This window comes from Chroicocephalus ridibundus, chromosome 3 (genome assembly GCF_963924245.1).
Source record: "Chroicocephalus ridibundus chromosome 3, bChrRid1.1, whole genome shotgun sequence".
NCBI lineage: Eukaryota > Metazoa > Chordata > Aves > Charadriiformes > Laridae > Chroicocephalus > Chroicocephalus ridibundus.
This window is the reverse complement of record NC_086286.1, coordinates 25,926,415-26,214,772: the sequence shown is the minus strand read 5'-3', so window position 1 is coordinate 26,214,772 and position 288,358 is coordinate 25,926,415. Positions and strand designations below refer to the sequence as shown.

Here is a 288,358-nt window from a genome sequence, read left to right as displayed (position 1 = left end):
ACACAGAATAGCTATAATAAGTTCCCGATCCATTATTCCTCTTCCTCCTAGGGTCACTATGAAGTTGAAAGAAAATATAACCTTGGCTGTGATAAAATAAACTTTAACATTATCAGGTGTTTGGAAATTGGAAGGTGTCTGATTGCTTTATATAGAATACACACAAACACACACACACACACACAAAGGGTTATAATATAATCCTCCATGATGCCTCTGACAAATGGTTATTACCATTCAGTATTGGTTTTTTGCTCATGCAATAATATGGTGTCATGCAAGTCCACACAGCCTTGAAATTCTCCTTATTATACATAGCCTTCCAAAACCCACATGCAGTATGCTGCTTTTTTGACTGCGATTAGCCACATTTTTTTAAACATAGGTGGCTTAGAACAAAATTTGCTTTGAGGGAGCAAAAAATTTCTGAAACGCAAGATGAAAATGAGTGTTTTAGCACAAGGCAGCCCCAAAATATTTTCAATAATTAGGAGAGACTTATGTTCCATTTTACCGTTTTATGTGTTATATAGTATAGAGCAAGTGCCACTGTAGTTAAGTGTTTGTCAGCATTTCCCTTGTAAATCCTGGTTTTCCAGAGGGTTGCTGTAACTTGCCAATTTCAAATCACACTGGGCTAACACTCACTATACACATTGTCAGCCCAGATGCAAATTTCTGTTGTTGTTATTACCAAAAATGAAATCAAGTGAAGCTGCTGGATTTTAGTTGATGGCGAAAGTGATTTGGAGGTGGAAGGGATGGGTTTTTTTCCTTTCTGTTGCTCCTGGTTGGGATTTTGTTGTTGCAGTGGTCTGATTCAAATGGGTTTGTTTTGAAAGGGATGTGAAAGGAAGTTAGGATATGGATATTTTTATACACCCCAAAACGTAAGTGACGCATAGAAGGCTCAGGGAGAGAAGAGGGCAGCGTTCTGTTCTGATATAACTCACTTACAGTCAGGCATATGGTATTCAGGGGTACACCTACTGACCTCCATTCCAAGCCTTGGTTCTGCGTTGTGAAGGCCTTAAGACGTTAATAAAGGTCCGTCCATTCAGCAGCTGAATTCTGCAAGAAAACACAAAATTGGTTGACTCACCTGGAGCGACTGCTGTGAAGCACATAAGCAAACCCTGGCCTCCTCCACCCAGCCCTTGGGACTGACTTTTCGGGTTCCTGCAGGACCCCATAAACTCCACTGGCTGAACCATGACCAAGGGGCCAAACCTCCCCCTTCAACATCCCCAAAACCTGCACCATCCCACAACCGGCACAGGAGAGCACAAGACTTTGGGGCTGCAGTCCCAAATATCCTCTGTTTGACAACTGAAGGAGGGGTGCCTCCTCCTGCTAGTCCTTGCTGGCCCCAGTGGGACTCAGGCCCTGGGGGAATGCAGGACAAAGAGGAAGAAGAGGAGAAGGAGAAGAGGGAGGTTTAGCAGCCACCACCGACTGGCTCTCCAAACCATAGGGGAGAGAGCTCAGCAGGCTGAGCACAAAATGCTCCTCTCCTCCATGGATAGAGAGTTGGGGCCACACACGTGAGGAACTCCCACCAAATCAACAAGACTTTTTCTGTTTTATTTGCTTTTCCCTTCACTTTTAATTAACTAAAATTCCTTTTCAAACTTTAAAAAAACCCCAATGCTGCAGCATTGCTCTCCCCTTATTGATTGAGTCTTTTACTATTTAACAGCCACTCGGTTTTGTTAACTGCAGAAGGCTGTACTGAGATGCTCTAGGCTGCTTTCCTCTGAGGATGTAGCCCTCCACCCCTGCAAAGCACAGGCATGTAAATCCAGACTAAAAGTGGATTTACACCAGTGTAGTGCAGCAGTATATTGTAAGAGTAAGTGGAGAAATAGGCCTAAGGCCAAAGGATTGCATTGAGGAGCAGTGTACTTCTAGATGTTTACAAATCTAGAGGATTTCTTGCAAGTAAAGAAATGGGGAGTCCCTGGGTGAACAGTTGTTACCAGCTCTAGAGAGGATAAAAAGTGGTGATACCACACTCCGGCTGCCTGGAGAAAGACAAATTAGAGAATATGTTCATATCATTTAGCAGATATCCACAGGTCTTGTAGTACTTTTAAATCAGACCCTCAGCTGATGTGACTTGCAGTGCTGTCAGCTGTGGGGTTTATCTCACTACTGTTGGAGGTGTTGGGATATGGCTTGTGATATTTTTGGTGCTCTGGACTGAGAGACTAAGGTCAGCAGAAGAGTCTATGACATTAGTAGTGTTATATCAATTTATATTAAGTGAGGTTTCAGTCTGCTTATAGTAGCAGCAGGTTGATTTTATAAGCCATTGCTCATGTACCTGCCTCCAAGATCTGCAGCAAACAAAGCTACCATATACACCACTTCAGCATAGAAAACAAGATCCATATTAGTCACACACTGTTTTCCCCACATGGAAAAATACTTAAGTAGATTCCACTTGAAAACAAAGTGCAATTCCCTGACCACTTAGTTAAGCTAGAATGCCACTTTTTTTCTATATCCAAGCCACAGATTTCCATATATTGATGCATTCCAACACAAAATTCAAGCTTCAAGGTCAGAGGACGCCAGCTAAATGTCAAGATTTTTCCACGCAAAAAAGAAACTGGATTTGCCCTCTATGTAAGACATACAGCAGATAAAACCAATAATACCTTATCTCCTGCCATGACTTCCTGGCCAGGAGCAGTAGCAATATATATTAAGATATCAATTGACTGTTTATAGGATTAAGTAAGGAATAGCTGAAATCAGTCCTTGCTTTTATTTGAGTTTAATTCATCCAGTCATAGATCTGTGTGGTAACCACCTATAATAAGGTAATAATAACAATAATAATAGAGCTTTGCACTTTTACAGCATCTTCCATCGAGAGCTATCTCAGTGTGCTTCATAAACATTACTCTTGCATCCATTCCTTCAATTCCTTCACTTTCTCCTCATCTTTATCTGTAGAATTTGCAGTAATATGATAGCGTGAATAGCCTTACAAATAAACTAAGGCAAGATGTTATTTCAATGAACTACAGAAAGAGCGAGGTAAAGTTATTTGAAAAATATGAGAGAAATTCAGAGGGCTGGGGATGGTATATGTTCACTTTGCTAACATATTATGTGCTCAGTTAAGGATAAAAGAAAATCCATCCATTCTGCTAGGTTGGCTGATATTTGTTGTATTAAAGGAACATAAATCAACGTATACCACTCAGCGTGTCTTGTTTCTGAGACAAAAAATGAAGAAGAAGAAAAATGTCAGGGAAGAAAGTTTGGAAAGATATGGGATTCGTTTCTTTATTACAGATAATATTTTCTAAAATCTCAGTGTTATGATCACACATTTCTCATGTAAATAAGTCACAGCATTGAAAAGTGACAGGAGATGTAGGTATGGGGTTGCAATTTGAGACTACGTGGAACAACAATGCTCTCTTTATCTACGGTTATACAGCAGTTAGCTCACTAAACATTTATGAGAAAAATAAGAAATCCTAACCAACACTGCCACAGGTATTGTCTTCAATGTCCTGAACTGACTTCAGAACAAGGAAAGAAGAGGCTGTTTGCTCCAGGAAATTCATCCCTGGAAGCTTAGCCTGTCTCCAGTGGAAAACTTCCTAGGGTGAAAATCCCTCCATGTGGATAGCCAGCACAAAGCCCATACACCACTAAGCTTGTGGTAATGACTCCTTCCATCTCAGTGCTTTAATTTAAAGTGAAAGGGAAACACAATTTAAAAGACAAGGAAAACACCTGAGAATGCACAAAATTAATGCAAGCAGGCAGATTTGGGAGAAAAATGCACAATGAAGAGGTGTTTTCTAAACAGGAAGTGGTGCAAAGCAGGAAAATCCCAACCTCCCACCAGTATCAGATGCCTTATTCCTCTTGCATTGCATTAGGTTTGAATATTCTCTCCACAAAGAAGCCTGTCCTTCTATGACTAAGTGGGCATTTCCTTTGCTGGGCACTGCAACACCACCCACAACAAACTCGAATCCCGGCTTGAATCAAGCACAAGTGAAATGCTGGGAGAGGCACGGATAGCAGAGGTAAGGAGGAACAGGCAGTGAGCTCCACTGAAGGACCAGGAAGAATAAGAGACCTGTGGTCTGTGCCTCAACTTCTCCATCCATAAAATACAAGGAGTAGTAAGTATATTCCTGTGCTAAGTATATCGAGACAGGCTGGCTGTGTAAACATTAGGACTACTACCAGCTATTACCCCTTCAGTAATTTCATTCTGCTTTCCCCCTTTCCTCAGTATGACAGTGGCTGTAGCGCTAGCCCAGTAATTGAATATTCTCATGCCTCAGATTCCCTGGTATTTAATTTTTATATCATTCTCAGAACCTATCACATATTTGTTTTGATTTATTCAATATTGATCCTTTCTCTGACTTTCGAGCAGCTATCACCTTCCCCGCCTGTTCCCAGGGAATCTGCCAAGCCAGCAGTTTGTGATTTTGTCATAATACATGTGTTTCGTTCTCCGAGTGGCTGTCACAAGCTTCTGGATCTCACAAATGTTACATCCCCTCTTTTTATTCACACGTTCTGTATATTAAATGTTCCCAGAGATGGTTTTTTGTGTGTGTGTGGAGAAGCAAGGCTTTTTGTATCAGTTTGCAGGGTACAAATCTAAACCTGGTTTAGCGGAGCAAGAGGAGCTTGATTTTTGCTGGATTTGAATAAATGCTCTTACACTGCTTTCTACAATACACTATGCACACGGGAGGAGAAAAAGAAAGCTGAGTGACACAAGCCCAGGGCAACGTTTTCTGAAGTGTCTAGGTGACTTGGGCTCATTTCACTTTGTTAGCAGACATTCACATTTTGCATGCTCACGGTACGACTTACCCAAGTACCTCCCTCACTTCAGAAAATCAGATTGAGACATTCTAAACTGCTTTCCCCAAATTTGTTCTTTGTTAGTGCTATGTCTCATAGCTGGTGGTCTCCTCCAGTGTGGCCACAACAAGAAGGCCACATCTCACCAGTCAAAGCATTGTCTAGTTAGGAGCTAGCCCTTTCCAAGGAAGAATAAAGTAAAGCCTGTACCGGGCTATGTTAAGCGGAGCATAACCAGCAGACCAAGGGGAGTTTTTATTCCTCTTTATTAGTCTCCATCTGGAATACTACCCATGGTTTTGAAACCCTGCAAGTCAAAGAGGATGATGAGAAACTGGAGAGGTCCCAGTACAAAACTACCAAGATCATCAGGGCTAAAGCACGTCAATGCTGAGGAAAGATGGAAGCAACTAGGCTTTTTAAGAAGGTGACGAGGAGGCTGGGAAGGGAGGTCTCTAGTCAATAGTTGAAGGGCATTGTCACAAAGACAATGGGGCTGCTGTTCTTGGTAGTGGCAAGCAGGGAAACAAAGAGTAATAACTGTGAGCTGTGGCTCGGGACATTCAGAATAGGCATTAGGGGAAATTTACTCAACTAGAGGAGTACCACAGGAATGGGTCACCTGAGAGCTGATACCTCTGTCCATGGAGGATTTCAAGACTCATTGAGAAAAAAAATAGAGCTGACATTATCTGGCCAGTTAGTAATATCTGTGCACTAAGCAGGAGGCTGAACTAGACAACCTCCAGAGGTCCCTTACAATTCGTACTTCTATGGTCAAAAACTGTTATGGAATTTCAAAGGAACTCTTCCAAGAAGCACTCTGAGAGCGTACACCTGTACACACTAACTGAGTGAGAAATCAAACACAGCTTCCAATACAAACAACTTCTCACGATGTTCTGCCATAAAAGTCAAGCTCCTGTGATCTCATAGGCATTTGAGAGATGAAGTAGGGCAGAATATAGCAGTCTGAAAAAAATAATCCCAGTGTTGTTTACATTCGTTTTTAGTCTTATCTCCCCATAAAATTCTTGCACTATTCAGAAAAACACCCAGCTTTCTGCAGAAGCAACACCCACCTTCCTCCTCATTCTCCCACAAACTCTTTTTCTCCCCAGACTGTTTTCCCTGCTTGTGAAAGTTTTCTTTCTAATTCCACGTCCTGATATTTTGGGGGGTTTGTCTTTTTTCTCCCAGGAACATGCCATCTTGTGTAAGCCCAAGATCTGGCTCCATCTCTCAAGTAATTTCCACTCACAGCAGCCTCAGAAAGAATTGGTAAATTAGAGGCATATGCTTGGGTGCTGTGTCCATTTCGACAGTTTATGCCGTAGTACTCAGGGGAAGCAATGGTGGAAGAATCTGTCCTTTTCTATGGGGAGATATCTTCTGTTTGTTTGTTGTACAACCCCAGGCAGCGTATAAAGTAAAAGATGGGTTTGCACAGGGAAATTCAGAGATGAGGCAGACTTTTGCATGGATTCTTTTCAATAAACATTTCGCTGCATTACCATTTCTGCTATTGCGTCCAGTGTCACCAGGGAACAGTTCAGCATAAACACCTCCTGAGGAACTGTTCCAGAGCCTAATGCCAACCTGAGACAGCTGCTGATGCTGAACAACATCATCAAGGGCCCACTGTCCCTTCCTGCCACTCCTCCTCCTTCACTACCAGTGAAAGAACTATGAAAAGACCAAGAGCTGGTGTACAGCCAACAAGAACTAAAGATCTTGCAGCTGGTTGTACCACCTGTGCCTTGTGAAATTCCAGCCAAAACAACGTCCCCTCCCTCCCCTCAGATAACCCCTTTATTAAAGAGAAGGGCATAACATTTGATAACTTCATAAGCGGGAGTGACACGTGCACAGCGGCAGATAGATATGGAAGGCAATTTCTCCCACTATTGCTAGTGGCTGTGGACAACTGACCGTCTTTTGTGGGTGTGCAGGGCCACTCTGGGTGAGCCGTCTAGCACGTAGAAATTGACACGCAGTGTGTAAGCCACATTGTGCCAGATATATATAGCTGTTCAATGCCACCCTGCTGAGCCAGTGCCAGGACAGATCACATGGTGTTTGCTTTATTTGGGCTGGTTTGAGGGAGATGTACAGAATCCATGAGTGAAAGCGCTGATACATGCTACTCTGACACAAAAGGAAGAATCCTTCACTTAGGGCCATAGAGCAAATCCAATGTTCTGGATTCCCCCGTTAATATCAAAGGGCATTATACGTATGTAGTCAGAGCACACTGTCTCAGGCCAAGTTCCACCACACAGCTCTGAGATGGGAATTTTGCTTGAAGAATGCTAGAAATGGGTCTATAGCCATTAACTGATAACATTCTTCAAGCAGCAAAATATTAGACCTATTTGTTTTTATTTTTTACTAGCAATTAATGTTTTGATTAATAATTTTTAACTGGACTAGAAATGTGAGGGTAGTACAGTTAAGATGGAAATTATGCATTTTCACTCCATCTCATTCATGCATGTGTTTCAATTTGTGTGTTTTCGCATGTAGCAAGAGCTTAAACTTTTGTCCCGCATGTGTCCATGTCATTATTTAGATTCAATACTGATGGATGCTAGAGAGAAAAGGACCCTAAACAGATACATCTAGGTTCCACCAGGGAATTAGTTGCTGTGATTACAGTGCACACCCTGGTGACACTAACAAGAGAGGTAAGACTTTACTTTTCATGGACGCTTGGTCTAAAGAGAGTCTCCTGATGCTGGCAGTAGCCCTGCCTTCAAACACATAACTGACTAGCTTTGACTCTATTCAGTGAAGGGCAACAGCACTCATATACAGTGGCTTATTAGAAAATATCAGCATTACAACTTTTTAATCCAATTAAAAACATCTGTCACTAGGGTGATCCAGCTGGCAGCCCACGGACCCATACTTAAGTTGTGGAACGGCTGTGCCCATCCCACCATGGTTGCCTCAGCAGAGACCAAGAGCAGCTGCTAGAGTAGTGCCGAAAGCTGAGCACCTCTGCTGCATCTCTGCCCAGCCAAGGGTTTCTAGACATCACCTGGAGGCAGGATTGCTGCCCAGGGCACAGCTGGAGGCCAGGAGGATGGGCATCTCCTCTGCCTGGCCCACAGCAGGGAAAGGCGGGCTAGGGGCAGGAACACCAGCTTCTCTACCTGAGAAGTTTGTGTTTGCCCTGTATGAAATAGCTGGAAATCTGTTGTCTATTAGGAGCTGATCTTCTACTGAAGGTCACCCAACATTGTACTGGAAGCACTGGGAAAATTTTTAAATGATCCTTCAAGAAAGGAACTACTTGGCAGGAGCATTTCGTTTTGCACACTTTGTTCTCTCTAGAAATTTCTGCCACAGAACACGTACTCTTCCTTATTGACTCCACAGGGTGGTACTGAGAGGAAATACACCATGACCTTCATCAAAATAAGAAGTACCATTAATACAAGTCCTGTTCTTTCTCTGCTTTCCTCACAGAGTTAAGCGAGGCGCAGGAATCATCAAATTAAATGGCTGGGTCAGCTTAATGTAATAAATCTATTAGTTCATATCATCATATATTTGATTTATACTACCCTAGACAATTACTAGCATGTCATTTCTTTGTTTAGGGATTTTTAATTTGAAAGTGTTCTAATCCTTAGTGTCAGCTGTTCCTGGTGGGTGATGACATATCTACTGTGAGTGAAACATTCTGATGACATATAGAGTGTAGGAATCAAATGTCATAAGCATAAATATTTAAGCAATAAGACATGACAGGTAGAGCATTTCTTGGCGATTATCACACACCTCGGGTGGTGTTATGACGAGGCATTTGTCCAAAGGCCAACTGACTTTAACACACTAAAAGTAGCATGATCGCCTGGAAATGTGCTGCTTGAAGTGTCTTATTGACATTTTTCCTTGTCTTGATGATTTCTTCATTTTCCAATGGGAGCCCCAAGGAATTACCATTTCCTTCCTCCAGGACAGGGAAAGCTTACACCTTAGAACAATCTGAGGACCCAGAGCTACCTGGAAAGAGGGTCTGAATGAAGATGGACCTAAGCCTTAACAAAAGACATGTGCTGCACATATTCATAATCCGAGTGTGGCATTGAAACAACAGGTCTGGCATTTCCTACTGTAATAAGTGCTTTCTGAATCAAGCAGACAATAGTCGGCGTGGCAATGAGGAGCCAAGCAATTTCTCTATCAACATTCAAGCTCCAGACAGCATTTGAGGAGAAAATACCATATCATCTTTACTTAGAAGTTGCTTTCCATAGTTAATTGCTCTGGTTTAATAGCATTACCTTTTCTATGAACAATATGAGGATACGCTGTGATATATAGAGGGCTTGGTCTTGACTGAAAGTAGCATATAAAAAACATACTTAATTTCAGAAGTCATGGCTTTAGTTCAATCCATCCAATACTGCCAAAAGCCAAACTGAGATAAACCAGCCTCGCTCCACTACAAGCAACTAGACTAGTCATACCTCTGGAGTTCTAGTCTCCTGGGCTGTGGAACTAGGTTCATTTCTGTCTGAACTGGATTATGTTAAAAATAACATTATACACAAAAATAAATGTTGTGAACTTTCGAGGCCTATAGTATTTTTTTCTATTTGCTTGCTGCATAAGAGAGGAAACATATGCAGGAGTTTCCTAATTTGGCCAGGTCTACACCATCCATGGTGATTTCTGCTGTGATCACAATACCTCAGCTTTTTGCATAAGCACTCAGCTGGGCTTAATACAAGTAGGTAGAAGAATATATACACACATCTAGTGCACCTCACTGACGAAAATTATGGGCCACATTCACAGTATGAGATTAGAGTTGCAAAGCCAATTTTAGGCATAACTGACTCCCTCAGCAACTCAGTTCCTTGGCAATGTGCTAGCAGAGCCTGGTTTTCATTTCATAGATTTCAAAATTATGCTTAAATTTTGTTTTTTAATTTAAAAGAAAATCCCACCTTTTCTTTTACCCCCACTGACCAGAGAGCTCACTGAAATAATAAGGCGTAGTGGCAGTAGCCACGGTAGCATTTGCCTGCTCCAGCTGAGACACCGATGTTTCTATGGATGACTTTCAGGCAAGTGTTAAGGTGAGCCCCATTTTTTGTGAAGAAGAAGTCATTTTCTCTGGTCTGGCTGCAAACCTCCTACTCTCCCTTCCTCAATTGTAGCTCCACAGCAGCTTCAACACCCATGCTCGAGTTTGTTCCCCAGCATGCTGAAAACATCAGTAGCATTCAGCCCTAGTAGCCTTTAACATTCAAATCACAGGAAGGCCAACAGGACCATTTCATGCAACAAAGTAACAGAAAAATGCAGAGACAGAAAAGACACCAGCAAAGTTTTCTTTGTGATCATTGTTTAACACTGTAAGTAATTAAATATTAATGAAAGTATGCTACTTTCATTTTGTGAGCAATTTAATTCAATTAAAAATAAATGGATCTCCTTGGCTCAGTGGATATACTGATATTCAGCACTGCCCTTAACTTAGTTTCAACAGCATTTAACTCCAGCACAGCACAAAGTACAGCGACTGAAACATAGCCCCCAGCTAACATCGTTAACTCTTTAAGTCCCAGCGGCATGATTCTGTCACCCTGCTGAAGCAACACGGTCTCTCCCAGGGAGTATTGGCTATGCTGTTTAACTTGCAGGAGCGGTAATTTATACCCAGTGTGTTAGCGAAGATATCTTGCACTAGGGCACTGTTTTCTTGAAAGGAAGTAATTTCAGAAAGACGTAGCAGGCCTGCATGGGTCTGAATCTCCTAGCATGCCGTGATCTGGTTAAGTAATATATCTGGGAACTTCATGTCACATAATGTAGAACTATTCTTTTATTGCACTGAAAGAGCTGTTTTAGATTCCCTCTGAGCCCATAGGCCATGTCTTTCTGATAATAAGAGTGTTATCAATGCTTTAATATTGAACTCAAATCTCTGCGTGAGAGAGCATCTAAGAGCTATTACTCAGTGCTGAAAGCAAAACCCAACTGTTCTGAATGGGGAGGAAAATGCCAATCTGTTGACAAAAAGTTAAACAGAGGTGAAATCTAAACTCTGGCCAACATTTTACAGCCTTAACGCATTGTTAACTTTTCATCTTATCTGTCAGGAATAGGAAACTAATGTTTAAAAACAATGTATTGCTTTTACCGGCAAGGTCAGCATTTGTTACATTTCAGGGTTATGCCCAGCGTAGTCAGCCAGATCTACACAGAAAGAATTGCTCCAGCACCCATGGGCTGAGGTCTTCCAAAAGTTAAAATGTACAAACCAATTTCATTCCTTTTTTTTCCATGCAGCCAACAGGAGCTCCGCTCTGACTTTTTTTGTTTGGCCTCTGTTTTCACATGTGATAGTGCTAGTGGTGGCTGGAGGTTAACATCTTTCAAAAGGTGCTGTTGAAACAAACCCTAGGTCAAAGAAGCGGTTGCTGCATTTTGCTTTTGGGGGAGCTCGGGTTGAGGGTCACTCCGCTCTCTTCCAGGGGCGAGGTCCAGATTTGTGTGTCTGCCCCTCGGACAATGCCGGGCTTTGTTCGAGCAGCAAAGCATCCTTGCTCAGCCATGCAGTTCCCAAGGAGCCACGTAGGTAAGATAATACAGGGGAAGTGGAACAGAGAGTCATTCTCTGTGAGAGAGAGACAGAGGCCTCCCTTGGAAAACGTGGCTCAAGGATGTTTTCCCTATATGCTTTTATATTAAATAATCCCACCTTACATATTCAGAAAGAATTTGATCCATGGGGCAACTGTGTGGGTTAGCAGATCATGATGCCATTAGAAACAACCCACGTGCAATGTCCACTGCACAGCAAACAGGCCAGCAAGAGAAAACGAAATGAGCTTCATGCAAAACAAAAGAGCTTCCAAAGCATGTGCTGTGTGCGCTGCCACATTCATGAACTCACCTTCCTGACAGATACAGCCCCTCTCTTTCCTTAGCAGTAACCATTCAGGTGGGCAAGATTTTCAAGCCTCTTTGTACAAGCAGTAAAAACACCACAAATCCCAGTGTTGGTGAATTTTTGTGGAAATCCTAATAACAGAGAGGCATTTATCATTCACACTGAAACAAAATGTATTTATTTGTCATATAATTAAGAATATTTGTGGGTTATATGCCAACAGGTAAAATATCATTCAGTGGAAAAAAGGCAACACAGTATGACTCCGTTGATCGATCACACAGGACAACTTATAAACTGCAAACACGCAAAACCAACCAGCTTTTGAACAAGTTGTAGACCCAACTTTGCTTGCAAAAATCAATACTTAAATACAATCATAAAAGCCAAATAAATCAAAACAAACCCCCCCCAAAAAGTACAAAAGACCTCATTACATCAGCTAAAGGATTTGAGATGAATTATTTGACCAGCTCTAGGTGAGGTATGTTTTGTACTTTCTGCCCCATGTGCTTGGAGACTTCCCACCTTGTTTTAATCTCTCTAAGCAAATGAGAGCCCTCAAGGCTCATTAGGGCTATTTACACAGTTCTTAACTGGAAAAAATCAGATCTACAAAAATGAATAAATAAATAAACTGATGTGATGTATAAATGGGAAGTCATGTTTAAAATTGATTTCCAAGTCTGCTACTGACACGGACCTCCCTTGGGCTACTTCAAAGAAATAGCTGTGGGGAGAAAAAGTAAGGAAAAGTGAAAAAGAAAAAGAAAAAATGGTGAAAAAACAATAAGAGTTAAGACTACGGTTCATGACACATCAGAAAGTCTGCAACAAAACATAAATACAGCTCACAGAAGAAGGGAATCTCATAACTAAAGGATCTGCAATTCAGTCTTGACTCTCTGACCGTGTCCATTTTTCTGATCTTTTGCTCATTATTTGTAAAATAAAGGTAATGGCACCTTCTTTTTCCTCCAAGTTATCGGTTCTGTTTGTCTAAGTACGGGGTATCTCTTATTCTGGATGTGCACTCCCATGGTTATTAAGGGAGAGAGACAGGGACTCTTGTTACATGGGACTAGAGGAGCATTTACAATCACATTGATCTCCCAGACACGCAGGTGCAACTACTCATGGCCAGCCAGTTCCTGCCATCCATATACACATGTTCCTTTGAATGGCAGCTTGTACCTACCCACCCACCCCAAAATAACATCTATCTAATTAGCATAGCACCTGGACCATCCACATTTCCAGTGCTGAACCACTTCTTGGAAAGCAGGCCCTGGCTTCTAGAAAGGAGAGGGGGAAAATGGATGTTGCAATAGAGGCTATAAATTACCAAGTGGCCAATTCAACTGATGCACATGAAAGGAAGAGTGTCTTCCCATCACCTTTCTTCTCAGATGCTGCGAGTCAGCAGAAAAAGCGTTCATTCTTAGCCCAAAGCAGGTTTCGATCTGTCCTGTTGCATGTCTCCTTCTAAGCACGTTGCCTCGGTCTGTGCCCCTACCCTCTGCAGATTTCTACCACTACCAAAGTTTGACTCTCTGCATCACCTCAGTACTGACACTTTCCCAGATTCACCAGCATAGCCATCAGACACCACCCGGTACTCTAATAAAACAGCTGTTTTTTCCCAGCAGTCCTTTGCTTCACTGATAGGATTGTCCATTTCTTCTGCTTAACTTAGCAACGCTCACATGGCATATCCATTGATGAACTACCTATTCCTAATCATCTTTATTGCCATAATAAGAAGAACAGAAAAGGAAGCTTTTCAAACACCATTCATGGCATTATCAGCCCAGCAAGAATAAGTTACTCCAAAAGCAGAAGTTTAAACTGATCCCTTTACACCTTGGAAAGCAGAACCAAAGTCCAACTGAGAAGGAAGCATTTTGTAGTCAATGGCACCACAGCTGAGAACCTCAGGTGGTCTCAGATGCACAATCAGCTTCAGCTGAATCAAGAGGAATTACGCATGCAAACCTAAATGAAGTGTCAGTCTTGCATCTATAGCATGTACTTTGCATTGCATCCAAGATATATATTTCTGAGCAAGATAAAAGTTACAGCAGACTTTTGAATTATAATCCCATCAAGCAGAGTTGAAGAACTGAGGAACATTTGCTTGGGACATTCAATAATTCAGATTTATACCCAAATATTCTCCAGAGCTGCAAAATGTAGGGTAAGCATCAGAAGCTCTTTCTTGAGACTTCATCCCATCTTCAATAGAGTATTTAAAAAAATATTCACAAATTTCCAACAGTATGTGAATAATAGGCTACAAATATCATAACATTGTTCAGCATTAACTATTAAACATGGCCTGCAGCTGTACCACCTGGGGCTCTGATCTTGACAGCTCTCACAAGTTACAGAAGACTTGACTCCAGCCAGAACTTGGACAAAAAGCCTCTAAGGAAATATAAATGCTACAGAAGAGATTTTTGCAATTCAGTAGGAGCAAATGGCATAAGGAGTTTCTAGTGGTTGCGGGGTGTTGTAACTGATGGCTTTTGTAGGCTCGTTCACTGCTTGGGGCAAGGGTGTTACCTGCCACATTCCTCCTCAGTTATGACATTACTTCTCACTTCTCTAAATTCCTCTCTATGATTTCCACATGACACTGAAATGTCCAATGGTAAATTATCAGGTACTGTGGCTGTACGATCTCAAACAGTTGCTGCTTTTCACTCCAAAGGTAACTGCATTTCTACAGTGGGTAAATCACTTCCCGGAGATGTAAAGTCTATGCTAAACTGCTTGGGATCCTTTGAGATGACATATGCATAAAGTACTACTGTTAACATACTACTAGAGCTCAGATGATAATTATCTGAAGCAAAGATGGAAAAAGGAAAAATCTCTGCTTTTTTTGTCATCTTTTTTCTGTCCCACTCACCCCTTCCCAGCAAAACCACAACTAGGATATAGGGCTTCACCTTCATATAATCTGAAAACTGGAAGCGTTTTTCCCTCCAAACAGCCCCTTCAAAACCTTTTGAGTTTCATGTCTGTTCCCACACAGAGCTTTCAGTGGGAGAGGCTGCACTCAAACCCTTTCCCTCATAGACAGTGGTTACATTCTTTCCCTTGCTTCTCTTCCCTTACCTGGGCTTGCGTTGAAAATTCACTGTGACCGCTCCAAGGAAATTCTGTTACGTGCTGACATTTAACAGGTGACAACAAGGTCGGGTCAGCTGTTTGATACCCAGGTCTTTGCATGTAATTATCAGGTAGTATTACAGGTAGCTGAGGCTCAGCACATTTCAAGTGGTTATGATGAAACAGCTCCCTTACTTGTCTAAGCTTTTTCTCAGTAAGATTTTTAAAGAGGCAGGTGGAATTTTATTTCTAATCCTATGCTTCTCATGGTCAAACTCAGGGGCTTTTTTTTGCAACTCAAAAAAATGTTAATAAGCAATGAGTGGGTTTGTGAGCCCAGAAAGGTGATAGTCACTAATATCTCTGAGGGGTAAAATATTCTATGAGGTTTTTTATATTTGCGACCAGATTTCTTCTCTGATGTTAGCAGATCAATCCCCGTTCTCCAAATCTTCTTAAAACCTCAAACGAGTGCTGCTTTCAACTCTTGAAAGAAAAAGCTATCCACTTTCTGGTTTTTCTTCTATGTCCAGAAAACAGTCCAACAGAAGCTTCTTAAATCAACGAGAAGCTTCACTTGGGATTAGAGTATCAGCTCGTGGATCTGACCAGACCAGAGTTAAATTACATTTCAAAACAACATTTTAAATACTACAATCACAACTTCTGAGTCTGTTTGCATGGATTTCGGTCTGTTTGGTTTTCTTTTAAGCTCAAAACCTTGCCGTCGCCGCAAAGTTGCCGTCTTAAGTGTAAATCTAATCTAAATATTTTCCAATAGAGGCAAGAAGAAGAAGAAGAAGAAAAAACTTCCTAAATCGCGCTTTGAAAGCGATCCCGCGGGCAGGCTTTGCCGCCGTGCTTTGCATTTCCCGGCCGGCTGCCGGGCACGGAAACCAGAGGCTCACTGACACCCAGCGGCTGCCGCGGAGAGCGCAGCGCCTGCCGCCGCCTCCGCGACCGACCCGCACCCGCATCCGCGGCCGCTCCGGCCCCGGCCCCGGCCCCGGCCCCGCTCCGGCGCCGCTCCGGCCGGCCGGGGAAGGGGCAGAGCGGCTCGCCAACAGGCTGAAGTTTTATTCCGCCCGACTCACGGGCTTTCCCATCTCTCCCTCTCTAGGCAATGTACCAGGTACTTTTCAAAACCAGCATTTTAGAGTCCAACAGTAAAAACTAATCAGCCTTTCATGCTCAACAACAGCAAAAAGATATATACGTACACCCCAAAGCACATTCCAATATTTTCCTTCCTAAAGTCTTTATTTTAAATGGGTTTGCTGCCCCAGACAGAAGTAGGCTTTTTAATACACACAAATGACATACACCAGTTATCCACACAACACAGGGATACACTGTGTAGCTGTGTGCCCGTAACTATGAGGGCTAAGGTATTTCAGGAAAACAGCTACCAATCATCTGAGGGGAAAAAAAAAAAAAGAGTAGGAATAGGAAGAAGGGTTAAGAAAAATATAGAAGGCAGATGCCAAGAGAAGAAAAAATATTTCAAATTAAAAGTAAACCAAATATTCAACCTTTGTCTCTTTGATTACTATAAAATGAGGCAAAATAGTTGCATGTAGAGGATAGATGAAGTAGCCACAGAAGTTGAGCATCCAGTGTCTTAGAAGAAGCCTGTATCCATTGGCCTTAGTCTTCAGTGTCAAAAACCTGAGCTGCCCGGCTGAACTTCCCTGTGGAACTTCCTTAAGCTCTAAGGATGCTGCGATTAAAGCAGTATGTCTGTCTCAATACTAGGAAAAAAAACCAACCAAACAAACAAAAAGACAACAGACTCCTGGAGCTGCAGGACTGGATGCCCAACCAAGCACACGTCGGTACAACTCCAGCAAAGACAAAAGGCAGCTCCAATGCAAAGATGGGTGTAACTATGCTTGTGCCCAAGATTAACAGCCCGTCTTTACACAGTGCATATAGCTCACAGCAGCAGTAAGCAAAAGCTTTGCTTCTTTTGATACCAGCATTCTTGCTGTGCTCAAGACCACAGTTTCTGAAGGCTTTACAGACATTACAGGAATAGCGAAAAATGGGTCTCTTCACACAGAATCTTAATTCTGTTCTCCAAATTCTGCAATCTGGTTTTGTTTTTTTTTTTACTGGAGCAGTACAAGGAGGAATTTCCTATCTTATTTTAGACTTGGGAGTGTTGGGTAGAAAAGATGCAGTTTTCATTTTGCCTGCAGTTTGTACGTGCAAGACAAACACTAGGAGTGTGGGGTGCTAGTTTGAAAAACAGTTGTATGACACTGACTTGCAAGAGGTCTGCAGCCATTTACTTCTCTTCAGTTGTCTACATGGTGGGCACCCTGCACTTGCTGGGCACTTCACAGAACACAACAGGAGTGTCCTTAGAGTAAATGGAGGTTCCATGTTAGCAGCTGGAGGTGCAAGGTGTCTGAGACAGGGCTGGGCTGGCCCAATGCAGCCCAAAAGACAGCAGAAACATACACTGCTCACAGCAGGCATTTGATTTCTTTGCGTGGGGTTTTGGCTTATCTTCAGATATTACTGTCAACTTTTGCAATTGTAAAGGCAGGATGTTTGTTCCTCCCAGACAATCTGAAGTGACAGCCCCACGTGTGACACTAACCTTTTGACAGAAAATTGCTTCAGTGTCTCTTCAAGTGAGCGTCCCAGCAGCACAAGAGAATCTGGAGACAGCGCAACTCAGAACTTTTGACAGACAAATAATCTAAAAAATGTGGGATGTGGCCCTGAGTTAAAAAGAATGAATTATTTTGTCATATTTTCTGGTGAAGAAAATAACTCCCTTGTTCTTTTCTTTAGCAATTTGCATTTCAATAGGTGGATCTGTTCTTTACATTACTTTTGAGAGCCTGCATTTCCCAAATTCCTATTACACCACTGGGCTTTCAAGCACAGGAGGGAAGCCAGAACATTTCCATCTAATGCAAACATGGATTACTGGAAGGATGTTCTCATTTTTTAAAAATGCACTGGGAGCAAGAGCCAGGTTTGCTAGCACCTTCTCTGCAAGCCATCGCTTCCTTGGCTTGCTGCTTGTAGAGAAAGAAAACCTCACCAAAAGGAAAGGGCAGAAGTTCCTGGAACGCCACAGCCTGCAAAGAGTGGAGGAAAGTGCTACTGGGCAGGCAAGCACACCCACAGCAGAGGCGAGGAGGGTTAGCACACTGTCTCACAGTGAAATCAAGCACACTGATGGCTAGAGGCCCTTTCCCATCAGTCTCCAGTTAGTGAGCATCCTGTCTATATCAGTGGAAGACCATCTCCAAGATAAAAGACCCAGTGCAAGGACGGAAGATATTTAACACCTCCTATTTCAGCAGAGATGAGATTTCATCTGCGACTACCCCCAGGCAAATCCAAGTTTCCAAATGTTCCAGGTGTGGTTCCAAGAGGCATCTTCAGTTCCAGGAAGCAGATCTCTGTGTTAGCACAACCAGTGTCCAAAGCGTTTCTTCCTTAAAATCTAGATGGAAACTTCATGTTGACATGAACTGTTCTTCCAGACAACAGATACAGCAAAATCCTGAGAAGTACTGATGAGATTAATGTTGTTATTGTGTGTGTGTGTGTGTATATATATGTATATATGTGTAATATATATACATATATATATATATAAATATAGTGCTCCACCACTTCTTCACTCCCCCTGCTCCCAGAAGTTTGGGGAATCTGGGGATCTAGTCAAACACAAAGTGAAAAATCTCAGAGCACGCTGCCGATGCTCCATCCCTGCAGAACTCATTACATGCCAGTTGCTGTAGCTAGGGTAGATAGGAAGGGGGATCTATTAGAGAGAAAAAGTACAGAGTAGAGTTAAGAAGCATTTTTTTTTTCCTTCTAACTGCTGTCCTTTTATCTGCTCTCCTTCTCATGTTTCTGGGCTTTTTTTTTTCTTCTTCCTTCTCCTTCATCCTATGGAAGTGGCACTGAATGCTGATGAGATAATAAATGGTCCAACCCCAGGCAATCATTTTCGGGTAATTAGTTCAGCTACTGAACTTCTAAGAGTAATTTTTTTTCACCTGCCCAGACAGAAAACTTGGGTGGTTAGTTACCCCATCACTGCTGAGCAGTCTTTGGGGAAGGGGCACTCAGAAGTACAAGTACTTGAGCTCCTGGATACACTATGCAATCTCTAATTAAGCCTAGCCCTGGCCTAGATATTTAGTATTTTATGTACTTGTTACAAAAGGCCTTACTTGTGCCAAGAGCCAAAGGTCACATCCCAGACCAAATCTGGGATGTGTTGTAAGCTTCTATGCACAATCACACCCAAGACCACAGATCGGTTCAAAACAATTGGAATAGCGCTACTTCAGGGAACTTGGAGGGGGTGCCCTTTTTCTGTTTCAGAATAAACATTTCAAAATTTCCCTTGGAAGGGAAGTTTGGAGAGGGAAATCATGGCATTTGGTTTAATGAACCTGACAGGAGAGCTTCCAGCTTTCCCCTTGCCCAGGATGGTCATCCTCCTCATCCCCCATCAAAGCCCAGGGTGCCAGGGCATGCAGGGTTCCCGGCCACGAAGCCCGAAGCCGGGCTTTCATGAGCACTGGGCTTTCACAGCTCCCAGCCCGGCAACAAGGAGCCCGTAAGCTCTAGGGCTGTTGATCCTGGAGCAGGCTGCCTTGGAGCTGCGAGCCCTGAGGGCTCCAACTCCAAGGCTGTCCAAGTGATGGAGAAGCCCTGGATCTGTGGACCCTGGAAGCCCACCAGGTGAAGCAAGCAAAAGCCTTCCTGGCAGGCAGGCAGGCTTCCAGGGGAACCTTTGCCTGTGTTTTGCTGGCGGGTCCCCAAACCTGCCTAGTTCCAAGAAACACTCTGGTTCCAGCAATTTGGCATTTTCCAACGAAGATCTCTTCCATCTGAGAATTCCTGCCTGGCTCCAGTGTACCCTCAGAGCTTCAGGGGTGACCTCTGATAAATTGAGGGGAGATTTGGGCTTTTGGATGTATAATTAGCTGCTTCGTGGCAGAACATGTCATAACCAGGTCCGCAGACCAGGAGAGGAAGTTCTGTATAGGCGAATTATGGGGGCTTTTTGCCCCCCTTTCTGACGCTGGTCAGCATCGAACGCAGAACATAGGACTAAATAAATGAACCGTTTGTCTGCTTTGGTATTGGCAATTCATATTTGATACTCACCGGATTCAAAAATAAAGTCAAGCATCCCGGAAAAACATAGAATTTTTCAGTCACCTCTATACTTCACGAAGCAGCAAAGGAAGGACATGGCCACATTTCTTCCTCCGCACACATCATCTTCAGAAAGTTGTGTTTTAAATTTTCATTTTATAGTCCCGCTCTTTTTTTTTTTCTCCCTTTTTTCCTCTTAAAGTCACCTTGGGTGACAGATGTCACCAGGCATCAAAAGAGCCGCTTGGATAAATCGGTAAATAATATTCATGAAATAGTACGTGCTAGCATATCCCGCTTTTCTTTTTATCCGTTCTAACAATACCAAATTCCTCATCCCTGAGACACATAAAGCCCACGACAGAGGGTTCACATTCAAACTCCAATCAGCAATTCACAAACTAACACAGAATGATCTAGCTGATTTCACTAGGGACCTCCATATGGTGATAAAATTTATTCTGAGCCATGTTTAGGTTTTGCAGTTGTGGGCACCATACGCAAACCCTGAGAGAAACTGAGATTTTTAAAGCTGAGCTGGGAATTTACTAATAAATACAGCTCCTACTGAAATAAATGGATGCTGTTTGCCCTCAAAATCTCAGTCATCCTGGACGTCAGACAGAGTCCTGTATCCTGCATGTTTATTTCTCAACCAAAATAAGGGTAATTTCTTTCAGCCTTTTGAATCTCCAGTTCACTGTAACAATTTCCCGAGGCATACTTTTTTAGACAGTACTTTGTTATATCCTGGAGGTGGACATGTCTTCTCCAGTTGTAATATTTTTAACCGATAAATTGTTCAGTTGGATTCAATTTTCAAAAAGCTATAATAGGGAATTCATATTCCCCAACTCTTTGAAGCATGTTACAAATATACATTTTTATAGTATAGTATAGGTGTGAAGTTTGTGTGGCTTGTCTTCAAAAGAAAATAACACTCCAGATATATCCTATTTTTTCTCCCTGCAGTTTGAAAAATGGATTGATTTTTTTCTTTCATTTTTGCTTGTTTAAGTACAGGACTGGAGTTGTTTTTTTCTGTATTCTTCCCTTCAGACAGCATATTTTCCTGATGGAACTCCCCTCCCCCCAATACACAATGTGCTTTTCTGATTTACCAGCTCTAGCATTTTCTCAACAATCATGTGAGCAAGAGCAAGGACTGAATATTTTTAGACACCAGAACTAAGCAGATGGTGAAGGATGTAGAAGATCAATAACTCTAGTTTTTGTAAAGTTTACAGCTCTGCTTATTTCAGTGTATTTCAAAATACAACAAGAAGAATATAAAACTTCATAGAATGAAATGGGAGAAAACTGCACCGGCCTGGGTGCCTTGTATGAGAACATTTTTCAATCCATTCTTTGAAAGCAAGCCATGCACTTGCTCCAGCTTTAATTGTGAACTCTCCCTTTGTTAATTTAATTGTACTCATGTTGCTGTTTGGTAAAAGGTCTTGGACAGATGTGTGTTCATCTGACATTCTTCCAAGCATGTCTGCGTGGTCAAACTTGAAAGGTTTTTGGGAGCTGAAAGTCATCCCATCAGGAACCAGAAACAACACCATCTGCTTTAGGTGACTAAGCACACTTCAAGAATAGCCATCTCCCTCCTCCTGGGCTCAAGCCTCCACACTCCCTTGGGCTTTTCCTGCGGAGCAGCTGCCCTTCAGAGGTGCAGAGGAAGGGGAAACCATAAAAAAGGTTCTGACCACGAAACAGTTTTCACTACCAATTCAGGAGCCTGAGGGCTTAACTGAAAACAGGGTGGAATCAGGCAGTTGCTCAAAAAGCTGCTGGAAACGGGATCCTGTCCCAAAGTAGGGGCACTTAACAGGAGAAAACAGTGTCGTGTTTTGTGACCTTGAGTAAGTCCCTCCATCCTTCTGTGCCTTCACTTCTCAGCTGCAGACTGGGGCAGCACAACCTCATTTCTGTACCTCCTTTCCCTTACAAACGGCAAGGCTCGCAAGGCAGGGTCTATGACCCTGCAACACGTGGGAAGGTGTGTTGTTATTAGCCCGCAAGCATTACACAGAATTAGGAAAGCCAGTCTCCAGAACAGCAGTTGACAGAGGTCGGAGGAAACAAACAAAATTCCCCTGAAGTCACTAAGCCAGGGTCCACATTAGTGAGCACAGTCCCGCACCATACCTGGCAAGGCTTGGGGCTACAGAGCAGGCACATCCCATCCTTCAGTAGTATCTGCTGCAAGCACGGTGTGAGCAGCTAAATGCCAGAGGCAAGAAGGCTGGTAGCAGATCCTGCTGTAGCTTTGCATCCATGGCTGCTGACCTTTCCAGCCCCATAGCTTCTGTTTGCTAATGAGAATGCCTGCACCGTGCTGACGAGGAGGTACCGACCAGGAGCCCTCCAGGCATTTCCCTGAACTTTTAACAGAGCAGTCCCTAAAACCAGGGAATGAAGACAAGGCCAAAGAAGACCAAAACACATTTTGATGCTTTGTTTTCAACAGACATAAGGCATCTGAGGTTTACGTGATATTTTTAGGGCTTGTGACATCCTCAAACTCTTTGTGCATGGTGCTGGCAAGGCAAGCATCACACAGCTGCCACCTTGTATTCAGCAGAGGCCGGGGGACTATGAGTGCTCCTCACCTGCACAGGAGGTGGTTAGGAGGAGACAAGTGGAGCACGGTGACAATGCTCTTCTCATACCCACTTTAAAGAGTTACTTTGGTGTTTCCAACTTCCAGCCAGATCCTCACCACCCAAAAGGGGGCCCCACTAAGTTTCTCGGTGCCATCTCTAGCAGCTGTCCCTTCCACCGGAGCAGTGTCAGCCCTGGAGCCGGGCCAGCATCTACGTGTGGAAGCTGTTCCCTCCTCCAACCTTCTGGACCTTAGGCAAAAGAGCTACTAAATGAGCCATACTGACACCAATACTGCAATCAATTTGTTAATAAGGATCAGAGACAGACTCTGCTGCTGGGAGGAGGAGGAGAGGGGAAAGGAGATCATTATTTTTAATTTAAATAAATCAATATGTTAATAGGGGAAAGGATGCACCGTGCACAAGGATGGTGGAAAGGGGAAGGCAAATAAGTACAGCTCTTTTTTTTTTTTGGAGGGGGGGAAGCACCATGTAGTTTTTCATTAGTCTGTGTTTAAAAAAAAAAAGAAAATTATTTAATACAAAAAGAGTGGGAGTAGACAACTTTAAAAGTCCAGTAATAGCAAATAACTAATTATATCCATCTGAGGCTCAGAAGCATGCCTGGCTCTTTTCTTTCTTTAAAACAAATTAAAGAAAAAGGAAAGCTTGATTCCCAGGAGGGCTTATCTAAGGCCTCTCATCTCTAATACACATCTAAAGGGACAGGGAAAATATCTTTTATCACTTAAATCTCCCTGAAATTTAAGACCAGCTGGGAATTTTTTAATGTGGATATGATTCATTAAATTCGTATCATTCCAAAGAAACCTTCCTGCCGGTTTATCTTTGCCACTGCAGTCGTCTCTCCAGAAAAGCACAGTTTCCTGAATGTTGTCAACCTGGACAGCTCAATTTTTGGCTGAAGGTTAGATTTCATTCGGAAACTATGGAACTGGCCCCACATTCTTCTTTTCAGGGAACTGGTATGTGCAAATCATTCTCGAAGTCAACTTTTTCCCCTCTGCTGAAACAATAGGAAAATCCTGCACCACCGTACCGCTTCCAGCCATTAGGCTTCTCAGTCCTGAGAGGTGGGGTGGTTTTATTTTCTCATACATTTCAATATTATACATTGTACTTGGGGGTTTAGCATCTTTGATCAAATATAGGTACAAAAGCTCTGAAGGCTCAGCTCTCAGAGCTGGCTTGGAGAGCAACCGCATCCAGCTTCCGCTGGGATGAAATGCAGTAAGTTTGTATTTCAGCAATCTTTAGAGCCGCTCTACAGTGGAGTGATGTACGAGCTGATAAACAGAGGGTTGTGGCAGAGTTAACATCCTGGCATAACATGCAGCCGTTGAAATGCTCTGAGCAACACTCCGTGGACTTTTAGCAGGGAGGAAAACGTATGTTTTACATAATGAGCTCCTTCACATATAGTGCCACAAAAGTTACTAGGGAGACGGTCCGTCTTAAGCGCAAAGAAAAACAAAGGGAAGTTCACGTGGCAAGATTGCTCCTTGCTGGCTCCTTCTCGCAGCCGATGCGGAGGGTGGGGAGGCACTTCCAAGGGTGATAGTTTGAAAAGCGGAGCTGAGCCACGGCACCCGGGCGGCGGGGAGCGAGAAGCTTTGGGAAGAGGTCAGGTAGAGGGCAGGGTGGATCGAGTTCAGGGGCGGCTGTGGAAGAAAGGACGCCCGGCCCCGACAGATGCTAGTCGCGTTGTTCGGCGCGCTGTCGGGGGGCACGTGAGTGCCATGGTGATGGGTGCGCTCTGACATCCCGAATAAAGGAGCCCTGAGATGGGGGGGCTCCAGCAAGGGGGAAAGGGGCTCAATACCAGCCTATGTGAGTACTTCAAATCAGACTGCATCTAGCACTCATGAAATTAAAAATAACTGCAAGTGATTGCACAGAAGTAAGCAACCCGTAACTCTCGGAATTTATCCCGGGGTAGGAGAGTAAACAGTTCTCACCCTGGGATTTTTCTTTTCTCTCAGCCATTAAGTAGACACAGCTCTGCCTTTTGAATGGCTCCGTAGGACACGGCTGAGAGTGGGAAACTGTCCCCGGACTCCCTGTTTTGAATGCCTTCCCCAAGCAGGTACCCGGACACGTCCAGCTTTTGTGTTTCCCTGGGTGAAAGTATCATTTTTCCTGTTTCCTGTTTTGCCCTGAAGGAACTCACAACTTCCCTGCAATTTAGTTCTACTTATTACTCGAAGATTTACAGTTATATTTTTAAGGTTCAGAAAATTCAAGTCATGCAAATATTCTCTGTTAGTAAAGGCTATATTATCTGGTTTAGATACAGATGTAATCCTTAGATTCAAAATAGGGCTTTTACCGCACTTTCAAAATCCTCACAGACTTCCGCTACCTTGAATACAGTGAACGTGATTAAAAGTACCGGTTCCCCTCGCCAGATTCCTGTGGGAGTATCAGATCTAAACTAGATTATTAGACTAAAACCCTGCTTTTCAATTCAACCCAAGTTAGCAGTCGGGATCCTCTGGTTACAATTTGAAGCTATCATCAGCATTTAGGGGCCAGACTCGTACAGGAATCACCAGCGAGAACTCATGCCACAGATTTACTTTGGTTTTGCAGCTCCTAAATGCGATACAGCTCTCTGCCGATCTCCAAATGCAGCCAGTAAGATAAACTAGCAACCTTCACTAAATATTCATAAATTATTAGTTTTTAAAAGCCTAGCAAAACAAGAAAAATTCTCCTGGTAGAACAGTTCTCAAATTAAAAAACCTCTTTACTTATTCAATAATGGCTTTTGCTTTAGGACCTCATGCTATCATCACAAGAACAGTTTTTCCAGTGGGCAATATTTTGCTGCTGCCTTCAGACCAGCAATTAGAACAAGTAACAGATAGTCTAGACAATAGCCAATTTATCTGCAGAAAGGGATTTTGCATTTCTTTTTATATACCTTATGTTAAAGACATACAGTATAATACAATGATTATCATTATCTAAACAAATTGTAATTCTAAGGTCTTCAGAGCAGTGACCTTCCATTTTTATAGTGCACCTGCACAAAAGCTTTCAAGCTGTTTAAAATGTTTTGAGCCTCTTGTTCATAGCTTTTGACTACTCCTATATGATTATTAAATGGTTACATAATATACATCTATGTAATATACAATGTATATTTAATATATACTACTACTATCCGTGCATTAAAATATATTTACTAGATATTATATATTGTTGTATATTATGCTTTATACATTATATTACATCTATGAAATTCTCATATGTTGTATATCTCATAATGTTTTTTAAGTATGTATATATATAAAGTTAGCATTTCCCATGTCTCCACACATGATCAGACATGTACATATATGCACCTGTGTGGATTGTGCATACATACATCATTAGCATGCTATTAATGCATAACAATATTTGGGACTGCTGCTTTTTAAGTATACAGTTTAAAGGAATTTTTTTAACACATATTCAGGAATTGCATAAATAAAGTAGATTACGAAAGTCTACATTGGTATCAGGTACTTTCTGTTAAGAAAACTACTATGAAAAAAGTATTAGTAGCTGAACCTAATTATTGGTGATGAAAGTCATTTCATTTCAAACATCCTATTAACTAAAATCCATACATAGAAATTATTGGCTGCTTGCATCAATCCCCATTATAAAAACCGGTGAAATCCCTTTGCAAAAAAAGGGAAGACTACAGCTTAAACCTTAAGTACTTTGATAAAAATATAAGATCAGTTTCATCCCAAAGTATAAATCCCAATCTCCATCTAAAACTGCCTGACCCTAAAATATATTCAGAGCTTGTTCTAATCACAGGAGATGTATTCTGAATAGGACAGCCCTCTATCATCTGCTAAGTCTCTTTAAGTCATCGTTTTCACTGTATCTGAAAAATTAATTCCTTTTCAGAAATATTCTCATCTTCTACTAAAAGAAAAAAAAAAAAAGCTTTTTTGATGTAGAGTGACAGGATTATGAAGTGACCCTTCAGGTCAGAAGGAGACTTTTCCTTTTCTCATCAAGGAAATCAATTTCTAAGTCCAAGTCTCTTAAAATAATATATTCTTGTGGCACGCATACAGCTTTTTTTGATCTGCTATGAAAAGAATAAGAGGTAAAGAGGATCAGGGGTGGCGATGGAATATTATAATCTGCCACACTCACACATCAGCCTTTCACTAAGTAATTCCAGATAAATTGAGGATTTACATATTTAAGATTAAATGGGGAAAGAGTAGCGATGCATAAATAGAAGAATACAAAGATACAATTTAGGGAAGTTAACTCTTAAAAACTTAATGTTACTTGATGTTTGATACCCTTCCCCTGTCCCACCCCATCTTTTTTAAAGCACATAATGTTTATTGGGAAATAACCAGGACAATCTCTTTTAGATCAACTGAGCACAAACACAGATGCCTTAGGGCTTCTCTCCTCCACCCCTCCCACCTTCACTACTGAAAAAATACCAATTACCATGACAAGAAACAGTTAAATGCCTCCAAAGACACATACACACAGCAGATGGAAAACAGGAGGAAACCAGCTGGAAGTGTGTTTCCCTTAGAACTGTTTTTAACAGCATGTGCACAAATAATGTCTCACTAATACGCAGATAAAAATAAAACATAAATATTTAAAAGGTGACTGGTCAAAGCAACAAGATGGCATTCGATATGGGAACTTTCCCTTTTCTATTCCCTTCTGTGTCCATATTCCAGGTAATGGTTCAGAGACACCCTGAACCAGGTCTCTGATTCAGGGAAGGTAACTTTAACGTGAAAGCTCTGGTAATGTGTGTAACCTTTTGGTGCTGCTATTTGCAAGGCACATGGGCTTGCCTTGTTTTTTATTACTCACCTGTTCAGCCTTTGCTTTTATGTTGAGCTTCCTGTGTGGAGGGCTTCCCAAGGCTGCCTCCTGGCGCCGCCTGCCCCAGCTGAGCTCCAGAAGCAGTTGCTCACACCAGCACAAGACAAGGCAGCCAACCCTTTAGAAAATTCCTTCTGCTCTTGGGTGCTCAACCACAAGCATTTTAAATGAACTCTTTTTCCAGAAAATACTAAGCACTTTCTGATAATCAGGATATTTTTAAGATGCCTGACATAGTAATCTGAGATCCCCATAATCCATGTTTACCACCAAACATCTTGGCCTGACCTCCCCAGAGTCCACACAGCATCCACGCTCCCTTGTACCCCTGTAGCTTTGCCATTAGGGTGAGAAAAATCTGTGGAGATGAGGAGAGATGGAAATGCTCATGCCCCTTTCTAGCTGAAGCAATACAGGAGAGGGCAGGAGAAAGCACAGGCATTGCCTGTAGGAAATAAGAGGGACTTCCAGCACTGTAACTGGGGCAAAGGCAGCCACAGCGGACAGTGGAGATGGGAAGCCTACAGTTCTTCTCTAGGATTCCTCAAGCCAGAAGCATTTGTGATATATTCTCCTTGTCCTGTCTTTGATCTTAACAAGTGTATTATCACCTAGAACAATTTTAAGCAGTGTAGATGGGTTGGCTGACACTTATTTAGATCCATTCCTTTACAGTCCCTTCTCCACTGAGTCTCATTAGGCAGCCCTCTTGCGCTCACCAGGAATCCGGCAAAGCAGATCTGTAGCTGGTGTTAATTGGTCTAAGTCCATTTACTTCAAAGAAGCTGCTCTAACTTACAGTGCCCAGAAATTTGACCCAGTTTTACTTCTCTGCATAATGTGGTCTCTTGATGGAGGAACAGATGTATTCCTTCTGCTCTGGGTCTGAAGCTTTAAGTTATTGCACACATTTTTGAGAATCCAAGAAACGTGGATTTTTTGGAGCAAATAAATCCTGAACATGATGACTTACCCCAAAGAAAGAAGTTGGAAGCTCCAGAACATAATGCAGAAAAGTAATAGTATATCATGCTGCTCCACCCAAAGCCAGAAGGAACTAGAAAATCTACTCATGAGACATCTAGATGACAGGGGAAGGCACATAAACACCTGGAGGAATCTTGGCCTGAATGACATGAGGCCATCAAACATGCTCTCTAGACAACTGATTAAACAAGTCATTAAGAGCGATTTGGCCTAACTAAGGCTTTACTGATTTGTACCACTAGAAGATGGTTGCATGTAGTCTGATGATTCAAGGTAAAACATAAGGATGTTCCTTAATTTGTTTTTAATTATTTTTTACATTTTTTTTCACATGCCTTCAGAACCAAGAGATGTGAGTGAGCCCTGGCCAACACCACTCTTTTTTTAGGTATAGCCCTAGCCCGGTTGCAGAGGGCAGCTGTAGCACAGGCAGCAGCAGTGAAGACAGTGAGAGGTAAGGAAGGAGGGCAAGTAATTGCTGGTCTGTGAGGCAAAGATGGGGAGAGAATGGTCTTACACAGGTGGCACCATAAGGGTCAGCAGCTAAAAACTTCTCAGAAGCTTTTCCTGATAAAATTCTGGCAGCACATCACTTGGCTTTACCAGAATATTAAACATAATTTTAAAGTTGTTGTTTTTTTAGTGCTCAATTTCCTTGTTAAAAGTCTACAGAAAAAGAAAGATCTGTTTCCTCTGATGTTTCTTTCCCTCCATGAATGAACTATACTTTTGTCTGTTTTTATTTTTGTAGTGTCATATTTATACCTAGCACCTTCAAACACATATTATTTTAGAGATCTGATACCATCTAGTGTTATTGCTGGCTTTTCACATCTTACACTTATCAAGTAACCACAGCCAGCAACATGTCAGAGTTCATCACTGCATCACGTCAGTAGTAAAATAAAACCTGTTTCCCACCCAATATCTATATTTACACACCCCACAGGTGGGTGGTGAAATTTACAGTTCATCTAGGAAATTTACTCTCCTTTAATCTCTGGAAATTAGTTTATCTGTATGTATATGTATCACTATTATCTAGTGCCTCGCCACTGATTTATTTCAGCCTTTGTAGCAAATACACTGGGATTATTAATAACAAACACATGTATTTATAAACAGCCTATATACAGTCTTGGGCACGGTAAGGTCAAGGGTACATTTACTTTGAAGCAACCAATGTTTCACTCTGTTTTTCAGTGAATTAGATGAGATTTTAATTTGCCAATAGTAGTGACTGCTGCAAAGTCTTCCTAAATATTCATAGTTACTAAAAGCTGGTGCTGTCCAGGGGGGAGATGCTTATACAATTTCATACTAAAAGAGGAGAAGATTGACAAAAAGAGCCAATCTCTGCTGGACAACATAGTGTGTTCATCTGTTTGGGCACAATGAGCTTTAAAACACAAAGTGTTGCTGAACTGAAAATACGCAGAAATACATTATATTCATAAAGGTAAAAAAAGAAAGAAAGGAACAGTGTGGTTAGTATTATAAAAGATGGTGGATTAGTATCCATGGAGACTCCTTTCTTTTCTTTATTCACCCAATATGTACAGGACGATTGGTGATTTCTCTACAACATCCCAACACTGCCTTAATCTGGACAGACAGCAAACACCTCTGTAGCTAAAAGGGTAATTTGGACTCCACGTCCCTTAGCTCAAGGCCTCTCTTCTTGTGTAATTGGGATGGATGTCAGTTATGATAGTAATGTCTGCAGCAGGGCCACTTGCTTACTTTGGAAGTAGGCTGGTGGCCATCAATACTTTCAAATCACACAGCAACCTAGAAACAGTGATCTACAAGAGGTGCATATTTACTGCTATCCCTCACAAACAATATACTACCTCCAAAGGAAATTATTCTTTAATGATTAAGTGCTTCATTGGAATCAGAGGGAGGGGAGTTTATTATTTTGTATCTTTGTGGAACATAAAATCAGGATATTTTTCAGTGCTGTCTTTCACTTGCTTGCTTATGACTGCTGTCAGTGGGTACTAAAAATGCTTTTACACACTAAAGTAGTAGTTTTCTGTGATGCTTACACATGCTAAATGCCTGGGGCTAGAAAACAGATACCTGTTTTTCAGAAGCACTCTTCCAGGCAGGCCTTTTTATTATACAGGCCATGTGAATGAGATCAGCTTAGAGGAAAATGCCCTTTTGTGCCTCTAGTAAGAAGGTAAAGAACAATGAAAAGAGGGAGAAAGCCTATCTAGATAGGACTGCCTCCAAAAAATGAGGTCTTGGCATATGAACATCAATAAATGTTGATATTGGAGAAGAAGTTCAGCAGGTAGGAAGAGCTGCCTGATACCTCTGTTTCTTTCAGGATATATGGTTAATTTATAACACAACCACTAGAAGTTAGCACATTTCATATGTGACTGTCCACACTTAGAACAAAACTGTGGTGAACACTGAGTTAGCTGAAGCATGCCAGCTACACTGCATCTGCCCAAAGTAGACCTGACCATATTCTCCAGATATTGCTTCACAGTCAATCAACAGCTTAACCAAAATGGTAGAGTTGTCAGCAGCCGCACCAGTTGTGAGAGCAGGCATGATGGAGAACTACAACTACAATAACACGCTAGTAGCTTTAGGGAGGTAAGCTTCCAGGAGCTCCAAAGAGGCTGGATCCAGCAGACAGGCTGTCCCAAGGCAGGAGAAAAGACGTTTTTGGATACACCTGTATCTATCATAAAGCCTGCATCCCACCCTGAACACCCCATCCAGGGCACAGAAGTATGCAGTGGTACTTCTTCAGGGATCTCTCAGGGTTTACTCAAGCCCATTATACTGCAGTAACATAGAGGTTACAAAGACAAGAAAATGTCGATACCAGAGAGGGACAGTCACAGCCTCGGGGCCAACTGCTAATGAGAATTAGCAGGGTATGTCCCTGTGCCTATTATCTAGGAACTGAATAACACTAGTATGTATGATATGACCCCAAATGTATTTAGTTTTCGAATCCTCAGCTTCATTTTCCCTCTATTTTTCCCTCTGTTATTCCAGTTACACCTTTTTAGTCTCTATGTTCCACATATCTCTATGGCTTTCTCATTCTCTTTCTGCCACTGCATGAGCAACAGCTCTGTTGGAAAGTTTTCAAGAGGTAGGCTGTGAAAATAACATATTTTTTTTTCTGTAGTAACATTTTCCAAGGGCTAAGAACTGGCTTGGAGATCATCTTTTTTGATTTCTCATGAAAAAATGTTGACAACTCTTATTTTGAAACACTGCCTTATCAAAGAAAAAAGGAAAAAGCAGCTGTTTCACACTCTTTGAAGCAAAACTCCCTAAAACATCTCATATTTTTTTGTTCTATTTAAATGTTCTATTTTCATTTATATGACCAAAGGACTTGGAGCAACCCCTCTCCTTTGACCTGACGTTAGATATTTTTTTAAGTGATGTCTGTTCCAGCTGAAGTCTTGAGGAATGCCAAACCACAAAGTTTTCTCATGTGAACACAGGACTTAGATGTCTCCAGCATGTACAGCAACAAACATACGTGTATACAGGTTTTGACAACCGTGGTTCAGTCTACCTCAGTTCATATCCCAAAGTCAACAACATATCTACATTTTCTTCACTCTTGTAGCACACGTGGGCTTTTCAGCCAGAATTACTTTTTATGTTTAAATTGAACATATGATATAGCTATATACTGAAATGTTTTCCTTGTGAAAAGTTCCCTGATGGACTGCAATAATTATTTGCCTTTACATAGTTTCAGAAGGTGTGTAAAAGCCCTTCTCAATTCGACTGATACAACTTGGTTGTCTTTTATTTTTAACAAAAAAAGCTCTTAAAAGTATCCTTATTTTTACTGCTGTTACTATATTATCAGCTGAAATTTGATTATCCCGTTGAGATCCATCACGTCACCTATAGTTATCTGAAATGCTGTTCTCAATTCATTATACACAGAAATAAAAATGCAAATCCAGCCCTACAGTCTCATTTTATATGACAGCTCTCAGTCATGTGGGAAACGCGTACCACCAAACTGTATTTATTATAAATCTGTATTAAAATCCTGTCCTATATGACTATGTGGATTAGAAAACGTGTTTCATGAACATGTCTACAAATACACAGTCCAATCCATATTCCTTGCCCTAATACAAATCTAATAAAAATGGTCACAAAATTCTTAAGGGTTTGCTGCCTTTCCGTTTCTCCCCCTCAGGTGCTTCCTTCCCAGGGGACTGGCTGTTTTAAAAACAAATCTAACTATGAGTCTTGTTTTTCCTAGAAAATCTCCAGATAAGCACAAGGTGAAATCGCTTTTTTTTTTTCATCAAAGCTATTCCTTTATATGTTTGACATTGTTTTTCTTCTTTTAAATTAAAGGCGGAATCTGTAAATCTCTGAAACTGCAAAGGACCGAACTGCAGCTCTGTCTGGGAAAGGCATGGTTTAAGGCAAAGCTTATAGCTCTGGAGTAGAACACGTGGGCTCCCAGCTCACACCACATGTAGAGGGCTTTCCAACCCACTGCATTAACAGCTCATTTCTCTGCGCATAGGTGTGGCCACCCTAACTCTGGAACAGTGCGGTAACGTTAAATCATCCATTGCACGGATAGGGTCAGGGGAGGAAAAGGAAAATGTGCCATTTTCCATCACTTCCCACCACTTCCAAATTTAGAATTTTTTCTATGGAAAAAAGGCATTACCTCCCAAAACACACCTTGACTCTCTTCTATCATTAGACCATCACAGCTACAGTAATATGACTGTTACAGGCTTAGAAGCAACAAGGACTTAATTACCCAGATATTGAGCAAGGGAATCTTCTGGGCTGTTGAGGTGCATTCAGAAAGATCTGCTCTAAATTAATTTGAGCTATATGCAGCATTCCCTGGGAGAAGCACACCGCTTTGTTGAACTGATGCAGACCCCTTCTCTCTAAGGTAAGAAGCACATTTGCACGTGCTGACAGAACCCACGTGAAAGCCCAGAGCTGCTCAGGGCTTTCTTGACATGTTTGCATAATTGTGGTTTTTCAGACCAAAAGCGGAAGGTAAACTTCATTCATGCCTGACCTGCTGGCCTTCACAGCTGGAACATGTTGGGAATCACTTCTGGCACCGAAAAGGTTAATTGTCTCCTGCTGTGAGGTAGGAGTCTAGAAAAGGATACCACATTTGGTGGGAATTATAGTAAATGAGGTTTTCTTTATAGCACTGCTCATTCTCAACATGTTGAAAGGGCATTAGTTCACAGTCACTTTCTCTGGAATTATCAAATCTGCTCAGGAAGCCTTCATTAGGATATTAAACAAGACTTAATAAGTGAAAGTGATTTGCATCGCTGATAATCGTGCGCATTAATCAAGCAAGCTTCTGTCTCTCCCTCTGCAATATGTTTCATGTTCCATTGTAAAGCCTCTTTAATTCTGTAGGGCTTCTTAAAAGGGAAACGTTACATTTAGAAAGCCATTTTTAAAATGATTTACTTAGCAAAGATCACTATAAATAATGTTCAACTCACTCCTCAGCTTTAACCATCAATATAATTAATACTGAGGGGTTTGTATCAGGGATATGGACCAGATGTGTTCCCATTTATCAGATATAGATTGCACTTACTCTAATAAATGTGTTTTCATTCTGAGTAACTTCTGAAACCAAATAACTGCATGTGGCACTTTAATCTGAAGTCACAATTTTAGGCTAAGGCATTTATTTCTCATGCCATGGGGGACCATGCAAGCTTTCACTACATCATCCCACATGCCAGAGTCACACCCGCAGTTCTTAATGAAATTGTGTGGCAAGTATCTCCTGCTGTTTGGTAATACCAGGGTAACTTTGCATGATTTGCTCTAAGGGGTGATGCCACTTCTGTAGAGTGCAGAAACTAGCATGGTGTAATTAATACCTTCCACTTCTCCAGCATCTTCCTTCCCAGGATCCCACCATGTGTGTAAATAGGTTTAATTTTCAGAACACTCCACAAGCCTGTTGCACACAGGCAAACTGACACTCGGGGGATAAGTGTTTTTACATACACCAGCAAATCCTGGAGAAAACAGAATTAGACCCTTAAAAAGTCTTATTCTGCTGCTCTTGCCACTAGCCTGCACTATGCCAGTGTTGGCTGCCCTCTCTAACGTGACCCCACAAACATCAGGAGGGCTCTGCACACTCACAAGTGCCACCTGGATCCTCCTCAGCCATGGGAATATTTTTAACAAGAAAATCGATATCAATATTACTGTTCCTCACCTTGCCAAGGATAGCCTTGAGAAAAATCTTGTCACAAGAATCAGCAGCCATTGTGAAAAAAGTTGCAAAATGAAAGCCTAATTATTGTTTATAGTGCATCAGGAAGGACTGTGGCTATGGTCTGTAAATACACAAAAGTGACCAACACTGTAGTCCAAGTACGGAATAATATTGGTGTCAGGATGAAGAAAAGACGCGTGGCATCTAAACAAGCTTATCCACGGGGGTGACCTTATCCACCAAAATAATCAAGAGCAAGGAGGTGCTTATGTGTTTATTTAGGTAGCTAGATCAGAGCCTGAGCAACTAGGATCATGTTAGGCTACTTGTGATACATCTATGCTTCTGTTTCTGAAGAAGAAAAAGAGGTGGGAATTACTGATGGCAGTGCAAGGTCCACTTTTTTCTGCAGGTTTGATGATTTAGTCCACTCCCTGGGAGGAGCAGCCATTGTTTCTCATTACTTGCTGCATGGACTTTTTGCAGTTCTCCTTGCTGCATTTCATGCCATTTACATTCTCCCGAGACCTGAAAGCATCATTTAAGAAACCATCACTAAAATTAAGACCATGAGAGCATTTATTGCTTTTAAGAAAATGCTGTTTGCTGGAGATCTTGTTTGCATTCACTCAGGCTGAGCACATAGCTTAAATGGAGCTAAAGGGATGATGTTTCTATAAAGTTGTGGAGACTCAATTCATTCTAATGGCCCGAAACATGAATTATGTGCCCTGCTTCACTACCTTCATGGTTCAGTAAGGTGCTATAGCTCAGATAGAACCATTTATCTGAAGAGAGAAAGGTGTTATTCCCTGCTTACTTCTGATTTCCTTTTATTTGTGTCTACATACATGTTTATGTGTGGTGTTTTCCAGGTATCAGGTGTTAAGCTTCATAGGTCTATCTCGGTTTTCTTTGTTTTCTAGAGTATATTTGAGAAGATCAGCATCCAGTAATTCTCTTCTGTTTTCAATATCAAGTTTTATGGTTGGACCATTCATGTGGGTGAGAAACTGTGCCTCTAAGCTTTGAAATCAGTTATGTGGATTCACTCTGACGATAACCAAATGGGAAAAATATTTCAGTGTCCACTAATAAGAGCACAAATGCAACCATATTTTTTCTTAACTGCTGTATAAAAGTTTTAAATTTTCAAAACAGGAGCATAAAGTTTAAGCTCCCAAATCAATGCTTTGATGTTTAAATGTATTTGGCCATTTATTTTTCAAGTATGTTGGGAGTTGCACTGGAGGTCAGTGCAGCAGGCTTGCCTGAACACGGTCCATTACCCTCTGCAGCAGCAGCAAACATGGAACAAAGGGACCCCTTCATTATCACACACAAGGAAAACTCTGGCAGAGGCTGAAAGAAGGTAATGAGTATATCTACAGTGAACAAATATAGTGCCGTACGAAGATACTCAAACTAGCTCTAATTGACAAAATGCGGTTTCTCTACATGGCATTGCACTGTGCCATGTAAACATAGCCTAAGCCTGTGCTTACAGTGGTTTCCATTCCTGGGACTTCTGGGCAAAGTCAGCTTTAGGGCCAAGACCCCCTCCATCTAGTTCCAACAACTGGAAGATTGGAGATAACGCTAATGATATCCCTCTATTCTAAATTATTGTTGCTAACTGTATCGGTTTTAAAGCCTCTACTCCGGGGATCATATGATTTGCTGAGAATTTCTACTCTCATTTAATAATAAAAAGGTAATTTCCATCAATGATGCAGAGGAAAGCTTGGAAGCATGACCAGAATATGTCCTAAAACCTCTCCTTTCCTGCCAAAAAATGCCTCAGAGGTAATAAAAGGAGCCTAAAAGGTATTATTTTTAACCTTCTAATATTTAAGCCAATGACATAATTCTCTGTGCTGCAGCATCTTATGATTTTTGAGCACTCAGAAGTATTAGTAACGCAGCCTAAACCACATATTTGTGAAAAGACAGCACTAAATAGCATGAGGAGGAGGCACATGAGGCCTTCAAAATAGCATAGCAGGGCTGGGAAGGGAGGGAGGGGGAATGGACACACATGCTGCATCAGTGCAACTAAATAAAGCAGGCCCTAGATGTTTCTCTGTTCAGAGGCCAAGTGGAACGAAATGGCTGGTGCCCATATATATCAATTTGCTTTCCCTAGAACAGGGTGGCTGCATTAGAATTGCCTACTAGGACTAGTCCCTGGCTAATGCCAGGGAACTATGGCACTGTCCGGGAGAGTGCTAGTGGCTGTCACCTAAACCATGCCAAGAAGCCTGTTGACAGTTCAACAATATACAGTCACATGAGCGCTCAAGCCTGTGCCCAGCCCCATTTTATTTACTACTATAAGCTCCTGGTATAAGAAGAAGATAGAGTTGCAGAGCTGCAGACTAAGGTAGCTGGGGAATGGGGTACATGCAGAAGCTCTGACCCAGTGGCAGGCATGAGCGGGCTGCGGCATGATGGAAAGGGGTAAGAGAAGCACAAAGTGAGTGTCTGGCAGGTGGGAAAAGGTAAGCATGAGGAGCTAGAAGGCAGCAAAATGTGCAGGTCTCTTAACACTAAACTGGTGTGACTTCCTGAACGGAAAAGCATAACTGCCCTTTTTGCCATAAAATGTTACTACACAGCTTCAGTTTCCCATCACCTCTCTATCTTAGCATGTGTAGAAGTTTCTGGATAAATATAAGCCTTACTAAGCCAGACTGGCATATTACTCTGAAAGAATTCAGTATCAAGTTTTAATTTAATCTTCATGTCACACTCAAAAATCAAGCAAGATGATACCAACCAACTGCTTTCAGGGAAAAAAACCCAAAACACAAACACACAAGAACTCAGCTATAATGAGATTGTTGATTTAGGCTTAATTGGAGCAAATGCTGTTATAAAAGGCATGTGCATATAATTTCCCAGACTGCTAAAAGTCATTAGTAATATTGGTGTCAAATACAGTTCTATATGATGTTAAAATAGACAAATATGTCCAAATATAGGGCCTGACTCTATCTCCATTGCCTCTGAGTTAGATTTTCACTCCCTGAGAAAAAGATTACTCATTAGAGACAAATACTTACTCCATATTGGAGGAAAATTTGGATGTGAAATTTTTGGCCAGGCTCATGACCTGAGGCCAAGTCTAGGAATTTTTTTTTATAACTACAGGGCACAAACACAGAGGGCTCTAGTCACAAACTTTTATTTAGTGGAAAAAGTAAAGCAGAAAGCTCTGGCCTTTGAGACACAGGAGAAAGCAAGGAATTTGATTGAGCTAACAAAATCAAAGCACTCAGACTCTGACAGAAGCCTTGGACATCACCTGTTTTTAACTGTGCAGGCCAGAAGGTCAGATATAAACTGCAATAATTGCTTTCAGAAATTATAACAAGCATTCAGCAGTACTTCTCATAGAACATGAGTCTGATTCTAGTGATCATGATGTGGAAATAATAAGAGGAAATCCTTTCAAGGTTTTGTGCCAGCATTGCCGTGGATTCTCCCAGCCACCAGCTTTCCCACTGTTACGCATTAATTGATTGCTAATCTCTGTTTGGTGGCCCAGTTGCAGTGGGATCCTCTCCCACAAACTGACTCCTCTCAGAAACCCCACTCCTCTTCCCAGAGGCACCTTCTGAAACCTACAGTAGACAATAGCTCACTGGTAATTTCTATAATGATGTGCCAGTGGCACTAAGATACTTGTCTTCCTCCTGGAAGCCCTTGGATAACCTGTCAGTCTCTGTTATGTTACCATGTCATATCATATTTTATGTGACACTGCCTACAGGGAGTATATATATGGAGTTTCATGAGCCCCCTTCCAGTGGTCATGGGAGGTGTTTGGAGCAATAATATTTTTTACAGCTTCTGGAATACAAAACATTTTTGGATTTAAAATAATAAAACTGACCTCAAACAGAGACTTTGGTGTTCGCCTGATGTATGGTACAACATGAAAAAGACAAGAAAGGTGCCTGCTGTCCTTCACAGTAAACTATCACAAGGATCCAGCAGCCACATAAAACTGGACTCTGGCGAGTGATCAACTCATTTGTACTCATCTTTTCTGTCATTTGCCTTGTGATCTGCTTAGCAATGTCCTCTTGGTGAACCTGACATTACGTCCTAAATCTACAGGTCTTTGTTTTTTGCAGCAGTATTACCACTCTCACATGCTGCAAACTCAGTGTTGGTGGTGAAAAGTACTCAAGTAAGAGAAAAACAAATTAACCAATCAATATAAATTAGCACACAACCGAAGTAACTTAATCAATAGCAATAAGACTTCATCATAAAGGCAGTAAATTGAAGGAGAATCATTGTAATCAATTCTTCAAAGGATTTATGGTACCCTAGTACAATAAAAACCACATCTTTCTTTCCGTTGGAGATAGACTATGTACAGAGAGGAAGAGAGAGGATGACAGAGGAAGGAAGGAAGAACTGATGTTGTTAGCTTTCTATTTTGATATATCTGGGTGATAACATCTTGTTCAAGGAAAACTGAAAAACCAGTGAAGACTAGACAGGAATGACCAAGATTGTGGGAAGCCAGAATCTGAACTGCTTTTCACACCTAGCAAAAAAAAATCTTAGAACATTTTATAGATGAGTATTATTTTATCCACATTTATAAGAAAGTTAATGACTGTTATATCCTTAAGAGGTGAGGATAACCTAGAGTACATTCAGGATGCAAAATGCCTCTGAGGGTGACAGAGCCAAGGATGGAACCAAGGGGCTATAAATCCCAAATCCTTGTTCTGACAAACAGTCAACAGTTCCCCTCAAAAGTGAAGAAGGATTTTTTTTCTGTGTTATGTTACCCTTTGGGGCTACATAACCTCTTATTGGCTAAGAAATTAGTCATTCAAGCTACAAGTGAATTAACAGGTTCCAGGATGGCACACTGCAGTGAAAGGTGGAGGTCCCATATTCATTTGTGTGTGATAGCCTCCACCTCTGAAGGAAAAAGCTCATTTTAAATATGATTTTATTACAAAAGCAACAGAAAAGACTCTTTTCTTAAATGAAGTTATAAAATGATTTTTACCACATCCTTCCGCATCTCCTTTTTCTATGGATCAGAACGACAGGAACCAGATGCTAAGCCAGAAAGGACATTGTTCCACCTGCAACATCTGGCTCTTTGGCAAGCCATACGGGAAGCTTTAAAGTTGCATCTCTGCCTCTCATATGGTAAGGCTGCTGGTAGATTGCTTTATCTTCCTGGATGTAATTTTCCTTTGATTCACCTATAATTCTGAGGAATTGATGCATTTGTATCCATTTTGAATAAGGTTCTGTACAAATGCCACATTTGATCTCTAGGCAGATCCTTTTATTTCCTTTTATATGTTCTTTACTTTAATTCATGCACTAGCTTTACTGCTGCTCAGCTACATCGCGGTTGATACTTGCACACACGCCACAGCCTTTTTTCCCTACGTGAAGTTAAATATCCAGGCTCTCAGCAATGCAAAACCAAGTAGAAATTAAAATAGTTTTCTTAGTATTTCTCCTTGCTGCACTGAGGCATTTTCAGAGGAGAGGCAGCCTCCTGTTACTTGCTAACATTCTTGAATCATTCCTTTCCTCAATTCCTCAGTCCTCTTCTGCCAGATTTTTTCCAACTCTCTGTTTCTTGTGAGCATTAAATCAAGTAAGTTAAACATTAAAGTAACTTTCAGATGAACCAGAAAAAGCAAGACGACTATGAGTTAAGACTGCTCTCCGCTCTCCTCAGAACCAGCTGGTCTAGTGAGGTAACAACTAATTTCAGCTGTTTCCAAGCACTTTGATGTCTAAATATCAAAAAGCCCTTGTCCGTACAAAATAGTGAGATAATCAAGATAGCGAAGAACTACACAAACCACGTATAGTGCAACAATGTTATGGCTGGCTCTCTAGAGGGTGCTATGAAACACCCTGTTAATTAATACGAAAGGAGCAATAATTCATTAGCATTCATTCATTTAGGTTTTAAATCCTGATTAGAAATGTATCCTGCCCTACAGCTATTGGTATCTTTTTTCTCTGTGCTGGAATCTGTAAAAGGGAACGTGGTTCCCACCTTCACTCCGCTATTCCCTTTCTCCACCTGCATCAGCCATCAGAGTGAAATCTATTTTCCTAATTACCATATCACCGCTCTGAGGTAGGTAACATGCAGCCCATCTTAATGTGGGATAAGGTGAAGCCTAAGAAAATTATTTTTTTCTTATAGAGACTGTTTTTTTCAGGTTCTCTACATAGGGCAAACCAAAACCCAGCAGCTACTTCAAAACAACATAACTCATGACAGCAGGGCAAGTCATTAGTCCACAGAAAGCAATCAGTACTTTCCAGGATCTGGCCCAGAAGCACTTGCCTCATCTATTTCTTTTAAACACACTGGGTCAGGCTCTGTCTCATGGTGGATGGACACAGGTCTACTTCTTAGCAAATAAATCCCAAGGGAGAGGGAACTGCAGCTCTGCCTATGTCTATATACCAAGCTCAAGGATAAATGCCTTGCAACCTACAAAGTCATAAAAATTAAAATTAGTGGAGGTGAAATGAATGAGGATTGCACCAGTGTAATTGGCAGAAACATGACCCACTGTGTTCCAGCTTCACGAAAATCAGCAGGAGTAAAGAAAGCCTACTTTTTTGAATTTATTTGAAAATATGGGTAGAAAATCATCCAAAACTTGTTTTGCCTCTCTGAGTTTTAATGATAATTCCACTCTGAGTCAGAAAAGCTGTATTTTTTCCAGTCTTTAGGAATTAGTTGACATGAAAGTTTCTAGGCATGGCTGTTACATTCAGTAACACAGGAAGCTGCAAGTGGGGGTTATGTCCCAGTTCTCCTAGGTACTGTCCAAATTCAAGGTAAGAGGTCTCATGCAAAGGACTAGCAATAAAAATGACATATAGAAAGTGTCAATGGAAATAGAAGCATAGTAGTGAAGTGACTTAATAAGGTTACATAGCAGAGCTGAGAGAATACAACTCTACTCATGCCTTCTCAAGTACCCACTAGAAGAGGCCATAGACATCTTTCATTGTTTCCAGGCAGACCCTCAGTATTTGTTACCCTTGACTGGATGCCTTCACTTGCGTTTTTTCTGAAAAAAAAAAAAAAAAAAAAAAACACCAAAAAAAAAAAAGTCCTTGGACTGTACTTCACAGTGTTGCCACAGTAGTTTACAATTATAAACAGTGAGTTTGAGCTCATTTATTATTTTTATTTTACCCATTTTGCACATTTATGTAGTTGGCTGTATAGGAATATAAGTATATGTGGGGTTAGACTTATTTTTCCTGCAATCTGTACAGATCACCTTTTGCAGTCTGACAATATGGCACCCATGGTTGATAATCTCTGTTGTGAGGCAGCCACAGTTAGTTTGCGCAGAAAGCACTGTCAATATTGTCCGCTTGACTCAAAAAGAAAACAAGAACCAAATATGATCTGAGAAGGATAGCCTCCATGGAAGTCTACATATCCTGTCCTCTCTTAACAGCGGAGAAGTCAACCAGAGGTGCAACACCTCAAGCCTTCTCAGACTGACAGTGAAGAAAAACCTAACTCCACTCACTTCATGCAACAACGTGCAGTGAAAGGGAAGGCATGGGTGTTTCTGGTTGTCAAGACTTCATGGAAAAGCCAAAGTCATGCTGATTGCAAACCTAGGAGTGAACAAATAAATGCTATTGATATGTATGTATTAACATGTACTTTTGAAAAGCAGAAGGGAAGCACTCCTGGCTCCAGTGGATACCAGCAATCAGAGTTTCACTGGGTAGGTGCTGACTGGAGTAAGGTAATGCCCAGTCCTCACTGGCCCAGCTGCCAGCTGTCTCCCAGCCCTCCCACTTTTCTTTCTGTCCAAGGAAACCAAACAACTGCTTTGCCCACTCTGGAGGTACCTGTCACTCTTTTCTCTCAAATTGCCCTATTGACCAGCATAGTTAAGTCCAACTCAGAAAGACTGTTCCCAGCCTGTACTTAGCTTGCTGACTCTTTTGCTCCAGAATGGAATGAAGTTCTGTGAACCAAACCCACCCCATTTTCTAGCCCAACCTAGAAGCAGATACTTCTTTTCCAAACCTTGCCTCTTTCCCACTGGGCTCTGCACACTTCTGTCTGCTGCAGAAGCTTTGCCTTCCAGAAGGGTATCACCAGGGAAAGGTCACAAAGAACAACCTAGGAGCTGGGAACCTAACTGTCACCAGTAAGATTAGATGGAACAGAAGACATGGCCAACAGAGATAAGAGAGATGTGGAAATCAGACATGCAAAAGAGGTGGGTGCAGACTTCCTCCAGAGTCAAAAGTCTGGAATGCCAGTGAAACCTTTGCTTCTGAGTCCTTCCCTAATGCTGGCAGACTACACAGAAATACAGATTTTTGGTCAGACCTACACTGCCTTGCCAGCTTTACAGATGCACCTACCCTCTTCTGCATTTTTAAGTTGTGCACCTACCAAGAAAATTCTACAATGTTGAGTTTTATCTTCTGAATAAAAGATCTCATCTTGTGCCCAAAAAGACTTAGGGTTTCTCTCCGTATATATGATTTTATGATTTGTCCTTCCTCATTTACAGTAACATTGTAGTTCCTTAATGGTCAGAAACCTAGGGCCTGATTTTCAAGTGTCAAGGACCATGAAAAAAATAATTCCCTGTGAAGTGAACAAGATCTGTGTGTGTGCTCAGCACCTTTGAAAGTCAGGCTCTCTTGTGCTTAGCTATCAAAATGATTGACACCAGGCATATCCCTAGACAGTGTGATCTATATAAAAGTATTCCTTCTTCAAAATCTTGTCACTAATTCCAAATCACATCCCTTCAAAACCCTGTCAAAAATATATTAAATTTCTACATAATCCAGTCCAGCTTCTCTGCAGAAGAACAGTTTAATTCACTGTGTTCAACCTGGTTAGGCTATTCATATTCTCCATTCAATTAGGCCAGCTCTATTTTTGATCACCTCAGCACCAGAACAAACATCATTTCCCAGATACGGATGGTCTCAGGACATTCACCTTTTAATGTCTCCACTCAAACCCTGCCATTTTGATGCTTTTTTTTCTGTTCCCCAGTCCTCTTCCTACATTTCATATCATTTTCACAAGATTTCTTTCTGGGCTGCTCTTTGAGACTCTCCTCCACCATCTCATGGAGTGCCTCAAAAGTGAATGGTGATTTGCCTTCTCTTAGATCATTATCCTTTATGTGTACATTTGCAAAATCAACAGCATTCTCTTTACGAAGGCAGTGACACTGTTCTTTCATAAACCACTATTAATTTTCTTTTGCGTCTGTGGTCTTTCCCAGGAAAAATGGGATCACAGAAGGTGTCTCACAGCAATGGTTAGGGAATTCTCCCTATTTTTGTTGAGTGTGCTTACATCAGGGAGGCCTGCACGTGCACATCCACCCACAAGCATGTATATTTTTATAGCAAATTCAGTCCATCTAGTAGACGGAAATCAAAAGGGCTACACTGGCCTGTGACACATCTACCAAATACCCAGGAGAAAAACTTGGCATTAACCTTCAATAAATGAATGGATTATATTGCAAATAATAAGATGGCTAAATATAGGCACAGTCTATGAATTAAACATTGCCTAACTTTGCATGATGCTAATTTATTTTGGCATATTTTGACAATTGTGCCATGGCTGTGTCCTTCTGAATGCTTTATAATTGTCCAGTGGTTGTCCTTTATAATCCAGCTACTGGCTACAGTAAAATATACAGTAATCCATGTCAACACTAGATACACAGCTGCACACACACATTGTATACTGGACATGGATTACTCTTTGTGTGGTACAGGTAGACAGACCGGCATAAATGTACACAAGGCCTCATTAATTTCAACAAAAAGAAAGCAAAATTCAATCTATTGAACTTATTAGAAATACTATCAGTAGAGTAACTCTTTGTGTATAATATGACTGTAGACTAAAGTTTCATGTGCATTTCCAAACAACAAAACATTAGCATTTCCCATACAGAGAAATGTGGTCTTATTCTTAGGAGTAAATCCCTGTATTTGGCCTTCTGTACAAACTAGAGGCCTCTGCCAAGATAAAAGCAACCTTTATTGGCTGCTGTACAACACCACCCAATTGTGTTGGGTGTTGAAGAAGAATGTTGAAGAAGAAGATGGAGCCACTGCTCCAAAGACAGTCTAATGTACAAAAGAGATGACAACAGGTAGAAAGCAAACACAGAAAGAGGGGACTTGCCCAAAGTCCCAGGTGCAAGGCAGGTATTCAGCTCCTAGAATCATAGAACGATAGAATCATAGAATCGCCTAGGTTGGAAGGGACCTTTAAGATCATTGAGTCCAACCATTAACCTAACACTGCCAAAAACCACTACCAAACCATGTCCCTAAACACCATCTCTACTCGTCTTTTGAATACCTCCAGAGATGGTGATATACTTCCAGAGATGGTGATTTGCTAACCTCCAGTCAACTGGGACCTCCCCAGTTAGCCAAGATTGCTGATAAATGATGGAAAGTGTCTTTGTGAAGCTTCTGCTTGAAATCAGGATGAGACTAACACCAGACAAGAGATAGGATAGCCGCTGGTGGGGAGGCAACTACAGGAATAATTACTGATGAGAGAGGCTTGTTGAAGAGAGAGAATTCAAAGAGGAGCAATAAAGAGCTGGAACACCCAGTTGCAGGTTGCAGAAGGCGCCACATTGAGACAGGAGGGTGCTGCAAAAGGGCACTCACCCCATAGCAGAGACATCCCTACGTGTACACGTAGGGTGCGCATTCACCTAAATGACGCTTGGCATTATGAGCCCCTTGGTATGTACATGGCACAATCATTTATAGCACAGCCAGTACTACATGGCATATGACTTTGTCCTCACATGTTCATTTCAAATACAGGTGCACTGTAAGCGCCGTGCTCCTTTTAGCCAGAAAGGCTGTTTGATCCATAAACACACTTTTTACTCTTTTGCTCCTCTTAGAAGCCCACTTGTGCCTCAGAACTAATTCTTGAGTGGGACTTTCAAATGCTCCAAGGGTGCTTGTTCCCCTTTCCACTCCCAGAGCTTTACCATATCTGTTCTTCTCCAAGTCAGAAAATGCACCTAAGGAAAATGTGCCAATACTTTCACACAAGACATTGTTTGTATCACTGACGCGAGGCTGACTGTTCTGCTAAGACATATAAATTCAGCATCTACCACCTTTACTGTGGTCTAAATGGACTGTCACCTGCAAGGAAGCTGCAAAATCAAGCAAAGAAAACACATTTACCACTATTAGAGGACACATAGTATCTAAGCCATTACAGCCTGTAAAACCTCCTGGAACAAAGCAGGCACAACATACCTTTGTTTATTGTCCTTCTCCCTAAATTCATTTACACAAAACCTGCTCAAGTTTCTCAGGTACCAATATCAATGGATTGATTCATGTAAATGAGGACTGGATAGGGCTTTGGCCCTCTAAATTTTGTCTTCGGTGCCATCATTTTTACCATGTTTTTCCTGTTATTTTCTTTCCAACTCAAAATATGGAATTTTTTGTCACTTTAAATCTGCAGGTAAGATTAGCCAGCTTGGGAACATGGAAATGTGCTTCTAAGCAAGTGGCAAGCACCACCTCGAACACACAGCCCTGAAAGATGTGCTCAGTAAACTAGTATGTTTTTTTTTTTTACTAAAGAGATGAGCTTCCCTCTGCTCGCTCTCATGTAAAGCTCATTAGGGAAGCCAGTTTCACCAGTTCACCCCATGTTTATCAAACCTGTATACTGAGAGCTCAGAGAAATAAAAGAAAATGCATAAGTATATAAAATAATAAGTATTGGAAATTATATGTTTAATTCATACAGCAAATTACCAGAGATTACTTGTACAAGTAGCCTGCAATGTCCTTAAAAATATTCTTTAACTGAGGAAAAGTTTTCTGACCTTTGGAGGAAATGCTTGCTTCTAGCTATGACTAAAAAGAGATTTCCTTCTTTCTCTGTTGTGTTAAGAATCTTTTCTTCTTATAAAGAAGGCACCACAGTGGTTTATAACTGTCATAAAAGCCTGCAATCCTTTTGAGGTTAAGCTACTCAGCTATTCAACTTTTACTACAGAAACTTTGAAATTCAAAAAGAAAAAATAATGTAAGTTTTTGAAGGACATGTGTTGCTGTAGGTGATCCTGTTAATTAAAAGTGATTGCCTGCTAGGAAATCACACTTTAAAAAGTTTCATGAATTTATTAGAACCCTGAAGGTATCTTTGTATGCACAGGGCTTTACATGCCATTTATGCAATTTTGTTTCAGATCTGTTTAAAGCTTCACTGACGCTCCCAGAGCAGGGAACAGCACTGCCAGCATTTGTATGTATTTTGGCTAATTGAATTATGTGAAAATACATACTAATGAACCTTTACCAGTGATGTTTGCTGAGGATAGTTTAAGTCTCATTTTCTTCTATATTAGCAGTATCTTTCTGTTGCGGATTTACGTTTTTGAAAAGCCCAGATTCCTATAGGTTTTTATGCAGAAACTAAGTCCCATTTTTTTGCAGTGTTATTGAGAAAGTAGCTGTGTGAATGTATATGTGAATGTATGTCAGTGGTCATACAGCTTTTAATGAAGACGAAAAGAAGACAAACAGTAAATTATGATCTGAGATTAAAATATACTAGTGCATTATTAGGAGTGAACAATTTTAAATGCAAAACTAATTAACATCTATTATAACAATTTATTTTTCCTGTTACTAGATTTAAAGATTGTATTTTAATTGGTCATTACTTAATTATCCATTTCTGCACAAATCCATCTGGTAATATTCTTATATAGACTTTTCCTTAGCAATGCTCTGCTACCCCTTGACAACGGTGTTTAAGGAATAAATGACTGAAACAGAACAGTTGTTTATTGCGTGTGGTTTTTTAACCTCAACCATGGGAAATATCAAAGCTGAGGTATACGAATCTATTGCACTTGAGATGGGAGGGAATCCAAATCCCTACGCTCACCAACTGACTGCAGGTATCTCAAGTTTGTCACTAGTTCAGAAAAGCAATCAGCTAATTGCCTAATAAAAATTGCGTTTGGGTATTTGCTGCTCACATTTTCTTTTTCAGGTCACAGACATTAGAAAACTCTTTTTTTCTTTCTGTCATGTCATTTTTGTACTTTATAGTGTATGGCATAAACTAACCCAATATGTAGGCAGCACCCTGCCTTGGTATAATATCAAATACTGAAATGTTAAAAGGAAAAAAAATCCTCTGTGACTCTTACCAGCCAAGAAAAAAAGAGCTGAGGAAAAGTAACAGGAGATTTATGAAAGTTCACCACACGCTTTGATGAATGTGTGGGCAGGTAGTTTTGCACATGCTTTGGAATATGTTGTCTGTTACAGAGAAATTTATGCATCCCAGCATTGACTCGGAATGATCGGTGTTGGGGAGTTGTTGAGACTTGACTGGGCACTCAGTAACGTTAGCGTTCATCTGGAGCCACTGAGCTCTCTTTTGCTGAGCTTTTCCAGACTGACACCATTTTCAATAATATCACAGTGTAGCTATAGACAATGTGCATGATTTCAGAAAAAAACATATTAATAGCAACCAGGGGAAACTGTCATTTGGTATAATTCAATCCTCTTTTTTAACTCTAGAGCTCTTTTAAATTACTGTTCTTTGTTTCATAAAGACTGGAATTTAATTTTTTCAAGCTGGGCTTCCCAGACTGCATATGAAATTTAATGGCAGCACCTTTAGAAACTTAAATATTTAGGGTTTGCATGTGGCTGTGCATGTGCATGCACTTCAGAGTCAAAGTTACAGGCTTGAGAGTTCTGTCTATATTTTACCCGTTTAAAGTCAGAATCTGCATTTATCTGATATATCTACCAGCTGCAGCACGGACAGTTTGTTATGTAATGCATGAATAAGAGATGGATGCATTTGTGAATAATAAAGCCAAGAGTTAATACTTTAGAGGGGAATATAAAGTACAGTAAGAAAAGCAAATATGCAATTTTTATCAGTCTCCCACTAATATTGGTACTGTCGATCTAGACTATAATGTCTTTGAGGATTAAATAAATGTGTCAGTTCATCTGAATGACTGAGTGAATAATGTATTAATGTGCATTTGATGTGCACATTTACGAATATGTATCTGCCAAGCCCCGTAAAAAAATCTCTTCTACAGAGACTCTCCTTTTTTCAGAACTGATACCTCTTGAGGCATTAGAAACAAACAGGACTTTTCCCTCAAGCTCTTATAGTCCCTCTTCACCCTCCAAAGTAATCAGATAAACATTATTGACATGTCAGCAAATTCATCATTAAATAATCTCTAACTTCCATCACTATAATAGCAAGGTGTTTCAGAAAACTTAAATGAAAGAAGCCTGCAGGTTAAGGGGAAGACTTTGTTCAGTCATGCAAGACATGTACCTAATGTGGAAGAAAGCATCTGAAAAGACCCTGAGCCTTTTGAAAAACATGTAACTTCTGACCAACTGAACAGAAGCAAATTTTGCATTTTGTCTTATTTATCTGTCGTGCCTCTCTGCTCAGTGCCAGTATCTTGTAACCGCTTCTGCAGCAGGAGTCACGGCCAGTTCTACTACAAGTTCTCTGCCACCAATACACACTCAAATACTCACCAGCTGTTTTGCTCTGAAAAGAAAAAAAAACACAACCTGGTGTTGTTACCAAATGCCAAGACCCTAGTTGAGATGCAGACAATGTCTCCAGGCTCCCATTATGTTGCTTCAGCCCTGAGCTCTGAAGAGTATCGATAAGGGGCACAAAATAAAACAGGGAAATCAAGAGACGCTGAGTAATAGACCTTTGAATCTTTGTTATTGTTACGATTTACAAATAACACAAACTGGTTTGGGTAGGGAAGGGAAATCAGTTTGCAGTTCAGCATTGGCCTTGATACAATATCATTTCTCATATGTGGAAAAAAGCATATTTGAACACTGAGAGTCATCCTGGTACAATGAAAGTGAATAAATCATGGCTGCTTTATTAAAGGGTCAGCCTCTCCATACCCATGTAAAAGGGTTAGCAGTGTTCATGCTAACATAAAGCTTATCCACCCGAATGCATAGTGTATTATACGTGCACTGAAAGAGAATAGTTCTCTGTCCTGAGTGTTTTCCGTCTTGCAAGATCCTCTTTCCTTTGTATCAGGCGTTTTCCATCTCTCTTTATATTTTGCCTGCAGCCAGTAAAGTCTTATGCTTTTGAACCCAAATGAAGATTTTCACAGAAATTCTGGATTTTGAATTAAAAGAAACTCCAGAAGCTGAAAGCCTATTTTGTGTGTATGTCAGCTTGTATGCATTTGCGTACAATTGTTCAGCCTTCTAGAAAGAATGTATAGTTACTTGCTCTTAAAAATGTCACCAAACCCAAAACATTTTAGGCAAAGCATACTATGCTTTACTGAAAAACAAAATGATTTCACCCTAAATGCTCATAATTGAAACTCTTTTGTGGAAGAGATGCCTGGCACTCATCCAGACACAGGACTTGGTAATCTTTTTCCCTCAGTACTGCCTGTCTCTGAGGGATGTCTGGGACTGCTGTGCCTTTTCCTAAGTCCTTACTACATCACTGCCCTTTACCCATTCCAACAAAACTGTGGTGGCATGGTAGTCCCACTTCCCTGTCCCACTGGTGCTAGGTGCTGTCATCCCCAGAGCAAAAGGCTTCAAAATGCAAAATAACTGGAATAATCACAAAGCCATTATTTTAATGTGGGTTATAGACTCAGATGGACAACATTGCATCACTTAGTTCAGATCAGATTTTCAGTGTCTCTGTACAAAAATGAAAGCTAAAAATAATGTATTCAAGGAAAAACTGTGGTTTTGCCATCTTTGCATGTCTCTGTAAATACATGGGCTTATTGTGCCACTACTGAACCTGGAACTCAGTCTTCCAAACACATCCTTGGCTTCAGGTAGGGTTGTTATCTGCCTGCTTTCCAATCACACTGCCCAGTTTGGCCCACACATAGACTGATCTGTGCCTGCACAGCAGCCCTTTGTCTGAAGTGACTTGGGTTTTGTATTTCCAAGGTAGCAACCCTAGATGGAACAATAAATACTCTTTTCTGGCAACATTTTTCTCCTTAAGATGGCAGCTTGCATCCCGTTATTTTTAAGGTAGTCCACTGAAGCAGGCTATTGCTTTGAGGCAAAACCACAAGGAAGCCAGCTCTATATGTCGTTCCTGGGCAAAAACACACCATGATTTTGCACCAGGCTGGTATTACAGTAGAGATTTAATCCTTTCCCAAAAGATCCATCTTTCTTGAGCCTCAGTTCCAACCAGTAAAGTAAAGGACAGGTCATCCAGAATTAAAAAAAAAAAAGAAAACAGACATGGCTCTTTGCAGCTTGCAGTCCTGATATAACAGCCTCCCCAGCCTCTGGGGGATCAGGTAACAATGGGGTTTGATAATACTGCCGGAGTTTATTTGAGGGATGTTGACAAGCCTAATTGCTTGGCAGCTCAGAGCAGCTGTAGGGCCCCTGGCTGGTCTGAGGGGGGGCATTAACTCTTGGCTTGCCTGTGGGATTCCTCATCACAGCTGAAACACTGCCTGAGAGAGGGTTACTGTGACACTGAGCTGTGAGAAACACTCCTGGAAAGCATTCGAGTCCAAAATATGGGAAGTGACTAAGAAAGACACTGAGAGGATGTAATGGTACTAGAAGAATGAATAATGGATTTTAAATGGATAGCAGGTCTAGAAGCGGGCTTTCCGCGTGAGTTCTCCGCAGATTTAATGTGCAGCACTGTCAGTTCTTGCCATAGAAGCTTTTTCCTGTGTTATCCAGATAGCTATTGCCTGAAAAGAATGACCAACCAAGGCAAAAAAGCCATGACAAATCATTTCTCTAACAGAGACAATGAGTCAACTTCCCTCAGCAGTCTCTCCACCATTTACTTTTACTTTTCACTGAACTTTGATTTTTAAAGCAAATGGGAAGACTATATTTAATATTCTACTGAGAAACAGAAGTGAATGGGGAAACATAACATACCACCAGCATTGCTGACTGTGATATAAAACATTGCAGATGTTAGAATCTGCATCATTTCCACTTTGTGTTCTACCCTAGTGGAAATGGGTCATTTGCAAGTCTAGCAGCAGGTATATAGCTGTAACATGTCAGGGTAAAGTTGCTTTGGGAGTTCCAACTGTGTATTTCCAAGTTATTTTAGTGAAAGTGAAGTCTCCATTTTGCATTGCAGTGGCAGTTTTGCAAACAATGTAGTTATCTGATGTGGAAAATAAAACACACAATTGTACAATTGTTTTGGAACACAATAAAATTGCAATTATCGTTATGCAGTGACCATTTAATAGAGAAATCCCTGAATTATGTCTTAAAATTTTGGATTAGTACTTGGCATTTCACCATTTCATGGCTTGTGCTAGCAGAAGTCTGAATAGCCAGAATTTTAGCAGAAACCAAGAAACCTGCAACTCTTCACCATCACTGCCAAAAGGTCTGCATGGTGGTAGCCACAATGTCTTCCTTTTCTCAATTCTGTGTCAGTTGGGAAACAATCCTTAAAATTTGGCACACAAGGGCAGCTCTAAGTCAGCCCACTTGGCACAACTATCCCAGGCCCAAAGGATTTCTAGGATTACTGTCTTTCAGAGAGACCCCAGCTGTGGCATACAGTGTTACGACTTCTCCCTGCCATGTAGATGTGCTGTCCACTTTCCTACCTGGCCCAAAACACGTGTGTCATCTCCCAGTAAGCGTCAAAAGGAAACATATTCCTTCCTTAATTATTAATCTCTTCTCGATTTTATCCTAACTTAAGCATTTAGGATAGTGTTTTGAACACATTCCTGCAACATTTCTTCAGGAAATCAGGAGTTTCAAGTCTGTATCAATCTGTATGTTCTGTACATAAGAAAGATTTTGTTTTAATTCTTTTTTCTGGTACTGGGCCTTCAGTGCAAGGGTTTCTAACATATGAGCTGTAAACCCCAGGGGATCTGTGAGCTAAGTCTAAAGAATGCCTAAGAAAAGCAAGTATATTGCAAATAGTTATATTTTCTTTGCAAGCATCTAAACATTCACTAGAAAAAAAATCAAGGGGTACAAATCAGAAAACATTGAGAGCTACTGCCTTAGTGTATTCTTTCTGGGAATGTAATTCAGATACACTTGTCAAAAAGATGACTCTTGCCTGAGCTCTGAGAACACTGAAAGCTTCCTTTGCACAACTCATGCGATTTCTTTGTGTTTGTCATTTGGCTTGGATCAGTGAATCCCACACAGTGCATCATTTCTGATAGGAATGGCCAGAAGTGCTTATATATCAATCCACACCGTCTGCTATTCAGGGAATATTTTGGCCACACCTCTCTTTGGTCCAGACCTTTGGATTTTTCCTTTTGTGATTTGCAGTGCTGACTTCTATTTTCTTGTCAATGGATAAACTCTGAATATGACAGAGCTATTTTTAGCTGTACATGAACACATTAAAAACAAAGAAATAATTTCCAGTACCCATATACAACCTAATGTATAGGAGGAAACAAGATTTTAGATAGCTAATAAACTCAAGTTGCTTTTACAGGCTGTCATGACTGGCAAGTTAACTGCTTACTTTCCACTAAGTAAAGTAAAAAATACCTTCCTATTTGTTTTAAATAGTCTCTCCTTTCATCACTTCTACCAGAGAAGAATACTTTGTCTTTGTTTACTAGGTGTCTTGTCCTCTTAAAGTGCTGAGAGGATTGATAAAAGCTAATCAGTTCCAGCATTTAAGATACAGTAAATGACACAATTACCATCTGTGTATTAATGGTAGTACATCAAGGTGATTATTTTTTTCCAGCTCAGTGAAAGAGAGCACAGTAAGGTAAAAGGGGCACTGGATTCCCAATGAGTATTTTCTCCCGCATCAATATTTTTCTTTCACCTGGGACAGTTTTGCTTTTGATTAATTTTTTTGAATGCAGCTCTTAGTTCCAGGCAACCCTACAACACAAGCCACCCAAAATGGCATTTATGCTGAGATAGTGAAAGGCCACAAAACTCAATCTGCCAGCAGTGTCCATGTGATTTCTAGTGCATAGTAAAAGCATACACTCCTATGTAGTGCTATGAGGACTCAGACACACAGTGCACATTAAAAGTAATGCCTGCTTACTTCTATTCCCTTTGACCATAAACAGTTTTGTTCCTGAGTAGCATGTTAAGGACAAATAACTGCTTGAAACATTTCCAGGTAAATGCTTTGAGGCAGCGCTAATTTGAAACACCAGAGATCTGCTCAGAAGCAACCTGAACACCTGCGCAGAAATCCTACACCTGGGCCTTTCTCCTTATGTGGCTCAGAGTCACTTAGTTGTAATTCTTCCTGTCAGTCGACCCATCCAGAAGATGGGGACAGTTATAGCAACTCCTGCAACAGCCTTCATTTGCTGGTGCTTATGAAATATCTTAGAAGCACATGGCTGAAGAAGAACTGGAATTTTATTCTGTCGTTAACTCACCCTTTAGCCTTGAGCATATCATTTACATTCCTTGTCTCTTCAGTGAAGTGGTGGGACGCAAGGGGCTTCTGAGGAATGCACTGGCCACAGTCACCATGCGAGAGCACGGACTCCTTCCACAGCAGGGCAGACCACTACAGTTTCCCTCTGCAAACATGGGGAAAGGGAGAGAGTAAGCGGACACGGGCGAGCCCCAAGATCTGCCTGCAGGCCCCCCCATTTCCCGGCTCTCCCAAGGTAGGGTGAAAAGCTGCTTACATGCTTCAGCACAAGGACTTTGCTCCAAACGACATGCCGTCGGGCCATGCCTGGCTGACATTCCCTCAGCGTCCCCACAGGCACCAACACCCGCTCTAACTAAATACACTGGGGCCTGCCTGTACCAGTGAAAGACAGGACTTTCCACAAAAACAAACAAACAAACAAAAAAAAATCCCAAACAAAAAGGGGAATATTGCAAAAGGAGGCCGCTGGGCCCCAGTGCTCCGCGGGCACACAGGGCCATGCTGAGCCTGAGGAGAGGTCTGCCACCGCCCCTTCGCTGTCGGCCCGCTCCCTCAGGGAGGCTGCCGCTGGCTCTGCCCCAGGAAAGCCTCCCCCAGCCGCGCCAGCTCCTCGTCCCGTCCCTGCTTGGCAGCCCTCCGAAATAATTCGTGCCGTAGCCAGCAGATGTCAGCAAGTGATAATAAAACGCAGGCCGAGCCTGGCGGGAGAATGCGAATTTGGGGCTGTCCGCAGCTGGCGTGTGCCGAGGCCTCGGGGTGCGCCCGGGGAAAGGCACCTTCCTTCCAGCTGCCGTTTGCTTGGTCCATTCCTAAAAACCACCCACCGTCCTTGAAATGAGGGGAGCTGCCGTCATGCTGACATGGGGCCACCTGCGGAAGGGGAAGGGGATGGCGGGAAGGGGGGTACTGCCCAACAGAACACGAAACATCAGGTGAGCCGGGCCAGGTGAAGACAACATGGCTGCTACATCTCCACTACTAATAAATGAAAGCAAGTCGAGGGAGGTGATTCTGCCCCTCTACTCTGCTTTGGCGAGACCCCACCTGGAGTACTGTGTCCACCTCTGGGGCCCCCAACATAAGCAGGACATGGACCTGTTGGAGCGATGCCAGAGGAGGGTCATAAAGATGATCAGAGGGCTGGAGCACCTCTCCCATGAGGACAGGCTGAGAGAGTTGGGGTTGTCCAGCCTGGAGAAGAGAAGGCTCTGGAGAGACCTTATTGCGGCCTTTCAGTACTTAAAGGGGGCCTACAAGAAAGCTGGAGAGGGACTTTTTACAAGGGCATGTAGTGATAGGCCAAGGGGTAATGTCTTCAAACTGGAAGAGGGTAGGTTTTAGATTAGATATCAGGAAGAAATTTTTCACTATGAGGGTGGTGAGGCACTGGAACAGGTTGCCCAGAGAAGTTGTGGATGTCCCAATCCCCGAAAGTGTTCAAGGCCAGGCTGGATGGGGCTTTGAGCAGCCTGGTCTAGTGGGAGGTGTCCCTGCCCATGGCCGGAACTAGATGCTCTTTAAGGTCCCTTCCAACCTAAACAATTCTATGATTCTATGAAATGTGGCCCAAGTGCCTGTGCTTGGGAGCATTCGCTGGCACTGCTCGTTCTGCAATATAGGAATAGCCAGTATGTCTCTGGACCTGCTGATGAACCAGTCTTAAGAAGAACAAAAACACACACAAAAACCCAAACCATAGGCTCTATCCCAAAACTCTTATTGCATGGATTTAAGAATCACGTCAAGTACCTCAAGTGGCAAAATAGCTCAGTAGTAATTCCCATACAAAGGTGCTTATATCAGTGTAGCATACTTTTATAAATGTTTAGGCTTTCGTATAGCCACAGACAGAAGTGGAAATGGGAATGCATTCTACTGAATAACATACTGATCCTCTGCAAAACATCTGCTGACACTTTTCAGAAACTGCTTAACATAAGCAACAAGTTTCATATCAGGACTTCATATCAGCTGCTGTGTATAAGAGTAGTTTAGTCCTTAGTGTGGTTTTAGTGCCCCAGGTAGTAAACATGAGCAGGATCCCAGATCAGCATCCTGGATGTTACTTGCTGACTGCTAATTCTGGCCTCACTGGCAGAAATAAGGGTGCGGTAGCAAATTTTAATTCTGTATTTCTTGCACTTCTGGATGAAAAACTCATCCCCTCATCAATGCCATGTGAACGTTGGCAAGGCATGTGGAAAATTACTGTACATTTGCTAGGATTTTGAAGTAAAGCCTGAAGTAATCTGTGTTTGCACTAAGCTCCGCAGACTTTCAGGAAAACAGAATAAAATCCAACGTCCTGGAGCCTGCAGTTGAAGTTTCGAGTGAACCGCTGAATGCTGGAGGCAGATAGGTCAGCACACACCAAGAGACAGTGGTGGGTTTAAGTCTTCTTTGTGTCTCTTTGGAAAAATATCTGCTTTTCTCAGTTGGGGCCACACATAATGTTGTTACTCAAATTTCCAGCCTTTACAGAAGGACTGGAAAGCATCTGATTAAAGCAATCAGATTACAGAAATATTTGATTAAAAAGCAATGAAGGAAAATTTTTAGTAGAAATAAAAGGCATTCAAGTGGCATCATATGAGGGTCTGGCCTTGCACCTTTAAAATTGCCTAACTTGTTTTCTTCATATTGTTTTTTCTTTTCAAGTCTCAGCTATCCACAAAGAAACCTTTCTCACATAGCTCAACCCTCTGATTTCACTGAGCCTGTGTGGGCGAGCTGGATAACTTACATTTTTTGGCCCCAGTTTGAAACTCCTCATTTCAGGTGGATTGGAATTATCTGAGCCTAAAAATGGATTGGAATTTATGCAGAAAAATGGTATTTTTCATAGGAGTATGCCAAAGGCTTTGCCAGTTCCTCCCCAACTGTCTGAATTGTCACCAAGCACAGAAAATACCAGCCCCAAAGGAGCTGCTCCTTGACATTTATGGGCTGCTGAAGTGAGGTAAGACTAAACCCTTCTGCCCTGGTCCTCTCAGGGAGTTGTCCAGGCAGGGAGCACTTCATCTATACTTTAACTGATGAAAGAAGGTGAACGTGGATGACAATAAGAATGTTGAAATTCATCAGTGCAGATTCTAGATGATGTCAGAAAGTTATAGGAAATTCCCTACTGTAAACCAATGTATGGAAAAAATACAGGGAAAATGGGCAATGTGGCCGAAGGGGCTAGAGATCTTACAGCAATACCTATTGCACTGGATTTAAGTCCATTTGGACGGACAAGAAAGTCTAAAACGCAGGCCAGGTTAAAGAAGCTCCAGAAAGGTCTATAATTTCAGGAGTAAAGGACGTAAAAACATTGCTCAATAAAATTTGTAAAATCAAAGTTGGAAATCAATAAAATTAAGATTAAAGACCAACTCATGGCATTTTACCTCTTCTTATTAATTGCGGTAGCTAATTTTTCAGGCTCTCATATGCCCACGGTGCCCTAATAAAAAGTAACCCAAAGTCAGAAGATATCACTAACATTAATATTTACCTCAATAAAACCAGGCAGAACAGGTTCCCACAGAGGCTGTTACATAACTTGGTATTTTCTTTTATGCTAAATTGCTATTGCTACAGTAACCCCAAGAAAACACAAACCCAAGGGTGTTTGCACAGGTGCAGCTGTGTTTGTTATCACAGGGTTTCTCCCGAGGGCTGCAGCCGGAGGAGTGGATACAGGTGCTGGGGGCTGGCGGGGGCCAGCAGGGCCCGACAGACGCACCAGGGCTCCCTGTCTTCTGACACCCTCGCCCACCGCTCCTTACCTTCCTCTGAAAATACCCCTGGCTGATGTTGGCCTATTTATTGCAAAACTTAGCCGGGGGGGAGGGGGCTGTAATTCGAGGGGCTTACTGGTGCCACTATAAGTTTTTCCATAGGATTTCCATAGGGTTCAAACCCAGTTCTTAGGTCCTTATTCTCCTGTCCAGCTTATTCACTGTAAGCTTAGACATGTACTTGCAGGATTAAAGCAGGTGTTTCGATTGCGTGGCAGAACAGAGAGACATTTAAATGCATGCTTAAATGATTTGTGGGACTGAGGCCTGGAACCCCCCCAATTTCTCCTTAGTGTGAAGGAAGAATCAACAAATGACACGAGAAGTTAGTCATGGAGTTCAGAGAATTACCTTCCCCTCCCTGAAAGGAAATTCAGAGAAGAGGAAAGTAAAAAGAAAAAAAAAGAAAAACAAACCCAAACCTCTCCTCTAGCACTTAATTTTTACAGAAAATGTCCTGGTTTCCAGAAGAGTTTAATCTCTTTTCCAGTATCCACCAGAATAACAACCTTTCTCAAAACACCAGCACAGATGCAATGTCAGATGCAATGTTCTGACAAAGCAGGAAACAACCTTCGTAGTCCAGCAGGAAGAAGGTCAGACCATCTTGCCCCTCTTTCTGATTGGAAAACCTAACACTGCTATAAGAACTCTGTTTGGATGTGAAAATATTCCTTGTCCCATGGCTCCTCTTCTCTCAGCATGTGAAGATGGATCTACCTCAACCAGCAGAGCTCTGAGTCCAAGGGACACCTGGTGTGATACTGCAGAATGTCCGTTATATTCTTTCTATACATCTCATTCTTAGCAATCTCCCTGTCTTTTGGCTTAAATGTCATGTTCTTCCTCCTTTAATTACATATATAACTCCAAACTATCAGTTATTTCTCTAGTCCAGAATGTATCAGATATTTTAATTTTTCTTAGTAGTGGGATGTTTGACACCAGGAGGAAGAGCAGCACTGTTCTCCAAAGGCATGGTTCGTCATTTTACAGTTCTGTCTAACTTATTATTCTCTAGTCATACTATTTAGGTCTTTCACTGCTCCTTTCTTTGTGTTGTCACACTTCTCTTTTGATGAGAATTAAATCTAATGGAAAGTTCTTTCAGCTGTTTTCATCACTCCTGCTCTATTTTTTTTTCCAGACAAAACAAGGGTCCATCTCAGCTGCTGATGCACAGTTCCCAACAGCCCATTATGTCCAGGAAAAGAGGCATTTTGGCAATGTCCCTTCACCTGTGGAAACGGAGTCACCCACGGGTTTCTTCAAATTTTTCCAAGGATTCCCAGAAGTCCATTATCACTTTTATCCTTCTCACCTCCCTCTGACCACACTGGAATCATCAGGATCCCAAAGCCCAGTTCAGGAAGGGTGAGCCCAGGTCCTTCAGGAAGCCCAATGCACTGTTTGCGTGCTGATGGCAGATAACTCAATGGGCCATAAGGCATGAAATATTTTATGGCTGAAAGCAAATTTTAGTAGGAATCCTCCAGAAACATGAATGGCAAGGGGCTACCTTGGATGCAGTCCTGTCTTCCATGAGGCACTACATGTTGCTACCAAATGGTTGGAGGTATTGGAGTTGCTATTCCAATTTTGATACTGCGCACTCCTCTCAGATTTTTTTGCTTGTGCTAAGCAGCAAGCCAAGTATCTTTTTGGCTATGTTTTAGGAGGTAGTACAGGTTCAACATATACTTTTGTGTGTAAAACAGTAAGAAAAATTATTCTTTGTGATACCTGGGATCCTACTGCAAGGAAATGCTTGAGGAATCCTGATATTTAACAGGAGGGTGAGTTTCTAAAGAACTGGCAATGTGGCCAGACTCAAGCAGGATCAAAGAGGAAAGACATCAACACTCTTGAGACATTGAAGTTTATATCATGAGCCTGAGATAAACTGGAATTTACCAAAAGATCTGACAAAAAACCAAAAAACTCCTTAGAGCAAAGCGGTCTGTACTCTCTCTTCGTCCCATGTTGAGCCTAGTGAGTTCTGTGATTCCCGAACAGCTATTTTACCTGCATTTGAAAAAAAAATTCTTTATAATGTTTATATAACAAGTTAACATTTAAAATATTGAAGAAACGACAACTTTTCTATGATTCTATTGTTTCTACAATCTCAGACAGCTTCAAAATTATCAAAGTTGTAGTGAAATATAAGTAGCTACATCAGGCCATTACCATGCAGCTGTCTAAAGATTACAAATGAAGGTAGGACATATCCATAAAAGTAGAAAAGTATGGATTACGGACTCATTCTTGTAGAGAACACTCTCAGCTTCTACAAATTTCATTAAGGGCTAGATTGTGATACTCTTACCCATGTCAAGTGATGTCTTAATACTTCATTCCAATGGGATAACTCAAGGAATTAGGTATTATTTAACTTGAGAAGGGTATCACAATCTAACCTTAAAAGCTGAGTGCTCTTAATGCATAATAGCACCAGGCTCATTGCAGAGAAAATTAATGTTAGACTTTTGAAGTGAATAATATTCATTGTTTTCCATAAATGATATTTTCTACCAAAAAATCATCCAAGAAATTGCTTAACTTATATGCTAAATCCTCTGGGGGGAGGGGAGAACAGCTCCGGTTTCACTGCCTAAGTGTCTGTTCCATTTAAAGGATATTAGCTAGCCAAATGAAAAATGCATGAATCAATCAGCAACAAGGACCTTGATCTCCAAATGAGACAATGCTGAGCTTTGAGATTTATGGTCTTGCTTCCAGAATTCCATTATTTGGAGGAACAACAACAATAACAATGGGAGATGACATCAGAATAGCGAGTGTTCTTCTTTTCCTTTCTTTTCCTGTTGATCACAAGATGCTGACTTCTGTGTCATTCACCCCTGTCAAATGAGTAAATGTTCAGTGCTTTAAAACATTACCACATTCATGCTCAGTTCAAAATAAAACGAAAATGTCTTGAATGGAAGGGCATTATTGCTGCTCGCATTTTGCACTGCTAATTAGCTTACCCACAAAACAATTACCTATCGCTTATTTTTCTCCTATATTTCTTCTGCAGGCAGAACTCCTTTTGATTTTTACACACAGAAAACGTATTGTTGGGAGTCGTGCTGCACTGACGCAGAGCAGACAAGGATTTCATTCTGACCACTTGTGATTCTTGTTTTCCATTTCCGTGGACAACTGCAGAAAACATAATAGAGTTGCTCTGTAACTTTATGATGTTAACTTTATGATATCTGCAGCAGGTGAAGTTCCTTCAGACACTGTCTGCCTGACGAGACCTGCCTAACAAGTCAAAACTCTTCTGCCATAGTGCCAAAAGTGAGACAAGGTAACGAGGGGATAGATTTATTGGAGGAGGCAAGAGGGACTCACAGTAACACACTGGCTGGACATGGGGACACTCACATCATGTGATATGCTTGGGACCATACAGCTGTGGGGTGTCCTTCCCCATTCAGGTTGGAGTTGAGCATCTTACTAGTGAGAAGGAAATCCCGTTTCAAGCTGATACCACAAAGTACGTGGAGAACCAGCAGAGCATAGATGGGACCTTTTCTAGACTCCAGGTCCAGACCAACCTCTGGATTGAAAAAACCCCAAAGCTCTTATGCCACCTTGAACATCACCAAAACACTCTGGTTATGTGTATATAGAGAGATGGGTAGAGATAGACTGGATGGAAATACTAAGAGGATAATATGTTCAACATATAAATTATTAGTAGCCATTTGTAACACCAGAGCTGATACTCCTTTTAGCATGCAGCCATATACATACATTTCTGGTAGGAGAAAGGCAAAAGTAGCTTCTGGTGAAAATATGCATACATTTGAAAATGGCAGCAAAGATCAGATGCAAATCCAGCCCTAAACTCTCTCCAGACTAGGGGATATTTGGATTTAGGCTTTGTTTGGTGCCTTATCTTGCATGAATGGCTCCTCTCTGGGGCTGTATCCCTTCTGCAAACATCACAGCATAGCTTAGCCAGGGAGGCAGGAAGGAAGGGTAAAGGATATATCAGAGATAGGGATGTCCTTGCTCCCTTACTTCAGCAAGCAGAGGTTATCCAAAACCTTGGTATAATCTTAAGACACATCAAGATAACCAGCTAAACCTGTTTCCCTGATGACATATTCCTCATTTAGGATGACAGTAAGTTTAATACAGAATATATCAAGTTAGGGAGGTAAAGCAAGAATTACATCACTTGAAACCTCCTCACATTTCAGGAGTGACTCAATAAATGGTTATCTGTGATGAATATGGCATCCAGAATGAAGCCACAGCTCTGTATGTGAATGTGTGTATAGAAAAAATAATTTCCAGTGTTAAACTGCAAAAGCAACAACCTCGTTGGCATAGAATCTCTTCTCAGCAGCTTCGTACAACCTCTTGCAATAAATCTACACAGCACGTAACTCACTTATTCTACTAGCATAGGAAAACACTTCCAAAGAAATTGGTATATATGCTCGCTAACAGGTAACAATGCATTTTCTGTATTTGGTGCCATATTCCAGTAACAGGAGCAAAAAAATACACATATATGTCAGACTTGAGATAAATATAGTAATAGACCTGTTGATAAATCTGTTACTTCTACGTTACTAGTTAACATGTTGTTGTGAACGAAGTCAAAGCACTGATTACTAAACTGCAGCAGTGGTGGTGGTTGTAGCCATGAATGTGTCATGCTATCTGCTCGGTGATCTTCAGAGAATGGTCCAGTGTGCTGCAGACAGAACGTCATTCACTTCTTGGGGAGGAATCCACATCTCCTAGCAGGAACATAATTTAAACCAAGACTCATTTCTCGCACAGATTACTTAAACATATATTTTAATCCCCTTTCAGCCTGAATATTTATAACATACTACTTTTGCATTTGCCTTCCTCGAAAAACTTTTGTCATGATACAATTTACAGAACTTACAATGAAGGCTATGAGGAGAAAGCAATTGTCTTCAATACTTCTGACCTGAGGAAGGAGCCACTGGTTTTGGTGAGTTTAGGATTAGACCATTTAAAACACAATATCAGTGTCAGATATTCTGTTTTAAACAGTCTAATGGAAAATAGGCATGGGAAAATTCTGAAAATATGACTGCTAAGAAACCAACATGCTTGGAAAAATATTATATTGAATAATAAAAAAGTCAGACGTTGTCCATTTTGTATACTTTGAATAAGTTATTATTATTTATTAGCATTACTAGGGTTGCTTGCTTAACAAGAAATTCTTATGTTTTCAGAGTTCACTTGCTCCTGCTGTTTATAGGAGCAGTTTGCTGAGACCAGCAGTCCTCCAGCTTTTCAGGTCATTTATTGCAGACAAACCAACCTTTTCCCGTCTGGCTACTGCTGCTGTCCTGAGTGATGTGGCCATATAGAAGGCACTTCAATGTAGGACATCATGGCATTGTCTGGTGATGGTTAGTTGATGACCCGGTGCCATTTCTAGGAAAAGCAAGCGACAGACAAACCCGCCTGTGTATCTCCTACATATCCAGGTGAATCATGTTTTGGAGAGAGTTAGGGATAAGGGAATGGACACCGTACAAGCTCAAAATGAATCTGTAACTTTAAAGATCCTCATGCTTTTTGGCCTTGAGGAATTAGAAGGTTTGTACAGCTTTGTGAAGAAAAACACAACTCAGTGTGAGAGGAAACAGTAAAGGTAAGCAGGAACTACAGTTTCCATTTGGGGGGAAATTGTACCTTTTGGAAAGTGCTTTCCCTATTCTGAAAAAGAATAAAATTTCTTCCCAAGTTTTTCTTGAAGTAAAAAGCTAACAGAATAAAAAGTATTTAAGATTTACCTAAATGCTTTGCTTTGACTTTGAAATTTTCAAAACATTTGAATTAAAATACACTTTGAAATGAAAATAAAAATGTAACATCTTGATCAGGTATTTTTTACTTTTTTTTTTTTTGTAATCAGCTTTCAAGGAGTGAAAATTTTCCATATACAGTTTTTTGTTTATTTCTGAAAATTTCCGGACAGGTAGGGAAAATAACTGGAAGCTGTTAACACAGAGCTTTTAAAACATACCCCACTGCAGCAGGTAGCTACACATACAATAAGCCTTTGCCAGTACCGTTCTAACCTGGTCTCAGCACAAAGTTTCTTTACCCACCTTCATTGCTCCAAACGTTCTTCCAGATAGGTAATCTGAAGGAAGGGTCCATATGGTCCTGTTGATCATGCTCTTTTATTTATCAATAGATTTCTACTGGAAAAAAAAAGACAATATGACTTCAGCGGCCCCCTGTGGATGGAGAAATCTGGAGATCTAAAGTTACGTTTCCCATTTTAGTAACACATTGTACTAACTTACGATGGCTTTTCTTTTAGCTAAGAGCATCACCCAATTTCCAGCATGGTTACAGCTGCAGGAAAAGACTGGCAGCTAACATAGTAATGAGTCAGTATCTATTGAGATTCACTCATTACTATTAATTTCCCCGTTGCTTCCAACCGATTCAGGAACTACTTATGGAAATTCTTCTTCTTCTGTCTCACTGAAATCCAGCGCTGTTGCTGTCAAACCTGCCAACAGGCGCAGCAATGCTACTGTGATAAAATAAGTCCAATTCTATCCCAATCTTGCTTTCCTAGGGAAGAACAGAACTCATTAAATAATTATCAACTGTGACAAGAAAGTAGCTGGCCAAACACTTGCTGCTAATCTAGGCATGACAGCAGGACTATACCTTTCAAAGCAGTAATTAGCTAGATGAACAACAACATAAGTACCAGACAATGACATGGAAAGGACTGTCCCTAAAGGACAGATTCATTATACGTAGGGTTTAGTGTTTGTGTGACTTATGAATGTTATTTTGCAGTATACAATTACACTTCTCTTCTGCTGCCTTTCTCTTTGTTTTCTGCACAGTTTATGGAAGGGGACAGAAAGAAAATCTGGAGCTGAAGCCATGAGAGAACAGGTGATGGAAGCTCTGGAAGACCTTCCTTACGTTCGTGAAATGAGGGTGGCTACACAGATCTCATGGTAGAACACCACCATCTGCCTCTGCACCCCCATCTTGTGGGAATAAGGAATCTGGCACTTGCACCCTTGCCCTCATTTTATGCTTGAACTGATACTCACCTAGTGTTTGTAGATCAGGTCTAGTAATCCTTATGAACTTTTCTTTCTCAACAGGGCAGATTCTCAGCTGGTGTAAATTGGTGTAACACTATTGAAACCAGTGGAATAATAAGGATTTATCCACAGCATACACCAAATTACCAGTCAGCACCAGTGCTAAGGTTGTTGTCCCATCGGCTAAAATAAATCACAAGCTCAAAGTGCTTCCCCAGATTGTAGAAGGGTGGACTACGATCGCAGCTAGAGCCGATGCTGGAATTACACACCGCCAAACTTGTTTTCAACTGGACCGTTCAAGTGCTTAAAGTTAAGCATACACATAAGTGTTTGCAGGATTAAAGCCTCCGTTTGGAAAGACAGAGTAAATCCAAATGGAGATGGATTAGCTGGCAGGGGGCAGGTGAGGTGGTCAAAGGCACATGCAGTTTATCATATGGCTCTGTAATTTACTACATGATTATCACAACTACATATTTGGTGTGGGGATATAGATATACATGCACACATGTATACACAGAGCCAAACTTTTTTGGCACGGGGGCCACACAGTCATTTCAAATTGAGACTCTGGGCTGCACTTGTTCCAGGACTGCTTGTCTGTTGCCAACACACTGAAGCGCCTCAGGCTTCAGTCTGATTCTTTGTTTGCTTGCCCATTAAAGTTCTTATCCCACACTCCCTTTTGGCAGAAATTTTTGTTATTTCTGCTTTATGCTGGCCTAGGCCCTTCTCTTGCCTCTGTTCCTATTAACCTATAGCAGTGACAGCCAGGAGCAAACTGAAGCAGCTGGTTGGAGACGCTACTATCAGACTGCGAAACAGCTGTTGTGCAGAGGGGCCACCCTGAAAAACTTCTATTACAGCACTGCTGGGTCGTATTTTGGCCATTGCAGGCAGGGAATTGGGGAAAGAGAGGACTTTCATTTGCAGATATTTAATTGCTGAAAAATGTAGGGGTGTGTGCGGCATCTTTATTGGATGTCACACAGAAGTAATGCTTTCCAGGTATTTTTTTGGCACTTCGCATCATTATCCTCTTACTGCCAGCATGCAGTGGCCCCATGTTGCAAGTCAGTGTGAAACTGATTTCCAATTTCTCTGTTTAAATTAATATTTACCAGTTGGTTATTTTTGGCAGGCTTTTATTGATAGCATTGATTCAAGACAAATAGCCAAATTCAGTTCTTGGTTACAGCAGTATGACATCTGGAGTTAACTCCACTTTTACCAGTGTCACCAAGAGCAGACAGGGTCCTTTTTCTGTCCTTTTATAGTGTGCCATTTACTCTGTTCTTACCTATAGATGAGAGTTGGGCTGCAGTTTTAACTTTGGAAAAGTTGGGATACAGCATTGAGTATAGCTCTGAAATTTATTGATTGGGCACTTCTCTAAGATACTTAACAGTACTTGCATCTTAACCTTCGGGAACCAGTCACTTCAGAACACCATTATGTATGTGGAGAAATAGCTCTTATGGAAGCAGCATAAATTAAACCTTCGCTATCAGCCAAAAAAAAAAGTATTATTTGAGTACTTTTGTATCCATCATCAATCAGGTAGATTAATCACTTCAGAGTTATTTTAGCTGTTTCTAAATTACTGATGTAGCAGAATCATTGACCAGGGCATAGGACCTACATCATAATTTGAATGGACTCGTAGCAAGTGAGGTAGGTACTCGACGCAGCTGCGCAGAATTTTCTGCATGTCCCGTTGTGTGGTGGGGGTGTATTGCCCCCACATCTCTGTAAGTGTACAACAGGCTACATCGCCTAGACTGAATCCTCTCCATTGCATATTGATACAAGTCAGTACCTCAGCTATAAAATTGCATGACAATGCCTGTGTAATGGGCATGCGAGCCTAAGCACTGTTGAGTTCCACTCAGATTAAGAGCTGTATTTCGCACCGCATTCCTGTTTGTCATCTTGAGGGTGGGAAATCACTAAAAGAACAAAGTCAGCCACCAAGGCTGCCAAGCTAAGTTTGCTGTGACATTGATAAATATTCAAGCCAATGTCTTTCAAATGTTATTGTGAATCACCTTTCCATCCTTCCTTCCCCTGCTTCAGTCATCTTGCTGGCTCAGAATATTCACCTTTGTCTCAGACCTCAGCTGCCTTCACTTTATTGCATATGATTGCTATTGTCTTTGTCTCTTTTATCCGCTTCGCTGTGTCTCATTTTCCTAAAGTACCTGGCACCCACTTTTCCATAACACTGTTCCTTTGTTTCAGGAAAACATAATTTCAGGAGGCAGCAGAAATACAGTTCCAAAGGCCACAGGGTGACATCCTCTCTCACCTGATCTTTATTCATATCAGGGTTTAATGGAGGTTTTTTTTTTCTATTTCTCAAGCACCCTGCAACTCCCTTCCTCCCTGACAGGAAGGCACATTTTATTTCTCATAAAAATGCTTTCCTACCAATCTTCTGTTCTTCAGAAGTTTCAGAGGCCCTTCTGTTAAATGTTGGTTTTCTCATGTGGATGGACCTGTTGACCTGGTTGTGGTTTATTACTGTTTTGACATTTTTTCTCCTTCCTAAATTTGGAGTAACTTAGACCCTTTTGTCATTTCAAATCTCTATTGTATTGGCTTCAGCAGCAATCGTCCCAAACTCTGTTTTTAATTTTGTGGTAGGAACAATTGAGAAGCTTCAATATCTGAACTGGTTGGCTTTCTAAAAGTAGTATTTTTAATGTACAGCGAATCTTGTGTTTGTGGTTCATACATAACCTACCTGCCTCGGATATCACCACCAAAAAAAATGTAGTTTCTCTCATTTCTACCAAGTCAGGAAAGGATGCTGTTATGCAGTCCTTTATGTACACTTTCTTAGCTCCCTGATGCACTAAAAAAGGGCCCTCAGTCCATTGAAATAATACAAAACCTCAGTTGCTGATGGAAGTGGTATGTGATTTTCTGTGTACATTTTACACCAGAAGGTACAGTGCCTATTGTACATCCCCATTTAAAACTCAAACACAATGGCTCATGCAGCTGGATAGTGACCTGCCAATGAAGTTTAAGACAGCATAGACTTCCACATGAATCTGCAGATTAATGAGACAGAGAACTATCTTCTTTTTTACCCACAAAAGACTACTCGCACATTCAGAATGTGCTGCAGACTAAAACCAAAGTTCAGCTCGCCACAGGAGTGGAGAAGAAACACACACAGGATACACCTCAGAAACAGCCCAGCCCTTATGGAAAACTCCTGTGGAATTTAACACAAAATGATAAGCTTTCTGCAGCTTTTTTTTTTTATACCATCCTATAGCACAGATACCTCTGCTATTAAATTCTATACAATGGCTCAAAAAAGTTCATATAAAAGATGTAATGCTCCGTGGGTTTTAGAGTAATTTCTGCAGTGTTCTGTTACATTTCTATAGGACCCCCTTGTTTCTATTCCAATTATGTTATCTAGAACTTTTTATAAAAGACCTATCTTATAACAGGCCCTTTCCCTCTCTCCCCATTCTCCTTTAAGTATAACAAAATGTGTAGTATAGAGATAGATATTACAATATATACTTCTTACAGCTCCAGGATTTTAGGTGTTCTACCACATGTGGAAAAAGCATTATTTGTCTTTTGGCTAGTAAGCCAGGTAAACTAGTAAACTGTCAAAACCAGACAAATATAAATAGCAACTACCTTCTCACCTTTATTAGGCCAATGAAACAACACTAGTGTGGAAGAGGGGGGGAAAATGAGCTTTCAATCCTTTTTTATTATAATTTTGAAGCAAAGCCCGAATTATAAACACTTACAGAAACCTTTATTTGTGAATGTCCTCTCGGGACATTATGCTGCAAGATGAAGTAAGTTGTGCAAGTATTAATTTAGCTCCTCGAATAAATAAAAAAACTCTTCAGGAAGTGTTTGGCACATCATAGTCCTACAATTCTGATGTCATTCTTACGTATCTGTCCTTCTGGAATACAGCGGCAGTTGTCTTAGGTGTTCATACAAGCAGTTCCATGAAAATGAGCTGCTTAATATTTGTTAATGGACACAAAGACAGCCCGTACTTCAAGGCTGACTAATCAGCTTTTAAGGTATTTTTGTTGTCTTTTCTTTTTTCCTCTCCTATCAGTCAAAATGTTCACAATTTGCTCTTACCCACCTCTTACCCTCTTATGACTGCACCCAGCGAGCTCCACCAGAGTCACTGTTTCTGTGTTCCCACCCCATTATCTCCTGAACAGGCTCTGGATCCCCCTAGAGAGGGGCAGATTGCGGTGGGGATTTGGACACTGGAGACACGGACAAGCTGCTTACACTCTGCCAAGACCCACTGGCAGTGCCAGGGGGACTGTGATGCAGCCGGGCAGGTGGCTGGGACAGCCTGATCACAAGTGACCCAGACTCAGAGCAGGTCAGGTTAAACAGGAACATCTAATTTATCTCAACAGAGGCTCAGAGAGCAGAACTCTGCACAACCCTTCATCTGCCTCTTCCTCATCCTAGGGCTTGACGGGGAGAGCTGAAACTGAAGATTAATATGATCTGATACCTTTATAACCAGAAGGTGGTAATCCACCATGGAAAGACAGTTCAGACTATTGACTGAGCTAATAATTAGAGGTCAAATTAATTTAAAATGGACTGGAGAAATGGCAGTAATTGAAACAGAATTTTTAATTTTAAAGGTCACCTAGTTAACTATAACAACATTCGATTCACTAGCCCCTGTTTGTCATGGTCATGGCAGCTTCAAACATGAAATTGTCTTCACGTATGTCGCTCAGAGGGAGGGGGGCTGCAAGAAACTCCCTGTGACCTTACGAGGAGCAATGCAAATTACAGCGACTAAAGAGACGCTGTCTTAAGAAATAGCTTTCATTACTCAGTTTTTGCATTGACAGAGGTAGTGATCAAAATAAGTAATTTGACATCTATGAAGGCAAATGCTGGGTATAATAAGAAATGTATAGAAGACCAAAAGTTAAAGTAATTGAACCAGTGAAGGTCCCATGGTCTATTTTTTCCTCTTCTTGGAAGTTCATAGAGTAGCCAAGTTTTAATCTTAACGAGGCAGGAGATGGAAGCATAAAGCGAAGTGGCAGGCTTTAGCTTACCAATTTGAGACAAATATTTTTAGTCAACGGTTCCTGACACAAGGATTAGCCAGGCCAGTTTTTGTGGCTTGATGAGAAGAGGCCCCAGAAAGGTCTGTTGAAGTCAAAATATCTTTAAAAATGACCCACAGAAAAAATACAAGTTACGGCAATCCTCCTTGAGATGACTACATTTGTTAAGCAACTATTTTGTGTCAGTTTTGACTCATCAAGAGCTTATTTAGCTCATGAGGATGCCTTTGATGGTGTAAAAAGATCTCTGAATACATGAATCACAATTCAATACCATCCAAAGCATCATCAGATGTCATATAAAGGGATAAGTTCAAACTCCCAAAGTGTTTCTGTGGATAATGTATCCACTTAGTTTCATTATCAAATCTTTATTTCATTCCTGAGACTACAATATCTTGTCTTTCTACTTTCATGATTGTTTCGTCTAGTTTCTGCATATCTTTGAGTATTTACTTTTCATTTTTTACATAACTCCCTTGAGAAGCAGCTTTGCATTGACTCATTTTCTTTCTTTCCTTTCTTTAAGAAAGTTTTGTCTCTGTGGATTTTCTCTGAAGATGTTTGGAATTTATGAGCTGTGATATCAACACTGTTTCCCAGACTGACTTGAGCAGTAGAGTCTCATTCATGTCATGAGTGTGTTTGCTGAAGTTGGTACTATGGGTCCAGCTGAACACAGGTTTCAACTGTTAATACTGTAATCCTAATGCACCTTCTGCTCTCTGCCTTTCCTTTGATCATTTAAAATATTTCTTGAAGTATAGACTTCAAGCCCTACTGAGAAACCCTACTCTTCAAGCACTGCAGGAAAAGTACCATATCAATCTTTGGGGATGCTGATTTCTGTTTCTAGTTTTCTAGGGTTTGGAGAGGTCCTGACTTTCTGTTAACACAGTTGTTATCTGGGACAGAGTTTATGGTTGTCCATGCACTCCTGTTTTTAATTTTATTACTTTAATGAAACAGATTAAGAGAAATCAAAACATATTTTTACTTTCATTTCATATTTGCACCAAATCCCTGGGTGGATCTAAACCCAGCTATACTACCCAGATTTGTTGCTGAATAGCCTCATTTTCTCTCTTATATATTGAGATTTTCCAAATTCTTGTCTTAAAGAACATTTGCTTTTCCATCTTGTCAGTCATGTCTGCTACACTGGTTCCTCTACCTGTCTGGGCCCTACGCTCCATTTACCCTGTGCAATCCAGGTGTCCCAGCCACATGTATGGGGTCTGACAGCTCCCAGTCCCACACAGCCTTCCTTTCTCACCACATTCACAGACTTCTCAGTCACATAAACCTGCAGGACATTCACACTTGAAGGTAAAAGTTCCCCTAGTTTTATCACTATTATTATTATTGCCATTGCCATTCTCTTAATTTTGGAAACTAATAGGCAACTGATAACTGACAAGGAAGAACCAAGTATTTATCCAAAATGTGGTTGTTCTGAATCTAAAATACTTTCACAATGTAAATCTCCACAGCGCTAAATACCTGAAATCCCTGATTGGTTCACACTGATAGCTTATTCTCTGGCCCTGTTCTGGACCGCTCCAAGTACATCCCCAAAACAGTGCCCTGGCAGTGTGGCAGATGGTTCCCTCCAGAAAGCACTCCCAAAGGCAGTACAGACAAGACTGCATCGTGTTATCTCCCTTCCCCATCCCCATGACATTCAAGCCCTCCAAGTGTTCCCCTGCGCCCTATCCCTGGGGCTTGCAGCATTCTGTTGAGTGGAACTAGCGCCGAAGGGGCTGCAGCCTAGGGGCTGTTATTTCATATACATTGAACAAACACCACAAATCAAAAGCGCTCTCCTCAGGTGAGACCAAAGGTGAGCCCCGGTGAAGTGGTGGCCCAGGGGACACAGCTGGCCTGCTGCGAAGAGCGTTAGGTGTGGGCAACGTGGACAGAAGCCAGGCTGAGCCCTTAAGCTCCAGGGCCAGGGCTGCACCCCAGGTCCTCTTCTAGCAGCAGTGTGGCCTCAGCCAGCAGCTAAGAGCATAGCTCCCAAACACATTTTAGCTCCCAAGCACATGGTTGAGGTGCAATTTCTTTTTAAATAACTATTTCGCTAAGTGTAAATGTAACATAGTAGTACCTGGCCTCACATCTATCTTCCTATTAACCTAAAAGAGGCACAAGCCTACTTTCATTCAAAGCAAAACTCCCAGACCTTGACTACATTTTTTTTCTCCCTTGCTAAACAAAAAGGATCCCAAACAAGCAAAACCAACACCAAAAACTTCTTGCAACCACATTACTGATTGTAATAAAAATAAAAATTTTTGTCAGTGTTAGGTTGATGGTTGGACTAGATGATCCGAAAGGTCCCTTCCAACCTAGGCAATTCTATGATTCTATGATTCTACTCTACATTTGGCTTGATTTTCAAATGGACTCTGTACCCACAGCTCTTTCTGGTACCAAATGCAAAGCTGGGAGAGCACTGCATTTCTGTATAAACACATCTGGAGGCTGCCTAGCTGCTGCTGGTGGGACTCTCTCAGCACAGGGTCGCTCACAAATAGTCAGTACCCTGCTGGACCAGATTTCATCTTTCAAGAAGTAAAAGCGGATGTCATCTCATGATGGATGGTGGTGGCTCTTCTCTCAGTAAAAGTCTGTGTATTCTCAGCTTCCCTCCCATGTAGAAAACCAATCACAGAAGGAAAAGCAGAAGAGATGGTTGACAGAGAAACCACCAACTATGTGGACATGAATTAGCCTGCTGAAAGATGGGCCCCTTGGTCAATAGGGAACACCAGAAAAGGAAGTAAGAGAAAGCTGGTATCACTCCTACTCCTTCTACCTGGAGCATACATAAAGAAGGCTCTTTGGTTTCCAAAATCCCTCCAGTTGATGCTTTTTAGAGCACTGGGTGCAGCCAAATCAATCATGAAGTCAAACTGGGACAGTAAGGTAAGAAGGTAAGAACAATATTAGTTATAATTAAAGAGACTGAAGAAAGCAGAAGAATGAACTTTTTCCTTCCCCTTCTCTCTCTCTCCAGCTATTACTTTTTTTTTTCTTTAGGAGGCAGAGATTAGAAGGAGGAATAGTGGCCTGCAGCAAAAGGAAGAAAAAGGGCAATTATGATGCACAGAAAATTGAAGCTTAAGGTATCTGCATACCCATCAAGGCAAAAAAAAAAAAAAAAGGACAAAAAAGAAAAGAGCATTTGAAGTACCTTATACAGAGAAGAAATCCCAGAAATGGAATTAGCCAGTGACCAGATCAAGGTGGTAAAATCATTAATAATGAAGAAAGCCATATTCAATAAATATGTCTCTCCTCAATTTGTAAAAAGTAGGATGACAGCAGTATCATATCGGGCAGCCAAAGCCTTTTTCAGTCCATTAGTAACCAAATAGGATGTTAAACATCTACTTGTGATAAAAACCTGTAATTCATCAGGCCCAGATAACCTGTACCTTAGGAGTCTCAAATAGTTGGTGGAGGAGATTCTTCCTTCCACACGTTAATTTTTAATGGGTCTTGAAATAATATAGAAATTCCAGAAGACTGGAAGAAGACTGATGTTTTGCCAGTATTCAGCAAGGACAAACATGATGACCTTGGTAAATATAAGCCAGCTAACCTAACACCAATCTGGAAAGGAGGTGAGGGGGGGAGCAAAATAATAGAATATGGGGTTCAGCTGATAAAGAATGAAAAGACAGGAAGTAATTAATGCCAGTCAGCATGGTTTTATGGAAGATAGGTCTTGTCAGACAAACCTGATTAGATTACAAATTTGGCTGAAAAGGTAACTGCTTCAGTGCAATATACTAAGACATTTGTAAGGCATTTGATTTAATTTTGCAGAACGTTGTGATTAAAAATAATATTGTGCAGTCTCAGTGAAATACCCAGTAGCAGAACAGTGGTCTTATTAAGTGGCAAATCTCAAAAATGAGTTATCACTGGGAAGTCAACAATGAATAAAGAAATTTTTAGCAAGACTGGAAAGGGGTCAGTCTTAGGTCTGGCACTTGAGCATTTTTGCTGATGAGTTAAATATAAATTACTGCTGATTGTACTGTTAATGCAATCTTTGCACATATAAACAGAAAAGCAACCAGTATGTATATAGGTGTGATGTTACGTCTTTATACAGCATTGGTGTGGCTACTGAAATGCCACACAGTTTCAGTGATCGTATGTTTAGTGAAGCTGAAAAAAATCAGAGGTTTGGAAAATAGCTGCAAAAACTCGTTGTTAGAACTGAAGAAAACACCTTACTGTGAGAACTTTAGAGAATATGAAGAGATTGCTTGATTACAATGCAGCAGAAATGCATCTCACAGCAGAAATGCCATCAGCAGAAATGCAGCTCACCTGCTTTCCTTTTCCTGCACCCCCACTGAGCTGGGACAAAAGAGGTACGGAGTCTTAGAGCTGAGGTCACCCTGAAGGGTTTCTGTTTCCACAACAGTAGCAGGATAAGTTAAGCACGGCCTGGTGGCAACGGGGTGTCCCTCATGTCGGGAGGGGTGCCTGACCTACTGCACACAGCAGAACTCGTGTAGGTCGTCTGCATCTGTGAAGGCTCCAAGACTTTTCTCTTGCCTGTAATCCCTCTCCAAGTAAAAGGGCAGATAAAATGACCCTGGATAACTCAGGAAATGTCCTGGCCAATTATCTTAGGGAGCCTCAAGGAGTTATCAGAGGATCAAAGACCCTTCTCTAGTCTTCAACACAGAAATGATGCTATAGTAGCACCGAGTAAGATCCTCAGCTTGCGCGAGCAGATGCTGTTCCTTCAAAGTCAGTGGAGAAATGCTGATTTACACCAGTGGAGAATCTGACATGTTATATTTTTTTATTTGCTTGAGTCCTGCCGTGGCTCCATAAGCAAAGGTTAATGCAGGTCTGCCAGGGGCAGGCTGGAGTTAACACAGAATGGCAGTTATGAGGTTGCTGATTCTGATAAAAGCAAATTGTGAACTGCAAGCATCTGAGTGTTGAGTGTCACATTCACACCTAACAGCTGCCCTTGCCTGTTCCCCACAGTCATCCAGTTCTGTCATCATGATATGTTCCTGAAATTACATTTGTGCTGCTGTCACTTTTTGTCTTTGGAAATTTGTGTACAGGCTTTCTGTAATGACATACTAAAAATGCTTGTAAACTTCAAATGAGAGGATTAAAATATATTTAACCCAAGCAACTCACTTTCATATATTAAGCAGAATCTTAAGTCTTTACTTCTAGGTCTGCACTCTCCCCTGTAAAGACTTGCAGTAGGGATGTTAGTATTTATAAAGTTGTAGGAGGTATCTGATGGGTGAGGGTGGTGAAGAGTTCCATCCTTTCATAAAAAAATGAGGAACCTCTTTCTAGATCTCTGGGTCTTTCACTATCACAAATGTCTCTAAAGAGAAGAGACAGACATCTCTATGGGGTTGCCCGGCCTCTCTGTTTCCACTAGTCCTCTTTGCTTGGGAACAGCCTATCAACAGAGCCAGGGCGTCTCTAGAGCATTTTTGTCTGTGTATCTGTACTGGGCAATGTCAATACTGTCAACATGTCAACAATTTGTGGCATAGATGCGGAAGATAACACCAGGACAGATTTTGAATGTCAAGCCCAGGCCCCTCCAGGGCTGGGAGCCAGTGACACACTGCGTTTGCAGCCCCTTCTGAATTCTGAACTCATTGTCATCCCTGAACTCCCACCTCACAGCTTATTTCCTAAAAGTGATTAACTGCACTTTTCCTCTTTGAAAGGCAGCATTTCCCAGCTCCTGCTGAGTTTTTACCTTCACACTTAATCTCTGGTTCACAAAGAATAATACAGGCTTGCACTCACCTGCTGAAAAGGTGCAAATCTCTGAACCCAAACTACCCATAAATTGCCAAAACACCAGAAGCTACAGCAGGACAGGGTTTAGGGTGAGCTGTGAAATCTGCCCACAAAGCCTATTAAACCAGCTTACGCTGAGTTTTTTGTTACTTGGACTGCAGTGCGGGACGTGCTTCCATCTGCCCCAGCTATCCTATAGTCAGTACCTGCACTGGCCAGCTGAAAGCAGCTGATGGTAGCAATAGTTTTGGGAAGAAAAAAAAAAAAAGGAAAAAAAAGACAAGGTTAGTAAACCAGATCTCTCTGGAAATAATTGCATTAAATATAGAAAAGGTTATATACGGTTTCCTTTGTCCTTTCTCTCCCCATAGGCTGCTGGCCTATGATCATTCCTTGTAGCTACCCTGTAGCTGATTTTATTGTTTATTCCTAGCTCACTCTCCGGTTTGCTCGGGGCCCTGTGTCTTAGCAAGCGACTCCCTGCTCCCTTTCCAAGTTCAGAACCTTTCTGGCTAAAGTCTGCGCTGACACGTACACAAAAAGACAGCTTTGGGCACAGGGCGTGCAGCCGTTCCTGGAGAATACAGTCTGCTGTTTGGCGGTGCCGTTTCAGGAAGATTAAGTGATTAAGTCTAACTAAAAGTGACTAACAGGGATGGATCTTTTCCTGTCAAATGCGCACAGTTTTCCATAGAGCGGCTCCAAGGTTGTGAGTGAAGGTGAATAGCTCTGCTTCTAAAGCCTCCTTAATTTTAAGAAATTCAAAGAGCAGGCACGACACTTTGTTCTGTGACTTTCTTAAACCTATACCCTACTTCACATCCTTTCATGAGCCATCATCTTTCATATTTAAAACAGACCTAACGGAAGTTAAAAAAAGACAGAGGAGATGAGAAGTACAAGTCTCTGCAGATGTAAGGTATAATTTAGCAAAGTATCATTTTATCACCCAATCCTGCCAGGTCCTCAACACATCCTGTGAGGTACAGACTCCTCCACTCATCTCGTGAGCAGTGGCGAGTGAGAGCACTCCGCTCTTTTTCTGGTTGCTTGAAACTCCCTGGTGTTGGCTATTTATTCAGCAGTTGCATGCCTATTTATACAGCTAAAGCCTTGAGAATCTTCATAAATTGATTAAGTCTGTGTTTTGCAATAAAAAATACTTATTTAGGCATTCAAACCAATTCATAAAAACACATGTTCAGATTATCTGATGAACATGGTATGAAAACACAGATAAAATGAGGAGCTCCAAAAGAGTATGTTTACAGGTTTTGTATAAATATAGAAAAAGGGGGACAAGATAAATATACTAACAAAGCAGTTACAAAACAGATTTCATTAATAAGTTATCAAGCCAGTTTTATTTCTTGAAAACATCCAAAGTAAGCTAAAAGTTATGCAGGCAGCTGGTTGAATTTCTCCTGGAGGGTTTGAATGGGGCTGCAGGCCGGTGCTGAATTTCACTCTTGTGAATATATTCACGCATTATCTCTTGGAAAGCTACATTTTTCAGGGTGGAATAAAGCCTATTTAGGAAATTATTATTTTTGTTTTTAAAACCAAATGACTGTTTATTAAAAAAGAGAGCTACTGAAATTCAAATTTTTCCTCATTACCTGAGGCATAATCAAATTGTCAGCTGTTCAACAAGGGTGATAATGTGGAACAGGAGTGTGATAATGTTTGCCGTCATCCCAGCTGGTTCCTCAAAACAGAAACGTCCTTACAAGCTTCTCGTCAGTGAACCTACACGATCTTACAGAAGCCTCTTGACCTGGCACAAGGTATCATTTAGAAGTGATCTGATAATGTGTATGAGTTGTTAGACCTCTTTTGTTTGGACACAGCGTTATTTGAAACAAAAATTAAATCCTGATTTCATTAAAGAATGGAGGAATTTGACTTCAGTGTGATTAGGATCTCACTACTGGAGTATATAATGCTATGCTTTCAGATTTAAGAAGCAAATGCTGAATCATTTCATTTTACCAATGTCTACAAGTACTAACGTAGACAGAAAGAAGCTGAGAACTTTTCAAAATAGTTTATTATAATATAACAAGATCCAGTAACTGAAAAGACAACTGGGCATAATAAGAGTAGAAATAAAGCATATGTATTTAGTAGTTTTTGTCCTTATTAAGGACATTTTAAAGTAAAGACTGGTAAAGACGAGCTGTTTCCTAAAAGTTTTGCTCTTCTTTGAGCATGAATTAGTTCAAGGAATTCAATAGCTTGTGCAGTATAAGAAGTCAGAGTAGATGGTTTTAGGAGCTGTGACTCTATTTGTCTATCTATAATTGACCCATCAATTAATCAAACTGGATTAAATGTAAGGGCAGTTTCCCAGTTAATGCTAAATCATTCATAAAGTGAATACATTATCGATTACTATTTTTAAATATACTTACTTGTAGAAATGCCTATAATTAAGAGTCCAGACCTTTGAGCTAGACATCCACGATCCACACTGATCTGGGATACAGAGTAAATGGCAGTCCTCGTGTGCAAGATGTGGTACTTGGTTAGTCAATTAGATACTGCTTTTATTATTCTAACTGGATACACTAATTCCATCCCTGCTGTCCGTAGATCTGCAGTGGGTCACAATTAACATTTAGCTCAGTGGTAGAGTGTGATAGCATATTTTTCAATGACTGAACTTATTTTCATTGCTCACTTTCCCTTTGTAAAAAGGTGATGTTTTAACTAATTCAAATAATGCTGGTCCAGAAAGATACATTATTTTTGCAGTGGCACCATTAGTTTCATCACATTACAACGGATGAGAATTTCAAAGATGTTAAAGATATGCAACTGGATATGAAATACATTACTTGAATGGAGCAGTTTATTGTCAGGGCCCTGAGGGCACAAATAAGCCTTTATTTGCCTGGCCAGCCTCCCTGGGTACCCTCACCCACAACCCCTGCACCTTGCCTCCTGCTGCCCCAGACACCCTGCTGCTCCAGGGTGGCCCCTGGAGCTGGTTCATTGCCCAGCCGTGCATGGGGCTGTCGACGGACATGTTTCCAACACATGGCTTTGTTTGTCCAGCTCAGCCCCTGCGGGACCATTGTGGGAGGTTGGCGTTTGGGGGGTTGTACACTAGAGTACTTCTAAATTCTGTTTCTCAGGGTGGCCTCACCAATAGTTGAACTTACGCAGCTGGGGAGGTGTTTCACAGCTGCAAATGTGATGGGGTTGGGGCAGGTGCAGACATACCTATGCTGCAGCTCAGGTGGTGTACTGAGTCAGCTCTGACATGGCTCCTTTGGGTGCCAACCAGCAGCACCCAGCTTGATGGATGTCGGTGACGTTGGGGAAAGTGCCTTGCACCTCAGTCTTGCTCTTCACTCCCATTGTGGCTGTCACCCCGTGTCTGCAATGAGGCAATATGGGATGCATTACATTTTTGGCAAATTGAATTTTGCATGGTTATTTTCTCTACTGTTATTTTAATGCTTCTACTTCTTAGTTGAAATTATCCAGAGAAACAGACTGGGTTGGAATATGAATATTGAATAGCTACAGAATACTGCTGCTGTTTTAATTTAGGACTAGATTCTCAGCTCAGCAACACAAGAGTAGCTTTAGCAAAATGAATAGTTCTGTCACATACTGCGCTAAGATTAAAATTTAATCCTTTCATCTCGATCCTACTGGATCAATTTTTATTTAGTGACATTCTCAAAGCACTTCTGCAAGCTAATTGTTTCAAATTTGCTTCTTCAATGTATGTCTTTTCTTTCCACTTTCCTGATTTATTTCCTTGTGGAAATTTTGAGCTTCAAGTTTCAACTGGTGCATTTAGTCAAGAAGGAGCTTACCAATGATTTACTGTACAAATAATTTAACACAAAACTAAATACACAGATACTAATAGCAGAGATTACAACATTTGGATGCTTACATCAATCTAGACTGCTTGTGAACTACAAGTGGCACCAAAAATATTTTCATTCACTTAAATGCTTTACTTGTATTTCTGAAAGGAATATTCTCTTAGTGCTGTATCAGGGTGTTGTACAACCAATAATTATATGCAAAATACTTGGGCACAAAGCTGTAGCACTTTTCTTAGTTTAGACAGCTTTATTGGTTTCCCTTGTGTTGCATTTAGATTGCAGTAATAGATTTATTCTTAATAATTCTAAGATAGGAATTCTTACTTTGCATAAATTCAGTATTTTCTTGCTGTTGGAGGTTTTGTATTCACAACGTGGCTGTTGCTGTCATATTGAGGCTTCATGTTTGTTTCTTTGATGATTGAGTGATTTATTATAAAGAGAAGCCCCTCCCTCACAATTTTTCATTATTTCCATGGGATTTTTTTATCTCAGACTACAGGATATTATCCTAAAATGCTAGGAGAGGATGGTCAGCTTTCCAGCCTCTGAGCTGTCACCAGATCTGGCATCCACAAGCCATGCATGGCAGTGCTTGGCTGGCTGAGGCCCTGGCCTGACTCTCAAGCTGGCCCAGCTGCCGCAGGGGTGGGTTGGCCACCTCCAGAAGCCCCTTCCCCTCACGTTTTGTTATCTCCTGCCCACCCCTCTGTCTTCAGTGGCCTTGCTTCCTTGCACCACTGTCCAAACCGGTCGCGCAGGTGTCCCTCTGCTGTCACAGCCCTATGGCAGGTGGTTGGGGAACCAGAATGCCACCAGATTTGCATGAGCCAAGTCCTGCCCTGGTCATCAAGCAGGCCATAACACCTGAAGCCCCCCGTGACCTGAACAGCAAAACTGCTCATGGCAGAAGCGCCTCCTCATGGGGAGGCCTTGCTGAGACAGGGGCTGTGAGGTCGGTGGGGCGAGCCCCTTCCCGGGGGCGCTCGCTGCTCGAGGCCGGGTCTCGGGGAGGCTCCCACCGCGGCTGGGAGTCGAGGTACGCGTGGGCAGCCCCCCTCACGATGCCAGCCTACGGCGCGCGGGCTGAAGGGGCCGCGGGCCGGGCGGCTCCCCCAGCAGGCCCGCCGGGCAGCGTTTGGCGGCCCGGCGGGACGAAGCTGCCCCAGCTCCTTCCAGCCAGGCCCGCCGGGGCCCACTTCCCGGGTGCGCAGCCGCCGGCCGCCCTCCCCAGTCACCGCTGGCTAATCCCCTGCCGCCCGGTGGAGGCGCTCCCCGCGCCGCTCGGCGGACAGGGGCAGGCGACAGCGGCCCCTCCAGCGCCCCGCAGCGCGCTAGGACCCGGCGGGCTGCGGCCTCCCGCTGCCGGTGTACGCGGGCCAGGAGGGGAGCCCGGCGGAGGCCTACCCCGGCGCCCCTTTCCTTCCCCGCGGCGGGATGCGCTCGGAGGCGGCGCCGCAGCCGAGCGGCCTGGAGAGGTTCGCCAGCGCCGGCAAGGGCCGGGGGCTGCGGGCGCGGCGGCGCTACGCCGTGGGGGAGCTGCTCTTCAGCTGCCCGGCCTACACGGCCGTGCTGACCGTCAGCGAGCGCGGCAGCCACTGCGACGGCTGCTTTGCCAGGTAGGGCCGGCCGGGGGAGGCCCGGGGTGGAGGGGGGGGGCGGCGGCGGCTCGGCGGGGCTGGCCCCGGGGCGGCTTCTTGCAGTTCGGCCGGCGGCGGCCCGCCCCAAGCCAGCGGCGGGTCGGCCCACGCCCCGCGTCCCCCGGCCGTGGCCGTGTCGGTCAGCGGCGTGAAGGCCGCTGCTCCACCAGCGGGCTGGCCCCGCTTCTCGGCCCGCCGATGCCGGCCGTGGCAGCGGTGCCCCGCGGAGGCCTTCGGGGACCCTTTCCCTGGAAAACTTCCCTCCTCCGAGGCTCGTGGTTCTCTGGCGGCAGCCAGTTCTAGCTCAGAACCGGTTCCCCTTGCTTAACAGTTCAGGAAAAAGAGAGAAAGGCAAAAAAGTTCTGCTCTTCACATGCTCTTGGGGTTCCGTAGACACGTGTGTAACCGTGCTGTCACGGGCGGTTTCATCTATTCATCTAGCTTTGTAGTAACGTAATATTCACTGATTTTAATGGGGTTTTGACCAGAGAGAAAGGGACTGCAATTACCAGATTCACATTTTGCACTTCTGTGGTGTAAATGGTATATATATGAATGGTATATATATGTGTAATGAAACACTTCAGGAGGAAATTTGGGTGGAGAGACACTGGAACAGGTTGCCCAGAGAATCTGTCAAAGCCCCATCCCTGGAAGTGTTCAAGGCCAGGCTGGATGGGGCTTTGAGCAGCCTGGTCTAGTGGGAGGTGTCCCTGCCCAGGGCAGGGGGGTTGGAACGAGATGATCTTTAAGGTCCCTTCCAACCCGAACCATTCTATGATACAGAAATTTCTGTATATTTCTGCTTCTCTGTCCGAAACCTTGGTCTTTTGGCAAATTACTTAACAAGGGCAAAGCACAGGCAGCGTGAGAGGCTGGTTATGGTGTGGCTGTGAGCGTTTAAACAGGAGCACGGTGTGTTCTGTGGCCTCCAGCTCTGGCCTCCTCCCCCCTGTATGGAGAGGCGGTTTGACCTGCTGCGGGTATTTCAGTTTTTGCTGTAAACTTACCCATGTCAACTGCTGCAGGAAAAAAAAAAAAAGAAAAAAAGAAAGAGGCAGTTTAGGGTTATTGTTTGAAAATTAGGCATGGACGTGACACTGTGACATGCATGTTGCACCACACCATGTTTTTAAAAGGTATAGTACTTTCCTGACTTCTGACAGCTTACCAAAGAATCGCAGTGCTTACCTGGTTATAACTCAGAGCAAATGTTAGTGTTTTCCTCAGTGAAGGAAAGCAACTGTTGTATTTTTGCTATTTTTATCAGTATGTAAATATTGCTTGCATATGTAGACTGGGAGGCAGGCTGAAGAATATAATTATTACACTCTTGCAGCTCTTTTCATTTCTTGTCCTGTCATCTTAACTCATGCTTTTCATTTTCTTCTCTTTTCTCTTGACCTTGTCCTTTTTCTTTCCTCATTATATTACCTACTTATATGACTTATTCACTTTTATTCACCCCTCTCTTTGCATATGAGCACTTAATATGGTTCCTAGCGAAGTCAGTGAAGCGAGTCCCATTAATTTGAAGAACTGTAGAACTTAATATGATTTTACTCTCCTTCTTCACACCTGTGGCTTTTCTAAGCCTTAAGTTTTCTTTTTTTTTCTCTTGTAACTAACTGCAAATGCCCTTGTACCAAAGAAACTGGCTGTTGGGTTTTTTTTTATCACATCCAGTAGATTTCTCTCTGTAAAAGGACCAAGGAATATTTTTCATGCTCCATTGATATGAAGTAATATTGTAGAGATAATAGTGATGTCATGGAATAGCTTTTAAAGATCATCTCCAGGAGCAGCCTATTTAAATGCTGCTTGTTCTCCACGCAGGCCTCTTCCGTGGAATACTGGAGGAGCACAGTGATCATGGAATATATTGAATGCAGTACCATAGCAGTTACAGTGGGGTGGTCTGAAACCTATTTCATACCAGGGTGATGATGTTCTGCTAAAAGGATGAAATCTCAGTGATGAAACTTGATCTGCCAGTGCTCAGAAATGTGTTTTTGTGTCTGTGCACCATTGCATTAGGGCTGAACTAGCATGTCCTAGGTTCTGAACTGTGCTTGTTGAACTTGCAAAGAGTTTTAGGAGGAAGGTTGTGGGCTCAGCACTAGTCTTGGGAAGAGAAGCTTTGCTAAGTGGTCCTAAAATTGTTGTAGGAAAATGGTCAGAACGAGACTAGAATGTTGTAGTTGCATCTGATGGTACTTATTACTTTAAATACGCAGCTGTGCTTGAGGTACATGCTGTCAGCAAGCAGAGTTGTGATGTTAGCCTGACTCGCTTGCATTGAACCTTCTACTTTGCAAGAACAATCAGAGGATATCGAGACTTGCCACGCTTTATGGACTCTGAATGCCAGTGACCTCTGAAGTGGTGTACACTATCATATTGTATGAGGATGCTCACCCTTGTTTTACTCCAATGTACTGACCTCAGTTTAAGACAACTTTTTTGCCAGTTATACTGGGGAGGGTGTGTAGACATTTTAAAGTATTCAGTACTGCTGAGAGATCCCTATTGCTGTCACACCAAAATTTCATGCGTTGGGTAACACATGCTCTATTTTTGATGGGATCCGCTACAACACATGCAGCTTGAAGCAGAAAAGGACCTTCCTTTTGGCAGTTCCCTGTTTTGGGATATATACAAATGTAAAAAGAGGATAGTGCAAGCCTTAGGTCACCTTAGAATACACAGATATTGGAGCAGATGTTAGTGGGACAGTAAGAGGCTATGTGGTGACAGGAGATCAAACAGTATATTTAATAGTTTCTAGGACCAGTTACTCAAGAAACAGTGATCATGCTTTCTGTAATCAGACAGAGAAGGAATGGAACTGTCAGAGCAGAAGCAAAGGACTAATACTGGTGAGCAAGTATAGAGAGCAATTGCGAAGTTTGAAAACAAGGAAAAGTTGCTGTCAGTATGCATCGCATAGTGGCAAAAAATGATGCTGTCTGTCAAACGGCATAGAATAACATGTTTCTAAACCCAGCAATTTATCAGGACCGCAGAGTGCTTTTGCATAATAACAGCTGTTAGAAAAAACTTGCTTTTGAAACTCTAAACAAATAAAAATAGTGTCTGCTATCGGAAGATTGGGTTCAAGCTGTAGTTGTAGTGTTCTGAAGAAAATACAGTTTTCATTGTGAAATGCAAAATATTGTACAAAAAGTGATACAGGATACATTCGTATTTCGTTCAGACTTGTATAATAGAATAACTTCTGTTTTGTTTTTAAGGAAAGAAGGATTGTCCAAGTGTGGAAGATGTAAACAGGCCTTTTACTGCAATGTGGAATGTCAGGTATGGTAATGCAATTTGTGAGGATGCAGGGGGAAGGAGGGCGGGCGTTGCTGAACTCCTTTTTTTGTTTGTGTGGCATTGATGGTCTCTAATTGTAGCTGTGGTTAATAGCAGTCCAGTCAGTTTCAGCATCCCGCAGATGCTGACCATGGAGTTGTGCGTTGAACAATTACAGGATTTGGACATGGTCCGCATGAGTCTTTCAAGATCAGTAGCTCCAGGGCTTGGTACCACTGAGACTTTGATTAGAGCTGCCTGTCAGCCCACTAATTATATCTATATTACTTCATTCTTTAAGCACAAACCAGATAATTTAACATTAGCTTGCTAAACTGGTAAGAGGGTCTGTGTCTAATGGAAAAATCAAATCACTAAATAGCTATCTTAAGGGGATTTTATTGGGGTTTTGGTTTGTTGTTTGTTTTTTTGTGTTGTTTTTTTTTTTTTTTTTTTAGAATCTTTGCAAACGTTTTGGGTGGCCACAGCTGACAGTAGCGATAACTATTTGAAACCTACCATGCTTTCTGCCTAACTCACTCATTCTGGCAACTTTTATTCTTTTTGTATCCTTTGTTTCTTAAAAGCCCTGAAAATAGAATAGAGGCATACACTAAAGTAGAGCAATATGAAACACATTGCCTGCAGTTTTAATTCCATTTTTACTTTAAACTAGAATAAACACCTTTCAAAAAATAATTTTTGCCAGAACTAGTATCTAGCCTCTGTGGGCTGCCAGCTTGGTGTGGAAGAATTATCGCGTTTACGTGTGAAAAAACTCAACTGGATTGCTAGCTAAATAATGTAAGCTATATAAGATCTGTGGTGCTGGGCACAGAGTATGGAACAGTGCTCGTGAAGGATTTGAGTCACCAAAGGTCTGTCATGCAACTATGTGTTAGCTATAAATAATCCAAACTTTCTCCTACATGGTAGCGTGCTGTTGAAGACGTGGGTTGCATGCAAAGTATTCTCCATTATCATCTCCATATCATTAACAGAGATGTTGCGGTTTGTGGTGTTGAGTTCCCAAGCGCTTTGGAGATGGCTACTGCTTTTATTTCAAAGTTGTATCTTACTCTCCTGTTGTGCAATTTGCAAAGCGAACCTGGCCTCCCCTTAGTTTTCCTTCTGTTGCCTCCCCAGATTCCTGCTTTCCCACAGTGTCCTAGTGAATTGTGGATGAATGAAATGGCCTTTTGGTTTTGAAGCACCAGGAGGACTCAAAATGCTTAAAAGAAATAAGTTTTTTACAAAATTTGCAAATTTGTTCACAGAATATCGAAAGACTGACAGCCAGCAGTTGCTGGGAAGAAAGAGAATGCTTACTACATGAGCATCTTTAAGGCTCTTAAGAGAAATCTGGTTGAGTTTTACAGGCAGTGGAGAGGAGACCCATGATTCGTTCATGAGAAATACTTATTTGTAAGAAGTGTTTCCTTATGACGTTATTTCTTAGGAAGCTTTTAACTAGATAAGGGAAGGAAATACTTGAACAAATAGTGCTTTTTATCTGAGATTGTGAGTTTCTTCTCTTAGCATATAAAATTCACAATGGTTTATGAAGCAGGTAAGCGAGATTTATTGAAGTAGTATATCTTAGTGATTTGTGCCAGGAAAAATAGCAATCACGATGGAAGTAGCAGAACTTAGTTCTGCTGATCCATGGTCCTTTGCTTTTACCTCCAATTCCCTTCTTCAGTCCCTCCCTCAGTGTCCTGACTTCTAGCCTTGACAAAGTTTATACTTTTATATTTAAATACAAGGATTTTTTTTTTTCTCTCTTTCCCCTGGGTAACATCTTGTACATGTATTACTTTCTTAATTTGGGTTTGGTTTTGTTTTGTGTTTTTTTTGGGTGGTCAGAATACTCTTTCTCTAGTGGGGCATATTCCAAAAATAAAAAGTGGGCTGCTCAGACCAAGTGTCCTTAAGACTGCAGGAGACAATGCTCAGCAGAAGCCTGTCTGTCTGATAAGTTAATGAATTAAAATCTTTTCTGCATGTTGGTGTGTAGTATGATGCTTTAGATATAAAGGCGTTTTTTAGACGTTGTGATGTCTAGACAATAGTGTGACAAGCATAGGTACTAGTACTTCACTCTTCCTGGTGATATGCATATGGCTTTTGACTCCCTGCTTGGTATAACGTTACCTTCCATGTTTTGGGCCCTTCTGAGTTAGTCTGATGAAATTTATGAATGTTGCTGAGATTGAATTCTTTGACATTCTTTCAAAGTTACCTTCAAGTGTAATATTCTCTAGAAACCAGTCTCCACTGACTGTACGTGCTGCACAGACAATCTGCACTGCATCTTCATCCCTGTCTTGTTCAAAGGCACTTTTCAGCAGTTCAGCAATTCTTTGTCAAAGCCAAAAAGGACATCTGTGCCTTGATACTGAGCTTGTAACACTGGGATGTGTAGTAAATGTGTCCCTTTTGCCTCCATGGATGTGGGATTTCTTCATGCAACACTGAGAAAAGGGCAGGGCTGTACTTGAGGATTCTGATGGCATTGTTCATTTTATTTTTATTTTAAGTTGATTTTCTCTGTAAATCCATGTTTTCTTCGCTCAGTTCAGCTAAAAATTACATGTACTCAGCAAGGACATGGTATGATTTTGTATGTTGGCTGATACGTTGTTACTCAATATAATTCAGTTTGACAACTGAAGTATATCCCATGAAGTATACTGTATGGGATTGAAAACCAAATTTTTTGTGCTTACTCTTTCCTTACTAAAGACCTGCTATACCACAGTTCATAGGAATTCTTTCTAGTGGTGGGGAGAAATGGATCAGAAGGAGACAAGAGAAAGGTGCCAAAGTGTGCAGCAGGAAACAAATTTTTCGGATGTCTTTCAGAATTACGGATTTTATAAGTGCGGACATCTTCCTCTCTATAGTGCGTTTCTGTTGTATGAGATTTTTTTTTTCTTTCAGAACAATGTGGTTATTGAAAATAAGGTTAGTGACACTGCATGTATTTCCCACTCTGTTGAGCCATATAGTATCCTTTTTTTGAGGTTCTTAAAATACTTTCCAGGCACTTAATGAATGAAGCTTCATAGCAGCCTTTGTAGCATGGGGTAGAGGTACACCCAGATATGTTGGCTTGCTGCAGATCCCCCAAGTGGTAAAAGAGCACATCTCCTGCCATACGGCCAGGTGTTTGGTGCATTGACCAAGGCCTGCTTTGCAATATAATTCCTTTGCACTGGTCACTGGGAGAGGTGGTGTCACACCGTAGCATGAGGAACTGAGCCCAGGGGAAGGCAAAGTCTGGCAGTGATTTAGTGGCTGATTTGTTTAGGGCTCTCTCTATATGCAGACATATGCATGCACGCTAGCCCTGGCGCAGTTCCCTTAGTGCTAACATGTGTCTTTTGCCTGTCTCGGTCTATTATTTTGCCTTCAAACTAGGTAAACTTAAGTTTGACCTAGATTAAGCTGGATGTTTGCATAAGCATAGACTTGGTCTCAGATGCGGGACATGCGAGAGTGGAAGTTGTCTTCGCCGCCTGTCCTTGCTGCCTTGAATGTTTTGTAGGTGGGTAGGATCTAGCCTGCGTTGCTCTGTCTTTCTTTTCTCAGCCCCTAATCCAGTTCCCCTTTTAAAAGGGTTTGTGCTTTCCAGCTGATGCGTACCGTTCTCCTCTCCACTATGGCCTCCTGGAAGCACAGGCCTGTTATTATAGTGGTGGCTTTCAGACCCCATCTGCAGCTGTTCGGGTCTTGACTTCTTAAATTATAATAATTTTAGTCAAACAGCAGGAGACCTGTGCTCATTTTTTTTCTCCTCAGAAATTAGCTGCTGAAACACTCTGAAGAGAAATGTTTTAAGAGGGTTACGCGGTTCCAATTGTGGAACTGGTGAACTTGAACCAGCTACTGGAGCTCCTCTTTCTGTTATTACACATAGCTATTATTTATCCCAGACAGAGTGGAGATCAGCTAGCCAAAGTGCAGAAAGAGATGTTTTTGTCATGACTTTCTGTATTTGAAATATATTTCAAACAAAATATTTACGGGTTTTTCTTAACACGTGATGTTAAAGAGTGCTCTATTTAATATTTCTGGAGTAAGGGAAGCATGTATTTTTAACCATCTAGTAAGCCTCAAAATGTATTTATAGACCTGGAATTAGCATCAAGCAGATGTGTTTTAAATAGGACCTTGTAGAAATTGCCTACTCCTCTTTGCTGAGCTGTAGAAAAACTATTAAAATCTTGCTGTAATGATTCTGCATAAGAGGAATCTGACACTGCAAGACCCTGCTTAAGATTGCCTTGGGGACATGTCTGTCCCCCTGTTCAAAAACTTCTCCATGTAATTTTCCTTGATAAATGTGTCCTGTGAACCTTTTGAACATTAACCCATGGAAGTCAAATACCCGCTATGGCCCAGCATTTGGTAAATGATGGGAGGGAAGGGTGACTGTGAAGGTGGTTGTGAAACTCTTACAGTCCTTCACCAAGCAGTGAAGGTATTGTAGAACTTTACCGGATAATATCAGATGTCAGAAGTTGCCTCACTGAAATTCGGTTAAAGGGTTGGATGCCATTTGACCATAATTGAGCCTTAAGCATTTGAAGAAGTGCGCTTAACCCCTACACTGGCTTGCCCAGCATTTCTGCCTGGTATTTGTGTGTGTGTCTTTTCGATTATGTGAAACACAACAGAAATTTTACATCCTATTGAAAAAGTCCATGTGAGGAAGGAGGTGCAAGGACATTTGTTTGGACTTGAGTCTTATTTTTTTGAGTATTACATTTTGTTACTTGTTGGGGTTTTTTTATGCTGAGCTATATGACAGTGTTCTGGGAATTAATCCATTAGTCCTGGATGGTGGAATCGTTTTGAAGAACTTTGTGGAGACGATTGTTTCCATGCTTTGATGTGAAAAGCTTAAGCTTTAAAGAACTTCCCTTCCAAAAGTGTTGTCATTCAGTCCTAAATGAAGGGAAAAATACTGCGGATGTAATGAAAATAGGAAGAAAATAACATAAATGTAGCATTAGGGATTCAACTAGAACAATGCTACCTGTTATAATTCAAACTACTTAGAGAAAAACGTGGAAAAGAATGCAAAGTGCAGTCCTGCTGTGATCTCAGGGAAAGCTGCTGTCACAGTGTTTCCATCCCAGGTATTACTCAGTCATCAGTACTCTCTTTTCTTGTGGTGTTTCAGGCTTTTATCTCGTTTCACACAATTCAGCCGTATCTTGTCCCTTTAACCTCCCTACTAGTTCATATAACTCAGTGTGATTCTGCCTGGGGAAAGATTTTAATTAACAATGGGTAAAGAATGAAGGTAACAAATGGATTTTTAAAAACACGGCTTTGAGACAGGCACGTGATTTTGCATTTTGATTTTTTTGTTTTATCAGGTAATCTCTCCTGTTTATTTAACCATTGTGTAAGAATGCTTGTCCTACAGAACTCGAGGTTCTGTGCCTTTGCTGCTTGCACACCCCGCAATAGTGCTAAAGTTGATGGGCGTCGTGGGTGTGTAAGAAGGGGTGAGAGATGAGGTCCCGCTCTGTCTGTCTTCTTAGCCTTTAGCCTGTGGAACCCCTAAACAAAGGCTATTGGGAATTTTCCAGAAAAAGGTCTTGTGCATACATAGGAAACAGGCCCCTCGGGGGATGCGTTTTGTAGCGTGACAGCTGTAGGAGAGTTGGGAGTGTAATTGCACATGACACGGTTACAGTGTAATGTACTATTTTGGTTATCCTGGTCTGTATTGACGCATCCTCTTAGAATGCTTACACTGGAGTGTATTTCAAGCAGCCTGTACTTAGATCTTTTTGGAAGTACTGTACTGAGATATCAAGGACAATGAAGTTGACATTGTGAGGGGTTGAATACCCTTGCAGTGTTGCACTGCTTCAAATCCTACATGAGGCTGGGGCAGGTGTTCATCTTCCTTTTCCTAATAAAATAAACTCCTAAACCAGGGCAATTAAAATGGCCATTTTCGGTGGAAGAATTTTGGTGTACTAACTCTGAAATTAGTGATCTCAGCTTTTGTTTTGATCAGCAAAACCTATAAATAAGTGGACCAGCCAAGGCAGGAGACACTGGGGAATCCTGATTCATCGGGCTGTTTGAGGTGCCTTGGGTTGTCCTATGTGGCCTCCAGCTGTAGCTCCCACAAGGAATGCATCTCCCAGTAGACCTGTGTCATATCAACTGGTTCTAAGATGTTTTAGATAGCCTAGGGTTTCTCAAATGGCTCTTGCCAACTGGGGGAAACTCCAGGTTTCTTCTGTTCCTGCCACTCAGTCACTCTTATGGGTTACATTGATTTTTATTTTTTTTTTATTATTTTTAACTTTTTCTTCGAGGGGGGGATAACTCAGGGTCTGTGATACTGGGTGAATCACAGTAAGGGGAATGAAGAACTTTCTGGAGGCTGCAAAAAGTTTTTTTAAGTTTTCACTTTCAATTAATTATAAATTTGTGGGATTTGTTGTGACTTCTTTCCTCTGCTACCATTTTCTACCAGTGTAAATCTGGTCTGAAAACAAAACTTGATGCAGAACACTATATGTCTGTTCTAACGCAATGCTATAAATGTGTCTGGGATGAGATATAGAAATAATTATCTGTGCATTGCTCAAATATAGAAATAAGAATATCTCCATGTTTGATTAAATAAAATGAAATTTGATGCAGTCTGAGTACAGCCCATGCCAGGCTCTATGTGCCAATGCAAAGTGTTTATCTGTGATTCTGTGCTCATCTTTGAAATATTTTGTTCCTTTGGAGGAAATCTATAGAGTGCCAAAAGCCAGTGGCTTGTGCCGTCACTCTGCAAGTGTTGTTGTATGTTGAGCTAGGAACACGCGTTCTTAACTAAAACACGTTTGTCTTTATTAGTGTGTTTTTATTGCCTAGCTGTACCCTTATTCTACAATATTAGAGGAAAAAATCTGATAATTCTATCCACTAGGTCTGGTTTTGACCCTACATATACCGATTCTTACAGTGATTTTTGAATCCATTGACTTCAGACGCATTACTCCTGATTACACCAGGGTCGACTCGTAACGAGGGGCCAAGGTATTAAATGGAAATGAAGCCAATAAAGCCATCAAGCTTAGACCTACTCTGTCCTCACGTGCTTGATCTGAACAATAAGAACTGGTGATTTATAAATCATGTTGTCTGTTTGCTTCTTTGTCATTTAATTCTCTTTTTCCGTTGAATAAATGAAGATGTTCTGACCTTAACTCATCCCTTGTGAATTTGCTTGAAAAAAGCAGGATAGCTGTACCCCTTAAATGTGACTCAAGCTTTTGTTCAGATTTAGTGAGCGTCATCTTATTTTTTTAAAGGAAACACATTTCACTTGACCTCTAGGATCTGGCAGGACTTGCTGCATCCTCTTTTTCATCACTTTATCATGGCTTATTTTTTTAAAAATATTTTTCTACATTTTCAGAAGGAAGACTGGCCAATGCACAAACTAGAGTGTTCTGCCATGTGTGCTTTTGGGCAGAACTGGAATCCCTCGGAGACCGTGAGGCTGACGGCGAGGATCCTTGCCAAACAGGTGAGCAGGAGGCTAGACTTGGGAGGTACGTTCCTACTCTGGGTGCCAGGGAAGGCAGGAAAATGAAAATTGACCGACAGTAACTGTCCCTGCAAAGCACATGCATACTGCCTTCCTGTGTACAGACGGGTGTCATACAGAGCGTTAACAGCTGAACAAACTGACCATCAGACCACGGTGTCAGGGCCACCATAGTCCAGCTGGAGGCTTCTGGGGGAAGATGGCCAAAGGCTAGTAAGGTTTTAAGCTGTGTAGCTGTAACTTACAGCGAAGGTGCTGTTGAACAGAGTCTGGAGAAGTTTACTGACAGTTTCATAATATGCCTGGTGTTTCAGCCTCTGTTCTGGTAGATTGGAGCTCTTGTGTACAAGTGTGGTCTGGCACCAAAGCCACGTTGGTGAAAAGAAAGAGTGAGACTTGGTATATGTGTTTCAATTCTGAGGAATGCTACTGGTGTTACCTGTCTGCAAGCACTGACGTCTTTATGAAGCAGTTGCCTGTTGTACTATTTATCAGCTATATCTGCGTAGCATTGTGTAGTATATAACTCCCAGTACATTTGTGAGTCAAGAACACCTCTTGAGGTATTCAGGTATAAATGTTTACGATTAGTGGAGTTAACTGGTGAAAAACAGAGACTGAGAGAGAAATCTCAGGCCCTTGGTCTTTGGTGAAAAAGAATATTATTAGTAAGGAAATAAGTTTGCAATGTCAACCTCCATTTCAGTGTTCCCTAACTATATGGATATTGAGGATGGCACAAGTGCTTGCAGGGAGGGGATGGGATTCATGAGTTTCAAGGTTATTATGCTGTGTATCTTTGTAGAGCTCTATACTCTCTCCACAAAAACAAATCCTCTTTGAAGCATATTTGTGTGATTGAGGTCTGCTTATGTGACAAGGGCAACCTGGATACTGTATGTAGTGAGGATTTTGGTGGCCTGCTGGGAAGGTAGCTGCATACTTGCTGTGTGTGTAGATGTGTGTGTGTGAATGTATGTGTCTGTGACTTAATTAAAGCGTGGTTTAGTGGTGATCCACAAACAAAATCGAATGTTTAATGACAAAAAGTCATTGGAATAAATTTGTGCTTTTATCGCTTACAGGGAGGGGGGAGAACCCTACATGTCATATAAAAGCTAAATATGCAAACCATAGTCCCTGAACCTCAGCTGCTGGGCCACCTGCAAAGCCATATTTAATGGCCAAGATTACAAAGAAGTGGCCTTAGGCCAACAATGGAGCATTGCTTTTGAACTCTGTCAACAGTCAGTTTATTCACTTTCCTCAAAGCAAAGCCTGTCTCCTGCCTGCTTGCTATTGTTAGCAGCTTTCTGAGTGTCTAGAACAAAGCAAATGACATATTTAAAATACTGTTCGGTTTATGTATATAAATTTGATAGGAGTTAATCTTTGGCTGCCTAATTTGGTGCGGAGAGAATATTTCTATGGCTTTACTAAGGGCAGTCAATTTAACTCATTGCTGTTCATCAACTTCTCTAAGTTCCATACAGTGTGGATTTGGGTTTGTTCCTAGCTCATAAATGTGTAGACAAAACTGCTGATTTAAAACATTAAAATATTTTCTTCTTGTCTTTTTCCCCTTATTGCTAGAAAACTCACCCTGAAAGAACAGAGTCGGAGAAGCTGCTTGCTGTAAAAGAGTTTGAATCACGTAAGTAAAAAAGGCTTGCAGGTAAACAGAGGCAATTATCTATATTCATGATTTGCTTCCCCCGGCCCCCCTCATCAAAACCTTTCAGAGCATCCTCGTGTTGGAGGAAGGGAGTAAACAAAGAGGATTGTGGTTCCTCATTTTTTTGAAAGTGCAGTGCTCTTATTTCTTTCTTTTTTTTTCTTGGTTGCTCGTTGGGGCTGTGAAACAAGGGTGAAAACCTAGACAGAATTAATTATGTAGCATACATCCATCTCATGGCTTTTCTGATACTGTAGTGTCTTTTGAGAATTGTAATGTTGTAAAATTAAAATAGCTGGTATTTGTTACCAGGAGGCATAAAATCAGAGACAGCACAGTTGCTTGATGGTGACAGTGACTAAGGGGCTAATTGCAGAACCCTCTGGACTGTGCTTCAGTATCTGTCACTGCCAGTCAAATCTGACATGTTATGTGTGATTGTGTTGAAATTCCATGTCCTAAATGCTCCAAAATAATCCAAGGAAGGAGATGAGGCAATGGCTTGCTTTTAACTAGAAGGCTACTGTTTATGTCTGGTGAGGCAGAGTTAGAAATTGAGCAACTAGGGGACTAGTAACCATCCTGGCATAGTTTTCACTGGTCTGTTGTTTCTCTTTCTTGGTGCTGGGGATGGTATACGAGGAGGCAATATGTCTGTATATTCACATTTCTCACTCTGATGGCTTCCAAAACCTTTTATAAAATGCTGAATAAATGCAATCATTGCTAGGACTTGAGGTAGCAGAGCAACCAAGCACAGCAAGATTACGGTCTTATTTGCCTCCTGGACAAAACGTCCTGTCACAGCTGTTGGGACAACTGGGGAAATAAGGGGGAAAAATGCCAACGTTTGACTTTGCCTAAGGCAAGGATAATTTTTACAGGTAGGTTAGTAGGACTGAGGTTGAGGAGGTTGGGTAGGTGCTGAAGTAATTTCTGTATATTCTTCTGCATTGCAGCTTGTATTCAATAATTTATTAATTTGGGAGCTAAAAAGCTGAATGTTTTTATTTTGCAATGTCCCCCTTGTCCTCTAAGAGCCCTTGTTTTGTTTCTGGTTTTGTTAGTAAGAACCCCTTGTTCCTTCTGCCTTGTTAACGCTCCTCATCTCTCAGCCCACCTTTGCCGTGTTCAGCAGTTCCCTTTGCAGCACCCTGCACAGGAGAGGAAAAGGCACCTGGCTGTCAGTCGGAAGCTCAACATTTCTGACTTGTTCTCATTCTCATGAAATTGTCCTATTTAATTTTCTGCAGTATTTTTTGTGACTCTCCTGTCATTCACATCTGCTCTTACAAATAATTTCCCCCCCTTCTTCCACTGTTGTGCAGCCTTTTCTCTTCCTGCATGTTTTTCTCTCCACTGTTATTTTGAGTCAGAGAGGGGAAACTGATGAGTTGCTAGCTCTCTTGGAGCAGGGATGAGTTGGTGATACTGTCCTTTCAGAGAGAGGATTAGGAAGAATCTTTCCAACACTCGGCTCTTGAGGAGATAGAAGGTATCAGGAGTATATGGTCAGTCATCTAGCTTGCTCTCCATGGACCACACAGAAAAAGGTTCATTGGCCACAGCTTTGTCCAGAACCTGTCGTGGGCCTGAGGGTAAATCTCTGAAGAAACCCATAAGGGAATACACGTGGCAGGTGTGCCGGGACGTTTCCACTGATGTTCCTGCTGTCTCCTATTATCCTCAGATATCTGCAGCTTAACCACACCTCAGTTGATGGTCACTCTCCAGCCCATGGAGACATGGATATTCTCAGGTAGCTTGTAAGGTCGTCTTAGACAGCTGAGGATAGCTACCCACAGTTGATAGACTTCTAGGGGGCCAGAGCTGGCTGGCCTGTTTGCCAGGGCTAACAAATGCATTTTAAACACTGTAACCCTTCTTCCAAGAAAGGGAACTTTGCGTCCAATTACCTACTAATGCAAAGACGTTAGAAAATGCTTTTTAATCCTGCATGTTCTTGTAGCATTTGTGTGACTTTGGCTGAAGCGGCGTTACATTTATGAAAGAACAGGCACTTCTTGCAGTACTTCCAAGTAGCTGTTCCTTCAGGGGTTTCTGTTTAAGTCCGGGCCTGTTCTAACCTAAGTCTAGCTGCAGTTCGTGGGGGAGTGTTCCTGTTACTGAAATGGAATGTATTCTTTGTCCACAGACCTTGACAAACTAGACAATGAAAAGAGAGAGCTGATTCAGAACGACATTGCTGCTCTTCATCACTTTTACTCAAAGCACTTGGAGTACCCTGACAATGCTGCCCTTGTAGTTCTCTTTGCACAAGTAAGTTGGCTAGAACACAGCCTGCTTAGGTGGATAGTGCTGTAGGATTTTAGCCTTTGTGAAAGGGGAGAAATGTTAACGGCAATGGAAATAGTAGCTCTTCGCTTATCTTAGGGAGAGCTGCGTGTGCTTGATGGAGAACATCCACTTCCTTGAGCGGAAGTGGCTGGATGTGCCCCATTTCAGTGGTGAGGGGAGAGACTCTTGTCTGCAGACTTTCTATGAGGTGCTTCTCAAACACTGAAGAAAAGGGGAAACCGCCTATATTAGACCCTGTCAAAGTTAGGCTTCTTGTGGTCCAACAGTGCAGCTGTTGTTGGACTTAGACAGAAGGCTGCTGGTCTGAGACCCTGCAGAGGCAAAATCCTTCATTCAGGCTTCAGACTTGTGGAAATCTTTGCTGGTCAGGTTATCATCGTGTTTGACCTTCACAGGGAGTAAACTTCAGAGAAGTAGAAAGAGCAGTCTGAAACTTTTATGTGGTGTGTGGCTTTTAAATGCAGTCAGGTAGTGTGGTCATCTGGAGAGATGAAGGAAAGGCAGGGTGTCTTGTTAGATACCTTCTGAAATGTGTCACCTCTTTTTTCTCACCTGCTTTTCATATGCATCTAAATTGAATGTATTGTAGTGGATGGAATAACACACCAGTGGAATACCAAAAGATCCATTTTCTTCTTTTTCCTCCTGTACTTCGAAACAAGCCATTTTAAACTTAAATGTCTGAGTAAAAAGTTTAATTTTTTTGAGATGGGGACAAATGTTGACTGCTGTGATGAAGGCTAAGATGGCAATACCTTGGTTGGTGGAGGTGGGCATCTACCAACAAGGGGGCACAGTTACTATTACCTTAATACAAAGGTACTGTTATTCTGTAGGGGAATGGTTCTTTAGCATGTTTAGCATCTGCTCATCATCCATTCTGTTGTTCCTAATTATACGTTTCTCTTCAATGAAAAGTTTTTCCTGTATGAAGACCTTACAATTTATGTTTGTCAGACAGACACTTAAAGATAGCGGTACATCCAGTTTCTTGGGGTGTTTCTGAATATTTTTCTTAGAATGTAGCCAGAATCCCCAAAGTTTACATTATTTTTGGCTGTAATGACATTTCCTTCATGTCCTGTCCTGGACCAGCTCCACCAGATCATGGTACTTTAATTAACTTCTGTGAACTGCTGACTCCCAGATCTGATATTGCCTCCGATCTTCTCTGTACATGTCTGTTGTCACCTTTAGGTATCACCTTAAGCACATTCTGATCATCTGACAACTATCTGCCACTGTGGACATTGCAGTTCTTTGAACTAAAATCTTCAAAGGTCATCTGGATGCTCCTCAGAAGTGTTTTTTAGCTCCAGCATAAACCTTTCTAGAAGAAGGGGAGGCATGTCTGTACTTGATATGTACAAGCATGTTTCCTAATAATTAGTTAACTTGACCTAAAACCAGTAGTATGGATATGCTGCTGCTCCTTTGTTTTCCTTCAACACTTTCTGTGTCTACTTTGCCCCTCTGTTCAGGATTCTTTCTCCCTGTGGCTCAGGGCAGTGATTTGTGACTCGAGTGCCTCTGACTCCTTGCTCGCTGCTTTTTGTGGGCTTTGTCTGATGTTGCTTCTTACTCAACACAGCTAGGGGGTAATTGGTCCTTTTGAGTGAAGCAAAGATTTTTGTCCAAACCATGCTTGCCATTTACCACTCTCTTCCCCAGCTGTTGGTGTCATTCTACTCTCTTTTGTCCCTGGGGAATGTAGCTCTTGAGTCTGGAGCTCTGCCTCCTCAGTGTCACCTTGTCCTACTCTTCAAACAGTGTCTCTTGCCTCAAGTTCCAACATCTCATCCTTTCCTTGAAGACCTTGCATAATTTTGTGCCTCCCTTTGCACGTGTTTTCTTTTCTACCATTGGGAATAACTTCGAGCTCTAGTTTTCTTGCTTTTGTCTCTTTAGTCCCTCCCTGTTGCCTTTTTTAGTCATGCATTCATCTGGTGAAACCGGTGGTATCTCATCCTTTCTAATTCTTCCTCTTGTGTCATTTCTGGTATGATGCATTCAAGAAGTGGGTTGTCTCTGGCTTAGTGGAGTTGATAACTCACTACATGTTTTTAAATATTTCCCTGTGATTCAGAACCATCAAGCTGTTCTTCATGTCAGCCTTTGTAGCCTTATGTTCTTCCTTGCTGTTGATATAATCTTTCCCTTCTATTGTTTTTGTATTCAGCAATTACATTTGGGTTTGGTTCAGGTACGCTCATACATTGGCTAGTGCTGTAGCATGCTCGTCTTGAGAGACAGGCAGCCTTTGGATGCTACCTAGCTAAAAATAGCAGGATAAAGATCAAGCAAAGATGGAAAGATACCAGTGAGTGAATCAGAGAAACAGGACGCTTTCCTTAATCGTGAACTCATTCTGAACAGTTCATACCTGAGGAGTGGCTTTGGGAAGCATTTGTAGATTTGTAAAATCCAGTCCAAGCTGCATTCTGGCTTGTGGGGCATATCACTGTTGGTAGCGTTTGTCGTCAGCTCTTACCCTTCCAGAACACATACTTACACTGTACTCGATTGACTGTTCCTGTGCCCATTGTAGCTTCAGCTGGACTTGGCCACATGACAGTAGTTGTTTTAGGGCTTTTCTGGCGCTTCTGTCAACATTTTGATGATTGTAGGGAGATGTTGGTGAATGTGGAGAGGGTTTTCTTTTTTGCTGGCGTATATGTGACTCGCTGTGAAAGTGGAATAGAGTACTTGATTAAGGTGCATTTTGGTCACTTAAAGTCACACAAACCATGTGAAACAAAGCTGAAACTCCTGTAAGATTTCTTTGTTTAGTGAGTATAAAAGAGGGAGAATGTTTTAAAACCTACTTGAATCTATTCTAGAAGAAATATTTGTGAACAAGCTCTTTTGATCCTGTGTCTGTTTAAATTAGGAATAGACTTCCTTTCCTACTCCGTCCTTTTTCTCTCCCCTCCTATTCTATGTCTTTATTAGGTTCAAGTCTTTCTCACTGCCTTTGTCGTTGTTTATATGTGCTTTAGCTGTCGCTGAGATGTGCAGCCCTTGATGACAGATGTCACTGTGGCAAGTCTCTGGAACATATGCTCCATTTAAGCTCTGTACTGCCCCAGCCCGGCTGAGTTCGCTGCTGTTCATCCTTACATTGCTCCTTGCATGTGTAGATCTGCTTCGGCCCTTTACTTGTCATGGCCAAATGAAGTCTCTCTGCCCTGCCAGTGTCGGGCTTTGTTTCGTGTTTGCAACGTTCTTGCTTTGTCTGACACTTTCTAGTGCTGTTTTCAAGCCTCCTTTCTCTTGGTTGGCCTTCCGAGGAGCAATCCCTGAGGTGGTGTGCCCTGAGCAGGTGTAAGTGTGGGACTATCAGTTCTTTAGTGGCCTGCACATTCCTTTGGATAGGGACTTTGTCCTCACTTCACTTTTTGAGATGTCGTGTAGCTCCCTGCGAGTACTGGGGAGGTGGAAAGAAAATAGGAAGCAAATTAATGCAATTGACTTTGAAGTATGAGAACGTGACGTGTGAGTGTGCAGTGCTTATCTGACCAGAAGCTGAGCTAGTTTCTTTCTGTTTTTCCTTAGGTTAACTGTAATGGATTCACAATTGAAGATGAAGAACTTTCTCATTTGGGATCAGCCATATTTCCTGAGTAGGTTGACTTTAGTATTTTTAAAAGTAAAACTAACTTATTTAAAACCAAACAAAGGTTCTTGCACGTGTATGGAAGTAGATCTCTACTGAAAGAAACTTAATTAAATGCTTAATTTGTCTTGTTTTAAATATCTTTAATTAGATAATAAAATGTGGCCAAAGATTTGCAGCATTTTTTTTTTTTTTAAAAACCAGGTAATTCTGGTAAAATTGCACTTGTGAGTTGTTTTTAAGCTTAGATTGTGACCTATATGCAGGTTGGTAGGAAACATTACTTACTTGGCTAGCAGGTTCTGGACAGGGGACATCATGTAATGATCAGAGCAAAATGAAAAGGATTGCAGGTGACTTGCTCTATTCACAATTTTCTGTTTTGGCTGAGTATAATCCTTCACCTGGTGTTCTCTGAACAACATCCCTTCTACCTTTGTTCCTTGGCAAACAGTAAATCCCTTTCATAACTTCTTTCAGCCTCCTCAGATGTTTTAAAAACTGCGATGCTTTATGTTGCTATGACAGTGGAAAAAATATGTACAATCTTCTTAACACTTAACATCTGCAGTTTGTTTGCAAAGCTAACTGCAGTTTGTGGACAGGGGAGCACGGCTCTCTTTAAGGCTGAGGAACATTTCTTCTTTTTAAGTCTGTCCTTCCCACTTAATGTTGTAGCAAAGGAGGATATTTTCTGCCCCAGTTCTTTGCAAACCCCGTACGGAAAGTATTATCACTGTCTGCTTAGGTTGACTTCCTTGTGGGGCATAGATTTCTAGTAGCTTATCTATGTCAAAGTAATCTGAAGCTTGCAGATGCCCAATTAAAGCAGGACCTGATTTTGCTAAGTGCTGCATACAGACACTAGCATATAGTCCTTGCTTCACGGATTCTCCTTCAGGCAGGTCTGTCTGAAGTCTGTATCCCTGATCTACAGATTGGGAATTAAGGCTGTGAAATGCCCAGAATCGGAGTCATGGTGGGGAGAGGAGAGTGTTAAACCAGGATGTTCTGGAAACATGTCCAACACCATCCTTTGTTTGTAAATGCTCAGCGTGCAAGAGCCAGGTCTTTCCTACTTAACAGTTATGCCTGTGAGCTAAAAAGACTGAAGAGACAATAATTATTTTGCTAGATTGGGAGAGAAAGAATTAAAATTATATGTTTTGTCTCAAATAAGCAGCAAATTGCACTTTCTTGAAGCTTGGTAGTAAGGGGGAATACTTTTCTCTAGCAGTCCAAGTTTTTGTGTAAGTCTTGTGCTGTTATAACAGGCAGAGATCTCTTCCCTCCCACTTCAAACACGGAAGCTGTTTACATTTACATAGAAACCAGCTAAAATTTTAACGCCCATCTTAAGTTGCAGTGCAGCAAATGACTTTTATTTTCCTATATTTGTTTGTTTCCTTTAGGTTAAATGTTTCTCTTTCTTTCTCCTCTGAGGAAAATAGTCTGTAAATAGGACGTTGATAGTTACGCTATGCGAACACCCCTGTCAGCTGTCCATAGCACTATAAGAATGGGAAAATAATAACTTGCCTAGTCCTGCAATAATAGGATGTAAAAACTGTAATGATTCATTAGCACAACCATTTTCCATATCATTAGAATAAATAACAGTACAACAGATTTTCCCAAGGTTACCTTCATGTTAAGGCTCAGAATAAAAACAGCTTACGGAGAGAGACAGACTCATTCTTTCAGATTTACTTATTTTGTGAAGTGGTGCTTAATTTTTACCTGTTGTTTTGGTGGTGGTGGTGGGAAAGACATACTTTTCTACTTTTACAGTGTTGCATTGATGAACCATAGCTGTTGCCCAAATGTGATTGTAACATACAAGGGGACCTTGGCTGAAGTCAGAGCTGTTAAAGAGATTGAGCCTGGAGAAGAGGTAAACGCGCTGTGTTCGAATGTACTCTGCACGCATGCATCCAAAAAGTAAGATCCATTCTGCTTTTCAGGATTCATTTAAATTAGCTGACAATTTAATAATAGGGAGGAAGGATGTCGTCTCTCTCAGAGAAGTGTAAGATGTTGCTTTGGAAAAGTTGGGATGGCTCTGGAGGACTGAAGTGTTTCTCAGAGATAGGATCCTATTTTGTGCTAAAACAAGGGAAGGGCGCCCGCAGCAGCCACGGCGTATCTGCTACCCTCTGTCTCCGTTTATCCATCTGTAAAATGAGGCTGACTTTACTGATGTTTGGCTGGTGCTTTGAAATTCCAAGATCAAAGCAAATTATTACTGCTATAATAGTTCCCAGTATAATAGTAATGTATTGAAATCGAAGCCAGAATAAACAAGGTAAATGGGTACAGATAAGTCCTCTGACTTCTGTTTGGACAGAGCATCCACAAAACACGGGACTCGGTCATACCACCTCAGCGGCATTTGCTGGGAAGTCACCGAAGAACAAGAGTGTGTTTTAGGTAGAGTGAAGCTGAACGGTGATGGATAAAATTCTGTGAAATTGAGTAAGGCTCTGGGTTTACCTTGAAACTTTCTCAGTCAAATAATGAACTTGGCAGGGAGCCTGCAGCAGCCGAGCTGCTTTTTGCTTTAAAAAAAAAAAACAAAACAAAATCAACAGAAAAAAGATGTTAAACGGAGTTGAGGAGGATGTTCAAATATCTGCAGGGGATGAAGATGGAACATTCTCTCTGGGGATGGAGTTTGCATAGAGTTTCAGTGGCTCATTTATTAACGTTAATTTAGCAGGCAAGGTTAATGCTGATCAGAATAAGTTCAGGTTTGATTTTGATAACTCCTGCCGCTTTCTGAAGTATGCGATAACCAGTTTTGAAGATGGGGAGAGAGGTTATTTTTGTGGATTACAGCTGTTCACCATTGTGAACAAAGCGAGTTTAGTAGCTGGAGCCAAGGGTGAATGATTCAGGTGAGCAACTTCTTTTTATGCCATTTACTAACGATGATTTGTCTGTGATGTTGGCAGTCACTGCAAATGCATTGTGGTAATGGGCAAGGACTGATCCTGGTTTTGGAATTTTACTGTGGAATCCTGGACAGTTTGAGCATTTTTGGGGAGGGCTTACAGTGAGAGGTAGAGATGTGGAGTATTTACCTTGCTTGGCATCTTCTTTTGCTTGAGTTGTGTCTTAGAAGCCGCATCAGTTCTCCAGGACCTCAGGGCTTTTACGCATTTGCTTTTCTGACACTTTAAGAATTTTGTAACTGTGACCTTGTGGTTTTGCTTGGACTCTGTGCGGTCTTATGGCCTGTGTCTCCATCTTCAGGTTCAGTGCAGCCATTGCATCGCAACGTTTTTAAAGTTTTTGCTGTAAATGTGGTTCCTGCGTTTTGCATGCTTTGAAAATAGGGAAGGGAGGAGAGGAGTGTGAGGGGAAAGTGTGAGATCACACAGAGTAAGAAGAAGAACATGTACTGTATTGAATTACATGTACTGTATTGAATTACATGTACTGTATTGAATTACATGTACGTTTTACTTTAAAGAAGAAAGAAACCTTAAGCATAAAGACCGAGCAAAACATTTCAAATAACTATAAATGAGAAAATGGAACTAAAGCTGTTCCTTGGTCTGCGCTGTTCATATGACATGTTTCTTGGGGGAGATCTCATTTTAAAAACAGAGCATTAAAGCTAGTTGCAGGGGTTCTTTTCTAAAGACCCTTGAAGTAGAGGAAAACTTAAGAATAGTGTATGTGAAGGGCCTTTAAAATGTTCAAAAGCAGGTTTTCTTTGCTTTAAAATATTGCTGCTGAGTAAATCTGATATTCATTCTCCTAGAACTCGAGCACTGGGCCTCTCTTCTTTTCAGAGATCTAAAGGTCTTGTCCTAAGTTTCTAAAGCTACTAGTGGCTGCTGTTGCCCCAATTTTTGTAGGTTTTCAGAAAGAAAAAATTTGAGATTCCAGCCTCCGAAAAACCAGGCCACTGTAATTTATTCTAAGCTGGATACCTGAAATCATTATTTTACTTCTGAAAAGTAGGCATCTCTTTGTAGTCTGACAGGAGTCTGAGATTTATGCTGTGATAGTTTCCTTATCCACACCTGAATCTTGCTGTCCTGGGTTTAAGCCAGGGTAATGTTTGAGGGAAATTCCGTAATGAATCGGAAAGGAAACACTTTGCTGTCAGATTGCATTCACAAATGGTAACTTCTGACGCTGCCGAGAGGCTTGGAATGTGAGGGAACAGGCAGGTGATGTGGCTGCGGGGACCCACAAGTATCAATATGTAGTTGTCATACTACATATAGCACAACTAGTCGTGATAAATATGTATAGTTACACTGTTCTGCACTGACTGCTGTGTTTTTACCATATAGGTTTTTACCAGCTATATTGACCTGTTGTATCCCACAGAAGACAGAAATGACCGGTTAAGAGACTCGTATTTCTTTAATTGTGATTGCAGGGAGTGCACAACCAAAGAAAAGGTGATAGAATTGGTGTGAAATATGCTTGTGACTGTCAACCCAGGTCCTTAGATGTAATATTCTGCCTGGTTAATTACATTTTGGAAAGTTGGGTAATGGGGAGGGTGGTGGGGGGGTTGGCTTAATTTTTCTGTCTAGAAGATTTTCTGGTACTCATTCTTTTTACTGTAATCATGACACATCAGTTTCCTGGTAGAGGCCTATTGAAAGCTGAGCTACAAAGCAAAGATGAAAACCTTGTTAAAAATAGATAATTATACTGTGTTTATGCTACCTGGCCAAAAGGATTTACCTCGGAACCCATTTTTTTGTAACTATATGTTTTCTACCAGCTCCCAGCGAGTGAATCATGCTTGGGGCATTTCTGGGATAGAGTCCTGCTGCAGTTCCCGGTTGGGACATCTCGGTCAGTTCTAGGTGACGTCGTATGACATTGCAGGATGGTTTGGAGACCCATCAGAATCTGTGAAACAGACCTGACCTTTCTGCAATGGCATATCAGTCTTCTCATGGACAAGGGTGGACCTGGGTCATAGCCCCTTGTGATGTGCAGGCCAGATTTATGTTCATTAGACATCACCTCTTGCCCTTCAAAGGACAAAGGCAGACATCCAGACAGTGTTCCTTAAAACAAGGTATTAGTTATTTTGAAGAAAAGCACATATGGGCAGTGGAGGGGGAAAGGTACCCAAACCCAGCAGATACTGAAACTGTGCCCGTGCAACCATTTGAACCTCCTTCACTGGAGGCCCTAGAGAATTGAGCTTTATGTCGTTCATCTGTCATTCCAGCTGAGATCAGTCTGGCTGGCATAATCTGATCCTTCCGTTCCAGATCATTTTTGCCCCCATATTCACAAAGGTGTCCTTTTAAGAGCTGCTTCCCAGACTGGCCAGACAATCAACTCCTTCCTTTAAATGGTGTCATCTTTTGTAACTTTTGGAATTTTTTGTAACTATTGGAATCACCTGTCACTCGGTCTCTTTCAGCTCTGGAAAGAGCCCCCTGTAGCCCTCTCAGCTAGCAGATGAAAGAATAAAGGAAAAAGATACCTAGCAACAGTGTGAGGCTTAAACAGCAAAAGATTGTCTCCAGATTGCAGCTGACTCTTCATGAAGTAGTAAGTTAGAAAGATAAGAGTAAGTGGGGCTGTCCAGCAGAAATCACAAAATACGTGGGGATGGGCTTTTGTCTGTAGATATGAAGGAGCCTTTTCTGTATTTAATATCGTCTCGTTTTCCACTGAGCTATCACTTGGTGGTAGGCCTAAGGTATTTGGGCTTTTCTAGCCTTAAAATTAAATTTGTTTTAATGCCTAATCTCTCGGAAGCAGTGAAATTTCCTGTGTAAAACTGCTTTCATCAAAAAAATCGAAAAGCTCTTGGATCTTTCGAAAGAAAGAGACTTCATGAAGTAGAGAATGGCAGATGAACTGGAAGGCGCAGAGGATTCTAGGACTCCCAGCCAAGGCTTTAGAGACAAATTGCAGGTGCACATTCTACCTTTGTTTTTACATTCTTTGAAGAGCTTAAGTTCCCATCTGTGTCTTTTTATTAGAGTAATTTTGTGTAGCAGGTGCACCTTTTTTTGTAGGGCTTGGAACCTGTGTTTATAATGTCCATTGTGTTTCCTTCAGGATAAAGAGAAACTGGAAATCCGCAAGCTGAATGATCCTCCACCAGCAGAGACAGTGCGGGACATGATCAAATATGCCAGGAACGTGATTGAGGAATTCAGGCGAGCCAAACACTACAAATATATCCTTTGTCTCAACCCTGACTCCACTGGCTTGGTGTGTGACCTAAAAATCTTACCTGCTGCGTTGCTTCAGAATTACCTGCTGGAGAAGGGCGATGACCATTAGAAGTTAAACATCCCTCTGTCCTCTTTGTGTCTGAAGAGTTGTCCCTGGAGACAAGGGGCAGTTTAACCTTGCGGGTGTTGCGGGATTGTGAGACCCTGTGTTTGTTTCCTTCCTGTGTGGTTCTGGTTTCTAAGAGTGCAGGACAACAAGGCAGAGGCTAGAGTGAGCAGCATAGGTGTGTGCGTGTGTTAGTCTGCTCTAATATCGCGTGGTTTTGAGAGACTGCACGTGAGGCTGCAGCCATTGCTGATTGTCACAAGCTCACCTGTTGTAATGGTGGCACCGCGCAGACAAAGATGCAAGATTCATTGGGCCTGAAGCAGACCAGGCTATCTCATGCCTGATTCAGTACCTCCTGTGTGGGGAATTTCACTCCCCCTTCTTCTGACACATTCCTGGTATGGTGGTGATTCAGGAAAGCTGCTTTTTTTGGTTGCTTTTTAAATCTGAAAGATAGTTTTGTAGAATAGCTGAGGGAGGAGGGGGAATAATCTCATGAGCAGAATACCTCTGAGTATAGAATATCTCTCGGAGCAGCTCTGGGGTTGTAGTATAGATGCTTTGATGCCATTTGGGAGAAAAGAGGACTTAGAACCATTGTGAACAAGTTTAAGTCAGTTCTTCTTTGGCATTACCCGGTAGTTGTCTAATCACAGACCATTTATTTATTGCGTTCCTTGACTTCTTCATACCCCCTAGTGAATTACTGGAGATCTGTGAACTCAGCCTGGACAAGATGGGTGCAGTGTTTGAGGAGAGTAATGTTTATATGTTACATATGATGTACCAGGCCATGGGCGTCTGTCTCTACGTGCAGGACTGGGAAGGTGCACTGCGTTATGGGCAAAAAATTATCAGGCCATACAGGTAAATATGAGACTTTATTTTTTTTAGTGCTCTAATTGAGTAATCTGAGTAAGACAGACATGTTTGGGCAGAGATCACTCGAGAAGTGATCAGTACGTATTGTATAAACACGCTACCCATGACATCACTACTCGAAAAAGCATGTTTAAATGCTGGGACAGATTTTGTTACTGTCAAAATGTGGCCTGCAATATGTAGCAGAAGGTGACTCTGAAATCCTTAATTGAGTTCTCAAGTTGGTACCACCATGGATACTGTGCTAGTTCTGCTTAGGTAGATAAATATCGTTGATTTTTTTTTTTTTTAATATCCTAATACTTTGCTAAAGCAGAGCTTCGAATTGCATCTGCGGTCAATATTTTGTATAAGGTAATGGAGGCAAAGCTGGCTGTGGCTGTCAGCCTCCCGCCCTCTCCCAGCCCTCTCTCTCCCCAGTAGCACAGTGCTGCTGGTTGCAGGAGAGCAGAGCCCCATCCCAGGGCTGGGGCTGAGCGGCAGAGGGAGCTGTGGCCGAGCTCAGCTCCTGCACTTGGGGGCCCTGGGTGCCCTGATGTCCCTGATCTCCGCTGCCCCAGAGCTGGAGGTGTGGGAGGACGTGCAGGCTGAAGCCCCCCATGCGGGGCACGGCAGCACGCAGCCTCTGCAGGAAAAAATTAATACTCTCTCCCATAAATTTTTCCATGTTTTTATAGTAGCGGCCTCGTTCATTAGAGCCAGCCAGTTACGCGCTGTGTCTGATCCTGCCACGAATCTCCAAGCAGATTCTCATCTTGAGACGTGACTTTCTTGCCAGCTGGGGGGAGCACAAGTAAAGCTCTCCCTTTGGAGCAGATGCCAACGTAAAGTCACAGATCACTTGGCAGAGAGCAGCGATACAAAGAAGGAGCCAACATTCCCCCCCCGGGGGCTCAGTACTATTTATCTTCCCTGGGACTTGCCCAGCCCCTCTGGCTCCGAGCCTGGCATTCCAGGTCAGCTCTGCTGAACTGGACTCTGCTAGCGCTCAGCGTGTGTGAGTTGCGAATGGCGTGTGTGCCCTACGCGCTGCCGAGGGCCCCTTGCTTGCCATTAAAGCCCAACTATTGTGGAACAGGCGGAGTTACTTCTGCGGGTGTAGGGTGGCTCCAGAAACTCCTAACAATGCAGTCTCTTTCTGTAGCTGGCTGGATTAAAACTAGTGGCGGAAAGTCATTGCCATCTGACAGCTGTTCAGAGGCATATGGTAGTTTCAGTTCAATTCCCAATTGACAGGCGTCCCCATCCCAGACACAATTGGCACTGGCTCCTGGCAGTCACGGCAGAGGGGATGAGCGGTGAATGGGCAGGGGCAACGAGAGGCAGCTTCTTGCCCCCCGAGAGGGGGCTGGGGGCTGGGAAAACGCTATGAAACTGCCAGGTTTGATAAAGACGAATTTCTTTCTCTGTTGCAGTAAACATTATCCTTCCTACTCGCTGAACGTGGCCTCCATGTGGCTGAAATTAGGGAGACTGTATATGGCGCTGGAGAACAGACCAGCTGGAGTTAAAGCCCTGAAGAGGGTATTTATTTCCTGGTTTCTTCATTAATAATACCAGTTCAGGCATGGGATCGTTGAAACACTACGTGCTTCTCTGTCAGTAAGCCTGGCTTGGTAGGAAATGCACCATGTGTTAATATGTTTGGTTACTGGGGTTTTGGCTCAGTTTTTTGATTTTTTCCAAAGATGCAGTATAGGTCTGGTCTCGCGTACAAGGGGGGCTTACCTTTTCACAGCGGACTTGTGCGGCAGCAGCTGGAGTGAGCATTGTGCTTACCCATTTGCTATACGTTCTTCAGCCAGCCAGAGCTGGGTGTACTGGTGTAAACGGAGCGGCCCTCTAGCTGCTCCTCACTTGCTAGGTGAGGACAGAAAAAATGCCTGGCTGTTATAAAAGGCACGTAGTGTTTCACTGGAGTCTGTGATTTCTATATCCAAGTTAAACTAGGCATGATTTTGGTGGTTATTTGTTCTGGAACCCAGTGATTTTTAAATAGCTGAAGGGAATTCAATGCATCTGGTAATGCTGAAACTGGCAAATACAGCATTTGGTTTTTTGGTCTGTTCCTTATTCTTTAGCTTTGTGTCCTTATATTTTTTTCTATTAGTCTGTGCCATGTTTCTTAACTTTCGTCCCCTACTGTTGTTGGACAGAAGAAAGTTTTAGTTTGTTAAGCATCAGTGACTACTGTAGCATACAGTGACTTGGTGTGGAATGTCACAATTTATTTATTTTTTTCCTTTTTAGATGCTGGCAGTTTTTTAGCCAGCAATAACAGAGCCATCCCACCATCGTGAAAGATACTAGGAGAATATATGCTCCAAAACTCAACTGTTACCTAGTTTAAAATTAGCATAGGTTTTCTTTCGATGTGGTGTTAAAGCTTTGACTAACACTGGGATTTGTGCCAGTAGGAACATGGGCTGGGGGGGTGTGTGGGAACGTAGGTAGATTTGTTGGCATAGTTGGCTTCCTAACGCAAACAGTCTCTAATGACTCACTTCCAAAAGCTGCCTACAGGAACTGCCCAAAGTTATCCCAGCCCCTCATGTTTGGGATTTAGTGGAAAAACAAAGCCATTGTTCCCTGTGAGTTTGCAAGCAGCTCTTCCAGAAGGCCTCCTTTCTTCTTTTGGGCAGGAGGGGGAGCGGAGTAATTTCTCACCGCTGCTGAGGTGGAACCAAAGCCTCTTCTTGTACTGACTTAACAAATACAAGGACATAATTCCATAAAAGTTTCCTGAGGAGAAAATGACTAACTGCGCTGATGGCTACGATGCTGCAATTCCTTGCTTTATCTTAGCACTGTGGTCTTTAAATATTCTCAGGCTTATTCTGAACTTTCTTCTTTCAGTTCCGTCTACTGCTGCCTTTTGTTACATCCATTTGTGGCCACTGCTGTCCTTTGCTGGAGCGGCAGTCTCGCCTCTACACCCCCTCTCCAGTGCAGTGGGGACAGTGGCAGGAAAAGTGCATGTCGATGGGTTTGGCTGCCTGAAACCTTTGCTTTTAGGCCCAGAGCAGGCTGGAGGCGAAACAGCAGGGAGTCGGGCAGAGCAGCCTCTCTCTGCATCTGACCAGAGCTCGCTTTTACTTCGGTGGTTGCCGGAGCCATTGCTTCCTTCGTGAAGCAGTGGTAGCCCCTGGAACCCGAGGAGGTTTTACAGAATGGAGTCTGAAATGCCTTAACGTAACTTCTGCACTGGGCCTGCTCCTCTGTCTGCCAGCTGAAGGGTAAAGGGGTAGGAACAGAGCTCCCTCGGATTCCGGCTAAGTCCTCTGCCAGGATATTACCCACCCCACGTGCAGTTTTCTGTCCTGGAGCTGGTTGCATTCAAAGTAGTTTTGTCAGGAATCTCATTTTGAAAGGTGCTTTGGGATCCTTTAAGATGAAAGATGTATTCTCTGAATGTAAAACCTTTATTACTTAGTTTTGAATTTCATTTTATTTCCTACTGGGTTTATGACTACAAGGGGACAAAAAGTAGCTAGAGGTGTCAGACTGTTTCAAACCTCTAAAGAGAGTATTTATAGCCTGGTGTTATATAGGAATCAATTGTGTGAATATTTTTTTTCTTTTCATAGGCAATTGCTATCATGGAAGTAGCACACGGGAAAGATCATCCATACATTTCAGAGATCAAAAAGGAATTAGAGGACCACTGAGCCTTTGAATCTATGCAATCCTTCAAACCTTTATTTAAAAAGCCTTGTTATGGAAACCTTCAGGAGCGCTTTGAAAAGCGGTAGAGTATGAACACAGTTCTGTCCTATAATTGGAATGACAAACACACCTAGGCCTTGTGAAACATTCCTAGCTTCCACACATCTACAATTGCCTTTTTTTTTTCTTTTTTTTAAGGAAGCATCCATGGTTTCTTAAAGGTTATGCCTTTTGACAGCTCCTGTGCAAAAATGGCCATTTTTTCTTTATGGATTTTAACATGTATCATCTTATTTGTGTAAAGTAAATAAAGTGGTCTTGACCCCTCTTAGATTCCACTTGTACACTTGCACGAGTACAATAATTCTGTGACATCTACTTTTGCCTAAGTCATTTCATTTAATCTGACAAGTTAATTATCAAAAGCCGTGCTTTTTTTGTTTAGTTTAGTATCCAGTTCCTCTTTTCACAAATCACTTTTGTTTGCAGCGGCTTAGCTGAGAGAAAGGGGGAATGGGGGATGATGAATTCTGCGCGTTGTGCAGGAAAGCCACCACCGTGCCCTCAGCCGGGGAACCTGGCAGCTCGGCCTGTGCTGCATGGAGATCGCCAGCACCTACCCCAGAGCTCACAGGCTTGCACAAGACGTGAACTGGGCAGCTTCTGCCTTTTTAATCTCCTTTAAAAGTTAAGGTGAATTTATTGCAGGGGAGAGCTCTTATTTCCTATGCCTTGGCCTCCAGCAGATTAAGACTGTTCTACTATGTTACTTTTAATAGAGGAACAAGAACATTTTCTGAGGAAAAAATCCAGGACTTTGCTTTCTCTGACCATATATGACTTGAGGCATTTTTCTCAATTTAGGCCCAATGTCAGGAAATCGCTTTTAATGACGGGAGGAGGAAGAGGAAGGAGAGCACGGCTGTGTACTTCCATCCCCAAAGTTGAAATGCATTGCACAACAAACTCCATGACCATTCCTTACTGCTTTCACAGCTTATAAAGTACGCTGACAGTGAGACACATCACCATTGGTTAGTAACTTCTTCATATTTTCTTCCTTGTAAGAGCTGCTCTGCAAATAAAACTGCTGGAGACAAGGGTTTGTCAGCTCATTCTGCTGAAAGCTTTCATTGCTCTCCAGCCAGCAATTGTTGCTGGAGTACATAAAGCTGCACCGCATCTCATGGCTCCAGAAAGCCAAGGCCACTTAGCTACAGCCAAGCCTAGGCTATTTTCATCCTAACTTTATCTGGTTAAGCAAACCCTCGGCCAGGGAAAGAGTACCTTCATTTCAGGCAGCCTGGCCAGAGCCCAGAGCGTACTTCAACATTCAAGACTGGGAGAAGCCCAGCACAGGAAGGCTGCATTACTCTTCACAGGAGGGTCTCCAGAGCTCACTGCGGCTCCGGCTGCACCTCCCAGTTTAACACGGGAAACTACCACAGACAGTAGGTGCAAATACAGCACCTTAAGCTGGTACAGGAAAGAACAGGAGCGTCATTTTCCTTGAAAAAAAAAATGGTTTATTGTATACTGTGAATATGAAGGACAGCCTTACCAAAAAAAAAACCTTAGTGACTGAAGACATTCTCATATTTGCAAAAGCACGTAAGAAACTATTTACACAAAGGCAGTGAAAGGGGTAAAAAAATTATTGCAGTCAATTAATGCTGAACAGGACTTTATAAAAAGAGAAAGAAAAGAAACAGTGCAAAAATACTGTCAAAAGTAATCAGTTCTATACACAAGATAAAACTGACAAGCATAAGCTTATGTACTGATATGAATAATACATTAGAATATAAAATAGCATGCATAGATTTATTTTTTTTTAAAGGCTTTCAATAGCATAGAATAGTTCTGCCATTCAGCCCTAACAGGAGTGAGTGGGGGCAGGAGGGGCATATGACTGGTATCTTGTTTCTCTACAAAATGTGTACATACAATGAGGTTGTGAGATTCAGGTCACTGTTTTGTGCTAAACCGCCATGTACAGAATTACAGAACAAATAAAACAGGAAGCATCAAAATACTGAAGTAAAACAGGACAGGAAAATCCAGTGACATAAAACTAACTTAAAACGTGTTATTTCATTTAACACATGTCCCACACAATTATATATGGGAATATTACAGTCATCTGCATATGTAAACTTTTTTCCTTTGTAAAATAGCCAAAGAAAGGTACTTGACTAATGAGGAAAACATATTTTCCATGTGGAGCAATCTTAATAGGACAAACATCCTATTAACAATGTTTCTGGCACTAAAGATTTGTTTTCTTTTAAAGATCGAGTAGCAGCAAGAAAATACTTTCATTTAACATACACAAAAAAGGAAGGTCTCATAGACAGTAATGTATAATTAAGTTGTGGAACTCACCAACACAGGACATCATGAAGGCCAGAGGAATAAACGGGTTCTAAAGAAAAGGTAATGCGCTTCATGGAAGATGGATCCATCACGAGTTATTCAACACAGTAAGCGGGATATAACTTTCTCCTCAGGAAGCCCCTAAAGGACGGGTTGCCAGGTGTTAGAGGGGCTGAGCACCCTCTTCTAGATGGGACACTTCCTTACGTGTCAACTGACTCCAAGACAGAGTGTGATCTCCAGCCTGCCGTGGCAGTATTTTGTAGGAAGCCTTCCTCCTTTATTCCTGCCTGCCTCATCAGGGAACACTGCCCCTGAAATACATGGAGCTGAGTGTCCAAAACACCAAATCCTTACCCAGGTGATCTGGAGTAGTAAAACTATTAAGCACTATATTGGTCTTTCCCTTGCTGTTAAATAGTGCTTTCAGTGAAAGCTGCTATTTTACCACTGACTTCCAGTTCACCCTCCAAAGGCAAAGTCCTGCTGTTGTAGCACGTGGGAAACTCCAAGCAAGGGCACACATAAAGCACAGGCGGCAAAACTTCAAACAAAAACACCAGCTAAAAAATGGCTGAGAGGAACCAAGGGGACTGTAGTCTAAGATACTCTAAAAACACTGACAACATTTATTTACTTTAAATATTTATATAAACATTGCTGGTTTTCACCTGTGCGCTAAATGTCTTGCTTCACAATGGGACAGTAGCTTATCTATGGTGAAGAGCTCCATCTTCTGTTGTTCGCCCAACAGCCCAAGCAGGCAGCTGTTCCCTTCCTCAGACCACAATCCCTGCACGCCAAGGCTGGGCGCAGCTGCATCGGTAATGTCCTCCTCTCTAAAGACTGGGATGGCATCTGTAGTTCCCACAGCACCAGATTCTACAAGAAAACCTCTCTAGGAGGCTAAGAACGAGCTGGGGAACAGTTGCCTTTGGGGTTTTGGACTTACAACCTTCCTGTTGTTGGCATCAAAACCCATCTCCAAACTCCCTCGGACTATCCATCAGCAGATTTAGATCTGTTTTCATAGAGGGGTGGCCAAATGACGTTTTCGTGCAGCGCTTCCCCTTCAAGGCCAGTTCCGGGTATTTGCTCTTTCAAGGTGATGCATCCTTTATTTCCTGCAGCGGATGCCACCCTTGCTCTCTGGATGTAAAGCATCCTTTTCCATAAAGACAAGGAGCAAAATTTAACTCTGACCTCTCTGAGTGGTGCATGAGAGCTGCTACAGCAGATACCAGCCATACTGATGCTTCCCACTTTCCGAGCTCGCGGTTCACAAACCGTTAGCGAGACTGACAGCAGCTAATTCAGGCGTCATCCCCTCCCAGGAGACCGGTGGGGGACATCAGCTGTTGAGCACGCAGCAGTCAGTAGCTGCCGAATTTTCCCCATAGATTTGCGTGGTACATCCAAGTACGGGATTGCCCATCAGTATTTATTTTAGGGTCATTCGTGGGCTACACAGACATAGCAGGTATTGGTTAAAAAAAAAAAAACACAACATAATGTATCAGCTTAAAATGACCATCTCTATTGAAGCACTGAGACTTAACTCATGCCTTTCCAATCTATGTTTTGCCATTTGCATTTGTCTGTTTACAAGAAAGTGATTTTTTTAAAAAAAGCTCTTAAAATAATGCAAATATTTAAAAATATTTGTAGCTGAGGCACCTGATCTAAATAAAACGGACCAGAAATGTCCTTCAATATACTTTTTATAAAAGGACCGCATTTCAGCAGCAGGTTGAGTAAGTTCTCACAGATGTGTCTCCTGCCAGCTGAAACTACGTTTAGGGGAAAGGTATTTCCAGTAAGGCTGAGCATTTAGGGTCCCTATATACCTACATACGATGAAGTTTGTGGGAACAAGCTTCATCTTTACTCAGGTAATCAAGGACAAGAGATGGCACAGCAGGCCAGTGGAGGAGCTGGGACAAGTAGGGCCTGAGCAGCTAATGCCCACCATCCTCCAGAGCAGCCTGTGGAGGACGGAAACAGGACGCCCACAGCACTGAGCAGCGTCAGAACTCGGCCGTCATCTCTCCCATCCCCGATCGGACAATGTTAGGCATGAAATGCTCAGACCGTAACTTTAACCAAAAATTTGATGCCAGAAACCTCAATACTATCATTGGTAAGAGTTTAAAGAAAGAAAGAAAAAGAAAAAAAAGGGGTATTAAATATAGATGAAAAATGCACAAGAAGGAACACACACACAATGGATTCCCAAGTCAGACTTACTCGTCTGCTCCAAGTTCTCTCTTTAGACAGAGTCAGGGAGCGTAAGCTAAACGTGCCAGACATCAACGTGGGCGCCTTGGAAGACAACGGCTTGTGTCAGACTTCAAGGTGCAGCTCCATTCATTGACCCACGATGCATCTTTGCAAGATTTTCAATACAAGCGTTACTCCAAGTGGATGAAACCGGTCTCTTAGAACCTACTCGCTGTCATGCTTTGATGTTAGAAAACACGCAACACAACAGAGAGCAACCCCAAACTGTCCTCCTTTGCTACGAAGGGACTCTGCCGTTACAGCCTGCAGGACAGAAGCGAAACGGGACTGTTGCTTTAAGTCTCACGCGTTCGTTCCTGCTATGACTAATGAAATTGGATGCAAAACGCATTTTCCTGTCACTCCCTAAAGGTTAGGAAATACTGCCCCAGCAATTCAGGCCTGATAAAACGACAACAGGTTCAAAGTCAGAAGGTTCAATTTTTCCCCTACAAAACTATCACATTTCAATCATAAAACATCGGCACGCTGAGGTTTGGTTGCAAGCTGGGGTGGAAAGGAGCCTCTGAAGACACGCACCAGCCCAATTCACGTATGATATTAGCAGATCTCATCAAGATAAAATCTAGCAAGAAAAAATACATTGAAGTCAGATGAAAGGAAAAGTTTAAAATTACCATTCTTTGACAATGAAAGGGAAAAAGTTAGTCACTTTGGCTTCTGTCTACCGTACCAGCCACGTTAGGAGTTAATTGGAAATGATTGTTTACTATGTGGCCACTTATTTGGCTCATTAATAGGCACTGACTTAATTTGGAAAGGAGTTTTGGTGCCATTTTGTAATTAATATTTTTCTGAGACACCTATGATGCATCTTTGCATAAGAAAACATTTGCTTAATTTTCTTCCTTTCAAACACAGCTCTTTACATTCTCGTACGCAATAACTTCCCTGTGCCGACTGTAGGAAGAGAAGGACACGCTTCGGCCAAGAAGAGCTCAATAGTAAGACAGAGGAACAGTTTCTTTTCCCTCCTGATTTTCTACTTCTCACATCCAAGTGGAGCAATGGGACTTGACAGCTCTGAGTTCAAACTTAATTCATCATTAGGAAATTATTCAAAAAGCTATAACGAGATAACTAATTTAATACACTTTGCTTCAAGGTTTATTCCTTGGCTTGTTTCCCAGATATAAAGCATCTCTGTGTAATTATCATGCAGATGCCGCTGAAAAGACTTTAAATGGTTGCTGCTAATTTAACAAGAGATATGTTGGCGTTGGCAGAAGAAATTAGAGGAAAACTGAAGTTGACTGAACTGATCCCTAAAAGGAAAATGGTGGAGATATTACAACTAAATAACTCCTCACCACTTCTTGGTAGCTAGAAGTCTCCACCAGAATCCTTGTCACCTCGTTAGGCCTGTACTGCAGAGTGCCAAATAATGACAGCGCTGTTTTAAATACATTTAAGAAACATTCTGTTACAGAGCCTTAGATTAAGCTCCCACTGATTTTAGGGAAAGGTAGGTGTGTAGGACCCTTTAGTGCTGAATTTGGGAGTGCTTGTAGGCTTAGGCCTTCAGACATTGACACGGGGTTCAGAGGTGGGAATGCAATGGAAAAGCGATGGGACTAAAAGATGAAATTTATCTGGGAAAGGGATACCAAGAAAGATAACTTTACCGTGACAAGAGTAACTGTGCTGCATCAGGCGCCCCACGAGGCTGTGAAATCTCCACCCTTGGAGATTGTTGAAACTGGACGTGACCCTGTGCAAGCCTATCCAACTGTAAAGGGGATAGAGACAGAGGGCCCGGGCCCTCCAAGGCTCTTCTCCAGCCTGATCCATTCCCTAGCGATCCAATAGGACCACCGAGTCGAAGCAGGGCTGGGCCGCCCGCCCGAGGGCAAGAGGAGTCGGTGTGAGGAGGGGAGCAGCCTCAGTGCAGGAATTTAACTTCCCGTCTCTTACAGCACAAATAACTGTGGGACTCCCGCCACAACTTGCTAAAGCTTTTTTTTTTTTTCTTTTTATATTTTTTAAAAGTGCGGTTACTCTCATTTTTAAATAACTGTAAGTAAATGCTACCATGCACACACTGCAACGTAATCCATGATGTGATTTACTCCAGTGAAATAAACAGCTGGGAGAAAGGAATACGCACTAAGTTGCGCAAAACAGCGAGGCAATGCCGAGGGACAGAGGATGAGGAAGAGAGAGGAGGACGGGTCTAACTGCTGAGATACTTCCAGGACATGTGGATTTCTTCTTAGCTCTGTCATAGATTTCATGGTTGGCCTAGGGCGAGCCAGTTAAGAATCTGTGCCCTAGTTATGCAGCGGTGGAGGTTTGCTTCCCTTTTCTGTTCCGATTGTAAACTTCAGGCAAGGATTGCTTCTCCTTTATGGATTTAAACAACATCCTCCTCATCCTAACTGGAATACCTGAACACTACCAGCATGAAATAGTAATAATAAATAGGAGGGAGAATGCAAAGTGACCAGACAGAGAAGAGAGACGATCCGTGGAATTTAGTGCAAAAAAAGACCCTAACAAAGCGAGGTTTGCCAATACTGAAAGGCAGACGGCTCCATGCGTTCATAAACCACGAGGCAGCGATGGGGGAAGAATCAAGGCAGACTCTGAGCTAAAGCTCTCAAGGGTCACTATCTGGAGAACTCAGATGTGGAAGAAAGACCACGTTGATCATTTTGACAAAGTTCAAATAACTAGAAAGTACAACGGTAACGGTGATGAAGACAGTATTTCACAGGGGAAACAAAGGCAACTGGAGATGCCTAACTTAAATGAGGTTCCCTTTCTACAGGAGGTGAGCCTCAAGGCAATGAACTTTCAGGGTAATTCATGAGAAGGTGCTTGATCTGAGGTTTTTTTCAGCTGCATTTAGTTGAAATTCTGCTGTTCAACCCACAGCCCACTACAGTTACCAGAAAGACTCATTCACTGACTTCGGCCTGCTCTGGGTCACTGCACTTCACCCTGCACTGCTTCAACTCTAAGGAACCCCTTCAAGGACTGCAGACAGTAGCAAAGGCCTCATTTAAAAGATCCAATATTGCTTTTTTCAAGGACTAATCTAAAACTGGTATTCTTGGGGAATTTCAACAGTTTAGCACCCGAAACTCTCTGCCCTCACAATGGCCTGTGTTTGAGCCCTCTGTAATGTGCTCTGCTGCACGTGCAGAGGCTCAGATCTCCCTCAGCTTCCACTCGTACAGAGCCACGGCTGACATCTAGCAGGTCTTCTTTTTACCGTGGAAGCCACACACCTGGATCCAAAATGTTCTTACGTGAGAGAAAGCTCACTGCCAAGTAACTGTTCATTTCAGAAGCTGTGTAGCAAAATAAAAGCCAGTAAACTACCTTTACAAAGGATTGCTTTCCTTACGGACATGTTACAATGCAGACCAGTCACGTCAAATGTGGTTCAATTTCAAGGTCGCTATAAGTTTTACAAGTTATTAAAGCAATTCACAAGTTATTCCAAGAAAAATAAATTATATCTTGTATAAAATAATCCATGGGAGACTCTAGTAAAGAACAATCATTCCTTACTTTCAAGACAACTTTAAGAAGCGCAATATATGCACACAGTGTTGTCAAGGCAGTTCCCCTTGTTCATCAGTAAGGTTCAGTCAGATCCACAAAGCTGTGTCTGGGATGTTTCAAAAGATTAAATAAGTCTGGAGTTTTGCAGGAACTGGATGAGCACTTGATAGACAAACTTGTACTGGGCTATGGTCTGGATCATAAACATTCTCTGCTCCCGCAGGTGTCTCAGCATCACGGGAACGTCCACTTTCTGTAAAGCAAAGCAAAAAGAAGCATAAGGATGTAGGTTCATTAAATCGAACAATTATTGTCTCAAATACCTGGTATCTGACACAGGGAACTGTATCGTAATGACGTAGCGTAATGCATTATAACTAACTGCAGTGAAATGATACGATTTTTTTACCAACTTTAATTTCAAGGAGTATTACAGTAGTATATAGGGGTTACTGTGCATCCAATACTTCCCCCACTAAAGCTTACAGGAATTTCTGGACTTGTCTTCCAGTTGCCTGCCACTGATTACCTCTCAGCGGATCATCAACTGAACGCAGGATAAAGGGCTGCTTCTCTTTGGAGTTTTTTCTGTTTCAGCATACCTCTTTTCAGCCCAGTAAAATAAACCCAATATATCGTATTATCTCAGGTTAAAGGCTAGATATAGCAGGAAGGTCTACTACAAAATTTAAACAGCCAAGATTATATAGGTAATTTCAGACTCTACCACTGAGCGCATCAACAGGCCCTGCGGCCACGTGCACGCTGCGCTCTCATCCATGGTCAAACTCATTCACGGAGGGAGGATCTGAGAGATTTTTCAAAGGGCGAGCAGGCATCAGGATCATTACAAAGGTTCTTCAGACAAAACTAAAGTGCAGGCAAACATACCGACCCTTTCACTAAGTGAGGAGGGAACTCACTGTCACCAAAAGATCCAGAAACTCTGACACCTGACCTCACACAGCCAAGTCTGTGCTAGTAAATAATGCTCCAGAAGAAATACACCAGTGAAGTGAAACAAGGACCCAGTACCCACAATACATGTTCTTCAGACTTCAGGCCAGCATTGATCTGTTGCCATCTACTGAACGTCCACTAGCAGCTGGGACACATTAGGTGTTCTCCAAGTAGGCACAGTTTCATCTAAAAGAAACTCACTCATGTGCCCTGAAAATGCTCTGCAACAGGAACTAAAGCACAGTAAGTGGGGATGGATCAGGAGATCCGCTGTGAAAGAACATCCCTAAACTCACGGAGCACACTGGGGCACAGGCACCCCATAACGATCCAAATCAAAAAACGAATGAGTTGTGTGAAACAGAGCACCATGAGGTAAAGCGTTAGAAATCACGGCAATTTTCATTAGGTGTTACCATCGTATCTCCGGCATTTATTGTGTTTTATCTGTTAAAACAGGTACACACGAGCAGCTATTCAGAAGTCATTGAGCTGTGAAGCTCAGCCTGCCAGGCTCAAACTCAAAGAGTGTGTAATATGACCCAAGATGAGGGATACGAATTAATTTTCTATGGCAGCAGTAAACACAAGCACTAAGATACACACTATTTTTGAGGAAGGTCTTAAGCAGTTCAAGATATAAAACTGAAGAATAGTTACTCTGTCAGGCAACACAAACTGCACTTTGTAATGCCAGTTTGTCATTCCTGAAACGAAAAGGAACTTAAAAAGTCTTTCGTCTGAGTTCAGAAACGTTACAAGCACAGCGCCTGGACAAATGGAGAGAGAAATGAATTAAGATTGCTGCTACCCCGTGGAGGTGCAACTGAGCATGGAGTCTGCTTCCATGCACACTGGAAGTTTTCCGGAAAGTTTAAAATAAAATCATGCTGCTGTGATTTTATCATACCAATTTCTGTCAGTATATACAAACCTCAGAATCTCCATTCTGTGCAAACAAGCCCTAACCCATAGGCTATCACTTTCTGAAAACAAGGCCAAATATTCTGCCACATACCCCTACAAGCTGTTATAAAAGGACACCTCTAGAGAGTCAACAAGCGTGAAGGTTTGTGATGAGTAATGGCATATTATTTTCAAATGGGTGCACAGGAAAATGTAAGCGCTTTCCAGTTAACTCAGGTAACTCGGAGAAGGCCTCTCCATGGACTCGGATGCTTACGAAAGCCACGCGGTCCTTGCTGAGCAGAGTCACGCGGAACCTGATCTCACCTGAACAACTGCAACAGAAATGCAGGCCAGCTTCGACCTGCACAACCACGTTCCCCTCTCAGCAGTTCAGTCCTTGACAGCTCGTTGATTTTTACTGAGCACGCGGTGACCCGTGCACCTCCTCAACACGGATTAGGCTTTGACTTATCTCAGAAATGAAAGAAAAGCCCATCCTGCCTATTCGACCTCACTGTAGTCAACTTAGCACGTCACTCCAGGTAAGCAGAATCTTCAAACTCACCCTCATCACAACTCACATGTCAAAAAGAGACACGTAATGCTTTGCTAGGGGTGGCATTTGCAAAAAGAACAAACAGAAATGCTACTCGCTTCTGACTCCCAAACTAAAAGATCTCCCCTATGAAAACGCGCAGCAGCTGCAATCATAAGTTAATGTCCCAGTGCCAAGTCCAAACTAGAAGTCGGTAGAGCAGGATCTCAACTACTTTCTTGTTCTGTGCATCTACATCAGTAAGAATGTAATGATGTGACATATTACTTACCATATAGCAAGTTACTGGAACTATATCCCTGCAATGAGCTACACAGCTTTAGATTCAACCAGCAATTGCCCAGAAGCCACAGCGACAGAAGCTGTATAGAATTGAATTAAACATGGCTTTTTACCTAAACCTGAAACACCAAACTCAAAAGTTCTGGTTTTAGTTCCAGCACTGCTGCAGACTTTCCAAGATGGTTTGTATCAGGATTTTCAGCCTCCCTCCCCTTTTTTCCTTCACCTCTGAAACGTTAACGTTGATACACCTACTTACTAGGACGCTTCTGAGGAAATCAACCAATTCATAGGACTAAAGCACTTTAAGTAATAACTGATTTTATTTCAGAAAAAGACCCAATTAATCCTACTTCAAAATAAACCAGTGAAATTGCTGCATGAAAAGGAACCCTCTCTGTGCAGAACACAGTATCTGTCACAAACTGAAAACGTGATTAACTAATAACAAAACGTTAAGATCGTTAATTATTTTTTTTAATTAGGTTTTAACAAACCAAAAATATTAACTTCGCACAGTCCAGAGCAACAAAGCCCTTAAGGAAAATTGTCTTTAATATTAATGATGATTTCCACCATTAATCAAGACAAAAGAATGCTTTAATTAAGGGACATCAGAGAAATCCCTTATTATTGAGCGCTACCATCAGCTCCTAGTGAAGCTGATGAGAATTCTTCCAAACGCCAAGGCTCACCCCCATGCTTAAGATGTTGAGGTACCGCCTTTATCTTCACTTGCTACTCAGCTACTCTTTGCCAAATAGATGACTTCTGTAAACCGCAGACAAACTGAGGTGGCCAGAACGCGTTGCGCAACTGTTAGTGTTTGTTCCTGGCACACCATTAGCATATAGAGGCTACTATAAAGCAGCCACAGCTACACTGACGCTCTCAGCCGATTCAGGTATGGCTCTTGTAACTATCCAGATTTCCTCCTGCGTGCAGAAATTGCATGGCTGCTGTGTGAACAACAGAAGCCGTCACTTCCAGATGCCAGTGCGTAAGGAAAGAAGTCGAGCAGGCTCCAGAGTCAGAGCCGTTGCTCCACACGGGAGCAGTTATTGAGCAGCGGCAGGCACAGGAAGGCTGCAGGATTCCCAAATCGCATACCTGTGGGTCCTTTCTGTCTGGGCCTTCCTCCTTCCCCTTCCACGCCCAAATAAAAAGGAAAGGAAAAAAGTGCAAATTACGACACACATCTACAGGCCAGCTTCACCTCTGGTGAGGCCCAACCAGAGTTGGAAGAGGTTCATCTCAGCTGAGCTGAGCCCAGGATCTCTAGGGGATCTTGTAACTACAGGACGACAAGCTGGTGGAGGGGGATAACAGAGTAGAGAACAAAAAAAAATGACTTCTTGCATCAACTTTTTTAAAAATAGCGATGAAGAGGAAAGTGCACTGGTACTTGCCTGCTTTAGGACTCACATTTTTGAATGAGCCAGAAACCTGTACTTTGCATAGTGCCTTTCACAGAAAGGCCCCAAACTGTAACTCCTCTATAGTAACATGGGAAATAGGTGAGCATTTCAGGTGCATACATCCAGTCTTCCCTGAATTTCAAGGAACTCATCCAGTGGATGATTAATAGGAGAGACAGATGATACATGTCTATTTGTCACTCTTGCTGCATTCTTATCTCTACAAGACGTTTTGGTCTTTGAGCAGTTTCTTTGGCAACAGAAATCCCCGGTTTCTATAGCTGCCATGTTGAAAGCGTGTGGCACGTTGTTATTCAAGATGTGATGTTCTTCCTGGACAGTTCTCCAGCCACACGGGACACAGATGAAAAGCAAGTTGCTACACATGGTTACTCTGCTGGTGCTCTTTTACTGAACTCCAGACTGTATTACTAGTCTTGTTAATATTGGCTGCAGTTCCTAAAGCCCCATTCCCCAACATTACCCACACCTTTTTCTTAAGACACAGTTAAGTTTCATTCCAGATGAGATCAGAGACAATACAAAAGAGAGGTGGGAGTCCAAGGAGTGAATTTAGAGAGCAGAAAACGTTAGTTAAGAGCAAGGAAGCTGACATTATTCTCCAGCTTCTCTCATGCAGTCCTTGTAAACACGCTGCCTCTAGACTGTTAATTAAATACAGGTATGAATTAGACTAAATTCTTAAAAGAGAGGAAAAAAAAGCCCTAATTTTGAATGTATTAAAATAATACTAATAAAAAATGCATAATATCAACTCAACAGAAAACTACAAGTAACCTGCCTTGGGAAATCTCTGCCTCTTGCGTTTAAAGCCCTTGTCTCACAAAGGTAACAGAAAGAAAGCAAAGCACTTCAAATGCCTTTTAATTTTAACCTCAGAAATGTGGCTGGTTAGTCAAGAAAGGAGCTAAGGGTTTGTCTTGAGAAAGAAGCTGACTTACTTCGTTATGCTCCAAGCACCCAATCATGAGTTCTGTCAGGATAACCACTCCGGTCCTTCCTACCCCTGCGCTGCAGTGAACCACGATGGGAGGGTTGCAGTTGTTGCTGCTATCCAACACACTGTTGGTATGGCGACGCACCGACTGTATCTCCTCCAAGTAAGCTGCAAGGTAAAACGCAGACAAGGTTGCAAACATCTATATGTCTAAAATGTGAAAACTGGGGGGAAAAAGAATATGGAAAAGTCATTCTTTGTCAAAGTGGCAATAATTTACATTTTTTTACAATATACTAATTATCTTGGCCAGGGTGTGCTGAGCAGCACTGAATCCAGCAAGTACCAGCTGGGTGTCAATTATTACTTGGGAGTCTACTCCTTTAAATTAAATAGTTCTTTTAAAAAATTAAATTCTGTTTTCCCCTCTGCAAATCTCCAGGTCCCCTAAGCAGATGATTCTAGACATTACTTACAGCAATTCCTGCTATTAACAGGCTGGGATCAAAACAACAGCTAAGTCCCATTGAAACTACTGCCTGTCAAAGCCAATATCAGATGGGAAGCGAGCATCCATCTGCCCTGTTTCCCCCGCCCTCCCTTCTCCCTTCTCGAGTGAGACAAAATCTCACCCACCTCTCTGCTCAGGGTTGTTTCTCAACAGCTATGAGCCCTTCTGGGAGCTCACTGTCTTAATTTTCCCTGAAGCCATTTCTAGAAAAAGCGCACGAATCAAGAACAGTTGTCTTGTGTGGCACATCCTACTGTTGTCCAATGCATTCTACTGTCAAACTGCACAGAGAATGTACATACTGGAAGCTCATCTGGTCAGATAAACACACCATAAAACACAACTCTGACCTCTAAACATCATTTCAGCATGGTCTAGATGCATGACAAAGATGATGGACCTCACCTAGAAAGATATATCTAGATATAGAGACTCTTAGACACTTAGCTTCCCGCTAGTCAGAGTGGGAAGTGAGATCTGAGCCAAACTCTCCTGCCCTACTCTTGGTGTCGTGGCACTGCAGCCTGAGCAGTCCTTTCAACACAGGCAGGCTGTGGCTGGAGGCCTACCAACATCAGAAAAGCTGCATTTTATTGCACCCAGTGAAATGGGACTGTTCGTGGTGGCAAACAATGGGACAGAGGAAATGGGGAGAATCAGGTTCCAATTACTCCCACGCCCAAACACAGCTACATGGGTTGGTAGGAGAAACAAAGTACAAAACAAACTAGGAATTGGGCAATAGCTTTGCCTTAAAGACAGATCCCATGGGACTCCTTTGCCAAAGCTGAAATGTCATTTTTATTTTCTGCCCTGATGACAGAACTGGGAGAAGATGAACATGTTATTTACATGAAGCTTGTATCACAGAAAGGAGAGTGGATCACTAAGGGACTGTCGCTGTGTCAAGACTGAAGTGGAACTAACGGGCCTTGCTGAGGGAAGACTCAGCTGCAACACTAAGCTACGCTACGCTGCTGCAGCTGCAAAGCTTTCAGGAACTAAGAGGGCAGGCATCTCCAACACATCAGCACACCATGTACAAACTCCTTCAGTGGTAACTTATTAAAGATCTCTGCATCATACTGCTGTAATGCCAGAGATGTGGCTTTAGTTAAATAATGGTTGCATTCCTATTACTTAATATGGCAGTGTTTATTGCTTGGTAAGAAGCAGGAAGCGCTATTAACTAATTACAGATTAATATAATGGCTGTATTTTCAGAAATGCATGAACCAGGACGATATTTAATTGGGAAGGCCCTTCACATTGCCTGGGTACATGTGGTTAGAAGAGTGGCAGTGAGTTCAGACTTACTGCATACGTGACGTAGCCCTCTGCTCTTTTGCAACAAGTCCAGTGCTTCTGGACTACTAAATGCTGCCTTGTCAGCCACAAGGGCTTCCTATGAAACTGGAGGAGTTGTGCCGTATTTCACTAACGTTTGAACCTCCCTCACCCAGACCTCTCTAATCACATTTGTGTGCAGCCTACTATCTCCTACGCTCATTAGGTAGGTGGGAAGTGGCAATAACTTACACTGACACATCAGCCAGCTGAGGTAACCTATTATTTAAAATTTCTCGAGTCTGTAGCACTGCTGCTGTCCCTGATTTCTCTTCCTGTTATGTCAGATCTTTCAGGGACAAAAACCTTCAATCACCTTATCTCCTACCTCTTGAATCCCACTTTTTTTCCCTCCAAATCGCAACAAGGTACAACGTAGTTGAGACCTTTCTATGCCACAGGAATAACCACTTAATATCAATGCCAGCTCTGACTAGGTGCAGTGAACTGAACGCAGTGTAAGCAACCCTTTCCTCAATGTATTTTATCAAGCAAGTTAAAGAAATCTTACATAAAAAGCCTTGGACTTCTTCTGGACACCCATGGTCTGGCCAGTCAGTATACTGCAAGTGCCACACTGTCCTCTCTTGTCCGGAGAGAAGATGTTTGACCTTCAGACCAGTAGTTGCATAGCAGCCGGAGTCCGTGCGGAACTTAGTTGTCACCTTGAACTTCCCGTAAGTGGCTGAGCTGTGCTTAGAGCCCAGTTTAGGCCAATAACGATGACTCTTACTTCTTCCTCCCTCCTTAATAATCAAAAAACAATTAAAAATAAGCATTAGTTCCTGCAATTATAATTCTCTATAAACAGAGGGCATAAAACACTGCAGATAAGCCAAGTATTCTTATTTCAAATTACTGAAAGAGCAAGAAGCATCCCACAAAGTAAAGAAAATATCATTAAAACTCAGCCATATAATATTTCTAAGTGTAAAAATGTTTGAAGAACCGACTCTTGTCTCGTGGCAAAAGCCATCTACTGCTTATGACACTCTGGTAAATATTGTCCTCCTGGGTGAGTCTTTCCTCTAAATGGAAGGAGATTCTCTTCAGCAACTTTGAAGTATCTATTGTTGATCAGCCTTGGGGACTGGACAGTGACTTGATGTGCTATGGCACTCCCTGTGTTTGCTAGAAGCAACCCGGCATAAAGCAGAACGCAGCGTTAGTTAGCAACGTGTGCCAGTTTTTATAACATAGCACATAGTTCTTGGATTACAATAGAAAAAACTGTTTTGCTTGGCATAAGAATAGAAAGATTTTTTTTTTCTTTTTAAATGGACACTTCTACAGAAACAACGGCTTCTGGTGTCTTTTCAGCTGATAAGAGTGACGGTATGCAGGACTGGCCTTGGATGGGGTGGAAGTCTGTGTCATTTTAACCGGGAGCAGTTCAGTGCTCTCACATTCCAATGGAAACATCTTTGTTTGCTTTGGCTGAACTGAAGTGAAGCAGGGGGAAGAGGGGGTTCTGCTTGTTTCGCTTTAGTATTTGCCAAACTGAGTATCAGAAAGTTACGAAGTATAGTAGTATAGCGGTCCAAACATATGTTCAAACGGAACAAGAGGAAAAAGGGTTGTTGACAGAAAAAACAGGTTACTGGAGTGGGAAGTAATGATAACAGATTTGCTCACATCAGAAAGAACTATTCTGTGATTTCACGTACCTCTTCAGCTGTGACCATGGCTATAACATTCACCCCCTGTTCCCACACCATCTGCCAGAAGTCATGGCACGTGTGGGGCAGAGGCCCTTGGGTAGCAATGTAGTGCCACTCCTCTCCACCTACAGTAACCTGGGAGTAAGGAAAAAAAAAATAAAAATACAGTCAGTGCCCAAATTCTCAGCAGCATCTCTGCCAGAACTGCCGTTTGAACAAAAGAGACCATAATGAAACCTTTACTTCTTTGTTCTTCCACTTCTGTTCAAAATTCTGACAAGAATCATCCTTTTGATAAGAGCAAATCTGACAAAACACAATCTTTGGTGCTTCCAAGTCCTTTCTTGATGCCCATAAACATAAAGCTTTGAGCAAAATGTCATCTATTTTTCTTGCCACTGCATCTGGATCATACAGATGAAAAAAAAAATATATTTTTTTTGGAGGCCCTCTTTCTGATATGGCTTAAGCAGCTGACTGACTTCCCTGGGCTTGGTGACAGACCCATGATGAAAGAAAAAATGAGCACCAGAGGAAGTGTTAAAAAGGCATCGCATTCCTGCAAATGAACACACAGTGGTGTAAAAAGCCTGAATGCAGAGGACATTTGCACAAGGACGGCTAAAGGCCTCTGCTGTTTAGGACCTCCCTCAATTATTTTCCACTCTAGGCAAAAAAATAATTCCTTAAACAGACTCTCACTACACTGATCACTGTTGAAGATGGGACCAAGCTGCCCCCAGAGGATGCTGTTGTGCCCCCACACTGTTCATAACACAGAGCTCAGATAGGCCTGTTGCCAGCTAGTGATGAGATCAAGGAAGGCTTCATTTCAACCTACTCTTCTTCACTCATCTCGGGTTCTTCAGTTCAGAAGCTGCAAACTACTGTAACGTAAATCCAGCACATTAAATGGCTTTCAAATGCCATGTGAAATTTAAAATTATCTAAAGCTGTAGTCATGTAAGTCTATGTCCCAATACATAACTGGATTACCAACAACATCTTATAGAAATATTTGTGTATTTGCATCACAACACGTAATGAAATTATTTTTAAAGCACTAACACAGATTTACACACTATAAATTACGTAGTGTCCTGAAGAGACCCAGCAGTACCTTGGAGTTAACCAGTATAAAACACTGCATCATTTACCTGACTAAGAAAGATCTTCATACTTAGGCAGTTAATAATAAAAAAAAAATTCACTAGTGTGTAAAAAATTATTATTTTATGATAGGTTATTTGCTAAACATCAGGAAAGGTTTATACAAAAAAATTTTTTTTCAACATTCTAGGTAAAAAGCCAAACCATTTCTAGAGCTACTAGATTTTAAAGTGTGCTTGCCAGCAAAAAGGAAACACAGATGAACTAATTATTTTGGAAAATTAAAATACTTTTTCCTTCTCAGGCTAAGACCTCTTAATTCCACATGTTAGCCCAGAGCCACTTCTCACAACAAAGATATAAATCCCAGAGGAGAAGATTTACAACAGAAATGCTGACACATCCATAAATATCAAGGTGCTGGTGGACAACACTACAAGGAACAATCAATAACTCTGACAGGTTTAAGCATATACTACGTTTGAGGTACGTGTCTTTGAATACATTTTCAGAAGTAGAATAAATTTATTTGTTATTCGAACAGCTGTTCATTAAGCTGACTTACTTGGGTTTTTACACCTGTAACTAACGCAGTGTTTGTACGATAACGAATGTTTCGCTGCACTGAAAATGGGTTTCAACCCTGTACACCAGCTCCTTTTCTTATTTCACACTATGCAGCATTCTCCTCCGTGAACGATGGTTAAACACTGCAAGACCAATACAAGTAAACTCCCCAACTTCTTGTACTAGGTGGGAATAAATACAAACTGCGCAGCGCCAGCTGGCGTCTTGCACTTGGACTGGTCTGGCGCTTGCATGCTCGTCTGCAGTCCTGAGTGTTGGTGGAGTATTACTCAGCTTTTTAAGTTAATAGTGACCTAACCCAAACAGTCAGATGAAGCGCTCTTAAGAAATTTTTTGCTTAATCCATAAATTGAATTACAGTTTTTCTCTCTGGTATAGAGAACGATTTTAGTATCTTAACAGCAAAAGGCCAATGGTAAATAAGCAGAGAAATACTGTAAAACCGGGGGCTCGCAGACTGAGCTGGAATCCTCCAGGCATGGATCTTATCAGGATGATATAGGAGTTTTCTTTGTCTGCTGACTTCTGGTCCAAATATCCAGCCTCCTGGCACATGATATGAAAGGACCATAAATAGTCTGGAGGGAATGGGATGCCTGGAATGTTTACTGCATTCTAATGCTCTGACTGCAGGATATTAAAAATTGAATATAGGGCTGCAAATACACACACGCACTGTGCTACCGAGGTAAATTTTGCAGATGCGATTTCACCTTCTAAGCAAAAGCGCATCTGCTTGGCTTTCATACGCGCCGTTACGAGTGCGAGAGGAAAATACTGGCAAGGACCACTGTCATGTGCTAAAACATTTGTGCGTGTTCCTGGGTGCTCTATGAATGCGAGATGCATGAGTGTCCAACACTGACACAAAGGTAAAATGTGGACCCAAACTGGTTTTCTGGCTAGTATTGCTTTGTGGGCATAATTTATGTTAGGAATCTCTTTTTTTTTTTGGCCTTCTAACAAAGTAGATGAAAAATTTTGGGCTCAGAAATCCATCATCATGGCAACGTCCGATTATGCAAAAACTCAGTATCTGCTACCTACCAGGCTATGTAGAAAAGTGATAACCTGCCAGGATCCTGGTTCAGAAAGTGTTTTGAATCAACAGCATTTAACACTGTAAATCACAACCAAGGTGGCCAGCAAGTCTCTTTAAACGGCTTTTACTCCCCGAAAATATTAATTTAACAAGATGTGTTATTTATTATTTTTGATTATTTTTTTTAATTCAGATTTTGACAATGAGAAAAAGCAGACAGGCCTCTCTGACAAGAGAATCTGTCATCTGAGGGAGACGAGTGCTGTTACTTCTCTCAGAGTAGAGTAAAAGCCAACAAAGGACTTTGCAAATAGTACTGGAAGCATAAAGAAAAACAAGCATCTGCAGCCACCGCAGGATAGTTCACTGTTGAAACTGGCCACATTTGTAAGTAACAGAGTCAGATCGTATCTTAAGTTATTTCTACATTGAATTACAAGAAGAAATTTGAAGTGTCTTGATAAAAGACTTATTCTGAAACACAGAAGTCGAATGCAGTATCCAGAGACACAGGGATCTCGTTAGTAAGGTGTTCTCTTTATCAACACATACTTAGATTTTTTTTTTTTTAAATCACTCAACTCTTATTATAAAAGGAAGAAAGATGTTATTTATAAATATATAATTGCTGTATCTATGTGAACTTGCATTACTCATAACCAAATACTTTTTCTTTGGACATGGAACTGCATGGATGAAGCTACATCCTTTTTAAAAATCTTATCCTATATGCTAGTAAATAGAAAAATACATCAGTCAAACCTTGTGCAGTATTTCTTTCAGGCTGCACCAGTCAGTTGCAGGGACTCATTCTGCATGGGTTGGTGTAGTCCCACAGTGGCCTGCGAGGCTATTGGGACTGATCTATCAGAACACATACTGACCGAGTAGACAAAGTCTGCCAGTAGCTGCTTGTGTCTCTTGACAGCTTCCAGTGTTGGAAACTCTGAATATATTCCACTCTAGGAGTCACATCTCCTTGCCCTGCACTTAGCTGCTCTTTCTTTCAGGTACAGGGTCATGACAACCACACTACGTCATAGGTATTGGGGCTGATCTAATGCATTTTCATAGGATTTAAGAAACATGGCATCTCTTTCTACATTAACCCACAGAGATGTTACACGGCCATCTGGCGGAGGTGGGCATTATAAAGTAAGGATGCCTCTCTAAAATGACTTGCCAGTCTCTAGCAAATAAATCATCTCATGCATGTGAGTTGATAGGGGACTTTAGAGATGCCCATGCTGACACAAAGGTACAATGATGCGTTTTGATTAGTCTACCTTTTCAGAATTGCCAGAGTTACAGAAAATGCTGCTGCACATCCAGAAACGCAAACAAAGCTTTAACATACCTTCATTTGCAAAGAAAAGTTCAAGAAAGCTTTTACCTTTATGTGTGAAGCGTTGATGTAGCCTGTGTTATTTTCTTTGGTCGGCACCAGCTCTACTCGGTTCTCTTCATAAGGAACAACCTCCCTGATGCGGTTGCGCTCAGTGTTTTCAGGCAAGGCAGCAGTGGTGAAGATCCCGTCTGCCTTTTTCTTTGGAATCTGCTCATATTCTGTAAACACCATCCCCTCTTCCAACTTCCTCTTCAAGATTTTGCACTAAGATTTAACAAAAAGGAACACCGATCCATTAATTCCTCCTGGAAGAATGTTTACGACTAGACCCATCCACCAGTTCTTTGAATTTCAACATACAGCCATAGCGTTCTCTTGCTCCCTTCTTTTTTCAGTTGCAGTTATCTGAGGAAAGGTGACACACTTCTACTGAATGAATCCACAAGCAAATTTTTACATTTTTACATTCCACCTCCACATTTTTTAAGACTTATACCATAAAAAGCAAAGCCATATTAAGTACAACCCTGGTTCAGCATGAATTTGCATGTGATTTCAACCACAACAGATACTTGTAAAACTATTTTAAATTTATCATTTTAGGAGGATCACACTGCGAGAAGCGCGATGCGGTCCACGTTTTCAAAATACTCCCTAACTTGCACACCTGCAATTGCTGTAGTTGAACAAAACCCCGCATACGTACAGGCGGACGTTCTGTCGCCTGCATACCAGACAACACAAGGCTGCAAATTTCTATCCAGAAAGCCAGAAAGTTTTTTTGCAAATATGCCTCTCAAATCTTAATCTATGCCTCTCAAAAAACAGCAACTGTTTTTAATTTCTGAAATTCCATATACATGCACACACCCGCATCTGCAAACATCAGGAGGCAGACAACCTTTTATTTTTTTCTTTTAATTTAATCCTGTTAGAGACATTAACTGAATTCTTTAGCTGCATCAGAACATGCAATATGGTTTCTATGGATGACCACTGTAGAAAGACTGCCTGATCAAATGAAAAATATGCAAAATTTTAGATTTACAGCTTGATCTTGTATGACACTGTATGGTCAGGTGAAATGGTAAACAGCCTCAATTTTTATCAACTTCAGTAAACATTCGAGACATTTAACGCTTTGTCAGCATCCAAAGACGTACCAGTGTTAGCCACAGACCTTTTTCATTAATGGCTCTGGCAACTTTTAAAAGAGAGTTTTTCACATTTTAAAACAAATTTTAGTATTTTAGAAACTTCATGCTGCTGGGAACAAAGGGAGCAAGCAACATTTCATGAGCCTCCATCTTACCCTCTCATCCATTGGCACCTTGGCGACTTCATCCTGGCTGTCCTCCGGCACTGGAACCCTAGCAACTGAGAGTCCGTTCAGTGCTGCCAACATCAAGGGCCTCTTCTGGGCCTCCAGGCCTGCCATCTTCTGCTTTTCTAGATTCTTTTGGCAAGAAAAGGCACGTTTTCATCTCTGTGTGATTATTTATAATGCCAGTAAAATGCTGGAATGTTTTTTTAATCTCCAAAATCTGCAACTCTCTGGCCAAGGAATGCAGATGATCACCATTAGCATCGTAAATTCAAATACAACCTCTATTCTTCCTGTTATTCCTCAAAGGCCTGCTCCTACATGAGCACAGAATTTTAATTTCAAAGAAGCAATCCCAGCGTATAATACAGTTTACATGCCATCAAAAGACATAACAAATACAATCTCGAGCATTTTTCTGCAAACATTATTCTGAATGTAGGGCACACAAAGCATCACCCTGCTACTCTAAAGGAGCGCTACTGTAGTCAAGATACCTGGGGCATCTTTTATAAAGCAATAATTTCAATCTATTACAACAAACAGTAAAACACAGAACAGTTGTTTCTCTTCTGTGATGGTAATACTAAAAATGAGAAGTCTTCTGATGCACTCAGCTATTATGGTGATTCAAATAGCACCCATGATATATTTCACACTAAAAACTAAGCTCACAAATCCCAAAAACTGAAGATAACAGCAGCCAGGGAGGGCTATCATTTATCATATTCATGCATCATATTACGCTGCGACACGGAGAACCCGCGTATGAATTTCAAATTCATCCTGCTGCCCTCCTTATGCCACCGGGAGCTGAAATATCAAGCAAGAAGACAGACCACCTCTAGAAGGAGCCGAATTATGGATATTTTATTCTATTTCCTTAACAGTTCTTTCTGCCGGATTTGGAAGGAGAGATGAGCTCAAGGGAAGCCCGGTTCTCAGCATGCATATGGAAGCTGTGGTCACCACACAGGCCAAGCTCAGCTCCTGGAAACACACTACTGAACCTGAACGCCCTCAGACATACGTAAATGGCTTGATTTTTCAAAAGCCTGTCAGCTTTTTCCTCACCACTGGGTTTCTCCAGAGCACTAAGTAAAAAATAAACAAAAAAACCCAAATCAAAATTCTCAAACCACTCTTCCTTCTTTTCTTACTTCCAGAAAGCAGGAAAATACAAGTATTTTTTCTTTGTTTGGGGATTTTATTATTATTACTACTTGCAAGGTAAAATAGAAAAGTCTGTGTTTAAAAGATCAAGGTCATCAAATTACCATTAATATAACATGTCATTTCTATGACAAAAGGAGGGTCTGCATGTGTTAAGACTGCTGATCTAGGCTGAAACCACCTTAAAAGCTTAATGGTAAGACCATCCCTTCGTTTTCAAAACAGCAGCAGCAGCAAGCAGCACCTTTTGACCAAAGGCCGATCTGAATGATTATTCAGAGGAAGAGTACTCAAACGACATCTCCAAGCTCTCTTCTTACCTTCATTTCCATCCTAAATCCTTTGGGTTCCTGCTTCTCAGTATGTTTTCTTTCCTCAGAAGATCAAAGGAGCATATCTATGCTTGTTGTTACACTGGTGTTTACAACAGTCTTTCATGAAAGATTATGTTTTATAGTCAAGTATCTATTTTACATTTAAAGTTTAAGATTCTGCAAGGAGTAAATTCAGTCTTCATGATGCAACTTAGTGTCCCAAGTCCGATTCCTAACCATAACATCAGTGTGTAAGGATCACCAACGAACAAGAAGCACTATTCATATGTTTAGAAATTTTTTTTTTAATATACACTAGTATTTAAATCTAACTAGTTACTGATCCAGTACTTGACAAACTCTTTTCTGCTCTGGACCATTTAGGTGCTACATTAACTAACTTGTTTCAGGAATTGTTTATGTTTCAGACCTCAATTCTGAAAAAGAGAACCACGGCACACACTTCGCTTTCTGCGACTGTAGTTGCACTTCCCAGAGAGTTCCATCAAGCAGACACGTAAGTCACTCAACGGTAAGCACCCCCCATATTTCCACCAATCCTTGCAGCAGCACTGAAGCCTTTAAATACCTTTTATTCTAAACTCATTACAAGTTTCATGTACTCTATTTCTCACACTTAAGCACATTAAAAAAAGAAACCAACCAAAACCAATCCAGATCTTCAACCACCCAGCCTTTATATCTGTCACTTCTGTAATTAGACATCCAGTCACTCATTCAGTTTTTGGCAAAACCAGCAATCCATATTCTACAGCTACCAGTGTTTTATTCAGATAACTATGCTATAGAAAGTGGCAGGAAAAGCAAAAAGATAATTTGAAAAACTCAAATGTTTCCATTATGTTATATATTATGTGACACTTAACATCCCTGCAAAGCAGAAGTAAAACGCTATCTCTTGCTCACCTCAGCAAACACATTTCAGACTCATCCTGCCCTCGAACCCACGGGGTTTAGAGATCTGTGCAGGCAGAAGGGGAGCAGTCATTGAGGGGGGCTTTGCGGTCAGCCTCCTCGTCACCCAGCTGCGTGCTCTGCCACCCACCTCGGGCTGGCACTGCTGCCAGGGTGGTGGCATCATCAGCTGGATCCGATGCAGATCTGGCCAGCAGCCAAATAACCACAGCGGAGGAAGCAAACAAGCCCAACAGAAGTGCAAGTGCACAGGATCAGCCTCTTTGGTGGCCGCACAGACCCATGAAACCAAATTGTATGTGGCACTTAATATCACGTTTCCTAACTTTAAGCAAATCAACATCTTCCCACCCACGTGTTCCCCACAGGTTCCTGACTTAACAGTTTTCTGGTATGGAAACTAACTTGTATGATTACTAATTTCCAAGAAGCCACTGTAACAGGGGGAAGACACTTACCCTCATCATGATTTCTCTTTCTATAATGCTGTCCTCAATAGAAAACATTTCAGACACGGGCCTTTCCTTGACAGGTTCTTTCTTGACCCTCTCCTTCACACTCGTGAGGTCAGGCTCTGAGATAGAGGGCCCGAGCGAAGACCCGTTTATTGCCATTTGATCAGTTCGAGAGACACTAATGGCTTTGGAAGGCCCTGGCCTCATGGCCTTGGCCCTGGCTACAGCCACAGAAATGCTAACATGGTCCTGCCTCAGGGCTCCATTGCTGACGCTTTTACGAGGCCCAGGATACTCTGGGGGAGGTTTATTTGGTATTCTAGCCAAGGCAGCTTGCAGCTGAGCACTATATTCCATATTCTCATGGAGGGCTGTTATTCGTGACATAGATTCTGGGGTTTCTTCTTCCTCTTCGCTTTCACTGCTGTGTATCAACATGGTGGCATCAGAGAATGTTTTTTTATGATGATAATGAGGAACCTGCTGGACTTCATGCCCCATCTGAACCGACTCTTCTGGCTGCACCTGCTCCCGCAAAGTGTTCCTGCGCGGCAGAGGGGCATTTAAAGTTTTTAATGCCATGGCTTCTATACCACGTACCATATTGCTGATGACCTCCAAACTATGGCGCTTGTTCACAGCTGCATGATGCTTCACTGCCATGAGGGGCTCGCTGACCTCCTGCAGTGACTGACGGACGACCGGCGAGCTGTCCTCTTGGAAGGTCTTTACTGAGAGCTGGACTTTGCGAGTGACCAAGTCAGGACTGCTCCCACTGACATACTTGTGCCGGTGGCTTGCCAGGTCTGGCGTGCTAGTGGCAGGACGTGGGCGTGGGTATGGAGGTGGGGGTCTGAAGAGATAGTTCTTTAACATGTGTGCGGTGTTGTAACTCTGGCTGCTCTGCAGCTGCATGTTAGCCAGTTCTGGTGTGCTGACGGTGTGGGATATGGCACTGGCTGCTGTCTTATTTTGCACAGCATTATTAGGGTTCATTTGGTCAGAGGGGGCAACAGGCTTGTTATAGGCACCACCCTGGGGCCCGTATGTAATCGTGTAAGGATGTCTCTCTTGAATCTCGGGCTGACTGTAAACTAGGTCTTCCGGCTGGTTATAAGCATGTGTGTTTCCTATATTGAGATTCCTCAAAGACTGACTTTGGCTATCCATCTGGATCACCCCTCTCTTCATTTGCCTCATGACAGTTTCATAATCTGGAGTTGGCCGGTAAGATGGTACTATGATTGCACTATGTCTGTGGCTGGGGATATAGTCTGCTCTCATGATGTCGCTTCCAGGGATGCTCAGATTTGAGGACATTGGAGATGCCTGGATGAAGTTCTGTGAGCGATTGAGGGAGTTCATGCTGTGGGCACTGCATACGCTCCCATTGGGTCCGTTACCATTCAAGTAGCTGAAATCCACTGGACACCTGTCCAAACTGGTCTGAGACCTACAGTAGAAAGTTTCTTCATTTCCATGGAAAATGCTGTCTGTGTAGAGCAGAGATAAAGATGTTGACAATTTTAACATACAAGGACTCATTCAATGCTAACAAAACTTCAAATGCAGTCTGCACCAACAATTACAGAGATAGCTTAGTGTACAACAACTGCAGGGAATATTTGGTCTTGGGAACATCCTTGGTTCACTGAAATAGAACTAAAACAAAGCTACTCCCATAAACACTCCCAACAGTTAGCAAAATACGGTAGTTCAGATCCTTGTGGGAGACATGAAGGGGGAAAGGGAGGAAGTGTTTTGGCCTGGGGTGGCAAGGAAGAATAACGGGACAACTCCTCCTTCAGGATCCTGGAAGGATTCACTGCTGCTGCCACCCTAAAAATCCAGTGCTGCTGGTAATCCTAAACATTCTCTTGTCTTCTCTGATGATGCACTGCTGTCTGTGACTGGAAGTAGCAGAGGATTGTGGCATTGGAAATCCTACTTCAGAGCAAACAACAGCATCTTCAGTATGACCCAGCAGGATGGATCAAGACCGGGGCGGGGGGGGGGGGGAAGGGAACAACAACAAACCAACCAAAAAAACAAAACCACCACTCTACAGATGTGCTAAAGAATATCAAATTCTTCAGCAATCAAGATGGTAAAGATGACGTCCTGCATCACAACTTCACTGCAAGACTGTCTGGGTTGAAAAATCTCAGAAGAAAAGAGTAGCAGCTCCCAAAACTCTGAAATCAGCTAGCTCTTCAACACTATAGAGAAGTCTGTGGTAAAACTGAGGGAACTTTACAATTCTTCTAAAATTGAGAATATCTCCCTTCAGAGCCTCAGCTTCACAGTAAAACAGTTGTAGCAACTAAGTCAAATCTTCTACTGTATGCAAGGAACTATCCTGAATGGCTCCTTTCAAAATTTTCAAGTTGCACCTTAAAATTAGTCAGACCACCACTGCTCTAAAACGCTATCAGGTATGACTAAGAGCTCTCTGCTGGTGAGAGCACTTCAACTGTACCTCTCATGAACTGCAAAGAACATAGCCTAACAGACCTGGTTACGTGTATTCCAAAAGGTGGTGTGGTTAAGAGGCTCAAGGTGTTTAGGGGCTAGGCTCCATTCCCAGCCCTGACCAAAGTAACCTGGTACAACCTCTTAGGGAATTTATTTGTAAAACGTGGGGGTAAAAATAGTTAACCCTCCTTAAGTCCCTAAGACTAACAGCGCAGGCAGATGTTGATGAAAAATCAGCAGAAAAGATTCTCTAAATATACAGTTTTGTGACCAGGACGCTATGATTTCTCCTACAGTAAAAGGTATTTACTGTCTCCTTTTCCTTCACTTCATTTCTCCCCCTGGCCCCAGCTGGCAATGCCTTTGAGTACAGCCATCATACTTCCTTCAGAAATTATTTTTTCAGCTCACTGAACTGGAATACCAAATTTAAGGTCCATATAGTCATGCACAGACATTTTACAGAAATTTGAAAACTGAAATTGGACTTTAAACAGAAGACTTACTGCAACATTAACTATAAAACTGCTAGCTCTCTTCCAGCAGCAACTCCCATTTGACCATGACAGCATTAGAAATCTAGACGTAAGGGGTAGGAGCTTCTTTGCATACATATAACATTGAAGTCCATTAAAGGAAAAATATACACTCTAGATACCTTGTGAATTATGTGTTTCAGTGTAGTGTTCTCCACACTGGACATGCATAGGAGGCAGTATAAATGGGTGTTGTCTTGGCTGAAATAAAAGCACAAGGGGGGGGTGGAAAAAAGCATTAGGAACTTCGTTTTCTACAATTTTTGAGGCTAAACCAGGAGAAATGGTTCTATGCCCTTTCCACTGAATACTGGTCTTTCTTACTCAGCCAAAGACACATGGCTTGGCATTTCTTTATAGAAAAGAGAATAACATTTTGTAAATTGTTTGCTAAATTTTGTTATGGAGCCCAAAGCTGACCAGTTAAGACTCCTTTAAGCTCAACCACTTCAGAAGACGACATCCAGACTCACAGCTTGCTTAGAACTTTTTGAAAGTTTATTAAAAGCCTTTGCCCTTGAAGAATTGAAACAAAACGTAACAAACACCTAATCAGGACAAAGGCAGGAGATGGAACAAATTCAAGGACCTAGAACACTGTTATACAAACAACAGGAGCACATCTGGACTTAAAATAACTCTGCAAGTTACATGAATATCGGATTCCCTAAGTAATGAATTGGAGCCTTCCTCCAAAAATCTGCAAGAAGCTTTTTAACACAACAGGTATCACAGGGGCCAATTCAGCATTAAATCAGCAGGATAATTTACAGTGAAATAAATCACAGCTGATGTATTCACCAGCCTTGTCCATTGGTTAGACCGATGCGTTTTGCAACCACATTTTACCACTTGCACTGTAATGTCCTGTCTGGTGTCGCTGAGAAAAGTTTATGAAACATACTTTGATATACAAAGTAAGCAGAAAGAGAAGGAAGACACTCTTGTCTCGTGAATACTTCTTCCTTAAGAGTGGAATAAGGGCTTTTCATCTAGGCTGATTCAAGTAGTTCAAAATATTAAGGAATACTGTGGATGCCCAAGGCAAAAAAGAAACGCCAAATAATTTACCTTTGCATGCACACGCACAAAATGAACAACACACAAGTTAGCTGCTGAAGGGGGGTGGGGAAGGGGTTAAATTTACATTTTCTATGTAAATGGGGAGAAAAAATGAGAATCAAAGAAACTGAGCATGCCTATGAATTCTTGCATACAAAATAGTTGTGCTAAGCCAGAGCTGGAAGATGACAGAAAATATTTCTGCTACAACAATTACTTTCAAGGGTATAAAACCCTACTTTCACTGAACAATCTGGGCAAAGGACCCAGCTGCTGACAACCCGAGTAGCAGAGCTTCGCGTGGAACAAACCGAGATGTTGGAAAGCGTAGCAAATGGGGAGCAGACGAAAAGTGCAAGGAAAACGTTATTTCTACTGGGAATGTATAGCACGCCTCCTTCTTTGTGATAGATGTTATGGAAGGTATCTGCAAGAAATTAGGGATTATTCTCTTGTGGGGTTTGGTTTGGTTTTTTTTGGAGGCCCATCTGCCTCTTCTGATGAAACAGGAGAAGCTTGAGGTCTGCAGAACATCAATATCCAACTTAAGCATCACTTAGAATTATTTTTTTAAAAAAAAATGAGCTAATTAAACATATCATCATATTTAGATCTCCTACACTGAGGAGGTTTTGCTGGAAAACCAGCATCACTGGGTGGCCTGACAGGAAAAAGAAACTGCACAAAATGGCTGTAAAGTAATAATAAAAGACAGGTTCACCATGATGCCAAAACCGTATAAAGGGTCATAATCTGAAAATAATTAATATGATCCTCAGTGAAGTGGCAGAGCCTCAACCCAAGGATCCCACTTCACTTCCCATTTATGCCTACTGATTTATTACCCTACAAGACAAATGAATAGGTATGTGTATAAAGGTATGTACAGTGCAGACAACAGTCAGGAAGGTTTATTTTTTTTCCCCTCCTCAAAGAGAACTGTTCCAACAAGTTAACAAAACAGCTATGAAAAAAAGTTGAAAGTTCAACGTGAATGGTTAGCAGCCTAGTTCACTTTTTAATTGATGAGCACACATTACGCCTCTTGATTTTCCTGAGAGTTTGGGTTTTTTAAAAAAACTTGTTGCAGGCTTATGTTCAAAACATAGAGGCAGCAGGATTTGTTTTTCCTTTGAAAAAGTAGACTTCCATTTTTCATATCTAATATAGAAGGCAGCACTGTCTTTCCCCTTGTGATATATATGGGGCCACAGCATAAGAACGCAAAGCACATTTCATTTCTTCACCTTCGGTTTTTCATAGTCATCTCTAGGGACCGAACTAGCAGATACCAAAAATATTGTAAACATGCCTGAGAGAACACAGTACACAGCCTGTGTATTGCATCATGACACGTTAGAAACATGCTAAGAATGAAACGACAAAGAAATCCAGAGCCAGCTACAACAGCTTTCCTTCCAGCGGCTGGGAAACACAGAATGCAACTTTTAGATCTAATGGACCGCCCATGCGCGTACAGGAAAACAGCCTGTGCTGAAACCTGCAAAGATAAAGCCACCCTAATACCAGTACCTGCTCGAGATTAATTTTGGAACATTTTCACAAGCTGTAACCACACCATGGGCAGGAAAACACTCCTGCCCACATTAGCCAATTGCTGTGAGGCGGAAAGCTAACGGAGTTATCACTCTGGGAAGGTCTACAAAACAGCTATAACCTATTTCACAAATGAAAACTAGCAACCTGCATACAGATAATATCGCCCTCGGTCGAAAGGACCAGCAGTGCTGTTGCTACTCTTACTTATGAGGTTCTGAATTACTGTAAGAAATAGCGACATACTAGATGTTAAAATTGATCCAAAAACATCCTTAGAGCTGACGGCAGAAAAAAAGGAGGAAAAAAAAAAAAAAAAAGTCCCACAGATTTTTTTGGTAAAGATTTCAAGAAAAAGTTATCTAGTTTTGTCAGATTTACAGTATTTATGGAAGTTAAATGGGAACAAATACAGTTTAAGAAAAGCTCTGAATCACAATCCTGTATTGGTTGTAATAGTTTTACTTAAAATCCCCAGAACTTCACACAGGAAATAGGCTCTTAACTCAAGAAGTTGATAAACTAAGTTTACTTTTTACAAAAACAAAAGGAATGGAAGAAATGCGAAAGAAGCAGCTGTAAAATTATGTAATGACGGGGTTTTGAAGTATACAGCACAAGACGCTTCAAATTCTAGAGGATTATTTTCTTTACATATTGAATATAATCTCAATCCAGTAGAAAAGATGCTCAGTTTCTGCAGGGCAAACAAAAATATAATGCCTTGAAGACTGTAATTTTTAACACTCAGTGGTGATACTATCCAGTTAAATTAATCAACCTGGGCAGCCACACCCTTGAAACTCATTCCAATCATATCGCCTACAACAAATGAGTTAATGTGCTTATTTGAAATTTAGAAAGTATTCCATTTTTTACACAATGCCCCATCCCATTAGAAATGGCATAGACATTCTTAGAGACCCCACACCAAGGCACATACCAAGGATGACCTACTCCACGTGGGCCGTCGTCGGATAGGAGGAGGAGAACTTGATTGCCTGTGTAAGAAAAAGTACAGAGAAATACTCGAAACTACAATATTTCAATTCTGATTCAAGAATGGATGGGGAAAACAAGAGATGAAGAATCTGTAAGTATTGCTCATTAATGAGATTTAAAAAAATATGACTAAATGAAAACATTCAGGTCCTTCTCTAAATACATAAAGTATTCCAGTTCCAAAATATACATGCCTTTTGTTCATTATCCAATTTTGGCTTACTTGGAAACACAAGAAAGAAAAACTCTGGTTTAAAAATGAACCAAACAAACAAGTATCTTAAGCAATAAAAACTGAACATGGCACAAAGGCACAGTCTCAGGTGACTTAAGGTGAACACTAAAACAATGACAACTTTATGAAATTCATAGCAATCACTCCAAAGCAATGTGCACAGATCAGGAGGGGAAATCAAAGCAACTGGTTAGATAATACTAGCAGAGCCACATACAATGTTAGAGTAGCCAGGTGCAGTGGAAGGAACAAGAAGTGTAGGAGGAAAAAAAAAATGAGGAAGGGAAAGAAACAAGTTGAAGGAGGCAGAAATATAGTGCTTACGTGAAGAGAGGAAAGGTGGAATTTGTCCTCTTACAGTTTCTGATCTGGTGGATGATGTTATGTGCGATTAGAGGAAATGCACACAGGAAAACAAACAACTATCATTTTAACAGAGGGCAGGAAAATTATTTGGCTAGAAAACACACATGGGCATATGCTGTCATCAATATCTGTGGCTTTAACACAGAAGCTGATACCACATGAGACTGTGGTAAGAAGGAGAGCTGTTCTAATTGCAAAAATACATTTAAATTCCAGTTATTTCCCTTAGTGACCTCATGACATTCCCTATTTTCATTAGTCCAAATATTTTTCAGTTGTATATGAAGCCGCTACACACATCCAGTTCATGATACCCACATACTTATGGCTCGGTGTTTAAAAGTAAACATGATCAAAAGCTATTGCTTCTGCGGTCTGGATTATGAACAGTAATAGAACAGTCCTCTCTGCTGACCCCAATATACAGCTTCAAAGGGGAAATACTCCAAGATGACAGACTGTGGTATTTTGTTTTCTTTCTTGACTGTCACAGGGGAGACAATCAGGAGCTTCCTTTGAACTCAATTCCTCTGAAACCTTTAAAATTAAATTTAGTATTGGACTACTGAAATGCATCATATGCTGCTAAGAAACGTCTTTTCTGATCTTCCACTCACCTCCTAAGAACCGTAAACACCATCTGAAACCTAATCAATGTCTCTTTTCTATAAGTGAAAAGATGACTCTATGCAATTCATCTCATTGGTCTCTCCAATACTTGAACTCACCGTATGTTAATATATCATGTGCACATGTAATATTAGAAAGCTAGACCTTCCAATCTTCCCTTCATCATTTTGGCTTTATTTTCCAACAGATGGCATTACCCAGCTAAACAGATGGGATGTCCAGCTCTAAGTAGAGCTGTTGATAGAGATGAACTTCTTCATATCTTTCCAGCTAACTAAGCTGATAAGTTTTGCAAGGGATTAATGTTTTCATTGCTATACAAACCCTTCACATCATAAAAATTTCTCAAAACTCTGAACTTCTCAAAGCAAAATTTATCTCTAACTAAAACTGCTGCGTGCTGATACAATGAAACATGCTCAGCTAATAAACTCACTTTTGAATGATAAGTAAAGCCTCATGAATTCCTCCTTCAGTTACGATGAACACACTCGTGTGAGAGGACTAGCTCAAGGCCAGTTCCTTAATAAGTGCTCAAAGTAGAGCCTAAAGGAGAATTTGGGTTCAATTTACTGCTAGTATGGCTATGCAGATTAATGTTCCCAGATGTCCTCCCTTCTTTGGTGCACATAAGAAGCAGATAAATTATATTGCCCAAATTAGAAGATGACAACCTGTGTTTTCCACCGACCTTAGCTGCTAGATGGGTAATGCATCTTCAAAATGCTACTGCAATTCACTTTTGGCATGTTAACACATGTCACCTTTCACTCCTGTTTATACTAATACTCTGAGGTTATGAACGGCAGAGACCAAGGGCTTCAATTTAAGATTCTCTGTCAGATATGGCTGCTTGGGGAGTATCAAGCCTTACAAGGGTCAGAATGAAATTTCATTCTCAATTGTCTGTTCTTGTTGGTGGTTAAAACAAAACAAGAAAAAAAGGGAAAGGGGAAAAGAATGACACAAGTGACTAGAAAAACCAAACAAAACCAGACACGCCAAAACTCAGAGCAATTCCAAAGCAGGGTGTCAGAAAACAACTCTGAAGAAGGAGTACTCACTCTGTGCAGATTTTGTTCTGTTTGTAAAACTTGTGTCTTGCTGCAAACAGCCGCGAAATATATTTGGCATTTTCAAGATCATCCTTTAAACACAAGAAAACATAGGGGAAAAAAAAAATATATCTAATCATTCATTTTGTTATCCTTACCGAGCAGGAACAAAGAAGAATTTTAAAAATCCAATTGCAGTAATGCTTGGTAAGGTCCATCATGTACAGAATCTGGCTGCCAAGAACATGTCTAGTGCCCTCAAGAGCATTCAAGGCATTGAATTACTGAAATACAGTGGCATGCCTTTACATGCTGCCACTTCACTGCTAAGTCACAGTGGGAGGGAAGGAGGGACAACACAAAAAGAAATGGCTCAAGCTTGCTGGTCCAGTTTCTATACTGGCCTTGGTTCAGGGAGATGCAGAGTGATTTTAAATAGCACAGAACAGCACTGCAGCCCCCTGAGTTCCAGTATGTGCGCACATGGTAGCTTGTGCCCAGTTCCTACAACTGATTATGCTGCTATATTTATGCCAGCATGAAAAAGAAGTGTGGCACTGAGGATGTTTCATCCAACAAGCAGTTCAGTTTTTTGCAGACTTCCCAGCATAGTATACTTTGGGATGCCTGGAAGAGAATACAAATATTGGTAGCTAAACAAAGTTAATTTCACTCTCTGCATAAACTAAAATATGAACTTTGAGGAGGGCACGGCTTATGGTGAGTAAGCCCCTTTGGGAAAGTGGAATTGTAAAGGTTTATTTTTTAAATAAGCAGCTTTCTTGATGACACCGATTAGGAGCTTTTTCTTACTGTGTGAAAGAGCACATTCTCTTCTTTGTTGATCAACTCTAGAACAATCGAAGACTTGTTATGTGCTATATTCCCAATGTCATTCCACCTGTAGAGTAAAAAAATGCGGTAGAGGTTGCCAACACATACATTCAAACATTTCACAAACACATTAAGAATCCCTTAGTCAACATTAGTCTCATTTTATGGGAACGCTTTTCAGTAGCTGTTTGGTGAAGAAACATGGTCAGGAAAATAAGAAAAGAATAAGGATATCATGCTCTGATTAAAGGAGAAACAGATATTCAGGTCTTAACCTAGAGCAGGAGAGTTAAAAGCTCTCTTTAAAACCACGAATTTAAAGACTCACAATAGAAGATACATTGAAAATACATTAATGATAAACATTATACTGAGCTGTGGCATTTTTGAACTGATTGATCTTAGCCACATGTAATAGAGATTTAAAAAAAATTTTTTTTTAATAGTGCCATTCCTCTCCAAATGCCGTTTCCAACTTTCCTCCAGTGCCAATTCTTCCTAACGAAGCTTAAGTTGACAACATGGTTATGTAGACTATGCATACCATGTTAATACTCTGGTTTTATGTTTGCAATCTTTTTTTTCCAAGTAATTGTCAGGTTACCCAAGATCAGAGTTATAATCTTCTTACAAATAGCTGACAGACATTTGCGTACATTGCATGCAATCCATGGGGATGGAAAGGACTTGTTTGTTCTGTTTGCAGCATGCATTCCTCTTCATGTCATGGCAGGATGCTTGAAGTGCATATTTCCACAGAGTAAGGATCCCAGCACCAACTACCACTTCTACGTGTAAAGAAACTTCTTGCTTTTGTCACCTAGCACAGTTAAAGTATTCTCTAATTTCTTCTCAAAATTAAATACGCAAAATATCAGCTACGCGGAAAAGGGAGCCCTAACATTTTTGAAGATGACCACTAAGAGCCCTTTTAAGGCAAAAAACCCCAACATTCCAGCTTAAGCCTGACACAAGCCTTAGCTACTGACTAAAAATTAGTGCTCCTCATAAAACACAATTTTTTGGCTGCGCTAATGTTTGTATTCTAGTAACAGGGACTAGTAAAAATCCACTTCAAGTTGACACTGACAGTTAACAGAAATACCCACCAGACCAGCAGTAAAGAGGAGTGAGTGAAACCCTATCCTCCCTGGAATCATGGAGATTTCTAGGAACATTTTAATACAGAAGAAACTTTTGTAAGAAGTAACAAAACCCAGAAAAGTAAGTTAATGGAAACACTTAAGTGATTCTTAATAACCAAAATAAACAGCAGAACAAATAAACAAGTGACACAGACAGGATTTTCAAAATTACGGAATGAGAAACTTCAGCTTTTTTTTAGTGGGGCACCTAAATATGGCAACCAGAATTTCAGAAATGTTGAGTGCCTAGGCTGCCAACCGTGAGGTTTAACAGATTTGCATTCAGAAGCATCAAAGCAGCAGACATAAAGGCAAGAAAAGAAAAGGGATCAAAGCTTTTTAAGTAGAACAAGATACATGACAGACAACTACATCTTTCTTGCCGTCAAACCCATTCACAGACATCAGAAATTATTCTTTATCACATCTCTTACAGCCAAGAGGCCAATCCTGAAAACAGCAAGGTGACTACTCCTTAGTTAGAGGATTGGCCCTATTGAAGCCACATAAACCCCACACGTGGAGCTCTGAAAAGAAACTTGCTTTAAATACAGAAGACCCTAGCTTTTACCTATAAATCACAGTTTTCCTTCCAATTCTGTTTTTTATGAAGATTCCCATGAAGAAAATACCGAGGTGTATGTCATTTCCATGATTATCCTGCAGAGAAAGGATACATATTTAGTTTAATAAAGAAACTTGCCAATACATGCAAATGCACGCTGAACTACCAAACAGAAGCCCGTCTTCAGACTGAATGCAGGACTAACCCTTGACTAATCTGTATTTTGCTGATTGATCGGACTCCAATTTTCACCATTTCAAAGCAGTTAACACTTAACTAGATTCATTCTATTGATTAGTGAAAACAGATGAAGTCTAAACGAGCCCAAGGTTCTCCTCCACCAAACACCACACACACCACAAACTGGCATTAATTGTATAATACCCCACATTCCGTATCATTGTGATTATAGCTATCTAGAGCCCATACGACTACCAAAAGCAATAGTCCTCTTTCACATTCACAGCATTTCTCCAGTCACCTGTTAAAACATGTCGAGATTTCAGAAAACCACACCTGGAGATGGAATCCTTCTCAAAAGCTGTACCCTTCACGGTTCCTCCTTTAAGTACTCCATGTAGAAGTTCACAGCATGTCACTCTAGACAGTACTTTTATCTCCATACAGATACATCCTCCATTGTTTTTCCATTATTGGATTAAATATTCATCTTCATGTACCACATAACGTCCACTGTTCGTGCATTGTTTTTCAGAAGTTATATTATTTTTGTGCCTACCCATGTCTCCTTGTAGCCTCCTGTTTGAACATCATGTGCTCCTGTTCCATTTTGCAATCAGTTGTTTTCTTAAAAATGCTTTTTTTTTTTTGCTACAAAAGCTTAATGCTGTTGACAAAGAGGTTTTCTACACTGATCAACAAAAGCAAGTCCCCCTCAGCTGCATATATAGTAATTGATTCACACTTTAAAGTGGTAAATAAAAATCATGCTAACACAAAGAGTGTGGTTAAAAAAGATCTGCTAGAAGAAAGGATATGAGAGAAGTCAATGCACTACACATGAGCAAATTCTAGAAACCATCAGGCATCCCTGCATTTTAGTAGATCAGATTAGAGCTGCTCTCCTGGCCTTGCTATACTTGATCCCCAGAAGGCAACAATGGAGTATCTACATCTGTTTCTAACTATTAAGTGTTAGGCCTTTTGCAAACAAATGATGGATGCATATTTTCAAGGCCTAGCCTGTGCACAGATTCTCAGTGCCGCATAGACCCGCGTTCTTCCACATACACAAGACAGCAGAGGTCCTACAAGCAACAGTCTTCAGTTTAGTCTGATTAGAGGACTACACATTCCTCTGCCTTGTTCCAGAGGCAGCTTTAGAAGGCAAAGAGATTGGGAAAACGTTGGGGGAAATGTATGTATTTGTACACATATACACATGTGCGTGTATACATACAAGTATCTATACAGAAAGAAAGAGAAACATATATCTAATAGTATTTTCTAACAGGAACAAAAGAGAAATCTTTTTTTTTTCCCTTCAAATGCAATTCTGTTTGTCTACAAGGCCAGCACGCTGCTCTTTGATGCAAAGGTAACCTCTTCCTGCAGTTTTGCAGAGCATCCAGTCCACTCTTCATACTTATCTTACTGACATGCAGTAATATCTAACAACAATCCCAACACAGAAATCCTTTGCAGCAGCATGCAGCATTAATCCAAATTAATTTGAGGAAAACACTGATTTCATTCATTGGCAATAAACATTCCACAATTTTTGTTGTTGGGTAGGGGTTCGTTTTTTTTGCCATTTAGCTCCTCCTCTGCAGCCCAATTTTAAGATTGGCTAAAAAATCAATTTTGACTTCAGCAGAAAGCTTTTTTTGTTTGGTGTGGGGTTTTGTTTGGTTGGTTTGTTTTTAAATTCCAGTCAACTTTAAGTAGCAGAAAAACTGACAGCCAGTTGCTTAGCAAAAAGAAATGGGTCATGTTGGTAATGGCAGGTTTCAGTTTCTCAGCACAACTTTATCATGGTGGGATGTGCTCCATAAGGCCACGCAGACCGTTCATGGCAGAAAGGGGCTTCCAGCAAAGGGAAAGGGACTAAAAATGCAAAATAAACCTTGAAACCTTCTCTCAACTTTAAATGTCTGGAGGACTTGTGTGCACATGTGAGAAAACAAGGAAAGGTAAAGTTAATGCTTGGTAAATAGCCACTTAGAAAGATATGAAAAGGTCTTATCTTCCTATCCTGTTAAAGGAGACCAGAGTTAAGGTTCATTTGCTTCAGCTGCTCTCCCTCAGACAGCGCTCAAAGAAAAGCAAGGAGCACCTCTGCTTCCCGAGTGAGCAGGCCCTAGCATATAGCAACCTCTTCTATGAAAAGGATTTTGGTGGAAGAGAAGTAACACTACAGGCCTAACATACTCTCACACTGCAACGTCCATTCAAACTACCAGCAGTCATTTCACCCTCCAGAACAGTGAAACAAGTCCCATCTCTTTTGGACAAACACAACTTGCATGCGTTCCAAAGGTTGCTGCAAACTCCTGCATTGTTTGATTCAGAGGTTCTTTTATAATATACACTAACATACCTTCACAGGGAAAGTTTCCTGTCCAAACCCATCAAGGCGTTCCACTTCATTGATGTACATTAGCTCAGCTTCTGCTGCTGTAATGCCGCTGCAATTAGAGTAACAAAAGGCAGCAAATGGTTCAGTATTATACGTACACAAAAAATACTGGTGAAAAAAAAAGAGATATTCACAAACCACTTCAGAAGACACTTTGGAGATGCTGCGTAGAAATGCACAAGACAAAACTAACTTTCAGTATGAGGATCATAATCAACAAGGGGAGGAATTTTACTGAATGTTGCTAAGGTAAGGTACAAAGCACAGTTCAAATTATAGGAGGAAGAAACTGAACTGATCACATTACTCAGTTTCTTCTGCACACATCAAATATTTTCCAGGCTTTATTACAACATCAGGACATTGCATTAGATTGTGTCTAGTTCTGGATGGCAAATTTGAGCCATAAGGGACCTAATTTGCATAAATAGTATACAAATCTACTGAAGTTGCTTAAAATGTCTTAAAAGGGAAGACATACATTTTCATGTTGTCTGTTCAAAAAAACAGGTGCTAAATTGAATGTTGAGCAGGTTCTCTTTCATAATCGAGAACAGATCACCTGAAAACTTTTACACACGTGTCTACACATGCTGCTGTCACAGCTCAGGAATTCAGAAATTTCAGTTCTCAAAAGCAGGTCAGAATAGATGGCAGGTTGCTCCAAAAGAAGGACACTATTAATGTTTCTCCTCTTTGCTCCTCCTTACCACAGCTTACAAACAGAAATATAGGAACCGGACAAATACTTGGGAGAAAGAGGGAGAAAAAGGAGGTGGAATGTGATCTACTTACTGAAGAGAGGATAGGTATTTGCTCTTTGAGTTGCAGAAATAGCACTAAAGAGCACAGCAGGGAAGGGAAATCTTTCCTTTCAAGTCTGAGTTAACCAAGATCGCACAAGCAGCTCATGGCAGCTTTATGGCCAGCTTGGAAGCTGGTTGCATCAAAGGCCCAAGCTTGCATTCTAACTCAGACTGAGAATCATGTTTGACTCAGAGATTCGTATTTGCCCCTTTACAACCATTTTCTGTCATATAATGGGAGTGCTGCACCTTTCACATAAAACTGAAGTCATGTCACTGTCATAGTAAAGTTTTAAATGCACATTCATAATATAACACAAAAGATTATTTCCAATAACATATAGACACCACCATTTTTTCTAAGAGCAACGCTCTAGAGGTTTGAGTACTTCCACTACCAAAACATCCAGATGACACGGAAGAAGCCTGCTTACGAAGAGGGTATTTGTACTGAAGCATCAATACATACACTCCTAGCTTATTAACTAGTAACAGCATATTGTATCTTTTCCACAACTAGACTTAAAACCCAGCTCCTGTTATTTCTCATTTCCATTACATTGCGAGCATATGTATCGCCCCCTCTCTCTTGAATGAGAGAAAAACCTCAGACAGATCCTTGGACCACCTCCGATCAAGTCACAGGGTTTTTCACCATGAGGATTTCAGTCAAACCAAGAAGACAAAGGAGTCTACTACATAGTGCAAGTAGTGTTACACATGCTTATTAAACCTTATGGTGCAAATGCTCATTTATTTGGGATTAAGTTCCTCAGCCATTTTGTGTTCACAAGAGGCAGATAATCTTTTGCAACAGACTAATTAAAAATCTAGCGAGATGTAGCATAATAGTAACATGAAGATAGACTAGTTTACTCCTGCCAGAAAAGCTTAGGGAGGATGGAAAGTCCTAGGAAGATGATGACAATAAAAAAAACATAATCCAAATCTTAACGTGTCAAGCTCACCTGTGAGTTCGATGCTCCTGAGCAACCTTTTGAGTCAGCTCTTCCAAGACAGCTTCATCCTGGGTCCAGTCCTGTAAAAAGACGAAGCAGCATCAAAACCTAGTTATCCAAAGAGAGAGATGACAAAAGGCAGGACAGGAATTATGATGGCAGATGTTTCAGGATTGTAATTACCCTTCCGAGTAATTACAGAGAGAGAAGCTATCAGCAACTGCACTGAAAATTCAGAGCATGGGATGCTGAAAATCTGCAAGGAGAACACAAGAGTCTGGGGTTTTTATAGCTTTTTATATTATTTTTTTTTGCGGGGTGTGGGGGGGAGTAAAAAGATACTGTTAAAAATAGGGGTAAGGTGCTTATTATTCCAAAATAGAGAACAGAATATAGAGCGCAAATAAGGGATCTTTTCCTGGATAAGGACCAAACAAGTCTTTAAAAACACTTGGAAGTCCACAAATTAATATATACCTTTTAAAACAGCCCAAAATAATGCAGACAGTGGAAAACCCAGTCATGGCTATTTTCTGTCCTGTAGCCTACAGGTACTACCTTCACCATGTTAAAAGGGACTGAAAGTTTTGCTGCCTCTTCAAATATGTAATAAAATGTACTTTATGCTTGCAACACATTTCTGAGTAGAAATTTTTATCTTCTGCAAATTTAATAATGTGTGGTAGAAACAATTCTGAAATAATTGGGAGCAAGTTAATAAAGGAAGTCTGCTCATAAATTCAAGGCAAAAAAAAAAAAAAGGAAGCTGAAAAACTTTCTTGCAAAACCTCAAAGTTCTTCTTTTTATTTAAAAAAGCCTTAAGGCTGCATGTAATGTACTTAAATACACTGCCTGTTTCTTGCTCAATGGGGCCCTCCCTCTGATATTTGCTTCTGCCACAAAAAAATGTGAAAGTGGTAGCGTGCTAATGAAAAATGGCATGGTGCATGCCTATGCACAGCTACACACCTGTGGGGTGTACTGTGTACATAACTTTGTTCTTTTCCCTGCTGAAGAAATGCCGTTTGACACACATTGTAGCCTCACAAGATCAAACAGTACAAATGTAGCTGCCCCTCCCTCATCCACCAGCTCACTTCACTAATGAATTTATAGCAACGTTCTTGTTGGGGGCTGTTTCTACGCCCAAGATTCACTCAAATCCTCCCACTTGCTTCAGGACTAGTTTATATCTGCAGCACTTAGCAACTGTCACTGAACTTGCAGTGAAATATTTACTACTACGTTATCCGCTCCTCCCCAGAAAAGCAAAGACAAGTAGTTAAAGAAATGTCTAGAGTTGATCTAAGAGTAGACTTCTGAAGACTGTAGGAAGCAGACTTTGCTGATTTTGTTAAATTTAGCAATAGTAGCACGGCTGAAAGGCAAGACACCACAAAGTGAGCACATGCAAAACAGAAGACCACAACACCATGTAGGCAGCGGACTAAAAAATAGAGGTTCGAGGAGATGGGCCCAAAGAGTAAACTGCTGCTGAACCACATAGAAATTAACCACCAGAAAGCTCATCTAGAGGCCTAAACCCTCCTCTATTTTTAATTTTTTTCTTTACATAGAAAAACAATCTCGGTTATTTTTCGGAAGTTCAGTAATTTACAAAGTGACAGCTTGACAACACGTATCTGTGTCTATATTTGCAGCCATCTTCTTTCCCACTTAGGCTATCGTACACGACTTCATAATCCATCAACTATACACATCATCATTAAGGCGGCCTACCAAAGAAATCCTACTCCACCAGTCAGGCTAACAGAAGTTTCTTAGTGAAAGGTCAATAGTGAAACCACATTCTAGCTATACAAGGAACATTCAGATCTCTATACATAAATTCCCCTTCTTCCTGATGACTCTCTTTTTCAGGTGGTACTGAACTCAGTCTGCCAGCTCAAAATTGCACTTTCACTTCAAGACACTGTGCAGCTGTCACCTTTTTGGACTTCAGAATGGACTATCTGCTGCAGTTCCTGTACAAAGAGCACCGGTAAATGGGATGAAATGCTTCTGGAAGTGCCTTTCTCAAGCCTTCAAATTACAGTGAGATGAATCATTCTCTCTCTACCGCTCCACTAATTGCAGAGGGAAACCAGATGCCTTAACTTCTAGGCAGCTACACTCAGGGCATGGGAACCCCACCCCACTTCCAAATTTTTTTTCCCCAGTTAGAAAGAATTCCAAGATCTTTTACACTTTATGAAGCTTACACTCAAGACTTGTGTTGATGGATCTGTTCATTTAAAATAAAGCCAGCCTTAACCTCAGCAGGCTTTTTTTTTTTCTTTAATCTACTCTCCCAGAGAGGCTCAATGTCATGGATTACAAGTGCTTGGCATTGTCACCAGAGTTTTGAACATCATTAGTGACCTAAAACACTTCCCTCAGCATTCAAATTATTTGCTAGTTTCCAATGTAAATTTGAAACAAATTTACAGACAGTCCCTGGAGAACATTTTAAGAAGAGACCTGATTCATGCTTCACTTCAGTCTAATAGTCAGCTGATGTAAATTCACATTCTCTTAAGGAAAGGCTGTATGATTTTTCCTGTGACACAACATTTACATCAGCAGCCTTCATATCCCCTTGTTACACCATGTTACTAATACTGCAGTACAGCTAATACACACCACCTAAATAGCTGCAAAGTCTTTTTTGATTCAAAGTAGTACATTTCTTTTGTTGACACCTATTCCTAGTGGAGGCTTAACAGGAACTGAAAAAGGGCTAAATTTCCACAGCATATATTCATTCTGATACAATCAAGTAAACTGCAGGTTTTGGGGAGCAAAGTTTGTTTCCACTCTTAATAGTTCAGCACTGGTGCTTTTATCCTCTTATCAACAAAGCCATCTCTGAGGCATGGAGAAATTATTCATAAAAGACCACAAAAGAAGGGGTTAAGGAACTCACCATAGGGAACAAGACATATTCTCTGAGGAAGTCATGAGATTCAAACTGATTATAGTCTCCAAAATCCGCTGGAAAAAACAACACAATTACTCATTTTAGCACTTTCCACACATGTTAAGACCACACTCAACCTTTGCACAGATGCTTAATTTCAAGTGGGCGAGTTCTCTCTGAAGCCACAACCCAGCACAAAGATTTCTGCTTGTACTTTAGCTTTTAATATGGAGGTCTGAAAATAATAGTGTTATTACTAGAGATCAAATAATAGCCAACAAGTAATTTCTCTCTTTTGATACCTAATATTATGACCATTTGTAATGCTTAACCATGACGAGTGCAAGAGTTGCTTTTTCTGTAGCCTTCTTGAACTAATACCAGCATCTAACAGGGCTGGGATTGCTCACCCTCTTTAAAAATGGTACATGCTTTTGCTTCTCCAACATTTCCAACCTTAATCTACCTCTGCTACAATTCTAACACAATTGTACAAAAGATGTTTAATTTTACAGCCTAGGAGGTTAAAATCCACTCGCCAATTCTATTAAAAATTGTCAACAACCAAGATGGTTTGTGGGGGAAGAGGGCAGGGAGGTCTTACCCTTCTGCAGCCAATATAACAGTACAGGCACTGTGTCAGTTTAACTGGCTGGCCCACACCTTTCTACTTGTTTTTCTACTTCTACGTGTCTTTAAGAGGTACTTATCTCCATGCTCACATTCACTCATACGTTGGGCTGAGGATTCTTGTCTAAATGTCCTTGAAACTGTGGAGTTTCGAAAATGCTTCCTAAAGGCTAAGCTACATTTAAAAAAAAAAAAAAAAAAAAAACAAAACAAAAAAAAAAAAAAAAAACAAAAAAAAAAAAACAAAGCCTATATTTATCTGTTAAATACACAACAGCTTATATCAAAAGAATACCTTGCCAGGAGGTTTTTATTTTATATTAATTGAACTGGATCAAACGCCATCTACAAGATCCTCACATTATAGAAGCTGGAAATTCCCACCATAAATCATATTAGCTAAACATTCTTTCAAAGCTTCTAGACAATTTCACTTATTGCAGGATGCCAAAAATGCAGTTTCATTTTGTTTTCACCTCAGAGTTATGTTTTAACATAAACAGAAAGAAATCAAAATGGACATGAAACAGAGTCTGTAAGTTTAAAAGAAGTATTTCAAATATCTTCAGTTGCATCACATGCAGAGGACAAAGGGAATAACACAAGGTCAGGAATAAAGCGAACAAGATTAGGTGCAGCATTCTGATGCAATGGTCTTTGAAATATAGTAGATTATGTAGAAAATTCAGAATAAAAGCGATTACTTCAAACTGATGACAAAGACTGACTCACTCTCAAAGTTAGCAAAAAGCTCCAAAAACACAGGACCAGTGAAACATACTCAGTATCTATTGAGCCCTAACACACTGGAAAAATTTCATTTACTTAAATAGCAAGATTCGTTATGGAATCTTATACATATAGCTTCCTTTATTAACAAAAGTTTTCAATATTTGACAGGAAACATTTTTTCTTCAATTTTTAACCAAGAAATAAGATACTAAACCAGAATTTCTACTGCCCTAAGGAAGATCACATTAACACTGATCTCCTTTGAACCTTTAATTTTCAAGAATCAGATCTTCATGTTTGCTATTTATATATATACTTCCCCCTTCTCTCTCATCAGAGGACAGGCCCAGAGCATGATTGCTGACACACTATCTTAGGTTCTCATAGTCAGTCATGGATGGGCTCAAACATACTTTCTCCAAATACAGGGCTTCCTCCTCTGCCCATATACATTATGTGATCTCATTTTTATTGATGTCTTTAGGAGGCTCAGAACAAAAATCATGTTGTAAGAAGTAGTTTATTAATAATTTATAACTCCCATAACAATTATGGTCATGTGTTCTTTCATACTTCAGATAACACTATACAGCAAAATGAGTTTTTAATTAAAGGCAAAATTAAAGCTGCTGCTGTGCTCTTTGATGTAATTGCATTTCAAACCAGAGAACGTGAAGCAAATTCACTCTGCAAAGTACTCCGTGGTTGGGGTTAGAACTGGAGTTTTGTTCAGATTCACTAACACGGATTTTAGAAATAGCAAAGTTGAACGCTGTGATGTGGTCCATCTTTCCCTCCCTGAGGGTGTGAGTGTTTTATCAGCAGCAGTCCACCTATGCACTTTTAAATCAATAGAAAACCCAGCTGTTGTGAGTAGGAGTCACACAAGGCCTTAGTTAGTGCCCAATCAACATATAGAACAAACCAAAAACACTAATGTGGGAAAGGGCTATCAGGTCATGTCATCTTACCTTGCACTGCCAAACCAGCTAGTCGAATTCCCTGCTCCAATGAAGGAAGCAATCGTCCATCAAGAACATCTTTTTTCACTTGTAGGTAATACTGATATCTACAAACGAAAAAAAGCACAAATCAGAACACCTATACATTTGTACATTTGTACAACAAAGGACTGCTGAAAGCAAGAAAAGCGCACCACAAACAGGTCAGGCTGTTAAGCAGCAGTCTGTGCCTGCCTTCAGAAGTTCCACCTTACCAAAAGAAACCAACATGATCCCTACCTGTGCAGTGCTTCCAGGTGGATGAAAAGGAAAATAAAAAGTTCTAATTTGTGTTCCCTAGACCACATAGAAGAGGGACATCTGCTGGGATTACCTCCTCCATAAATCTTGTAGAGGTTACTGAAGACCATGCAATCACCAATACAAAAAGAGGCTGTTCCATATTTCTTCTATTGCTTTTGCTCCAGTGTCCCCATTTTGATAGAAGAAACAGAATATTAGCAATATACTTTGGCCTACTGACATAACCTTAACTATGGCCCATATAGAAGTTTTTCAAATTGGCATCTCTCCTCTGTAAGGATGACTTAGACACACAAGTCAAGCAAAGCCAGCTTCTAATGTAATGCACTTGATGACCCGCAGCAGCTAATCACAAGAAAAACTATTTTAGTTTCAACCACAGTGACAGAACTCACACATTTCACCTTATATTTGCAATAGAGTAGATATAGATAAACAAGAAGCTTTCCACAAAAAAGCTTAACGAGTTACTGTCCCCATCTGTGCATCCCTCCCGATCCACTGAACTGGACCAGACCCACAGCAGAACTGGCCAAAGCAGCAGGGATACATACCAGTCCCTCTGGCATATCAGGTTAAAGTCCAGTGGAGACAGCTTCATTAACTGGCCACAGCTTTTTATTGTACAGGCACCAATGCATGTTCCCTCGAGCTACCTGTGTGGCATGGGCAGTAAAACCAGGCAAGGGCAAGAAAGGCAGCTGAAGAAATTATAGTCCCAATTGCAAGGACACCATATCAGCCACTGATGTACCAATAAACAAATACAGTTGAGTTACAGCGATATAATGATCTCGCGTCCATCAGCTTAAGCTTTTGGTGCAGACATACGCAACCTGTTCCAACTGAGTTGAAACACAATTCCTTCTCAGTCAACGTGCAACAACTTATCAGGTCTGAGTCCAGCATAGCCACAGTTCACGTGTGCACTCACAGCCTCATGCACCCAGCCCCCAGACCTGCTGACAGCAACTGACGCGCCTGGGTGACCCCCAAAAATACAGAAGAGGAGTTTCTCGGGCTGTGACCAGACATGCCGGTCTCGCTGCAGCTGAACCAGGTTAGGAGGTCACTGCTCCCTTCAGCTGCGTGCCTGCTCACCCCGCCAACACAAAGGCATCCCCTCAAAATGGCATGGATTTAAAAAATAATTGCTTGAGATAAACCTCGTCAGAAAGAAATGGTACACAAGCATGCTAGCCAGTCTCAGAGACTGCACCCTCTGCAAGGCAGACAGCAAAGAGCTGTCAGAAGGGCTGGGGGCAGTAAACTCCTAACTGGACTAGGCTGCAACCAGCACACCACAGCTGACCTTACCTCTGAACCTTTGGGAACAGCAAAGAAACTCTTCTGGTCTTGTTTTAACGATTTCAGACACGTGTGTGTGCGCGTGTAAGTCACTTCCCAGTACCAACGCAATTAACCTTTCCTTCTTGGAAAGGGGAACCACTGTAACCCATGTTACAGGGATGGCACTGCCTTAACTATACTTGAAAATATTACCGTTTAATTCTGTGTGGAGGCATTAGAAAATACCTACATGCTTCAAACTCAGCATAACCCAAGCCATGCTTTGAGGGCTATTAATCAAATGCAGCATTTTACATTTTTCTTCAGTTAACTCTTCTGTCAGCGATGTGAGATGCAGTAACTTGCCACTAGACAGCACCAATGCTCTGACCAGCCCCGTACTCTCAAGGCAGCAGGGTGCTCAGAGGCTACAAGCGTGGCAGGGCAGAGAAATCCTTTCAGGGAAGTCCTCTGCACATATTCTTCATGTCTGAAAAGTGCCCTTCGGAGTTTGCAATTTTTACGTGTGTTTAAAAAGTAATGGTTGGGTTACTGGTTTTAGGCTTCCCCTTCCCCTCTCTCCTACGAAAGGCAGAAGAACATTTTCAAACAGGAAAAATATAATCTCATTTAAAATGCTTAGCTTTGGCTTTCACAGAGCCTAATGAAGATTAAAACTTCAGGGGATTTTGAAATTTGATTGAGAGAGGCAGTGTAAAGAGCATACAGCTTCTCAGCTTGAGCCCCGTGCTTCAGCCCCAGGTTTCACTCTTGCTCGGTCCAAGAGACAAATCAGCTTGTTTCCACTTCTTTGCAAGGACTAAATCCCAATTCTGAAAACACGCACGCTTTCATATAAGCTTGACATAAGCTGCTTTATCAAGTATGCAGGTGAGCAAGTGTTTGCTGAATCTGGTCTTCGAGACTTGTAACCCTGAAAGCAGGCTATTGATGTCAATGCTACATATATATGCATGAGTTACATATTCTAGTCTAACAGAAGAAAAGTAAAATCCACATTTGCCATAGTTAGAGCTACTGTTAAAATAAACACAAAGTTAAGAGATTACATGAGAGTAAAAGTAATGTAAAATCTTACAGTGACAGCCTAGCGCTACAGAAGCCAAGAATGTCACCAGCTTTAGGGAGCCATGATTTCAACCACAATGCCCACAAAACTATAGATAAACTATAGAAAAGATTATTTGTGAAGATTATTTAGAAAAGATTATAATGAAAAATAGGATGTCAATGCAGTTACTGTAGTATCAAATATTATGACCAAGGCTTTCAGAAGAAACAGTGATGTGGGGTCTTAGTTGCAATTTTAGTTGCCAATACTTCAGAAAAATTGTTTTAAGACAGCAGTCAGCACCCGCTTTATGAGAAAGATGCTCATTTTCAGGTGTTTCACTCTGAATGTTAGAAAGAAGTCACGTTTAATAATTTTAATAGGAATATTCTACAATACTATGGTACAGCATTGCATTTACTAACACTATTAGAATAAGAGTTTAGGATTTATTATATACTGTAGACTGACACACAGTAAGAGTTTGAAAGATGTATCTAATTAGCTCTCTGATATTAACTCGAGTATCCATCAGGAAAAATCTCATGGAGAAAGTTTTCACCGTACACAGGCAAACGCACTGAAAAGCAATCACCTGCTATGGCTCTGACCCCTTTTTCAATGGAAATGCCAAGATAAACTGGAGACGATCTATGTCTGTACCAGCTTCATCTTCAACCCCTGGACTGACACTCACAAGGGTCACCCACCTAAGGTGTCCCCTGGCATCTCCCTTCACTGTGGCCACATAAGGCACGAACTGGGACATCTCTCCTCCCCAGGCACAAACTGAAGTGGCTAACTCCACTGTCAAGGAAGAGGAGGAGCATACCCTGGAGGAAGCTCTGCTAGAAGATTATAATAGCTCTACCAGCCACAGATTCATGGCTCAGCTGTGGCTGCAAAACTGTGGTCAGGCTCTCTGCCCAGCCAACAGAGAGGAGAAATTGGCCCATATTCTGTCAAGGATCTGAGGCTCCTCCATCTGAAATTACGTTAAATGCTGTTATTATGTCACTACGCTAGCTGAGACTGCTCTTTGTTTGCTTGGATTGCAAAAGTAGATCTGTAATTTGAGGGAAATCAAACATTTTAAAAATGATTCAGCTGTAGATTCACCAAGGAAAGCTGCTCCAGAACAGCAGATAAAAATATGCATTTTATAAGCCTCCTATTAGGTGGTTTAGTTGGGAAAGCAAATGGAAACTGAGCAAAATGAGAAGTTTGCAATCTGCACCCCCAAATAATAAAAGGCAAGACATTCAAAATTAAGACTTACAAAGCTTCAATCACAGAGCCATTCTGGCATACTAGGGGAGTGCAAGGCAGAAGAAACACCCACGGCCAAGTGGGCTGAGCGTTGAAATCTCACACCTTCATTGCTCGTTTTGGGTTAAACATTCTTCGCAGAGCCGTTGTGTATTCAATATAATAAAGGCTACTACAGTTTGCCAGCCTGTAGCTAATTCCAAGGGGAATGGGAGTGGACAACAAGTCTGAACAAAGCCATAATTATAAGCGTATCATTTCCCACAACTCTATTTAGCCAACACAGAAAACATTAAAAGTATATTTGCATCTATTGCATCAAAAAGCACACTTTTTTATAAAGTAAATAAGCTGCAACTGGACAACATCTGAACGCCAGAATCAACATCTGTATTTTAGCAATCCATACTACATCAGAGTAAAAAAACCCCAAATAGTATTAGTAAGCAGGAGATAAGGGTACTGTTTTAAAATTTAATTGCAACACCCAGATTCAGACTTGGGTACAGCTGTGTAAATTTAGAGAAACTCCATTTGCCCACACAATTCTGCATAGACCTCCCAAGATCAGGATTCGTGTTTGTTCTCCGATCACTTCAAAAAAAAGAACGTGGGTGTTTGTACAGTGTCACTGAATTCATTGTACCCTTCCATCACCACTGTTTATCTGATGTATAACCTCTGTTGCTGTTTTACATTTGCAGAAAATAACTCAATGTTACTGATTTCCATTCTCTTCAATAACCAATGTTTCAGATACCATAAGCCATGCAGAACCTGGCCTGATCAATATTGGAAGTGAGATCTTTGTGGACAAATTAAAGGATTGTTTCGAAAAGTAAGAATATGGGTTAGTTTTGCAGAGAAATTGCACTGGTGCACTGCATCTTCACAATTTTCCTACTAGTGACTTCCAAAGAACCACAAGACAAATACTTCACTAATAATTACTCAAGACTATCATACCCAGTAGCCTTCGCAATCAAGCAGCATCCAACTCCACGAGGGAATGTACCAGAAGAGAACAAAAAACACATATTGCCCCAGGGTTTTACAATCTAAATGTATATTTCATACACATACATATGTCTATACATTTACACAAAAAGGTGACAGGATTGAGATAATAAGGATTAATACTGTTTGAAAATATTATTTTCCCCTGGTTTTACTTTTGTTCTCTGTACATCAGGGACAGGAAGGGTTTGGAATGTACACATTATCTCTAGTGCAGCAGGAAACACTTTTAAAAAACTTTTTATCAGTCAGTGTGTTTTTCTGGAAATTTCAAGCCAGTACGAATAAATGCATTACACTCAAGGTAAATATTTATTGGTATTGAAACTGTATCTGAAAATACACAAAGCACTACAAAACATGTATTAGTTACCCAAGAGGTACAATTCCTTTAAAATTGTTTCTAATGATGCAATTACTAGCATGACTGACTTTTTTATAACTCATTAGGTACCTCTTTGGCATCAAGCCTATCTATTGGATAACTGCATAGCTATGTAGTTTAACTTCTTCTCTGGAGGAAAAGAGAACTGCTTTACCGTTGCATATCTTCAAAATAAGAAGTCTCTTAAGACTCAAAGGAGAAACAGATTGGCCCACAAGTGGTTTAGCTCAAGACCTTCAGCTCTTTTCCAACTTCAAAAAAAGAATTGCAATTAGACTACAATATGATCTTCTAAAATTAGGAACACAATAAAAGTCTCATTGAATCACAACAACAGTCCGACTCAGCTCATGTGGGTTTACCTTAGTATGGTAATATACTTCTGAGGAGAGACGCTGCAATGTACACTTACGCAATAATCTGCCCACAGGGGAAGCAGTTTCTCCAGAACAGAGGCCTTTTATCATTTACTAAAATTATTTTAAGCATTAGCTTTGCTACTGATGTGTCTATTGTTCATCTCGCACCATAAAATCTGCTATGATCTTAGCCTTGATACTATTTAGCAACAGGATTCCACAGATAGCTATATGCTACATTTTAGAAACCCATTTTTTATTTTAAACACAGTCTTTCATATTGCCTCAGCCTTTGAGTTACATGAGCCAATGACTCAGCTATTCAACAGGCAATCAAAGGAACTAATTGATAATGACCAAAAGGTTATTTTTATTTATTTGTTACATATTTAAGACAATGATAATAATACTTAACTCTTACTGGTTGCTTTTCTGAGAAAAACATGCTTTAAATAGTATTAATGATCATTGGCCTAATTTTATAAATAAGAGTATCTGAAGCACTGGTGCAGTTACTCGAGTAAACTTGGTCAGGAAACCAGGGCAGATTTGGAAGATCTAGGTTTTGTTTCCAAGTCTCAATCCAGAGTGCTATTTACTGGATGCTGTTTATTTCATGTGTGTCACTCAATATACTGTAAGAAAACTGACTGCAAACTTGGACTGGATTTGATATGGCAAGAAAGCAAGGCAGGCAGGCAGACAAGACCGGTCTTTTCAGATACAACGTTAAGTATATTGGCAAAGATGGTGTTATGATTTCTGGGCCTGAGCATGCTGAAACACATTTTAGATGCAATGACTCAATCATCACATCTTAATCTAAAGGCACTTTAAAAAAAAAAAAAAAAAAAAAAAGAGGTACATACATTGATGATGTCATTGTCAGTAACACAGTGCTAAGGCCTTGTCTTTGCCATTGTAAAAAAACTTAGATGGTGTTGATAAACAGAACATCTCCAGCTCGCTGCTCTGGAATTTCATCAACTTCTCTCGCAGGGAAAGTCTGACGTTTGGCAGTACTAGACAATAGCCATTTATCTGGGATTTGTGGTAGAATATAAAAAGCAATGGCTGTGCTTCCACTACTAAAGCGTAATGTTTTTAGAAGGGTATTATTGAGAACAAGTCTACCACACCCTGTCACAGACCTTCAGAAAGATCAGCAGACTTGCCAGGAAAAAAAAGAGCGAAGGAGACGAAAGAGCCTTTGTCACACACGCAGGAGGAAATTCCTTCAGAAGCTCAAACTGTCAATGCCAATATTAAAAACACAGTCATAACAGTTTCTTGAGTAGGAACTCCTTGATCACAGCAACCTTATAAGGTAGGTCAAAGGTAGCTCCAGGTAACCGAGAAATTTGGTTGTTCAAAAGCAGCATCCAACTGTCTACATCCTGGTTTCCTCCAGCAGCTGGATGGAAAACATGACTTAAACTAAAAGTAAAATAAATTAAATACATGGAAAGATTTGTGTCATTCCTTTTCCCCTTCCTGACGAGACAGAACAATGCTGGGTTAGCATCATTTTCACACGTAGGAATGAAAAAAGGAGGACAGATCAAAAGACAGTTCATATCACCTACTTCCACATTGCTCAATCTCTCTCTTTAAAAGCAACAGTTTACAGCTGGAGGGGAGAAAAGGAGATTTGGCTAAAACAGGCTAATTTCACAAGGGCGGTCACTTTCCGTTTGTTTTGATATGTAACTTGTGAGCAGAAGGACAAACAATACACAGTCTGATAGCTGGCTTGCTCTATGAGCTGTGATGAGGTACACAATGAAAGGTAAGCTACCACATCCCACCAGTGAAGTTCCGACCAAAGGCCAATGTCTTCCAAAGGTTAAGGTCTGGCTACACAGTCAGCTCCTGGCTAAGGATACTAGAACATGAAAACCTTTGCACACCTGAAAACAGTCTGATCAGAATTTTGCACTGCTTAGTTGTTGTTTAGCACCTCTATTTCATCAGTTTACTACTGGAAGGTTGTTTGTTTGCATACGTTCCCTGAAAGACAGTCTATTAAAATTTCAGACCTCCACCAATTCTTTACACAGCTGGCAGAAGATTTCAAATGTAAATGCAAAGTGTGAGCATTTTAGGAGCAATAAGTTTTTTTTTCTGGCGTGAATCAGTCCATGAAGTCAAATTTCTACAGCAAAATTGAGCATTCAAAAAGTAAAGAATATATGTATTGCAAATGGACATGGGACTGTTTAGGAAGGTAACACACGATTTATAACCTCTCACATAACCAGGATAGCCTCGTGGCAAAGTCTTGTGGCTCTATGATGTCCAGTGTTAAATGGATGTCTAATGAAACCCATAGCAGTTAGACACGAGATAACAGCATCACACTCAGCATTCTCGTTCGCAGCAGAAGACTGAGCTTGGACTGAAAAGAAGTGCTCCATGAGTGTTTTTCTTTTCCTGCCATTTCTGATGGGCCACAAGCAGGGACATGCACCCAGGCCTTGTTGTGGCCTGCAGACGTGACACAAACCTTCCAAAACACACACTCCTTACGCGAGAGGCTTAGCCAGCAGATGCAGCTTTACAGTATCCACCAATTTCTCTATGTTTAAAAAGGAACCCCCCCAACCGCAACAGGTCCATCCTCTGTACTTGTTCTTTATTTTTGAGACTGTATTATACTTTTTGGATACTTCGAGTTCAAATAAACCCACAAACACAAAGTTAAACCTTAAATAAAAAGGCCAGTAATGGCATGCTTTAGCAAGAAAGGAAGGCATGCCACAACCTGATCCTGATTTTCTGCCCTTGAACTCTTGAATTAATTATAACAAATTACAGGGAGCCCTACAACAATTTATAAGCACAATATACTCCCTTACAACCACCTATAATTTTATCAGAGTTAATCCAAATACCTAAAGAATTATACAGCACAAAACTCCAACATGCCTTTTAGAGTAAAAAAATGGGGGAAGCTGTATTCTCTTGTCTTCCAAGCCCTCTCGCTCAGCAAGGGCTATGTTTGGTCTCAGCAAGCTGGAGCCCAGCAAAGCCAGGCCTGGTGACACCACCACAGCATTCATCCTTATAAAAGCTGGAGTGGGATTGCAAAAGTAAAGCAAAATAACCAAAATCGTATAGTGTTCAGAAATCTGTATTTTAGCATTTTCAGCTGAAACCCAACATTCAATGCAAGCAGAAATATTACATGGAAACGCTAGAATAAAACATTTGGGACTTTGAAAAACGCCACATAGCCATCTGGTTTGGGTTTTGAGCACATTCTGAAAGTGTTATTGTTCAACATGGCAGTGCTATTGACTTCAGGCTACCCACAGTTAAGCCTAAATACGTGTACAACTATGAGCTCATGTCTCCTGAACTGAGCAAAACACTTGAATTTGGCTACAGAGATCCAAAGATTACAATACAGGAGACTTTATTTTTTCTTATTAACTTTACTTTCTTTTTTGATGATAAAAAATAAAAGTAGAACAGAACTGAGTCAGGTAGGTGAATTGCAGCAAGGCCACATACTGCTCTTCACAAATAGATCTCAAGTGCTGTAGAGGAAGACAAGCATCATCATTTTCCTATCCTACCGCTGAGACAAAAAAAAAAACCAGACCAAAAAACCACCCAAAACCAACCAAAACCTAGAACTGTAACTAAACTCAGATCGCCTCTCCCTCAGTAGGGTCCCCAGGTCAAATGGATATCAAAGCCTATGAAAAATATCGCTCTCACTAAACTTCCTTCAACTTTTTTTTGCGCAGTCTGTAAGAAAAACAAATACCAGTACTCAGCAGGTTTTTTTTCTAAGTGCAAACCTACAAGGTCTCACACAACTGCTGCCTCCACCTTCACTTTCCTGTTAATGTTGTCTCTCCCTCCCATCCCCACACAGGGTCCCAGAGCTTTTTCTTCTCAGCCTGGGCTGTGTGTGCCAGAGGCAGCTATTGCTCTGGTGCGGGGCTTTTGCACGCGAAGCCGCCATCTGGCTCGACAGCAAAATCAGAGGGACAACGCTGCAGAGTACCACTCTCTATAGCGGTTCTACTAGCCATCACCCCCCTCCTTTGCTACATGACGCAAAACATGGGCTCCGACTACAAATAGGAACTCCAACCACATATAAGCTCCACCTACATATAGGTCCTCCATAATATGGCATGGCATGCAGCCTACGTGTCATTTCCCAGTTAATTAGTCACATCCTCAAAACATCAGGCCCCACACACAGAGAGCAACTCATGCCCCCAAATCCTTAGATGGCATAAAAATAATGGCAGCTGTGAAGCTCCATCCTCACAAAGATGCAAAAATGAAAAGATGAGCCACAGCTATGTATGCTGAAGACTACTAAACCTCACAGGGAAGAGGAGCACAAAAATAAAAAGCCTGTTGGTATTTCCCAATTTGGAAGCAGTAAAGATTTCAGCAAAAATGAGATTAGACCCCCAAAAGTTAATAACAGCTTAGATTTACTTTCTCTAGTCATATGTGTTGACTCAGTTCAAAATATGCTGTTCCCTGCCTTGAAAAGAAAATGCAGCTAACCTTCAAGCTGTCTCCACTGTGGGAAAAGGTGGTGTAAGTTACATATGGAAGCAATATGAGTCAACAGTTTGAAAATTCTCCTGGTAGCCAGCCAGGTTAATGGCCAAGCAGGTTAGAATATCATGCTAAAAAAATGTGGTGAGTTAACTAGAACATATGTATACTCTAGCTCATACTCTGCAACACTGAAAATAGATAGATAACTCTTTCTAAAAAATGGGCTAAGTACAGGCTTAACTCTAAACTGTTCTTTGGACAAAAAAACAAACACGAAGAGTTCTAATTGCCCCATGCTCCCCCCCCTCCCCCCTGCATTATGCCAGTTGGAGGAATAAAACATTATATACACCCCATAAATCCTGTCTCACTTTTCAATATATATTTTAAATATTCTCCTCCAGTAGGATTCTAGCCTCTGGAATGACACAAATCCACCAGCCTTTTCTGGTTAAATGTACCACTGTATGCACTGATGCATTAGTTGAACAGAGTGAACATACATGCATACCGGTTGTCCACTGGTATATGTAAGCATCCAGAAGCACATCACAAAATGACTGGTTTGTGAGTGCAGAGCAGCATGCCAGTGTATTCACGTGTTACTGTATTCAAAGAGCAAGTGGACACGTTTAAATTTACAGAATGTGTGCTTAACCTGAACTTTTGGGGAAAAAAAAAAAAAAGAAAAAAAAAGAAATGCTCCAGTAGCCTGCAGTGAAACGTTGTTCATGAATTCACGGAACTCATTAAAAAACCCTATCAGTAAAACCTTTAAGTAGTATCCCAACCTCACATAATCAAGGTCTGAGAAACCTCTATCGATTTAGTAGAATTTTACCTTGTAGGAAGCTAAAATCCAGTCCAGTGACTACTGCCTTTTACAGTAATCTGTCCTGGTAATAAGAAAACAGTGCTTGAAATGTGACACGATGAAGTTGCCTACAGGCCGTCAGTAAAATAACTCATATTCCTATGAAAAGATTGTTGAAACACCTACATTAGCTCTCACCGACAGCAGAAAACAGGAAAACTCATGTTTCCACCTCCAAAAGAGCTTGGTGACCCCAGTGTTTTCACAGGGATCGTTGAAAACAGTCACCCGAGGCATCAGTAAATCATGCAATAAAACCATGGCCCAGGAAGTTCTAACGTCCTAGTGAATGCAACCCTGCAAAAGCGAACATAGCTCTGATAACAACGGGATGTTGCCAGAGAAATATGTGAATCAGTGCCCTGTTGGGTGGGTAAAGTAGATCCGTTTCATGAAATGAATAATTATTCTTTGTAAAAGCTTCAAAAACAGCTGAAGATATCAAGTGCAAAAGCAGCTGCCAAAGATAAAACAGTGAACCAGTAAACATCTCACTGCACAGGAATCTGCCATCTTCCGACACCGAGATTTCTGCCAAATTCTTGTTGAGATTTTCAGCTGCATAAGGGCCTCCACACAAATGCTTCTTTTAAACACATTCAGAGACTTCAGGATTGTACTGACATCCAATTGCAGCTCCTTTAGCTTTATACCCTGCCAGCAAGGCGAAAAACTTTAAAGGTATTCAGCTCCCTGAAAAAGGATATGTTTAGGACCAGTTTTTGTGGTTTGTGTCTCAGCTATAAGGGAAGAAATTTGCTCCAGCCTGCAGTGCAACCACCAAAATTCAATAAATGCAACTGAAGACTGACAGTGCTACTGTAACCAAGATTTCCACTGCCTATTGAATTCTCAAAATTTAAAAAGCAGTTAGAAACACCAATCAAAAAGAACAGGTCTGTTTTCTCACAGGTTGCTGCTACTGTCTTGACCCTCTTTCTGATGCTGTAGCCAAATTTCAAACACCTACCTGGGACTTCTAAATAGAAGACCAGCGAGCCGCAGTTCCCTTTTCAAAACATGCGGTAGAAAAGAGAGAATGAATCACCTGCAGAAAGCGATGCACAGTAGAGGAATCCTGAATCATGCTGTGGAAGTGCCTGTTTCTTCTCACTGATTACACAGAAAGCCTAGAGCAACCTTCATTCTTGAAGCTTCATCAGGAGAAACTACATGACTGAGGTAGGATGGGCCTGAGTCATGAAAACTTTTAGTAGTATATCCCATAGCAGTCTGCATTTCCCTAAGGAGAAACTGCTAATCACTGCTACTGCATCACGTGGGAAGATAAACAGGAGAATATTGGGCCCAATCTAGGTAATATATTCATCTGTCAAAAACAGTGCCTTAAACAACACTAGGAGACAAGTCAGAAGCAGCATACCCATCTACGAGGTACACCATAATATTCACTGTGTACACCGTGCTCCTTAATGAATGGGCAATCTCACTCTGCAATGATATACATTGCTACTACACCTTAAGGGGCAAAAAAGGCAGTCAAGCACTTTGCAATAGTCTAAATGACAAAGGCAGTAAGCGGCACAGTTCATAGATCAGATGAGGAATGATGCTTTTACCTTCATTTAAGGAGATGCATAAAGGCTCGTGGGCACTTCTGTGACTCAAGCAGCTAGGGATGACAAGTGTTTTCTGTTTTTCCACTTGTGCTATCCTTTCTCCCATAAATCAAAAAAATTGAAGAAAACATCTTTTTTTTCCTAGGGAAGGCAAAATCACCCCATGACCGTAACTATCTGTATACCTATTACACTAAAATTTCACAGAACAGGAAAAGAACAGACATTATGTATTCAGTAATTTTCAGAATAACTCGCAAACTCCTCACTGTTAGCCACAAGTGAGAAATTAAAGAGATATCTGCTGAAATAACTCGCTCCTTTCTTCTGCCTAAAAATATGACAAATAGATTCATAAACATGCACAATGCCTTCTTCCAGAAAAGCTTGGCTTAGAAAGACCCTAAAAAAAGGTCAAAACCAAACTCTGAAAAGTTGGGCAGAGCTTTGGTAGGGAAAAATCGCAAGTGAAGTGGATTATAAGCTGTTCCTCTTTCATAAGTAACCAAGCATCATTTGGCCTTTACTTTGAAACTCTCTCATTTTATGCAAATGTTCTTTCTAGTTTATGGGCAACAAGAGTTTATTTTCTTTTTCTCTTTCTCCTCCTCAATTATGGAAGCAAAAGGAAACAGTTCCAGTACCAGCATGTCACTTGTTTGATACCAGAACTCCATAAGCTTGTTTATTTTTACAAAAGTGTATTAAAATACGGGCTATTTTTAGGCCAGCAAATTGCTTCTTGCCTCTCTTCCATGCTGCTGCAAACCAAGTCCTCTGCTCTGTGCAACCTACCAGTTCAGAGGGTATGCCTGTATATACAATGTTTATACCGATGTAATGCAACAACACACCCACAGAACTGAACTGCATCCACTATCACACTTACCAAGTGCTTCCAGACCCTAAATATTCTTACCTGTGGCCAGTCCCAATGGGAGACATCACTAACACCGCCTAGCAGCTCAGAATCAAGCCCTCTGATGCTGTTTGAGACCACTGGAAACACTGAAAAGACAATCTAACAGATGCCCTGAAACGCTGCCAGTTTTCCAGCACCAGTAGCATTCCCATTTGAAAACAATATTGTCCTTACAAATTTTTTAAATGTTGTAACTGCTGCATAGCAAAGCCAAGGAACTGCATCCTCCTGCCTCTGCTGCTCTTTCATTTTTTAAGGTACAAGAAAACCTCATCAACTACTGTAATCTCTTCCTGATGCCAGTAGCAAATGAAACAAAGATAAAAAAAGATTATTTTTTTAAAAGGTATCTTAGCTTTAAAGAAGTTTACTCTTCACATATGTGCACCAAGAAATAAATAGCTACTTCACCCCCAAACCTAGTGACAGTTAATTCAGTTCAAATTATCTTTTATCTCTTCATGCAATGCCAAACATGATGAAGTCTAAGTGAAAGGTGCAATTCTGCCTTTCAGGAAACAGGAAAAAATCCCTCTACTTGCTTTTAGTTGTGTCTGTTTGGTTTAAGACAACAACAATACATTGACAAACTTCAGGGAAAAAAAAATATCCATCAAAACTGATCCTACTGAGAGTCATTCCAACAGCCACTACAGCAGAAGCTTCTTTACTAAGTTTACAGAAACCTGCCGACTGAAGCTATTTGCTTCAGAGAGAAGGCAACGAAGGTGGCAGGGAACCCCCTGTCCATCATGGTGATGGCAGCGTGCTCCTGTCTGTCAGGAAACATTAGACTTGAATTTCAAGCCTACAGAATATTATTTCTGTTTAGAAATGAAACTATAATAACACAAAGTCCGGTTTTTGTTTGTCATTTTGTATCTCTATATCCTATCTTAAGCCTGACAGTCCTTGAGAGTAAACACCTAGCCGAAGGTTATTTGTAGAGTCTTCAAGTGTGAGTAGATCTAGCTGGGCCATGTTGTTAAATACAACTTCTGTCAAATCCTCCAGCTGCGTAAGCAGAAGCTTACTATCCATATGCTCACCCCCTCTCACCTTAAGACAGCCTGCAGTTCAAAGAAAGCAGGATGCAACTTTCCACTTCATTCCAAAAAGTAAACTGCAGTTTTCATGAGGTGGTTCTACTTCCAATTACAGCATGATTTAAAATCACTTTTCAAAACTATTTAAGATCACGTGCCGCAAACACAAAACAAGAACAGGGGACACGTTCAGATCATGCAAGCAACCTTTCAAAGTTTTCCATAAACACACACGCACAAAACGGGTAATGTTAACAATACTAAGAATACGCAACCATATGTGTGTGTGACGCTGGGAAATCTAACTGGGAAAAGCCAAGGGCCAAAAAGGACAGGATTTAAATAGAACTGATGCTGATAACTCCAAGTTATCCCAGTGATCCACATAACACAAGTGTTTATCGCCAACGGCGGTGAGGACAGGTTCCTCGCAGGCTGAGAAACAAGAAGCGGTAGTTGTGAGTCATCCAAACATGCAGCTTCACACACAAAGCAAGCTCTTCACTGATAAAAACCGAAGGCCAGATTTCTAGCCTCAGCACCGTTTCAGCTGTCGGGTATCAAAGAATAAACATAGAGGCCACTCTAAAGGTTTTTGTTTCCTTGCAGGAAGGCAGAAGACGCTCTGCCGCATCAGAAGTTGGTTAGCCCTCCAAAGCAACTTTCAAAATGTTTCATTTATTTCCTTCTCTTTATGGAACATAAAATGTCCTAAATACCAGGTTCAATCATTTTCATAGACCTTCAGCTCTTCCTTCTGGAATTAACGTTCAATCCTGACTGTCCTATGCAATTCAAGACACATTTTTAACATGGTGGTTTGCAGCCGTGTCCTAATCATAAACAGTAGCTTCCTCTGATGACCAACAATAGGACATGAGGAAATGGAGTGAAGCTATGTCAGGGGAAGTTCAGACTGGACATTAGGAATCAGTTCTTCAGTGAGAGGGTGGTCAGTCACTGCAGCAAGCTCCCCAGGGAAGTGGTCATGGCACCAAGCCTCTCAGAATTCAGGGAGCATCTGGATGACACTCAGTCCTGTGGTTTAGTTTTAGGTAGTCCTGCAAGCAGGAGGGAGTTGAACTCAATGATCCTTATGGGTTCCTTCCAACTTGAGATATTCTATGATTCCTTCTGTGTCCTGCTGCACATACCTACATTTTCTATCTATCTGGCTCCCTCTGCACTTCTCAAATTGATGCACAATTAATGTACTGTAATCTCTGAAGTTTCACGGGCCATAAATCAATCACCTTCAAAGCCATGCTATTATTGAAGAACAATACTTCTTTATTTGGTAAAGCTAGGTGCTCCTTTTCCTACTGGTTTTTGAAAGCTGTAGAGTACTTGCAGTCATACCTCTCATGCCTTTATTTCCTTGCTGCATTACCAATCTAGATGGAGTTTTGTTTTGAACATCTAAAAAAATCCCAGACTGAAATTCATATCATTACCTCATTTCAAGAGCTGGAAAGTTTAAGGAAGATCCAAACATACTCAATAAAAATCACAAGCATGGACAATAAAATTGTTACATCATTCTACCCAGGTGCACAATTTTTCAAAAAAATCATTTCTGGTTCCTAACAATGATAAAAGCCATACACATGCTTCACCCCCCAGCAGAAGTCAGCAAGAGCTGCTCAGCATTTAATGCAAGCTCAGGCCATCCAACCACCACTTCAGCAAGTGTCTCCAACAGCACACATGCCCAGGTGGACAGGAAAGGATGATACAAAGTGCCTTTTCCCAAGCACAAATGCCTCCACCACCATGACTGGCATGGAAGGATTCAAGCTGGTCTACCTAAGACCAGAGAGGAAGCTCTGGCACCATGTGTAAATGGTGTATCTTTATCATATGAGAAGAGTAGAAACTAAAAATGTAACCTTTGCTGCCATTTAAAAGAGCCTAATTAAAAAGTCTAGAGTACTCCAAAAGTATCTGTTCTACTAAAATTGAACATACTAATAGTTCCCATCAGGACAGGGATACGTAAGAACACGTGACTAAGCGCCAGAGCATAAAATAAGTATTATTTCCTCATGATCAGATGTAAATGTGATACTGCCTAATGCCAAGACATTCCTCTTACAACATTTCTAACCATCACAGCCACTGCCTTCAAAACACACTAAAGTAAGAATGCAGGCTGAAGTATCCAACGCTGTATTTATAGTTATGCAACACTATTTTTTGGAATTGCTACATATGTACTGCCCAACCACACACATGAAAACACATTCACTTTCTGGTCTAAAAGCACAGTATAATGTAATAGATTAGATCTAAGCGTCAACAGTTTCTTAAAATATCTGGCACAAAGAGCTCAGCTTTCAATAACCAACACACAGAGAACAAGCTCCCCATTCACTGAAGAAAGTCAGCTGGGAGAAGGGTTTGCCCTCCTCAGCAAATTATTTTATAAACAGGGAATTAATGTTGAATCTTACGTTTGCCTTGAAGGAGTTCTTATTTTTAAGTCAAAGTTTAAACATCCACTAAAATACACGTCCAAAAAGAACCAACTCAAGAATATTACTGAAAAGCAAAACAACGCATATGCTGCAGTAATATGAACACAAGAAGACCCAAGCAAACACTGCACATTATTTGTTGTTGCTGTCCTCTAAAAACAACATTAAAGCTAATTAAGTATCAGCTTGTTTACAGCAAGGCAAGTTACAAGCCTAATGTGTGTTTTTTTATGCTGCAGTAGCCACTAATATTAAAAAAGTCTAATAATTAAAACAAAACAATAAAACCATCAAAGGAGCCCCAAAATGCAAATACCCCAGACTGTCTAAGCCTGGGTGGCCACCCAGGGCTCTTAAGACTCATCCAGCTTGCAAGCAGTTCCAGAGCTGCTCCCCTGCCTGGGCGACATGAGCTCCTAGACAGTAGCTGGGGTGGCTGAGAGTGCTGCTGTTGCGTTCCAAATTTCTGCAGCTGAAGAAAGAAAGGGGTGGTGGTGGGGGAAGGGTCGACATTACCAAGTTACTCCAGGACACATCCACAGTCTTGTCTAGTGGAAGAAAGCTGGGATCCCTGGGGACTCAGGACTCCCTAGAGGTTCACAACTACCTCCACCTAGCCGTGAATCCCAGAGCTTGCCTTTCTCCCAGCCTTAGGAGATAAGGCACAGTTCCAGTCATGAGATGATCGGCACCAGGACCATGATCAGGACTGGGACCTGTACGTTCAGGCAGGCCGGCAACCGCAGACTAAACCAAATTAGGATTCTGTTCCAGCAGAACTTTCACCTCCTGTCAATTTACAAAACTTGAGCTCCAAAGCCCCTGCTGCTTCCTCTGGAAGACCCCACTACAATGTCTCATGAACATTCTTATGAGTAAGACATTTACGTTGATGCTTGTCCTAACTCTTCCTTTACCGTGTTTCATGACACAGCACCTACTGACAACACTATATATTAGTTCTTCAGTTAAAAAAGAAAGGATCAGTACCACCACATATAGGTCAGTTGGTACCCCATGCCACTTCACAGTTGTGAAGTTGTTCCCTGCCATTCCCCTGTAAAAAATATCCAGAACTGAGAACTAAAGGTTTGACAAGATTCATAGGAAGAAATTATCGTCTATTTCTAAGGTCTGCTGTTCTGACAGAACACCCTGTTCTTTTCTCTTCATTTGATACAACTTCCACGTATAGCAATGATTGTCTTAATACATGTGAATCATTTAAAATTACAGTCCATTGACGTATAGCCCTCTCTAAGACAGAAATATGAGATGTATAAAATATATATAATTATAAAGTTGGAAATATTCTGTTCAAAGAAAGGAGAAGGATCCAGCCCAATATAAGAAACAGACAAAGAGAACCAACAGAGACTTTTAAACTGGATATAGTTAAAAACATGGGACTGCTCTGATCATTAATATTGCATTTGTGTTGAAGAGAACAATCTTGCTTCTTTGTGAAGAGGTGCATCATCTTTCCAGTTGGGCAAGCCACACAGCTCTTTCTAGTGCCAAGGGAGGGCTACACGTCATGGCCTTTCCTGCATGATGTGAGCAGGGCTGCTCCGTAAACAAGGCACAGCTGATTGGCACATGCACAGTAGTTAACGAGATTTCTCAGAAAAGAGAAACTGGTTGTGTTCATGTCTCTGGAAGCTACATAGCCCGCTCCTGGATACTGTCTTTCCAAGAGGAGCAGGCATGCTCTTAAAACATGTGCTAGGAAGTACACCATAAACATGCAATGATGAAAGTTCTTGGGAAGAGACAAATTTGGACAAGGCAGTTATGCGTTCACTGCCTGAAAAACAAACTTTTTTCCACTCAGTTACACCAGTAATACTGAGTGGTTAAATCCTGACCTAAATCTCCAGGTGTGAGAGACCAAACTCTGGCCTTTTGTTTTTTTTAAATACTCCATCTTCCCACTTGCCATATATCACTCAGTTCTCACTCATTTGCCAACCCATCCCATTTAGCCACACATCTCTCTTCTCCTTACATCCTGCATGACATTTCTCTGTACTTTCACAGATTTTTTTTTTTTTTTTTTTACTGTTGCTGAATTTTTAAGAACCATTGGCATTACAAAAATCCTATGGGTCTACCAGAGGTGTATTAACAAGCATGGCCACACAACCTGTCACAGCCCATCACTTCAGGCAAGCACAGTCAAGGATGTCCTGAACAAATCAGATGGGACACGTCTTGCTGTTTTTTTTTCCTGACGCACTGTGATATACAAAATTTTGGACAATGAAGCCACCACAGTGCTCAAATCAACTACCATGAACTCAAAGGTACACACAGAGACTTCTCGGGCAACCACAAGCTGCAGGTGTGACCAAGCATGAAAAGCAAAGCAGCCTCATGTACCTTTGTAAGCCAAAAGAGTTCCACACCACCGAGCTTGCCACAAAACCAGGCTGGCACAGGAGGATAATATGTGATATCCTGCCTTAACACAGCAATTAAAAGCACCATGTAAAGACAGCAGTGACTGGTACAAAACTCCAGCTGATTGTACTTGTATTAAAAGCTAGCAAAAACAGGAGGATGTGAAACTTTAGCTTGCTCAAAGAAAGTAAAGCAAAGCAGACTAAAAGCAAAGATAAGCTCAAGTAGGTGAGACATTTAGAGAGGGACTTTTTTGAGGGGAAGGAAAAAAAAGTCCAGAGCTTATTAAAAAAAAAAAGGGTAATTTGCCAGAACATTTTTCCTTGTAAATATGAAGCAGTCAAACACTAATTTTTCCCCTCTACTTTATCCTCACATGATTTAAAAATTCATACAGTCCTAAGAGTCTGTAGCTCTGTGTGTTTTAGAATAACATCTGTTTAAAAATTCTTCACCTAACACTTGAAGAAAAATAAAGAAAGGCAGGGAATTGTGAAGAAATATTTCCTTACAGGACAAACAGAAAAAAACAGCTACAAGAAATGGTGAAGAAAAGGGTAAGGCAGCAAAACATCAGAGGAAATAGATGTTCACTTAGTTAAAGGAGGGTAAGTTTGAGGCTGATTTTTCACAGGCCCTCCAGAAAAAGAGGCCAGGCAGCCACAGGCTCTAATTTTCCACCTGCAAACTCATTCATTCCCACACTTTGCAGGTGCAGCCATCCCATTCCAAACACGCTGTGTTTTCTTTCACAGGAAAGCTGTACAGCACGTTCTGCAGGAAAAATGCAGAGCTGACAGCTAAACTGAGGGCAAAAGCCCAACGCAGCAGAGTAGAGATGCTGGAATATGTCCCTCCCTACACAGTCGCGCATAACAGACCTACTGTGCACAGCAGCATGGGGAGCCAGCCCCACTGGTGGCACCAAAACTAGGAACCGCTCTGCTTTCGCAGGATTGTGCCCCGATCTGGAACAGCACAAACACCACCAGATATTACTGGGTACGGAGCACATAGTAAGATACTGAAAGCTTCTTCCAAGAAAGAAAAAAAAGAAAACCAGACGAAAGCACACCTTCATTCCTTCACAGGAGGCACAGCAGTATTACATGTGAAGACAGAGATACTGTGGGGAGCAAAACGTAACTTCAGTTTTCCCTTAGAACTGTGAGGGGAAAAAAAAAGGCCATGGATTGTCTGATACTTGTGCAGAAAGCAGCGTCGCACCCACATTTTCAGAAAGCCACAAGAGTGTGTGGGTTCTCTGTTTTTGGAACAAGAGCACAGTGAAAGCAAGCTTGTTTACTTTAGACACTGTACAAAGACTTATTTTTTTTTAAAATAAATGGTTGAAAGGATGCCTCCCCTCTGTGGAGTTAGCAGAAAATAAAAGGCAGATTTATATTTCTAATCTATGCAAATATCTACTCTACAGGGCATCACAAAGACTGCTTTATATCAGACAGTATGCAGATCCCAGGTGCTTTAAATATGCCAAAAGCATGTGCAGCATCTCCACCTGCGATGGCTGCTCACTCTGAGAACAGCTGGATGACTAAGAAGAGGCTGTCTAAGTAGCCTCCCATGAAAAATGCCTTTTGCTAATGTGCCAACCCCCATACTCCCACCCAAATGGCTCCTGCTGTAGCTGCCATCAGGCCTGGAGAAGGTTTTTTTGTTTGGTTGGGTTTTTTTCATTTGGTTTATCACAAATTCTTCTAGAAATTTTCGAATTATAGCAATTACAACATGGTGAAACTCCTACTGACACCTTAAGAAATTATCACAGGGCGTTAATTCATAATCCCCCCTGGAAGATGTTTGTGGGTCTGGGTACAGGTAGAATGCCAGGCCTAGAGGTGGGGGAGATGCCGGAGTCACTGAGATCTTGGAGGACACAGGATTAAGATCAGGGGATACGTACAAATGAGAGCCTCAACCCACGACAAGAGAAACAGAGTAGAAAGAGTAGGGAAATAAAAGGACTAGAGGGTAGGAAACAGCTCTCCTAGGAGAAGGCCCAATGCCAAGAGCACAATGGTATTACGTTGAGAGGAAGGCACAGCAATAACATTTATTTCATCGTCATTACCAGAAAGAAGAGACAGGTAGTCCACAAGTGGCAGCTGCTTTCTGTACATTTGCCTAGGACATCCGCAGGAAGCTTCTGTCACAGGTCAAGAAACACGGCTGTCCTGAGAAGCTTCAGCATTTGCAAGCTCAAAATCACTAACTGAACAAGACTGACGATGTCCTGCTGGTGCTTCTTATCCTGTCCCAATGCTCCGCTTAACTTTGTCTGAGGAGCAAAAAAACCCTACAGCACTAATGTTTGCATCTTTAAGCAAGTGTCAATTTTGTCAAAAAGAGAAGAACTGCAAGCCCCAGAGTCAGATCTGACCTACTAAAATGATTAATGTGTCCCCCAGAGTACTCTCTGCCTCATTTCTTCTTTGCAGGCCTGAGAGGTTGACTTCAAAGAGCTGTTAGCTGAATAAACTGCTCTGGCAGTCTTCTTTTCATTTTCTTTCCCAAGGATCCCACAGGACTTTCTTTTTCATATTATCGGAAATACCTCTTACAAATTAACTACAGGCATCCCACATTAATCATGGCTGTGCTTATGTTTATATGACAGGCACCTGCAGCTCTACAGGTCCTCAATAACCAGTTACATGACTGACCTAGGTAACCCATTCACCCACTCAGTCACTCTATACCCATCCACACCTTTCAAATGAGGAGGTCATTTGGGCACAAACTGAAATACAAGAAATTCCTTCTAAACATAAAACCCCCTTCTTTATTGCAAGGGTGACTGAACACTGGAACAGGTTTCCCAAAAAAGGTGTGGAGTCTCTCCATCCATGGAGATACTCAAAACCCAACAGGGGACAGTCCTAGAGCAATCTACTCTAGTTGACCCTGCTCTGAGCAGACAATCTGCAGAAGTACCTTCCAACCTCTACCATTCTGCAACCCTGTGGTTAGCACTGCTACTTGTGTTTAGCTTCAGCAAGTCAACTGACACTCCCACGTTGTACCTCTGACTTTTTACTAGATTACTATTCCACTCTTCTCCCAGCATGTCACCTACGGACAGGTTTCCACAGAGTCCGTTCACCATAGCGCACATAGGGGACATAGCGCTCGGGGCAGTGTTACTCATCCTTATTTCTGCATCCATATTTGGCTTGTGCAATACAGGAAGTTACCAGCAAAACCATAAGAGCTCCTGACCACTACCAACACCTGCAGGCAGCTAAAATCCAGAAGCCTGCAGGCATAATTAGCAATTTAGACTTCCAACAGTAATGATAAAATATAAAGAAGTTATGATTTTATAAATAAATTATTACGGCTTCACCTAAATATGAATTGTCTTACTTGTACAAGGATTCCTCCTGTTGGTCCCAATCACCAAAAGCAGAACACAAAATAGTCCACAGACTGTTTTGAAGAGTCAGATGGTCCTTCAAATTAAAAATAATTAAGGAACACTGCCTCAGAGCCACTGAACAACCCTGCAAGTAATGGTCCTCTCAACCAACAAAACCTAAAAGCCTTGGATCATTTTCCCTCTTCATGATGACAGCACATGAGGTGCAGGGGGCTGCAGTCGCTAGAAGCAGGGAGGAATATTCACTTTGGGACGAATCTCTCAAGACCAGCTATCAAGCCAAAGTCTATAATCCTACAGATCAGAGGCAGAGCAAACCATCTCAGTAAACCAATTCCTTGGTTTTTGAATACTTGTGGATCATGTGTTTGCTGAAGTATTCTCAGAAGACTTTTCATCATCTTCAAGGAATAGTAATCAACCCTGGAAATTCTGGAGTCTACAGTTAACTAAAAGTCTGGACTGAGAGATGGGTTTCACCTCAGGCTCCACACATGGCCAAGCAAGGTCAGGGCTGGAGATATTTCCACCAAGAGAAGGACACAGAGGTAACGGGTTCACTGCTAGCAGTGCTGTCACAAGCTTTGCAGCTTCAGCCTTTGGTTGATGGTTTTGTTTTGTGGTTGGGTTTGCTTGTGGTGGTTCTGCAGCTTCCCAGGAAAAGATAAAACGTCTGATCACCAGTTTTGCATTTAAGACAGATTTGTCATTTGTACATAAATATAAGTCAAGCACATACGCACTGAGTGGGCGAGTCTAGTGCCTACCTCACCACCACAGGTAATCATATCATGATCAAGCCTAATCCTAAAAGCAGCTGGTCTCAATTTTAAAACAAATGTTTAGTCAGTTTACCAGGACCAAACAAAGCCAAAAAAAAACTACAAAAAAAATTCCCATCTGTCCATCTATTCACACGTTAGACTAAGCCTTTCTCCACCATTTGTTTCAGGAGAGTCCTCCATGTCCCCCATTGCTTCAGACACTGGATTGACTGCATCTACCTAGAATTGCCATTGAAGGTTTGCTGAAGTTTTGCTGTCACAACATCTATGGTGAAGCAATTCCACTTCAAATAAACACCAAAGAAAAAAAATCATCTCCTAACAGGCTATTCTGTATCTGAGATCCATTAGTAAGCAACAGACATTTAAAGAAACATAAGAGGCACTTGTAAGACTCTGCAGCTTATGTTATCAATCACTTCAGAAAGAAAAACAATTCAGCAGCCACTCCAGCTGAGAGCGCTGTGAAGTTCGATTGTCACTGAAATGTTGTTATTACCAACCTGGGCAGAATGAGCAAATACACCTCTGCAGGTGAGCCATGAATGAGCAATCAGCACTGCAGGCTGCAGCTTGAAGAGATAATAGCATTCAAGTAGCTACAATGCTTCCTTGCACACAACTAGGCCAGGATTGGGCTGACAAAAGCGAGCAACAAGAACATTTCAGACACTCCAACTGCATGTTAAATAATTCTGAAGGAAAAGGTATGAGGCTTCCCTCTCCCAGTGTGTACAAAGAAGGAACACACAGACGAGCACTGATGTTCAGTCTATTCCCAGGGAAATTTAAGTTTTGTAATGCTTTCGACCTACTGTTTGGCAAGAGTTCTACATATACCATAGTCAAGGGACTGCTTGGCAGATGTCATTTTAAGAAATAAATCTTTCGCATCCTACCAAAGTCAATTCTCCAGTTCAGTGTTAAGAAAAAAACCTTTAAAATACACAATCTGCAATATAAAAAATGCTTCACATCTTGCACACCTTCTAGAATTAAAGCCACTCTTTCTCTACTATTTATAAATCTTTTTTAGACGTGATGATCACATGGTGAATTTCAGGTTTGCAGCAACACAACAGTTTTTTCAGTGGGAAGGCTTCTACCACCCTGTAGCCCTCACCCACTTATTCCAGGTTTTACCTCTAGTTGTGCTGATGCAACTTTGCTCTAGACCAGATAAATGAAATAATTTTGGTTAAAAGGAAAACAAGCCCACCCCTTTTTGGGTGAGGTGGGCTATTTTTTCTCTCTTTTTTTTTTTTATATTTAAATACAGCACAGATGTGCAAAAACCACACAGTGATGTGGTTTACAAGAACAGCCCCTCAAAGCAGTTGCATTGTTACAACTGTAGCACAGGGCTCTGAATAAAAGAGTAATTCCCACTGAAGTTGTTTGCAAAGGTGCACCCTGATCATAATTAAAGTACTCATACCCTCTAACAATTTTAATCCTTTTGTGAAGTGTAAGAGGAAAAAAAAATCAGGAGTGGGATGGGCAAAACCCAGAAAAGATGCCAAAGTTCACTTTCAGCAAAGCACAGGTAGACACAAAAATAATAAACTAAAACTGTATATAGAGGTCCTTTGCCTACAGCTACCCGTTAAATTGGTAGAAAGTTACAGAAAAAGAGTATGGTTACCACAGTCCCTTTAAAATTTACGTCAGGTTTTTAAACATATATCTATTATTCCCTTTTTGTTTCTGCAGTTGGTCATGTATAATCATTCTTTTCTTTTTCCAAACAGATATAATCAAGTGGTGACTCCTCTCACTTTCCCTCATTTGGGCAATTCATCAGGAAAGGAAAGAACCAGATGATACCCGAGCAAATACTGAACGCCAGAAACAGAGCAAGTGTGCGTTCCCTCTCAGCTGTATCACAATAGTGTGAACAGAGGGAAATCACATACCTTGTTACCTCCTGCTGCAGTCGGGAAACACTGGGCACGTAGAACATTACCCCAAAGAAAAGCAAAGGCTCATTGGCAAATTTGTCCAGCTGCTTCTTCAGAGGCTTTTCCAGTTCAACCCAGCGGGTTTGCTGGCTCTTGCTGAGAAACCAAAGGCCGAAGTAGTGTGTCTAGACAAAGAAACAAAATAGTGTCAGTTTACCTTTATCAGCTAGATCACACACGCGATCAATGACACAAATGCAAATAAGAACAGATGGCATTGTGTAAATTTTTCCATATGCAAAATCAGAATAATTTCTTTTTTACTGTCCTTCTTTATTTTTAGGACAATCTTGAAGTCAATGACAAATTAATATTGCAATATAATATACTTCACAGAGTACTATCTGTCCCTTACCATCTCTCCCTAATGCATATTAAAGAGCTCTGTCTGACATTATGGCATGGGTGACATAAATGATTTACAGAAAGTGTCTGAGTCTTTGTTTTCTTTTACACCTGCGCCTTGTGAACAGACAGCAAACACTAAGTCTGAATCAAAGCACAAAGGCGTCACGAGACTTTGGATCAGGCCCACTGCAGGCAAAGAACAAGGACTCTTACAACTATAAAAAACAATGCAAACCCACACGCATGTGTCAAAATATATCTACCAATACCAGAACCATTTACTCAAAACACAACATGTTTACTTTTTTTTTAATGCAGTCAACAAGGTTTTATGACAGACAAGTATTACATTTAAAATGTGCATCACACACACGTTGTTTGCTCTAGGCTCTTAGAGAAATACCAGGTTGAACACCTCAGCTAGTTCCTATCCTGTGTAAATCTCAACAGCTGTAGTACCTCCTGTATAAGCCACATGGAACTGTTGCTGGTGGAGAGTAATTAACAAGGAACAGCGTTCAGAACTAGAGTTTCAAATAGTACAAATTGGTAATAAGCAGCTGAAGGAACAGCCAATCCATCATGAAGGATTCTACGGAAAAGCCCTTAAACCACTGTATTAAACACACTGACCTACTACTGCAGGCAAATACATACTACAATTAACAGCAAGTACTAGGACCACAGAGCTGAAGAAAAGGTGGGAAAAAAAAAGTGTAAATGTTTAGCAAAGAAACTAATCCATCAATTGCTTGGAAATCTGAGTGTAGCCCTAACTGTGAAGTTTGTATCAACATCTTTTTCTTCAGAATTTCAGCTGACAGCACCTGGAGATTTCCAGCAATGCCTTCAATATAAAATACCACTCTGTATTAACACTGCAATGAATGAAACAGAAACTGTGAGAGAAACTTTTGTGGACACCAAGCAGATTTAGGCTCTGAAAGGGGCATCATTACTATTCTGCATATTTCTTTCATTTCATTTCAATAAACTTTCTTGGTGTTTAATCCAGCTGACTCCCTGTTCAATGAAAACTTTCCAGTAGTTTTCATTAGATTAGATTAAAACAAATAAGATACTTATTTTGCTGTTATATCTTAACTTACCTGGACAACAATCCTTCCAGAGGCAGTCACAATCCTTTATACATAGCACTGCATTTTAAATAAAGGTTCTTGTGACAAAGAATAGAAAAAACTCTATTTGCTGTTTGATAAAGCTTTCATTTGAAATTACTTTTAATACATACAAAAAGTTTTCACCAACTGGATTTCCCAGATGTTTAGATGTGCTTTTAAATAAAAAGTTTTCAAAAGTAGCAGGCAAATTGTCACCATTACACTTTGCAAAAGCCACCATCAACAGCCTGTTTCACTTTCGTAAGGATACTTCTCTAAACACCATTGCGTGTACCATGACTTAACATACAATACAAGGGCACCTAATGCAATATTGAAAAATTAAAATGCTTACAAATGACAACAAGCCAGCAGAGGCAACGCTGCTCCAACTATTTTACAGCTGAGGGCATGCAAGAGAGAATTATACGCAAAAACTCTGAATTGGGGTGCTAATGTATTTACTTTAGGGTCTCATCATGTACATATTTTCAACTTCGGAGAACATCCAGACTACCATTTGACTAAGATGATAACTAATTCAACTTGATTCCTCAATTAAGCCTGACAAACCTGCAGTATAGCTTTGAACACTGCTCAGTCCTTTCTCCTTAAGCCTAGTTTGGTACAGTGAAGCAAGGTAGTTCTTCTTTTGAAGAGAATCTATGTAGAATCTTCTAGAATTTAAAGATATCTTCAATAAATCGATCAATCCAGTGCACAAATAGATCAAGGAGTTAGCATCTCCTATAGGATAAACTTAAAACAAAACTAACCAATTCACTGATACGTGTCTACTATCCCTCTCTCTCTCACTAGATAAAAAGTTCTTTCTGACAAGCTCACCATGATAGTAATTAGATTAAAATGAAGGTGGGAGGGACAGTGGAGACAGCAAAGGAGAGGAATTCATGCAAAGGCAGAAAAAAGCACAGTGATGTTACCACCTCAAAAGGGAAATCCTTTAATGCACAAACTCTTAAAAATCACTGCAGGGCAGCTCATCCTCATCAAGAAACTGCAGAGCTGTGAAAACAGATCTTCAATATTACTTTAAAAAGTAAACATTCACATCACCTAGGACCCAAATTTGCAGTGTCAAGTACTTCTAAAACATCTAGCAACTAAGATGATTTAGAGTCTGAAGTCTAAAAGAGTTATTCAAGGGATTAAGGGTATTGCAATTAAACAGCTCAAATGAGCAGAGTCCCTCCGCTTTGAATGGGGGCAGCGGGACAACAAAAATTTAGATTTGCTACGGTAGAAAGGCTCTTCAAGTACCAAATCCAGAATCCTGAATCACTTCCAAGGAATAAGAAGTGAGGGGAACGCAGTGCTTAATCTTCTAGACCATAGCAGACACCGTGGACTGACCACAGCAGCATGCATTTCACACAACTAAAAGACGACCGTTTTCCTGGAAAGCAGCCTGGAGAGGATCAAGCAACTGCAGAAGCAGCACAGGGACTGCAGAGCTCAAGTCACAAATGCATGTACTTCGGAGAAACAATCAACAGAGTTATTTGAGTATCAGCTCCCTGTCACCAGGAACTTTACTACTTGAAAACGTTAGCATCTGTTAACAACCCACAGTGGGGAAGAATTTCCATAGCCACTACTACAAATGCCTGAAGAGACTCTCCCTCCCCTAGGAACAGTAGTAATTCCCCAAACAGAACAGAGGAATGTGGGACTGGAAATGGCTGGACCACCAAGTTCAGTATACTATGACCAGGGATATGACCATCCAGAAGTCCTTGAAGAACCCGAGTCATGCATTGCCATACACTCCAGCCCATAAAACATTTTTACAGTACACACACCCCACAAATTAGATGAGGCAATATAAAAAATTGTATCTTTTTCTCTATAAGCAGCTGGTGGAAAACTAGGTTGATTCCAAAAGCTGGTCTGTTTGTCCATCTGTACAAAGTGAACCACTGACTTCCCTCCAGTTTTCATGGAGTAAGTATCTACACTTGGCAGGCTCTGAAGTAACGCAGGCTGGTCTAGTAGGTACATCAAGCAGTCAAAGGGGCAAAGAAAATGCATGATGCTTTCACTCCTAAAAAAAAAAAAAATAAATAAAAATACCCAAAAATCCTTCTTCCAGCCACAATTGACAGACTGGTGATACACACTGAAGGAAAGCTTTTCATAATGCTAAATGTATGCACACACTCCATTCTGCAGACAAAGAGCTTCAGTTGCTAGTGGTTTTGGTCTGCCTAATTTGCAAATACATGAAGAGCTATGTTAGAAAAGAGTCTCATTTTCTCTCATGGTTTTAAAATTTGTCTCACCTACCACATATGACTTCATATGTTATACAAGGAAACCAGTTTACACTCCTCCAGGAGCTGCGGTCCTCTGCTAAAGGAGCGAACAAGAACCAAAGCACCTGCGCACCCCAACAACACTACAAGAAAAGGCAGTCCTCCAAATATGGTAAGCCAGAAAAGAAAACCTGTGCTGAGGTCTTAAAAAAAAAAAAGACTACATTATAGCTGACAGTTCGGGAGGTAACATATTCATTTTGGACTTGGACTTAGCTATACTCCCAAGTCCAGAACTACCCCTGCCTTTATGTCAGGCAAAAAGAGTAGCATTGTCAACAACAGGAGATGACAGACAGGCTTGGTGTTTATTAAAGCATCTGGTTAGGTGCAGAGAAAGAGGCAGAGTTCCAGCTCCTCCGCGCAAAAAGCATTAAACCCTGCTATCCCGGGGCACTCTCACAGAGGAGAAGGCATCATTTACGGCAGCCAATTGTTCCTAGAAGGTCTCTTGTCCAAGTGCTGCCTGAATCCCATCACAACTTTGCTGGCAAGACGAGTCAAACCAAGCCAAACTTCAAGGCAACCTGGCTGCCGAATGCAGGTTTTCAGCCATGCCCTATGAGGAGGGGACACCCACTAGGGCACAGAAGAAAAAAAAAAAAAAAAAAAAAAAAAAAAAGGGTCTGAATGGCAGTAAACAGTCACCCCTGCACAGCAGTCAGCATCCACCTGTGGTGCTCGGCCCGTCATCCTCCTGCTTTGCTTAGAGTTTTGCAGCATGGTAGCGCTGGAGGTACCACTGTGAAATTCAGCTTGGAAGAGTAATTTTGGTCAGAAGGGACCTTCTTGCCCCCGCCCACCTTACAATACATCAGAACATTCCATCTTTAAACTTTTTATCATTTTATAAAGTGAATTAAGGAGAACAAAAAGGAGAAAGAGACATGAAGTCTCACAACAGATTTGTACAGACTACTCTTATTTCAAGCAGGTTGACCTAGTCTCACTTGAAGGGAAAAATGCCATTATATTGTGAAAAAAAAAAAATCCTTTTTTATAATCTGCGCACATACAAGATTGTAAAATGACGTTTCTGACCTCATCTTTCCTCTCTTTCCCTTCCTCCCCTCTTCTTGTCCTTACTTTTTACGTAACGATGGCACAGGAGCTCATTTTATTGGAACCAGTAACTGTTCAACTAGAAGACCTGATGCTTTGTCAAGAGCTTTGCTGAAAAGGATAAAACCAGAATTTACAGTAGTTACGTGGCTACACTTTCTACTGACCTATTCCTGAACCCTGACTCAGTCAGGGAGGGAGCTGCATTCCCCAGAGATCAAACAGAAATATGCATAATCCATTAGATACTGTTCTTCAGTCATGTGTGGTATAACGATTGACAGTCCTTCACAACAATATATACAGTCATCTCAAACAATTTTGCTTTTTAGCAGGGCAGGGTTTGGACAGTTTTTTGTTTATTTATAAGAAATTGGCTTGATTGAAACACAGATGTACTCCTAACACAAAGGTGAAAGCTGGGGTACACCCTGGATTTATTTCAACATAAGACCAAACTAAAGTATCAAACAAAAAGTGATCTTTACTTTCAAGAGAACACATATTCTTACCTGAGACTGCATGGGGGAGGCAAACAGGATTTTAGTACTGTTTTGCAAGCATGGAATTTAATGAAGCTTAGTTTCTTCCTTACTTGTACATCATAGTTTGCCTATCAGGACTTCTAAGAAAAGGCATATTCCAGCTGAAGTTTTTGCTGCATTTGGGGAATTTAAAAAGTCTCTCTCTAATACGGACACTTCGAAGGATTGTCTTCTCAGATGGGCTTCTCTCCTCTACACAGCTGTCCAGTTGCACAAATGTTATAGAAATCTGAGCTTTGTCAAAGTAGTTTTACCCCTTTTGTAGAATTTGATTGGCCAGCAAGCTCAAAAATGGTGGTAAGACTAGAGAGAGAGAAGGGAACAGTCACCAAATGACTGCATCAGTCTTGTTTCCCTACAAACCATGGCAAGACTTTTTGGGTCTGAGGGAGAGGACAGCACCCAGCACTGGGCACCCCCAAGCTTGCTAGCTCCAATTACTCCTTATAAATCAAGCAGAAAAAGATAGAGGGAGACCCTCCCAGAGTTGAAAGAGGTCAGTAATTCTCTTCTCTCCTAAACATTTAAAGCAGCAATGAATGCTACCAGAATCAATCAGAAAAAGACACTAAAAAAACCCAACTTCTGTCAAAAAATGCAGTACTGTTGAAATCTGAACTTTACAAAATTGCTTCAACATTGCCAAAACTTTGTTTAGAAAAAAAGTGGGCAGGGTGATGAAAGAAGGGGAAAGTGTTCCAACAACATCAAAGCATTCTCTTCTGTGTTGTTAAAATACTTATCTTGAAACACAAACTTTTTGTGCTGACATACTTCTTTTTGCATGACACAAATAATTCTGAAATTGAAAAAACCAAAGCAATAGAAAACCCCCATGAAATTGAATACTGACCAAAACACCTTCCTTTGCTATTCCACTGTCCAGTCTCTTTTCTCTGGAAAATTTTGAAACTTCAGGCTTTGTTCCAAAGTGGAACAAAACACATTCTGAAATCACAAAATGCTTTGTGGAAAAGAATGCTAACCCACTGACAGAGCTATTGTTCGCAAATGCAGGTGGACCTCCAGAGAGAATCATTAGGCCCCAGACTTCTGCTCCACCAACTAGATAAGCCCAGAATGAATATGAGGAGAATCACTTCATTCATTTCACGCCTTTATGCAATGGAAGGAAAGGGAAGGACCTAACTTCTCTGTAAGGACACCTTAAAGCATCACCAACAGAAAGTAAAAAAAAAAAAAAAAAAAAAAAAAAAGAAAAAGTAATTACAGGGAAATCTTCATCTCTAGAAGGGGAGGGTGAAGATCATTCTACTAAAATCCAAATTAAAAAAAAAAAGCATGAAAAAATCACTGTGTGATATTCTGACTCTCTGCCCTATTCCTGCCTGCACATTGTCCTGCCTATTCAGCACACACAAGGAGTGAGATTCTTCTCTCATTCTTTATGATTATTGATGTACAAAAAGGAGGTGTTGTTTAGTTTTCACCTGAACTAGTTATTTGTATGCTGCCTTCCAGTTGCCATCATCAGAAAAGGGCCATGGACCAACAAATGCAAGACACTGCAAGATTATTATATTTCCCCTGTGCTTACAGGAAGTGTCAGCCAGGACGGTCAGATGATAATGCATCAATTTCCAGGTAATGGATTTCAACTTGTGTTTTGCAAAAGCCTAGAAGCACGCACGATATGTGTAAGGAGTCCACAGAAGGTAAGTAAGAAAAGACAGTTCATTTGTGCCATGCACATTGGAGAGATATTTCTAAAAGGGCCTCAACACTTAAACACTGAACTCTACGGCAAGAAGTAGAAAATAAAGGAATTCAGTCTTTCATAAAGTAAGACTGGGTTTCTTCAGCCTTTTCAGAAGCATTAGGAACATTAAAGAAGCCTTTCAGAGTTTCAGATGTGAAATATTTCAGTTGAACAAAAGGAAGAAAAGCTCCACGATCCTCAAACTGTTACTAGTTGCTCCTGCTAGTAACATAACTGTTGCCTCTTTCGGTACGTTAGTAACAAGACTATATTTATATGAAGGCGGATATTAAAAAGCCAGTGGTCTCCTCCCCACTGGCCTAACTCAACTAGCAGCGTTTGTGAAAACATGGTTTCATTCAGCTAAAAGTTACTGTAACTTGGCCCTTGGCATCCCAGCTCAGAAAGTAACAACCATCGCTTTCTAAGAAGAAACCTCATCTTCGTATTACAAAGAGCTCTCAAAGCTATGATGAATGAGCAACAGCACAAAACCCCGAGTGCCGTTCTGCCTTCAGTTTTCATGCAACCAGAATATGTTTGTCCAAGCTCCAGCTGCTGATCATATCTGGCCGGCTCCGAGAATAACATGATTCAAACGAACAGACTGCCTGAGCTAAAAATGTGTCAAATTATACCGTGACAGATGGTCTTTCCCGAATTACTCTTACCTCACGTAATTCCAGCCTCTGAGCGACAGCTTCCAAGCACTCCTGCCCCGTGCTCTCCACAGAGAGGGTGCACTCGATCACATTGCTGTCCAGCAGACGGATCCTTGTCACAAAGCAGTTCTTGCTCAAGACGTTGTAGCGTCTGGTCCGTCGCAGTTTCAGCCCGAAAGGCATGGCTGTTGGCCTGGAAGGTCGTCCCTTTCCTGCACTCTTCCCAGACTTATCAGCACACTTGTCGACTTGCCTTGAAGGCTTCTTCAATTGGCACTACTCTCCTCCAGAAATGAAGGTAGCTGTCCATTCCCAGGGTGAGCTTCAAGGGATTCCTGCAAAATACATACAAATAAGTAGAGTTAAGTGTGAAATAAGATGTTGCTAAAGATCAGTGGAAAAGAAAAAAGCTTAAAGGGAAGGAGTCACATTTAAAAACATAAAATAAACACCTCCACACACAGGATTTCCAAGCACTTACTACACCTCCCAAAAGAACACCTTATACAACAAATCTTTCAAAATTCTATTTTGGCGCTGAATTTAAAGCACGGATTTAATTGCAAAGCCGTTCTTTGAGATGCTCAGTATAAACAGCAACTCTACAGGGTGCACATCCAGAGGTGCTAACTCTCCCACCATTACCCCCACCACAGGGGTCTATAACATAATCTTCAAGTTAAGTTTTTGTGCCCTCAGGCCAGCTTTGAAAGCTAGCTTAAAAAGCTAAGGAATAGAGGCATTTAAAAGAGGTGCGATTTGGAAAGAAGAAAGGCTAGCTGCAGCAGCAGGAAATGCAGGCACCCGGCACTTCTGAAAAAATCAAACCTAAGTATGCATGTGAAAGGCAAGAAGCATCCGAGCCATTTCAGAGAAGGCTCCTCTAAGGCAATCCCTGACATTTTGCTTGCTTTCCGCTCCAAAGCAATTGTGCATTTCACCCTTTCAGGTGGAATGAGTAACTGCAGGAACAGCTGTCAGAGAACAGGATAAAACTGAGTGGGAGGAAGAGAACACATATTCCAGACGATGTTTCTCATTACTACTCCCAAAATTTATCGGGACACATGCAACTTAAGCCAAAATACAAAGTAGACAGAAGAACTAGAGATGCAGAAATAATGACATTTAAGAAGCTATGATCCTCACCTGCAAGATCCACTTCTTTTTAAAAAAAAAAAAAAAGTTTAGTTAGGAGCAGGTTCAAACTAAACCACCACAAAGCATTTGCACTAGCATAACCAGCTTTAAAGGTCACTTTCCACACACAGACAGGAATGAAATAAAAAACAAATTACTTGCTACCAAGCCTTCCTGGTTTTGTTTGAATATTCTGGAGAAAGAGAAGGATGCTAACGCTGGCATTTAAAAGTCCATTTCTCTTAACAGAGAGTACTGCAAACAAAAACTAGCTCCTATTTCCTTGCTTCTTTAAAGAAGCAACAGAAGGGACTGCCAGCAGAGTATGCATCATTTAGCTGGATGTGACATTTCAAACAGATAGTACATTGCTCACATGTATCATTTGGCACAGAACGGCATGAATCAGTTATTTTCACTTTTTACTGAATGTAGTTGCTATGGAGATTATTAGAAGCAGACCGATTGACTACAGTGATTAGCATTACTCTAGAAACGTAACTATCACACATTTGATGAAGTCTATTTTCCAAGGACAGTACATCTTGGCATTTATTAGGGGGTTAAAGCAACACAAAACAAAAAACCCACACACAAACAGAAAACCACAAGCAACACCTCACTGGTTAGGTGCGCAGCTACCCTGATAGTCTACTAGCTTTACCAGAGAAAAGCCTAGAGACTTTGAGAAGGGGCACATGCTATTTGACCGAAGTGCAAACAAATCTATCAAATTAACTGCTGTAGTTCAATCTCCCATTTCTAACTTCCGTGCGTACAGACATAATGTATTATTTTCACATGGCTGCATGAGAGCGCTGTTATACCTTGCATCACTGTAACATCAGAAGCCAAAGACACACGAATACATCCTCACAACAATCCGATGAGGCAGGGACACGTTACCCATGACTCGCAGAAGAGGAACTGAAACAAACATTAGCCAGTTTGTCCAACATCACTCAGGAGAATGGCAGCAGACCTGTGTACTAAAACACAAAGGCCAGGCTAGTGCTTTAACCCCTGGCCAACTATTCGGCAATTACCTTGCCTGCTAACCTATCCAAAACTATGAAACACAAAGTTGAAAAGTGGGAAGAATGGAAGGAAATTACAAAGAAGGAAGGGTGTGGAGCCTTATCAAGAACAGCATTTTTGTTCAGTAGCTTTGCAGACACGCTGAGAGTTTTAGCTAGCCAATTCATTTAAAAAAAAAAAATCTTACCTTGCAATACTGTTAGTTGCACATATTTCCTCACAGAACATAAGCCTATATTACTATACAGTAACTGTACAGTTAATAGCAGCCTAAAGATTAAATCAATATTAGTTTAAAAAAAAAAGTGATCAGCCTTGGTCACCAGGCACATTGAACACTACAGCTATGGCGGCATAAGTCATCCCAGAAGACTCGTGTGCAAACATGCTACTCTGGAATAAACCCACCAATTCCTGTATAACAGAAATACAGAAATGTCGACATGGATTGCAAAAGAACTGCTCTAAGTTATATCTTATGCTTAGGTAAACAAGGCCAATATTTCCCCCATTTTTCAAGAAGCAGTAAAATAAAAGGAGTTCTGGACAAGTGCAATCAGACGGACCATTTTCTAAAGATGCAGATATACAAAAAGGTTAATAAATGCAATTTGTTGCACTCAAACAGGGTTTGAGTTACTTTTTTATTCCTCTGAAATAGATATGAATGCCCGATGACAGCTCTTTCACATGAAAGGTCACACTTAGATTAGTTTCCAATTAAAGAATGAATTGGGATGGTGAGGCAGGAACAGTTTAAATCAGCTCCAATTGGTCCAGCCTGTAACAACTACTAATTCTCAATTCAACGCACATGTCTAACTTTTCTGTTTATACATCTTCTGGATGTTTGACCAACTTCTCACTTGGGTTTTCTGTTAAGTTGACACTCAGAAAGCTTCTGGTGAGCTTTCTAAATAAGATTTCTAAGGCCCTGGTTGCTTTCAGGTTCCTAAAGCAAACCGGGTATTTAGCTTCTTTATGTTTGTACAATCTTAAAAGCATCAGGAGCACCCATTTTTATTCACAGTTATTTTGTAGACAACTAAAAAAATAGCAAAAGACTGGAGATAGAAGGGTTTTGGTCTTCCAAATCAAGGATTATTTCATTACAGGATCTCCTTTCCTGGTTAAAGGGTTGCCAAGGAGCAGCAACGTCCCTAATCAAGTTAACCAAACCATGCAGGTGTTCACAATACTCCCCTCCTCAAACTAACACTTTCACTACAATTAAAACAAACAAACAAAAAAGAAACTAAAGCAAGCCTACAAAAGGCTCATCAGATAACCATGAATTCATTATGCTTTTTAAAAAGGATTTATTTTAAGAATATTTCAGGTGTGAAAGAGACACATGACATCGTTTAAACTGACATCTTCTATTTAAGGATTTATTTTTCTCGAAAGAAACTAGACTGAGCTATTTAAAAACTTTGGGTATTTTTCCTTTTTTCTTTTTGTTCCAGGTTTTGATTATTTTGGATTCTTTCTTCTCCTTCCCACCATCATACTTCATCTTTATTTATCAATTGCTCTGTGTGAGTTAAGCTTACTCTAACAAATGTGCCAAACTAAACAAGGTTTTTAGTAGGAGCATAAGCTTGGGAATTTAAGTTCTGCTAAATAGAAATTCCCTTTGTTTAAAGTACATACTTTGTAGGCATATAAAACATTTAAAAAAGTGTCTCCCAACTGTCTCCCAGAGACCGTAATTCCAAAAAAAAAAAAAAAAAAAAAAAAAAAAAAAAAAAGCCTTTGCAGACACACAATTTACCTTCCCATCTAACCACTCACCTGTAAGTGAGCCATCACTAATAGCTGATATGAATACCAATTCAAAAGTAAAACCTCAAAATCAGAAGTTGAAATAAGGTCCCTCTAAACACCAAAAGCCTGGCACTAAATCTCTGAAGTATCTCAAAAAGTAACAGCCTGATAGACTAAGACTTTGGTAACACTCCCGCAGGTGTGCGCTGATGAAGGTGCAGTACAAAAGCACAAGAATTGCCAGGGAGCAGCAGGAGCAGGACTGCCCCACGAGGGGGGATGAGCCGGGAGCCGAGGGTGACCCCAGCAGAGCACTGTCCTCACCCACTGCAGCATAGTCCTTCAGGAGATAAGCCGGACAAGCGGAGCTGGGTGATGGAAACGGACGCATTGACAGCCTCAGGCATGGCTGGGGTTGAACCAGATCCAGGAGCCACCCAGCAGGAGACAGGGCTGGAGACCACCAACCACAGAGCTCCAACAGAGACTAACAGCCCCAGACTGACCTGAAACAGAAGTCCCAGATCTGTGGGCAGAGGGTGGGGTGGAAGCCCCAGGTGAGGCTGGTCAGGGCCATTAAGGCACACAGACACACCAGGAATCCCCACACCCTACATAATTTCCAGGTGCAGGACCAGGCGAGCAGAGTACTCTGTTTGCATTTTAAACCTTTAACTCCTTTGACAGCATGCTCATTTGAAAGTTAAACTTCATTCTGCAAAATATTTCTTCTGAAATGGTTTGGTGACAAACACTGTGTACAAAATGTAAAATCAAACCAGCTTTTTGAAAAAGCATCTATCCCAAATTCAGTTTCATCACCAAGAAGATGAAGAAATAGCATGTCTTAGTGGATTCTTGGTGAAGTTTAATAGTCTCCTGTTTCAGTAAACCAAGAAAAAAACTGAACAACGAGCCAATGCCTTTGCTATCATAAACATCGGAAGACTGAAGATGGCAAAAGAGGATAAAGAATGAAAACGGATTTGAAACAGAATAAAACTAAACCTTTACCCCACGATCTCATTTCAACCACAACATAAGTTCTCTTAACAGCTTTCACTAAAAAACAGCTTAAAGATGGAGCCTGATATAAACTATGTCTGAGACCAAGACATGCTCAATTTTATCTCACCCAATACTAGGTGTGCCTTACCAGCATATTCCCTGAGAGAAAGCATTCTGCTTTAAGCGCATTTCATATCAGATGCTTTTTTTTTTTTTTCTTTTTTACTCCTATGTAAACAGTATGGTACTGTTCTGGTATGTACAGTATGGTACAGCTCCTTTGAATGTGGTACAGTTAAATATATGAAGTCTGTAATAGAGGAGCAAGTCACATACTTGGAAATGTCCTGAGAGTTATCTTGGCCTTAATTATTTATAAGCCTTTCTTCCCTCCTGGCCTTTAAATAAATTTAAGGAAGCAGGAGAATGTCTTGTGACTGTAGCAGTGCCCTTCACCACACAAAGCATCTTCTGCTGTATGGCCTCTTCCTCATGAAACACCTAGCAGCTTCCCTTGCTCCCTTCAGTCTGTGTTTTAAAACTACTAACAAAAAAATCTGGCCAGTCCCAGCTGACTTTGGCAGAGTGAAGGAAGAATTTTTCATATTTTTTTTTTCCCCACACATTATTCAGAAATACGTAATTTCTGAAACTCCAGGAAGAAAGCAATTACTGTCAAACTGCAGCCTGTATTTACCAACAGCGCATGGCACCCCTCCAGCATTCCTAGCACTGCAGGAGCAGCAGCACACCTAACAGAAGTATGTAACCCTGGGCTGGGCGCGAGACCGCAGCATTTGATGGAAGCTGCAAGTGGTGCGCAAGCCTACAGTTTTAGGGAAGAATAAAAATAACAGCGTATGGGAGACAAGACGTCTGGCCCAATCCATCTCCATCTAGTTGAGTTCTGTCTAGAGGGGGAAATCTCTCCCTGTGAAATAGCTTTCTCTCCCTTGATTGTTCTCATGTGAGTGTTTCCTGCAGGTAGAACATGGCAAGGAGTATTTCAGTGCCTAATAAGATGTCTGTAGCCCACCCAGTTATGGGTGGAATTCCCATAAAGCCTGGTCAACTCTCAGGAGTCAAATTCATCTCTGGACAGATGAAAGGGTTTTTTAACCCTTTTATAATACAAGCCTTCTGCTGCAAGGCCACTGTTTCAACTACTTGCTCATGCAGTCCCTGGCAAGACGTGGACCTCGTCCTCAGGCATTTAAATCTTTAAAAATTGTATAGTAATAAACTCGATAACATTCTCACCTCTACACTCTGGAAAAAGAGTCAAATTATACTTTCATTTCATTTTTATAACTATTACAATATCCTATGCAGAACTTTTAAAGTCTCTAAGCATCTAGAGATCCCACATCTGTGCGCACGAACAGATGGCAAGGACTCTAGGATGTTCAAAGCAGAAGACAACCACTACTGTTACTACTACTGTGTGTCACCAGACACCAATATACAGTGGCTAAAGATCAAAAAGCATCTCTGTTAGCATTTCTACCTTCACAATTCCATCACAGCTTTCCCTTTCCAGGAAAATTTCCATTCTCCATCAGATCCATCTTTGCTGTAACAGATTTATTATTCTTTTTAATGTAAGTTTTTGTGTGTTTTCACTGTATCCCACTTGGGTCAGATTCTGCTTTCAATAGCCCAAATAAAACATATAGAGAGGTTTAAATAAGTCAAAAGAACCACTGCAATTTGAACCAGTTAAAATTCTACCCTTTCTTTCATCTCTTTTGTGGCAATACCTGAGAGAGTGCGTGCTCAATGACTCTGAATTGCATAGGGCACCCTTTGTTATTCCCTCCTCCCCTACTAAAGCACCACTCTTTTTGTGCAAAAACACCTTTTTTGTGCATCCACAGAACTATGGAGTTTTGTGGATACAAATCTATCACGCAGACACCTAATTATTCTTCTGCGTCAAGGTGCACAAGTACCAAATGTTTTTGTGGATCTCACTAAGCCAGTGTCTGCCAAACAGTCTCTATCATAGATGTGAAAGATGTGAACTTCCCAAACTGGAAATTAGAGCCTTATCCACTACTTCCTTACTCATCAATCCAGAATACCCTCAACAATCCAACAGGTCTTTCTAATGCAACTACTGATGAAGGACTCTCTTTGAGTTACTGCAAGCATTCACATTAGGAGTTAACATCTGCATAAAGTAACATACCTAAATGACACCTGGGTTGCCAGTGTGATCAGTTTTAATCCACAAGAATATGAGTAATGAAGCTGGAGTTTTTACCACTCACCTGTACATCTTGTAGAACTTCGTGTTCTAAAGTTAAAAAAAAAAAAAAAAGAAAAAAACAAAAAACCAAAATGCCAGACCCCAGTAGTTTTCCTTCCTGCGTAGGAAATGCTGCCTGTCTGTCCATGCCAGGTGTCTGCAGCAGCTCCACCTCTCTGCTATGGCAGGGTTTAGGGTGCAGCAGTTAACCATTTCAACCTTCTCACCCTTTGGCTATGTTATTGCAAGACCTCAAATTAGACACAGTCAAGAGTGATCAGTGCCTGGATGGCACCTGTCCAAGGATGCAGTTTTGTACCTGGGGCAGTCTCATCTAAGAGCTGACTACTGCCAGGAACGAGAGGGAGGTCCTGCTCTTCCCCACACCCCCTTAATTCCAGAGCACATTGCCACAGCTCATCTTAGGCCAGCTCTGGAAATCTGCCAGGACCTCCTCCTCGTTGAGCCACTTCACCTCCCTAACTTAGTAAAAGAGTAGGATCCTTTTCAGCTTGGTTAGCGAGTTTAAATGGCTCACGGTGGAGCCCAGCATGAGTAGCTCACCTGGCACAGGGAAGAGCGCAGAATCACACAGCTCAGAGATGGAAGAATAAGAGTAATTCTGCCTTAATTGACAGCAGTCGTTCAGGTCAACTGAGCAGTTTGTGAAATCACAGCCCAAGGAAGGCTCTTGGTCTCAGCAGGCAAAGGAACCCCCCAGAACACATTCCCATTCTTCCTCTATGGCAAAGCTACATTAGAATAAAAGCTACTTTCTCTGAAATAGCCAGTTGATTCAAATCACACTATTTTATTTTTTCAAAATAAAACAATTTATTCTGTAATTGGATGTCCATAAGAGGAGTTCATACTGCAAAATCTGGATGGGTTATGTTTTTTACATGGACAAACCATCCAGAAGAGAGCGAGACCAGCATTTTGGTATTTTGGCACTTCCTTCTTTCAGAGCTGGGATTACATCTGTTCTCTAAGTGCCACCCTTCGGAAAAAGCACCAGGTCCTGCATCCTAAATTTTCACTAAACCCTTCCTAACAATCAAAGATCAGGAAAACCTAACCGTTATTGTAAGGGTCAACTATTTAAAATCAATTATATTCAGGTGACTTAAAGCCTCTCAGAATATTTGACAGGATTTTTCACTTTTTGTCCCTATTTTACCTCGCTGACTATAATCAGTAGCAACGTAGTATCAGCGCCATTTACTTTTCCTTTCAGTTAGTCACCTTTGTGAAAGGTTTTCAGCTCCTTCAGATTTGCCAGAGCTATTGTGATTTTGAGAGATTACGTTTCCTGCTAAATGTGATTGATAGGCATGCAAAACCATTATAAAAACAGTGAAGGATATGCTTAGTAAAAACCACAGAAAAAATTCTTACAGCGTGTTTTCATTATTCTCTCACGTTACGAAGACATGAGTAAAACTAAAATAAAAGTTCTAAATACAGGGTAAGATGAAAAGCAGAAGCAACAGCTCTAATAGAGGCAAGTATCAGATACACAGTAAAATTATACACTCCAGTGCATTCACACTAGTTAAACATCCACTAGCACAAACTAGTGACAGTTGTTCTATAATTTCAAATGATGCAATAAAAAGTTTGTTGTCAAAAAAGTTCAAACATCACCTATCTGGCTTTAATGAAAAACATACCTATTCTCAAGAGCTGGCTGCAGTTTCACTTCTGTATTGGGATTTAGCAACGGGACAGTGACAAGAGAGCACTTGGAGATTAAGAAGCAGATAGCCACAACGCTTGTGAGACCGCACAATCTGCCTGCAGCTCATTGCACGGGTACTACCGCTCCCACGTCAAGACGAAGACTAGAAGCTGCCCACCTGCGTTCACACAATGCTACTCTCAGCCGAGACCCTGCCGGGAAGGTATGTTACCCCAGCAAAATATGGTCCTATGCACTTAATAAAGGTCTGATATTTCTGCTCTTTCTTTTCTTCTGATTTTCACAGGGGTTATACAATTGAGTTTCTACAGTTTCTACTCAAACAGTCGTCATGCTTGTCTACCTCCCATTCTCCTTTGCTTCCTTTAATATATATATTTGGCAGATTATGAAGTCTTTCAAATGAGCAGAAACTAGACAAACCTGGGTTATAACTACAGATTTCCAAAATGCATCACACTAGCTCTAACTCTAAAGATTGCAAAAGTTAAAAAGGTACCTATTTAATGTAAGGAGGTTCCCACACATTTTGATTCCTTGGCAAACCAGGAAAAAAAAATGTTTTCTTTTAAAAAAAAAAAATCTGTCTTGTAAAACCCAAAGAATCACACATACAACTGGGGGAGAGGGGAAAGATCAGCAAGAAGCACTCAACTTGCAACAAATCAAATGAAAACGAATCAAATCAAAATGATTTCAAATCAAATGAAATCAAATGGTGGCCCCTCCAAACGGCAAATCTTCCCTTTTCCTTACGGGAATGAGATCCAGTGCTGCCCCCACTGACGACAGTAATCAGACTGGCACCAAGTGAAGCAAGACCATACCTGCAGGCTTACAGTAAGAATAAGAATTTATCCAGTTTCTTGAAGTTCGGCGCAATGGTCTGCTTCCCAAAAGAGGCTCAATTAATCCCACTCAGATATTAAATAATGAAGCAGGATAACGCAATGGAGGATGTGTAGCTGCAGATACGCAACGAGAGCCAAGTGTGATGGGGTAGAGTAGAAAGGGAGGAGAGGGAGAGAGGAAAAACAGAATTAAAAAAGCATGCACACTGTACATCCTAACCCACAACCAGGCACATTTAGTTACTTAAGTAGATATATTTCATACACAATCATAACGTGAACTTTTGAACTTCAATGGAAAAAAGCTTCTGCACTACTCAATGCATCAAAACATCGATGCTACAAAATGCTGAAAATATTCCTTCAAGTTCTATCAAAGGAGGATTATATTGTGGGCACATGCATGTTATCTTTACTGAATATAGGCCTTGATGTAAATCACACAGCCACAGTCTATGAATAACTGCATTTGTTCCGACAGCAAAACACCTCATCTGAAATACAGAATAGCTGCCGGAAATGAGCTAATGGTACTTTTCTTTCTGTATTAAAGGATTATTTTCCAGTGCCCACTGTGTGGGCTTAAACACTAGCCTGAAACAGTCAAAATACTTAGAAGTAAGATTTATGGCTGAAGGGGGGGTAGGGGGAACCTTCTTTGAAGCGACTGACTTCTTTGACCAGTGTCTCAGAATTACAAGGCTACAAAAGGACCCCTCTCTGTGAGCAGCCCTCTGCGTTCTTCCTTCATCTCTGTTGCAGATCGTATTGATAAACAAGATTTGAAAACAATCACCTGGTTATCACGGAGCTAGACAGCTCATAGGAACAGATATTATTAACAACGGATGTCATGTTTTTTTTCTAATAATTTTTAACAGGGAAACTTACACCTCAAGTACCACTCAACCCATTAATATGAATCCTTCATCACTAGTACGTTTTTCAAAAGTTTTCAAAGGAGCTTGGGATAAAAATTATGAATTTACTTCCACAGCATTCCAATAAGTGCGGCTAATTGCATTCAGAGGAAGGAACTGTAAAAACTGTAATCCCATATTTTTTCATTGTACAAAAGTATAATTTTTTCTTTTTCAGTTATAACAGTACTATAACAGATAAGTTTAGACTGGCTGGTTATTTCCTCTAACATGATTTGTAATTAATTCTACTCAAGAGAACAGCTTTGCACTGAAGGTTAGTAAAACTGTATTAGTTTTGGAGTCTAAAATGCAAGTTGCAGCTTTATACACAAAACCACTGTAATAAATTCTAAAAACCGTGGCGTGCTATTCTTTGCTCAGCTTTTGTAATAGTGCTACAATAAATGCTTTACTACCTTTCCCCATAAGTCTGGACAAAATACTCACCCTTTACATATGATGATAGCTTTATTTGGAATCATACTTGAGGTTATCAGCTTTTAATGAGATTAAGGCCTAATTCTTAATAACTGACCCTATTAGAGAAGGTAGTTGCTTTGAAACACTTCAGAGGGAAAAAATGCTTTGCAGAAACTTTTACTCGCTGATGAGCTGAAAAAGATAATAAAACAGCTTTATTCTTTGCTCAGATTAATCCACTTTTATGTTAACGTTTGAGCATACAACTGGAGTAACAAAGGCCAAAACTGAGTCGTAAGCTTGTGACTCTCCCTAGCTCACAAAATAGACTTCATATATTAAAATGGAGAGAGATAAACATTAACATCTAATATTAACATTTTCTTATTTTGCTGTTGTTTACAAGCAATTCAGATTTAAAACAGAGAAGTTAGTCTGAAACTTTTAGTTCTCATATAAAAAAACCAGTAAGGTTACTCCAAATTTAAGTTGCACAATTTATGAAAGAAACCTAGACCTAAACACAACTCGCACAAAATCAAAACATCTTCTGTATGACCACAGGTAGGTGTATTTGTTGTATATGCATATCAAGGTGGCACAAACAGGCCTTTGTCCATCGTAGTGGCCACTGAAGTGCTACTGAATGCAAGCAAAGAAAAATACTATATCTAGATTATGTAAGTTTATTTTCTTATTTATAAATACAAAATCTAACTACCAGACCAGAAGAAGACGGGGTAAAATAAAAAAATGATTGAACAGTCTCTCTTGTATATATCATGTTCTACTGTTCAGTATCACATAATTGGACTTGCAGAGTCTAAGGAGATGAGGTATCTCTAACATTTACACTCAGCATTCATTAGAATGCTGGGAGAAGGAAGAGAAGAAACAAGAAACAAAAATAAAACAAGTGGAGAAGGCCCATGTGGTACAGCCTTTCCTGTAATTCTGTCTCTGGTTAGCAAGTTGGAAGCATCTCATTTCTTTAACTTGAAGCCTGATATTCACATTCCTCTGCAGCTTAATGCGGACACTGACAAAAGACCACACTCGCGTCTTAAAGGAGCTAAATGATTTAACACAGCAAGCCCACAAGCTATGAGATGGATAGCAAGAAACCTTATGTTTACGTCTACTTTAAAGAAAAAGGAAATTAGATTTCATAAGTAGGCAATGCCATATGGATGCATCTACCGCATAAGTAGGCAATGCCATATGGATGTATTGGTGGCATTAAAAAAAAGAAAGTAAAATCTGTCCTTTGCAGTTGTGAAGACACTTATACCTACTGAAGTGCTGTTAAGTACGGCCACCACTCCTGTGAAATCAATTTACCCGTACCTACAGAGCATAGGAGCAAGAAACGTCTCCAACCACAGCCATTCTAGAACCAGTGATGAATGGCAAAAGGTTGAACAGAGATCAAACTGCAGATCAAGATGTGATACTGGTGTGCGTTTTGTTGAACAATTTACCACAAAGACAAGTCTGTGGTAATACAAATTCCTATTATCATGGAATAGTAAGTTGCTGTATATGATGAAAAAAATGCAGCAGACAAAACCATGCGTGTCTTAAAGCAACATCTACCACATAGAAGGCAAAGTATCAGTGGAAGGGAAAGAGAAGCGCTCCCCATCAAGCAGCTTGTGTGCTGCAATTCCATCCAAGCTGTTTATTACTGCTAAAGTTCATCGTTTCCATTCGCAGCGACAAGGCTCCGAGACAAACTTGCCAAGAATTAACCAGTTTGCCTTTTTTATAAAATGATTAGCTGTGCTTTTGAAAGAGTTACTAAGGACCAAAGGGTCACAGGGTAATTATTTACAGAACTGATGCCAGGGATGAAACAACAGATAAAGCCATTACAAAGACCATGCAGAGCAAGGAATGAGAAACTCCCACAATTTGTTGACAATCCCTGTGAAGTGCGATTCAGCTGAGAGATAGCACCAGCTCTGCTCTTCCCTCTCGATACTAATAGACTATAACGACAATACAACATTTGACTCAGGACCTTCAGTTCTCCATTTCCAGGTTCACGCTGGAACTACTTAAGAAGAAAAAAAAAGAAGAAATCAAGCCCACCGCATGGAGACATCGTGAAGTGACATTGCCTTGCTTCGGTTTGGAAAGGTATTCAGCTCAATTATGACAAAATTCAAGTATTCCCTTTCAGCTAAATAAAGGCTACGTTTGCAGTACAAACCACTGTCCCGCACCTCAGCGTAAGGAGGGATTACAATTTGCTCTTCTGGGAGGGAGACTGGAAGCAGCAGAGTTCAGTCTCGACTCCCTAAGAGAGAACAGGCGCTGGGAAAGAGTTTTAAGTATCCTCATGAAAGAAAGCACAGCTCGTATCTTCCCCAGCCACTTCCCCCACCACTGCAGAATACAGGACACTCAGTCCAAAAGTATTTTCAGTGCCTAAATATAACACAGGCATTCACATAGCATAAATAGGAGAATCCTTCTGAAGGGCTATCTTCAAAATAACCTCCATTTCTATGTAAGACTAAAGTTCAAAGTCATATACTGGCATGTCAAATTCAGGATATCCTTGTAAGAATAATGAATTTATTGTTATTGTACCTGGCTATTTTTATAAAGTTTCTAGAAGCAAGAGACATGAAATGTGCTTAAATGACTACTCATATACCTTTGTGTTTCTCTTCAGTCACAAGCCAAGAAGATTTGATGGAATATGGCCATATCCTTATGGAATTTCATAACATCAGTTTTCATTGGCAACCATTGATTACATATCCCAAAATCAAGCTGCTACATTTTTTCAGTCTTTTTTCTAAACTTTGATATATAAAGTTATCACAGTAAAATATAGCTGGCCCTTAATCCTACAGTTTATGCCAAAAATAATATTAAACTATTAGAATCACAAAGCCTAGAATTCAATTGGAAAAAGAATACTGCAAAATACCCAAGCATAAACGTTACATCAAGAAAAAGTAAGGAAAAAAAAGTGGAGTTTTGAAGAAAAGCTAATAGGTAAAAAATAAATTAGAAAAAACCAAACCAAAACAAACAACAAACCCTCACAGATAGATGACTGACAGGGAATCCGAAAAAGTCACACAAACAAAACGTAAAAAACAGCCCAAGAACCTGTTTCTTGTTGTGATCCTCCTACTCCATCAGGTGTTCTGGTAGAGGAAACCAATCATCATTAATTTCCCAATAAAGTGTCACTGAGGACCATTAAACACCATGCTACGAAAGGATTTGTTCCCCTTTCTAACCACGTTAGCCTGTCTGAACAACGGGCTCCCACAGGACACAGCATTAGCTGTTCACGGCTATCAAAAGCGGTAACCCAGCTGTACCATTAATAACCGGTAGTGAATTAAAACTCTTAAAAGTGACAGGTATCTTCAGTTCTTACTGGAGCAAGTGTGTGCCAGCTTGGGAGATGTAGCATCCCGACACCACCTACTCATGACAGATGAATTTCAAAATCCTCCGTTCCTACCTCTAAACACTCAAGTAAACCAGTCACTTTAACTGGCAGAAGGACGCATGCACTGACAGATACGCGTCTTCTGACAGTGACAAGGGCAGCACAAAATCGTCTACCATGTTTTCACAACTGAAATCAAAATAAATTAATTAGTAGAGCCACAAGACCAAGTTCATATTGCAGGATCCTTCTTCAGATCACTGGGCTAAACAATGTTTTGCTTGCTAGTAAGACTCAAAGAGCACCCTCTCCTTATCATGAGGTATGAAAGTGTTCAGCCTTACAGGAGAGAAGAAAAAAAAAAACCAACACAACCCATCACTGGCATAAAGCGGAGAGAGAATGGGGAGAGAAAAAAAAAAAAAAAAGGTTGGCAAAGATAAGCAAAGGACAGAGAAAACATTTCTCCAGTGCAGATAGGAAAGGGCAAAAAATTTTCCAGCTGTTGGCCAATTTTTACAAGTTTCAGAAGTGTTCTGAAGAAGTAAAACAGCGGGTGGCACGAATCCCACGTAATATACATAATTTAGAAGATCAGACCCTTCTCCTAAGCCTATTCAGGCTGCGTTTTTTTTTCCACTGCAGCCAAAGCTCATCTACTTTTTTTTTTTTTTAGTAAAGAACGAGTAAAAAGCAACTCTTAACTCATCTAACCTGTGTTCTAAACAAAAAAATGCACAAAAATCTGGGACTTATACCACTGATCAAAAACAAAGCTAGAAACCACCTCAGCCCTAATTTATCTTGTAGCTCTTTCAGTACAGAGGTCCAACACAACGACTCATTACCCGTTTTCAAGTCAGGCTAATCCATTTATCTGTATTATTCAGAGAGCAGAAGAGAGCAATTATACCACTCCATGAAAATAAGTTCACATATTGCTATCAAATCCTGAAGGTTCACTTCTGTTCATCTAGTACCTCACAGAAGTGAGAATGATCTATTTGTGTACAGATGTAAAAAATATGACAGTAGTTTGAAAAAGTTAACATGGTGAAGCCAGCCCACTGTGGAATCAAGACTGCCTACCACCCTAGACATCAAATAGCCTCCTGATTTCTCACTTTGCTTTACCTTGAAACAGTCTTTGTGTCTTAAAGAGTTCTAGAAAACAAAATTAACTGTTTTTTTAGCCAATAAAAGTAATAATGTACTACAAAATTTCCTACCACTACTATAACTACTTGTGGAGTCTTAAGAAATTACAAACACAAGACAAGTTTGTCTGGGATCTTGAGAATTGAAGGGAGATGTTCAGGCAAGAAGACCTACATTAAAGAACGGTCCACACAGCTGAGGAGGTCTGAACACCCTCTTTCAGCTGGAGAAACAAGACAGGAACGACATAAAAAGTCTCAAGTGGTATTAAAATTATGTGCCTTAGCAGTATCCCATATATAGTTAGCTTCCCTTCATAGGGTGGTACCCTGAATAGTGCACAATCAAAACAGAGGAAGAGTTTGGCTATAGACATTGGTATAAAGCTGCTTTTATAAGTATTGTTTTCCTCCTACAGAACAAAGAGTGAAATATTCCATGTAACATTTTATTCTCCTGTACATGAAGAATACAGCATGCAGACTTCCTGTAGTGGAACCCACTTTTCTTTTCCATACGCAATTGAAACTGCTAAGTTTAAACAGGGAAAAATATTGTATGTATCCATGGATATCTAATTTTAGAAAGACAAACAGTTCTCCTGCTTCAGCAGCGGGGAAAAAGACAGTAAGAAACAAACAGTTATTACAAGTCATATGGAAAGGAACTATGACAGTACATGACGTGCGCAGAAGGTAGTAAGGACTTAGCTGGGCAAGTGTCCATGAGGGAAACAAGGCTTCTGTGGGCTCTGCATCGGAAATGGACTGACTACAGTCAAAGCCATCACATCTTATTGCCAGCTTGATAAAATAATTTTTCCAAAATGGAAAAGCTTTGAGAAGGATAATGCCTTTAGAGCCTTTGCAGCCATTTCAAAGCCCTATCCTGTGTCAGTAACCACTGAGATTGGCATTATTACAACTGCATGAAAGAAACTGTAACATCTGCATTTTTTCCCAAAGTTGCTGTGGTTTTGGCTTACAGCATTTGGCCAGAAGTCTTCAGAATCTTAGCTAGGAGATTTTCATATCTAGAATCTGAAGCAGAGAGCATCTAGATAGTTTACTACATGCAAACACACCTTCATGACATAATATAGTTCTTGCAACCAAAAAAGAGTAAAACCCAGCATCTGAAATGTACGATGAACATCCCAAAGGGAATACAGACTGAAAAACAACAAAAAAAAATAATTTCAAGAGACAGATGAAATTTGTTTCTTTTCTAAGAAAAAAAGAAAGTCACATTTCTGAAAACAAATACCTGGATATACATGTAGATGGTCTGGAACACTATATAACAGTCAACAGATCTGCTCGAGCAAGAAAACTAGCCAGGAAACATGGGACGCTAATAGTAAAGAGTTTTCTGAAATCAAAAAGTAGCTTTTGTTTGTTTGTTTGTTTTTTTAAATAAGAACTGGCAACACAAAAGCTTCTGTGGAGAATGCATTTTCTGCTGACATAAAGATACAGAAAACCTTTGGAGATGCTAAGTATAAATTCTTTCTTATTCTAATTGTAAAAGCAAATAATGCATGCTTGAATTCTAAAGTTTATTTTCTACTTTAGTTTTAGGCAACATAATAAACATATTGAAACCTTTAAAGGAAAATATTTATATTCTCTATAGGACACATTGTTTCTGTATGAAGAGGTACCAGTAAAAAACAAAGGCAAGCATCTAAAAAGAGAAAACAGATAAAACCCAGTATGTTATGGGTTCTGGAGCAGGAGGCGGGACTCTCTTTACAAACGGAGTATCAGTGCTGAAAAACTGGTGCCCTTATATTTACCTTAAGAAGCTGTTAAAGTAGTAGTGCTCTCCGTAATAAAAAATCACCAGTCTCCGCTACTAGCAAAATTTATTCCTGTCAACAGAATAAGGTTCCTCAGAATTACAAACTGTCTAATTAGCAACCGAGTTAGCTAGTTTCAATTACGAACAAGCTTTATAATTCAAATATACCTTCAGGTAGTATTATGCAATTTATAAAACACTTTCATTCTTTAAATGCACTATTAACTAGATCCTTGAAAACAAGAATTGCTATCTCACCTTCAGAAGTGAAACCTCCCCTGCATTTCTGATCTCTTGTCCAGAATCAGCAGACAAAACTTTACCAATCCTCAAGGCATGCTGAATCCTATTTAATTTCCAGGTCACCTGGACTTGAAAATCATGTTTATTTTGCTTCCTCACCTCTTGCACATAGAAAGTCCCCACTAGCTTGTACCAATCACAAATATTTATCATAAGAAATCAAATTAGCAATCTTCAGATGATTGTAAATGCTTGTTTTCATTTGTTGACAACATCATTAACAGAAGGCAAATGCATCTTATCAAGGAGGACAGAGAAAGGAAAAATAATTGGATTATCATTCTATCAAAAGTATGACAAGGTTCATGACTCTTTAAGGATGGACACTGAAAAGTTATTGTCCAAACCAAGAAGCTGCTAACGCTAAATCCCAAGGGATATATACCCTGTCCTTAAGTTTGGTAAAATATTGTCCAGAGATGCACCTATTGTTCAACGTGATTTGCAGTTTAATTATCTTGATTAATAAAAGCATTAAAGTATAAAAAAACTAAAATAAACTTAATTTAAGTAGATGGTCTGAGACCAAAGTACCCACCCACACCCACCAAAAACCAAAAAATTCTGTAGAAAGTCCAACTGAAAAACAAAATAACAAAGCATCTTTTAAAGGGCAGGTTTGACATTTACTATAAAGTCTAGAAATAGCCACTGAATAATTACAATTATGAATTTAGCTTTCCAAATTACAACTACATTGCACAATTTCAGCAAGTTATACTGGATCCCATGTAGGGCACTAACATTGCCCTCTCAAAGTCCTACCAAGACATTATAAATTATGTAGTAGTTGATCGCCCTCCTCTAATTCTCTCTGTGGTTCTTTGTTAATGCCTGGCTCAATTTTCTGTTTCCTTATTTTTATCACACATGAGAACACTGGGATATTTTGACTACTTACAGTGTTCAAAATGTTTTTGAATGAAAATAGCCAAAAGAATCCAAATAAAATTAATCAAGGGAAAATAATGATAGACGACACTCATTTCCCTCTGTTAAAACCTTGCTTTTTAACCCAAATTTTATCTGCTAAAAGTTTACCAGCCAGATTTCCTCCCCCTGTTCCAGCCACTCAGGCACCGCAAAGTGGCTGAGTCTCTCTCCCAGCAGCCAGCCAAGAATTCCCTAATTTCCGACCCATGCAGTGACCCAGGCTGTAACGCTGAGCCAGAGGTGCCCTGACAATCAGGTAGTCCTTGTTTTCCACTGTCTGTGCTGAGCAAACCTCGACACAAATTCTTCTTTTCGAACAATACAACTTTAAAACAAACCAAACAAAGGCTCCTAAGAATCCCTGTTACAGGGAGCTGAAGCATGTCCATGAACACACACCAAAAAATTTAAACCAGATATAATGTTGCTTAGGGATCCCAAACCCCAGTCATAAGCATGTGTTCAAGCACCAACAGCCAGAGTGGACTGAAACACGATACAGCCTCTGTGATACAGCTCACTAGTTTAGAAGGTGGAGGGGCCGTATCCTATTAAAAATAACAGGAAATTGACCACAGCAATAAATCTAAAGCTTTGGCTGCTCAATTTCTTATCTTCCATAAGCAGTTGTTGGTGTGCAAAAGCCATGCAACTCTTTCTTTTTTAAAAAGAAAGCAAACAAACAAGTAAAAATCAGTCCAAAACTGGAGCTTCCACTGAATGCCACTTGGTAAGAGCTTACATCAGACAGTCACAGCCTTGGGAGACCTGGATCCCCGAGATTTTCTTCCTGTCATGCCAGGATATCCTGTTATATTTTGATGGTTTACTGCTGCCTCCAGGCAAAACCATGTCACTGAGAAAGTTAAGTCAGTGCACTAAAACTGACAAGTCCCAAGGAATCTCATCAGAGGCTTTGGCACTTCTGACAGGACTTGCATTACTCTTTTCATGCAATTTCTGCACCCAAGTGATCTCTCTATCTCCTCTGATAGCATTTTTCTCTTTATCTACTGAAACAAATTAAGATCTGAGATGACGGCAGCTTCTTCTAATGGCTTACCAATGCTTAAAAGGGACTGCACCGACAGCGTTATCTCTGTGAATCCCACTAGTGGAGACACAGTTTCTGCTGGTCTGGAGAAAAAGGGATGGAGGAGTGGGGGGGGAAGGGGGTAGGCAGGGAAGAGGTAGCCAAGCCTTTTCCTTGAATGGAATAAAATACATATGCTAAAGGATTTCATTCAACTGGCAGAAACTACACTGAGCTTTTTGCCAGCATAACTGTATCTATTGTGGGTATGACTTGTTTTCCCACTCCTAAAAGGCAGGGCTTTGCCAACAAAACTTTAAAGACTAAGACCAACAGTGTGGGTGTGGGGTTCGGTTTGTTTTCAGTACACACGAGTGAAGTTAACCATGGTCCAGTTTCCTGCCAATCTAATCCACACATCACGTAACGCCAGTATTTTCTTTGTTTCTTATTTTGATTAGGTCCTGCAAGCATTTCTGGAGCAGACTTTTCAGGCAGGCAACCCTCCTCTGAAGCCATTTTATTCATTTATTTTTAAATCTCAGTGTAAGATTCCATAGGTTGGAAAAACAGCAGGGAAAGGTGGTTCAATACAAAGGGCAGATATCTACTGTAAGAGCTAAAAGCGCTTCTAAAACATGTATATTTTGCCTACATTTAGACAACCAGGACATGCTAGTTGTATGAGGTATTTACGATGGTAAGATCAAACCACTGCACCTACTAAAAAAATAAAACCAACAAGCAACAACAAAAAACACCCTTCCAGCCCTAGAGACTTAAAAACCAGAAGCTGAACCTCCTTGCACTACGACTAATTATAGCAGAGTAGTTACAACATGTTTGGAGATCACCTCACCTATGAGTATGTGCCAAAAACAGGGCTCAGTTCTCTCCTGCTACCCTGGGGAACGGTGGGAGGGAAGTAACTTCCATTTTGGATCCTGCAGGACCCCTTTGGAAATATATGTAGGAAACTGAATTGAAAGATCTTCTTCTCCCTTACATAGATTATTTTTGTAAAGCTGTTTCTTTGACTGTAAATGCTATGCTAGAGCTGGGACTGCTATATGCATCTTCTGATTTCAGTCACCCGATTTTGAATCTCAACCAGTTCCTGATCCCTAGGGTGAGGAAGACACCACATATTTTTTCAGAAGATCTGCCTCCAAGCGCCAAAGCAGCTCAGTATCCAAGAAGTTCAATTTCTTGATATTACTGCTGGATAGCCTCTTCTCTAGCATTGAAAGGCCTAATACAGAAGTCCATAAACTGCATGGTGATCCCACTGGCAGGAAAACTATGTTATATTGGCAAAGGAATCATCATCAGGCCACCAAAATGACTTTCCACTAGCATATTAGAAGGGAGAGTTAGAGCTATGGAATTTCTTCATGCTTGAGGGCTAACTCTCACCAACACCAACTCATCTGTCATACATTGTTTTATGACTGCTTTGATTTCTTTTTGCTGCAAAATAAGGGAATGCACATTAGAAATGTTACGGACCACCAGATTTGTTTCATATATTACCAAAGCTAAACATTCAAGCATTTTATGGAGATTAAGAGATTAGAGTCCAAGAGTTTTTATTCTTCTGTGTGCAAGGCTCTCTCTTTCAATCAAATTAAAAAGTGGAGTTCAAGGTATGTTGTTAATTCCTGAGGGGAAATGATACATAACCCACATGCACAAAGAAGTTGGCTTGCATGCGGTTGTTTTTACAGCATGGAATCTGTTTCAATCTATGTTTGTTTAACAAGATGCAAGTCTAACAATGGTAATTTACTAAAAGCTTGTGCACTAAGTATGTACAATACCAGAAACAATGGTCATAACTCCTTCCAAAGATACAAAAGCATCTACAAAACTATCAAAACATAAGCACTGCTCTGGATTAGCTGTTTCAAAACCCCACATTCCAAACAGCTTCATCATTTCAATAATCCATCTACAAAAACTTCAGTTTTGGACTACTGTGTCACACTCCAGCAACAAGTTACTGCTAGTGAATTCAGCACAAAATTTCACTGTTTGTATTTCAATTGATTTTTTTTTTTAATCCATAGTATCATTACTGTTCGCTCAGACATCTTTTGCAGCAGTAAATCTTGGCTTAAGAATTGTACTAGAAATACCAATTGTTTAAATGGCTATTTACTATTAAACTCCTCAATCTATATTTAAGCACTTGAATAACCAGCTACTCCTACAACTAATGGTCAGTGACAACACAGCTGCAGGAGGCAGAGTGGCATTCTGCCTTTCCAACAGGCCTGTTTGTCAATGCCCAACCTGCATCCTGCAGGATTACAACCATAATCACATTTTGAAATGATTCATTATTTACAACAGTTGTTTGAGGCTTACTAGATGATATTCTGTTCTCTCTTAAAGGCTGATATAGCTAAATGAAACTTTGTGACGAACAACCTCTGCCTTCAGCTATTGCATCAGATAGGTCAAAACTTCTTCAGTCCCTACCCTGTGTGTTCCCAACACACGTACATTACAGAACGTATCTCACAACGATTTATGCTAATATCTTACCTGCTTAGTGTCTGTGCCAGAAGACCAAACTTTTCTTTGTCTTGCTGAACATGTGTACCGTAAAAAAAAATGTTGGTACGTTTGCATTTTGCTCTTACAATCAGAGCCCAAATACAGTTTTAAGTCAAGATAGCGTGGAAACTTCTAAATGGGCAAGTCGCTTCATTAAAAAGGAATCAACCAGAAAACAACCAGGTGTAGCAATTCTCATCGAGGCTCATTATCATTAGAAAACAATTAACAACAACAACATTCTAAAAGTGTGTTAAAAATGTTAGTAATATTTGCTTGTCAACAACAGACACTCACTTAATACACAAACCTGTTCCTGAGGAAAACTGGGGGGGTTTCTGCAGACAGTTAAATTGTAGTAAGGTCTGTAAACTATGGGTGTTTACAGTGCACTTCTTACTACCTTCAAAAATAAAGTGTTTCACATTTCAGGTACATTTGGTCTTAATCAACTGCGGCAATCAGTTAACCACCATTCAATCACACATACTTGGAGGGTGACTCATCAGATGTCAGGTGTTTAACTTGCATGTTCCTCAAGTAACCATCTAGCTGCTGACATTTTTTTTTTTTTTCTCCCCTGTCTCCAAAGCACTGTGCACAAATGGTCATGGTAGCAGAAAATTTGCATCACAGGGTTAATATCATTAGTTATCATGGTTAGGACTAATATCATTAGGAGAGATCTGCAGTGCCATAACCACTCTGAACCTTGTAGCAACCATGAGCTAAGCTACAGGTTGTCTCTGTAAAGAAAATAATTAAGAGAATGGAATTTCCAAGATGATTTGGAAATCCTGTTGTTCTGGTAATGTTCTACTGCTCTGTTACCCAGCCACTACAATGCAGGCATCATCATTATTCTATTTAAAAAAAATAATAATAAATTCAACGGTGCTACCTATTTGAAGTAGATCTCTCATTTTAGTGTAGTACTTTTCAAAAAGTAGCAAGTCTTACACCTCATTGTTTTCCCCATTTCTGGCAGGTGTCAATGTATTCAGCACTCATAGAGCATCTGGTTAGCAAGATGTGGCAGCCTTCAAGTTTTGGAATTCCTTTCAGTGCTTCTCTAAAAGAGAATTGTTTTGATCCCCAGGTTGGTCCAGATGGTATCTCAGAGTTGTCCGACTCCTCCTTTCGAGATAGCTGCCACTACTGTACCAGAGGGGCAAGCAAACAGGCTTTTCAAAGCAAGCCATCACTACTGGAGATGTTCTATCTAAGGAAGTTCGTAACATCTAAACTCTCTAATAAGCACTGACAGGAGAGTTTTTGTAAATGAAAACTATTTCTCCAGTGTGTCAGACTAGAGCTTTGAAGTCGCACGCAGCTGCTGGGCTGGTAGCACCAGGCAACGGATTTCCTCAGAACTCTCTGAGTGCTGATCCTCAAATTGCAGCAGACTATATGCCTGGCTCGGACCGGAGAGCCTGATCCCACGGCTGGCAGGATGTCGGAGCTTGCATGGAAAAATCAACACACTGGAAACACTTAACAGCAACACAAGGAGGCAAGAAGAGCAATTGTCTAAAAGTAAATACTGAAGAAAAGATGATTCCCATTACTAAAGCACCTTGTGCAATACCTCATGCGCAGTCCTCTTCCTGTCCCACCAACTCAAGCCAACCTCAAAAGCCAAAAGCCACCAAAAAACAAACAAACAAACAAAGTGCCCAGAATATCTCTCTGTAGCAACATTTAAATACAGAAGGCACAGCAGCACTGACAATCAATGCACAAAGGAAAAGACAAAGGGAAAGTCAGGCATGTTTCTTCCATTTTAGTAGTGCCTGTTGTCTCCGGCACTGCTGCCATTAAAATACTGTGCAGGCCAAGCAAAGCCAAAGCCTTTCCTCTGGCTACTATGCCTAAGCAATAACTTAATGCAATTCATCATGTAAACAAATAAATAAAACGTTTTTTTGATCCTTCAATAAGAAAAAGTACATGTAGCTGTACACGCAAAGAGACCCATTTATAACTGAAAGCACCGCAGACTTGAGCCACGCTTTACGTACCAAAAAAATGCACAAATTAATTATAAGGGTATCCTCAACGTCTTGCAAAATAAGGCCAACTTTCCTGCAAACTGTATAAAAACCACTGACATTAAACCGACCAGAAGCACTGTATTTCTGCAAAACCGAGACAATTTAATATAAATATTAACATTTTACAAATAGGTGCAATTTGTAGCAGTTCAACACAGTGAGAAAAGAAATACCAGTACACATCTCGGTCTGTACAATTTAATCCATTTTACTTACACTGAGTTTTCATCCAGTCTGGACAGCTACCAGAAATCACATTCTGCATATACTAAACCAGTTTCGAAATGAAATAGTGAAGTGTTTATTTGTACCTTTTGGATGGAGGCACTTTAAGGAAAGAGTTAATGAATGTAATGTGAGTAATACCTTACAGTATATAGAAAAAGATATTGAAAAAGATACTTGGCAGTATCTTTCCTACCATGGTGATGTACTACTGGGGGTGGGGGATAAAGATCAGATGTGATTATTATTATCATAATTATTATTAACCCTTTATTACAGATAAAACAACTGAGATGTATGAGAGGCAGAAATGAGCTATTCAAGATTTCTTAATAACCCCAACCAACCAGAGAAACCGATGCCCCTCAACGCTTTGGAGAATTCCTTTGTCTAATCCAAACTGGAAGTGAAATTATCCTTCTGGAAGTGCAGAAAAAAAAAAGCTGTGTAGAGAAAGTGATTCTATCAGCATGATTAAGGAAACACTTCTTCCAGATTGGTTTCCCCACCACAACACTGCAAATTCAACAAACCACATTCAGTCCAAGCGTTTAACAGCTATATACACTTTAGGAGCAAATATAACATTGTCCTTAAGCTACCAAGGAAAGAGCGTCATCGTTGCAAGAAATGCTCCAAAAATAAATTCCAATGAATGAAAAATACTCCAAAAATAAATCCCAATGAATGAAAACTTAGAAGTCATCTACTCTCCAAAATTACCAGATCTGATTTGGAAAATACATCAAGTTCCTCAAATAAGGCAAAAAGATTTTAATATATAAGAACTATCAAAATAGCTTGTTAGAGAAATGAGATCAGTTTCTGAAACTATTTGTTACAGTCCGACATATCTCGATATAAAAATATATTATTTCACTTGGATAAATGTTTTTCAATAAAAAAAGACAAAATGCCAAAAAACATTCTCAGTTTTGTGAACACCAAATATTAACTCCATTGAAGTGATATGGAAGACATACCCACCCATGTGCAAGATATTTTTATTTTTAATGCAAGGATTCACTTTGCCAATACCTTTTCATTTTCTTTGAAAGGTGTGTTTTCCCTTCACCCAAACACTGAAAATGTAGTTTCAAGTCTGGCTGATAAAGCCTATATTCCAAAGACTGCACATGAGTTTTTTCAGCCTGTGCTCTAAATCAACAGAATGTGTTCACTCAACGTAAAATTTTTAAATTAAATAGCAAGTTAATAGTATTTCACACTAAAATCTGACAGAAAGAAATTAACTCCCCTGTAAATGTCACAAATATTGTTTTATTGTAAATGAAATTTATGTTACACCCCAGAATTAAAACACTTTGCTTGGAATTGTTCTGATTAACACTTTGCTGACCATAGAAATCAAAGTGAAAGTGATTAAAAATATCTTATCTTCAGCTTGTTAAGATGGATTATATAAAAAGTTTATTTAACAAAAACTTGCTTCCTTTTCCATCAGCCTTAGCAATTTGGAGAACAGAAGGGCGCTAATTCTTCAAGGTCTGAATCTAGTAACTGACTGATGTCCTCAGCACAAGGCTGTATCACTTTTTCTACATACACTAAGGTCCTCTCTATCTTGCCACAAACCGATGGGAACTCTCACTTGCTGTTTCCCCTTCCTACTTGGTGCCGTTGTGACCGAGGCCAAGTCTCTCTGCATCTACTAATAACTGTTCTGCTTCCTTATTGCCACTGCAAAATCACTCTTCTGCTAAACGTAATCCAGGAATTTCTGGAGGCAGTAGCACAGAGAACCAAAATCACTGTACTGGAGAACCCCTTTCTTTCCTATTCACTGGGGGCTCTGAAAACACTTCTCTCTGATGTCCTCAACCTTCAGGACAGATGATTGGTCCCTCAGGTCACTGTGCCAGGGCCACTGCTTGCTCTCCCTTCTTCTCTCCTGTAACTTTGCATCACTTCTTTGACACAGCTGGTCTGGAAGGCTCCACGAACAACCCCACATCCCTTGTTGTTTGCACATGTTGCTGTACCACACACATAGCAACAACAGAAGACATTTTTACAGTAGAAAAAGAAATTACTCTGCCTCAGACAGGCTTAGAATGCCAAAGTCAGTTTAAAAGAGTTAACCAGATCTTGATTTGATGGTATCTCTTCAAAAGTCTCCAATAACTAAAATTAACTTTCTGGTTTTAAAATGTAATTTTCACATCGTAAACCCAAAAAGCAGAGGTATTTGAGAAAAGTAGCTTTAGACAGAAACCTGACCTCTGGTGAAAAAGCAGCATAATCTAGCAAAGGGGCAAGGAGACTGCTCCAAAAGAAGAGGTTTTCTTACCGCTCTTCTCCTCAGACGTGGAAAATTCACATCCAAATAATGTATTGCCAAATACTGACACCAGTGAATTTCCTAAAAGCCATTTTGGAAGATACCACTGAACTCCTTCAGGAAGGCAGTCCACACCAGAATCCTCTGTCTACAGCAGAGTCTTCTTTCATTGGCATTATCCAAACATGTTTCCTTACATGATGCAAACTACTGGACCTTTAATGCATGTTACTATTCAAAGGGTACTGAAGCAAAATACTGATCTGGGCTAATAATTTGCAACAAGCGAACCATACTACCGCCATTACACCTAACACAAACCTTGAACATTGATGCACTTCAAAGGCGCAACCCTGGCCAATGAATGCACTCACTCAACAAAATATACAAGCAATCTACATTTCTGTGTACACACGTGCAGCACAGACAGGGTCTTAAACTCATAGCGGTGTCTGGTTTCGTAACATATGCCCTTCCTTATCAAATGTCATTTGTATTGCCATCCCTGCATCTGTCTCCACAGATGTCATCCCATGTAATGAAGCATATGGGCTTAAGCTGACATTGTTTGCAAACAGGAAGAGCTTTTGGCAAGAGGAATCGAACATAAAGCGTTCTGCGGGCTGCCTCTCTTAACCCATCTTTGGTTGGCTCCTCTGCTCAGCTGAAACTGGTCGGCTACTTTCTGAGAGGGCAGAGTGCCAACCTAACAGATGGGCAGAAGTGAAGTCATGCCAAAGAACCAGAATGTGCATCTAATTTGATAATTAGGGGCTGAATTTCCCCTCAGAAATATTGCAATGGCAGCACACACCAAGTTTCCAAGCTTAAGGGTACAAGAATATGCTTCAGCTTCTCCAGTTGAGGGTTAATTCTGAACATGACAAAAAAACAACAGAAGTAAGCCATGGAGAAGGGAGGAGACCAACGATGGGTTCCTGTCGTTCACGATTAGTGTTCTTCAAGGCGAGACGAAATAGAGAGAAGGGGAGGGAAGAAACAGTAAGATTAAGCCTTTATCCTGAAATAGCTCTCCACAAGGGACACCTGCAAATCTTGGCCAACACAGTTCTGTGGCCTTGCGGAAAATAATTTATGCGGAATAGAGATAAAAGCGAGGAACTGATGGCCACTTTACAAAGCATTAAACACGGCTTTCCTGTCCACAAGGAATAGCCAAGCCGATAGCTAGTAAAAGGCAAAGGACAAAGAGTGTTTATGGCTCGGTGGAAATCAAACATAGTAATGTACACACGTACTTGGAACAGTTGAGAATTATTGTCTTGCTTTTGATATACAGTGATACAGAGCTATGGCATTCAAATAAAAGAGTTAACGGTAAAAGACAGAAAGATGGGGACCCAAGTGAAATTCACTTTTCATACATTTTACAAGTTTTCATGCAATAAGACAGTGGTCCTGTAACTATTCTAAAAGTCCCGTTGAAGCAGGCTCTTCTGGGCCGTTTTCCTTTTCATCTTGTGTGTTCCCTCCCCTTTCTCAAACCACTTTACTCAGCAGGATGAGTGCCAAGAGCCATGCAAGGCAGAGTTTGGAAAAAACATTGTTCTAATTTATTCTTCTCTTTCCACTCCTAAAGTGACTCTTCAGATTTACAGCTTTTAAAAAAAAAATATTAAGAGTCATAACTATGATGGCTTCAGTTAAGTGGGATTTACAGGGTTATACTTTGGATAAAGAATATTTTTTTTAATCCAAAAATTAAATTAATTTTTATCATATAGCCTGGCGTTGAAATATTCCAAGAAGCTAAGAGGTTGCTTACTCTCATCTCACCTACTTTGGAAAGATGACATTTCGAGGGGGCTTTCACATTGCCGGTGGAAGGAAATTAGCTCTCCAGCACAAGCACTGTTCCGAGTTGTATCTTCAGAGCAGAGCAGAAGGCTCAGCCTCAGATTTAAAATAATTTAAAAATGATAGCTGGTAAGTGCCTAAAATCACGTGTGCTGCTTTACAGACCTCCACTGAGACATTTTGCTCTGAAGAAATTTGTCCATGAAACGTCCTTTGTTCTACTGTCAAATTCTGGCAAGCTACTTCCCAGTATAGCGTGAGACTTAATTGGGCTTTTGTTTCATTACCATCAAGACAATGATGCTCAAATGAAGAGCACAACATAGGCAAGTGAGTGAAAGCAATCAATTAGGATGACCCTGAAACTATCTTTTAAGGGAAAGGAAAGGGCTATTTGTTACTGTGGTCACAGGCTAAAAATACAAAATACAAACCTGTCACTTACTAAAATAATATGTAGCTTTCAGAAGCAAATAAATTAAGTGACAGTAACTACAAATTAAAAGCATCATTATGAAGCAAGCTCAAGATTTTGTGCCACTGACACAGCTTAGGAAAACATAGAATTGAGTTAGTGAATTAACGTGAATGCTGGTGTCAAACTGGGGCAAACTCTCACATCCAACTCTACCACAAGTGTCATATTTATAAAGAGCCTAGATGATACAATAAAGGAATCAATGAACACTGAGAGAAACTGTCATAGGACATTTTAGATAAAAATTAATTAGCATGCAATGAATCCAGAAAGTATTTAGCATTGCAAAAAATAAAATATGAAAAAAACAAATCTAAATATTATCCTGATAACTCCCAAATTCAGTATTACATTTGAAGGCAAAAGAACACAAAAGGAGCTAATGCATACTCTACAGGAATAACCCAAGAGTTGATGTGAAATCCACAAAGAAACAGGAATTGGCAAGGCAGCAGCTGCATTCGTGAAGCCAAAAAAGTTTAATGAAAGGGGTAAAACCTCAAGACAAGCCTAAAGACCTTCACATTCAAGTGTTACTTCAATCATTACCCACACTAAAAGGTGCAATTTCACCAACAATATAGGCAAACACACTCCCTGGCAAGCAAATGACATCTGTTAATGGAAACTGAGACTTAACCATAAGGGACATAGAGAAGGTCAAGCAGGGTATGCAGCAAGGGCAAAACATTTGCCCATGGTCTAACTAAGGTGGGACTGTCTTGGAGGAGTTCTACGCCACTGTTCTGAAAATTCAGCTCAGCTTTTTGCTTTAAAATCTCATGTCTAGATTTACCTTTTGCTTTGATAAGTAAATGAGCATTTCAGTATCTCTACCCTAGATGAGCCAAACATGACACTGTGCATGTCAGATACTTATTTTTTCAGCCAGAGTTCACAGTGGAAGGGTCATCTATTAAACAACAGCACTTTCCCCGGAAAAGGCCAAGAAAGTAGTTAGAGCAGGTAAAACAACACAGTTCATGCCATTTTTACTGTCCAACCTGAGATATCACACAGGTGAGTTTACCACTCTTCCTGACACACAGACATCTAACAAACCGAAAGCAAGCAACCAGCATACCCACGCCATGATGCCATATGCTAGGGACCTCTTTTGTCTCATGCAAACTGGAGTCATCAGTCTCTGGCACAGTGAAGGACACCGCTCCTACAGCACATACACCACACTTGTAAGTTCATTTAAAAGCCTGGGGTATTTCACAGAGCAAGAATAAGAAGTGATACGGATAAACAGGTTGCTCGGCTTTTTGTACAAATTATTAAAGAGCACCAATTGCAGACTGTAGTATTATGCTTTCTTAGCCTGCATGTTATTACAATAGCATCTGCCGTTAAAAAAAAAAAAAAAAAATCTAAGAAAGCATCAGAGTTAGAAAGCTATTTTAGAAAAAGAAAGTGGAGATAAAAAAAAAAGAATAATCCCAACAGGCACAATTTAAGTGAAACTTCTATTACAGAAACATGATATCAGTACCTCCTGAAAGAGATTGTAAAAAATAATGGAAAAAAACCTGGTGAGACAGGAAGCTTAAACACAGCTAATCTAATGATGACTTTCGTAACACAGGAAGCAAGTATGCTACCAAAGAGATGACAAAACCAGAGATTATTTTAGGCATTTACTTATTCCCAGATCTAGCTAAAAAGTGTGCTAAAGGAATTCGGGTTAAGCACACCAGTCTTACCACTACAGCTTTTTGTTTTAAGATAAAACCATAGCAATTGACTTTGCAAGTACTAACACTCAAGGTTTAATACAACAGAACTTTGCAACAAGTTGTCAAGAGTTACTGACCCCTTTCACACACTCACCTTTGGAAATGCAATTTCCTGTTAAAACTGATGCCCTGATCCTGCAAACTTCTGTTCACGCAAACGCTCTGGTTTGGTCAGCAGGGCTGCAGGTTACACTGGCAGCAGCGGGACCGGTAAGCATATGCCGGAGGCTTTGGGATGCAGTGCTCACCAACTGGACTTCCTGCTTGGAGCTTACAGTGCCAAGGTAAATAATCACAATACCATATTGACAGATGTGTCAGAAGTATGAGGTATTAACTAGATTTACTACAGTCTTGAATAACTGAGTTGTAATTTTCCGCTCTCCTAGCATGTAACATAATGATGCGAGGTGTGTTACAATGCCAGTATGTACCCAACTGCAACACTTAACCTTCCATACCTTAGAATCCCTGTGGATTGTACTGGCTTCTCTTGCGTAAGACTCTGAGCCCCTTTTGTCTAATTATGCTGCTCCATAACTACCTCCAGGAAGAGGTCTGAATTTAAGCTAACAAAGTCTCAATTATCTATGCCTTGTAGTCTACCTGGTTAGAGGACGTAAGACGCAGTTGCCATCATTGCGATCCTAGCAGGACAAGGATAATCAGTGCTCAGTCTTACCAGACACAGCAATCGGGCGTTCTTTTGTTATTAATTTCCTCTGACCTTGCTGTTTGTCCTTGTAAAGTTCCCACTGTTCATAAGCTAACGCATCTGTGTTTAAATAAACTCAGTACACGAACTGCTTCCACATACTCGATAAAGTATTCTGCTTATGCTTACATCAGATCATCAGAACCACCATTCATTGCCATATTTCTTAAGTCAAGAAGAGATAAAGTATACAAATCACTGAAAATATAATACAAAAGATTTGACGCGTACTCCTTAAAGGCATATACAGACAAATACTGCAATAAAATACTGTAATTGATTCCAGTATTTCAAAGTCACCTAAACACAAAGGGAACTTTTCATTGCCTGACACATTTCTAACTCCTGAGAGATAGAAACTGCAGAGGTGACGCTTACGGCCATGTCTAGACACCGCTTTTCCAACGCAAAATGCCACAACAGTTGTGGTTATAGGCAACACACAATGCAATCATACACAGCCTGTAACAAAGCACATCACATTTGGGAGACTGCAGATGAACGGTCTTCATCCATTGACAGAACTACTCTTAGTTCATATAACCTTCGATATTTTATAAACTTCACTTGCCTTTCCTATATTTCTCTACCATTATGGGGATGAGAGATACATCATGTTCAAAAAAAAAAACAAACCCAAAAACAAAACAACAACAAAATCATCAAGCTCTCCTCAATCTCTTTTTATAACAGGCAGAGAACTTGCTGCATAAAGACTTAATGAAACACCCGACACTGACAACATCATGCAGAACAGATTCTGCACTTCCGTGCACAGTCCCTTCCGCTGCAGTTAGCACTCGATACCCAGCACTATCGGTTTGTAACACTGAACAAATTCTTTTAGATTTGACCCCTGTACACAAACATAGCCACACATGCCAGTAAAATAACTTCACTGAGACAGCAGTGGAAGAAATCTGCATATAAGACATCACACAAGCAGTTCCTATCCACACTGGTTCTCTGTGAGATAAAGTTATCACCTTGCTAAAAGCATGTTGTGGAGAGCAGGTCTAATGCTGTCTGATGAAACCTGGTGTACGAAACCTGGCATACAAAGCACCCTGCGCAGCCAGCTTTAAACTAGCTTGGACATCATGCCACAAGACCGCCATAGCCGGGGCAGGAATATACATGGATTAACGAATATATGGCCTGTCAAATGCCTCAGGATAAAGCAAATGAAGCACATATCGAAGTACAGGTACAAAGGTATGAAAGATTGCAAAGGACACCACTTCATTCATGAAAGCCCCAAAACACTAGTGTTATTTTAACATGGTCCCCACAACAGAGCTACTATTCCCGAGAGATTAATCCAATAAATCATAGAGCTCATTATCAGGAAGTTTTTCTTGATAAACAAACTAGATTCTGCCTTAATCTTATAAAAGTATTTTATTCACTGTATTACCAAAGCATCTTTTTCAACATGTAAGTTTTAAATGTTATTTTATTTTCATTCCCGTCTTTTAACTTTTTTAAGGGGCACTCAAGGAAACTAACATGCTTTGCTTTCCAAACTGCAGCCACAGCGCTCTCAGGCTGTGGCGAAAAGCGTTTTTAAGATAAACATGCACAAGTCCATTTTTTTTATCCCAATAAAGTATCGGAATAATTGAGAAGATCCTTCCCTGTCATTGTCATATTCTCTGTCACTCTGTCTGATTGCAACAAAAAACATGAAGAGATCAAGAAATGCATTTGCTCTGATTTCATCTAAAGTAAAAATTCAATTAAATTATATTATAAATTCACACTACTAAGGACAACAAAGAAAGCAAAATTAAGTGGTATTTAACAGTGCACAATGTTTTCTGAAGTTAGCTGAATACCCCATTTATTGAATAGATTTACTTGCGTGGAAGTTACTGCATTATTGCAAGCTCACAGTCCTGCCTGTCATGACCATTTCAGGGGTGAGAAGGAAGTGCAAAATTTCACAGCTGTATGCAGAGAGTTAGTGGTACTTGTCAAGGACACTGAACACACAAAGCTAACACGAAAGTTAATCTAGATGTTAACAAACTTCTATTGTAACGCAAGCTGGAAATACAAAAGTAGGAAAGAAACCTTACATAACATCAACAGAAGTTGACGTTACTGACTAATAGAACAAAATGACTAATTGTCTCCCATGTGTACCCACCCCTTGTCAGATGTTTTGACAGATTAATTAGTGCATGGGTGACAATCTTCATACCTAAGTTAGGTTCTAGGAAAACTGTAAGAATGTATCAGTCTCTCTGGAGAAACCCATTTGTACATCAGAAGAAACAACTGGGCCACCATTAGGCAAGGTTTAATGTTTTTTGAAAGCATGTCCTATCCACATTAACCATTTACCCTTTCAGCAGTGAAGAGTTATATGCAAATATAACATGCCATACAAAAGCTCAGAGCTGTTCTGTGAGCAATTGTTTTAGGTTACTACACCAGCAACAAAGAACAAGAAGAAGAGCTAAAGCAAAAGTAACACAGAGCAAGCAGAGATCTCATAATCCAAGCTACTGTATTCTCCTTGAATTTGCCTCCCTCCATTCCAGCTCCAGGGAAACATTCATCGCTTCATAAGGTCAGATCCTGAGGTAGCGTCAGTAATTCCCTTCCGAGAAAACTGTCTCTTAATTACTAAACTGTAAATTTGCAGGAAATGTGCCTTCGTAAATTTGCATATTTAAAAGTGTATGTTTATGACAATTTACCAATTAAACACGGAAACCGGAAAAACTTCTGAGAAATGAACCAGCCATAGAGGAGGGAAGGCGATGACCAAAGAAACCAAAATCCTTAGATACAAGCCAGCTCTTCCCAACACACCATTTGCCTATTGCACCAAACCACTTCTTCTCCTCTTCCTTAGATTGTAATTCAAGATTATGTCTTTTCCTATTTGTAAAGCAGCCAGCATATGCTGCAATGCAGAAAGGAATTTAAAAACATTAATTATCAAATGAAGTCTAACTCTCCATATGCAGCATTCTATTTATTTAAACACTTTTCTCTACATAACATTAAGTAGTATGAAACATTAAACTGCATACCAAAAGCCCTAATATATGTAACAAGCAAAAATAACCTTAATCTTTAAATGGCAGCTTTTATTTCTAGCTTGTCAGAAAGAAAGTTAATAAAAAAAATTGGAAGTGAAATCTACTAGCAATGAATACACTTAATGTTTGGATTCTAAGTGCTAACCTGTGTCAATAATGCTCTCCTGCAAATCTTTTATTTCTATTTTATGAACAAGATTTCCAACTATGCACAAATACATTTTGGGGCACCAAGCTAGCAAAAGGAACAGGGACACATGGAAGAAAATTTTCAAGAAAACTCTGTCATCACCTTCCTCTGTTCTCAGAGAGAACCACAACAAAGTGGGAAGCAGCAGCACGTAAGTATCAATACTGTGATTTAGCTTCCTCTGCTATCACAGATTCCCACAATACAGTCTTGGCAAAGGTGCAAGGAAACACAGGACTTTTACTCAAATATGTCTACATGAGTTGTTTTATTCACGAGCAGAAACTTGCCCTGTCCACCCTTTGCTCCAAACCTACCAGAGCTCTGAATCTCTGTTAATATTTCTGTCTACCAGCAAAAGACTGCATCGGCCATCCCCTTAAGTTACCAGCCAACTTCTTTATCTGGAAAGCTGACCAAAGCATTTTCCTAAACAGACTGAATGTTCACAGCACTATGAAGAATGTAAATAGACACCAATCCTACTCAGTAGCCCTTAAAGTATGCCAAGTAATTAAAACAAACAAACAAACAAACAGAAAAAACTATCATTTCAGATGCCTTTTTTCCAGGACCTTTGAAATAAATTCCCATCACCCCAAAGCTCATCAGGGTTCTTCCTCCTGAGGCAGGTGTGTTCACATTGAGCGTTTCAGGAAGCTTTTAAGGGAGAAGTCAGATTTTCTCAGAAATCTCTTTTTTCTATATTTGGGGTAAGACTTTCAAGGCCTGCTCCCACTGAAGGCATCTGAAGTTTTACTCCACCTCAGCACAAGGCGAATTAGACCACTGGATATATTCCCCTCTCCTCTCCCTCTGCCCTGGTAAATGACAGGCACAAAGTTTTGTGCAGAAATTCCTCTACACATTGTCTTGCTTTTAAAGCACCTGAGATAAGCACTGCATATCACATTACTCAGAAAATGCAGGGTTTCCACCACCAACAGGATACAGTTTTGCATTGAAAGTTTGCAATGGAAGTGCTGAGAAAAGGGGTTGAAATTAAAATGGCATTTAGAGGTAGACATCAAAAATGGGATCTGGCTTCTATTAGTTGAATCTCTGATTGGCAAAGTCCCCTGATTTTGCCCAGGCTTGTCCAAAAACCTACCTTAATTATCATCATCAATAAAAAGCTAAAGGTATTTTATCTACAAGGTAGTGAGTGTCTCCTCTCAAAAGAGGGAGTTCCATGATAAGAGCTAATCTAAAAAACCTGAGGAATGCAAACTATTTTCTCAGTTGTAAAAACAAGAAAGAATTGCACAAACACAAGTTAAAACAACTACTGGTAACCTCGCGCTTCTCCTACACAGCCAACAGCTTCTCCTAGGCTCAGGCTCTATCCAATGTCCTTCAGGTAGCTACACTTTGAGTGAGCCCAGTCTTCAAAGGATGGAGTCCCAAAAAAGCGCATTACTTTTATGCACCTTCACAAGTGCAGGTCTTCCCATTAACCTTATTTTCTGAGTCCAGAAAAGCAGTGCAAGGCTACCTTCAAAATAGCTTGAGCCTCTTCAACGGGGAAGTCAGAAAATCAGTCCACGTTTTATTTTGTAGATAGCTGCCAGGCAGCCCATAAGACAGATCATTCTGGTTGGTCAGACGACCTAAAAGTTACAAAAGACTTTGCTTTTTGTAATGTAGGTTATAGTATAATTTTCTGAAACTTCTACAAAGTTTAACCGTGTTACACCCTACAGACACTAATCTGTTAACATGAGGTGTTGATTATTAGATCAGTCACAGTGCCTGCTACTAAATCAAATTTTTTTCCCCCACCTTCTCTTCTGCAACAGATTAACATTTACCGTCGATAGATGTGCAAGGATTCCATGGTGTTGGTACACTATTGTTCTGACAATATTTTCTTTGAAAGACCCTCTAAGTTACAGAAGATCTAGTTACCTCCAGAAACTGGTCCACCAATTTGTCAGTCAGACACACAACTACATTCTGTTACAGAATTATAAAATATTTGTATTACCTACACAAATCACAATATATTCATTGTCTGTTAAAACATACTAGAAATCATTGATCATCATAACCAAATCAATTAGTAAGAGATATCAATGCTAACTGCCTTTTAAATGAAGCCTGTCATTTCTGTTCTTCTCTACACCAGCCCAGGCCACAACAAAGCATTCCTCAATAAATGAAAATGTCAGACTTCATTGTGTTAAAGAGTTGAAGTCCAACATATACTTTCTGTGAAGACTGAATATATATAAAAAAACAAGTCTTTCAATTCCACCTGCATTAATATTTAATTAAAGCCACCATCATTCACAGTACAATACAGAAATTAAATTGCTGTAGGGGGTCAAATCATCAGCCCGATATCCTGTTTCTAACAGCGGCTTACCCTACGTCCTCCAGAAGAAAACATAAGAAATAGCAGAGCACACACTGATAGCATGATTTCTCCTAAGGCAAAGTTATTAATCCCCAGCAGATATTGTTGATTTATGCCCTAGATCATCACAGTTAACATCCCTTTGGCTGTAGCTGTGACTGCTCCTCCTGTCCCTAGGAATTGTTCACTTTATCATCCTAGCAGATTTTTGGTTTACATGCTTTCCTTTGGTGGTATTACAATTACTTGTCTTTTTTAAAAATGGTGATTTAGGGGTATCGTATACATTGTCTTTCAAACTACACCCTATAACTAGTCATTGTATCAAAAGGTAATGGAATTATTATTTATTAATGGCCAAACATTATTTTGCACATATATATCATATGTCCTCTAATCGACCTCCTTGAAACAAAGCTACGCTAACATTTTCAGTTCAACTTCATTTGAATATCTTCCAATCTCTCTTCTTTTATCAAAGAGGATCACAAATTAATTATTCCAGATGAATTTGAGCACAAGTTTAATAATGTCCTTTGTGTTATTAACACAGCATTGCACAATGACTGTGGCATTTTTTTCTGCCCAATGCTAAGCATTAAGGTGGTGTGCAAGTTCAAATAAAACGTTGTTGAAATCTTCCTCCCCACCTTAGTAAATACAGTTAATTTACAATCCAGTAACATGAACGAGTAATTTGATTATTCCCTCCAACATGCGTATTCTTGAATTTATCAACATCATCTGCTATGCTTCCCTTTTACCCAGCTTTCTTGGATTCCCTTTACAATTTCTCAGTCTTCTTCAATCTTGCCTAATCCAAATACTTTTGCATCATTAGCAAGTTTTGGCACACCATCATTCATCTAGTTTATTAGATCACCAACATACACGTTCACCACCCTCTTTTCAGAGTTGTTTCTACATCACATGGTAATTTAAGGTTTACATTGTTACTGACAAAAAAAAAAAGTATTCTTAGTCATAAGAAAAAGTATACTCTTTGAGAACTAGAAAAGAGAGTTCCACTTTCCAAAAGACTTGCTTGGTTTTCAGCAAAGCTGGGTTTCTAAACACTTCACATGAGCAGAACGCAAGACCATCACAACATCTACGGGACACCAGAGGGGGGCTGGGGCTCTATGCTCTCTTCTTCCCAGGACATCATTCATTCAACATGTCACATACCTGACTCCCTCCAGAAAAATACTTTGGTTAGAAATCCTTCTTAATGTTACCTAAATTTATGCTTAATTAGTGTTAAGTTTATAGTCCCTTAGGTATTTTCAGAAGTTGCTCATGTATAGTTGACTATAATACGTACAACTGCTTATTAGGGCAGCAATGATAGGGGAAAAATGTATTTTAAAACAAATATGCACATTCTTTTTACATGCTTTGTGCCACATCATAGTCTTGTGTCCTTAATTCCAGATGGCTCTTTTAGCATTCATTTGCTGACCTTGAGAAACACTTTACAGAGCAATCTCAAAGCCTTCTTTACTCTCCTTTGCATCTAAAGCCAAAAAATACCAATCAACATCATTCAGACGGCAAGGCATTGCATTTGCATAGTTACATTACCTCTATTTGACCACACTCTGATCTTGCCAATTCACTAAAACTGGGCCAAATTTCATTATATTATGCACGGACATTGAAAGTTGGAGACAATTAAATGAAAGTGCTCCTAATCTTTCAAACCTTCACATGAAGTCATCCTTGAATTCAGTAGGTTTTGGTTTTTTTTAAAAATGTATTCCATTATACATTAACAAGTAAAAACCAACAGATTTAGCTAGTGAAAATCATTCTTGTTAACTCAAAAGAAAAATAGCTCAACTGTGCTATCTTAACAGAACTGGTAAAACCAATACTAAGATTTCTTGCCTACCAAAAGCACCAAATGTGAATAAACAGATTAAAATTACCTAAAGGTTTATTTAAACAGAAGAGGTGCAAGAAGAAGAAAAGAATAGTATGTACGCATTTAACAAGGAAAGCCAAATCTGATTTTCATCTAAAAAATAATAATGTCAATAACAATTCGATTCCTCATATATTTAAGATAAGCTGTACCTTGTTATATCTTTTAACTTAAAAATTTTCAGCAAGCTCCAATTTCATCTTCTGGTTTCTTATCATTACAAAACTATCCAGACATTTCAATCATCCATTTTGTCAGCTGGCTTTAAAGTAAAAAAAAACAAACCAAACTATCCCCAAAGACCCGATAGTCAAGCCAAATACTCAAATACTATTAAGAGACAGGAAGAAGAAAATAACTATCCCAATAATGCATACAACCCAAAAATAAAGATGTAGTGTTACTGCCTCAAAAGCACACTATTTCACAAAAGATATGCAGACCAAGTTAACAAAACCCCCATAACCTGCTAAAGCACCTGAACGTCAGCTTTTGGACACTTGGACATTCGACTCATTGGTCCTTTCACACCCCAGAGTTCCCCTCACTTCCTCCTACAGCCCAGAGGAAAAAGGAAGACTGCAGTTCCTACTCCTGGGGCTATTTCCACATTTTTGAGGAACCCTGTTCCTTCAGGGCATGTGAGATGTTTCCTCATAGATCACCTCTTCAGTTCCAAGTGCACAGCAAACCAGAAGGCCTTAAGCAGAAGGTGGGCACCCCGCAGGACAGGCTATACTCAATCTGGACACGGACTGGATCTGGCACAACCCGAGGAAGCTACGAGTGCCCACTGAGTTTTCAGGTATCCTGTGCTAGGTGCAGGAGGATGGGGTTAGACAGTCGAACAAAAATCATACTTTTATCACAGTCTTGGACATCAGCTCAGGTCTACCTCAGTTCCTTTAGGACCTAGTCTTTAATTTTTATTTTTAATATATTTTTCAAAACAATCCAAGATGTGGAGGCAGCAGTTTTCACAGAGTCTCTGAATAGAGAACCGGCAGGTTTAAAAAAGTGGAATCAGACCTTTTGACATAAAATTTCAGAGAATCTTGTCCCCAGGCATACTCCTGAGAGAAGAAACATCTATAGGGTAATAATTTGGTTTCAAAGATCAGGAACTGTTCCAGTGGAACTCCACAAAGTATAATAGGCCAAGGCATGCTGCACTTCACGGTGGACTTAAGACATAAAAAGAAACTTTTATGGCATCTGCTCAGCATAAAAATTAAGCCTTTATTGAAATATTCTTGTAATTGAGCTGGATACACATGCACAAATATATTGCATACTAAGTATTATAGCCTGGCTCCTGCAAAGACTTGTATACATGTTTATTATTATGCATATAAAAGAAATTCTGTGGTTTCAAAAGCACTCTTCATGAACGTGAATTTAAGCACATGGGTGGGCCTTTGCAGGACTAGGACCCATACACTACTGAGCAGCACTGCCTGCTGAAAACTTCTTACCTTTTGTATAGTACCACCAGTTTATAAAACCCCCCTCAGCTGACTAACCCTTGCAACAGAGGACTTGCCTCCAGCTGAGGAGCTGGAGTTTAAGTACACTTTTCACACTGCATATATCTATGCTAAACTTAAATCCAGATTAAAATGAGCTACTTAAGTAACATTTAATCAAACACAGCCTCATTGGATATGAGGAGCAACAGAATGAAGAGCAGCCCTTTTGGCTGTAGTGGTGCCAAACAAACATAGAAAAAGGAAGCCATAGAGTTACCAGAAGTATGTAGACAACTCTTTTTTTTTTTTTATTAAATACTTTCTCCAAGATCGGAGGAGCCACTGGCGGCCAAGACAATTTGCTAAGTGCACAAAAGCAGATGTATTTCATAGAAAGCCATTCCATACCTAAGTTACAATAACTGACTCACAGGCTTCTGCTGGACAAGAATGACCAGGAGAAAAGTCAGTCATTAGTACTAACATTGGTTGCTAATTAACCCTCATGAACAACACTGCACCAAAGCTACTTCTGCTACTATTATAGAAACATTTAAAAGACATGTTTAACACTGTAAGTATAATACATACAAAAGCTCAATTTGCTCAGCAGAGATCAGTCCTGCAGTCCTCACTCTGGCCTTGATCTGCACCACTAGATCCTCTGAGGTTGCAGTCAGCCAGTCATGCCTTCAAGCTTCTCGCACATAAATGTGGTGGTGGATTTGACGGCCACAAGCTCTGCCACAGATTTTGGGGACCACCTTTTAGCTAGCTGATGAGCTGTACTTCAAACCGTAAGTTTACAAAGCTCCCCAACTTTTGTATCATGACCCATCAGATACACACAAGTGCCCTCTGCCTGTAAGCAGCTCTGGCACAGCCTCCTAAAGAAACTAAAAAAAGTTCAACAAAGTACTGCCAATAACAGAACAGGGCCTAAAGCTTATTTGCATTACTATAATATCAACACACGCTTTATTTTACACCATGTAACAAGTACTAGATGTCAGCTACAGACCCCCCAGAGAGCAAAAGCAAAAGCTGTATAATCTGTATTTTGTCACTCATATTTGATAGGACGTTCTCAGCTGGATAACCAGAAAGCAGTTCCTGCTGGGACTGCCTCCCCTCACATCTCTCCCCAAAAAGACCTGACTAACTTCTCTCATAATATGGAGGTTGGCAGGTGGTGACTTGTGATTTGGGGGGAGCCATTTTATATGTATATTTTTCGAAACTCAAAAGAACTTCAGCATGTAACAGTGCTTTCAGAATAACCAAACCCAGTAGTGATTATCTGCATAGAGTTTAAAGACAGAAGAGCTGGCTTCTGGTGAAAGTATTTCTTTCAGTTATGGTTTCAGGCTACATGCCAAAAATCCCAGAAAACTTCTTGAGGAACAACATATTGAATCCGAGCCTTTACCGGTCAGTTTGTTCCCACCTTGTTAAAGTTACAAACAGCCGAAGAGATGCTTAAAATGGCAACATGTGATTATTTTATGCAAATCGGAGACAAAACGTTCTCGATAGGAAGGCTCCAGCACACGTTATATCCACATACCACACATACATTATGTAACGCTTGTCCCAAATACACTCCAGTAAAGAGAGCTTGTTTGAGATCTTAAAAATTCATTGACTTTGCCGCATCAGAAATGAGAGCAGATGTCATTCTTCCCTGCCTCGCTGCGATCTTTTCTGCATAACTCGGCGTTACACATTTGCTGAAGACGAACGGCCAGTTTAGGCTTGACTGTAACTAACAAAGAACAAGGTAAACCCCTGGGCGGGGGGAAGACAAACACAGGCATGCCGCGGTGTAAATACGAGCAGCCCGGCCGAGAGCCCTGCCCGTCTCTAGCTATTTACAAATACCTCTTGATTATACAAATGCCATGTTATCTGGGTGTCTAGCAGATTAAATTCACAGGCTGGACGGACTGTCCGAGGCTTGTTTATCGCAGGTCACCGACTGGCATTCGTAACCCAAGCTCAGCTATTTTCGTCATTTACAAACAGCAGCGTATAGCTGCAGTTGCACATCGCAGAGCATAACGAGCCTTCCGCAAATATTGCCTATCGCGCACACGGAGTAAAAGGCGTAACTCGGATTGTTTCAAAGTCAGCGCGGATGGCTGATAGGCGCGGGGACTCGCACAAACTCGACCAAACTCGGCGGCGGCGGCTCCTTACCTGCTCGGCGGCCGCCCGGGCAGCGCGGCGGCTCCGGCTTTGTGCGGTCCCGCGGGAGACGGCTGTCCCGGCCCGGAGGGCGGCGGCTGCCGGCGGGACCCGGAGCCGGGCGGGGAGAACGGCGGGCCGTTCCCCCGGCAGTGCTGGGGAGGGAGACCCGCTCCCGCCGCCCCGGCCCGGCCACCGCGGGGAACTTCGGCGGGGCGGCCGGGAGCTGGGGCCGCCGGTGGCGGAGAGGGGAAGGGGGGCGGCCGGGGCGCCCTGAGCTCCTGCTGCCGCCCGCGGGGTGCGGGAAGGAGGGAGGCAGGGCGGGAGGGAGGGGACTGGTGTCCCGCGGGGGCGAGCGGGGCCGGCGGGCGGGCGAGCTGGAGGCGGCGGGGCCGGGGCCGGGCTGGGGCTGGGGCGGCGCGGGGAGTCACGGCCCAGGAATGCCAGGAATGTGGGGCGGCCGCTGCGGCCGCGGGGCCTGGAGACGTCGGGGACGCGACTTGGGATTTCTTCTCTCTTTCTATTTTTTCTTTTTTTTTTTTTTTTTTTTTTTTAAAAAACTATTTCCCCCCTCCCCAAGGAAGGGGGAGGGCTGAAACCCACCCCGCGGAGGAGGGAAAAGGAGGGAGGAAGAGGAGGGCACAGGCTCCTGCCAATCCGGGCGGGTGCCGGCTGCGGCTGTCCCAAGGAGGGCAGAGCTGCCAGGCGTGGGGCGCCTTCCTCCACCGTCCCGTCCCCTCCCGCCGCCCCGTCGCGGGGAACCGGCCTCTTCCCCGCCCCTCACGCCACGCGTGTCGGCGTGGGGCTCCGCACACGTGTCGGCCCGCCCGGGCGAGAGGCGCTGGGGCAGCCCGGAGCCGGGGAGCACCCCCAGAAGGACGGGGAGCGGGAAGGAGCGGCGCCAAGGCAGGCTTGGCACACCTGGGTCTTGGGGCTCCTGCGCTCCCCCTTTCCAGCCCTGCCGTACCTAGGCAGGCTGCCACCCTGCTTCCCTGTTGCCCCTCTTCTGCCTGTCTGTAACCCCTGTTCGTTTCCCTCAGTCTTGCATTACGGCATGTTTCCTTCTCCTGCCCTGCCTGTCTTCCCTCCTGCTTTTCCGCTTAGGGTCTCCCACTTGCTGTGGGACCCTCGCTTTGGGAAGGGTGGTTATCCCTGCTCCTCCAGTGGCACAATGGAAAAACAGCCATGGTGCCACCGTCATGCACATGCCTTGCTGGAAAGTAAGCAGGAGAAAACCTGAAGTTGGTTTGAAATGCGGTGGTTGGTAACTACCTGAAATGGCCAGAACGCTTGGCAGATGTGGGAAAGCCCTTCTGATGTCTGTGGGGAGAGAGAGAAGGGGCAGAGATGCATCACGCTGCAGGGAGCAAGGAGTACTGTCAAGAAGGTTGAGGCTACTAAGAGATGCTGAGTGGATCACACCAGACAGACCAAGTAGGCTTAAGAATGGTGTGAGTATGAGAAATGATGCGTAGATGCTCTTGCATGTCATAGCCAATGGACAAGTTGCATAATTTTTGCCTTAGCCTACATTTATTTAAAATGACCCACATTCCAAAAAGTGTGTACAAACGCTTTTGGTACCAGTAGGCACCTGCAGAAATGTCAAAGGGACGTATTCCTATGAAACTTAAGGAGTTAAAACCAGAACTTAAGGACTCTTACAAACAGGGGAAACATTGTAAAATAGCAATAAATGAGATTTGATGCTATTTTTCAGTTACTGTGCTTTTTTGCTACTTGTACACCTTACTGAAGGAGTACGTGAGCAGATTTGTTGGAGTCAGGATTACTCAGATTATTAATGGTAAGAGGATCAGGAGCTGAGAGAGGGAGAAATAGCGCAGATTCTTGATTTTGATAGATAAGTAATTGTATTTAAATACTGTATGTGGAATCACAGGCCTATGCCTTACCTCTGGCATAATAGTATTATAATTACATTTTGCAAGGAAAGTCCTTTTCATCTGAGACTCTCAAAACATTTTACAAACACCACACCTTAATGAAGTAAGTTATTATCCCCATTTTACATATGGCTACACTGAGGCACTAAGAAGTGACACCATTTAAGATTTTAACGTGAATTATACTTGACCACGTGTAGATACAGAGCTTTGAGTAACAATCTGTAAGAAACATCAGGTGTCAGAATGAGAGGATAAGATGGATCACTGTTGCTGTGCTCTGAATTTATACAGTTCAGCTTTATGCCAGAAAACGGCTTTCCCTTACTGAGTGGAAAGTTCCATGAGAGGGTAGCACACATCAAAACTAGGGTTTTACTTGTTTGGTTCCTGTCAGGTTCTCCCTGTGCTGGGACAGGTGTAAGGATGTTGTTTTTAAGACAAATAATGACTTTTGCATCTGTGCCTCAAGGTGGTGTGCTGGCTACCTTAAGTCTTTTAGTCCAATTCCTGGTTTTGCAGCTGGTTGCTTTCACTTTCATAGGTCTCTCTGCATTTGAAGTAAACTTATTTAATGACCTGAACTGCAAATGAAATAATGTTGCAAGAAGCATAAGCATGCCAACAGATGGGAAGATCTGGAGGGGAGGTTTTATGTATTGATTACCCGCAGGATGGTGTTCCCTACAAGAAATGAAACCAGCTAGAATAAATAAAATCAGATTGCTTGTCAGCAAGAGCTTTTACTAAAAGGTCAGCTCAACAAACTCTGCAAATTGAAATGTATTTCAAATTTACCCAACCAAGAGAAGCTCTTGAAACTGAAAATGGTGAAGACCATTACTTTTTCATGAGATAACTTAATGCAATGATTAATGTCTGTATTAGACTCTCAGAGATAGTAGCAGTAGGTCCTTTGGAAATACCAAGCTTCCCAGAGATTATAGCCAGTTACTGCAATGAGTCTTCCGTAAGGAAATCTGTTGTGATGGTGCTACTACCACTTTCTAGGACCATTGAAACCTGGAATCTTTACATACATATTTGTTGCCCAAGAGCTGACAGGGATATATGACCCTGGTGTTAAAACCGATAGTTCCTACCTGCTACCTGGGGAGTGGTTTCATAACATACTAAAACTAGATGAGAAGTTCCTCACACTGCTTCAAAAACGGGATGTTAAAATGATACAACTAATTGATTTGGTTCCAAATGCCTGTGCTGGTTCAAATTTGTCCAGAAAACTTTGATGGTTAACCTGAAAATCATATGTAGGGTGGATTAGGTATTCTCTTTCTATGCTGCTAGGGAATCATGTTACAGCAATTTTTATTATTTTTTTTTCTGAAAAGGTGACAACTCTATTTTTAGAAACTTTATTGACTTACTGTAATGATTTATGGAATTTACCTCCAAAATATTCCCTCTGCTGTGGTATAAGTTAATTTTTATACTGGTTCCTTCTACAGTTTCATCAGGATTGTTATATTAAGATGCTCTACAAAAAAGTTGAGTAGATGGGGAAATAACTTAGTGACATAGGACTGTACCTCAGTTACCTTAGCTACCAGTCTTCGGTCTGATCTTGGGCATGTTGCCGCACATCCCTGTGTCTTAGTTTTCTTCTCTGAAAATTGAGATAATGATAGTGATCTTAAGAAGGTGTTTTTTGATTTGCAGATGAAAGCACTATATAGGTGAGAGACATTATTTTTATTTTTTTTTCCCAAACTGTGGAATTGACAGGCCTGAATGTGGTCTCAAAACCCTTGTGAAACACCATTCCACTTGACCAAATGGTAAACTATCAGCAGAGGAAAACTGATTTTATCTGGGTCAAAATACAGGAGATATTTATTATGTCGGTTTTATCTGAAGCTATGTGCAATGAAAGCGTCTTAGCACCTTGCTAGTAAGACCTGTATTAAACATATTTTGAGTGTGTTTAAACCGAAGGTAAAGTAATTCTAGTCTTGTTATAACATGGAAAAATCTCAGTCCTTGATGGCTGGTGAAACCATGTCATAACCTGTTTCATACAAAACTGTCTTTAAACTGTGCTTAGGCAACAGCTGGTGGTTTCTCCTGTGAACAGTAGATGATGTTTAATTAGCCTTACAGTCATCTACATTACAATCAAATCAAAGAATGCAGTTGCAACACATTCCCGATTTGTATTGTAAATGTGACCCTAACTGTGTTCCTAAAATCTCTGTCATGTGCTATAGCTGGGTACACTGACCTGATTGTAACGTAAGCAGAAACTTAGTGCACTAGCAGAAACTCCCATTCCTAAAATCATATTTGTTCTTTATAAATTGATACTTTTAATGTTTGAAGCTTATCACAAGCAAAAAAAAAAAAGTTCTCTAGTATTCTGTGCTCTCATTAATTATTCCATTTAATAGTGCCTCTCAAAATCATCTCTTAGAAAAGGAATTTGGATTACACAATCTTGGAAAACAAACCTGTTGCCACCAAGCATGAGCTAACATGTTACAGTACGCTACGGCTTATCACAAGTAAGCCAGCACCCTGTTTTGTAGACCAGAAAAAGTCTTGGTTGATTATCTGTGCAAATAAACTATGCTGTGTTGAATATTCTAGTTTGCTTAGAGTTGTATTCTGCCTGAGGACTTACTTAATACCTGTGCCTCTTTGCAGTTCTTCAGTAAGAGCTGTAAAATGAAAAACTTTTTAGCATTTGTGAATAAAGTAGTGAACTTTTGATTCCATGGTTGTAAGTACTCCGAGTGGGATTTAGACAAGCAATATACCTTTCTATGCAACTCTTACTGCTGCCCAAGCTAGAACAGTCTAATGACAGAATTAATAACATTTTTCTAGTTTATATGGATTAACAATTTGGATATGTTTAAAATTAGCATTGTCATTACGTCTTCAGACTTCTGAAAACAGTGGTTTCCTGAGCAAAAAACTTGGCTAGCTTTTAACAGAAGTTCACTTAGCTAATTTAGCAGCATGCCTAGAAGTTGGCGTACACCACTGATTTGTAGATATTTTAGCACTGTTCACTTTTGATAATCATAATCTTTATGTGCCTCAGCATGGATTTAGATGTCTGACTGTGGGCACCCAGTTGAAAGTATTTGGTTGCGGAGATAAATGGTTTCTTCAGAAAGCAAAGGGCTAATGTTATAATCTAAAATGTAGTTTTGAGACTGTCACAAACTTCCGTAACTTGAATTGAGCCATTAATGTTTGCTTATCTCTGTGAAATGGGTGTAAGACCATGGTTGGATATGAGCATACTGTGAAACTCTGAATTTTAAGACTTTCTGAAATTAACAGTGAAGGGCACTGTAAAAGATTAAAACCTCATCTAGATGTATCTCAGCTTTTTGAAGTCTGTATGTTGTTTCTAATAGAGCTGTGATTCTCATTCTCACTTTTGGTTGAAATTAACTCAGAGCAAATTTATTGTTAGAGTAATTTGTGAATGCTGAGAGGTATATTTAAATATTGATTATTTTCTATGCTGAGTATCATTTGCATGATACATGAGATACCCTGGAAAGATTTAAAACACAGACAAACATTTTCCTGGAAAGGATTAATACAAAAATGGTATGAGAAATACCAATAAAACTGTTGGAATTTAGACTTGGAAGAGGTGAGGAGATCAAGAGATAACCAAATTCATTAAGATGTAGAATGCAGTTGTTTTCTCCTTGCATATTTATTTATTCTATTGGATCATTTCAGTTCGTGGTTCATAAACTATGTCTGTTTGAGATGAGTTTCCCACTGCAATTAGTTGGGTGACTGAGAACTCACTCTAGAACTTGCCTGCGAAAATGGCAGAAGTAATGTTGGGGTGGTTATGATGTGTGTAAGATAAGGAGGCATGCTTTTGTCTTGTCTATTCAACCTATTAACAGAGAAACACTGGAAGATTTTAGAGACAACATTAAGATAGGTAGAGGCTAATAAGTCATTTAATTAGTTTGCCATGAATTGTGTAGGTGATGTTCTTAATTAGTTCACTGACTGATAAAAGATTTGACCAGTAGGTGAACACAATCAGAAGTAAGTATAGATTCTCAGATAATACCTACATAAAACTTACATATATATAACTTTATATATATAAAAATATATATTATCTATATATAGGCCATAGCAAAAGAGAAAGAAATTATATGAGCTCAAGGCTTTAATTTAGGTAGCTCATAGGGATGGGATGCTCGAATGAAGATGAGGCATAGCAACAGCAGCCGTGCTAAATGATCAAGAACTTAGAATAGAAGTGTCAACAAAGAAGCAAAACTTGGACCTTTGAAGGCAATCGTGCAGATGACAGCCACATGCCATTGTGAGGGTTGGCCTTTGAGGGAAATAGAAATTAAAACGAAAAGAGTTAAAGGTGATACTGATTACTGAAGGTAAACCAAAGAAAAAACAGATCTAGAGAGTCCTTACAAGAGAAAGAGGTAACAACTCACCAGTGGGCGTTTTCTACATGCCCCATTTAAAAAAAGTTGGTAGTAACGATGGAAAGAGGCAGGGATGGCTATGAAAGGTGTACAACTTTTAGTTTATATGTAGTGCACTTATTTCTTAACCACTTTTCTCTTGCACTTGAGAATGATACTCAGAGTAGATGTACCTGTGTACAGTTAAGAACACATTCCTAACAAAAATGGGTGGCCAAAGGATATGCCAGCTATGAACCCAAGAAAGTCAGGGACGAGTAGACCATAAAGGAAACAGGTTCCCATCTTGTCAAATGCCCCCTGAAACCCGATTAGTCCTCGCCCATATAGCAGGGACTATAATTTGATAGCATTATGAATTTATTTTTTCGGTGTTAATATCTGTAATGTGAAAGATTTGCTTGGTATTGCTATTTCTAGCTGGCAGCAGACCTATGAAAAGAGGGAATTTACCACTAAGAAGAAAAAGAGTTCCAATATTATTTACAGCTCAGTAACTGGTAATTTGAAGCCCTAGACAATATAGACTTGATGTGTCATATCATAATGTAATTGCTGTAATTATTTATCATTTTCTTCACTGCACATTAGTTCTTTAAGCATTATGCTAATGGCTGTATTGACAATGTTTAAAAATAATGATTTTAGAACAGGAAGGAAATATATAAATACCTTTTCACTACTGTAACCATTGCTAATAGCTGCAAACCACTTACAGTTCTTCAGGTCAAGACAGTATGCGTGCACTTAAATAACTAACATTTTTTTATATGTTTGCTTTCTTCCTCCACCTTTCCAATATACTATCAAGTGTTAAACAATTAACAACCTCTCCTTATTTTCAATTCTTTATATCGTTAAATAATTTTACTATCATTTGTGGTAATGAGTCTAAAGCTTTAAATTCATAGGTTAACACTTCTGCAGAAGTTTGTAGACTATTAAAAATCACGATAATGCTACACTGCATGCAAAGGTCAGCAAATATTTTCCAGTGATGAAAACTATTCAGAATAATTGCACTTAATATATAAGAGGCACTTAAATGAAAGCAGGAGTTGTATGATACTTTTATCCTTGTGAAACACACAAGTTCTAAAACACAAGAATGCATTTGCTGTGGGAAGGTTTCTTACTATCATTTATGACAGAAAGGTGTTGGGGATGAGAGCGTGGGGGCTTAGGGTTTTGTTACATAATATTTTAACTAATCTAAGCTGGTGTCGCCGTTCTCTCCTGCATAGCCCCATATCATTTGTTGAGCTGGGTCAGGTATTTATCTGACCCCACAGTTCATCAGTTGTGAGACCCAAGCTGTATACAAGCTGATGTTACTAGAAAGGTCCTTGCCTAGTATAATGCCCCTTCCTGATTTAACCGTCTCACCTGTCAGTTCAGATCAGCACCAAAGTTGTCATAATGGAGCAGTGGCAGAGTGCAGGTGGGGGACAGGAGGGAGGGAGGGTGGGAATGTGGCAACATTGCCTCAAGGTGTTTTAAACTGCCACAGAACCACACCCGTGGGTTCCTGTCCCTGTGATTCACTGTGTCACCTTAGACAAGCCAAGTAACCTCAGTCACCTTCTCAGTACTAGGAAATCTACCCACTGGTGTTTGGTAGGCTATACTAGACAATATGATCACCAAACAATAGAGCAGCTGCAGGTATTTTATCCACTAATACCTTCATCCAGTTAACCCTAGTAAATATGAACACTTCAGTAGCAGTTTCCCTTAGTAGGTAAGAAATACTGTAATACTCACTAGAGAAACGCCCCATTTTCTTTAGCAACAAAGTTATAGTTTATAATTTGTGATATGCCATGGTCTCTGATTTTGTTAATGAACTGTAAAAAAGATTCTGCAGGTCACTTTAGCCTTTTTTAAGAGCATAAGACTAGACAGTTAAGAAATCTAAGGTGTAAGGCTCTCTATGCATCCTAATGGCACCCTCCTTTATATTTTTTCTGTTCACTGAACAAGGTATGGGTTCTGTGGAGAAACACAATTGTATGAAGGATAGGAAATCTAAGGGTATATAAGCAATCAATCATTGTCTTTTACAACAGTAGCTCACTGGGCTCTATTAGTGCAGACTTAACTTTGCAACTCCAGTACTTACACCTAAACTGCCATCTTCTCAGTTACCCACCCACATTGGCAGAGATGGAGAATTTTGTTTTCCAGAGGCAAGAGGCACCGCTTAGTATAGGGTGGGGTTTGGGTGAGGCTCAGGGAAATGATCTGGCTTTCTTCTCTTTCACCCCCAACCTGGCAGAGCGTCTGCCTCTCTAGTGCCTCAACAGGGAAGCTAGAACCACGTCAGACACAGAGCGCCTGGCCCATTTCTCGCTTTCTCTGGGTAAAGGGGGTTGCTCCAGCTCCTCAGGTGCTCTTTGATGTGTGTGTATATATTTATACATTAAATAGGCTTTACCTGACAGATTCTGAGTCTGGCAAGGAAGAATATGGAGGAAATCCTCTGTCTGGTTTCTGCTCCTTGTAGCGTCCAAGCAGTGTGGGATTTTCTCATCAGAAGCTTTTTCTCTTCCTTTCCCTTCCGTTTTTGTTTCATCATGTGCTCTGACATAAGCTGCAGTAATATGAATCCAACCTTTAATGGTTTTTGTATTCTACTTAGTGTTCTGGCCCTTTACCAAAAATTATAGTATGGAATGCAGGTGAGAAAACATAAATGGTGATTTTTAACATTTGTTAAGAACTGAATGGAATTTCAAGGACAGAGAAAAGCCACTTCACAAGGCTGAGGTAGTTTTCTCTACTCAAAATCATGGGGTGCTCCATATCAGGGAATTTTGAGAGCCTCTTAGAAAGACCTCAAGAATCCTAGCTAGTAGAGAGTAATAAAAATAATTACCAGTGTTAGGCAAACTAATGGTTGCTATTAACACCCTTTATAACTTATTATTTGTTCAGAGTATTTGACCTTATTCTTGTATCCAATACTTCAATCTTACATTTACTAATATTTTTTTATATTGTATTTACCTCTGATAACTAACATATATAATACTTATAAAGCAAAATAACATATATAATACTTATAAAGCAAAATAAAGTGGATATGGCAAAATAAAAAGAAAGTTTCTGTAGTCTTCATGAGTATTTTTATCTTTCATGGTAATTATTTAATTGCTGCAATAGTCAAGTAAAGGATGCTAAATATGAAAGAATTTATTTGTAAATCATTATCAACGAATACAAATCTGACCTTTCTTAGAAACAGGCTTCAGAATAAGTGTTCTCTCATATTTAAGTTTACAACAGCAGTCAGGTTCCCTTTTTTTAGCCTCAGCTATCCAGATATTCATCAGACTGCATCTTAAAAGCTCTGCACACACCAGCTGACTTTCATTTTTCATGCCTTGTAAGAACCCTGAAGGCTGTCTCTACACATTTTTCCCTTTCTGAAAAATATGCCACCAATCTTGGAAGTTAAAGCTATTTCGCTGAAGCCTTCCCTGAGGGATTTGTCATGATGCAGTGGTTTAAATGCTAGTGCTCTGTGTCCATCAGTGGTCCCAGTAGAATAGCATCTGCAGTAACTTAAGTCTTTCAACTTCTACACTTAAGTAATGTTTGTTACTGTCAAATAAGAAACGCTTACTGAATATGAGTATTTATTTCTTGCAGAACATTTGCCCCTCGTCCACCAAGTGGGAGATCCCCTTCAGTTCAGACTGGTCCCCAGCTTTCAGGAATTGATTGCCAGTACTATGTCAGGGGTTTCCCACTCTTCCACTAGTTCCTGCATCTCCGCTATTCTGTGCTCTCCCCTCAGTAACACCTGCACAGTCATCTCTAACAGTGCATGAAGTTCATCACGGAATTTTCTATCTTGTTTTTTTTCCAATTGTCATTTGTTAAGAGGTATTTATGGTGGATTGGTTCCATCAATTCAATGGCTTGTTGTTTTGTTCTAGGGCTAGTTTAGAGATTTTAAACAACGTACTAGTGAGTTTGTTGCACTGTATTTATTTATAATTAGAGCTCTTGTGAGCTGATTGGTGAGCTGTTTAGCCTATCAAGGAAGATTTGTTTACCTCAATTTCCTAAATATGATTGAAAGAACAGTGCTTGGGTAAGTATTCTCAGAATGATCGCAAGAAGCAAGATGTTTAACTAGGTGAAATAATCATGGGATCTGTAATTCACAGACTCTGATGGAAAACACCATTTTGTTCCAAACCCGACACCACTCCCCTCCCGGCACCGCCTCAGGTCGGTGGGAGGGCAGGGAGGGGAACACCTGAGGAAGCCTTTGAAAACCAGTCACAGGCACCCAGGGAAGCTCACAGCAGCTTTAAAATCCTTAAGCGTTTGCTGTTGCCATTTGCGTTCAGTGATCAGTGTTGGAAAAACTTAGAAAAAGCGTTTTTTTTTTTTTCACTTTCCGTTTCTATTTTAGGGCAGAAAATGTGCAATATTGGGCTGAATTGCCCCCCCCCCCCAAAAAAAAACCCAAAATAAACAAACAAAACCCAAAACAAACCACTAAAACCAACCAAACCAAACAACACCCAACTCCCAGGAACAGTTTGGGCAGAACCAATAAACTAAGCCACCCCGTGATCCTTCTGTAGATCTTTTCGAGCGAAAATGGGTTATCATCAGGACGGCACCGGGACACATTTCCTTTTGTTTTTCAAAACTCAGGTGTTCTGCAGGATGGGGAAACTGATGTGGGTTAACAGGTCTGAGGCCGCCGTTACACCTCCACCCCACTCCCCGACACCTGCTGTCCCTCCGGCTACGCTTTCCTCACAGCCCTCTCCTCCCCGCCCCGCCGGGCCGTACCGCGGGGCTCTCCCGGTGGGCTGGCTTGGCGGGAGGGCGTCGGTGGCACGGCGGTGCCCGCAGCGGCCTGGGGAGCTCCCTCAGGGGAGCCGCCCTGCCCGGCTGTGGGCAAAGGCCCCGAGGGCCAATCACGAACCGCCTCCGCCCCGCCACCTCCAATGGAGTTTGAATGCTTCCGAACCAGCCAATCCCACGTGCCGGCGGCCCGGCGCTGCGCCCTTATTTGCTAAAGTAGCGAGGTCCGCGTGGCGAGCCGCGTTGCGGCTGGGCCAATCAGCGCCCTCGGGCCGTGCCATCGCTTGGGCGAGCACAAACGGCCGCCGGGGCGGTGGCGGCGGCAGTTTTGAATTGCAGCAGAGAGGGCGGCTGGAGCCGCTGCCGCCGCCGGCGGTGAGGGGCTGAGGGTGACTGACTGACAGCAGCTGGGGTGTGGGTGATTGCCACTGGAGCCCGATCGGCGTTTAACAGTGAGCGAGCAGGCGGGCGGTGGGGGGCTTGGGGTAGCTGTTCGCCTCTGCGCGGCGGGAGGGGGGTGTCGGGCGACCCGAGTGGGCCGGTGCGCTGCCGTGCGCTTCGCCGTGCCCTGTGGTGACCCCCTAATAGAGCGGGCAAGCGCCGTTAGCAGGGTGCCGGCCCCAGCTCTCCCCTGGGGCGTAGGTGCCCGCGGTGTCTCGCCGTGAAGGGCCGACGTGCTGCCGTCCGGCGTGCGGCGCAGCCGGGGAACCGCTCCTTGAGTCGAGGGACAAGGCCGGTGAGGTGCGTGACACCCCGAGTCCCCCTTGCCCTGTGCGGGCGCTGTCCGTCCTTCGTTGATCTCTAGTTTTAGTTACTCTGAGGTAATTTCTCTCACAAATAATGTCTGAGCTCTGCTGGTGTCTCCTGAAAGTAAGCTCATGCCAGAGCCTGTAAAGGCAGAGTCATTACAACAGCAAAACATAAAATTGTATGACTGTGTCAAACTTTTATTTAAGGACTAAGTGTCGTACAGCTGTTTCTGCCAGTAGAGAGCATTCTCAGTGCCCTGGGCTCAGCAGTATTGGTTTGAAAAACTTCTGTAAAGAAAGTATAGCTGCCACCTAAAACAAAGCCGTGGGTTTTCACAAGGCTTTCAGGTTAAGCACCACTGAAGTACAATGCAGTCAGAAGTACTAATGATTTTCTGTAATGTGGACATCAAAATAAGTTATGGAGAGAAACTTTCCAAAGTACAGCAGTCAAAACGTAATTAAGAATATAAACCCTGTTATTGTTAGGAGATTGATTAACATGAGGTTTTAAAATCTCATCTTAATTGGACAGAAGTGTGTCAAAATAAGACCTAATATTAAAAGTTGCTGCTTAGTGTTTAGATCAGGAAGCCTGTGACTCAAGGTTGTGAAATGCCATATTCTAATCACTGCTAAGCTTAAACATGGGATTTATTTAAAAGAGTGGCTTATTTGACCTCTTTCCTGATCTAATTGTTGTCCTCTTTGTGTTTCAGGCATAGTACTATCCATTTCATATTAAACAAGAATCCTGTCAATATGAGCTGGGCTGTGGAGGAATGGAAAGAAGGCCTCTCTCCCAGAGTCCTTCAGAAGATTCATGAGCTGGAAAGTCAAGTAGACAAGCTTAAAAAGGAGCGTCAGCAAAGACAATTCCAGTTAGAGTCTTTGGAGGCAGCTTTGCACAAACAGAAACAGAAGGTAATGTACCTACTATGGTCATTTCCCTAAAATGCCATTCTCCATGCCAAACACAGTTATAAAGATTTATTATCTGGGGGTTGTTAGGGGGTGGGTTAGTATTTTGTTTCTTTCCACTGACTGACCGGAAAGGTAGCATAGAAATATAAACTGCCTGTCTTCACCTTACTCCACACGCAATGTATTCTTCCTTCTCTGTAGTTCTTATTGACTGTTAATAGAATTCCTACCTCCTATTCATATTTGGCATGATTATCTATCTCCAGGTGTTTATGCTTACTTTGAGGCCTTCCTACATCTCTTCATGATTAGGAAAAGAAATTACTCTTACACCTGTTAAAAGTCTTGATAATGACTAGGCCTGTTCTATATAACAGAGCTGCACAGCTGACAGTCTCTTACTGTTTCACCTTGCCTGCAGAAACCTATCATCTCTTAATTAGTTTATGTAATTCTCTGTTTTTAACTTGCAGAGACTGTATTTTGGGATTTGGTTTTCTTTTTCTGTTTTAGGGCTCTAATTTTACACTTCATCTGACTCCACCCTATCAGCCCTCTAGTCAGGAAACCAGAGACCCTCTTGGTCAGAGTCCTGCCATGCTTCAGATCAGAAGTGACTCATTTGGTTGAATTTTGTTTTGTAATGTTTGACTACTGCTCAGAGGCAATTTACAAAGGTTGCCTTTTATTCTCTTTGAGAGATAAGAGAAATTTGCTAAGTCTTTCTAGCAAAACTTAAGCCTAGTAGTTGTCTTTGAGTTTCTTCCTGTGAGTTTCCAGGTACTTCAACCATTCAGAGGAGCTCCCCAAACATAAAGAAGGGCTGCGCTTGAATACATGTGCTTTAAAACTCTCAGAAGCAGCAGCTAATAGTCGCTACGTTTCAGTCAAAAGCCTGCCTCTCAGAATCTGGAATGGAGGAGAAGGACATCTCTGCTACCAGGCTCTATTTCCATTTTCAAAGCTGTGATTCCTGATAATCATTGTGCATTCTTTTAATGACTCAAAGTATTCTGGTTGCTAAAGTTGATAGGCTGGAAAGAGAAGCAAGATGATCAGTGAAGAATGCAGACTAGTGTGGATTAATAGTATTTAAGGATTGATGAATTTTTTTTAACGAGCTTGTGTCTAGTCAGTAGAAATTGTTAATATCACTGAGTTGAATTTTAGGTTTTGTTTGCACCCAAAAATGTTTAAACAATGTATATATCTGAGGTTTTCAGTGCTGTCAGGGATTTGAAATGCTAGGAAGAAAATAACAGTATGTAACCTTTGTGTTATTAAAATACTGTTTGTGCAGAAGTGTAGACTTGAGACATTTTTTGAAATGGTATCTATTCCAACTAGGTTGAAAATGAAAAAAACGAAGCTGCAACACTAAAAAGAGAGAACCAGAGTTTGATGGAATTGTGTGATAGTCTTGAGAAAGCAAAGCAGAAAATATCACATGATCTTCAAGTAAAAGAATCTCAAGTCAACATTCAGTCAGGGCAGCTAAATTCCAGCAAGAAAGACATCGAAAGGCTAGAACAAGAACTGAAAAGGTGAGGACTTGCTGTATGTCTCTAACCTATGTACAATGGTTATTTTCCTCACGTTTTTCTCATTTAATGCATCCTTCACGGTCTTTTAGTTTCTCTTCATCTCATATTTCATTCATTGTGACCAAAATCTCAAAACATCATCCTGTTTTACATACACACAGGCATATATGGACTTCTACATAAATCTGTATGCCAATTGACGCAGTTAGCACCTACAGTTCCGGTTTAATTTGGGGGAATTCTGCAGTGTCATGTGAAAAGGGAGCCATTCATTCTGTGACTTTAAACAAAACAAAAGTTAGCACAACTGAGTCACGTGTCAAAAATAACATGCAAAGAGCTTGGAGTTGCAAGGAAAGTACATGGACAATTCGGTCTGTAAGATCAAGTCTATAAATAAAATACACCTGCTGGAAGAAGAAGGCATGAACATCTATTGGAGTGGAAGAAGAAGTTGCCAAAAGCAATGGTGCTGTGACTGAATCACTGAATCCAGTTGCTTTGGTAAAGAACTGCATAATTCATAACACCTCAACTTGTAAGCACTGTTATTACTGAGACAGTATATGTGTACTGTCTGTAGAGGTGGAATGCAATTCATACCATAAAAGAATATTCTATAATGCAGACATGTCTAAAATCCTTCATCTGATGGTGCTATACAAATGGAACAGTTGTCCACAGTGAAGTGAATGTTGTCATCTCTTAAACTTGCTCTCATACTAGAGGCACCCTCTATTCTTCAATAAAAGTATTTCTGAAACTTTGTGTGTGTCAGTAAGGCTGAGTATTCTACCTATGGAATAAACTGTTGTGCTAAAAGTGCAGAATTACCGTTACAGAGAGGGGTCAGTCTGTGATACCAGCTTATGTAATGGTTTGGGGATTTTTTTCCCATGGCTTGAAGTATGTCTACTTCCTTTAACTTTTGGATAGTATGTCTACTTCCTTTAACTTTTGGATAGTATGTCTACTTCCTTTAACTTTTGGACAGTATGCCTCATATCTGTCCTAATAGAGGAAGCTTTGTCTTTCTGGTTTTTCCCTTTCTTCCCCAACTGGGAAAGCTAAAGCTGGTTGAAGAATTTGGCTGCTGTGAGAAGATTCAAAATGTCAACAAAACAATGTGTTATGTAGAAACACCAGCTTCGTTTAAGGAATTGCTGAGATCTATCAAACAAGAATCCAGGGAGACTGAACAGGGTTGATGGAACCACACTCATGTTTTCTGTATCTGCTGTCAAATGTTGGGCCAGAGAGACTGCAGGCTAAGGATATGCGTTCCATTTATCTATTCCCCAAATTAAGTCTCCTTCCTGTTATATTACTTTGTGTGTCTGTCCACTACAAAGGATCATCAATAACTACACGTAGCTAGATCTTGGCAATCGGTTTGGAGTTTGTATTTGGTTCTGTTTGGTTTTATGCTGATAAGTGATCAATTACCACTTTCTAGCAATTGACAGTCCACTGGGAGAGGAGTTGGTTTTGTGTTGTGAAAGGGAGGAGGAAATGGAAAGGCAAGTTATGGAGTAACTAATGTGTTGGAACCATTGTCTTATCAACCTGTGCTCGTTGGGCAGGACAAAAGCTGCAGTATAACCTCCAAACTAATTATCTGGTTTTATTGGATGAGCTTGTAATTCTTCATGCTTGTGAAAGTCACTGGAATGGGTAGTCTACTCTGGTGTTTTGGGTAGCAATGTAAATGGTACGCGTGAAAAATCTGCTGTTGGGTGGAGGGTATTTCCTCCCATTTTCTTGAGGTATGGATAGGTTTCTCAAAGTGCGCAGTATCAGAATATAGAATAAAAGTACTACGTTTCCCACCATAAAGATGCTTACTGAAGAGCAAGAATTTTATATTATTAGTATTTACAGTAATTTATGTGTGTTTAGCTGGACTACAGCTTCATACAGCAAGATCTTAAGCAGTTCTAACTGATTTTCATCTACTTTGTGTGTGTGTTTGTTTTTGTTTTTTATCTTTAACTCCTATATGATTGTTTAAATATGTTGAAACTCTAAATAAAATATGTTCTTCATATTTCTGTGTTATAGTACCTGAATATTTTCAGTGGATGTATCTTAATTTGATCTTTGAACTAAGTTCTTAGAATCATATAATTTATTTGTGTATTTCAGGGTCTTAAAAATAGATAATTAACCTTTTAGTTTCCATTACTAATTTCTGCTGCTGCTTCTTTCCTAAACAGATACAAATGTGAGCTTGAGAGAAGTCAGCAAACATCGATTGCAGGAGACTTCTCATTCAGTAGCACTCCACAGAAAAGTTTTACAACTCCTTTAACACCAGTTCAAAGTCATAACGGTAAATGACTTTTTTGTTCATCTAGAGCAGTATTTTGAATATTACACTTACACTGAATTTTGCCTAGTCTCTGTTATGTAGCTTATTATCAGAGTGTCTAATTCATAGCACCATAGGTTCCAAGTTTAAGAATTATTAGTGCAGATTGAACTCTTCTTGCAAATATTACATCTTTTCAGCACTACATTGATGGACATGGAATAGTAATAGGAATATCCATCAACAGACTGCAGGAATTTTTTTTTTTAATGCCTGTTCCTGGTGTCAGCTCCTCCCTTCATGTAGTGAAGAGCAAATTTCTTCCTTGATGTACCACAGGTACTTTTAACTAAAGTTCAGTCAACATAGGTGTTATTTCTTTAGAAAATTATTTTTTATTTAGGCTATTATTGTGCTTGATAATTTGCGAAATCTATCCATTGTATCCGTTTCAAAGCATCACTTCTATCTTCAAATTAGTGTCATCAAATCAAATTAAAATATTTGATTGAACTGGAAAAGCGAAAGGAAATTTCCTTAACTGGAGAACTGTTCTGTAGCCAGACACCCTTAGGCTGTCTATGCTGAAAAAGTTTGATGGCTTCAGTATTATGCATCCTGCTTACCTCTTTGCTGTGAACAAATGTTCTGTGAGTTTGTCATCTCAATCTTAGTTTCTGATGGGAAATCTGAGATACTTTCTTGCACTCTTGTTCCTTTTCATTTCTTTATACATATCTGAAAAAGGGTACAGTAGTGGTAATGTCAAGGACTCCACTAAGCGTGGCACTCCTGAAATGGGGGTTAGATTGAAATGATTTAAATAACTGTATTGAAAGTGGTATCACTGGGGAGTTTTTTTCCTTTGAAAGCTGGCCTTAAATTCTTTAAGATTATAGAATATCTCGAGTTGGAAGAAACCCATGAGGATTATTGAGACCAACTCCCTGCTCTTTGCAGGACTACCTAAAACTAAACCATATGACTAAGAGTGTTGTCCATACGCTCCTTCAACTCTGACAGGCTTGGTGCCATGGCGACTTCCCTGGGGAGCCTGTACCAGTGACCGACCAGCTTCTTGGTGATGAACTGTTTCCTAATGTCCAGTCTGAACTTCCCCTGATACAGCTTCATCCCATTTTCTCATGTCCTATTGCTGGTCACCAAAGAGGAGATCAGCACCTCCCCTTCTGCTGCCCCCCTTGAGGAAGTTGTAACATGCAATGAGTTCATCCCTCAGCCTTCTCCTCTCCAAGGTGAACAAACGAAGTGACCGTAGCTGCTCCTCAGACTTTGCCCTCAAGACCTTTCACCATCTTGGTCACCCTCCTCTGGGCACTCTCTAATAGTTTGACGTCCCTCTTACATTGAGGTGCCAAAAACTGCACATGGTACTTGAGGTGGGACCGCAGCAGTGCAGTGTAGGGTGGGACAAGAACCTCCTTCAACTGCTCCCTAGAATTCTACAAAACATTCTAGTTCTAGAATTTTCCTGACAGTTGTAGAATTATATACAAATTCAAGAAAAGGGAAATAAGACTTTTGTTTTGGACTAATATGCTCCTTGTACAATTTCAGCAGATGAATCCCTAAATAATTTCTTTGTCCCATTCCTATTGCATTTGAAAGGAACTAGAGGAAAAGATCCAGACTTATTTTCTAGTCGTTTCTTAGAAATACTAATGCTATTGGGTTGCTGGTAGGAAAACTTTTTTAAAGTATATGAGCTATGTGTAGGTGTATATATAATGTAACACATTTGTTACGTATATTTATTTTTTTAAACCTGTATATATATATACACATATTTTTTAGAGAGAGACATTAAAAAAATAAAATTCTGGCATTGGATACTTACTTTTAACAGTTGTGTTTTCATTCTGAAATCAAGTTCCAGATATCCCACCAGTATATTTTTGAGGTCCTAAATTATTGAACATATTGTATATGTTTCTTCCTCATGATCTGATACTTCTGATAGCTGTTCGTTTTTGTCATTCCTGTAATAGCAATAGGCTAGAAAAGATTACCTATGTACTAAGTTAGATATGAAGAAATATTCATCGTGTCTTTGTAGATGCTAAGTTTGAAGAACTAGAAGAAAAATACAAGAAAGAAGTACAAGAAAGAAAAAGGCTGGAATTAGAACTGAGAACCATACAGGTTAAGGTAAGTATCTCTTGAGAATGGTGTGTGTGATACCTAAGAAAGTAACTACTAAGTGAACTTGGAAAATGGAGTGGAAAACTATGAAATATATTATACGTTACTTAAAGTATAATAATGAGAACTAATTAATCTATGTGTACTGCCATTCAGAAGTAATCTTGGAGAATCCATGAAAGCCAGCATAATTGAATAGCAAAGGAAAAGATATTAAAAATGAGAATGCATCCTTCAAGAACTGGAAGTCTTGTGCCAGCAAGGACAAGAGAAAACAGTGTCAGTTTTGTCAAGTTAAATATGATAGGATAATAAAAGAGCCTTGAAAAGAGTATGAGAAATAACTTAGCCTAGCAAATAAAAACTAATAAATTTTTCAAATGCATAAGTAGTAGGAGCTGTATTAGGAAATCTCTGAGGCCAGTAGATGACTGAGATGTGAAAGTTCTCAAGGTAAAAAAGAGCCATTGCAGAAAAGCTGAAATAACTTTTTATTTGGTATATAGAATTGTATAGGTATAGGGACCTTTAAGATCTTGAGTCCAGCCGTTAACGTAAGACTGCCAAAGCCACCCCTAAACCATGTCCCTAAGCATCGTGTCTACCCGTCTTTGAAATACCTCCAGGGATGGTGACTCAACCACTTCCCTGGGCAGCCTGTTCCAACGCTTGACAACCCTTTTTATGAAGACATTTTTCCCAATTATCCATCCTAAACCTCCCCTGGCGCAACTTGAGGCCATTTCCTCATGTCCTCTTGTCCCAGCCTCCTTTTCTCCAGGCTGAACAACCCCAGTTCCCTCAGCCATTCCTCATAAGACTTGTGCTCTAGACCCCTCCACAGCTTCTTAGTTTTACTATCTAAAGGCTTAAAAAGTTTTCTATATCAGAGCTTTTCTTTATGGGGTTGAATCTGTGGCACAGCACCAAATTGAAAAGTAGTCTTAAAATAGATAGATAAAATGAACAGTAATAAAAACAATCACCACGCAGAGATAATATTTACCCATGAATTGATAGGGCACTGCAGCATAGGACTGCTGAATCACTGTGATGTGCAACTTATTTCATTCTTCTTTTGACACTAGAAGGTGACAAGGATGATGCCTTTTTTTTACAAAAGCTTACATTGCTGATTCCTGGAAATCTAGTTTAGTCAGGCCAACTTTTTGCCTTGGGCAGATTTTTAGAAACTTAAAGAAATATGTTTATTGATGCATATGTAGGTATGGTGATCAACCATTTATTTGTAAAGGGAAATCATGCCTTGCCTATTTTCAGAGTTTTTGTTTTTTTAAGAATAAATCAGAGAATGTGTGAGTTAAGTGTGTGTCAGTATAATGTTGCTGGATATCCACAAAACACTGAAAAAACGAAACAACGAAATGAGTCCAGGAAGCAATTTAGTAATTGCTGTGCCTGGTTCTCTGAAAGCTTCAATACTGTGTTCAGCAATGATGAAAAAGAATTTTTTACGAAGAGAATTAAGAACTAATGAGAAAATATTCTTTGCCCATATATGGCCCAATGACTCTCGCATCTTGAATATTCCTTGCAAATTCTGTTCATCTCATCTCCAAACAGATATGGTACAAGTAGATGGTACAAAGATGAGTGAGGATCAAGAGAGGAAACAGAGAATGGTCATTTTTCTACTTTTCATAAAGCATAATTATAGTACCAGCTCTGCAGGCTCAGAACAAAACCTATTTTATTACGCTGTACTGTGTTAAATGGCAGAACTCCGCTTTGTCAGTATTGTAAAAAGGCCAAAATGCAAAGAGATCCAAGAGAGATCTCTTTGTAAGTAAAAATGATTATTAATTCCCCTTCATTTCCCGTGTTCAAACTTTTGACTCAGCAAATCTGTACATTTAAATGGCATACAAGGGCAATGATTACTATATGCATGTTTATGTTTTTGTGCTCTTTATAAAGAAGTTACTTTACAGGATGGGACACAGCATTCTGGGCTATATAGATTTCTGGTCTTAGCACAGCTATTCCTACGTAACAACATATTCCCTGGTTGGACTGAGAAGTCACACTGGGTATTACCTGGTTTGGGGCTTTAGTTAAAAAAAAAAAAATTAGAGGCATTTGAAAATCCAGTTAAAAATACAGTAGGGGCTTTGCTGTTTGATTTGTTTTGTCTTTTTTTTTTTTTTCCCACTTAACGAGAAACAAGCACCTAGTATTTTGACTCTGTTTTATTTTTGTGTAGGAAGAGGTTGAAAGCTAGTACCTGGTATATTTCATTATTGCAATTTTGGGGTATTCTGTGTGTATATGTTTAAATAAGTGTCTGTTCTGAATTTACCTGTGTTTGTCCAGAAGGACAGATATCAGATATGTTAGTCTAAACTTCTGTACTTCTTGCAGCTTACTTGTGTCAGCACTTGCCTCTAAAAATGTAGGCTTCAATTTTGAAAAATGGGATCTCTCTTGAAAAAGACAAAAATCTGGATGTGTTACTTATAAAGATACACATATTGGACTGCTTTTTTTTTTGAGATCTTGGTTTGTGTTTATAAGTATCAGCTATTCTTGGATACTTGGGCTAAAGTTATTTAACATATGTGGTATAAAAAATAATTATATGAATCAGTAGTTTGTACTGGTGGATGATGTGATATAAAAATGTGAAATGACCGTGACCTATTATCTACTTACTAGTAAATTAATTATTTTGTTGTATGTTGGATATGGAGCTGTGTAAAGGCAGATCCTTTTTTTCTTGTACACAGAAAATAAATCAGCCTCACCCTCAAAGTTCTTTGAGTCACAGGGAGATTGCTCGGCATCAGGCTTCCTCATCTGTGTTTTCATGGCAACAAGAAAAGACACCATCTAAAAATCAAGAAACACCTGCAAGGGGAAGTTATACAACACCTTCTTTTCCATGGGAAAAAGCAACAAATTCTAGTATAATATCAGAGAACAACAAGATCAACAACAGCTTTGCTGAGAATTGTAATTCTTCGCTTATGATCCAGCTAAGAGCACAGAACCAAGGTATCTGATACGTTTCTTTAAAACCCAGAGGGAGTCTCCTATATGGTTTCATGAAAGGTGGTATGTGGATAGAAGAGAGGTATTGAAATCGGTGCTTTAGGGAGGAAAAGAAAAAGATACCTGTTGTTGCCTTTGGCAGCTAGCCCAGTTGCTTGCTGGTGTGTGTATGATCAGCCAGTACATAGAAATTATCCACAAGCTGTGGTATCTTTTACATAAGGGGTGTGAGAGTTAGAAGGGAGGAGTTTGTATTTTTGGGGTGAGTATCATATAAAGTGAGACATCATATAAAAGGAAAATAGCATTCTCCAATAATTCTATTGCTCATAGAGTAATTCTTTTAAAACAGTTAAAAAACTCTTCAGGATTTCACTACATTTCACTGTTAAATTATATTGCTTCCTTAATTTTATATGACTCTTGAGATTTATGGCTGAGCAATACCTGTATTAAAAATTCATTGATTGAACATGCTTAATGCATGTTGAGTTGGTCCATAATGGATGTTACTGGAAGCATCGAATGAAGTACAATAAAAAGTAAGTTGTGATCTTGTATTGTGCATACTGACATGCAGAAATACTTATTCCTGGTATCTGATAGTTGGAAGAGAGCAAATTGTTTGTTGTGGATATAGTCAACATTTACTTAAGCCTATGATTTGGACCAGCTTTTCCACTAACTGTTTCTTGTAGGACTGTTTTCAAGTTCCTGTACTCTCTAAATTGTTTATTGAAATTCCTACATGTAAAACTTCAATCTAGGCAGCATTTTCAACTTTCAAGCCATATAAATTCAGTATCAGGAAGACAGTTTGGGTTTTTTTAACTAAAAGCATTGCTAGATCATAGTAATTCTGGGTAACACTCCCCGTAGCTGACTAATGTTTTCTACTGTAAAATTATGTTGTGATTTTTGGAAGGTAAACTCTTACTGATGTATATTGTGACAAGATCACTTGGTTTCACTTCGTGCTGCTTTGGGACAGGAAAAGATTAAAATATACCGTATTTACAGATGCCCAATAGCTGAAAAGCCTTTTGGAAGCAGAGGCTCACAGTTGCCCCAGACAAATGCTTGTAGTGGATATCTTTCCTTTAAAAAAATTAAAATAGATATGTCAAGTGACACGTTTCTGTGTGTTTAAAAACAACAAAACCAAACAAAAACAAACCATCAGAGGAATGGATTGTCTTTGCCTTTGCAGCATTTGTGCCTGACTTTGCATTTTGCTGTGTTCTCATATATTACAAAATGGAAATTATTGATTTAGGGTCAACTGTCTTTCAGTCTCGATAGTTTTAGTTGTTGATGTAGTAGTAAAAGAGTGTCTGCCTGTGTCACTGGGTTGTTATCAAACATACTAAATATTTTAGAATGTGTAGACACTTGGAAATTTGAGTTCCTGAAGACCTTTCAAAGAAGAAAATATCCTTAATCTATACTGTTCTTAAAATTCAGAGTTAAGCTCCACTGTTAAAGACCTAGAACAACAACTGCAAGCTCAAGAAAAAGTGAAGAAATCCCATATGAATAAACATCAAGAGACTGAACTGCAACTGGACAGAATGAAGTTGGAGTTAACAGAGAAGGATAAACTTCTTAGCAAAACCAGAGATAAACTGACTCAAATGGGAACACAACTTGAACAAACTACCGCACAGGTAAAATGTTGCATCACACATCTTCTGACTGTCCTTACAATTTGTTCCCAGTATTAATGTGTGTCAGTCTCAGCTGTTTTAGTAGGAACCAAGGTTTTCAGATATGTTTCTTGAGCGTTTGCTGAGGATCAAGTTTTGAGAAGTATATGTTAGTTTGATATGTATTTCCTGTAAAAAGGTAAATACTTGTAAGCAGTCTCCCATTTTCTGGAAGGTTCTTATACCACCTGAAGAAATATTTTTCACCCTCAGGCAAGTTTGACTGGAATTCTGAAAAATGCTTTCTGATCAAGTTGCATAGAGCAACAATGACATCTTGTGGCAAGTTCTGACCTTAAATAGACTTTGTCATGCAACAAAATCAGTATCTGTTGCTTATACTACAGGATGTTGTGGGGGTATAGTCTTTGGATTGTAAATTACTTGTGTAAAATAAAATCTAGGTAAAAATGCCATGCAAGATTGAGAGTGTATGTAGTTTCTAAATGGGACTTCATGACCTAATCCTAAGGAGTTTGGATTCATAATAAAAAAAACCAATGGGATAGTACAATTTGCTTAGTCAAGAATTTACAGGGTGTATTTAAATACATATGTATAAAAGCGTGAAATGGTTCAGATTTTTGCTCATAGTCATGCGAAGAAGAGAATGCCAGTGTTTAAAATCATTTAATACAAACTGCAGGAGATAACAAGTAAGAAGAGTTTTTTTCTCTTTTTCTTGATTAATCAAGTTGCATTCCCTTGCTAAAGTCCTTTTTCACAGCATTTGACAAACTGAAAGTAGCGCACAGACGTCAATCATTCCTTGAACCTTCATATTTCCATCTGTCTTTTTACTTTCTTTTCTACTACTTTGATTCATCTATAGAATAGTAAAAAAGACATTTCTCTGTGTATCTTCTCAAGGTCCAATAATTGTTATCCATCTTTGTCAGCAATTTTCTACATGCTACTTAAGTATATTGGAAAACTGCTGTTACCCTCGACTTCTGTATTGGTCTTTAGAAAAATAAACCTTTGCACGTTAATCATTCTGCCTTTTGAGAGAGACAGCAACATTTGGCTATTGCTGGCTTTGTGAGGAACCGGTTTAGGGGAAGTCTTGTCTGGGAGTAAGGTAAAATAATATTCTTGACACAGTCCATTGACTACATAAAGGTACTGTCACCACGGTGAGATCGTGGGAAGAAGCTGACCCAATCTAACAGCTCAATTCCTCTGAAAAAGTCTTTCTTTTAATTTATTTCATACCCCAAATGACCTGATTCAACTTTCTAAATGATTAGGATATGATGTATTTAATTTTGCCTTGTTAATTTGCTATGGGTGTTAAGGAGATCTGAATTGTTTTACTAAGGAGACAAAGGGGCATTAAATCCAGCACAAGGGAAGGGGCAGGATTATATAGCTAGGACCATGCCTGTGGAAGGATAAGGGGGAGTAGGACTGGCTCCATTTGAATTGAGGTGCAGCCCATTCTTAAGGTGAAGTGCAGCATCTTGTCCCAGAAGGGTCCTTTGGTTCTGCCATCTGAAGGTTGTTCCTTTCTCTTCTTTCTTGTACTGAAACTGGATCTCTGCCTGCCCCCCGAACTTTGGGTAGCACTACACTGAGGCTCTGGATTTTAGTTCCCTGCCTCGTGGCCTGAATTTAATTTTAGCATGCCCCATGTGTGCTTCTGTCACAGGTACAATTCACAGACCTCGACCACAGCATCTCCTCTGTGTTATCAGGTATTTTCACATTTCATGAGGTCTGCAGCGCTTCTGCAGGCAACTTTCCATGTGATCGTACCAGACATCCCAATACTACAACCTGCTTGCTTTCTTATGGCATAGATAGACTATTGTTTCACTAACTCGTTCAACAGCTCTTGTTGCTGGAAAAGAAAACAGTCCTGTTCACCCTTTGCTGTTTTTCTTACCCCCTGGGGGAGCAGGGGGAAAGGTACATATTTTGCATTAACAGATTGCTTTTGGAATAAAAATGGATTTTTCTGTTCATGGAGTTAGGTTTATTATTTTGTGTGTGTGTATACATGTGTGTATATATATATACACACACCGAACTCTCTATATATAAGTATATATATTCTTTCTATATGTGTATTATCACTGACATAAGCAAGTATGAGTTTAGTACTTTGGATTGCTAAGAATTTATGTGGTACCAGCAAAAGTTACGCTGTAGGTTATATGAATGCTAGAACAATTGTAGTAGGTGAAATCAGTCTTTTTATGTGAATGCATATACATTTAAATAAAACATCACTTGCATTTTTAACACTTGTGATTGATAACTAAATTATTGTAGGTCCATATGATGGAGCAAAAGGTGAAAAGAGTGTCAGAAGAACTGAATTGTCAAAGGCAAAATGCTGAGAGTACTCGTCAGTCTTTGGAACAGAAAATAAAGGAAAAGGAAAAGGAATACCAACAGGTAAGCCAAGAAGAACTTTTAAATTTTGACTTACTGAGGAGATGAAATCACGTGGCTTCTTTTGTGTATCTGCTTTTCAGTTAATTGCAATCAAATTTGATAGGGGTAATTCCAAAGGAGAACGAAAAACTGAAAACAAACATCCCAATAGAGGGGAGAGACTGTTGGGGAGATGCAGAATTATGTTAGTATTTGTTAGACGATAGAGAATATGTGCGAGAGACCCAATTGAGATACAAATTCATGAGAAACTAGGCTTCATTTTCACAGAACTAGGTATATGTGAGTTCAGACTCAGTTATTTCTTTGGAATCTGAGTTAATTTTTCATGTATCTCACACACAAGAAAATTTCTTTAGGATTATATCTCTATGATTCTAATTCTGGTTCATGCTTAGAAGATGGTAAAATATGGGATTAGTGTAAGCGTGTTTCGTTTCCTTCATGCCAGCTTTTGCAAAGTATATCAGTATCCCAGGAACTTTTCTGGAGTGAAGTTATGTTTAGCATTAACACTGATTTGAATTTGGTCTAAGCTCTTTGTACTTTCTTTTTAAGGTTAATAACATCATCGGTGTTAGGAAATCCAAGACAGATTTGGAAGTGATAGTGCCATTTCAGATGGGCCTTTTAAGTTTGCTCTGGGGAGTGGGTCAAATGTTTAACCTTTTCTCCAAGGTATATCCAGAAAGATAAAATAGTTGGTAGAGGAATTCTACTGGAGTGGCTGATATGAACAGTGCTGCTACCAGTGTTCTTGAGTGAAAAAGTGATTTCACAAAGTCTGTTAGTCTAGATGGTAACCCAGGATCTCAAAGAGATACTGAACCTTGTCTAGAAGTGGTAAATAAGAACAACTGATCTCTGTATTTCAATAGTTGTAGCATGAAAAAAACACTTGAAAGTTTCAAATATAGCAGTCATTGTATTCATCAAAAGGTGGGCTGAAGGTGCATGAACCTTCTGCTGTGGTTTCTCCTTAAAAACCCAGTCCATACTGGCTCTGCTGTGCCTGATGCCTGCCCCTTGGGCACTGGAACTCTATTCAGTGGGGTCATTTAAGAATATGATATTTCTGAGACATTCTTTCGGAGAAGCAGCTCATCATCCTCCACGTGGGTTCTTTATTGCTACAGCTTGTCTCAATAGCTGATAGCTTGGGTGTCAGTAAGTTTAGGTGCCACACACAGGAACTGCTCTTGTGAAGCAAAATTTATTTTTAATTAGAAACACAAAGGCCTTCATAAGACTAATACGTAAATCTACATACTGTCATTCTCGGGTTTTCAGCAAGGCCTTTAACTGTGAAGAGCTATCTTTCTTTTCTGTAATGTTTGTGATCTGTGAGCTATTATAGCCTTTTTGAAGTTTGTTTTATTATTTATAGTATTTGGTTGTCAAGTCCAGTTTGAAGGCTCTGTTTTACACATTATGGCATCCAAATTTGTGTAATACTGTGGAAATTCTAATCTGTGTGTTTTCCTTAGAGACGGATTCTTCCCTTCTGTCAAACCTAGATACTGGTCCTACTGAATTCTGTCTTGTAAAGCCTTGCTGCTGTGTTCCTTATTACATTTCTGGTTCTCGAAGGCAGCTGAGATCCAGGAATGCATTTCATGAACTTTCAGAAAGGCCCGAGAAGCTCCAGGCCTTGTTCTGAGATGGTAACACAAGCTAGTGTCAGAGTTGCTAGTGTCAGCTACTGTGACACCCAGCTGGTGTCACATCATCTTTCTAAATTGTATAGTGCTTCTGTCACCTTCTTGTGTGGAAATGCAATTGCAGACTTATCTATATTGGGTTCTATGTAGAAACGTGCTAAATTATATATACATACACATATATTAACAATCATCTTTCAGGGTTTTTTGTTTATGACAGTTTCACACTCATGCATACTTTCCGTGATAAACAAGAGCTGTTTGTTTACAGGATGTCTTACTGGTGGAGGAAGTGCTTGGGCCTCTTGTGCTGTCTTTGCTCTCAAGCAGAATGTAAGGGGTGCTGGCATCATTTCACACATACAACTGTCTAAAATACACTGACTTGTGTGCAGGGGGCTCATGCCCCTGGGAGCCAGAGCCACGTTACAGAAAATGTCAGCTCTAGTTCCTTCACTCTGAACCTTTATTTTCTTTTAGATTTTTTGGGGTTTTTTTTTGTGGTTTTGTTCTGTTTGACTGGTGACAGTAATTGTACTGTGTCTTTTAGTGAAGTAGCTTGCCTGTGTGAAGTAACTACGCCTATGCTCTAAAATGAAGAAGGGAAGCACAAGAGCTTTACTGCCTTTTGCACTTCACAAAAATCTCAGAATTTGTTAGTGCATATTGCATCTTTTGCATAGCAGCTATTGCTGATAAATATCCTGGTTTTTTCCTTCATTGCTTTTTATTCTCTCACACCTCTTATTGTTTTACATCCTAATAAACCTCTGAAATCTGTGCAGAATCATGATTATAAGGTCCAAAGGCATAGGAACAGGCCTCATGAGAAATGACAAGTACAGCTATTTATCCTAATGGATGCCTGCTTGGCGTGTTGTAAGAGCCACGCAAATTATATCGTCCTTCTACAGATTTCAGGAAGTCTTTTTTGGAAACACTGTTTTTTGTGCAGTTATCATGGCTGCCCCTTTAAGATCATCTTGTTGCTCAGTCACATGGTAGGTATTATTTTAAGACTATATTTTAATTTTCCTAGGAAAAAAACCAACGCTATAGTATGGTAAGTAAATAATAGCAGAGACTAATTTGTCTGCTTGTAGTGTAATGCAATTCTTATATGAAAATTATCTTTAAGATGAAGAATTTTAATGACATTACTTTCACTAGTTTCACTAGTTTTCCCCCCTTTCTGTGATAGGAATGTTGCTTTAATGGAGTTTTTAAGCAGATGACATAAATCGGGTTAGGGCCATTCTTGCCCATGTGACATTTGCAGCATGCAATCAAGGTTGTTTTTAAACTGTTGTTCACCGAGACAAGTGTCTCTGAGCAGGCAGTATCTGCTAAAGAAAATCAATTGTTACTGCTTCAGTAACTAAAATGAGACTTGTTGCAGTTATGTGTTTATTTTCTACTATACCACTCTTTTCTAGGAACTCTCTTGTCAGCAGCGTTCCTTTCAAACACTGGATCAGCAGTGCAACCAGATAAGAAACAAACTGAATCAGGAGCTACAGCAAGCCAAAAATGACTTCAACACCCTGCAGGCAGAATTTGACAAAGTAGGGTTTTCTTATATTAACATCTTCTACTAGAGCTAGTGTTGTCTCAGCAGTACTGCCTTAATTTAATTATACATAAAGTGAAAAATCATTAAATGTAAGGACTTGTATTAATGTTTTATACAGTTTGTAGTAGCTGTTTTGTGTTTACCATTTCTGACTGAAATACTATGTATTTAAATGTGAATTACAGGCTTTTAAAAGTTTGGGGCTAGTCCAGTTCCCACCGGGAAGGAGATAGGAATGCATCACAGTGCAGCTAAAATAAATCTGTTTATGAGAGGAGCAGCTAAGGCTGATCACAAGAGACACCTTATATAGAAAATGTGCAGACGTGCGGTTTGATGATAGAACTAAACTGATCAATGTGTAATTGCCCCATTTCATACAGCCTGGCCACGCACCCTTGGTACTTCTTTTTTAGCAGGGTTACCCCTCATGTGACCCTCCGGAGGGCTGATACAGGTGCTAAAGGAGCAAAGAAAAGATTATATATTAATTAGCATCTGTGTACTCAGGCGCAAGTGTCTGCTATCGGTTTAACTCCCTGAACTCATTCTCCACAAAATCAGATGAGTGTGAGGGCTTGTGTAAGGAGGAACATCAGTATGAAGAGCGTCTTCCACAGCTTTGACAGCAACTGCTATTGAACACATTAGTTGTCACAAAACCACAATTTTAGGAAGTTAGAAAGCAGCACAAGCCTGAAGAGTGGGTGACCAGAAAAGAGGAATGTTTAAAAGCCTCAAAAAAACCTCTCGAGAGCAGCTATAAAGCAGCAGAGTTAACTGAATTTCTAAAAAGGACCAGAAGTTTTTGAAAGTTATATTGAGAAGCCCCATTAGCAGGCAGCCTGAACTGTAACAGCATTTCTAAAACTGAGAATCACTTTTTTGCAGGCTTGCTTTATTTTAGAAATATAGCCATGGGAATACACACAGTCAAATGTTTTCAGTGGAGGTTTCTTTATATGCACACTTTTTTGTATGTGCTTACTGAATAAATTGATTTCATAGACAGAAAAATAGGTGCCTCTTAGTTTTTTCTCTAGGAAAGCTAATGATCTCAGAATAGACTTTTTTTTTCCCTTTTTTGACTTGATAATGGCATTTCCTTCCTTTTTAGTCTGGAGCATTATACAACTATTTTGAAAGAACTAAAACCTGTTCAGTTTTTATAAAATCTGTGGCAATACGTGCAGTTATGATCCTAACTTTCTGATTCTCGTAGCTTAGCAAAAAAGCTGTTACATTCCTAATCATTTGTATCCTACGGATATCATTGTGGTGATGTACCTGCAAGTTGGATGTATTAATCCAATTTCAGACAGTCTAGAAATACATGTATTTTAGAGACATACCATCTTTCTGGTCACAGGCAAAGAAGTGGAAAGGCAGTAAGCAGCTATTTCCTAAACCACAGTAAAGCAACTGTAGGTTCATGGTGGGATAAAATAATGTAGTTTCATTTTATAATAGAATGTTGGGAATTCAAGAACAGGAGTTTTAAAAAGATGTTATACGTGCCCGTGAATACAATGCCAATTTTCAACATTATTACAGGTGATAGCAGTGAAACAACGCTTGGAACGTGATACCAGTGATCTCACACAGAAGCTGTGCAGAGCAGAGCAGGCTTTATTAGCAGCCCGGGCTAAGGAAAATGATTTAACAAGAAGCTTTGAGGTAACCAATGCTGGGGAGTAGTTGATAGAATTAATGGCTTAAATTGGTAATCTATAAACACTGATCTGACGAGCGTTTACTCACGTAGCATATTTTCCCATCAGCAATCTTTAAACGCTTTTATGGATGATCTTCATAACATATCTTAGTTGTAACACAAAATGAGGTCTTCACTAGTGTCATGTAGATTAATGCAATTTGTGGAATTGGCTGCGTGGTTAGGATTCATAGCTGCTGATGCAGTTCTAGTTCATGTTGGACTTACCTTTTATCAAAAACAGATTTTTGTTTCAAGAGATTCTTGCTTTTGGTCCTGAAGTAAAAATATATCAATGCTTCTCTGATTTTTTTAAAAGTAAATTCTAGAATCATTGACAACTGCTTTGGTGCACACTGCCAAACAGCGATTTTGTACAAAGACTTACTATATGCTCTTAAAAAAAGAAATAAATGCCTATTTCTTAGAAGAAACACAATCCAACAAATATACACTGCAGTAAAAACTTTCCCCCAAAATGAAGATAAATTCAGAGAAGTCTTTGGATGCTGCTATACTACCTCATATTCAAACGTGCAGAAATCTTTTCACTTTAATGTCTCCTTTGTCTTCTCAGTTATGTTGTTTTGCTTTGGTGGCAGGCAGAGCAGCTACACTTGAAGTTGTTACAGTTGCGCCACTAGAGACCTCTCAATGCAAACTTTATCCTTTATTTGGAGAATCAGAAGAAAAAAAGAAAGGGAGCTCAATACCCATGTAATCCATGTCACAGTTTGTTTTACTTAAACACTTATTTTGCTTGTTGCCTGTTGTCATGAGCAGATATAAAGTAATCTGGCATAATTTTTGCTAAAAAATGTACCTGTCACACTCTATGAACAAATTTAAAGTAACATAGTGGGATTTGTTCAGATCAGCACAAATGTAGGTACGGCTTTAGTATATTGTGAAACTGGTAGATTACAATGTCTGGGAACATTCCCAGCTATTGGAATGTGACTATACTGTTAATTGTTAGAACAGCACTTCTCATGGCCTTGGCCCAGCTGACTAGCACTCTTTCATACAATTCCCAGACACAGTTTGGGAGTTCACATGAACCTGGGACCATTCCCAGCAAGCGGTTTGGTTAGAGCCACCTGTTTGGGAAGATAGAAGACTTTAGTAGTACAGATACGGGTTGTTCCATGCCAGATAGTGGTTAGTCCTTAAAACCTATTTACTAAATAAATGTAACTGGTGCTGTCCAGTGGTAAGACTAATCAAGATAATTTTTGTTCTTCGAGTGTATTCCAGAGGAGGAAAGCCTCCATCAAGCTTCTGCATGTTCTTAATGTAATCTTTCATATTTTTTGTGAGGGGAAAAAGAAAAAAGAGCTTATATCAGATATTGTGGGCTCATGCCCTTTCTGGCGTTGAAATTATGGAGTGAGGTTAGATCCATTTTTTTGAGGTCCCGTTGTCAGAGAGCATCTAACTTGTGTAAATACCTTTTTTGCTGCAAATTCTTGGGAGTGCTTCATTTTATCTACCAGTCTTGTATCCATCTTACTAGGCTGTAACTATGGTCAGATTTTTTCTTCATATTTGTTTGTCTCGGTCAGACAATTGAACAGCTGGTGATGTGATGTTGTATTTGAACATGACCGGTAAATTTATAAAGAAGCTTAATCTGGGGGAGATTGTAACATTTGAAGATATCAGTAACACTACAGTTCACTATCTTAAGACTCACACGTGAGAAAGCATGGTATATGTCAGCAGAACTTAGAGCATGGCTCGTCTTCCTCATTTTCATAAATAAGTAAAATGCAAAAAATTACATTGAATTCTTCTGAAATCTTGGAGGCTTTGTTGACAGTAGATTTTGTTTATAGCAAAAGAAAACAAGAGTGACATTGGGATTTCTTTCCTTTATTAAAGGGAAATTTTTGCAGTCTTAAACTAATGGTCTAACTACTCAGTGGAGAATACAGTTGTTTTCTGATGATTGATCCACTGCTGTGTTTAGTCCTTGCTATATAAGACTGGTGTTCAAAAAAAGTTGCAAAGCAGATACACTTGAGACATACAGGATATATTTAGTCTAAGGACTACTAAGCTTTGCAATGGTGATATCTCAATAGCTTAGCAGTTCTGGCATCTTAGCATACGGTTTACAATTTGATGGTGCAAGCAAGCACATAACTATTCTTGGAATAATTGGTCAGTCAGTCCCTAAATTGCTCATAAGCCTGCCCCGTGAAGAGTTTCTCCAGAATAACAGTACTACCTATATATAGGTTCTGGGGTTTGCTTTGGTTGTGTTTTTGCTTTTTCAAGGAACAGTTGCAGAATGGCTAACTTGAGTAACACAACGTACAAGTAGAATCAATAACTGGCTTGAAACCAAATTGATACCTTTAGAAAGTGTAAAGGGCTAGTTACTATCAGATACTTAGTCAATTAAATTACAGGTTCCTGGCTTTTGCTAAGTGCTGCTTATTTGGGAATCTTTGGACCAAATCAAAATAATTGGACCTTTCAGCCATTTTAATTCTTTAAACTTGTTTGTTTTTCTTTCTACAGATCACCCTAGATTTTCTAATGAACAGGCTTGTTTAGTTTGTGTACTTGTATTGCATCTGCATATGATGCTTTGAATGCAAGAAGTTCAGACACTTGTACTTCCTTGAAAAATTATTAAGATTACTAGAAAACTTTCTTCATTGAAACTTATATATGACTGGATTTTCTTTTTTAAACAGTGGGTAGGGAAGCCTACGAATAGAAGGGAATGTAACTGTTAGTGACGTGACAATTTTAATCATGTTCTGAGGGTGATTTATTTATGTTGTTGCAAAAACAAGCCTGCCATGCCAGCAAACTTTTAATTTTTTTCATCCAGACCTTTCCATTTCTTGAGCTTGGCTTTTGTTAAGTGCTGCCCATCTGCTAGTGGTAAACGGATGAATAACTGACGGCCTGTTTCCAATTGGGCCATGCCAGTTCCATGCCATCTGTCGTCCAGCAGCACAGGAGTTTGGAGAAAAAGGATTAGTTTCCTTAAAGGAACTTGTATTTGGCTTCCTAGATGCAATGTAGTTACATAGTTTTGTTTGTGTTTTGTTTTGTTTGTTTTTTTAAAAAACTCAATTTATTTGGAAGACTCTTAATGGCAAAACCATCCTCTGAAAGAGTAAGCACTTCTAAATAAAATTGACCGGTATTGCCATAATGATGATGTTCCGTGGAAAGAAAACTTGTCTTTACCTGAGATGATAGGTGAAACCTGATCTATTAATTTGTTAATTTTGATGCCATTGCAGAGATTTGTTTCCTTTGTTGCTTTGGGAAAGTAGGCTAACTTGATCAACTCAGATTTTGTAGGATATGTCCTGTCCTGTCTTGATCTGTTGGGGCAGGTCATGTGAAGATGTTTGCTCTATGCAAACAAGGGGCATGCTGACTACATCAACTGGCAGCATCTCTCAAATGCTGTCAGCTAGTTCAGCTTATGTTTCCAAGCAGTGCTTAGGAACCCAGAGATAGCTGCCCAATGACTTAATAAGACCTAATGGAATATCCTTCTTTTGATGTATATGAACTGAATTCTTTGATCTTCTTGGCAATTCACATGAAATACGGTCTTATTTGGTTTTGTTTTAGGAAGTGAAGCAGGAGAAAAACCTTCTTGATTGCCAACTTGAAAAAAAATTGCAAGAGATCCACCAACGTGAAGAAGAATTAAATACGATCAAGCAGTCTCTAAAGGAGAGCCAGAATTTTGCAGAAGAGATGAAAAGTGAGTTACGTATTTAAATTTGCAGAACTCCTGTTGCGTGTTTAATTATGTTTGTTTCTCGCAATCCTGTAAGTTTCATTGTGAATTAAGTAAAAGGTCTCCACTGTGGGATATGATTAGTGTTTTTAACCAACACTGAGTTTGTCCTGAATGGAAATGAATTTTTGTCTATGAACATATATGGTTCCTGAAGATACACAATTCTTAAATTAACTGAAGTGTACCGAACTTATCAGCAAACTGAATTTCATAGAGTCTATTTAAACCAGAAAACTTCTGTTTTGCAATTCTTTTATGTGTTTCGCAGAGTTAAAAAAAAAAAAAAAGGGTAGGAAAATGTTACATAACCACCTATAGTTGAGTCTTGTTTGCAGTGTTTATTTCTAATAGAGAACGCAGTTTTTCAGGTATTGAGTTGAAATAAATATACCTTGTCGTTCTAGTGGATCTGACTAAAGAAAGGGGATAGATTCCCACTTGTTTCTGTTTATCAATCAAACTTCATTTAAAATTTCAAAATGAAGCTTTTTAATTTGATTTTGTTCTCCTTAAAATTAATGACCAAACTTTTCAGTGTTTTTCAACTGATGATTTGGTTTTGATTTTACAGAAAATTTGCAGGCTTTACCAGCTAGCTAGTAGAACATAATGCCTCCCTGCATCCCCTCCAGCCCCATGCTTATCCTTGCTGGTTATTAGTCTGTTCCTATCGAGGCAGGGCAACAGCTATGACAATTTGGAAGATGACTGTGTAGAATTAGACATTCTTTGGCAGTAACAGAATATAAGACTGACCTAGAAGAAGGTCACATACTGGAATGAGACCTGTCCAGGGGGCAGAAGGGGTGAGGGGCCAAAAAGACACAGGCTCAACAGGTATCATAGAATGGTTCAGGTTGGAAGGGACCTTAAAGATCATCTCGTTCCAACCCCCCTGCCATGGGCAGGGACACCTCCCACTAGACCAGGCTGCTCAAAGCCCCATCCAGCCTGGCCTTGAACACTTCCAGGGATGGGGCAGCCACAACTTCTCTGGGCAACCTGTTCCAGTGCCTCGCCACCCTCACAGTAGAGAATTTCTTCCTAATGTCTAATCTAAATCTCCCCTCTTTCAGTTTAAAACCCTTACCCCTTGTCCAGACTGTATCAAACTGCAGAGTGGAAAGTTGACAATGTTTATACATAGTTTGTACCCAGTGTCCCATATCCACAGGTGATATAAACAAGCCTTTAACCAGTGATGTAACTTGAGAGTAACGCTTTGCACTAGAATGAGAATTGAAAATACTAAAAGTAAATAGCAATATCTCAGTTAGAATGTTATCAGTAGAATTGCCAGTATTGACTGCTAAAGATTTGATGGTGTTTTCTTTTACAGATAAGAATACTCTTCAGGAAGCAGAGCTGAAGTTACTGGAAGAGAAATGTGAAAAGCAGGAGAGCTCCCTTTCGCTGGAGAAGCTGAAAATAGCTTTAGCTGACATGGAAAAGCAACAAGACTCTACCCAAGACCTGCTCAAGGAAAAAGATAATCATATCAAAGAACAAAACTGTAAAATCAGTAAAATGGAAGAAGAATCAGAAGCTTTGCAGAGGCTTCTTGGATTCAAGCAGAGAGAATGTGAAGAATTGCAAAAAGAGGCTACTGCTTTTTCTCAATGGAAAAATGAAAATGATCATCTTATAAATAAACTTCAGTCTGAAAAGGAAGGTATGCTGACTCATATTAATGACTTGGAGAGCTCCCTTCAAAGTCAGCAAATCAAAAATCATGAGCATAGTGAGAAACTCAGAATGATTGAAACTGAAAGTGACAGGAAAAGCACAGAGATTAGAGAACTTAAAAACATGCTGGAAAGTCGAAGTGCAGAATTAGAAGAACAAAAACAAGCTTTTGATGAACTTCAGCGGAAAGCAGAATGTTCTGATAAAAAGTACTGTAAAGACATAGAAAATATGTCCTGTAAAATATTCCAGCTTATCAAGCAAATTGGTGAACTAGAAGAAAAGTTACAGTTAGCAACAAGGGAAGGACTGCAAAGGGAGCAATGCTATCAGGACCTGCTTGGTGAATATGAAAAAATATGTTGCCTTGTAAAAACCAAAGACACTTCAGAAATGACAGAAGATGGCAAAGTTAATTTACAAAGTGGTCGGGATGAAAGTGGTTTAGATAATATGCAACTCGCAGCAAATGACTCTGTTGCTGAAGATCACGGATGTGCAAGAGCTCGTCTAGAAGTAGGACACACTAGGGATCTGGCCATTTTACAAGATCAGATCTCTTCTCTTGAGACTTCCTTAGAGGCTCAAAGGCAGCTGAATGCAAATCAGCAGCAGCAGTATGAAGATTTACTGCAAATAAAGGGTGAAACAGAAGAAAGATTATTCAATGTAGAACAGATGCATGAAAGCTTTGTGACAGAAACTAAACAGCACATTAGTAACTTGCAAGCAGACATTTCAGCACGTCAGAAATTAGCTGAAAAAACTTTAGCTATTCTTGAGGAAAAGGACGCGCAACTGCAAACTCTGAATGAAAGATTAGAAAACCGACAAGCTGAGCTTCAGGATTTAAAGATCAATAATAAGTCACTTGAGGATTCAGTAAGACAGCTGAAGCTCATGTCTGGAACATGGGATTCAGAGAAGAAAGACATGTCTTCAATGATCTGCTCATATAGCAAAAAAGTTGAGGAGCTTGCAGAAGAAAATGCAACCCTTAGGGATTTAAGCAGAGCTTTAGAGCAAGAACGAATAACTTTACTGGAAGCAAATAAAAATATTTCTGATAGTTTAAAGGAAAAAGAAGAAATAATTTCGGAAATGTCTGGAAAACACAAGGAGGAAAGACAACTTATTGAATCAAGAACTGAAGAAATCAAAACCGAGCTTGAAGTTTTGCAAGCAAAGTATAAATTGGTGGAAGAAGAAAATGCAAATGTGATGAGCATTCTGAGAGAGCAGACAATTGAATTTGAGGAAAAGAAAGCAAAATTAGAACAAGAGAAACAGGTAATTAGTGAGAATAAAGATATCTTGCATAAACTAATAGCCTCAGAAGAAATTAAAAAGGATTTGGTTCAAGAACTTCAGCAACTGCAGTCAGAATTTTCCAATATCAAACATGTGCCTTCTATGGAGCTTGACTCTTTAAGACAGGAAATGTTAAATGCCAGGACCACACAAAGTACGATGCAAGAGAAATGTGGCATCATATTTCAAGACAAGGAGCAACTGGAGAAGGAACTAGAAACAAAAAGTGAACCTCTAATGTGCAACTTAAGTTGTGAACAGAAACTCCATTCAGAACAGTTGAGGAAGTCCATAGAAGATAAGGAATTTGAGCTGAATAAATACCAAGTTAAACTTGAGCTTCTTCAAATGGATTTTGAGGACAGAGAACTCTCCCTAGAGAACTACAGGTTAGAAGTGATGCAACTGGAGACTGCTTTAAAAGGAATGGAAGTGGAACTTGAGAAAAGTGTGAGAGAGAGAGAGAGACTGCAGCAAGAACTACTGTCTGTTAAAGAATTGAAAATTTCAGATTCTCCACTTACAGTATTAGATGAAGATGGACACTCATCAGAGTATAATTATGATGATGTTTCTCAGAATTGTGGCAAAAGAGGAATGGATGAAAGCTATTCATCGGTCTTCATGGCATCCTCTTTGCAGGCAATGGTAAACAATCTGAGTGAGCTCGAGAAAATGTGTGAGAGGTTGCAAAGTGAGAACACTGTATTAGCCTCTGGATTTAAAGACTCAAAAACCAATGGTATCACAGGTAATAATAAAGTGGCAGAGGAGAAAGAGAACATAATGAATGCAGATAAAAATTTAAAGGCAGAGAAAGCTATTTTTCCCGATGAATTTATGGATCAAAGTGATAACAGTGATCTGAGAATGTATTTTGACAATAAGGAAACGTCCTTCAGACTTAAAGAATGCAATACTGGACCCAGTTCTGACTATGAAGGTTTAAAATTGTTCAGCAAAGACGTTAAAATACACTTTGCTGAAGTAAGAGAGAAGCTTTTGTCTTTCCAGAATGAACATATAAAATTATATGAACAACATTGCAGTATGAGCTCAAAGATATCTGAGCTACAGTCTTGTATTGAAATATTGAAGGCAGAAAATTCTGCATTGTCAACAAGTCTGAGCAGTGCTCATATAGATTCTTTGAGAGTGCCACTGTCTTCTAGCCACAATGACACACTGTCTAAATTAGATGAAACTAAGTCCACAGTTTCTTCCTCGGATCTTTTTGAAAGTCCCTGTTTTATAGAAGTGAGTGAGGTGGTTAACAGTGGTACGTGCAAATGGACAGAGGACATGAATCAGCTGGACAGTTCTGCAGAAATAAAAGGTACAATAAAAGTTTTGGTTGAAAATTGTCATAATGATCACAAATTGGACTCTGTTAGGGAGCCCAGCAGTATTACTCCCAGAAAATCTAACCTTGAGAGTAGAATTGAAGAACTTCAGATGCTGTGTCAGACATACGAGAAGGCCATCAAGGTGCTCGAAGACCAATCTCACATTCAAGAGAATATGAAAAATGAGGAAATACAAGAGCTGAAAAAAGTTATACTTTCTGAAAGAAAAGAAATAGATCATCTCAAACAGCAAAATCTATCTGACAAGGAAGAATGGCAGCAGAAACTGAATAAAGTGACTATGGAGATGGAGTGCAAACTGGCAGCAGAAAGAAAACAAACTGAGAATCTGTGTTTGGAGCTGGAAGCTGCAAGACTCCAACTCCAAGTCCTTGATTTAAGTTCTCATTCACTGCTGTGCACAGATTCTGAAAATGTAAGTAATTGCTGCCATGCAAATCAGTTTTCTGTAAAACCTTTGATTTATGCTAAGCCAAATTTAAATTTTGAGATTGTGTTTAGAGAAAGTAGAAAAATAATCTGTACCTTGAGTCCTGGTTCATGCAGCACAGGGATCATGAGAAATAACAAACAATGACAAAACTAACAAGTTTATTCTATTAGAGTTGTGTAATACTTTGCGCTACTTTCTTGGCTTTTCTTCAGGTCTGCATCAGTGTGGATCCTGCTGTGTTAGTGGGTGTGTGTGTATCTGTACTATGCTTACAAGCTTAGATCTCCGATTTAACACAGTCGGTTGAAGATGCACATACTTCCCATATGCCTTCATGGGACAAGCAAACTAGGACTGCTTCCACACCTGTAATTCCTCTTTCAGTAGCGTCAACAGCAGAACAGAACGAGCTGGTAGCAAAACAGTTAACTTTCATTTCAGCCTGGATTCCTTCAAAATACCAAAGGGAACAAGAAATTTGGGAGTCAGCTCTATCTTTTTTTCAGTGCTGCAGATGGTGTGCAACCAGTAAACTAGATATTGCTGCTCCTTGTAAGCAGTGGCAGAATCAAAACTTATTCAGAATGGAGGAAAACCAGTTTAATTCTTGCATATTAGCGGTATTAGTTTTATTTTTAAGCGGAATTAGTCTAACTAGTGCATTTTACGCTTGTGAGAGTTTCAGTTTTAACCATTAAGTCCTATACAAGTGGTCTCCAGTGCCCAGTCAACATAGACTCAGAAATTAAAGTTTATCACTGCTGTCACAGTCAGAGCATCTTGAAGCTCTACATTTTGACCAGCAGTGCAACACTACACAACTGTTCCTTGCAGAGAAGAAAATCTTTCACTTGTATGTGTTGCTTGCAATTTACATAGAGCATCCACATGATACATAGACACTTGAAGAAAAAAATACTGTTCCTCACCATACATAGCTGGAGCTTTTTTAAGATGAAGTACTCATTACAGATCATTCAGGTGCTGTCTTCAGACCTAGTTCTTTTTTGGAGTCCTCAAGTTTTGAAGTTACTCATTTTTATTGTTTCAAATAAGCATCAGGTGGCGCCAAATATAAACCCATCTCTGACAGACAGTAGTAATTTGGAAGAGGGATTGTTTGAGGATTTGGGCTTGTCCTTTGAAAATTCTCTGGTGTCTGATAGAAGGTGAGCAGTAAACCTTTCCTCCGTTAGTGATACTAATAATTTTTCATTTTGTTTTGTAGACACCTATTTTTCCAAAATATGGAGGCATGTGATATCGTCACACTTGGTCTTTCAGTAAATTTCGCTGAAGTTTCTCCCTCAGTATTTTTAAAACCTTTTGGCCAAAGATGCATATGTGTATAAATAAGTGTAAATCTTTTCCATAAGAAGGCAGATTCTGAAGTAGAGAAGGATGCTATCTATTTATTTTGCATAAGAGGAGGAGCTTTACTGGTTTAAGAAAACTTTTAAAACTCACCTGTTTTTTTCTTATTTTCTTTTCCTTTTTTTAATGGATTGTTTCTTAACCCTTGCAGAACACTGAACAAGAAAACAATAGTCCTTATCAATTGGGAGTGCCTATTGAAAACTCAGCACTGAAAAGCAATAAACCTAAACTAATCCCCATTGAGAAAATGGCTGTAGGAGATACCTGTGTGTGTGAAAATGTAACTGAGACCGCTGAAGCTAAATTAATGGAAGATTACACTGGGAAGATTTCTGGAGAACATGAGTGTCGAAATATGTCAGGAAAAATAACCAACCCTTCAGATCATGACAGTGCATTGTCATTTTCCAATAGTAGTATGTTTTTGAGTGCAGGGGATTTCTACGAAAATCAAACAACCACTGAAACACTTCAGGAGAAAGCAAAACAACAGACTACTGAAAATTTGAAGCTGACCTATGAGACAGAAGAAAGCCATAAGCGTGTTGATTTACTAACAAAAGTTGAGCAATCAAACTCGGAGCTGAACTTTCAGAATGCACAATTAACTCTGAAGAGCTCAGCTTTTGCAGAACTGGAGGAAGATACTGTCGTTGTTAAGGACTGTGACATAAAGGAAAACCTGGAATCAGTCTCTGTCAATAAGCAGCAATTATCTCTTAGAGTAGTCTCATTAGAAAAAGAACCTGAGAACGTAAAGTCTGAGCTGGAGATACATAAAGTTAGATTATCTAATGCAGCAGACACATTGGATGATGTAGAAATGACCAGGAGAGATTGTCATGAACAACTTCTTCCAGCTGAAAATGAACAGAGGAGTCCAAAATCTGAGCAAGCTAATATTGAGAACCATGCCTTATTCATAGAGTGTGATATTGAAATGCTTCAGGCAAAATGTCGGCGATTAGAAAGGGAGAGGGAAGTTAACCTGAAAACTATTTCTAGCTTTCAAGAGCACCTTGTTTCAGTCACGGCTGAGAGGAACCATATTGGCCAAGAACTGAGTATTTTGTCTGAAAATAAAAAAGAACTGGAACAGAAGTATCAGAAGCTACAAGAGAAATTTAAAGAACTAGAGTCAACTAAGGTGGATTCTACTGAATTCATTAGAAGGTTAGAGGATGAAGTGAGGACACAGACAAATCTGCTTGAGACTGCAAAATCTGATGTATATCAATTATCAAATGAAAAAGACCATCTTCTGCATAAGCTGCAAAGTTTGGGAAATGATGCTGTGTCTTTCACCTTAGAAAAAGAAAAACTCCAAAATGAAGCAGCAGATTTGAAGAAGGAGAAAGAGCTGATTGTAAGAGAGCTGGAAATGATGCAGAGTAAATTAAGTTCATCCGAAATGGAAAATTCAAAGCTTTCCAGATCGTTGGAAGGCTTGTTAATGGAAAAAGGTGAACTTGCTGCTAGACTCAGCTCAGCACAGAAAGAAGTAGACCAAATGCGATACGGAATTGAGAAGCTGAAAGTAAAAATTGAATCCGATGAGAAGAAAAAACACCACATTGCTGAAAAGCTGAAAGAGAATGAACGAAATACTGACTCTCTTCTGGATAAAATAGAGAGGCTTGAAAGGGAATTGGAGATGTCAGAAAAAAATCTAGAAGATGCAATTATTCAGTCAGAGACTGCTAAAGCAGAGACAGAAACATTAACAACAGAGAGGGAAGAGATGACTGAAAAGCTGAAATGTTTTAACTTACAAATCGATGTCCTCACCTCACAAAAGGAGTGTTTGGCTAAAGATTTAAAAGAAAAGCAAGAAAGAATCCTTGAACTAGAGTCTTCGAATTTGACTACAGCAAAACTGTTAGAAGAAAAGGAGGAAGAAAAGATGCGAATCAAGAATGAATTTGAAAATACTGTGGTATTGCTGAAATCTGAGCTCAAAGATATAAGTGAGAAATTAGAGCTTTCTTGCAAGGAGGAAGCAGATGCTAAAGCTAAAGAGCAAGTCTTGATTCATCAGGTGGCTTGTCTTGAGCAAGATAAAACAATACTGTTACAGGAATGTCAGGAAATAAAGAGTGAAAATATCAAATTGTGTCAAACAAGGGAAGTACTTGTTCAAGAATTGATGGACTGTAAACAAAAACTCGATGAAAAGGTGCAGGAAAATGGTGCTCTTCAAAAGTCGGTGAAAGAAACAGAGGAGCTTTCACACATGCAACGACAGCATGAATATTGTCACCAGGAAAAGAAAAGGCTGCAGAATTTGATTGCTGAGTTGAAGCTGAAGGAGCAACATTTTTCTGATAATGAAACCTTTCCGGATATCCTGAATGTTCTAAAAGTGTCTTACAAAGACCTTGAGAAGGAACTGGAATCTACACTTTGTGAAAAGAGCACTTTATGTAAAAAGGTAATACCGTTTCCGTTGCAGTAGAGTTCCCTTTTTAGGGACTGTGGATAAAGTGTCGTCTGGCTTACCACTTCCTTAATAAATTATATCTTAAAATAACCTTAACCTTAGACATTTACAGTAAGCATGCTATTTTTAAAGTTAAGTTTTCAATGCAGTTACAGAGCTGGAAAGCATGATGTTTTGTGTAGGATGAACGGGAAGGTTGCTTGAAAGTAGGCATAGAAGTTTAAGTAATTGAATAGTGCCGGATAGTTTCCTTTTTCCTGTAGAAAAAAAAGAGGAAAGACAAATTGGTATTGGGTGAATGAGTTTTTATATTAAAAATAAGTACTTGGGGAGCTCAAAAGAAACTGAAACAACAATTGGACACGTGCCATGTGGAAACAGCATTAGCCTTGTTGTGACTCTTGCTTGGACCAGCTATGGGAATAAAATAACCAATCTTAAAAACTGCTAGTTGCATATAAGGAAATTCTTTAGAGGTCATGACACAAGTAACAAAAATAATTATGGAAAATTTAATTTCAGGTAAATGAACTGACTGAAAGTCATACTAAGCTGCAAGTCAAGCTAAATGATACTGAACAGAAGATTTCCAAATTACGGGAAGAATTTACCACAGAAAGGAAAAAGCTCGCTGAAGAAATACGACTTCTTGAAGAACATTCAGAAAAGAACAAAGTTAGTTACTCCACGTGTAGTATTTCTGTGTTCAAGGCCAGATGCTCAAGTACAGTAGATGTGTGGAGGTTGGTCAAGGGAACTGTGCTAATGTACAGATGTTCTTGCTTCCAAATATCCAAAAATCTAATGTTCTGTTCTGAGATAGAAGGAAGTGGGAAAAACTACTAACTAATCATCATTCTATCAAAACTATGTTTTCTTGGCATAAAGACCACAGGTGGATATTTAGAAATCTTTCTAGTGCCAAGATATTTTCTCTATTACAGGCATTCAATGGTCAGACTGAGGATGTTGGATAAAAAGTGTAATGTTTCTCGAGTTTGTTTTAAAACTAAACTACTTTCAGTAGCATTAAATTACTTTCAGGACAAAGTCACAGAAACAGGTTTAGAGTATTTATTTTTTATTTGTTCATATTTAATTCTCAGAGGCTGTTTTACCGTCTAGATTACAGTAGGTCTCATTTGTGAACAACATTTTCTGTTTAAACCAGCTTAAGTGGTCTCCTGACCTACTAATGTTATTTACAAAATTTTATAATGAGGGACTCGTTTCTGTGTGGCATTGAGGATTTTGGGGACGGGGCTGGGGGGAAGAGATTTCTGCACCTTTCAGAAATCCTGTATGGAAGTACAGGCCAGCTGCCCAAAAAGTATTGTGAGACAAAATGAAAATGCTTAGAAAGTTTTGTCATCTTAGAGTGAGAAAAAGGACCCTTCAATCTCTCTAGTCGCTCTTAGAGGGAACAATGTTTAGAGGGGTCAAGCTTTGATTTTGGCAGTGCTGCTCGATTTAACAGTGTTGGCAAACTTGCACTCGGCCCTCAGATCATAATTTTTCTTTTTAGAAGACCCTCCTTTGCCTCCTCTCATGCCTTTTGTGTTCAAATGGTCCATTCTTTGATTACAGTGTGTTTACGCACTGTTAAATACTTTTTTCTCACCAAGTTGTTTTTGGAAATTCAAAGACATTTCAGATGTAAAGTCAAATAGTTTAATGGGTAACTGTTTACCCATTGGGAAAATTCTAAATACCAAAGAATGTGCTGTTACTGTTTATAGATTCAGCTGCATCTAACTATGTCAGAAAAAAATGAATTGACTAAGAGTTTGGAGATGGTCCAGAAAGAACTAGAAGAAAAAGAAAGTGAAATGAAAAGAGAAATATCAGAATACAAAGACAGACTACTTCAAGGAGAGAAAGACCATCAGGATGCTCTGACAGAAGTAAACCGAAAGGTAAATCAGCAAATGGGAAGAATGCTGCTGTGAGTTTTTAGTTAACTCTTTAATTAACTATGTATTTTTAAAAAATGTGCTGATCCTATTGCAAAGGAAATTGTCTTTCCTAACAATATTTCTGAACTTTATATATATTTACCTTGGGACTCAATAAGCGTTAAAGTAACTTTTTTTCCATATAGCAAGCAGTGAAATGTGGATTTACCTCAGAACTCAGTAAGTGTTAAGTGTATATATAATTTATCTGGGACTATACATTTGAAAAAGGGAAAGCAACAGTATGTTTTAGTCAGGAAACGGTTGTTTTGGTATAAATGGGGAAGAAAGATTAACCACTTTAGAATATAAGGGCAAATTTGTTGGAAATGTGTATTTCAGCCATCATCATATACAAAGACCCATCATCTTTTCTGCAAAAGTATCTGTCTATGAATGTGTACTTGAGCCAGTAGGACACAGGCAAACAATTTACTATAATTATTAATTAATAAATTTCATTCTTGTGAATGTAAAGTAAATTTAAGAACAAGTTATAAGGGCTTTGTAATGGCAAACTTCTTAGATGCAAGATTCTGGTATTCAAAATGTATACTTGAGGCAAATTGCTCTTTCAGTTTTAAACTTCTCAAAACATACCAAGCAAATGTGCTGTGGACTTCCTGTGGGCTGTGATGTGTTCCCTTAAGTACATCTTTAAAATATAACTCAATGCCCTTTTTAGTGTCATAGTAATTAGGCACATTTTCTTTCTCCAGAATGAAGTAGAAATTGAGGCCTGTCAAGATAAGGTGAATTTGCTGGAGCACTTCATCAGCTCACAAAAATTGGAAATAGAACATTTGAAGTCAAATAAAGAAGAACTAAATAATTCCCTTAAAGAAGCTAATCAAACCTTAGGAGAGCTTCTAAAAATCAAGGTAAGAAAAAAAAGAAATATATACGCATTGCCAATTACATGAGACCCAAGTCACTGTGTAGTAAAATAAACATGGGATTGGGAATCAGTGCTCCATAGCGTGGGCTTGACTTTGATACAGCCTTTGTCTCACTAATGAGAACAGAGCACAGAGGAAACATTGTTACTATTGATCTATATCAGAAAAATTCTGTTGTGTGTGCCATGACTGAGACCACCTAGGATTGGTTTATGTGATATTAAACACAGCTGTCTATTGTCTACACTGAGCATTGCAACTGGGTTATAATGTGGTTAAAATACACTCAAAGGGACTTTGAAGTGCCTCTATTTTCTGCTTGTGAATTACTTTGATGATAAAAGATACCGTGTTCTGGCTTAAGCATTGGTCTTGATACATTGCTCTTTGTTCTTGAGAGTTTATCAATTCCATTTTATATAGAATTCTCATTACAATTATTAACTAGTGTAATTCTCTAAATGACAGAACTGTTATAAGCAATGACAGAATAGGAGCTCCACGTACTGTGAACAACTGATAGCTGGGAACAGTTCTAGATGTGCTTGGTTTGCTTTCTAGTAGAGCGAGTATCTCTATAAATGCACTTTTGAAGAAACATAGTTCAATTTACTTGCAAGTAAACACTGAATTGCAATATGTTCATCTTGCTCAACAGTTGTTTTTTTTCCCATAGGGCCCTCCACTGTTCTGTTAATTTGTTTAATACCAGCAGTCCAATGATATAGAACTATAGGATATGTGCCAGTGACAGAAAACAGTACTGATGGCAGTGTCAATGTAGCATGCAAGGCTTCCAGCTGTTCTCACTGTGTGGTATTTGCACACAGGTTGGTACCAGGCTAGACGAGCAGGGAGCAGCCTAAAAGAGTGGAAGTGGGTGGAAAGGAATGATCTGCTTCTGCTCCGAATATTATTTTTTTAACTGGAATTCAGAGTTTGGGTTATCTTGCCTGTGTGGTAATAAGATGTATTAGGGTCAAAAAGAAGAGTAAAAGACACTCAGACTAGGAGAGAGCACTTCAAAATTTAGTGTTTGTTTGAAATTTGTTACCTGGAAAGCAGCACTTCCTTATGCCACGTCAATGAAGTCGCAACAGATGGAAAAAGGACTACTGTCTCAGAGTTCATACAGCTTTCTTATAGGTAGGATGCTAGTCTTGACATCAGTAATCCGAACATTCATAATTTCGTGGTATATCTGAAGAGAGTAAGTCTCCCATAATGGTACTTGAATTCTTGTTTTTCTGCCGAGTTAATCACCTGTAAGTATCCTAGATGGGTAAGAGGACTTTCATGTTTCCTGCAGGAAAGGAGCTGCTATAATGAGGTTGTACAGAAACAAACAAACAAGTATACATTACAACCATGCTCTACAGCTAATATTGCATAACAGTTGAGCTTCCATTTGACATTGTAATGTTTAAATGGAGGAATTATGTTTCTGGTGTAATAACTACATTTTTATTTTGTAGGCCGATAATAGTAACATTATAGTTCAACTGAAGAAGGAAAATGAATTTGCCCACAGTAAAGTAGAGCTGTGGATGAAATCCTGTAAGCAGATGGAACAGAAAAAGGAAATGTTGGAGAAACAACTAGTTGAACGTGATGAACTATTAAAGAAGAAAAATCTAACTATGTCAAACTATAAGAAAGAAGGTAACGGAATCTAGATTCAATCCTAATGCTTTCTTAGCAGTGCATTAGTTCGTAAAACTTTCTTTTTCCCTAAAATGTATGCATTATTAATATATTTTTTAAATATTACATTTTTGTGTTTAAAAGTGACTTAAGGTAGAAGGGGAGTGTTTGTCTTAATAACTAAAGTTGGTGTACAAGTTCTTTTATTGTTTTCCAGCAAGCTTTCCCCTCTGATTCTCATGCTTTGTTCTTTATATTTTGGCTCAACTGATGAGGTGTCCTGTATTGTAAGTGATACTTAAAGAAAGGTGACAGGCAAAGTGTTTGCCCATGCGCTGATCAAGGATTCTTTTCAAATTTTGCGTGTTCTCTATTTAGCAAATGCATTGTTATGTCTAACTTATTACTGATTGTTATACACTGTCACTTATTCTTTTTTATAGTTGCACAGCTGTAGAACATGTATAATTAATTAAACGATGTGTGACCATTGCATTATAAATTCTTAATTATGCATCTTTTTTTATGTCAGTTATATGAATAATGATATTTTGCTTTGAAAGGTGCTGATGAGAATGCCGTTACAGAAGAAATGAAGTTAAAACTGGAAGAATTACAGGAATCTACAGAAGTGAAAACCAGAGAAGCAAATGAGAACTTGGAGAAATACTGCTCTCTAATTGTTAAATATTATAAACTAGAGGAAGCAAATGAGATGCTAAAAACACAAGTCAGTTTGTTGAGTGCTCAGCTGAAACAGCTAAGAAGTGATGCTGTCAGCACTCCTTTGCCGAATTCAGATAACTCATTAACAGTGAGCAATCAGTCCGTCAAAGAGACGAGGTCAGATGAAGATATTACTAAGCTTTCAAGTAAAAGGCGGAGACACGAAGACAACAGGGAAGATAATGGAGAACCAAGATCCCCTGTGCCAGAGACTTCATCCAAAAAAAAAAGGAAGGATGATATCCGTCAAAATCTGCTGGGTCAGGAGGACACAGACAGTGAGCCAGATGGGCTTCCAGAAGTAGTGAAAAAAGGTATTTATAGTTATATATAAAAGCAAGCATTCTCTGAGCATAGCAGGTGGTTTTTTTCTTTTTGCCAAATTAGTTTTACTCTGGGTAAGCAGGTGACTACACAAGTATTTTTGGTGACAATGTTGGAAGGTGAAAGTAGTCAATGTGAGATATGCCAGTTAGTGCCAAGTTAGTGTTTGTGCAGCTGTGGTGTTAGATCAGCATAATACGTTTATGTTGGTTTGATAAATACTATTCCACTAAGAGTTAAATGGTCCTGGCAGTTACAACTTCGTAGTTCCTCATGAGGTAGGTATTTGTTGCTGTTATATATCATATGTTTAGCCTCTAAGTTTTGCTGACAGAAGACTTGCTCTAGTCATTTAAAAGCATTACTTGAACCATTCACTGAAACTTATAGGAGAATAGGTGTGAAGCGAATCTAATCTTAAAGGCCGCAAGATTGGAGCCCTAGAGTACTGTGCTGTGATGGAGTCATGTTTGCTCCATCCATAGCCCCACAGTTCCTTCAGTATTACTCCTTATGAGGTCAAAGAGGCAGTTAATAGCTATGCAGGGTCTGACTGGCAAGTGGCTGGTGGTGAGGGCTGCAGGGGGGCTCTGAGGAAGGAGATCAGGGCTGCCCCATGCCGGACATAGGTGGGTCCAGCTAGTTCCAAAGGGCAAAACTGCGCCAAAACAGAACCAGTCAGAGGTGTTTGTCACATCTCTCTGAAAATGTGAGTAAGAAAGGGCTGTAAATGTTGAGATGAAAGAAAAACAATGCCGGGGCTGGAGGGACAGGAGTAACGCTGAAGCAATCTATCATACTGAGCAGGGCATGGGGCTGAAGGGGGTGGTGGTGGCCTGAGCTGGGAGGTGGCCCAAGCAGGGCTGAGAGGAGACTGAGGAGGAGGTATGACCCCGCAGGGACTACAGCCAGTGCATTCCTCCATGCTTGAGAAACTGAGTTAAAAACAAGGAGCAGGATCTGACCCCCATCTCCTGCACTACCATCACCTCACTGAAGATGTAGTGTGTGGTGAGGTGATTGGAGACCAGAAACTGGTATGATATATTACCATCTTCATGAGAGTTCAGTTTTATTCTACTATGAATGCAATGAAATTAGGTAGTCTGATATTCCATATAAGGGTTCCTGTAGCAGAAAGTAACTGAGAAGATCGCACAAATCAGGGCTTGAAAAATACGTTGTACGTTCAACTACCTGTCAAGTACCCCTTCGTAATAAATGAATTTGCAATCATTAAATGACAAGCCGTAGAGATACTGAATCACCTCAACTTCAGTGATCACTCCCAGAAGTCAGGATTTCTAAGTCTACACATTATTTGCATTTCATTTTCTTACCAGCATTATTATTTTTCTGGAAATACACCTGTTCTGAGGACGTACGTACCAGTTAATGTTTGACTTCTAGTCTAGAGAGATAACAGACAATCTATAACGTTATAGTTCTACGCAGAGAAAAATATGACAAATCAAGAAGATCATGTCACAGTATTGTGTTCTGATTGAATTCTAGAAAAAACAGTACACGTTTTCAGACTGAATTTATTTTCCAAGACCAAACACTTGTTTGAGAAACTTTGTTATAGAATTACTGTTGTACCTTGTCTACAATTTCCAGGGCTTGCATATGAATTTTGGAATACACAGGATCTGTTCAGCGATCTCTTTAATCTATTTGCTTCAATAGAACAAATTATTTATTTTAATCAGCTATTTTTATCCCCATTGTGAAAAAAGAGAAGATCCATTTGAGAAAGTGTAACATATTTAGCTGTTTTTACTAGAAGCTGTTTATTTTTCAGGGTTTGCCGATATCCCCACTGGAAAGGTTAGCCCTTACATTTTACGTAGAACAACCCTAAATCTAAGAACCAGTCCCCATGTGACTTCCCCAAGTGAGAAACTGCCTTTGCCTATGCAAGATGTACGGAAATGTGGACAAGATAATCTTAGTGAGCGCTCCTGTTCAACACCTGGTGGCAGCAAACCGCAAAAGGTAACTTTAAAAAAATTTATCTGGGTATGAAAGCCATGGGGGAAAACTAATACATTCACTAAATGTATTCATCTTGCCAAGTAAGTCTGAGGATGTATCATCATTCTTTACGTTTCTCAGCAATACAGTGAAGATAAGATCATAAATACTAAATCACTAAAACATGACAGAGGTCTTGACCATGGTAGCAATCTGCAAATTGTTCCTGTGATGTAATTTGTGATGTCATAGGGAAACCCATTCAGAAATGTAAATTAAATACATGTATATTTTCAGTTTCTCATAATGGATATTAAAGAGCATATATTCCTTATACGGTGGTTTCTTAGGTTTCAGAAAAAGTAAAAAGCAAAAAAAAAAAAGCAAAAGTAAACAGCAAAAGATTAATGTCTAGGAGTCTGAGTTGAGGCTTCAAGTTTTCTGCTAACAACTTTTCTACAGATATTTGAGAGACTGTTAAACACGTAAATAAGGAACATTTAGATAGCAAAGAAACTAGACTTTAATGTTAGTGCTTACCAGATTTTAAGGTTATTGAAATAAATACTACAGAGTTATGGTTTGAAAGCTGATTTTTATTAAAAAAAAGTTTAGTGACTGAAGTTTACGTTAACTTTGTGTTTTCAGTAATACGACACATGGCTGAATGTTTCACAGTACATCAGAATAAGGCATTATTTCTAAGTTGATGCATATGCGTTGCAGATTATAGAAAAATGTTTCAGCTTTAGGACAGGAAAACAATAAACCTATTGTTGTCTGAAATCTCCAAAGTTTTTAACCATGCTATCTCAACCTGAGCACTAAGAGAATACTCATTATATATCAATACTTCTTTACATGAGGGCTAAATAGAAATATGCCAGTAGATGAAAATTCTTCCAGTTTGCTAGGTTACTCAAAAGCATTCTCTTAGCAATCAGTGGAGTCTGCTGCACAGCCGTAAGTAAAGCCAAAAAGCAAGAGTACAACTTTTGTTTTGTTTAATGCAGTTATTTTGTGTTAGCCCATAAAGTATGTTGTCAAGATACCAAAAGTAAGTAAAGGCAAGAGCCACATAGTTTAGTGGATGTATAGGTTTTGAGGCCAGAAAACACCATTGGGAAGACGAGTCAGACTGGAGTGATTTTTTTTTTTTTTTTTTGTGAGCTATTGCAATAGGAAACTGTATTGTGAAGCGAGAGTGAATCTGTTGAATCCATGCATATTGTTTCAAAGGTTAATTGCCCTACTTGCCAAAATTTTCTGCTTCTTACAGACATTGCCTGGAGGTCTGTGTTTTATTACTGTTTCATTAAGTGATGCCAGTATATTTTATTTACGCTCGTTTATGTATGTTTTCCTGTAACTTTAGAAACAAATGGAGGGTGTTGCTTATAAAAAAGCTCAGTTAGTACAAAAACAGAAAGGAAGCCTTGGCAGCAGAAAGTTTTGTAGTAATCAGCTGCCAGTATGGTGTAAGGTTGTTGTAGGCTCTCACTGACCATAGTCAAGGTTAAAGCAAATAACAAGTAATCAGTAATTTTTTTTTTTTTTATTTAACTGGGGAGGGATTTCCCAAACAGTCCCCCTCTTTGCCTGAGCTTGTATTGTCTAGGTCTAAAGACAGGCTGCTCCTTACTTCCAACTATATAGGAGAAATTAAGATTTCAGGGTTGCATTTTCCCCCAAGTGTAAACATGCAGAAGTCATCAGTTCCAGGAATTTGTGTCCTTCTGTCTTGGACATCGCTGGATATATATGTGTTTGGTTTATTTCAAGATGACGTACATCTGGGAATTTCTAGAGGAATTGCTCATAATATCATTTCATTGTTTATTGAAACCATCAAAACATGTTGTTTCATGTTTTATATTAATACAGTAAATGGTGTGTCTTATTTTCAAAGTGAAATAAGCCTTATTTCCTTCTCTTTGACAGATACTTATATGCACTTCATTTCAGACACCCAGTTTCAAACTGTTGCAAACTTCTCAGGGTGTTTAAAATGTGGCCTGTCACTTTCATACACAAATTTATTCACTTTCCTATGTGAATTTAATGTAGACTTCAAATTGAATGCTTTGACTGCACATCAGTTAAAAAGTGAAAGCAGTGGTTTCTGTCCAGATGTCAGCAAAAACAGTGACAACTATGTTTTATGTTTGCGGAATATGTACAGGAAAAATGAAATACAGATCTCAGTACACAATGCGTGGTACCGTAGTAAAAAGATTAAGAGTACTGTCTGTTCCAGGTTTAGCTTTTTTCTGCTCCTAGCAAATAGCTTGCCAGCTGCGTAGCAGATATTCCATCTTACACCACACCAAAGCATTTGATATCAAGTCTCACTGTATTGTATATTCAAAGTGATAAATGTCCTCAAATTTTTTGTCTGTTTTCAGTATGTATACGCTCCTTCCAAATTTTCAATAGTTGGTCTTTTGCAGTGAACCTTTTGACCTACTGCAGAAAACTAATTGGTTCTCCATTACCAGTAAAACAAGATGTTTTTGTTTGTGTTACAGGTAAATGATGAACAGCAGTCCCAAGCAATAACAGCTTTTCCACCAACGAAATCTACTTCAAGGTCACCACTTTGCCCATATAAGCAATCCACAAAAACTGTCTCTAATAATACCAGGGAAAACCGTGTGATGCACAAAGCCAAAAATGCTCTGAATGAACAGGGACCACATGAGCAAGATGAGCAAAAAGAAAATTGTAAGGTGCAGTAAATGTGTGTGGACTTAATCACAACTCAGAATAACTAACGACCAAAACCTAGTTTGTGAAATAAATATCAACTACATGGAGGGCACCATTTTCTCTTATCCAATGATTAATGATATATGGGTTCTGCAGTGCTTGTTCTTGAATATTTACTAATACCAATAGCCACTCAAACTTGTGGAATGATAATGAAGGAACATATATAATTGATCTTCTGTAGAATTTTCCGTAAATAATTCTTCATAAATCTGTTAAAAAAAAATTAAGCCATAGAAAAATGTTCATTGTTGCCATTTTTTTTGTGTACCGAAGGTTGATTTACCAAAGAAGAAACTAAACTCACCTAACTATCTCTAAAAATATTAGGTTCCAGGAAAAATGAGGCAAACACTATTGGATGATTGTCCTGGTTTGAGGTAAAACAGAAACAAGTTTCTGTTCAGTAATATTACCTCTTAGCCAAGCCTCTTCTAACTCAGAAATTAACAACATATTGTGCAGAAAAGTGTGTGTTCTCAGAGAGATAAGACCTATGCTTATAGTTAATGCCAAGGAATAGTATGCAGAGAGGCTCTTGTTTATACTTATTGCTATAACAACCAAGGTCAGCTAATTTTGTTATTTGCCCCGTTGGAGCGTCGGAAGTGCATAGAGGGGTTGCACTTGTGTGGAGGAGTGGACAGGACAGGTGACCAAAAATTGACCAACAGGGTATTCCATCCCATCTGCCCCATGCTCAGTATAAAAGCTGAGGGATCAAAGGGTCAGCCTCTTTCTTCAATGGTCGACATCCAAGGAAGACCCTCTCTGTTCATCTGGCTTTGATCCCAATCAGTGTGTTCCTGACTCCAGATCTGGAATCCAATTCCCATTCGTCGCTGAGTCCAGTCTGGAACTTACCCAGTGCCTGCCAGTGACGTCGTCCTGGGAGCTTGATGCGGTTTTGTATATATTGTATCTATTTCATTATTTGCTTTTTATTTTATTATTAATTAAACTTGTAAATCTCTTTATCTTCTCCTCCTCCTATCTTGGAGCGAGAGGTGGGGGAAAGCATCTGTTGTCCATCATTGCCCAGTCCAGCCTAAACCAACACAATGATTCAAAATGAAGCAGTGCCTTCATTTGTAAGTGCAAAATCAAATATAAAATCAGATATGTGATGCATCCAGTGCACTGTCTTGGTATTCCTTCTTTCAGATGGAATAACAATGGGGCATGAGACCTGGTATGAACAAACCCAGAGAGGACTCTCTGTTTTCCTTGAAACTAAGCATCTGCCACTCCCTCTCTTTGCACTTTCCAGTATGCACTGGCTTTGCCCACAGC

The 288,358-nt window shown here is 40.5% G+C and overlaps 3 protein-coding genes across 3 annotated transcripts; 2 read left to right on the top strand and 1 right to left on the bottom strand.

Moving 5' to 3' along the window:
• Window positions 1-80,975: 80,975 nt before the first annotated feature.
• On the top strand, window positions 80,976-111,293 carry SMYD2 (SET and MYND domain containing 2). Its single transcript, XM_063328467.1, has 12 exons — window positions 80,976-81,594; window positions 84,870-84,933; window positions 92,381-92,491; window positions 94,106-94,166; window positions 96,343-96,467; window positions 100,062-100,129; window positions 101,914-102,016; window positions 104,433-104,543; window positions 106,180-106,300; window positions 107,100-107,274; window positions 108,705-108,813; window positions 110,877-111,293. The coding sequence occupies exons 1-12, from the start codon at window positions 81,413-81,415 to the stop codon at window positions 110,955-110,957; spliced, it is 1,311 nt and encodes a 436-aa protein (XP_063184537.1). The 5' UTR covers window positions 80,976-81,412; the 3' UTR covers window positions 110,958-111,293.
• Window positions 111,294-112,468: 1,175 nt separating this feature from the next.
• Window positions 112,469-233,762, bottom strand: PTPN14 (protein tyrosine phosphatase non-receptor type 14). The gene is made up of 19 exons (XM_063328466.1): window positions 233,429-233,762; window positions 190,591-190,916; window positions 182,743-182,912; window positions 157,118-157,215; window positions 154,791-154,858; window positions 151,873-151,943; window positions 150,060-150,147; window positions 147,506-147,594; window positions 145,769-145,856; window positions 144,965-145,047; window positions 142,611-142,668; window positions 139,171-139,249; window positions 136,041-137,530; window positions 133,148-133,291; window positions 131,881-132,099; window positions 127,754-127,882; window positions 126,598-126,832; window positions 124,233-124,396; window positions 112,469-119,398 (listed from the first exon to the last, which is right to left on the bottom strand). The coding sequence occupies exons 2-19, from the start codon at window positions 190,762-190,764 to the stop codon at window positions 119,270-119,272; spliced, it is 3,576 nt and encodes a 1,191-aa protein (XP_063184536.1). The 5' UTR covers window positions 190,765-190,916; window positions 233,429-233,762; the 3' UTR covers window positions 112,469-119,269.
• Window positions 233,763-246,124: 12,362 nt separating this feature from the next.
• On the top strand, window positions 246,125-287,964 carry CENPF (centromere protein F). Its single transcript, XM_063330972.1, has 19 exons — window positions 246,125-246,286; window positions 247,634-247,830; window positions 250,047-250,162; window positions 252,219-252,310; window positions 255,052-255,319; window positions 256,781-256,983; window positions 259,300-259,425; window positions 262,523-262,651; window positions 264,214-264,336; window positions 267,983-268,118; window positions 269,497-272,936; window positions 274,480-276,762; window positions 277,294-277,446; window positions 278,511-278,687; window positions 279,446-279,607; window positions 281,101-281,287; window positions 281,833-282,309; window positions 284,124-284,317; window positions 286,825-287,964. Exons 1-19 carry the CDS (start codon window positions 246,125-246,127, stop codon window positions 287,032-287,034), a joined length of 8,835 nt encoding a protein of 2,944 aa, XP_063187042.1. The 3' UTR covers window positions 287,035-287,964.
• Window positions 287,965-288,358: the final 394 nt, after the last annotated feature.

What these genes read in the sequence shown, in the direction of transcription:
- PTPN14 (XM_063328466.1), bottom strand. Translation starts at nt 190,764, where the DNA reads ATGCCTTTCGGGCTGAAACTGCGACGGACCAGACGCTACAACGTCTTG. An exon ending in AGCTGGTTTGGCAGTGCAAG is followed by an intron (nt 154,859 to 157,117) that starts GTAAGATGACAT and finishes TGTTTTTTCCAG; the next exon opens with CGGATTTTGGAGACTATAAT. An exon ending in AGGTGCCAATGGATGAGAGG is followed by an intron (nt 132,100 to 133,147) that starts GTAAGATGGAGG and finishes GTTAAATCTTAG; the next exon opens with TGCAAAATCTTGAAGAGGAA.
- SMYD2 (XM_063328467.1), top strand. Translation starts at nt 81,413, where the DNA reads ATGCGCTCGGAGGCGGCGCCGCAGCCGAGCGGCCTGGAGAGGTTCGCC. An exon ending in GGATCAGCCATATTTCCTGA is followed by an intron (nt 100,130 to 101,913) that starts GTAGGTTGACTT and finishes CTACTTTTACAG; the next exon opens with TGTTGCATTGATGAACCATA. An exon ending in AGTGCACAACCAAAGAAAAG is followed by an intron (nt 104,544 to 106,179) that starts GTGATAGAATTG and finishes TGTTTCCTTCAG; the next exon opens with GATAAAGAGAAACTGGAAAT.
- CENPF (XM_063330972.1), top strand. Translation starts at nt 246,125, where the DNA reads ATGAGCTGGGCTGTGGAGGAATGGAAAGAAGGCCTCTCTCCCAGAGTC. An exon ending in CTAGAACAAGAACTGAAAAG is followed by an intron (nt 247,831 to 250,046) that starts GTGAGGACTTGC and finishes TTTCCTAAACAG; the next exon opens with ATACAAATGTGAGCTTGAGA. An exon ending in GTCAAACTATAAGAAAGAAG is followed by an intron (nt 281,288 to 281,832) that starts GTAACGGAATCT and finishes TTGCTTTGAAAG; the next exon opens with GTGCTGATGAGAATGCCGTT.